This window comes from Equus caballus, chromosome 9 (genome assembly GCF_041296265.1).
Source record: "Equus caballus isolate H_3958 breed thoroughbred chromosome 9, TB-T2T, whole genome shotgun sequence".
In the NCBI taxonomy this organism is placed as follows: domain Eukaryota; kingdom Metazoa; phylum Chordata; class Mammalia; order Perissodactyla; family Equidae; genus Equus; species Equus caballus.
The window spans coordinates 11,155,850-11,444,207 of NC_091692.1; the positions used below are offsets into that span (position 1 = coordinate 11,155,850).

General features: G+C 36.4%; 1 protein-coding gene across 3 annotated transcripts; it reads right to left on the reverse strand.

Annotated features, from left to right (window-relative positions):
* Positions 1–100,953: 100,953 nt before the first annotated feature.
* Positions 100,954–216,890, reverse strand: HNF4G (hepatocyte nuclear factor 4 gamma). Of its 3 annotated transcripts, XM_070221416.1 has the most exons (11): positions 216,546–216,838; positions 170,382–170,436; positions 123,487–123,658; positions 119,822–119,916; positions 116,497–116,603; positions 114,778–114,933; positions 111,681–111,768; positions 108,740–108,892; positions 108,386–108,622; positions 107,324–107,446; positions 100,954–103,569 (listed from the first exon to the last, which is right to left on the reverse strand). In XM_070221416.1, exons 3-11 carry the CDS (start codon positions 123,630–123,632, stop codon positions 103,448–103,450), a joined length of 1,227 nt encoding a protein of 408 aa, XP_070077517.1. In that variant the 5' UTR covers positions 123,633–123,658; positions 170,382–170,436; positions 216,546–216,838; the 3' UTR covers positions 100,954–103,447. The 3 variants fall into 3 exon arrangements, with proteins under 3 accessions (XP_070077517.1, XP_023504207.1, XP_001490847.4); XM_023648439.2 differs by lacking the exon at positions 170,382–170,436 and having other exon boundaries at positions 216,546–216,890; XM_001490797.6 differs by lacking the exons at positions 170,382–170,436; positions 216,546–216,838 and adding an exon at positions 126,559–126,762.
* Between the last annotated feature and the right edge of the window lie 71,468 nt (positions 216,891–288,358).

A 288,358-nucleotide genomic window follows, 5' to 3' on the forward strand; every position in this document is an offset into this window, starting at 1 on the left:
ATGAATGCAAAATCTAGATTACACTGCTGCAACTATAGACAACTTCCCAATCTATTGTGTATTACCTATGTGTGTGTTCAGTTTAATGAAAGACAAACTATTGCAGACACTGTGGTTGACTATTTCAGATCAATTGTCCTTCTTCCTAGCCCTGATTTGGTTCAGGAATCCTCCCCATACACAGAGTCATGTACCTCCAGGGAATGCCTTCTTCCTAAATCCATATTAATCATGATTAGGACTCTAAGCTAACTGTGATTGTCCCATTCACCTTAAGAGAGATTAGTGAAGTTAGAGGAGTTTGATGAAATTTTGGTCAATGAGGCAAGAGGGAATATAATCTAGAGGGCTTCTGGCAAAGATTTCCTTGCTCTTAGAAAGAGATGTGAAGAAAGAAATGGTCCTTTTCTTCTGATGAACATGTTTGTGTCCATGCGTGAACACCAGCACTGCCTTGCAATCATTAAGATAAACTGACACACAGAAGAGAGCAAAGTGAAAAGATTAAAAACTACAAATAAAGGAATAAAACCATGTGTGGTTGAATCATTGAATTAACTAAACCTAGACTTGCCATTTTTCTTATGGTTTAGGAGATTTTCTTTGTTATGATTTTCCCTAATTGCAGACAAAAGCTGCACCCCAACCCCTATTTTTTAAAAAAATTTATTTTCTCTAATGTTATCACCTACAAAGAAATATGATATTTGGGGTGAAGTGAATGTGAAAAGAAAAGATATGATGACCTGAATTTATTTTAGTTGTAGACTCTCACTCCTGTTAGCAAATTTTCAAAACCAGTTTCCTCTTTGACATTATGATGAATGTAAATTTTAACATATTCACTTAAGGAATCTTAAAATCACATTTTAAAAAGTCTGATGTGTTCCATAGAACTGTACAATAGGTTTTCTTTATTCTTGTACACAAAACAATCTAATTTGATCACTTTTTCAGTAGCTGTAATATATTTTTATATAGTCATTACTCATAATGTTCTGACTTGTAATGTTATCATCAGGGTTTCTTTCTCTGTTTTTATTACAAAAATCTTCTGGTTCTGTGAAAAGTTTAATTTATTAAAACATAATAAATGTACATCTAACTTTAACCTCAATTTATGAAAATTAGATACGCTGTCTGACATTCATAGTATCAGGCTTTGCAAGTTTCACATTTAAAAAGTGAAAATGCACATACTTTCCAAAATTTCGTTTATCATCTTCAAGATAATGTATATGCTTTACTTTAAAGAGATAGGTGTATGTAATTTTAATGTCAATCTCAGAATCGCCAAAAAGTACCCTGGCAATCAGTGGAAAGGTTTAATAGGTTTTCTGTCTTGTTCTTAATTTGCTGAAATTACAAAATCAATACTTTCAGTTGTAGCTGCAGTTACCCGTTTCACTGCTTTAAGATAAAGTCCACAAGAAAGTAACCTTCACTTTCAATTTGTAGCTCAGAACATCAGGTTGTTCTTGGCCACTAGTTAAATAGCCTGTTCTCTGCCATTCTATATAAGGTATTCCAAATGGGTTGTGGTTCCATTTTCAGGGAGATACATACTAAAAGGAACTGTGATTAACGCAGAAGCAGCAGAAATTCAGAATTTTACAGCTTCCCCCTCCCCCTTTCTCTTCACAACACACTGATGTCCTTTTACTTATTTAGGTTCAGCTCATCTGAATTCTTACTGCAGTTTTTAACTCCGGATCTTAGATTGGCATCAAATGTCCACAAACGCTCTTCCACCCACATACGGAGCAGTCTCCTTCTGTCTGAGCACAGTCTTACCTCTAAGATTCTTGTTACAAGGGCACATTCCTGCCACTTTTAAGATAAGGACATTCTCCCAGTTAGAGTCAGGTTAATGCAAAGTAGACAAGTAAGTACATTTCTGAGATTTTAGTTTGGAAAAAATGTGATCGATCAAACGGTCACTTTAAAATGTCAGTGATGTTGGAAGTAACAAGGGGATTTTGAGTATTAAAGCTATAAATGTGTTTTCATTGCTTTAAGTCTCAATAAACATGAGCAAAATCACTACTGAAACTTTAGTTTTATAATGTTATCACATAGTCTTCCACGTACACACTGTCATATGAAGACCTGCACTCTGCGTGGAAGAAAAGGAGTGAGAATTGGGACTTCTTAACTCAAGGGACTTTTTTTTCAGTCCCCAAATTCGGAAGCATTCTGTTCCAGCCTATTTAGCAGAAGAGAAAAAGATTCGAGATGGAAGTGAGAATTCCTTCACCTTTGCCTCTACGATACCTCAGATGTCTTACTATCAATCTTCTCTTTGGCTACAAACACCTGCACTTTTGCTGTTTCATAGTCTCATGTCATCTATGTCTGAGCTACAATAGTAATAATTGTATTCTATTTTCATTTATCTGTTTACATGCCTGTTTCAATAGACTATAGCTGTTTGAAGGAAATAATTTCTTGTTCATCTAGCACAAAACCTATTAACATAAGGCACTCAGTATATTCTCTAGAATACTAGGAAAAAGTAAACAAAATTTGAATTGGAATTAGAATCATGATAAGCGGCTGATAAACTTAACGTATAAGAACTAATAACAACTTTAAGGATGTTACTTCTAAAAGATTCCCAGGATTCTGTTTAAGTGGAGGATAAGACAGTGGGAGTTGGGGGGAAGCTCTATCATAAAACATATCACACAAGCGGTGCTGGCCCCGTGGCTGAGTGGTTAAGTTCGCGCGCTCCGCTGCAGGCGGCCCAGTGTTTCGTTGGTTCGAATCCTGGGCACGGACATGGCACTGCTCATCAAACCACGCTGAGGCAGCGTCCCACATGCTACAACTAGAAGGACCCACAACGAAGAATATACAACTATGTACTGGGGGGCTTTGGGGAGAAAAAGGAAAAAATAAAATCTTTAAAAAACAAAACAAACAAAAAAACATATCACACAAGCAAATTATTTTTATCTTATTGTATTAGTTCTTAGACTATAGGTTGTGACTTATTACTGAATCATAAAGTTGATATAGTTGGTAGTGTCCAGCATTATTTATCTTAATAGAAGATAATGGAATAGAACAGAATAGAATGCAATGCAAACAATACAGTATAGAAGAATAGAATAGAAAATATCAAAATGTACATACTAAAGATAATTATAGTTTTATAAAAACTCTCCATTAGCTATATATTTGTGTACATACTAATTGTAATTTAAAATGTATTTTAAACTGAGGGCTGTAGTCAAAAAGTTTTAAAAAACACAGAATATGAGTTTAGCTATTCTCTTAGACAGCAAAAGTGATCTTGGTTTAAATAAAAAAGGAGTTTATTTAACTCTCATCTAGAGGTCCCAAGGTAGACAATCTAGGACTAGCATGGCATCTCCACAAGATCGCTTCCTGTGCTCCTACCTTGCTCTCCCTAGAGGATTTTGCTCATCTATGTGATCCCGGATGGCTCACCTCCACATGCACCTTTCAATCTTAGGAGAGAGAAAAGGGAAATAAGAGGGCATGGCTCAGAAGTTGCCCACAGTTTATGGTCCACATCAGATGCTATACCTAGATCCACGAGAGATTGGGAAATACGATCTTTTTTTACGGGCAGCCATCTAGCTAGCTAAAAACCCCAAGTTCATTTACTCTGAAAGATGGGGAGAATGGAAATTTGGGAACAAAGAGCTTTCTTGCCACACTTGTGTTTGGTAGACATAAAGGAAAGACACAATACAAATCAGATTTTACTATATGCAACCAACTTAATCAGGCTAGAAATTCACATCTGCCTTAGCTAGCTTTCCTTTTCTCTCTTTTGGTGTCCTGGCTAGTTTTTATGAAGAATACCATGTTTTGGTAAGCTCTCCGAGATGACCCTCAATGATCCCCACCTCCTCCTATTTGCCCTTGTGTATGATTCCCCTGCTGAAGGCAAAACATGGTGACTCACTTATGACCTATAAAATGTGGCTCAGAGGAGACAGTACTTCCCTTCCAGGATTAGGGAATAGAGGAGACTCAGAGGCTTCTCTTTTGAAGCCTCTCTCTCTCTCTTTCTCAGATCACTCACTCTTGAAAAGCCATATCGTGAGAAGCACCACGGAGAGGCAGTATGGTGAAGAACTGATGCCTGCTGCCAACAGCCATGTGAACTTGGAAGTAGATGGTCCAGCCCCAGACCAGTCTCCAGAGGCTGCAGCCCCGGCCGACGGTTCCACTGCAGGTCCATGAGACACCATGAGCAAGAGCTGCCAGCTAAGCTGCACCCAGATTCCTAATTCTCAGAAACTGTCTGAGATACTAAAAGGTTCACATTTTCTAGGGAATCCACAAAATGTGTCTTAGTTTTGCAAATGTAAACCAGAGATCACAATAAAAAAAAGAGAGAGAATGAGAAAGAAAGAAAAAAGAGAGAAATATTGAAGAGCCACAAAAGCCATAAAAGGAATTTATCTTTTCTGTTGAAAATACAAAAGGTGGGGCCAGCCCTGCGTCTGAGTGGCTAAGTTCGTGTGCTCTGCTTCAGAGGCCCAGGGTTTCGCTGGTTCGGATCCTGGGTGCAGACCTAGTGCTGCTCATCAAGCCACGCTGAGGCGGCATCCCACACAGCACAACCAGAAGGACCTACAACTAGAATATACAACTATGTACTGGGGGCTTTGGGGAGAAGAAGAAGAAGAAAATATTGGCAACAGATGTTAGCTCAGATGCCAATCTTTAAAAAAAAAAGAAAAAAGAAATAAAATACAAAAGGTGATAATGCAAAACATATAGACTTTATTTTCTAAATATTCCAACTGCATACAAACCAATATTTATCTTAATGTACATAGGCATATATTGATCAAGCATCAAAAAATTCTAGAACAACTGTTGTCCTGTTTGCATTGGAGGAGGGAGTGGATAAAACTGAACCCAGACAGCACTATTGATGTCTAATAAGTGGCATTATTTTTAACTACAAAACAAGACATGCAGAACACACTGGTCTGGGATTATTATATACTGTTGAGGCAACTGGACATAACCATACATTTATCTTTAAAAACCAGGATTTCCTTTGTAATAACTAGGCATTATATATGCAGGATACTGTCTATTGTTCCTTGACCACCATTCCCTCCCCTTTTTGAGTATTTCCCATGCCACAAGGGCTAGAGAGCCAAGAACTACATAATCCAGACTCCTTTGCAACTAGTGTTCCCCCAATTAGATGCACATGTGCATATTTGTAAGGAATAAGTGAAAGGAAAGCCATTGTATTCATTTTTATTGCTGTATAACGAATTTCCACAAAGTGAGCAGCTTAAGACAACACAAATTTATCATCTCACAGTTTCCACAGGTAAAGAGTCTGGGTACAGGTTAGCTTAGCCCTCTGCTCAGTGTCTCACAGGGTCAAAGTGGGATACAATCAAGGTGTTCCAGGGGACTACAGTCGTACCTGAAGCTCACTGTATGCTGGCAGAGTTCAGTCCCTTGTGGTTGTCAGACTGAGGTCTTGCTCTCTTGCTGGCTGTCAACCGAGGGCTGTTGTTGGCTCCTAGAGGCTGTCTCCTATCCCCTGCCATGTCACCCTCACCACCTTAGTTCATAACATGGCTGTTTTCTCCTTCAAGGCCAACAAGACAGCCCTTCTGTGAATCTCTGACTTTTTTTTAAGGGCTCATCTGAATAAGTGAGGACTACCCAGGATGATCTTCCTTTGATTAACTCAAAGTCAACTGATTGGGAGCCCTAATTATATCTGCAGATTCCCTCTGGCCACATAACATAACATAATCATAGGAGTGATATCCCATCATATTCAAAAGTCTCCCTTACTCAAAAAGAGGGCACTATACAGGGCTTGTATACCATAGCGCTGGAATCTTGGGAGCCATCTCAGAATTGTGCCTAATATAGCCAACTTACTATTGTTTGTTCTTCTGGAAATGAAGGTCATAGAGAAATGAATGCTTAAAGGAAGTTGTGGTAACCCAGCTCAGCATTCCTGTCTAACCACAAGTTTTGTGAATTATAAAAGGCAGTTTTACCAGCAGTGAGGGTGGTAGTAGCAACAGCGTTCTAACCTCTAGAATTTAGTGGATGCGGTACACTCTTAAACACATTAATCCAGTAGCCAAACTCTGACTCCCACTATGCCAGTCCACCCAGAGACAATGAATTTCCATATTAAATCTTTATTTAAAGCCTTGCAATGTTTCTAAATCCTCCACCAAAACCTGACTGATACAGTCTCACTGTCAGTTTTCCTGGAAAGAGGCAGGTCGTGGGGCAGAAAGTAAAATGGGAAAAGGGAAGCCTTAGACTGGATAAAGAGCAAACAGCCTTTCCTTTCTCAGGCATGCAGATGCTTCAAAAGCGTTCCCGATGCTTGAAGGAAGCTGGCATCTATTGGAGAGAGATTGCTCAGAAGCAAGAATGGTAAGGATATATGACCATGAACCTAAATCTGTAGGCTATCAGAACAGTCAGGACTAGTATGCAGTTATATGTGGCTTAAAATTGCTATTCCTTTTCCTTAGTCTCTCATTTTAAATAAAGCCTTGCTATATGTTATCCTCTGGTCTTAGATAAACAGTAGAGAATTAAGACGAGTATTTGTTAACATTTTTGAAAGAAAGGAGCAAGAGGAAAATAATATGTTCTGTAGGGCCAACGAGGTGGTAATACAGCCAACTAAGTGATGCCACACACTGGAGACTGCAGAAGGTTGATGAGCAGCGGTTCAAAAAGAGGCCCATGGTCTTAGGGAAGCCTAGAAGTCCAGAGAGAGGCATGCAATGGCGCAGACTGATGGAGACCGCACACAGTACTCTCTGGATAAATCAGAGGATAAGGAAACCAGAAAGAGAGGACTGGAGTAATACCACTGCAACTTGTTGAGGCTTAGTCATATTTTGATTACACTATGAGAACTTTGAAAAAAAGTTTATGCCTTTGAATTGGAACTCAAAACGTAATATTGTTGATCATTTTGTTTTCATCTGGCATAACTCAGAGAATAAATTGTTCAAATATGTTGTGACCCATTTGGTCTTTCACTATATTACATTACCTCGGTTGACTCTGTGGAGCAATAACTGCAAAGTATAGGGTCAATATGGTGAAGGAGCCCTAGCACCCATAATAACCTGCCTATATATTCATCTTGAGTGTGGGTATGACCAGTGGATGTGAAGGGATTCATTCTTATGATTATACTGCCTTATATGGCAAAAGTGATTTGGGCAGATGTAATTAAGATGACTAACCAGCTGAGATAATCAAGTGGAAGTCTGTCCTAGGTGGGCCTCATCTAATGAGATTAGCTCTTAAAAGGCAGTCTAGAGGTTGGAGGCAAGAGAAATCAGAGGATTTGAAGCACAATAGGGATTCAGTGTGAGGAGGATTCTCTGTTGCTGGCTTTAAAGATGGAGAAGCCACATGGAAAGGGATGCAGGTGGTCTCTAGGAGCTGAAAGCAGCACCCAGCTAACGGGCAACAAGAAGACTAGGATCTCAGTCCTACAACCACAAGAGTTCAATTCTGCCAATAAAGTGAAGAAACTTGGAAGAGGGCCCCAAGCCTCAGATGAGACCCCATCCAACATCTCAATGGCAGTCTTGTGAGAACCTGAGAAAGTAAAAGAGATTTATTATACTCACAGGTCAGGCCCTAGCAGAGGAAGGCACAGCTGGCACTCAGGGACCATATAGGAGGCATTCTGAGTAAGTGGGCTCAACCAAGCAGACAGGAGCCCAGAGAGAGAATGAGGACTCACAAACAAGTGCATTTATTGGACGTCAGAGTGGAGTACATACCAAAAGGCAGGAGGGGATGTAACCAGTCTATACAGAGTTTTGTAAAAGGGCGTATTCTTTTCTGGAAGCTGACCCGCTGGAAATTAGTCTTGGACCATTGCATCACTTCTCACATATATTACTTGAGTAATTAATATATTATAAAAATTTGATTTAGCAGTAAGACAACATAATCTATTGTATTTAGAAATAGTAAGGCCAATGGCAACCCTGGAGAAGGTGGTAGCGTTTGAAGTAAAATATTGAGGTCATAGGAGGGAAAAATGGATAGTGAGCAAATAGAACTATTTCAGAAACACGACTTTGAAGGAGCAGTAAGAAACAGACAACTAACAGCAAGGTTTATGAGTGCATGAGAGCAGATCCAGGAAGACGATTTAAATTGCGTGTGATGAAGGTGAGGAGGAGGATGCAGAGTACTTAAGTGAGAGTAAGTGAGAAGAGATCAGATTCATGGATGAGACGGCATGATAGATGAACCATGAAAGTCCACCGGCACTAGAGTGTAGCTGGAAGGCCTGACCCTTGGTGGGAGAATGAATTCCTTTTCCATTAGTTATAGCAGAAGGGAAGGGAGAAAGGATGGTGAGAGGCTAGCATTTTTGTAGATGTTTATGATGAGAAGTTGAGGGAGGTCCTACCTGATAGCTCCCATTTTATCTGAAGAGTTGAAAGGAATTCAATTTTCTCGGAGATCAAAGCAAGAATACCCAGTTTCAAAAAAGAAGATATCTGAAACAGTTGCTGTGGAGGATTAGACTTTGATTTTCCCAGCAGTGTTCCACATGAATACAAGTGACAACAACTCGCACTATTGTGTTATTTCCCCAACAGTGCTAAACAGGCTGGGCGCAGATGTAGAAAAACACAGGATTGATTCAGGATGGAGAAATTTCCAGTTTAGTTGTGAGTGAAAAACCATGAACTAATGTTATCCCTAGGGCCCATTATATGCAAAACATTCAATAAATCTGAGCTATTGTAGCAATCAAAGGATTAGAGATCTCCAAAACGAACTAAAACCCTGCACGGTGGAATACAAGCTAGAAGATTAGAAAGTGGGATATGTGGAATTCCATTTCAGGATTACAGTGGTTTCAATAAGGGCAAAGCAGAGTTGGTCATCGGATAGGTACCAAGAGTAAAGTGGAGCAGAAAGTCATTGAGGATAAGGTCGAGACTCAGTACTCTTAGAATTTAACTTGCACACACCAGTGGCTGTGGTGTGACTAACTATTCTCTTTTGTTCTAAATCTTGGGAATTGGCGAAAGAAGATAGCAATTACCAGGGAAGTGAAGAGATCCTCATAGTCTTGCTATTCTGGGATTACCTATTGTTTGGGGACATGGGATGTGAAGAGGCAGGGGTCCATCTTGCCTGCTCATATTTTTTATGATCTTTCCTCTAAACTCGGTTTCTTCTCAGAGCATTTGATCAAGAAGTGCCATGCCATTTGAATTGTCTCACACTAGAATATAACTATCTTTTTGATACTCGACAGCAGCTATTAAACTCTTATTATGAACAAGAAGTAGTGCTTTGTTCTTGAAGAGGTACAAGTACCTGGCCTTTGCCCTCAAAAAAATTTCAGTCTAACTAGTCACCATATATAAAATCCTAACAAGTAAAACAACATTATTCGCGTCAAAAAATAATGTTAATAATCCATTTCTTCTGAATTTTCAAGGCCTTTTGTTCCTACTTCCCTTACTAAATTCATGCATGGTATCACAGTTTTGGGGGGCAGACTTCTCAACTTCTTTATTATAAAATAAGCTAATCATAGATGGGACCACATCTGTTCTTATTTATCTATTTAAATTTAATGTAAGACTAGATAAAAGTGTGGCTCTATGAGGTATAAATCTACGCTTGACAAAGAAAGGATACAAGGAAAAAAATGCTTTAAATTTGAAAGAGTGTGGAGACACTGGGATGGATTATTCTGTCAAAAATTTATAGCTGTGTAGATGTGACAAAATGCAGTATGTCTTGAGGAATATAAGACTAGAGTCTGCAAACACACAGTCCAGGCAGAGTTCTGATGGACATCTTTAAAGACTGAAAGTAGTTGTATGGGCTGACAAAAGTTGTTTTGGAGGTGGAGATGACAACATTAAAAATACACTGAGAATATAGTTTAGATCATTCTGCTACAAAATTCCAGAAGAAAAGCAACTAGCAGTGACAAAATTTATTTTTTAATGTCACTTGTATTGTGACTTTAATGGAACCCAAGAATTGACTTGCTTGAAATCTAAATTCTGACTAAATCATCTAATCTTGTCAGCACGAAAGTCATTTGTTTCAATCCAGGCTGAGAAGAAGTCAAATTGTTTGTCTATGAAATAAAGAAGCACCCACTAGGTCCATGACCATCATTCCAGTTTGTTGTGATCGGTCCCTCCACGTTGGCAGCACACGCATCTCAGCAGGCTCAGGACCCCAAATCCATATTTAATTTAAACATTGCGCCATCACACAGAAATCTTTCAACAACCTCACTGCCATTTAAAGGGAAAGGGCATAAGCTACTGTTTACCAGAAGCACTTTATTGTCTCAAAATAAATAGAAGTAATTCCAAATATGTAATTTTTGCAATTCAAGGAAAATAATTTTTTTAAAAAAAAACCTAACCCCGGGGCCTGCCCTGTGGCCTAGTGGTTAAGTTTGGCACACTCCACTCCAGAAGCCCTGGTTCGGATCCCAGGCTTGGAACTACCCCGCTTGTTAGCAGCCATGCTGTGGTGGTGACCCACGTACAAAATAGAGGAAGATTGGCACAGATGCTAGCTCAGGGACAATCTTCCTCAGAGAAAAAAAAAAAATCTAATCCTTTTCCTTTCATTCTTCATCTTAGAGCTAGGAGAATTTTGCATTTTAACTTAATTTTGATTTTAACATCATGCAAAAAATGCAAGAACAAAAATTGCACCGGATTTGAGAACCAAAAATAGACTTGGTGAAACAGTTGAATTTAGATTTTAAACCTGCACCAAAAAGACTTCCCAATTTTGTCCTGGTCATTTTATCTATTGTTCATTTTTGTTTTCTGGTAGGAAAGAGAATGCAATTCAGAAGTTTGAAGAAACTTTAAAGAAGGATCTAGTAACAGAGGTGTAACTGGGTTTAAGAGAACAAAGGTGCGCTGAGGCCAGTCTAGCCCTTAAAAGGCAGAGGGAGAAAAGAGAGTTCCTGGAGCCCTGTGTGAGCTGGAGGCGTGGAGGAGGAGCTGCTCAGGAGGCCCTGGGGCTCTATAGTGATGGAGGGACATGTGACTGCCAGCAGCTGCAGCCCAGGGCAGGAGGAAGCAGAGGAAAAATACTTACCTTCTCCCCATCTCCTCTCCCACTCACCCATCCCTTACTGGCACTTCCCATTAGTTGAAAACAACCCAAAACTGGTAAGTAAGGGAGACTGGGTGATGCAAAACAGGTATCACTTCCAGGGAACAAAGTTGAGTCGGGAAAGTTGAAGACAGGATCTAGGGTTCAAGGAGGGAAGACAGAGAATGATCAGGGCTGTATCACCCCATGATGAATGGGAGTTTTGATGTACCATGAAACAGATGATAGCTGTTCAAATGCTGACTGTTGCTTAGGAGTTTCATGGATTTGTGCAATCCACTTCCCTTCTCTGACCCTTGGTTTTCTTTCATAAAGATTTCTGCAAAACAATTGCATTCTTGAACAAAGGATTTTTGAATTCTCCTAATGTTAGGTTTTAGGGGTGGGTGGGTTAGTATAACAAAGGAAACTGAATACTGACCATCTGGGGTTGAAAAGCAATACAAGAAAGAAAATAAGAACAAGTAAAAATGGCCTAGAGATGGCATTAGTTGAAGCAAGCACAAATTTGTCACCACTAGTCAGACAAGAGGGCATCAATGACTCCATCAACATTAGTGAACACGCTAACGTAGCATGCCAGGACAGGGTGAAAAAAACAAGCCTATGGAGCATGCATTACATACCAGGGGCATGACAAGAGTTCTAATACTGTACTCATATTGTTTACACCATTTGTATTGTTCATATTCTCTTTTTCAGTTTTCATTTGTACTTTAATTCACTCATCTGTTTACAGGCCACGTCATCAGCATCTAGTTGGAAACAGATCCAGTACTAGATTCCTAGGGTGCAAAGATGAAATAGACATGATTTGTCACTTGAGAACTTCTTACAGATAAGCACTAACTTACAGTTGCAAGGAAAAGTAGTCTGCATTTGTCAGTAAATTCTCTCCCAGCTTAAAGGGAACGTTAACAGAGAACTCTGGTACTATTATCCACATTTAAACATGTTTGGGTTTGGTTTTTTTTTTTTTTCCTACTTGCCTGACAAATTTCAATGTAAACTATCAAATTCATTTACAGAATGTGTTGAGACTTTAAGTAACAAGTGTGTTTTGATTCTGTTATCATAGTTGTTCTTAGTGACAGCATGGTCCAGCATTGGAGTTTCTGGGATAATTTTTCATAACATTTGGGAAACCCAAGAGGTCATTTGGAAGATCTCAAAAATTCAGAAAAGGAAAGAAAAGAAGTGCAAACAATCTAGATTTTTTAGCCTAACATAGAAATGAATTCAGAGATGTCAATTTATTATCTTTAATTATAAATAGCATCTCCCAGAAAGCATCATAACGTTTTCCTATGATTTTAAAGAGTTGCCATCTAACACATTCAAATCAAATCTATACGTACAATCAGCTGTGATTATTAAGTTGTCAATATGATAAAAATCTAAATAAATGATTAATCAATGCTCTTTTGAGGAGACAACATGATTTTGTTGGTTTTATTTGTTATTGTGTGTCTAGCTTTGTTTATTTCAGAAACTACAGACATGCACTCTTTGACACATTTGTAGTGATAAATAGTTCTATGAATTTGAATTGATGATAAACAATGAAACCATTTTACTGAAAACTGAAAATACAAACAAATTTTTATAAGCAATTTGACCTTGATCAAATGAGATGGTAAACTGATATTTGAAATCTCCATTGGGTCAATAGCTATGTGTATGGATATACCAGGTCCAGCTGGGTCTGTGGTATTGCATAACTTCAGGCGACACCATATTGAACAAAAAAATGCCCTGGGAGTATCTATTGCTATAGCCCTGCACCAACATTGACTAACTGAAGTCAGAAATCATATAGTATTTTCTTTCTTTATTTATACCACATATCATTCCCTAGATGATTTTGGGCAGTAAGGTTCATTATTACTGTGAAGGCTGTGAACCAAGGGTGCTTATTTGGCATCGATGGTACAACAGTGCCTACCTTGTACTGTTTAGCTCGTACTTAAAGAACTGGCATTCTACTTTGAATTCCCTAATTTACACTCTACTAATTAAAATAATGCAGAGCAAAAGACATCACCAACATCATTGCCACCACCACTACCACCACCACCTTGCGATTTTCATCATTTCAACCATTACCATAACTAACACTAGCAACAAATTTCAGCTTAGATTTCAGGCTTTCATGTCTTTCCCAGTTGATTTACCTCCTATAGGTGTTATGCCCTCTAATCCTATATAAATTAGCCATCAAGTTGAGTTGTGTGCATTTGGCCACCAGTTGATGTTGTGGTTAGGTTGATGTCCCCAGTACAGATTTCTATGTGGTTTTGACTTTCTCTGTGTCACAGTTCCTAACCAAACCTATTTAAATTGTGAAAGCATTAAGCACTATATCAGATTTAATAACATTTATAAATGTAAAAAGAGTGAAAAATCAGACATCATAATGTATATAGGAACAGTCTTCAAAGGAATTGGAAGTATGGTTGTAAAACCAGACATTCACAAACTTTCGTTTGAGTTCTCTGCTAGGCTCTTTTTTAATACTTGTAATCATAAACCACCTCCCTCTCATCCCTCTGCCATTCACCTCTACTGGCCCTCTATGCACACCTGTGCGTTCTTCTTACATCCTGCCTCCTTTGACCCTACAGGATTGTGCAACCCTTGTTCAGACACAACCTCTGCTCCAGGCAGGCAGTTCTCCTTACTATTTCTAAACTTATCAAAATTTCTCTGAGTTTTTCCAAACCAAAACTGGGCAATTGTTGTTTAGCATTTTATACCATACAAAGTTGGAAAGTATTTTTGGAACACGCTTTAAGCATTTGGAATTACGGTAAGCAGTAATGTGCCATGAAAAGGTAATAAATGTTAGATCATATCTCTCTTCAAGAAGTCTATAGTCCAGGTGGGAAAAGAAAATATGCAAAGCAAACAATGATTTATTATTTGTGACTCAAGACAGTAACGGCGAGATTATCAAAAGGCTGCACAAAGTCATTTCTTTAATGAATTAGAGAATAACTGTTAAGATAGTTTAGATGAGCATAGCTGGTAGGTAGACAAGGAAGAGAATATTCTAGAATGCAATATTACAAAGGCAAATAATGAGACAGACGTGCAGAAGGACCACCATGAGTAAAATTTTTACTAAAGAGAATAATTTGTTTAAGAAAGAAGTTGAAGTGAGGCTGGAAGAAAGGCAGGAAAGGGATGCAGAGTTCAAATTATTCAAGACTGTGAAAAACAAGCCAAGGCATCTCACCTTCATCTGGTAGACAATTAGGAGCGATGAAATATTTTGGAAATGGACAGTAATATGCTCATTTTTCTCGTGATGGTATAAAGGATGGCTTGGAGAGCAGAAAACTAGCAGGGAGACAAATTGAGAGACTACTGAAGTAGGTCCTAGCGCACAACGATAACTTCCAGAATCAACAGAGTAGCAGTGGGAAGAGAAGGATGAGCTATTTTGGAGAAATAATAGACACTGACTTAATTTTTTAACTAGGAAAGAAGAGGAAAAAGGGGAAAACAAAGATGATCCTAAGGATTTTGATTGGGGAGATGATGATAGCGCTCTTTAGATGCCAGTTCTGGAGAGGCATTTTATAGGTAAACAGAATTCAGTCTTTAGTAAAGATTGATATTCAGTGATATATACACATAAATTCAGAAATGCTGGTTTGGAGGTTAAGAGAGAAGCAGTGTCTAGAGCTACATAGTGTGGATGGACAGCACAGGCATGCTATTTGAAACTACAAGATGGCAAGTTGGAAAGTCTCAAGGAGAGAAAGTATAGAGAGATGAGTAGACTATTGTCACAATTAATGCAGAGCAATACTTGCTATGTGTTATTTGAGGATCAGAAAGCAACATCACAAACAAACCTTTAGATAGTTTACCATAGAATTCTGACAAGATCCTCATCTCTGCCGGAACACAGACTCTACCTAAGAAGGTAACAGAGAATTTACTACAGTATCTACAATTTTGCAAAGTTAGTATAACAACTATGCATTCAAGCTGTGGAATTTGGGGCTTCTAATGAAAGCACAATTACTTGTGCTTCAAATTTAAATAGACAATATTTGGTTTCATATATGAGGCGGATGAATAATGTTGTGACCATAGTTGTTAAATATGTAATTGAAATAAATATTATAATCGATTTACAAATAAAAGCTCTGTTTTTATAAATATATTATGAGGTAGCAATGGTATTATTATCTCTTGATATGTTAAATTGAACCATGTGAAAATTCGAAGACCCCAAATAGTCGAACATTGACAATTTTACAATTTCCACCTATAATTAATGTTTATGTCTTTAACAGATTTCTAAATTTTAAAATTCAAGTTAAAAAATATTATAATAAGACAGCAAAAATGTCTGGTTTTACTTTCTTTGATGCACAAATACTTTTTTTTAACTGTATTTAAATCTCAAAAAAAAATCCCTCTAATAAATTATATTTGATTTATAAGCATAAGAAAAGAATCATAAAAACTATTCTAATATAGGACAAAAATTAAATGAAGACCTAATAGTTATTTACAATTTAGATAAAATACACAATTTAACAAGTAGTAAAACAAAGAGATATAACTTCGTCTACCTAACATTGCGTCTGCTTGATTCTATTAACAAGATCTTTGCTAAACTGTATTTTACTTTGTACTCTGTGGACACAAAGCCAGTTTATTTAAATGTATTGTATTACTAAATGAAAGATACAACAATTACTTTTAAAATATTGATCTATTTTTAAAGTAGATTAGACAGTTCAGCATCAGCACACGACTAAACTCAGTACAAAGCGAGTTTTCTTCTTTCAGGGCAGACACTATCATAATGTACTTGCTAAATGCATGCATTTGATATAAGAAAATTATGGTAATGTGACATTCCTACTACATGATGGAATAGTCTTTTAGATAGTGAAACATATTAATAACACACATGATAGAGTTCTTTTTGGTTCTTGACATTTAAAACCAAATTTTTCAAAGGTTGTCCTTATTATGTATGTATACAGTAAGTATAAACCACATCATGCATACAAACAAATGACTCAGCATTTACTACAGGAGAGTTTTGCACAAGTCAACAGGTGATTGTAATTTTTTAGCTCCTTTAAATATGAAGTCTTTAAAGAAAACTAAATGACAACATTTCTTGAGAAATTATTTGCACAGACGCAACCTTTTGAGATAAGCCCTTGTGATAAAAGTATTTGAGATGAAAGGAAGATTAAAGAGCTACTCAAAATATGATACAGTGTTGTCTCCTGCTAAAAACATGCACACAACCAGTTACAAGGAATCTATATGTTTATGTATATTCATAAATATTCATGTACATTTATTTACAGACCTAGGTATTATATATACACATGTATGTACAGGTATATGTAAATACACACCTTTGTGACTAAAGTTCAATGACCGACTAACAAAGTCACTGTAAAAGTTTGGTGTCACCACTCTGATCTCTGAGGTTGTTATGAATTCTATGAACCCATTCTCCATAAGTAAGGCTGTACACACAAACATGTAGCATTCTGCATGTCATTTTAGGGGTTCCATATGGCTCTGGAATCTAATCAGAACTCTGGAGCTGCTGTCTTCAAAGCTGTGACTCAGTCATCTTGTCTTTGTAGATTGTTTTAGATGGCATTTTTATTTTTAAAAAATGTAAAATTAATTCATGTAAATAATTTTTACATATTCCTCATTAATATTTATTTGGAATTACCAAGAGGCACTTACAGTACAATAACACAGAACCCCAGTTTGGAAGTTATACTACCTGGATATTTGAATCTCGTCTTTCCCAATACTGGGTTAACTGATGTGTCATTTGACTTCTCTGTGCTGCAGTTACTTCGTCTTCCAACTGTAAAGAAAAAATCATAAAACATATTAAACATATAAAAGTACTCAGAAAACACTTAACTGTGTGCCTGCATAGAAAAAGAAATTGGCTTTGTGGTTACCAGAAGGGAAGTGGGGAGGGAGCAGGGGGAAAGGAGTGATGAGGCACATGTGTGTGGTGATAGATTGTAATTAGTCTTGGGGTGGTGAACATGATGTAATCTACACAGAAATCAAAATATATAGCAATATACATCTGAAATTTATATAATGTTATAAACCAATGTTATCGCAATAAATAAATAAAGTGTGCCCGGCACTTTAAAAACATCAATTATGAAGAGATATTATTACTTTCAAAGTCTCTCTCTTAAGGTGTTGATATAGTTGCTGCTCTGTGTCTTCTTCTTTGGCCCATCTTCTGAACTATCATTTTTCATATTTTATTGCATTCCATTGCTCTAATTTATAGACTATTAAAATTCCCACTTCTAGCGATTGGAAAAAATTGAGGTTTGTTTGCTTGTTTGCTTTGCTTTGCCAAGTACTATGACTCCATGAAATAAACTCCATGAACTGAGCACAACCATGATAGTAATTGGCATTACTATAAACATATTCAACTGCAAAAGTGAATTAGAGGTCATATGCCCACTATTATGGATTATTTTCCCTATCCAAAAAGATAGATATGCTTTATAATAAAAAAGATAAGAAACCCTTAGTAATAAAACTGTGACACTTGAGTTTTCTTTTATCTGGTTCTTGAATTTAACGAATCATTAGAAATTTTAATAATGCCTCATGCCAACATTTGTTGAAAGCTTGAAATTGGCTACTGGCTTTTGATAATTGGCTTACTATTACAAGAAATTAGAAAAATGCTACTTTAATAAGTATAGTAACTTGAATTTTGTTGTAGATTCCGCATGATAATCAGCACAAGATGGAATGCAATGATTCAGAAGCCAAGCAATTTGTCTTAAACAGTATACATCTAGGAGCATAGGACAATAAAAATCCATCAATAAACTGGTTCTCATTTTCATTAAAAAAGAATTTTGGTAATGCAGTGGTCTAATCGCACAGCGGCACAAATCCTTGCCCAGAAAGCGGTATAAGAAAGGAGCTAGACTGGAAAATCAAGACGCCATAACCAGTCATTCTTTTTCTAGGCAAGGGTTTTCATTTTTCTAAATCTCAGTTTAGTGCCTTCTATTATAAACAGATGCAATTTGACTAGATTTGGACGGCAAATTGGGTCCAAGGTCAACTTTAATCAACTGATGATAACTTCCTGGAGTCCTGTGCTGGGACTCGTTTTTAGAATCCATTTCCATCTGGCCATAGGGAGAAGGATGCCATGGATGAAGGTGGAGACACTGGTAGCCCACATGTCGTGTCTTACTACGGCAGAATTATATAGATAAGTAAGGTCCTTTGTAGCTCTAAAAAAAAAGCATTAATTGCTTATGATCACCATTAAAATAATTTATAAGAATACTTTCTGGTGTATCTCTTTTTGAAAACAAATTTTAATAAATAACCATGGCATTCGACTGAAATATATTCGACCAGATGAAGGAATAAATACAATACAATTCAGTTTTTTAAACAGAAATATTTCCTTTTTACACAAAAGCAAACCAAATTACCCAATATGACTTGGTTTATACCATATGAAAAAGTGCTTAAGGTTGGAGATTGTTTGCTCCTCACAATTGACACTATTCTCCCTAAATAACAGAGCATAAATGAAGATGGGCTGTGAACAGACTGGAAATGCTACTGATCCAGGAGCTTCTTGAGAGCAGAAGCCATGTCTTAGTTAACTGTATTTCCCTCCCTGTGGCGTCACACATAAATGATATGCGATAAATACAGACAAAAATATTCTGTTAAGCTGCAACCAGTCAGTATAACATTCAGTTCAAACATTTATTGAGTATTCATTTATTCTAGTATTAAGCAGAGTTAGGTGCTGGTAAAAAGTTTTGATGTTTTTTCTTCAATCAGTTATTCACACTTTGAACTCATTTATGAAATGGCTTACCAACATTGCGATCCCGTTTCTGGCTGTAGAGCACAGTGGAGAGAACTTTATATTCCAAGGCCCTCTGGCTGCTGGTTCAATTTGCATCTTATTTTAGCACAGGGCGCAGACTGGATTGCTCAGGAAGTAGGCTTGGAGATGGAGATTATTGTGCAAGAGGGTTATCAGCGAGTGCCAGAGGGATCCGGTCCTGTGAAAGGGAAAGTAAGAAAGCAGCACTGGGGAGAGGGGCGAGCTGAGCTGTGATAGTCTCCACGGAGCTCCCAACCAATTCCATGGGAAGTTCTGGAGCCAGGTTATTCTCAAGAGCTGTCTGAAGTTGGAGGCTGAAACGCCCGTGTTTTCCTCTAGGTGTGGGTCTCCCCAGTAAAGGAATGCGACCTTGGGCCAGAAGCTTCTCTTCAGCAGAAGCAGTCTCGTTAGGGGGCTGGCAGCTGAGGCCTGTCTCAGGAAGTTTTTGCAGCAGGTAAGAAGGTCAGTCCTTCATTCCTGAAGGGGATGTGCACCATGCACCTCACCACCTACCACAGTGCTGTGATTCTCTCTTAAGATAATAGAAAGTGTCTAAGTCCAAGACAGCACAGTCATGAAGACCATCAAGTCTTACGATTGGCCATCATTTCTGAAAACTCTGGGAGAAGGAACATCAGCCATTAATCACTTTGCAAGGCTTGGCGCAGACTGTGGCTCGCACCAGACCACCTTGCCAAGCTGGTGGGAGGCATCGGGGATGAGTGGAGCCTACGTCCAATTTTGCAAGCCTTGTCCTGGTGACAGACTGTGTCTGCCCAGAGGAAGAAACTGTCTTATTGCAATCTGCCTGCCGTAGAGTCAACTTATTATTATCACACTTTACAGAAGTGTATGTTTTAGCAAGGACTCTTTATTGCTATTCTCACTTACACATAAACACAGTGAACACTTACATAGCTTGTTTTATTCCTTTTATTTTCTCTTTCAGATGTTAACAATGACTATGTTGGCAGTGGTGAAAGAATCCCATTTCTGCACGATCAGCCTAATGGGTTGCATATTGTCAAGAATCACTCTATTTAACATACATGCACATCACATGATAATTTTCTTGTTTATTCCACTGCACAAAGCAATGCAGGGAGACATGTGGAAGTATAAAATGAATTTTATTAATTAGCTTAAGCACTCTGAATTATTGTTTGGTTTTTAGCACAACCAAAAATTTCCAATATTAAATTCCATAGGATTAGGAATTTATAAGGTAAAATTTTGCAGAAAAAAATATTAAGTGGTTTATTTTTATTTGTATTAAAAAGTCAACATGTTCATGAATTATACTAAATATGTACCTATTTAATCATATTTATTGCCATAAATTTTAATCTGCATTTCTATTGCTTGACATATTGCTGACTGCATAAATAAAAATAACTGAGTAATAATGGTAACAAAATATCCCCGGAATTTTTAAAGTTTACGTCTGTGTTCTCATTTGTTTACATATGTGAAATTATATAGAGACAACCCATTTCCACTTTTCTTCAATTCAAATCAAAGAGTATTTAGGTAACAGTGCCACCTATTGCTACAAAGCTAAAGTAACCTTATTTGTTATCATTCTCTTAGTATTCAATACTACAATTCTTGTTTTTCTGACTGCTTCTGTCTGTTAGCCTAAGTTTTCATTTTCATTTTAAAGTAATAGATAATTTCACGTAATTTAAGTTTATGAATGCTCTCAGGAAAACTACATTTAAAAAGAGAGATTTATTTGAAGGTTTAAATACACAATGGGTCCATAATCAATATAAAAATCAAATAATGTAGGTTTGCATTTTTCTGTCTTTGAAAACCAGGATTAGAGTAAAGTGTGGCAGAAATTTGTATTTTTAACTAAATTTTATATCATTATAAAGCATAAATAATGGTCTGGTTTCATCTGTGACAAAATAAACTACAATATATTTAAAACAGATCTCTGGAAAAAGGAAATTAAATTTCCCTTGCTGTGATAAAAATTATAAATTTCTTTTCAAAAAATTGTTCATAGCATTCACTTGGATTTACATAAGAATATGTAAATTGCAATAGTTTGCACAATCTATTTCATTATTTCTATTTTGTAATAATAAAGTTCAAAATTCACTGCAAACATACACTCACATAATTTTGCACACCTATTTTAAATAACATGTATATGCATATCTTTATGAATATAACTAAAGTTTTATTATGTGTAAAAATAAAATGCTTATTTGCTTAATTAATTCTGAAAGACTATGAGCTCATTAAGATATATTATAATATTTTCCATTTATTCTTTATTGTATATTAAAAATAACTGCATAGGGCATTGTAAATGATGAGGCTGTCTGAAAATCTAAAGGTAAGTTCTTAAATTTTCCAGCAGCAAAGTCATCAATGAAATTAAATAAAAGAAAAGCAGAATTTTCTTTATCTCCCCAAATGGATTGTGGTATGAAGTGATATTTATGGAATCTGGAATTTCAAGATACTTTAGATGAGAAATAGAATGGTTGATTTTTAATATATGCCTTCTCAGTCCTTAAAGAAGATATCATAAATCATGTATTTCAAAAACCTAATTATATAGATTATATGGTTTTTGAAATTACAGTTACCGTAGTTTGTGTGTAATCTTTGTAACTTAAACATAAAAATTATTTTGATCTTTTACTTTTTACATCCAATTGCATTGCACTGTTTTGTTGATTGTATATATTTTTATGCAAAACAGTAGTATTCTTGAATCATCTCAAATTGTGCAATTTAAATTCAAAGTAAACTTTATGAATGCCCTACAAAGTCAGAATATGCTGAAATATTGAATTAGTTTCATATCACTGAGTGGCTGATTGCTTGTATAACTGTGTATATGTTCAGAAAACATTCAAATTTAGTGAAAATATGGCCAATTATGAGTCTAGAAGAGCACGGAATATGTCTTTTTTTCTTAAGGGGGATTCTTAAATAATTTATGCCATGGGTAAAAATGTAATAAAATATCTTACAGACCAGAATTTTGTTCACAATGCCTAGTACAGTTCTTGGCACATAGTAGATGTTAAAGAACTATTTATTCAAGGTTAAAAGAATAAGCGTATTTACCATTTGGCCTTAGAAGGATAAAAAACATTTCCTTCTCAATTTCAGCTCCCTTATGTATAATTGCTCTGTTTATTCGATGCAATTGATTATTCTAAACACAAGTCTATTCAAGTGTAGCTTGTTTTCAGAAATATGTTAACTCAACCTTACAAGCAATATATTTTGAGGTCAAGAAAAAAAATTTGGAAGAGACCTAACTATTGTTTCAAAAATCATTGTTTTATGCAATATTAAAAAAAAGACTTTAAAAATTATTGTCACTGAATATCTTCACAAACTTTTTAAAATTTCCCATCCTTGGAATAATTACTTATATATTTCAACCAGAAAAACAGAAACACATAACATAAAGTAGAAAAGATGGAGCAGGGGAACATGGAAAATATCCAAAGAACTATTCTGAGATATCCTAATCCAATTCTGTATAAAGCACAGCATAAGAGAGATTGCTTATGTAAAACATGTATTATTGCCCATAAAAACAAAAGACACTGATAATATATACTAAAAACAAAAATAATGTGCTTGCCCTAGAAAAATAAACTTCCATTATTGTGTATAGACTGAACTTGGTCATTCTTGGAGTCTGAGTGGTTTGGCTTATTTTATGCTGTTGGAATTAAAACAAGTATTTTGTATAACGATCTTCGAGGTGTTGACTGTAAATTTTGGGGTCATGGTCCTTTATATAAAATTATCATTAGGTTATAATTCAATCTCATGGTCCTTTATATAAGATTATCATTGGGTTATAATTCAATCTGGGATAAGAATGGGTAATTAGGTCTAAGGTTTAATTATTTGTCTTAGCTTCCCCACATAATTGTCTAAGAATGCAGACTAGGAATTCAAAGATAAGATGGTTACACCTCAACAGCTAACATCATCATTGCTTTTATGTCTCGGCTTTGCTAGATCATTGCTTTAAATGAGCATCACAAAACCAATGGAGCTGTAGTCTCTGCATTACTTTCTCCTCATAATCATTTTCAATTTATTTTTTTCTTGCATGTCATCATTTTAATGTAAATCTTTCTTTTTCTTTTCAATAAAACGAAATAATTAAGTAATTCTGCCTTTTGCATGATTAAAGATGACGGATAAGCTTGGGTGGATAAATATCAAGGGTCCTAACAGAATCTGTGCACCTCACATGTCAGAATCCTTCTAGCCTGCTCACTGTTAATGACAGGAGAAATTAGCATGTCTGTGGATAGCCTAAGAAGAATCAGAAGATAAGAGGACTATATCATTTTTTCTTACTAAAATTTAAATCACTTTCATTTTTTTTTGCTGTAACTAATCCATAGCCTAAAGAGTAGAAATTAAATTATATGTAAGTCCCAACCACAATGCAGGTTCACATAAAACTAAAAATTCAGTCATTATTTAATAAAGGTTTAGCAAGTACACAGATATAAGCAAATACAGACTACAGAGAAAATATTAATACAAGGACACTTACAGAATCATTCATGATATAAAACATTGACTTCTATGATTGCACTATTTTGGTCATTTTGTAGTAATGATTTAAGGAATAAACACAAATAAAATTAATTATATTTACCACTTTATTTTCATAACTGCTTTATCGTTCACCTTTTCATAGTTTACTCAGACATATATATCTAAAAAGAAAACTATTACAAGAGAGTACGTATTAGATTGTCATTGCTTCTAGATATAAAAACTGCAATGATGCTAAGAATTAGATTTTTGGCCTAGCACTAACTAGCCTCTTGTGATTAACTTGGATTTTTAAAAACTTAATACTAAAGACCAAGATTACGTTTAATTTAAAAATTTTTAAGGACACATCCTATTTGCCTCAGTCAGTCTTAGTTTTATAAAGTAAAACCACAGGTTTCTAAGCAGAGGGCTGTGATAACAGCAAAACACTCCCTTCCTTAGCTTTGCCAACCAAGACCACACAGCGACGTTTCCTGACCTAAGTTTTGTAGACGGCTGTATCGTGGTAACCCTGTGGTCCTTTTTTTGACAGAAGAAATTACTATTCTCTGAATTTTTTTTTTTCTGAGTGTGTTCTGGATAGCAAAATTTGGGCTACAAAATGCTAATTTCTAACCTAACACCATGACAGCAATCACAGCCGTCACAAGGATGGAATAGAGAGAGCAATCTAACATCCAGGCGTATGAGTTTCTCATCAGTGGCTGGCAGACCGCCGTGAAGGCTTAGGGTAATCCCATTGGACAGCCCTGGTTGATGAAGCCTGGGAACAGGCTGCCACAATGTAGGGAGTTCACAATTGCAAGCATTTGTCCATAATTTAAAGCTATACGAGAAGTGGGGTATCCATCTGAACAACAAGCTGTAATTTTACTGGAGTAACATTTACACTGTTTTTAACCCATTAACTTCTGCTTTCTTTATGCGCCACTGACTTCCCTGTTTGAGAAAATAGTCTCTAAACAGCAACGTGCACAAACACCTAACACAGGCTTATCTGTTAAGCTGTGAAAACCTGCCATAAGAATAAAAGCTTTTTGTTTGAAAACAGCACGAGTGAGTGACGTTTCTAAATCTCAAACTTGGCAGTTTTTTGATAGTTTCCTCTTATGTGGTGCTTTTAGTACTTGAAATTCATTTTTAGCATATCACAGGCATATCTAGGCGGGTGTTTAGCCTTTTTTTTCTTTTTCATTTTCCTGTGTGCTGAGTTGGACCATCTATCACTCCAGCTTGAGGTGTTACCAAATGTAATAATTCCAGTAACTCCAGTTTGACCATTTACATGGAACTGTATGTGTCTGGCTGTGTGTGCATTTTCCCCTGCTATTGTACAGAAACATTGTAGACCTTTGCAACTTAAGCCTTATTTGCCTCTCTTATTACCTTAGAAATCAGACATCGTATCAAGAAAAAGAGGCAATGTGTCTTGTTATATCAAAAATACAAAATGACAGTTATTAAATGCACAAAGCGCTTCTCCTTTTAAGAATGCTAGTGTTTAGATGATCTAATAGATCATTTTGGAAAGGAGAGTTTGCTATCATCTAACGCTCAGAATTGGAAAGTTGATGCTGCTTTCTGTTCTTCGTACAAAATCTACGTTTTTTTCTCTCTCCTTCCTTCCCTTCATACTTTCTCCACAGTCTCTTTACATATGTAAATATTACCATCAAACTACATTTTTATTGTCCTTTTAGCAAAAAAAAACCTAACGGTGTTATATATCATGATATTATCTCAAATATCCACCTTCCACTCAGTGTTTAAAGAAAATCTATTTTTGTCTCTATAGCAAGGGCTATTTCTTCCCACCACTGCTCCTTAACCCTGTTTTACTCTTACCATTTGAAACCAGAGGGAAATCCTATGATAACTAGTCTTCTGGTCTTCTGGTCCTGATTACTTTCTTAAAAAATTCTTTGAAAGCTACAGTAATTTTGCTTGTTTATTACACCAGCCTTTTTTTCCTTTTTTTTTTAAGGAAGATTAGCCCTGAGCTAACATCTGCCACCAATCCTCCTCTTTTTGCTGAGAAAGGCTGGCCCTGAGCTAACATCCGTGCCCATCTTCCACTACTTTATACATGGGACGCCTGCCACAGTATGGCTTGCCAAGCGGTGCACAGGTCCCCACCTGGGATCCAAACTGCTGAACCCCAGGCCTCCGAAGCAGAATGTGTGAACTTAACTGCTGCACCACCGGGCCAACCCCTGTCAGCAATTTTCAGGACAATAAACCTCCTATTTTAAATCAAAGTCATTACCTATTGTGTCGAAGTAGCAATAAACAGAAAGAAGATCAGTAATTCTTTAAAAAATTAGACATGTTCTTGGGGCAAAGATCACATTTTCGACTGTCTATTGTTGCAATATACAAGTACAAGAAGCAAAAAGGTACAGTGGCATTGGACCACAGCATGCCTGGGGTGCTTGGGACCTCCCTCTTTCCTGAACCAGGTTGCTCTTTCTGTGAAGCTGTCACAGATACATTGTAGCTATTACAGCACAATGTCCGTTATGTCTGAAGGAACAGTTTCTTATTCAAATCTTATCTAGAATTCTCAAGAATAGCCAAGTATTATTGCTAGATGGCCCTAAATGTGGCTTGTCTAGTCACTCAGCTATTCTCAAATTGCTTTTTCAGATTCAGACTTAAACCTATATTTCTCCAAAATCTGTTGATTATCCTAAAGATAATTAAAAAATAATTGCACGTTATCAAATTAAATCCAGACTCCTTATTTTAGCACTCAAGGCCCCAATCTCTCTTTCTAAACCCTTTAAACTTTTTGCTGCAAAATAAAACACAGACCTGGAAAACTATGCACACAAAAATAGTGTTGCTTAGTAAAATACTATAAGGCAAACACTCTTGTGACTCCATTCAGGTCAAAAAATAGGACTTTGCCAGCCAAGAAACCCCTCCACATGCTCTAACCCAATGAGAGCCCACGCTTTCTGCATTTGTTGATGGTTCCATCACCTAAGTAAGTGTGCAGCCCTAGTCACTATAATATAGTCTTGCCAAAATTTTAACTTGATATCTCCTAAGTTTTAAAAAAATCTTTAGATTTACCTGCTCTATCCTTTCTGTTCCATGTAATTTTTCAGGTGAAGAACACGCAACTGATACTACCTCACAGAACCCATAAATGTGCCACCAGAGTTTGTCAGTCTAGATTTGCTGAAGGCATACTCATGGTGCCATTGATCATGTGCCTCTGTCCTTCATATTTCCTGAAATTGGCAATTGGATCCAGAGATTTGAACAATCTCAGGACTGAATCCTCTCAGGATGTGTTTTTTCATCAGGGGGCACAAAATATCTTTTCTCTTTTTGTGATGTTTGCAGCTGGAATGCAAAATGCCTAGATCCATCAATTCATTAGGGATTGCAAAATAGTGATATTCTAATTCTACTGTTGTGTTTTCACGTAGTAACTGGAATAATTTCATAAGGAGACTGTAGGATAAAGTTAATCTACAGCTGGCCTTGGAAAGCTCTCTCTTTGTCTCCAGGGATGCCTGGATGTCTGGCTTTGACTCTTGACCAAGATAAGTGCAGAGGAATTTATGATGTTTTGTTTAAAATCCAAAACTCCTCTGGTGACCCTTAAGCCCCAGGGCCATTTTGTTTATTGATAGTTTTCAACCGACATAAGCGGTTAGACAGCCTAGGTGATTATGTAACCACAGGGGCAGAAAAGACCTCCTGAAGATTTCACCTTGAGCTTTTCTGAAGCCCAAATTCATTGCTCAGATTTGGTGGCTCAATCCAAAGGTGAAGCGTGTCTGTATGTCAAGAAGACCTGAGGGAAGCTTGCCCCGGAGTGTCTCTTGGATCCCCAATGCCTGCCTGCAATCTCTCTCTTTTGATGTATCATCCCCTTTGACTTTAAAAAATAGCCTTAAATGAGTATGTTCTGTTGAGTCTTATGAGTCTTTTCAAATATCCAAACTAAGAAATATTTCCAAGGACAACTACCTACACTTACTAATTTTTCATCCAAAAAAATTAGCTTATTTCATATAGAAATGATTTTATTTTCTATAGAAAGGAAAAACTAGATCAATTTTAACGTTTACCCTTTTTGAAGCTCAAATTGTCCCATTTGTCTCAGTAACCTTTGACAGCTTTCCTGTTCTCTGGTACGTCAAGATGCTCCAGAGTCATCTTTGGCATCCCTTCACCCCCACCTTGGCACCATCCATTATTCCAAAAGTACAATCTGTATCCTTGGACACTCATTTCTACTCGGTCAGTCATTGTCCCTATGCCTTTTCAGAATTAGGCCTGAATAGAACTAACTAATAAATAAATATTAAAAGTGCTTTATGCGTGTATACTTATATTTTGAATTCAAAGTGAGAACGATAGGTGTTTATTTAACTTCTTCTATATATCTTCTCCTGATTAAATACACAGTGAACTCCAATGGACATTTGAGAAGATTTATTTTAAAAGGAGGGAAGTTACAAATGTTTGGGTATAGGGGAACCACAAAGGTTAGAGCAATAACCCAGAGCTTTTCCCAGGTGAACTGTCACCAACCCCAAGTAGAAATGGATGAGAATGGGCATATTGTCTCTGGAACCTAGAAGGATGGAAAGTTGTGTAGAGGCAGTTGTCTCATTGGGAAACAAGGCCAATGGACACAGCCAGTTCAAGAAAAACTTGCAAGGAGGGAGTCAGAAATTATTACTCTGATTTTACTCTCTTCCCTCCTTCTGATCTCCTTTCAGCAAAATTCATGTTATATTTTGGTTTACAATCTGTTTTTTATACTTACTCTATTTTTTAATAAGTCTTTAACAAAAGCAGTATTTCAATTGCTGAAAGATATTCTATTACCACAAATAATGCACTCAATTCATAAAAATTTCATCTTTCTGTTAATTTTCTGCTATTATAAAAAAAGTTTTATGGAAATTTATGTGACTAATTGTTTGCACAGGTTTGTAGCTATACCTTCGGTAAAGCTGTAGAAATAGAATTGATATTCTAAACAGCATGTACATTTTTAGTGCTTTTGGGATATTTTGTAAAATTGCTCTCTAGAAATATGGTACCACCTTACACTTCCTTCAACAACATTTTTTTTTTCACATTCTTGATTAAAACTGTGGGCTCTGATGTCAGGTTTCCTGGTGTGAAACTCTGACTCCACTAATTAGCTATATAAGGCAACTTCCTTGAACAGGCTCAGCCTCATTGTTCCATAAATAGAGATGGTAGTTACAGTATCTACTTATTGGTTTGTGTGATGCTGAATGTTTAAAACCATCTGACAGATAGGAATTACTCAATAAATGTTAGCTAAATAAAAGTGGGCATTATAACCCTAAATATCCATCTTTGCCAATTTGATAAGTACAAAAGTTATTGTTTTAACTTGAACTTCTTTAATAATCAGCTTGAATTTTTTTCTTTTCCTTACAGATGATTTAGGTTTATTCTTTATGAATTGTTTATTTATGCTTTTCACACATTATTTTTTTATTTTGGTGATATTTATTTTATTTTATTTATTTTTTCTGTGTGAGGAGGATTGGCCCTGAGCTAACATCTGTACCAATCTTCCTCTATTTTATGTGTGGGACACCACCACAGCATGGTTTGACAAGTGTTGTGTAGGTCCGCACCCAGGATTTGAACCCACGAACCCAGAACCACCGAAGTGGAGCTTGTAAACTTAATGCCATGGGCTGTCCCCCGGTTGTATTTATTTTGAACATTAAGGAAGGCATTGACATATTAGAGATAGTTAGTGTATTACCTATTTTTCAAATTATTCTCAGGTTGTCATTTGGATTTTAATTATACATTATAGGTAATTGATTCTATAATTTTTTACATGATTTCTGATTTTGTCATCATGCTTGGAAAAGGCCTTTCATAACCTAAAATTACATAAATAATCTCTACATTCTCCTAGTATTTATGTAATTTTGTTTTTATACCTATAATTCTAATATATATTTCTAATATCCAGATATTTCTAATACATTTGCAATTTATATAGATGTAAGTTATAGAATAGGGAATTTGAATCACTTTTTCAAAATGACTGAAGTCTACACTAATAATTTTCTCTTGTGTACAATATATTATTACTTATTGCAATTACATCCTCAATTTACATGAAATTGTTTAGGTAAATACAGGTACAATTCAGGATTTTCTATTGTTTCACTCATCTGCCTATAGCTTTCCTATAGATGTGAATATATGATAAGGTAAAGATTCATATTTTTGACAATTTAATAGAATATTTTGTAAAACAGTGTATTTTAAATGTAAGTAGGTCATGAACCATTTGAGATTCTGGGAATTAGTTTATTGGAAATCATCAACATTTAATAGATAAATAATATAGAAAATATTAGACTTCATTACATGTATTTGATGCAAATATTATTTTATGAAACTTTTGTTGCTTTTGCTTGTGTATATGTGTGTAAGTGTGTGTGTGTGTGCACGTGGATTGAGTTTCTACTCTAAATATCCTTCATACTGCAGGTTACAATAAAAAAAGATTAAAAGTCACTGCTGTAATATAAATTCTTTCAGATGACATTAGAGTAATTTTTTGCATGTTTCAGTGCCCCCACCAAAATTATTCCATGGGGATATTTACTGGCATTATATTAAGCATCTCCATCTTTACTTTCCATTTTGAAAAGTAATTTTGTCTGAAGTTGTCTGTAGGATTAATCCATTCCCATTACATTTTAGTATTTTTCAACATGTTAAAGAAATCTAATGTGGAACTAATATGGATTTGTCTTCTGTAATTTCTTCTCTGCATTTCTTTGAATTTTATTCACTGTTTGGTAATGTAACATTTACTCATATTGAATTTACAGCTTCCCTTTGCATCAAGAGAAACCTTATTCCATTGGCATGTAGGTGAAAGCTATTTCCCACGCCAAATGGGTGAGGAGCAAACCCCATCCTGGAACACTTTTATCCAGGGTTTAAAAAGCAATTTGAGGGGCCAGCCCAGTGGCATAGTGGTTAAGTTCGCACGCTCCACTTCGACTGCTCAGGGTTTGCCTGTTTGTCTCCCAGATGTAGACCTACACACTGCTCATCAAGCCATGCTGTGGAGACGTCCCACATAAGATGGAGGAAGATTGGTGCAGATGTTAGCTCAGGGTCAATCTTCTTCACACACACAAAAAAAGGAATTTGCCATATCACTGACATGTATAGGTAGCCAAGAAATATCTGTCCACACTAAAAGATTGAAAGAGTAAAGCTTTCACATATTACCTGGTGTTACATAAATTTGTGATAGGAAAACAGTGATAAGATTATAATCCTTTATAAGCTAAGTGAGCATTCATAAATTAATTGCCTAAATGTCAGAGATAGATAGATGATAGATAGGTAGACAGACATATGTACCTATCTGTACATACATAGATAGATAGGTAGATAGATAGATAGATAGATAGATAGATAGATAGATAGATATTCTTTATAGTCCCCTTACCAGCACAAAAGCTTCATAGCAGCATGTAATATGCGCCCAATATTGTGCTAAGAGCTCTGCATGCATTATCTCATTTAAACCCACCCTGTGAGGTTTAAATCTTCATTGTACAAATGATGAAACTGACATAAGAGTTTAAAAGCTCACCCAAAGACACAAAGCTGGTATGTGGCAGATCCAGGACTAGAAGTCAGAGTTGCTCACTTGTAAGCACTACAAAATGGGTAGGAAAGGACTTTTCGGAGGTTTTGGAAACCAGCAGACAGGGAGGATTTTTTGTCAAAGTCCAGAGTTTTTTGTGGCCCTTACTGTTCAGTGAGTGGACCGGGTTCTGATTCTTTCCTACAAATCCAGCTTCATTTTATAGCACTTGCTCCAATTCTCTTCACTCGAGACATACTGACTTTTCCCCTCCCCCTTTTCTTTAATTCCCATTTTTCATTCATATAACTTTTTGAGAGAATAAATGATTCATCTAATTGAACTACATATTCAGGACAAAGCAAGACAAGTTGAATGTTTTCATTTTTCACTTTGGGGAAAAAAATAAGCTTTTAGTCAAATCAACTTAAGAAACAGCTTGAATTGCAAGATAATACTGCTCCTATAAGTAATTGCTTATGGGCTTGTCCTATTCATAGTGGAAGAGCTATGATTTATGAACATTTTTATTTAAAGTATAATCTTGGATTTATTCCAAATAATTGTCATCTTTGAAATGTTGTCAACCTGGGCTAGCCACAGGGAAGCCAGAATTAAAGTATTATATCAGCTCACCACATGGTCTGCCCATTGGGCTCAAGTACATTTTTATCCGCCTCTCTTTATCACATATTTCCTTACTTCACATTTATATTTAATCCATTGACTTCTGTGATTTCTTTTATACCAGAGAACATGTAAAACACAGGAGAAAATGAGTAGACATATTCACTTAGCAGAAGCTTTCTTCCTAGTTCTCTCTCTCTCTCTTTCTGGTTGAAACTCCATTAGGCAAAAGTGCTTCTGGTTTTAATCTAAGATGATTAGCTGTGAAGTGGAACACAAAGGCGAGCCTGGGGTGGAGCCATCTGAGGGTGAGAAGATACTTTAGAGCAAAAGGATCAAGAAGAACAGGAGTTTAAGAGGCAAACTTTCAAATATCAGGCACAGGAAATAATGTTAGCTACAGCTGCAGACCAAATGGGAAAATACGTTCGCCAGATTAACACTAGCCTTGCCTTAGCTGTGTGTCGAGCCCAGAGAGCAGCAGCAGTATATTTCAGTTGTTTCTTTCTCTCTCTTTTCTTTTTTGATTTTTAATCCCTTGACCTCTTTTCTCCTACACCCCTCCACACCTTATTCCTATAACTTGCCTAACTTGCCATTAATGTCATGTCAGAGGCAGCTCTGCTTATCATGTCTGCCACGTGCTCCCCTAAATAATCCAGCCCCGCCTTGCAAGTAAATTAGGCCATGAGACTAGCTCCAGCCAATATTAACTTATCAGAAATGACTTGTCTCACATCTAGGCCAAACATTTAAGAGCTAGTGTGCCACCTCCCCGGGGTGGGGGGCAGCAATATCCCAACAGGTAGGGAGCCTGGATCCCTGAGTCACCGGATGGAGGACCAACTCCACTGACTGGCATCAGACTCCCCTTGAATAATTGTTAAAAGTCGTATGTTAAATTACTGAGAATCCTGAGGTTAATTTGTTCCTATAGGATAATCTAGTTTATACATTACGGTACGTTTTAAACTAATATTTACATTGGTATTCATTACTAATACACCAATTAAGTGAAAAGAATATGTGGCCAAACATTAGGAGACTAGGATCTTACTTGGATCCATTCTATATTCCTTCAAACAATATATGTAGAGTTTCTACTATATTTTAATCATTGGTTCAGATATGCCCTGTGAATAGTAAATAAGACATAAGATTCTTGTTCTCAGAAAAAGAGATCAGATAAAAATTAAGTAAACAAACAAATTAGCCAGGTAATTCAGAGATTAGTAAACTCTATTAAAGACAGTACAGATTATGTGAGACGGTTGACTAGGGGAACAATCAGTTGAATAGTTGAGGAAGTCTTCTTTGTCCTAGAATTAGGACACGAATGAAATAAAGGGGTGCGAGATTGTAATTTATAAGAAATACATATATTTGGTCATTCAGATGACTGAAATATATATCTCAGATATATTTGGTCTTCATCCACAGTTCCTGGCTCACAGCTCCCCAAATCCTTGGAATTTCCTGAGCCCTAAGAGCAATGGGACCATCTTTTGTTATAGTATTTGGTCTCTTGTTGTCAGTTCCCGAAAACACTTTGGGCCATAAAAGTAAAATTGGTGTGTTGTTTATATTGAACCCCACTCAAGTGTGGGCGCTTATTGCCAGGAGAACCAGTCATGTGATCAGAGAATTGGAACCTTCAGCCCCACCCCCTGATTTCAGGGGAGAGGAGAGGCACTTGAGGTTGAATCAGTCACCAATGGCCAATGACTTAGTCAATCATGACCACACAATAAAGCCTCCATAAAAACCTAAAAGGACAGCTCATCAGCCTTTTTTTTTTCAGAGAACTTCCATGTTGGGGTACCAGACCGCTTCCGTATGCCACCATCTTGGGATCCAAGCTCCATGAGGACGGAAGCAACTTTGTTCGGGACCTCACCTTATGTATCTTTTCATATGGCTGTTGATTTGTGTTTTTAAATATCCTTTGTAATAAATTGGTAATCTAGTGAGTAAACGAGTTTCCTTGAGTTCTGTGAGCCGTTCTGGAAAATTAATAGAATCCAAGCAGAAAGCTGTGGGAACCTCTGGTTTAGAGCTAGTCAGTCAGAAGCACAGACAACAACCTGGCCCTGCGACTGGTGTCTGAAGTGGAGGGCGGTCTTGCGGGACTGAGCCCCTTACCTGCAGAATCTGATTCTATCTCCAGGGAAGTAGTGTCAGAATTGAGATGAATTCTCATACATTCTGCTGGGCATCTGAGAACTGCGTGTTGGCGTGGGGAAGCCTCCACATACACACGTTGGAATTGGGTCCAGGAACTCTTTGCAAGGAGCTAGTCCAAGTATTTCAGAGACAACTCTTTGGGTATAATTGATCTGAATGCAGTAAGAAAAGAAAGAAATCTAAGTTGATTGAAGCATTAAAGCACAGTGAACCTGGAGAGAGTAGTACTATGTGAGGCAAGAGTGATACGCAGCATATTGAGTCCCTAATAAGGAGTTGCCATTTTATGCTAAATTCTATGAGAAAATACCGGAGAAATTTAAGCAGGAAAATATCTTAATCATGTTTACATTTTCATAATTTCACTCTGGGCAGGGTGCAGAGAATGGATATATTTTTAATGCAGAACTGACTAGACTCACTAATAAGTTATTTGTGCAAGGTGAAGAAATAAACCAACAATAGTTCCTAGGATCTAGACTTGTGCAACCAGGCGCATAGTGATATATTTGCTAAGATAAAGGAAGCTGGGAGAAGAACTTGCATTCAGATGGCATTTGTGATGCCAAGTTCACATCCAAATGAGGTTGTTTAACAGGAAATCAGACATAAAATACTAGAGTTCAGTGGAAAAGTTAGAGTGAGATAAAACTTGGAAATGTGTTTATGCAAATTTTATTTGATGGCACTGGTCTAGTTAAGATCTCTTAGGGGGAGAGCTTTGACGGAGAAGAATCATCTAAGGATAGAATCCTGGAATATTCCAGCATTTGGTAATTGAGAGTCTTAATTCCTCAGTCTCTTACTCGTCCTTAAAGCAGACTATTCAGTGTTGCTAAAAGCTTTGTCTTGAGGGGATCCTTATGGAGTGATTCCAGCGAAAATTTCAGATATAGTGGCAAGTCTTAGGGATAAATAAAACCAGTAAGAGAGCACTTTTGAAAAATCTTAACCGATTGCCTACTCTATCTGCAGCCTGATTTAATCATGAAATAGCCACCTAACTCAGAGAATCCTCCTCACATGGCTCTATGTAGGGAAAGTAAGAACAAACCACTTCCTGTAATATATACTGGGACTACAATCATAAATTTGAAATAAATTATCACCCTGCCACAAATCTTGATTGGGTTCCCATGAATAGCCCACTAGTGAAATATTCACTTGGCTAGTCAAGGAAGTGATAAGGGGGCCACAGAAATGAGTAATTGTTCCATGCGTGATCTGACCTAGTTTGTTATATGGCTTGGGGACATCACTCAAATTTTCTGTGTGTGTTTTGAAGCAAGTGCTTTGAAATGACCAGCAGCAGAAGTTCCATTTGCCATCTTTGTGGCCTATTTTCACAGGCCAACCACAGTCATTGCTCCACCAGGTAGCAGAGATATAGTTCTCATTGGTAACAAAAGAGACATCAGGGACAGGGGTAAAAGATGTCTCAATGAAATAATGATGTTCAGCACTTCAAAAACTACTGATGAATTCCAGAATGCCAGCAACAGACCTTTCCTATAGCACTATAAACATTGTATCCAGACAAACTAGAGGAACATGTTAAATAAAATGCCTGTATCTCAGTCTTAATTAGCAATCTCATGAAAAATCTTAATAAGAAGGAATTGTTTGGGGAGGAAAAAAATTACTCACTCAATTTGTTGTGGCAAATTCCTGCATTTACTATTAAATCTCTCACAGATACATTTAGCAATCCTTGTGGTTTAGTGGCTAAGATCTGCCACTCTTACTGCTGTGACCTGGGTTCGTTTCCAGTCAGGGAACCACACCACCCATCTGTGGGTTGCCATACTGTGGTGGCTGCGTGTTGCTGTGATGCTGAAAGCTATGCCACCAGTATTTCAAATACCAGCAGGGTCACGCATGGTGGACAGGTTTCAGGGGAGCTTCCAGACTAAAACAGACCATGAAGAAGGACCTGGCCACCTGTTTCCAAAATTGGTTGTGAAAACCCTATGAATAGTAGTGGAAGCATTGTCTGATATAACACCAGAAGGTGAGAGGCAGGTGAAAAAAGACAGCACAGGGTACCACTCTGCTGTACACAGGGTCCCTAGGAGTCAGATCGACTCCACAGCACTAGCAAAAATATGTATGCAGTGAAAGTAGACTAACAGAACAGGTATGCACTGGTTTGCTTTGCCATGAGCTATCAGTACACAAAATAAGTATTGCTTGCATTGGGTTGCTGTGCAATAACAGTTGTTATTATAAATGTGAGGAGAAATAAAACAAAGAGAGAGAGGGGAAAGTGAAGATAACAAAGGGAGAGAAGAATTCCCGCCTTGCACGATGCCTTGGTTCCAGGGATCCAGCAATCCCGAGGTCCATATGAAACTTAGCCTCCTGGCACTCACTTGTCCCTTCTGCAAAGCTTCTCCCACCCCAACACATGCCTAATTTACTTAATTACTAACTTTCCATGAGATCTGCCATGTGATTTCATTCATATGTGGAATATAAACCAACTGACAGACAAAGAGAATAAATTAGTGGTTACCGGTATAAAGGAAGAGGGGGGTGGGCACAAGGGGTGAAGGGTCATACTTATACGGTGTATGATAAACAGTAATGTACAACTGAAATCTCACTATGTTATAAGCTGTTATGACCCCCAATAAATAAAAAAGAATAGGAATTTGATACTAAAGAAAAAATAAAATAGAAAAGAATTGGGTGATTCTGAGTACGTCAAAGTTTATACCCATTACCAGCGGGACTTCTGAAAAGCCCAAATACTACCTGGGTTTAGCCTGATGAATATGGTGTATCCAATCATCTTACCTTGCATTTATATTTAGATTTTTTATTAATTTTGTCTGAACTTCTACATATCAACCACTCTCAGATAGTCATCCAATTAATTTATTAAATTTTGTTGAGCACTTATGCTATACCAGCGACCCCATTTTGATATACCAGATATAAAGAAGGAAGCAAGACAGACATGTTCCATGCCCTCAGACAACATGTGGTGTCAGGTGGAAGCAAGCATTACATAAAAAACTACAATGAAATTTGATAACTGTTATGTACAGAATGATTCTGGAGCTCATTATAAGCTGATGATACTCATCGGGGGTATCAAATGAATCATGTCCTATTTTAATCTGAAGATGACCGGGGGAGAACTACTCTCAGACACTCTCCTGAGTTTTGATTTACACTGAGATATTCCTGACTTTCCAATAAATTAGTATGATCAGGCTCTTTGTCTTCAATGCAATCTACTAAGGCATTTTCCTGACATACGCAACATGGGTACCCTTTGTTCCCCATCCAGGTAAATCCTGAGTACGTAATCTCAGACACAGCAGAAACATCATAGAATGAGGATTGCCCACTAACTCAGAGACAGCAAAGTAGTTTTAACTCAGATGCACTTTCGGGAAAGATTCTGGAGTCTCATTTGAGATGAGCAAGAAAAAGGACCAATGAAAATATTTGTGACATAAGAGGAGGAATGCCAGCTATTTGCCATCCCTGAGCTATAGAAAGCACACCCTCTTTGACTAGACTGAGAGCTCCTCTGTAAGACCGAATTCCCCAAGGGCTTGACAGTGCCCTATTCATTTCTGTACTTTTAGGGGCTTAATCATTGTACATGAGAGCAATTCTACATAACCTCCCTCCACTGAGGGCTGTCACTAGGAAAATTATTTGTAATTTAACTCTCTCTCACATTTTTGAAACAAATGGAAGAGGATTTGTTGGGAATTTTCTTGGAAAATGACCTATCACTCCATTCTTCATTAGCACGTGATCAAACCTTCTCTTTCTAATTTATGTGATATTTTTCACACATATGTCGATACTATTGTTTTCTAAATTTATACTCCATTCAGAAAAGATGGAAGTGCCAGATGAAAGTAAATTAAGTTATACAAATTGGCAAAGGATAATACACACGCAATAAAAAGGAGACATTTTCTCTTCTACTTTTTCAATTATATTTATTCAACAATCCAACTACCTATAGGATAAAAATTCATAGAGAAGAGAGAAAGAAGAGAAAACATACATTCGAACTCTAATAAACCATATGTAACTCCTTCTAAAGTCCCCAAATTCTGATAGTTTTCTTTCCAGTAAAAACATTTTATTGGTAAAAAAGTATAATAAATGAATTTTTCACCTGAACAAAATGGCAAATTGTTGTGATGTTTATTCTAATAATATTTTTCTTTGTTTTTTAAGGAAAACGTGTTTTCACAATTCTCTCTTTACCAGTACATTCCTTGGGCCTTTCTCCCCCAGTGCACTGTTCGTTCTGAGCAACTTGTCATTTCACATGCTTTAGTTGGTACTTCCCTGAGTGCTTATAAAATGCCTTTCAAATAATCATTCAGCCAGATTAAAACTTTAGAAGAGAATGCAATTGATACTTTTGTTGGCGTTAGGGTGGGCAACATTAAAAGAAATTAGTTAATGTTGTCTATACCACTTATATTGATTCATGGTGAAAAATGTTTCTTAGTTTATTGCCTCCATCTAAGCAGCGAACCTATGCAGAAAATCTGATCAAAGCACACTCTTTAATAATGCATCATGTCTCGCTATTGACATTCTTAAGTTGTGTTGACTTTTACAACACTGGTAATGGTAGCAGAAGCCTAACATTAATAAGTGAGCTGATATTTAAAATATACATGCTCCACCTGAGTATTTGGAAAATCATTTGAATGCTGTCTTAGGTCAAATATATTGTAGAAAAAAAAGTCTCTCCCAATGGCTGATGGAATAAATGTAGATAAATGTAGACCCGTGTTTGTCTCTGTGCATTTTCTTCTCATCAAGTAGAAACACACTCCTGTATAGCAGGATTGCACTTCAGCTATTGGGTACCCAGTGGATTGGTCATGAAGGGGCTGATCTGTGAGTGGTGAGTTTTCTGATTTCCACACTAGCAAAGGTGTTCCAAGAGTGTTGTCTCCTCGGTCGGTATTCTAATGACCTTTCAGCACTGAATTGAGATAAAGCAATGGATGCTACTAATAGAATTTGCTTCAGTGAGGCCCATGGTGAATTGCTGACTTTGCCATGAACTCTAGTACTCTAGGACACTAAAGCAAAACCATGGTGAAGGAAAGAAAAGTGAATAGAACATAGAGAGGAAATACAATTTTTAAAAAATGAATCTGAATATTCAGAGACTGTAAATCATTGTGTGACTTAACATACAACAATTTTGTGCGTTATGTTCGAAACCACACTGGTGTCTTCTTAGGTTAAATAATCACTATGGTAATGCACGTGTTTTTATGCTGCTTTGCAGTACTTAGGATGGTATTATGCATTATAATAAACAAATTGCAGGAATGTCACAGTTGGCTAAATTCCTATCAATTAGGAACTTAATTTTTACACATATTTAATACTTATCTCATTTCAGACTTTGCTATACTGAGAAATTTTCTTTTAAAGAAAAATGGTTTATACAGTTCACTTCCTGCCATAATCAAGGTCTTTCTAACCTGATATCTGAAGGTTATGCTTCAGTGAATAATTCAGTAGGTTAGTGAAACTCTGGCAGCAAAGAAAGTGCTAATCTTAGATGGAAGCTGTGAGGGATATTAAGAAACAATTGCAAAAAGTGACATATTTAATAGAGAAAGATTACGCTGTGCTACATCTATTTAATTTGAATTGAATAAATTTTGCCAGTATTTTATGAGATGCAGACTAGAAATTATGTGAAACTTCATAGTGTCACTTTGGTCTAGGAGAGAGAAAAAAGGCCTTAAAAATATTTTATTGTGATTTTGGAGACTTCTCTGTCATTGAAGAAAATTTTGAAGGAAGTGAAAATGAATTCACCACAGGACTTTATTAATTTGAGTTAAAGATAAAAGATAGTAGAAGGCGATTTACCAAAAGATAAATAAGGTGTGGAATTTAAAGAAAATAACGTCATGCAAGTCCTTGAAATCACAGAATTCCTTCTGGACTGTGACTGAGTGAGATTGGCTTCCTTCTCCATTTTTCAAGGGAAATTTAGTTGCTCTGACTGAGACAAGTCTGAAATTATGAATAATTGCAAGTGTGAAAATGATCAGGGGCAGTTTGTGACCTTAATCACGAAATAGTTCCTCATATGAACCCATCTCTGACGTTTACAATTACCTTTTGCAATGTGTTCACCTGCATAATTTCTAAAAAAGAAAACATAAGCACTTTTAGTGCTCAACCTAGCACTTAATTTAGGAACTCTGAAATGGCAAATTTGCTACCAAATCCACTTGAAGAATACTTATCTGTGGGGGAGATATCTAGTATCAAATATTTCAGAATCCATTCTGTCTACCCAGAATGTGTTCCATTAAAAGGAAGAGTACACATCAAATAATCTTGGGAAAAACGTACACTCTATCTTCTTGGCTAGTCACAATATAATTTAACCTATTAAAAAATCTAAAATGTCTTGCAGGGAAAAAATTAAAATTTTCAAAATAAATATTAACCAAATAACATTGCTTAAGCTCACATTTCCCTAATTTATTTGACTTCCATAGTCTATCCTCTTCCACATAACTGTTAACATTCTGCAAATATGTTTTTGGGAATTGCTCCTTATATTGCTGCTACAGACTGAATGTTTGTGTCCTTCCGAAATAAGTATGTTGAGTCCCTAACTCCCAATGCGATAGTATTTGGAGGTGAGACATCTGGGAGTTGATTAGGTTTAAAAGAGATCCTGAGAGTGGAGCCCCATGATGTGATTAGCCCCTTATAAGAGGAAGAGACACGAGAACTCCCTCTCTGCATGGCTTACTGGAAGGCCAAGTGAGCACACAGTGAGAAGGCGGCCATCTGAAGGAGCTCACCAGAACCCAACCATGCTGGCACCCTGATCCTGGACCTCCAGCCTCTAGAACTGTGAGAAAATAAATGTCTCTTGGTTAAGCCACCCAGTCTGTAGTAAGTTGTTATGGCAGCCTGAACAGGCTAGGGCAATTGCTTTGTTATTTCTCATTTTATATCATGTTTTACCCACATTACATCTTTGGATCACCCAAGTTTCTTCCATCCTTAATCTGCATAGGGATACACACATCAAACTTTTAAAAGCTAACGGCCTTTTAAAAGTACAAAGGACAATGACTTTGCCATCTGTCTTCATAGCCAGGTTTTGCTGTTATTTGTCCTGGGGTAATTTCCGTACTGAGCATTAGTCTTCTCACCTAAAAGTGAGTATAGTGACACTGTATCGCTAAAAAGATTTTAAGATCAGATGTCACCTTACATAAAAATTTAGAATGGCTCCTGTAGTTACTAGACAATTAGTGTGTGGCAGGACATTATTGTGATCATTGTTAAGGAAAATCTAAAAACCAAACCAACTAACTAGACTATTATTGGTATATGCACACATGTGCTATAATAACACCACGACTTTGCAGCCCTGTGGTAGAGTAGGCAGCCTTGGGAAAGAAGTCTGCTGATTTTCTGATCCCTTTTCTTTCTAGCCTTATGGCAGATTGAGAGAGAAAACCTTGCCTATTGAGTTACGGTGGCAGATGCTCTCTGTTCCTCTGCTCACATCCTGCAGACCTTACTCAGTGCACTCCTGCCAGCTTCCAGTTGCCAGCCTCCTGCCTGTGGGCTAAGTATGCTTGAGCGGGCTTCGTACCTGGTCACTTGGCCCATATGCAGCAGGCTGGATGTATTGGGGAAATCGATGTCACACTTGCCCCCCATCCTTCAAGAAAGGACTCTTGAGAGTTGGGTATAAATCCCCCAGCCCACTTTGGTTGGTAATTCTGAGATGAGGTGGGTGGGATAATTCTGAGACGAGTGCATTTCTCAGAGTTTCCTTGAGGGATTAAACTCCTCTCCTCACTTTTCTTTTGGTGTTTCCTGCACCTTCCAAATAAACTATCTGTGCTTGAACTTTTGTCACAAAGACTGCTTCCGGGAGAATCCAACCTAAGACAACTGGGAGTCCTGAGAGTGGGGAGGAGCAAGTTCACGTAGGCTGGGATGCACCACACACAACCAGCTTCTTCAGAGATGCTACTTTTTGACCAACTTACTCTGAAGTCTAAACTTCTGACAGCAATTTTTATGAGTTCCAATCGATTCCATTGCCTTTTCCTAAAAATCTTAAAGGCTTATTTTTGGGGGAAACTGTGAAAACTGATAAAAACAAAAATGAAGTAGCTGAGAACTGAATCCACACTATATGCAATAGCAGCACTCACTGGAATATGACTGACCCTTGAGTCTGAAATCCTCTCATTTCCCTGACTGCCACACTGAGAGGGTCCAACTTCCTTCTCAAGTGTCCTGAAATTCCTGGAGAAGAGTGGAAATTCTCACAGTCACCTTTGCCTCTGAAACATACTTCTTTGGCAGTCCTTTTAATTTATACAAAATGTCCACTCACACCAATTAGCAGTAAGTGTAACAACTTTACTGAAAACTGGGGAGGGTGGGAAGTGAGAAATAGCTTGTTTGTAACAACGAGGAGAGACAGTGTTCTTCCATGGAGCATGGCACACTCCACTGCCAAAATATTGCCCGGCTATTATATTCTCTGCTCTGTAAGATATTTTGTGCATCATAACAGATTCTACCAGGGCTTTACCTAAAGTCATTCCCTGAAGCACACTCTCTCCTTCCCCAATCCATCTTTCTTTTTGCTCTTTTTACCTCCCCTCTTTGACAAACAAATTATTTGTTGCTTCGACCCTCAGAATTTTATGATCTCCCAATAAGTCATCGCACCGTATTTTTCTCTCTCTAAGAAGAATTCTGGTGCTACTTTTTAACATATATACTGTTTGCTTTACATATATAATGTTTACTGTTTACGTAAACAGATTAGTAACTGCCCAAGTAATGGTTTTTTGCAATTGCGTGCCCCTTATCACTAGACCAGAGTTAAGAAATGTGGTTAAATTACAGTGTTCAACACAATTTTAGGAGATAAACAGGTGAATATTGATTAGTCATGCACTTGTGTTGTCTGTATGAGGAGCAACGTAACTATAATATGAAACTCAAAGTTTCAAAGGAATCTTTAAACAATTCTAATTGAAACTAAAGTTGATATAAATAAAAAATATTAAAAAGAAGGCAGTAATACTTCTGACATGGTCGACATGACAAGAATTATGAAGGTCGTGTTTGACTGACTGAAAGAAATTTTTGAAACATTTCCCTAGGGTAGAGGTGATATATTTGATAAAAAATGGCTGAGAGGATGTTTGTCATGATTCAGGTCCTGTTTTATTTATCTCAAATTTTTATATATTTCTTGAAAATCTATGCTACTGTCAATTGGACTGTTTATTTTATCAAAGCTGATACACTAATTTCAATTAGTTGTGACCCTCCACTTTACAAATTATTCAAAGTTTAATACTGACCCTATTAGGGAAAGTTATATTGCCAAAATTGTTTTTCTTATTTAATACCTCATACATATGCGCACACACATGCACGGAGAGATAGATAGAAGATGGTAGATAATAGATGGATAGATGGTAGATAGATAGATAGATAGGTAGATAGATAGATAGACAGATAGATAGATAGATAGATAGATAGATAGATAGATAGATAGATAGATAGATAGATAGAGATGGAGTAGGGATAGACAGAGAGAGAGAGATGGAGACGGGGATGGGGGTGAGAATAGGGATGGGGTATGGATACGGATAGGAATAAGGAGAGAGGTATAGAGTTAGAAATAGAGCTGGTGGTACCTTCAACCATGCTGCTCTTTCAATGAATTTTCTTCAGTATTCCCCCTTTCAAGATGTCGTCTTCTATTCTCTTCTGAAATGAGTCAGCTTCTATAGACTACTGGGGATTTGAAATAAAAAGAATAAATTCCAGGTTAAGTGCTACCTCAAAGATGTTTTCTCTTTATTTACTCCATGGTTCCTTAATGGAAGATGTGTATTCCCTGCTCCCCAAATTTCAGAAACCGTGATCAAAAATGACCTTCATGAGACTGTATTGAGATTTCATTATTTAATAGTGTTTGGATACTTTTTCAGTTACATTTAGATTGGTTCCAAAAATTTGGAACAGGAGAGGGTGGAGTCATAGCAACCCTCTGGAATGCCTCTGAACGTTAGCAGTCATTCATTCACCAAATATGCATCAAACATTACACTAAGATTAACAAAAAATGAAAACAAAATGAATCTTGATGTACAGCAAAATTAAATTTTATTTTGTAATTGCCCATTTTCAGAACGAATGCAGTGAACTGCACACATTTACATTAAACATTAAAATATTTTTCTTAGACAATGACTGAATAGGCCGCAGCCTAATATGAAACTTTGCCATCAGTGCAACTTATTTCAAAGAAGAGACTAAAATAATTAAGCAAAATCTTCTCCATCTGTATTTCTTTTTTACCTTATCTTTGAATAATATTTTACACTTTTTTGCAAAATGTCGTCCATATATTACCTAATTTTATCCTCACAATAAACAAATTATCTGGATAGGCTCTGTCATTACACCAAGTTCGTCAATGAGTGACAGATGAGAAAAACGTGTCGCCCTTGAGAACGGTAAACATGCTTATTACTAAATCCGCCTTCCAATGCCTCCCATTTTGATTATATCCCCCATCTTCTGGTTGGCCACAGACAAGAGGTTTTAGAAAGAAGCAGTGGCTGGGGAAGCAGTTATTCAGTTACAGACCTCAGCCATCCAACCATTACCTTAAAGCAACTGTGCGTTGTCCTTTGTACCAGGTAAAGAATTCAGCCCACACATTTCCCCAACTACACTGTTGATACAAATACAAACAAAAGAATAACCACGAGCTTTTGTCCAAAATATGTGCTTCAGTGGCTCTGTTTAGACACCTCATAGAAAGGACATTTGTCTTCTAAGATACCAGTCTTTCCACTTCTGCCCTAAATCCTATAATTTTCACTTACCTTCTATTTCATTTCCTCTCCGTCCATCCATCTCCTCACTTCTGCCTTCGAGCGTACCCAGGACATTTACTATTAAAAAAAAAAAAAATTCAGCACTGTGGCTTCTAACAAGTGTGTATTTTATTTTTCCTCCCGTTGTATTTTCAAAAACTTAGCTTTCCACAATTCGTCTCTAGATGAACTTTAGATAATATATGTTTTAAATACTTGAATATCTGTAAAAGCTGAAATGTGTCAAACAGTGCTCAATGAAAAATACCTCTTCCTCCTAGCTTTGACTAGCAGCCCAGCTCCCTTTCCCCGAAGCCATCACTTTTATTACTGTGTCTTCTTCCAAAGGTAGCCTAAACATATTTAAGCATATACGTTTATATCCTGCTTGTTTTTATGCAAGTGATTACATACAATGCACGTTTTTCCACGTGTTGGGTTTTTTCACCTGATAGTAACGTATCTTGGAGGCTGCATTGTGTCAGTACACATGAAAAGGTCTAGGTTTATTCTTGTTGTTTCTTTTATTTGTTTGTCTTAATAGCTGCTCAGTAGTCATTGCATGGAAGTACCGTAGTTTTTTTTACTCGTTAATGGGCACCTAGGTGTCTCAAATGCTTGATATTTCAATAATGCTGCAATGGATGTCCTCTATGTGTGTCACTGCTCACATGGACAAGTATATATGTGAAAGCAATTTGTAGGTATAAAATGCTCATTGAAAACAGAATAAAAAAGACTTCTTTCCAATCTTTTTTCTTAATATATTACCGAATGATTCTATGCTCCAGCCAAAATAAACAACTCACTACCCACTCATTTGCCTGCCGTTCTGCTGGCATTCATTTTGTGCCTTCATTTTAAATGCCCTTGCCAGTAACGCCACAAACTCGAGCTATCTTCTTTTCAGTCAACCAAAATCTTCCGCCTTCGTGAACCATACACTAATTCTTCATTCTATGAGGACACATTCCTGTTTCTTAATACCTCCATTAAATCTTGTTTACAATGACTCTCACGACAGCGACTGCTCTCAACTTTGTAAAATAGTTATTTGTAGTCATACTTAGTTCTCACCTAGTTTTTCAGAGGGTAGTCTATACGTTTTTTGTTTGTTTGTTCCTTAGTTGTACGTAGTGTAGACTTGTATATTTAGTAAGCTCAATAAATGTTTGTTGCATGAATGTATATTAAACAAATGAATGAAAATGAGTGAAGGAACGAATGTGCAATTGAAAGAAATCTAACTTTTGCAGAGTTGTATTTATTTCAGTCTGAGAGGGCTCTGTGCATCCTTCTGGACTTTTCTCTTTCTATCTACTTGATGATTTATATCTTCAAAGCCTTCATTAAATGATAATTTTTATCTTCAAATGTTTTGTTAAATGAACATGGTATTTCACATAACAAAAAATTGAGACAAATTGTAATCCCTTCAAGTTCAGCATTTTCCATATACATTTGACATCTGAATGAAGATGCTGTTAGTAAAATGTTATTCTATTCTCATCCTGTACAGGGTCTAAATATTAATTCCTATGTCGTAATTGAGAGCAAATGGGCGGTTCACGAAGAAGCGTCTCTTCTGTCCATCACTGCTTGAGGAAATTTTGCCTCACTTGCATCCCTACTACTGTTTTCTTTGGCAGTCTAGAGTCTATAGGGGTTTGGAAAAAAACCTGGGCTCCAGGTAAAGCAAACTCCAGGGCTTCTGAACAGTTCTATGAGAGATACACAATTGCAAGAACTGCTATCAGAAGCCACTGCTAATTACATTTGCTGCTCCCACTGTACAAGGAACAGAATTGGGGATCTTACACGATGAAGCTCTATCCTTCTCAACAGGGCAGACTATGGAAACCATTTCTTATCTGAATTGGAGGACTGGGTCACTTGTGTAATATTATAAGTATTGGGAGAGGTTTTTTTTTTTTAAATTTTAGACATTCTCAAATTTTGTAGTTAAAAAAACTGTTTAGGGGCCGGCCCGGTGGTGCAGCAGTTAAGTTCGCACATAACCACTTCTCGGTGGCCCGGGGTTCGCTGGTTCGGATCCCAGGTGTGGACATGGCACCACTTGGCACAACATGCTGTGGTAGGCATCCCACACATAAAGTGGAGGAAGATGGGCACGGATGTTAGCTCAGGCCCAGGCTTCCTCAGCAAAAAGAGGAGGATTGGCACCAGATGTTAGCTCAGGGCTAATCTTCCACAAAACAACAACAACAACAACAACAAAACCTGTTTAACTGTAGATGATAGGATATTGTGGTGTAGAAACAAAAGTCAATTAGAAATTAGAAAGTACAACAAAGGGATCTCGTCCTGTCTCTGCTTCTCTGTCACTTTGTCCACGTCCTTTTCCTCTGTGCCCTCCATCTTCTCATTGAATAAATGACGATTTAGACTAGAAAACTTGAAGGTCCATTTACGTGCTAATGATCTATTTAGGAATGGGAGCTCTGGAGATAGAAAACTTGCCTCCCAGACACAGTTCCACTATTTCGTGCTAAGTGAGTCTTGGCAAGTTATTTAAGTCTCTGTGCCTCCATTGCCTTATTTTTTTATTTGGGGCTAATGATGCCTACTTTACACATTTATTGTGGTGTTCAAATAAAACAAAGTAAGGAAAAATAGTTGTAAATTCAAAGTCACTCCATAAAATAGTAGTTATAATAATACTGCTATTTCTTTCTGAATTATGAATAGAGACAATCCTCCTAATTGCACTGTGTTTTCTAGGGTGCACACGTGGTGAATAAGCACAGTGGGCACACACTGGTCTCCATAACCTAAGCTGTATTTTTCATATAAGTTTCAAAACTTTGAGAAAGTCACATGACGTCTTTTAGCCACAAGTTTTCAATGCCCCTAGGACACAAAACAAAACCCTTGTTTTTTAGAGAAAGTGATAAATGCTAATATAAAAGAAGGGTGCCAAATAGCATGCAAGACTATTTGAAAATAAGCCAACAGTATTTTCAACAAAGAAATGCTTGAACAGTTCTATATTCCACATGTTCCTAATAACAGTAATAATAATAGGTAGCAGTTCACATTTGTTTCAGATACTTTTCTAAAGACTTCTCATGCATTAACTCAATTAATATTAAAATCAGGTATATATCATTTAATTTTATAGGTGAGTTTGAGGAAAAGTTTAAATAATTTGATCAAAGTCAGATTAGTAAGTAGTGTAGTCATCATTTCAGCTCACCCAGTCCAGTTTCATAATCCGAGATTATGCATGGAAATTACCTAGTTCATAAAAAGAATTGAATAACAAAAAAATATAACTTAATAGCAAGAATTACTCCTGGTTCAGGTATCCTTAAGAGTCAGAGAAATCAAATTAAGTATAGAAACTTTTTCATCTCTCCTGTGCTTTTAAATATAACCTGGAAAGAATGGAGAGAGAGAGAGAGTCTGTGCGAGATAGAAGGTCAGCATGTAGCAGAAGGAAGAGCTGGGAAAAAATTATTTGAAAGTTCATGATGACTTTTGTGCCTTTAAGGTAAATTAAAGAGCCACTCTCTTAATTCGTCATCTCTGAGGAAGATGAATACTGATAGTAATTGCAGTTTGGGGGCCATTATTAGTAACAGCAGTAGTTGTATCAGTATCAAAACAGTATTTAGTGTCAGTATATAAAAGATATTTCTTTCTTTCTTTGTTTCTTTCTTTCTTTCTTTCTTTCTTTTGTGCTGCGGAAGATTCTCCCAGAGCTAACATCTGTGCCAATCTTCCTCTATTTTGTATATGGGTTGCCACCACAGCATGGCCACCACTGAGTGGTGCAGGTCTGTGCCCAGGAACTGAATCCAGGCCACCAAAGCAGAGTGTGCCAAACTTAACCACTAGACCACAGGGCCAGCCCCTATAAAAGATATTTCTGAAAATCAAAAGTGTAAAAAAAAAAAGCAATATCCAGTTATTTTCTTTGTTTTTTGTTTGATTATTTGAATGTCTTAAAATGATTGCCAAAAAATAAAGGGGGAAAACGGTAAAGAAATGCTTGCTGTTAAGCCCAGGTGGCTGCCCTTAGAAACAGAAATAGGATGTCGTTGTTTTTTCTTTTCTTTATACAAGTGTGAAGATTGACTCTATTTGTCTTTTGATGATTTATTTTGTTTGGTTATAGAACGTAACATTTTCATAATCGGTAACATTTGTCTCTGCTCCAATTAGGAACTAAATGAAAAGTCTAAAACCATCAAGCATTATCATTGCAATAATACTACCAAGTGGAAGCAATTGGAAATTTTGAGAAACTAGCTTGCCTTAAATGCTTTAGGCTTAAAAAGCTTTTAGAATCTAAGGGCAATTATATCACTGATTTTAACAACATAGATTGGTCAAAGACTCAAATTGGAAAAGGTTGTGTTTCACTGAGCATGATTTATTTACTTTCCATATACAAAATGTTATTTTATTTTAAAAAAGCAGGGTGCTTGAAATATGGCTGGCTGAAGTTACTGTGAACATGATAATACAGAATTAAAGGACCCTAGGCACAGACAACCACAGAGAGTGAGAGGAGAATAATGTTTCCTCAAACCTTAAAGACATTGGGTTCATTTACATATGATCAAACATAGTTAATAAGCTTAAACAATTTACCAAAGCAAAGCAATTCAGCTTCCTTTACTTTTGTGTGTGTGTTTGCCTGCTTGTTTTGTATAGGTGTGTGTCATTTACAAATGAGCCTTTGTGTGCAAGGGTCGCAATAGATGGAAAGTGGTATTGTCAAAAAGATCCTTGAACACTAGGATTGTATTTCTTAGGAAGAGAGTGAGAGAGGCTGTCCTCCACGCATTGGTTACTATGCTTGGTAACTCAGAACTTCACATTAGCTCTTGAAATTGTGCCACCCCTGGATTTAAGGCAGTCACTATAGGTCCTTCGTTTTGTATCTAGTTTGTTCTTAAGCACTTAGGGAAAAGCATCTTCAGCCCCAAGAGTTTTAAGTTCCTGGTTTTCAGGAAGGCTCTTGAACAAGGAAACATTTCGTCCTCTTGCAAAGCAAGAAAGAGGAGGAAATATAATTCTTCTTTCTAGTAATATGCAATTTCTAGTAATATGTAATTAGCAAATAGTTTTCCAGAAAACAAGCATCCACACGAAAGACAAAAACACAGAGTCCTCTTGAAAGAGCATGTTCTTTTAATTCTTGCTTTTTAAAATAAAGTCCTTAACTGCATATGTTTATAGGGTATGTATATGCGACATAAATTGCACTATATAAAACCTAATATAAATGTATGTATATATGTGTGTATAATATATCTATGTCTATCTAGATGAATATGGATATCCCCATGGATAGGTATAGGTGGATAGATATGGATAAAGAGAAAGAGCAAGAGAGAAAAGAGAAGGAAAGAGAAAAAAAGAGAAAAGAAAAAAACGAAAGAGATTTTTATGAAGAGGGATCTTGCAGGATCTGGGAACCACTTGATTTGCTTTCATACCCTCTGCTTCCCAGCAGCTATCGAGCTAAGTGGAGCATTCTTACCTGGCTTAGAGAAAAAGGAAAATCTCTCACGTCTTCTTCTCTAACCCCTCCAATTAAATCCCTGCCAACAACCTGTACTTAGTCTCAAAGCGTCTCTACATAATGCTGGGGTCTACACTTAACTACACTCTGAATTGAGAATACTCATTCAATTGTATATTCCCATCTACAGAAGGAAATTAGAAAAATGAAACCAATTCGAACAAGTAGTCTATATTTTAGAATCTATAATAAAACAGAAAAAAGGAAATATAGACTGACGTAAGAATAATATTCAGGCAAAATATAAATTGACATCGGAGTATTTATGAAACACCAATTAAAAGGTGCATGCTCAAATTGTGAAGATGAAGATTCCTTTCACAGAGCATCATTTAAGTGTTCAAGTTGCCCTAAACCGAAGAAAAATATAATTATATCTCCACCTAGTGGATACTTACGGCAAAGCAGCTGTAAGAAGTAACACCAAAGAAATTCCCACCATCGGATAAAAAGCAGCAAAGCAGGCTTGCCATAAAATCTTGGAAATGAACCCCAAATTGGTTTGAGATGTCTACAGGGATTCTAAGGAATTCCGGGGTATTGTTGTTTTCCATTTTTTATCTAGGACCAGATTATTCTTTCTCGAGATGTTAGAAAATGGTCCCTGCCACTTCTTTGTGGGCGAGGTGCCTTCCCTGAGCTGTATTAAACCAACTTGATATTTATACATTGGAACTCTGCATTGCAGCTGTCTTAGAAAAAAATGTGAATTTTAAATGAGTGGGGATTTATTTATTTGATTTGGTGGATATTTGGGTAGATATTGCCTCAAATTTTTGTCTAGCAAAAATAGTGAGTTTGATGATTATTGTTGGAGACCAAAGGGAATTCCAGATAAAACAAAAATAAAAGATAAAAAGAGATGCTCAGATTATATTAAAGACCTGCAATCATTTTAATCATTTTAATGCTAATGAGGGAAAAGCTGGACACCCAGGCAAACTCATTCAATCCCAAAGGTTTAGGGAGAGGTTATTTGGTGTAATTTAATTTCTTAAAGAAAACTGTAGTACCTTTTAACCAGCACAAGCATTTTTACTCCAAGAGCAAATGAGAAATTTTATTTCGGCTTTCTTTGTTCAATGTTCAAGGGAATGTATAAATATTTAAAAGCTGTGATTTACAGCTATAAGATCTAGAAGCAGTGGACTGAGGGAGTGTGCACCATGTAATATATTTAGCACAATAATGTTCGTCACAAAGATGCATACCTGGGGTATGTGATGGGGAGAGGGTGAAAAGGCACATCCTGGAAATAGATGGCATTTAAGGGCCGTGATTTCTCAATATAAAAAAGTACATTAAAATAAACCATTACTAGAAAACCCAGATGATTGATAGGTTTTTACAAAATTGTTAGCCTCAAACTAACGATGACTTAAAAACTTCTATTTTTTTTAAAAAAAAGAATACAGAAAAAAAGAAAGCAAAGACATTTTTAGAATTAAACAGTGAAAAGTAGTGGAACCTATAGAATATCCTTGGTAGACAGGGATGAAAGACTTATAATTTATGGACTAGATAGCTCCATATTTAGAAAGGTATATTAATATTAGCAAAAAATCATTCAATGATAAGAAAACTATAGAGCTAAAAACTAGTTTCAAGTAAAATAAAATAGCAGCAGAAAAAAATTTCAAAATAGTCCTTCCGTTGAGATACTGAGATTTATTTTGCTTGTGCTTTTATTGTGTGCTTCTTTGTATTTCTTTTTTGTTTTTAATTTTTCGGGCTTCTAAAATATGACATTTTCCCAATCTTTCCATTTAGAAATTTTGTAGCATAGTTGTTATTTTACAGGTCAGGTTTTCTAAACTATATTTTAAATTGATAGTTTCAAATATACTTTAAACAAAATTTCCTACCCCATTTTATTTTCTCTTAGAAGATTGAAATTTAATTTATATCTCCTCTATCCACCTTTCTGTTTAGTTTTTCTTATTTCTCACAATCCTTTACTGGCCTTATATTTGGAAAAGGTTTTAGATGACATTTTCATAATTGCAACATCCTGCTAACTAATTTTACCATTTTCAAAATTGGCTTTAAAAGCAATTTTTTGATTTAGTAACAATTCCTTTTTAAAACAAAAACTTGTAAAAATGTTAGTAAAGATTTCTTTTGGAAAATGTTGATTGGTAAATGATCCCAAAATCAGAAAATTGAACTAGGTAGATCAGTATTTGGTACAATTTTTTAGGTCAGTGTCATGGTAACTGAAAAAGCTAATTTAGTCATATAGTTGCCTCCTCTATGTAATAACAGAAAAGACACTCTTTTCTATGTATACATCTCTGCAAATATTTTTGAAATTTTTCCTAGGCTTTCCTCTTGTTTCTTGTGAAGCTAAATATAGACACTATGCCTGCTGTTGTCCGTTCTACTAAGGATTTAAATTTCAGAAATAATAGATGTCTGTCTAGACAACCCTAAAATTGTTTTAGTTACTGATGTATGGATGACTGATAAATGTCATCTTTTCTGCCTGCAGTGCATTTTGAATCTAGTCTACTGACATTTGTCTATAGCTGACCTGTGTCTGCATTTTAGATTTACATGAAACACTTAAGTTTTACAACTATAAACCTTTCGATTTCATTGTTCCTACTCTACATCCAATACAGTAAAACAATTAGATCCTCTACCATGTTTCTTCTTCCTCACATGGATGTTTTTAATTAAACCAGCAGGGAAGATTGTAATCAAACGAAGGGCGATGGAATTTGCTTCATCCCTTACCTAGTGAAACAATTATTAAATTCCCCAGCTTCATATTTCTCATACCGATAAAATTAAATCTGCAGCTATGCTAGGAAGGGTGAAAAATAGCAGTCCCAAGTAATCAAAGCCTATAGGTCTTCAGAACAATAATGCAAAATATATAACTCTGTTGTCTGGAAAATTGTTAGCTTACTCCTGCAGATTTCATATCAGTTTTCCTCATTTTCACTTTATTGGGAAGTGTTCCTATATTTTACACATAATAACAGAACAGTAGCCCTTAGAAATGTGGTTATAAGACCTAATTAAGTTATTTCTGAAAGATGTTTTTACAGAATAATGGCTTACCTTGAGTTGACCCACGATTCTACTGAAAGAAATAGTTTTCTTTGCTTATGTTAAATTATAAACACAGAATTATCAAGAATGTGGATATGAAGAAGTGCTTTTCAGGTTGTATGTCTATGAGTCTTTGTTAGACATCTCATTATCCTGACACACTGTGGCATGTGGCATTCCTACTTTTCACCCTTACGCTGTTTACAATGCTTGGATAAGGTTAAAAATTTATATAAAAAACAATTATCCTTACATTTTAAACCTATGGAGAAAACAATTAACATAATTCTTAGTCAATAAAGAAACAAAGAATTCGAGCAGCTATAGAAGTGATAACTTCTGTAATAGGAACAATGATTCCTGAAAGCCCTCCATCCGATTTAGGTTTGCACCTGACTTTTAGCTGACAATGACCAATGAAACTGTTCTTCCTATGTTCATGCTTCTTTTATAGTACTTATCTCAAGTATATTAGTATTTGTCTCCACCACTTGACTATGAGATCAAGAGTAGAAAACATAACATTTCTCACCATCAAAGACTTGACTCATGGCAGACACTCAATGAATGTTAAATGAATTAATTAATACTAAAAGAACGAATAAATATAATGAGAGTTGAAATGTTGATATGTTATCAAATCCAGACTCCATCCTCTTTAACATGAAAATATCAAGAAGACTTGTTAAGTTTCTGCAGGATCCAATAAAGAAACCCGAAAGTCACAAATAAAGTGAAGCAGCAGATGAGAGGACAAAGATCCTGACAAGAAAAAGGAGAAAACCCTTCGGAGTGACTAGTATATTTGGATGAGATGAGAGGAAAAAAAAATAAAACAAGAAGATGGACACAATTTTACAATACTTTAATGATGAATTTGAAGCTTTAAACAACATTAATTGAAGGTCCTTAATGAAAATTAGGATGCAACCCTAACTTCATGACTCTCCTTTATGATTTATTTTGTCTGGATTCAGAATGAATCCCTGTTCTGTGAAGAATGCAGACTCTAATTTCTAGAGTGATTTATTTGGGCAGATGCAGACGACTTGGTCTGAAACTGGCGGTTGGTCAGGGATGCAGGAAATGGAGTTATATCTGTGGTAAATGTGACTATAGTCAATGCAGATTGTGCAGACAATATAATTAGTAAGATGATAATGATTTTTGAAAGCAATTTACAAAGATAAATTACACTATCTTGCACTGTTTTGGATGTGGATACGGATATAGGAAATCGAGAATAGAGTACAAGAAAAGTAAAAGAAAATCCTCAGGGGCAAAAACCCCAATGTTCCCCAAAGGAGATACAACGAATCAAAGAAATAAAACAAAATGTAGGTGAATCCATTATGACTCTTCTTAAAAGGATTATTACCTTCATTAATTCCTGTTATTATTTTCATCAATTTCTTATTTATTCTCTATCAATTAATATGAATGGGGAGTGAAAAAACAATTTCTTCAACTTGCAACCAGAATAGATAATCAATAAATTAGAAAATAGACTCAACAAATTTACCCAGAATGCACTACAGAGAGATAAAAACGAGATGAGCAAGACTTTAAGATATCAAGTCTGGAATGCAAAGATACAAGATATGTCTAATAGATGTTGTAAGTTTTACTTTTGATATGGTAGAATTAGTTTTCAGTGGACTGAACTTCCCACAGCTATTTATTGTTACAAACTCTGGGCGAAATACCATAAAATAACTACCTTATGGGTTTGGAGAGTGCAGAAAAGCAAGCCTATTTCAGATGAGACCAGAAAACTGGACATATAAACTCTCGAGGGGTGATTGCCCTGTCTTTGTGGCTTTACCCTGAGGGCAGGCTGGGGTTGCAGCATGGCACGGGTTGACTCAAGCTTTTGTGGAAAACCTCCTATCTTTCTGGCCTAAAGAAGAAGGAAGACAGGATGACCAGGGAAGCCAGAAAGTGAGGGAGAAATTTGCACAAGAGATCTGGAAAGAGGAAGCCCAGTTTATACATAAAATTTGTCCAAGTCCTGCACACTTGACTCAGTGTGCAAGAAGCCGTCTGTAAACAGCCAAGCTAATGAAAACCCCCTAAAGTGAGCTGCCCACAGCGGGTAGAACAGAGTTGGCAGTTTGAGTTTAAACTATATTAATTACACGCTAGATCAAAGGTAGCACATGCTTTGGAGGAAACTAACAGAATCCAAACACTCCACAATGTAATATTCAAAACGCAAAGGGTACAATCCCAAATTACTCAACATACAGAGAACTCAGAAACTGTGGTTCATTCCCCAGGGAAACGGTAATCAACAGCAGCAAACGTGAGATGACACAGATGTTGGTATAAGACAAGGATTTCAAAGCGGCTATTATAACTATGCTCAACGAGATAAAAAATACACATATAAATTTGTAATCCAAGAAAAGATAGCAAACTTACAGCTGAAAATAGAAAATATGAAAAGAACTGCAGATTGAATTATGCCCCCTCCAAAAGTATGTTGAAGTCCTAAGCACTGGTACTTATGAACTTGACCTCATTTGGAAATGGGGCTTTTGTAGATGCCATTAGTTAAGATGAAGTTATACTGGATTAGAGTGAGCTCTAAATCCAATTATTAGTGTCTCTACAGGGAGACACTTAGAGATAGCAGAGACGGAGGGGAGACTGTCACGGGGAGATGGAGGCGGAGATTGGAGTAATGCTGCCACAAAGAAGGGAACGCGGGGATTGCCAGCAGTCCCCAGAAGCTAGAAGAGGCGAGGAAGCACTCCCCGCCTAGAGCCTTTGGATGGACCAGCCCTGCTGACTCCTTGGTTTCAGACTTCCAGCCCGAGGAACTGGGAGAGAATAAATTCATGTTGTTTTAAGTCACTCAGTTTGTGGTAATTAGCTACAGCAGCCCTAGGAAACTAGTGCAATAATCAAATGGAAATTTGAAAACTGCAAAATATAATACAGAAAGGTTTAAATTCACTGTAAAGGCTCAGTAGGAGAATGGAGAGGATAGAGCAAAAAGTCAGTCATTTTGAAACAAATCAATAGAAAGTATCCAACCTCAAGAATATGCATTGGCTTGCAGGAGAAGTGCAACTATTGTAAAAACTAAAGTTGAAAGACATAAGACAACGTAATCCAAATGAATATCTTTTACTGTACCAACATACATGACTATTAAAGAGACTGCAAGAATTATAATTAAGAGAAAATGTGAGAATTTAATTATAAATTTATAAACTTTTGGGGGGTGGTCAAGAAACCAACGATCAAAAAAGGAATGAAAATTTATTTATATAGAAATGGGCTTGTGGGAAAAGTATCTAGGAATAGATGTTGGGGTTGACCCTTTCTGAATGATAATAAGGTCTCAGTTATATCTGTGCTGTTGAATGATTGAAGTGGTTGAGAAAATTCACCGGAATATAAAGATTTTGGAAAATGGGAAAAACATTAATAATAGAGATATTAACATAGATATTAAAAATCACAGAGGTTTAGCTAGAGGGAATAGAGTGGAGGAAATAAAACAAGTCTTGTTCTGAAATTTCAGAATAAACTCATTTAAATAACATTTATTGACCTCCTACCTCCTCCTACTACTATTGTTCCGGTCACCATGTACAATAATGCAAAAATAAGTAGATGGTCTCTTCCTCCAAGAGCTCGTGACGTAGGAGGAATTTGGAAGAGTGTTTTAGGGACTAAGAGTAAGAAGCTGTGAAGATAAGTGTTAAAACAGATGCCGTAAACATCAACAGAGTTAACTCACTGAGATATGGTGCAGCCAAAGTTCTAAAAGTGGGCGTGGGGAGTGGAGGGTGCTCTCCTGACCGGAGGACCAGGGGGTACTGAAGAAGCAAAAGCTGCAGTATGAAAGGGAAGTGGTAGTGTCAGGAAAAGTCCAAATTAAGACTAAGGGATAAAAAGATGGGAGAAACAATGACATATTGTCAAAGGAGTCAGGAGAAACTGACAGCAGTGTGTTAAAGAATTCAAAGGGTTAAAGAATTCATAAGATTTTAATAATGCATACTCATCTAAAAACTGGAGAATATATGGAAAGAAATTAATCAATAATGACATCATTCCAAAATAAACAATACTACAATGTCTTCTCACACTTAGATATATTTAACAATTTCTATCTTATAACATATATAATTTGCAGCCCAGGTATTTTTTATTTTACAGTATACTGAAAAGCATTTTGCTGTGTCTCTAAAATTATTGTAAATAATTGCTTTAAAGGTCTGAATATTCCATTACTTTTGGTTAAAGCTAAGCTTTTTGTTAAATTTAGATTATGAAAAAGTTGAATTATGAAATGAAAAATGTAATTGCAAAACACAACACTCAATATGTAAGTGAACTTGAGCATAAGCATAGAAACCATTTGTTTGGAGACACACATCACACATATAGATACTTATGAACTGTGGAATTGATCTAGGGTGCTGGTGTTAATTACTAAATCTTTCTCATGAAATTTGATAAAAATCCTCCCTCTGTTGTGACTCCGGAGAATGTCTCTCTTCTGATTCTGAGCTGTGTCCTCGTTTTCTGTTCTTTGACTTTCGGGATTTACTATGGAATTCCGTCTGCCTCACCTGTAGGAATACTAGTAAAACAAATTTTCGGAGGATTATTTTCTAAGTTTGTAAATGTATAAAGATAATATTTAGAGTGAAACATTTATTATAAACAGTATTTTCAAAGCTCTAGCTATTTCTGTTTCTACTGGCTGCTGCACACATCCGAGAGGTTCAAAGTTCCAGTGTGCCAATGGCAGCTGACTAGGAATTCTGGGGAAAGTCTTCCAGGTGCTGCTCTGTGACAGGAGGTCATAGTCCTTCATGCCACTCGGCAGGTTGTAAACAGCTTCCACTACTGGTGTCATTTGGAAAAATCTTTTTTCAAGTCTCGGAAATCCTAAAGCTACGTTTCGTTTTGCATTACCAACATTCCTCCCTGTGGCTATAATGATTCTTAAAAATAGTCCAAGTATTCTTTGGGGGTTTGTGTTTCAACTATTTAACACTGTGAGTATATAAATTAAGCTAATCTTCTTTGTAACGCATAGCACAAATATAAATAAATAAAATTTTTCTCCAGACTATACAAATACCCCCTACCATTAACAGAAAGAATAAGTAGTTGCATATGAACTGAACAGTAGTCTTCTTTCAAATATTTAGTTCACTATAGAATTATGGCAAACTTTTTATAGATTTAGTCTCCAGAGTCAAAATTATGGTTTATTTAGGGGTTAGTTATCCAACACCAAAGGATGGAAGTGATAAAATATTGTACAGAGAGAAGAAGAAACATGGCATAAAGTTTTTTTGCTGATTTCTTATTGCTGGTTTGGGGTTTCATCGTTTGCTTGGTTTTTTTATAAGATAAGTAATTGTCTAAAACAGTGGCACATTCTTTCCAGGCCTCCTCCAAGCGTGCAGTAATCAGAACTGGTCTAAGACACATGGGCACCCGAAGAAGGGTCGTAATCTGATACCCCTTCAAATAAATATTGTTACACTACTGTTCAACCTTTTTTTGTAAGGAAGAGGCTGAGATCTACAAGGGGGAGAAGGGAAAAAAAAAATTGCTGGTGGCAATAGTATATTGTCTTGAGAAATTCATCTCCAAACTCCAAGCTCCAAACTTGCATTTTCCACTTCTCAAAAGACCAGAATCTCCTGAAACAAGAGTTTAGCATGACGCTAGGGTCAGGGGGCCAAAGTTCAACCTAAGTATTCCATCCTCCAACTCTTCACAGAACTTTCCATGAAGAGAGTTCTAGGAAATACAATTTTCTTCATCCTCCTACCTTTCTGGTGGTGTTTAACTGTCTAGAGATCATTGAGCAATTTCCATACCGGTCTTCCCCTTAAACCAGTTCTCATATATCCAGCATTAATCCTAGTTGTCTGAGTTCTGAGACAATTATTACTTTGATCTTATAAGCATTAGATATGACACCTTTTTAAAAAAAATTCTTTACTTGCTCGATATATAAATGGGCTTTAAAAACATTAGAGACTGAGGAGTGGCTTAAGTAGTGTCAGTCCTAAACAAAGAGAAAGTTAAACTTGTTATATTCATTATAGGGTTCTCTCTCTCTATCTCATTTCTCTTTCATCAATCCTCTATTTTTCCTTACACAAAGTCCCATATGCGAACTGCTTTTCCTGGCTTGATTTACACATACTAATCCTTTCAGCTAAGGTTTCTCACAGCCTTACCATCTCTTGGAAACATACCTTTTGATGCCACACGTTTTCAGAATAATAGCCATGGATCTGACGAAAGACGACACAATCGGATGGAGGTGAGTTCCTTGGTAATTTGTTTGTATTATTGAATTAATTGAAACAAATTTTAGACCAAGCCACCATTGAGTTTTTTTCTTATTGGTAGGCCATTTCAATTCCCTTAAGTAACATCAGGTAGGAAACTTACAAACACTTCTTTAGGTAACTATTTATTTAGGTAAAGAAATTAAAAACCAGCCAAAACATCTCTATATCAATCCAGGTAGGCCATGATTCAGAATCACCTACAAATATTATTTAGTGACTTGGAGCTCTGGGAAAGTCATGAAGCCTTTTTAAGCCTCAATCTCCTCATTGTAAAATGGAGATATTAGTAATACCTACTTCATGCAAGGGTTTGAGAGTCAAGTGAAAAAAACACACATGAGGTACTTGGTACAGTGTGTGTAGGAAATAGAAGGCTTGTAATAAATATTACTTATTGTTGGTGTTATTTGTCCTAAGTAGTCATTAAAATAATTAGTATCTTGGCTTAATGGGTTAATTTAATATATTCTGTATGCAAATATTACAGAATACAAAATTAGGAGAGTTTAAAATTACATAGTTTTTAAAGTATCTTCAAACTCTGAGGTCTAAGGACTCTGATTCATACAACAAAAAATTTGAATAAGTGTCCAGTCAAACACAATTTGAAATACAATACTAGGAATGTATTTTCCAGGTTTTCCTTTTTCTTTGTAGATTTTTAACAAGAACCTGGTGAAACTCAGAAGTCATGAGATTCTAGTGTCAATTTCCTTAGTTTTATTTGAGTATCCAATATAATAAATGGGGGGGGAGGTGACTGTTTTATTGATGTTGAGAAAGTGAAACTAAAATCACCATTGAAACAAATAGTGGTTGATGACTCCCCCACCATTTTACATGACATAATTGTTAAAGATCATTTCTTTGGGATGTGTTTGCTGTCGAGTCATATTGACGTCGGTGAAGATACCTTCATTATCTGGTCGCCCTGTATGTTCATGCAGTGAAACTTAAAAATGCTTCTGCCAGTCCACAGCAACAATCTCATAATTTCAATGATTTTGCTCTTTCAAAACTCAGATTATTTTTTTTGTAAATGGCCAAAGGCAGTAATAGCAGACAGGCTGTCCGATTATTTGGTTTAAAAATCAAACTAAACTCCTAAATCCAGTTATCATCTTTTTGACAGATTTTGAAACAGACCACCAGAGCTACACTGCAAACTGTCAAAAAAAAGTTGTGTTTCAATTCCATAGCTTCCCCAAGGCCTGGTTACCATTTGGTATTCTTAACTTACTTATTGAATTTTCACTCAAGTAGTCTGGGTTTCTGAGAATTGTCAAGCTGTTCCATTAGAAAGAGAAGCTCGCTTGTAAAATGACAGAGTAAACATGGCTCAACCAGAATCATATCAATTCACTAATTTTCACTTTTCATATGAATGTATCTCATATTTGAACATGAGTGTCACTTGGCTCAAGATGATCAATTTCTGGAGGGTTCTTGGCACAATGAGTACAGATAAAAGAGGGCTGGGGTTTAATTTTACATCAGACTTAAATATTTTGGTTGAAATCAATATGCATATTGTGGAATGGTTTTACAGGTTATATTAATAAGATGTAGTTTTCTAAACAAAGGGACATTTCAGAATACATTTTTTCTAAAAAAATGAATGGCAGTAGTAATTTTGTTTTATAGATTCTTGACATATTTCATTTCCAGGGCATTATTTATAGATTCTTATATTCCTTTCAAAGTGGAAATGTTATGGAACTACCAATTATTAATGGCCCTAGAAATTCAAGTAATTTATAGGTGATTAGTAACCTAGATATTAATGAAAGCAAGCCAAGCTTCTATATGGCTAAACACTTGCTTAAAAAATGACTCAGTTTTGTTTTTTTTTTTTTTTTTTGCTGAGGAAGATTCATCCTGAGCTAACATTCACTGACAATCTTCCTCTTTTTATAGGTAAACTGCCACCACAGCCTGGGCAGTGAGAGATGAGTGGTGTAAGTCTGTACCCAGGAACCAAACCAGGGCTGCCAAAGCAGAGCCCACCAAACTTAACCAGTAGGCTACTGGGGCTGGCCCCAGATTTCTTTTTAAACAGGAAATCAGGCAGGTTTTTTTTAATATATATTTTTTTTTGCTGAGGAAGATTGGTCCTGAGCTAACTTCTGTTGCTAATCTTCTTTTTTTTCTCCCCAAAGCCCCAGTACCTATTTGTACGTCCTAGTTGTAAGTCATTCTAGTTCTTCTATGAAGGATGCTGCCACAGCATAGCCTGACGAGTGGTGCATAGGCACGTGCCCAGGATCCAAACTGGCAAACCCCAGGCCGCCAAAGCAGAGTGTGTGAACTTAACCACTCAGCCATGGAGCCAGCCCTTCAGATTGATTTTTAGAAGTGAATTTTAGAGAATATATAGCATAATCTTCCCATTTTACAGATATGAGAAAACTGCACCAAGGGAATTAATTTACTCATAGGCGTATCTACAGCATCAAAGCCACAGCTATCCTGATCCCCAGTTCTGTATGATTTGTCATGACCTCATGCTACCAGCACATAATCATTTATTAATAGCAACTTTGTTCATCTACACTGACGGATGAAACAATGAGGGGAACTGAAAAGAATCTGATAACCATAAACCAATCACAGCTTTTCCAAGACTGTCTGCATATTTTGAAATTTCTTGCAAAAACATAGAAACACAATTTGAAACAGATCTGCAGTCTGAAACTTTGCTGTCTCTGAGATGGAAAGATTACTTAGAAACAAATTAATGTTCAAGAATGCTTTTCTTTTGCTTTAAATAAATCTGGTGATAAATGAGGTTGAAAGATAAAACTGGAAAGGGAAATATTTTGTACTTTAAGAATGGGAAGTTGGATTTTGGTAGACATAACTTTCTTCATCTGCACCTTAAATGCACATCCAGCTGGCAGCAGCTTCATAGCATAACTATTTTTATATATTTGCATATGCAGATATACACACAGAGGCATGCCTACAAAAACATGCAAAAAAAATAGAGAGAAGGAGAAAAAATTGGTCTTAGGAAGTTTGATCTTTGTTCTGTATGTAATTCATTTCCTCATAGCATTTTTTTGTTAATTCTTCACTTCAAATTTTTTTTTTTAAACATCATGAGTTCAGTATACTTATTATACTCTTCCCCTCTTCTTTAAGTATTTAGACGTCTCTCCAAAAATCCACAACTTCACACAGTGGCCCCCGGCAATAAAATGCAGTGGTAGAACAAAACAATTATCTGGAGTGCTGTGTGGTTACCATATTAATATTCCCTGTCATTTTTATTCAGGTGCGTGAATGATGTACCGTGTATCTTGTTTGATATTCAATGATAAAATGACTATTCTAATTAAAATGTGTCAGTCCAAATAAACATTATAGAATATATAGCAATTTTAAATGTAAATTGAATAAGATGATTTGCTTTTATAGCATTTGCTAAGGTATATTTTATTATTTGAATTGGAAAAAAAACTTTTGCTATACTGTGAAGATTTGGCATGAATTAGTCACAGCAGTAGCCTTTTCATGAAATTGTCCAGAACTTCTTTGACTAGTTTTGACCTTTCTGTCAGGAAAGGAGTGGAAGAGATGAAGCAGGGGAAGAGTATTTGCTTGATATTTTATTCCATGTCCAGGAGGCTAATTTGAAATTTGCAAAGTCTACAGCCCAACATTTACTGTCTACCACATACTAACAGAAATATGACATATGATGCATATATTCTAATATCAGGAATTGGGCAGTAAAATTAATTATCTTTACTTGGTCTTTCTTAAAAGATAGCAATAAAATACAGTAATATCGTAGTGTCATGCCTTTTCTAAACTCATAACAAAAATCAACTTTTACCAGTTTCCCCTCATTTGTCATGATCTTGCCAGTCAGATTATTGGAGGATGCCATGATGCTATTAAGTTATTTAATTTTCTTTGCCACAAATATCCAGAATACCCAGTAACTCAAACCCAGATAGCGTGCACTGGTTTTACAGAGTTTTGCTATGTAAAATGTGCTTTCTCCTTTACAGTTGCTCTCAGCCTGGCTTTCTCTCTCTTCCTCTCTCTTTAGATCAGCAGCCTGGGTGTTGTTTCAAAATGTACACTTTATTTTTCATTATAGCTTGGCAGTATCTATAACTCCTAATTATTTAAACCCCTAATCTTTTGAGACAAACTCCACTTTTGCAAATGACCATGTGGAAGATGATTATACAATTCTTTCTACCATCCGTTTATTATTAATTCCAACAGGGCCTTCGAACAAGGATCTGGGAACCTTTGCTTCCCAAATAGGTGATGGCAGAGCCTGAAACCTGCTCAGTTGCATAGATATCTGCAGCAGTTCTCACTTATTTCACTTGAAAAGACAAAATTCATTTTTGATGCTGTACAAAATATTAAGCCAAACGAGCAGAAGCTGATCTGGTTTGAAAAATGAAAAGCGAAAGCAAAAATTTGGACACGCTTTGCAGATTCCCTTGCTGATATGATGCAGGCAGGAGTCTGGGAGAAGAATAGCTAAGATAGTGCAGGGGAGTCTTGTATCCTTTAGAAGAGAAGAGCTGGATGGGGTTGGACTGCCTTACATTGAGGGGTGTTGTGTTCAGGCAGAAGCCAGGGCTGCAAGACATTTAATAGTGACTTTCCAACACACAGGAACTGTGTTTGAGGGGGTGACTGACAACTGAGGCAAGCACACAGGACTAGAGAAAGCCACAAGGTGGCTACCAGGCAGCATTTTGAACACGTGCAGTGAGGAGTGAAAAGCTATAAGGCCCACTAAAAGAGCTTGTACAAATCTGTGTTCTCATGAGAGTTAGTGGAACTATTAGCAGAGCGTCTTCTGCGTGGATTGGATAAGGGAAGCTGAGGGCGTAATAGCTACCTGAGATGGTTGGTCATATACTGAGTGGGAGCAAAAGTTTTCACTTACGTAGACACCAAAATGACTGTCTCAATTCCTCATATGGCCTCTGTGAAACTCACAGGAGACTGCGCATATAACGGTGGGCTGACTTCTTCCACCTCCACATTGAGCTCATTTGTCCTTCCTAGTCTCTGTTCAGAAACATGACTTACATTTATTTCACTTTGCCCTAAGCTTTTTTCATTAGCTTGTAAGCTTGAGACAGTGGTCTAATTCTCCAAGGCTCAATTTGTTCTAAATTAGCCGAAAGGTTTATATATAGCCACACATAAGTTAGGGACTAATAAAACATTTGTAAGAGGAAACAATACCTGAGGAGTGACATCAACAAAATGGAGGAATAGACGTTTTCTACCACTTTCCCCCAAAAGAAAGTCAATTTTGATAATCACTCATGGGCAAGAACGCCTTTGTGGAAGTCAGGGAGTGCAGTGAGGAGAGTCCAGCATACTGTTGGAACAAAAAAATTCCCAGATTTGATGCATTGAAGAGAATGAGAAGAACTGTTTCACTTTCCTGTGTCACCCCTCCTCCAAGGCGGCACAGCCCGCTGCCAAGAGAGTCCTCCTCAGCACATGATTTCTCCCAAGTGGGAAAGTGAGAGCATGGGAATGGGCACCTGGCTTGGCCATCTGTTCAGGAGTTGCCAAAGAGGCCCACTTCTTTCTTATCCCATCCAGAGCACTGAGGCGTGTTGCATAACTTGGAGGTGGGGAAGGCTGGGAGACTAGCAGCCAGAGCTCTCCGAGAGCTTCAAAGGGAAATGGACCCTACTAACCTCTGTGGGTTCCATCAGGAAGCCCACCTATGAGCCACTGGCGATGCCTTACCTGCAGATCCCCCTGCTGGCCCCTAGGCACCTCTAATGCTCCATGCCTCACACACACCCTCACCTTGTGGCCAGCTCCGTGTGCATGCTCTCAAGGGCAACAAATGTGTGCCTTTGCAGACAACTAGAAAGCATGCTCAAAAAGTTGGCCCAACTCTGAGGAGCTGCAAGAAAGTACACAAACTTAAACATTTAGCACTACCTTAGAGAAAACAAATAGGAGGTTGTCAGCAGTTGACCTGGCCTTAGAGGATTGAAAGATGGCATACAAACTTAGGCATTCCCCCTCAACAAAGAACAAGAAGTGTGGAGCCGGTGTATTCATAGGAAAGTTCTGAGAAAGCCTTAGAATCCCTAGCAGGACTGACAGAAGGTATTTCTCCCCTGAAGGCAGTCAGTAAAGACGGGAGGAGATGACTGCTTATCCAATGTGAGGACAGCAATGCAAGACTTCAAGGAACAGGAGAAATCAAGGAAACATGACACCCCAAAGGAACGCAATAATTCTCCTGTATCGGACTCCAAAGAAATGGAAAGTTGTGATTTGCCCAATAAAGAATTCAAAATTTTAAGAAGTTTTAAGAAAACTCAGTGAGCTAAAAGAACACAGGAAAACAATTCTTTCAATAAAATCAGGAAGATAATATGCAAACTAAATGAGAAGATTAATAGAGAAACAGAAATCATAGGAAAGAACCAAACAGAAATTCAGGAGCTGAAGAATGCAATGAATGAAATGAAAAATGCAATAGATAGCATCCAAACAGACTTGATCAAGTAGAAGAAAGAATCTGTGAAGTTGAAGAGAGATCATTGGAAATTATCCAGCCAGAGGAGAACAAAGGAAAAAGAGTGATAAAAAGTATAGAAAGTCTACATGAATTATAGAATGCCATAAAGAGAAACAACCTATGGATTGGTCGAGTCACAGGAGATAAAGGGTGAAAGACACAGAAAGCTTATTTGAAGAAATAATGGCTGACAACTTCCGAAATCTGGGAAGAGATTTCAGAATCCAAGTTCAAGAAGCTCATAGCCCCAAAAGATTCAACCCAAAAAGATCTTTTCCAAGACACATTATAGTAACACTGTCTGAAATCAAAGACAGAGAGAATTTTAAAAGCAGCAAGAGAAAAAAATTACTCACATACAAGGGAACAGCCATAAGGCTGTTAGTGGTTTCTTTTTCTTTTTTTTTTGATTCTATTTTTCCTTTTTCTCCCCAAAGCCCTCCAGTACGTAGTTGTGTATTTTCAGTTGTGGGTCCTTCTGGTTGTGGCACGTGGGCCCCGCCTCAGCATGGCCTGATGAGCAGTACCATGTCGGCGACCAGGATCTGAACAGGTGGAAAATCCCAGGCCGCCGAAGCGGAGTGTGCGAACCCAACCTCTCAGCCATGGGGCCAGCTCCTGTTAGTGGTTTCTTAAGAGAAAGCTTGCAGGCCAAGAGATAGTGAGAGGACATATTCAAAGTGCTGAAGGAAGAAAATTGCCAGCCAAGAACACATTACTCAGCAAAGCTGTCCTTCAGAAATGAAGGAGAGATAAAGACTTTCCTAGACAAACAAAAGTTGAGGGAGTTAATCACCACTGGCCCTACCTTAATAAAAATGCTGAAAGTAGTTCATCAAGCTGAAATGTACTGAAGTTAACTAGTAACAAGAAGACACATAAAAATATAAAACACACTGATAACGGTAAGTATGTAGTCAAACTCAGAATGCTCTAATATTGTAATATGATGGTGCGTTAATCGCTTAACTCTAGTGTAAAGGTTAAAGGAGGAAAGTATTAAAAATAACTATAGCTATAATAATTTGTTAATAGATAAGTAATATAAAACATGTAAGGTGTAATATCAATAACAAAAAATTTTAACTCTACCTTTAATCCAATTGCTATCATTCTCTCTAGCTACTTAATTATTATTTTATAGTTTAAATCAAAGATTTTTATCTGATATTTTTAAATTTCCTTTTATCACCTAAATTTTATACAAAATTTTGGGTTATGATCATATATACAATATTAGGGGTCCATCAACTTCATGGGATTTTCAAAGCTTTTAATTGGTTAATTTTTTATGAATATCTTACATAATAGACATGACAACTAACAAAATTACGAACTGAAATGTCCCTTGATTAGCCATCTGATTACATATTGAATCTAACAATTTTCATCATGTACACCTACTAAAAAAACCCACAAATTATTATTCTCACACACAAATTAGCTTCACATTTCTTCTTTATTGGCAGTTAAAAAGTTGAAAACTACAGGTTAATATTCGATGTAGTAAATATTCCTATGAACGATATTGAGTACATAAGAAATTACTGGCCATATGAATAATGAAGGAGATACTACACAAAAGGAAACTAATATTTCTCTACTTAATTTTGCAGAAAATTTGTAATGATTTATATACCACCACATGTGTTTTTCTTTTTGTTCCACATATGAACTATTAATGGTAGCCACATTTTAAAAAAATATGACAATCTCATGGAGAATGTTATTTTTTCCATTAGAACTCAAGCCATTATATCCATTATCCATTTCTGTTTCCTTGTCAATGCAATCTGTCTCTTTGCTTTTCCCCTATTAACGCCATATTGAAAAATTGAATGTTTCCTAAGTTAGTCTCTAACCTCTTTTATTATTTGAAAGAGAGTTTAGTGCTTGGAAACTGGCTCAGGGAAATAGAATTCCCTTCCTAAAATTTTCCACAGCACAAATATCGGTATTGCAGGCATGTTCACCACTGAGCCCCTGGCCTGCTTTTGAAGGATTGCTGAACAAAATGACTGAGGTCAGTACTGGGCCTCTCAGAGGCTCAGCTAATTCTTATGTTACAAGCAACGCTGATTCCTTCAAGACTAAGAGAAAGGCCCCTGCTTTCTAAGGCCCACTGTATGTGGGGAGTATGGGAGTGACGGCATTGATTGTCTGGTCCGTGTGCCTCCTGTGCCCAAGGAGAAAAACCTTAATAAACTCAATGCCAGTTTCACATACCTTAAAATACATTCCTTTTTCAGTCCAAGGTAAACTCTGTTTCTCCATATTAAATTATTTTATTTATTGCTTGACAAAATTATTAATGATTATTAAATCTAGTTTCATATATTGCCTCAGCTAGAATAATTTGAGTGCTCAGCATTGAACACGTGCTGTGAATGAGGTCATAAAAAACAAGTCAAAGTTGCTTTTTGTTTTCCAGAGGGATGGGAAAATAAGATAGACTTCAGCCACCTCAGCCATCCTGAACTTTGGTCTCAGTCTCCTGGTCTCCTCAACTCAGCGAGACCACCGTGCTCCATGCAACGAGAAGAGGTGGTTGTAGGACTCACATAATTTTTTCACTCTAAGGGATCACAGTTCTGCACTTTCAGCTCTCTGACATCTAAAAACAGTAGTTATTTATTTTGTCCACTTTTCTATTTTTTTTTACAGTAGGGAGACTAAGTTCATTCTCATTGGATCCTTCATGACAAGAAGCAGAAATCCCTACATTCATTTCTGAATTACTAACTTTTTAACTACAGTATAGCCCACATATTAAAAAGTGCACAAATCATAAACACATGGATAAATTTTAATAAAAGAAACACGTACATAGCACCCAGATTAAAGATAAAACCTTACCAACAGCCCAAAGCCCTCTGCATGCCACTTTCCAATCACTATAACCACTATTTTGATTTCTAGAACCGTCGATGAGTTTTGCCTGTTTTTGAATTTTATATACAGTACGAACTCTTTTGCGCCTGCCTTCTTTTGTTCAACATTATGTTTTTGTGATTAACCGTGTTGTTGCATGTGTTTCATTCAACTTATTGCTGTAGAATATTCTAGTCTAATATATATATATATCAGACTATATATATAGTCTGTGGTTTGGAGTTATTACTAATGATGCTGTTGGAACCTGAAAAGCTTGTTTCAAGAGTATATGTACCTATTCTGTTAGGTATCTACCTAGAAATTAAATTGTTGGGCAATAAGGTATACGTTTATTTAACACAGCTATATACTGAAAAATAATTTTCTGAAGTAATTTTTTCACAAGTCTATTAACGGTCTTTCCATTTGATCCATATCCTCAAAAACACAAAGTATTTCCAGTATTTTTCATTCACTATTTCTATATGTGTGCACTGGTTTCACATGGTGGTTTTAAATTCCATTTCCTACTGGTTGGCTTGTTGTATCTTTTTTAATCTTTGCTTCCTTAACTCAAGTCAATATTGCTACTCTTATTTTTTTTCTAAAAAAGTTTGATTGCTTTACCTTGTACATTCTGAATTGGATTTTTCACATGGGTGAAGTAAGCTTCTTGAATCATTTATCCATCTGAATATCCAATGTGTGTGTGTGTGTGAGTGTGTGTGTGTGTGTGTATGCGTCTGTTTCTGGACTCTCTATTCCATTCTGCTATTTTATTTTCTATCTCTGCACTGTTTCTGCACTCTCAATATTTTGACCTTTGAAATGGATTTGTTACCTGGTAGTATAAGTCCTCAATCTTTATCTTCTTTAAGTATTCACTGACTATTTTTGATACTTTATATTTTTATATACCTTTGAAAATTAGCTTGTCAATTTCTACCAGAAAATGCTGGAATTTTGACTTTGGATTACATTAAATCTACATATGTCTCTGGGGAGAACTGTCTTTTACAGTATCAAACATTTCTAATTAATGAACGCGTGTATGCTTACTTTCATCCTGTTATCTGTAGAATCTGTAGTAATATCCCTCTATTCAGTCATAAATCTGAATTTTTAAAAAACAGTTTAAGCGACTTCGTTAAACTTCTTAAAGAACCAATGTTTAGCTTTGGTGTATTTCCCTAAGGTAGATTTCTTTTCTATTTCATTGATTTCTGCCCTTGTCTTTATTCTTTCCCATCTACACATTTTTCTGTTTCATAGTCTTCCTTTTTTAACTTTCCAAAATTAAAGTATAGATCAATTATTTTCTCCCATTTTTTTAGCATATATTTAAAGGTATGCATTTTCCACCAAGTGCTGTTTATCCACACCCCATAAATTTAGATATTTTATATAGCCATTATCATCCAGTTAAAAAACTAACTAATTTCATACATAAGTTCTTATTTCACCCATGATTATTTAGAAGTGTATTGCTTCATTTCCAGGCAGTGGGAATTTTTCTGGCTGTCTTTTTGCTACTGATTTCTAAAGGAATTCAGAGATACTTTGACTTATTTCAAATCTTTGAAATATGTTAAATCTTGCTTTATCACTCAGGTAGTCAATTTTGCTAAATGTTCCATGTGCGCTTGAAAAAATATGTATTCTCTCATTGCTGGATACATTGCTTCTTATTGTCAATAATTTTTTAAATTTTAGGTTTAGATTTTCTCTTTTCTTACTGTTAATTTTCTCAGTTTACTCTATGAAATGTTAAACGAATGTGTTACATTCTCCCAGCATTATCGTTGCTCATCATATATTTCATTTTCCAGCTATGCCAAATATTGTTTTATATATTTTGAAGGTATGTTTAAGGGTTCATTGTAATTTAAACTTACTCAATTATCTTGATAGATTGACTGCTTTTTTTCATTTTGAAATGCTCCTTATCTGTAATAATGCTTTTTCCCTTAATTCTACATAGCAGAGAATAATTAAATAGGCCAGCTATCTTTGCCCTAATATTTACATGATATCTCTTCCATCCTTTCTTTCTCTAATTTTGTGTCTTTTATATAAAGTCTGTCTCTTGAAAGCAGTACATTGTTTTTATCTGTTTACTTTTTGTTTGTTGTTCTTTGAGTTCTTTTTCCAGTCTAAAAATCTTAGTCTTTTAATTGGAGGACATTGTCTATTTATATAGAATATATACATACATTTGGTTTTACAGCAATCATTTTATTATTTGTTTTCTTACTATACTACCCCTTTGATGATCATCTTCTCTTTTATTCTTTTAGATTAATTATATAATTTTATTACTTTATTTTTCTGCTAACTTTTAGTTATACATTTGTTACTCAAAGATTAAAATATTCATCATTGGTTTTTCTACGATGTACTACAAATTATTTCTATTGCTACTTATTGTATATATGACTATATATACTCAGACTAACGGCACTGAATTTTGTGTTGGCATTGGATTTTCTTAGTTTTAGTCTGTGTAAAAACAGCTTTATATCACCTGCATGTTTGAAGGATTTTTGTTAAGCATAGAATTCAGAGTTGGCAGGTGTATGTGTTTAAATATGTCATTTTATCACATTCTGTCTTCTGTAATTTTTATTGAGACATTTGCTTTCTGTCCTATTTTACCCTTTGGAATGTGGTATATTGATTTCCCCTTGCTGCTTGTAGGATTGTTTGCTTGTCATTCATTTCTAATGTTTTACGATGATGTTCCCATATGTCATTTGTATTGTGTTTTTCTATTTAATCTTTCCTGGCTTTCACAGATTTCTTATATCTCTGGATTAATGATTTTGGAAAATTCTCAACCACTATCTCTTCAAATATCACTCTACTACTCCCCTTCTGGAACTCCACTTATATGTATGTTAGATGCTAGCAGTTCTCATATCTTTTAAACCAACTCATAAGATTCTTTATTTCAGATTTTTAAAATCAGTAACAGAATGCTCATTTGATTCTTTTTTTTTAAACATTACAATTTTATGGTAAAATTTGCAACTCTTCATTATTTTCAGTTGTTTTCCAATATTTTCTTTAAATATTAACCACGAGTATTTTGAACTCTTTCCATGTTGACTCCAATATCAGAATCGCCCCTGATATCTTTTTATTTTTCTTGATTTCCCTTATTTATCTGTGGTCATTACTCATAATTTTTATTATATTTCAGACATAAGGGAAAAATTTTAGAGTCTCTGGGTAGTATTATAATCCTCCAGGGGCTGTGCCCATTTATCTTCCAGTGAGATAGAGAAAGTCAATCGCTCTCCAGGACTATAACTAAGAGACTGATTTATCCACCACATCACAATCCTTCTCTCCTAGAGATTTATCTCCTTGGACTCACAAAACTGCTGAAAAGTCCACTCTTATTCTGAGGTCTTTCAGGGTTCCCGGTAGCCTTTTGCCATGCATAACCTCAAAATTCATCAAATATCCTGAGGGAAATCTGGCCTCAGGTTGGAGGCTTTCAAAACTTAGCCACACTCTCAAAAACTTTTCAAATATCTTTGCCCTCAGTAGCGGCCCCTTGCCTAATCCAAGACTGACTTTCCAATTTCTTTCCAGTTGCCCAGAGTTGGGGATTGTCCTAGAGAAAATGAAGCTGCAGATCGTCAGCTCAACTCTCCAAAGGAGCCCCTCTCCAGAATCTTCACACTTTCTATTTGCTTTGCTTCGGCAGCTTTCTGGTATTTTAAAAAACTCATCTGAATTTTCCAATTTTTCGTAGTGAGAAAAATGGTCTGCCTCAAATGACTACATCATATATATCATTTCTATGAAGCAGAGACCTCATGTTTTCTCTAACACTGACTGTGTTTTAGATGAGCTTTGGGTATCATACCATTTAATACAAAGTCCTTTTATAAGAAGTTAATATATATTCTTAGTTAATATTCTAAGGCTTTTTTTTTTTTTTTTGGTAAGTAAACACATGAGGTTAATGTTCTTGTTAAACTGCCATTGAATCTGCCTCTCATATAGAAAGACCAAATTAATCCAGATCTCGTATGGGAGCATCAGATCGATTGTAGTAGAATTCTAGGTTTCTGTTTGTCATTTGAAGGACCTTAGCATTGTGATCACAGAATTAGGAAAACTCCAAGTTATGAGCAGAAAGCAATTTAAGTTATTTTACTATTTTAAGAATGCCGAAGAAATGCAAAATCCAAAGGAAGTTGTAAAAAAGAACAGCCGCATTCTTAGTGTGCTGTTTTAGATACTTTAAACTCATTAATTAGACAATTATGTTACTAGACTCTGAGGGACATGAGCAGTAAACCACCATAGTTAAAGAGCATAGTTTTTGGATTCCTGTTTACATAGCAACTATAAAATAGAGTTTACCTTCTCTCTCATTATCATGCATACAATTCTAGCTCTTAAAAGCCAAACAAGAATTCTAGTCAATATGCAACTCAGCCAGTTACAAAGGTATCTTAGATAATTTGCTTGAAAATGGAACTCCAAAATTGTTTTAGATGGAAGAAATTTCTATGCAAAAGGTAAGTACATTTTTTTTTTTAAAGATTTTATTTTTTCCTTTTTCTCCCCAAAGCCCCCCAGTACATAGTTGTATATTATTCGTTGTGGGTCCTTCTAGTTGTGGCATGTGGGACGCTGCCTCAGCGTGGTTTGATGAGCAGTGCCATGTCCGCGCCCAGGATTCGAACCAACGAAACACTGGGCCGCCTGCAGCGGATTGCGCGAACTTAACCGCTCGGCCATGGGGTCAGCCCCCGTAAGGTAAGTACATTTTAAGTGGAAACATTTAAAATTAGGTATTAAAATAAGAGGGCAGATACTTAGCATAACTATTTTTATTCTGTCTTATGCTAATATGTGGTTATGTAGTATTTCCAGTATTTGTTTTAAGAGAATTTGCAGTATTAGATTATAATATTAGTTTGTGACTCCAGTTTAAAATAAGTAATGAAGAATTGATATGGATATTTTAAGTTGGAATCTTACTACCCCTAAGCAGTTTTGGAATTTGTAAAAGAAGTCAAGATTCACCATATATATAACTGTAATTTTAATTTATGAGTTAGCGAAAGTTATTTTAGTGACCAGGAAGATTGTTTGTTAGTCCATCAGTTATTGTAATTAAAATCTAATTATTTATTTTATAAAATCCCTCTTAAAAATGCTGATTAAAATCAACTAGATTTAGAAGTAAAATAAAATTTATAAGTTGATCTTAAAAGACGAACGAAAAACTACAATTTTTTTCATCTATTGTTATTAAAAAATATTAATTAAAAAATTGTATCCTGCAGGTAATATTTTCTGGAAAGTAAATTATTTAAGCACCCTCCATAATTTACTGATACTTTTTATACAACTTTATTTACAGATAAGAAAATAACTATTCTGGGAAAGTTTGTCAAATAATTCAAAATGTTTTGAGCAAATTTGCCATATTATTCATTGTGTTTTTTAAATAAACTTTTCATTTTAGTATAGTTTTAGATTTATAAAAAAAAGTTGTGAAGATAATTCATAGAGTTCCCATTACCCCACAACCAGTTTCCCTATTGTTAGCATCTTATATTAGTATGGATTATTTGTCACAACTAATGAACAAGTATTGGTACATTATTATTAACTAAAGCCCATACTCTTATTCAGATTTCCTTAGCTTTAACCTAATATATTTCATTACATTTAGTAGTTGTGTCCCCTTAGGCACCTCTACACTGTGACATTTTCTCTTTCCTTGGTTTGGATGATCTTGACCGTTTTGCAGACATTTTATAGAATGTCTTCAATTGTGCTTTGTGTGACACTGGAAGAAAGTTGCTATGTGCAGCCCATGGTTAAGGGGTAGACAGTTATGTTCCACCTCTTTGAGAGAGAAATATCTACATAAGTTATTTGAAATTCTTTGGCACAGGAAGTTTGTGTATTCGTTTAATGAATTTATTTAATCATTTATCCACAGATAATTATTTTATACCTTAGGTTAGAATTCATTTGGTTATATATTATTCATTTTGTTGCCCAAATTGTTCCATCTTTGGCCATTGAGAAATTTCTCAGTTGACCCCTGTATTCCTTCCATATATCCCTACAGTTTTTGCCTTTCTTGGTTTTTCATACACTCTGACAATCTATGTCTTGTAATTTATGTACTTAAATCTTTCACATTTGAAGTAATTATTGATGTGGTTGGATTAATATCTATCATCTTTGTGACTGTTTCTACTCTTTGCATTTGCTCTTTGTTTCTTTCTTCCTCTTTTTTGCCTTCTGTGGTTTTAACTGAGCATTTTATATGGTTCTATTTTAATCTTTCTTCTCATATCATTTATACTTCTTTAAAAAATTTTTACAGTGGTGTGAAACAGTTGACAACAGTGACTCCATTTTGTACCCTGCACTCCATCTTGTTAAAAATATGAAAGTGGGCTGAACTTGTTAGCTTGCCAAAGGAGAATTATTTGCTAAGAAAGGATTTTCCAAAGTACTGTGCAAAAATATACTTTTTCTGGTAGCGATGAGGTATCCTTGAGTAAGCCAATGAACGGTAACATAAATTTACCCTCCCTAACAAACAACTGAGTGATTGTTCTGGGCTCTTCTTTTGGTAATAAAAACTCTTGACTTTTACTCCTTAGGTGGACACTATTCTGGCTGCTGCCAGAACCTATGTTCTCTGAATTACAATTCTAAGACCCCAAAATAAATGCTCTCCTTTTGTTTTGCAGTTGTCTCTTTCTTCTAAGTCGGCAGTGGTTACCCTCGAGTTTGCAGCATACATTTCAAAATAATCTAAATCCACCTTCACATAATGCTATACTGCTTCACGTGTAGTGCAGGTAACTTTGAGTATTCCCAATTCCTCTCTCCCACTCCTCGTGACATTGCTGTCATTCATTTCACTTGCCCATGTGCTATAATAGTCCAATACACTGTTACTATTATTTCTTTAAACAATTATCTTCTAGATCAACTAAAAATAAGAAAAGTGAAACATTTTATCTTGCCTCTATTCAGTCCTTCTCCAATGTTCTTCCTTTCTTTGCGTAAATCCAAGTTTCTGATCCAATTTATCATTTTTATTCTGCCTGGAAAACTTCTTTTACCATTTTTTATATGAAAAATCTGTTGGTAACGAATTTCCTTCATTTGTGTTTGTCTCAGAGTGTCTTCCTCCTCCACTTTCGGAGGATAATTTCACTGGATATAGAATTCTAGGTTGGTGGGGCTTGTGTGATTTTTAATGAGAATTTTTTCCACAATTCTTATCCTTTTTCCTATACAGGTAATCTTTTCTTTCACCTTGGATTTCCTCCAAGCTTTTGTCTTCATCTTTGATTTTCTACACTTTGAATATACTATGCTTGGCATGAATGGGTTGGCACGAAGGAACATGAATGGGTTTTTGTTTCAGCCAATTCTGGTTTCAAATCCTATTTCTCCACTTAATAGCTGAGTGACCTTAGATAAATTAGTCCTACCGAACTTCAATTTACTCATTTGAAAATGGGCTAAGAATATGTACCTGGAATTTCCATCTTTGACAATAGTGCACTATATATTTTCAGACCAAAACCTCCACTGAGAATAAGAAGAAGAAGGAGAAGAAAAAAAAAACTTTAACTATTTCTTTGAAGGCGTTGAACTAGTGAGGACTTGCATGACTGTGAGTTAGCAGAGAAGGGAAGCCCAAAGAGGGACCGCTCTTCCCTTCAGGTGATGACTAATTTGAGAAGTGATGGCTGAGAAGCTGAGAAGCTAAGCAGAGTTTTAGTTAGAGTCACAGGCAATGGAGGTTGAAACTTGAGTTCGGGGGGGCCAGCCTGGTGACACAGCGGTTAAGTTCACACGTTCTGCATTGGCAGCCTGGGGTTCGCCGGTTCAGACCCCAGGTGTGGACCTATGCAGTGCTTATCAAGCCACGCTGTGGCAGGCATCCCACATATAAAGTAGAGGAAGGTTGGTGGCAGATGTTAGCTCAGAGCTAATCTTCCTCAAAAAAACCCCAAAAAACTTGAGTTCAGGGCCTTACAAGCAAGAGGGTCCCAGGAAAATGCTCCAGGATTTCAGCTGAGCCCTTGAAGCTTCTTTACTCTAGGAGTAGGGGTAAGCTGGATATACACCACTCCACCTGTCAATTGCTCCTAATCTGGGATTGTACTAATGCTGCTTAGGAATGGTAGTGTCTTGAGCTTAGCTCCCACCACAAGCAAAAATAAATTCTCTCTGGAGGAAGATCACATCATTCCATGCCTCAAATATGCTCTATAATTTTTATATACAAGTCTGGCACCCAATCAAAAATAATCAAGCATGGGGCAGGCCCCATGGCCAAGTGGTTAAGCTAGTGCATTCCGCTTCGGCAGCCTGGGGTTCGCAGGTTCAGACCCTAGGTGCAGACCTACACATCACTCAATAAGCCATGCCATGGTGGTGTCCCACATAGAAAAACTGGAATGACCTACAATTAGGATATACAACTGTGTACTGGGGCTTTGGAGAGAAAAAAAAGAGGAATATTGGAAATAGATGTTAACTCAGGGCCAATCTTTCTCACACACACAAAAAGGAAATAAGTGCAGGTATCTACCAGTTACACTATAAAAATTTTTTTAAAAATAACCAAACATATAAGAAGAGAAGATGTAACTGGAAAGAAAGGGAAAATAAGACAACAGGAATAAACCACGGGAGACCAAGATATTAAAGTCATAAAGCCTGGATCTCACAATACTCAGTTGACTGTTTAAGAAATTAAATGACAAGATATAGCACTTCAGCAGAAAAATGGAAATTATTTTTAAGAGATGAAAATGGACATTCTTTACCTGGAAAATCAAGGTAGCTTAAATAATTAACTTGGGATATTGGTTTTTTCACATTAGAAACAGCTAAAGAGAGAAAAAAGAATATACTGAATGAAATGTGGAGAACAAAAGGGTGGAAAATAGCATTTAAATATATATATTTATAAAAATAAACTTTAGAAAACTTACTTAAAGTTCTATATGTGTAATTGGAGCCCAACAAATAGAGAAAAGAGAATAGGATCAGAAGTAATAATTTAAGACATAATGGCATTCTGGGGATCTAATGTACACATGGCGACTATAATTAACAATACTGTATTACAAATTCAAGTTAAGAGAGTAAATCTTAAATGTTATCACCACACAACAAAAAGTTAATTATGTGAGGGGAAGGAGGTGATAACTAGCCTTATTGTGGTAATCGTTTTGTATTATATAGGTGTATCAAATCATCACATTGGACATCTTAAACTTACATATGATGTATGTCAGTAATATCTCAATAAAGCTGGGGGGAAAAAAGACAATGTCATTTATAATGGAAGAGAATTACAGATATATGAAAATTCTCAGAAAATGTAACAAAGTTTCAAGAAATACTAAATACCCCAAACAGAATAAATACAACTATCAGAGAAAAATTGATGGAAAGAGAAGAAAGATAAAAAGGTGATTTCAAAGGCAGCAAAGAAAACAGCCATATTACCATTGGATCTCACAAAGTTGTAACAGTGCTATTTTGATACACAAAAATAAAAAGATTTTATCACACGGTGATTTTGAAACTGTGATTAATATGCAGCTGTTTTTGTATATTCAGCTTTCAGTTATTCAGCTCCCTTATATAACTCAAGGGAACAGAATTATGCAGAACACTGGTACAAAGCTTAAAGATTAACTATATTGCAGGATTTTATTAGTGAGATCTAAATGTCTAGCCAGTGTCATGGAAGAAAATGCTCAGAAAGTTGAACTTGATAAATCCATCTCCATCTGTAGACGACTTCTACCCCTTAACCTCTTCCCTTTCCCTGACACTACCCAGGGCCTAGCTTCAATTCTCTCTTTTACTTTGCTTTTCATCTGTGCACATTATCTCAATGTTTGGAGTGCCATCCACACAATTATTATGTAAATAATCATAATATGTGTTTATGTAAATGATTATATTTATAAAATTACATAAATAATATGACTATATAATTATTTATACAATCAAATACGTGGCTTATAAATGTCTCAACTATTTAGTGTCATAAATAAAACCTTAACTGAATTGAACATCAAACGACCATGGTTTCACGACTGCTCACTCCTAAGCCCAAAGTCCAGATCTGACAAATGAGTCACAACTGAATCCCGAGGAATGATGTTGGAAGGCTATTTACAGATAAATAAGCGCTCCTATTTTTATTCTAAAATAGCAAATTCACTGCTAAAGATGAATGTCTACACATTAAATAAACTAGGGCAAGTATCTGAATAAAAAAAGAAAAGAGAATTTTTATTTATTTGTGTAGATATTTTCAATGAAGTCAATTATGAGGCTGAATTGCTGCCCTGACTATCTGGGTTTGCTAACTGGTTTCCCTAATTAAACATCCAGTTCCTACTCCCGGGCTCCCCTCGTCCGTCTCAGATCACTCCCCTGCCTGTTCTTTGTTCCTACTTCCTACCATAGTTACGTTTTCACTTCCCAGACTAGGAAACCTCTTCTTGGGAATTAGATTCCAATGAAAATTCTTTCAGCATGAAGTATTATAAGAACAAACATTGACAGACCTCTCGATCAGTCTATTGCTATGTAAGGTTTAGCTTGAGGCACAAATAAAGAGGATTGAAATATATATATTTATATTTATATATGTGTATATATATATATCTCCTGCAACCATATAAAGGTTCTCATTTAAGAGCTTGGAAACATCTCACTGGAGCCACAGATGTAGAGCGCATGTTCACAGTCAGCACCGTGCTAGTGTATGACTTTCTACCTCATTCACTAGTGAAAATGCAAGATGGATCTGAAAGTGAAAACTGGACATCAGTTAAAGATGGAAAACCATAGATTTAAGAAGTAGTCACAGGGGCCGGCCTGGTGGCATAGTGGTTAAGTTCTCATACTCCACTTCGGCGGCCTGGGGTTTGTGGGTTTGGATCCCAGGCATGGACCTACACACCGATCATCAGGCCACGCTGTGGCAGGATCCCACATATAAAGTAGGGGAAGACAGATATTAGCTCAGTGACAACCTTCTTCAAGCAAAAAGAGGGAGATTGGCAACATACGTTAGCTCAGGGCTGATCTTCCTCACCAAAAAAAGCGAATAGTCATGGAAAAATAAAAAAGATAATATTAAGCAAATTCTTAATTAGCTGAAAAAGTACTTCTGTGAGGCAATAACCTCAGGAATTGTATTCTAGAATACACTATTAAGAAGAAACTTTCTGGGGGCCAGCCTGGTAGAGTAGTGGTTAAGTTCTTGCATTCTGCTTTGGCAGCCTGGGGTTCTTGGGTTCAGATCCTGGGTGTGGACCTACACATTGCTCATCACAGCATGTTGTGGCAGCATCCTACATACAAAACAGAGGAAGATTGGCACAAATGTTAGCTCAAGGCCAATCTTCCTCACCAAAAAAAAAAAGAAAGAAAGAAAGAAAAAGGAAAATGTTTTCTGTCTTTATTGTAACATCTCTAGTTTTTCCTGTCAGATATGGTTTAAAATTTGGAGTCACTTCAAGCGTTATGATCTCATTGTTGCCTAATTTCATTTTTATATCCATTGAAATTCAGTAACATTCACACTGAACTTGTAAGTATCAGGAAAACCCTTCCAAATTCTAAAGACGGCCAAATTCAAAGATTACAGCTGTTTTTTTTATCCTTTATGCTTGAGCACCTGTTTTTAAATTTTATTTATTTATTTTTTAAAAAATTGGCACCTGAGCTAACATTTGTTGCCAACCTTCTTTTTTTCTTCTTCTTCTTCTTTTTCGCCCCAAAGCCCCCCAGTACCTAGTTGTATATCGTAGTTGTGGTCCTGCTGGTTGTGCTATGTGGGACACCATCTCAACGTGGCCTGACCAGCGGTGCCATGTCCACGCCCAATAACAGAAACCACAAAACCCTGGGTGGGGAATTGGAGTGTGCAAATTTAACCACTCAGCCACAGGGGCTGGCCCCTTGAGCATCGGTTTTATTGTAATTTTTTAGATGCTTTCATGGTTTTAATAATTGGCGTGTGTGCATCCACGATTCTTGGTGACACATCGTGGCTGCCAACACTAAAACAGTATTATGAGCACACCACCTATGTGGGATGAAATTGCTCAAGTTGAAAGATAGTTCGATATGAAATTGCTCAAGATGAAAGATAGTTCGATATCATGCTTCTTTAAAATATGTTCATTTGAGAAATACAATTCTCTGCCAGTAAGGGAATGAGTAACCGTTAATGCAGTTCCTGGAACATCAGACTTAAGTTCCCCAGTATTCCCAAATTCCTTAGAGTATTTTTTCCATACGATTAATACAAGAGCAAAGCTTCATAGAATGCTAATCTGATGTTCGATATCTGCTTCATCCACTTTAGTTAAGAAGTTTCTGAAATTTTCACATCTGAATCAATAAGATGCCCTGTTTTATGTGTATATGCCAAAATAAAGCAATCGAAAGTTTATTTTTAAAATTAGTTGCAACCAAATGACAATAGATTCAGTATTTACAGAAAAATAGATCTCAGAAAGGATGAAGAGATCCACAATATCAAGTTTCTATGTTTTCACATATTGGAGAGGAGCGTGTATTGGAAAAAATTACAAAATGACAAAATTTTAAAAGAAAAATAATGTCAATAAATCAACTTTTACAATTAATATTTTTATCATAATCATTACCATAAGTGATGTAGAACACAAAACTGAATAAGATTTTATGTTTATTTCAGTTGATTTTCTTCAAAACTAACTTGTCAGTAATGGCACGCTGTACCACGATGGTATATTTGTTACAATCAATGAACCTATGTTGATACATCGTTATCACCCAAAGTCCATACTTTGCATTAGGATTCACTCTTGGTATTGCCTATTCTATGGGTTTTTGCAAATGTGCAATGAAACACATCCACAATTATAGTATCATACAGAAAAGTTTCAATATGCTAAAAATCCTCTGTGCTCTGCCTATCCGTCCCTCTACCCTGCCTACTGCTGACAACCAATAAGTCTTTTTCCTGGTTCCATAGTTTTGTCTTTTCCAGAATGTCATACAATTGGAATCATGGAGTATGTGGTCTTTTCAGATTAGCTTCTGTCACTTAGGCATTTAAAGTTCCTCCCTGTCTTTTATGGTTTGATAGCTTGCTTCTTTTTAGCACTAAATAATATTTCATTGTCTAAATGTACCAGAGTTTGTTCATTCACCTACTGAAGGACATCTTAGTTGCTTCCAAAGTTTTGGCAATTATGAACGAAACTGCTATAAATACCTATGTGCAGATTGCTGGTTAGACGTGAGTTTTCAACTCCTTTGGGCAAATACTAAGGAGCACCATTGCTAGATAGTATGGTGAGAGTATGTTTAGTTTTTTGAAAAACTGCAAACTTTTCCAAAGTGGCTGTACGATTTTACATACCAGCACAATGAAGGAGAGTTCCTGTTGCTCCACATCCTTGTCAGCATTTGGTGTTGTCAGTATTCCAGATCTTGGCTATTCTAATAGATGTGTAGTGGTATCTTACTGTTGTTTTAAATTGTATTTCCCTGATCATATGTGTTGTAGAATATCTCCCATATGCTTATTTTGCACTTGTATGTTTTCTTTGGTGAGGTGTCTCTTTAGGTCTTTTGATCATTTTTTAATCAGGTTGCTCGTTTTCCTACTGTTGAGTTTTAAGAGTTTTTGTATGTTTTTGATGAGTCCTTTAACAATGTTTTTGACAAATATTTTCTCCTAGTCTCTGACTTGTCTTCCATTCTCTTGACAGTGTCTGTCACAGAGCAGAAGTTTTAAGCTTAATTAAATCCAGCTTATCAATCATTTCTTTCATGAATCATGCCATTGGTGTTGTATCTAAAAAGTCATTACCATGCCCAAGGTCATCTAGATTTTCTCCCGTATTATCATCTCTGAATTTATAGTTGATTTTTACATTTAGTTTTATGGTCCATTTTGAGTTGATTCTTGTGAAAGCTGTGAAAGTCTGTGTCTAAATTCATTTTTTCTGTGTGGATGTTTAGTTGTTCCCGTGCTATTTGTTGAAAAGGCTCTTTTCATCGTTGTATTGCCTTTGGGTCCTTTGTCAAAGGCCAGTTGATTGTATTTATGTGGATCTATTTCTTGGCTCTCTATTCTGTTCCGTTGATCTTTTTGTCTATTCTTCACCAATATAACACAGTGTTGATTACCGTAGCTTTGTAATAAGTTGTGAAGTTGGGTAATGTCGTTCCTCCAACTTTGTTCTTTTCCTTAAACATTGTGTTATCTTTTCTGGGTCTTTTGCATCTCTACATAAACTTTATAATCAGTTTGCCAACATCCACAAATAACCTGCAGGTTTTATGCTTGAGACTGAATTGAATCTATGGATCAAGTTGGGAAGAACGGACATCTTAACAATATTGAGACTTCCTGTACACGAACATGGAATTTCTCTCCATTTATTTAGTTCTTTGATTTCTTCTGAGTTTTGTAGTATTCCTCATATAGAAGTTGTAAATATTTTGTTAGATTTACCTTGGTATAATCCAGGAGTTTTTTGTTTATTCTTTCAGATTTTCTATATAGACAATCTTGTCCTCTGTGAACAAAGACAGTTTTCTTTCTTTCTTTCCAATCTGTATATCTCTTATTTCTTCTTCCTTTTTGGGGGGCGGGGGGGGGACCTTATTATATTATCTAGGACTTCCAGTAAGATTTATTCTTGATCTTAGCAGGAAAGCTTGTAGTTACTCATCAAGTATGACACTAACTAGGCTTTTAATTTTTTTTATCAAGTTGAAGAAGTTTCCATTTATAGTTTACTGAGAGTTTTTACTATGACAGACTGTTGAATTTTGTCAAATTTTTTTTGTATCTATTTATATGATCATGTGATTCTTCTTTTTTAACCTGTTGATTTGATGGATTACATTAATTGATATTTTTTTTTAAAGATTTTATTTTTTCCTTTTTCTCCCCAAAGCCCCCCGGTACATAGTTGTGTATTCTTCGTTGTGGGTTCTTCTAGTTGTGGCATGTGGGACGCTGCCTCAGCGTGATCTGATGAGCAGTGCCATGTCCGCGCCCAGGATGCGAACCAACGAAACACTGGGCCGCCTGCAGCAGAGCGCGCGAACTTAACCACTCGGCCACGGGGCCAGCCCCAACATTAATTGATTTTTGAATATCCAACCAGGTTTGCGTAGCCAGGACAAATCGTACTTGCTTTGCTGTATAATGTCTTTTATGCATTATTGGGTTTGATTTGCTAATATTTAGCTGACCATTTCTGCATCTATGTCCATGAGAGATATTGACTTTTTGTTTTCTTTTCTTTTAATATATTTGTGTGGTTTTGGTATTAGGGTAATGCTGTCCTCATAGAATGAGTTAGGAAGTATTTCCTCTGCTTTTGTCTTCTGGAAGAAATTGTAGAGAAATGGTATAATTTCTTCCTTGAATCTTTGGTAAAATTTACCAGTGAACCTATCTGGGCCTGGTGCTTTCTCTTTTAGAAGGTTATTAATTATTGATTCAATTTCTTGTGTAGATAAAGTTTATTCAGATGGTTTATTTCTTCTTGTGTGAGTTTTGGCACACTGTATCTTTCAAGGAATTGGTTCATTTCATCTAGGTTATCAAATTCGTGGGCATAGAATAGTCCATAGTATTCATTTATTATCCTTCTAATGTCTATGGGACCTGTAGTGATATCCCCGTTTTCATTTCTGATATTAGCTATCTGTCTCATGTCTCTTTTTTCTTACTGTGGCCAGAAGGTAATTGATTTTATTGATCTTTTAAAAAAACCAGTTTTTGATTTTGTTGATTTTCTCTAATGATTTCTTCTTTTCAATTTCATTGATTTTTTTTAATCATTTCTGATTTCTTTTTTATTTTTCTTTTTGGGCTGGGAAAGATTTGCTCTGAGCTAACATCTGTTGCCAATCTTCCCTTCTCTCTTTTTTCTTCCTCTCAAAGCCCCAGTACACTGTTATATATTCTAGTTGTAAGTCCTTCTAGTTCTACATGAGCTGCCACCACAACGTGGCCGCTGACAGATGAGTGGTGTGGTTCCATGCTCAGAAACTGAATCCAGGCTGCCAAAGCAGAGTACGCTGAAGTTTAACCATTAGGCCATCACGACTGGCTCTCTTCTGATTTTTATTATTTATGTTTTCTTATTGCTTTGTATTTAATTTGCTCTTCTTATTCTACTTTCCTAAGGTATAAGTTAAGACTATTGATTTTAGATCTTTCATCTTTTCTAATACATGCATTCAATGCTATAAATTTCCCTCTGAGCACTGCTTTCACTGCATCTCACCAATTTCATAAATTGTATTTTTATTTTCATTGAGTTCAGAATATTTTTAAATTTTTCTTGAGATTTTTTTTCTTTGGCTCATGTTATTTAGAAGCATGTTTAATCTCCATGTACTTTGAGCTTTTCAAGCTATCTTTCTATTACCGAATTTTAGTTTAATTCCATTCTGTCCTGAGAGCAGACATTGTATGATTTTTGTTCTTTTGAATTTGTTCAAGTGTTTTTTATGACCCACAATGTGAATATCCTGGTGAATGTTCTATGTGAGCTTGAGAAGAATGTGTATTCTGTAGTTATTAGATGAAGTAGCCTATAGATGTCAATTATACCCACTTGATTGATGATGCTGTTTTGTTAAACTATGCTCTTACTGATTTTCTGCCTGCTGGATCTATCTGCCCACATGTGATAGAAGAATGTTGAAGTCTCCAACTTAGTACAGTTGGATTCATCTATTTCCCTTTGTAGTTCTAGCTGTTTTTGCCACATGTGTTGTGATGCTCTGTTGTTAGGTGCATACACGTTAAGGATGTTGTGTCTTCTTGGAGAATTGACCTTTTTATTACTATGTATGGCCTCTCTTTATGACTGATAATTTCCCTTGCTGTGAAGTATGCTGTAGCTGAAATTGGTATAGCCAGTCTTGCTTCATTTTGATTGGTGTTAGCATAGCATATCTTTCTCCATCCCTTTACTTTTTATCTGTATGAGACTTTACATTTGACATTGTTTTCTTGTAGACAGCATATGGTTGAGTTTTGTTTTCTGATCTACTCTATTTCTGTCTTTTACTTGGTGTATTTAGACCATTGACACTTAAAGTAGTTACTGATACAGTTGAATTAATAACTACCATGTTGGGGCCAGGCCTGTGGCTGAGGGGCTAAGTTCATGTGCTCTGCTTCGGCAGCCCAGGGTTTCACCAGTTCAGATCCTGGGCCCAGACCTAGCACTACTCATCAACCCAGGATGAGGTGGCGTCCCACATAGCAGAACTAGAAGAATCTACAACTAGAATATACAACTATGTACTGGGGGGCTTTGAGGAGAAGAAGGAGAAGGAAAAAAAAAAAAAGATTGGCAACAGATATTAGCTCATGGCCAATCTTTATAGAAAAAGATAATAACCACCATGTTTATTACTGTTTTCTGTCATTGCCTTTATTTTTTGTTCCTATTTTTGTCTTCTACTCTTTTTTTGCAGTTTATGGTTTTAATTGAGCATTTTATGCGATTCCATTTTCTCTCCTTTCTTACTATATCAAGTATTATTCTTTTTACTTTTTTATTGTTTTCCTTAGAGTTTTCAGTATACATTTACAACTAATCCAAGTCCACTTTCAAATAACACTATATGATTTCACAAGTAGTACAAGTACCCTATAGTACCAAAAAATTTCTGATTCTCCCCTCCTGTCTCTTGTATCATCTCTGTAATTCATTTAATTTATCTATTAACCACAATTGTGGAATACGATTGTTACTTATTTAAACAAACTATCTTTTAAATCTATTAAGAATAAAAAGAATAAAAATTTTAAAGTTTTACCTTCATTTGTTACTTCTTTGATGCTCTTCCTTCTTTGTGGACATCTGAGTTTCTGACCTATATCATTTCCCCTCTCTCTAAAGAACTTGTTTTTCCACTTCTTGTAAGACAGGTCTACTGACAACAATCTTTGCTTATCTGAGAAAGTCTTTATTTCTCCTTCATTTTGAAGGCTAATTTTGCAGGATACAGAATTCTAAGTTGGTACTTTCTTTCTGTCAATACTTTAAATATTTCACTCTACTCTCTTCTTGCTTACGTGGTTTCTGAGAAGTCAGATGTAATTCTTATCTTTGTTCCTCTTTAAGTGTTTTTTTCCTCTGATGTTTTTCAAAAATTTTTTCCTTTGTCTTTGATTTTATGAAGTTTGGCTATAATATGCCTAGGTGTCATTTTTTGAGCATTATTCCTGGTTTGGTGAACTTCCTGGGTCTATGGTTTGGTGTCTGACATAAATTTGGGAAAATTTATTGCTTCATAAATTCATATTGCTTTATTGTTTCATAAATTTCTTCTGTTCCTTTCTCTCTTTATTCTTTTGGTATTCCCATTACATGTGTATTACATCTTTTTAGTTGTCTGACAGTTCTTGGATATGCTGTTGTATTTTTTTTCAGTCTTTTTTCTCTTTGTTTTTCAGTTTTGGAAATTTCTATTCATCCACCTTCAAGCTTAGAGAATCTCTCCTCTACTCTGTCCAGTCTACTCAAGGGTCTATCAAAGGCTTTCTTCAATTCTGTTATTATTTTTATCTCAAGTATTTCTTTTTAGTTCTTTAGATCTCTCTGCTTACATTATCCATCTGTTCTTGTGTGTTGTCTAATTTTTCCATTAGAGCCCTTAGCATATTAATCGCAATTGTTTTAAATTCACAGTTTGTAATTTCCAACATCCCTGCCATGTCTGGTCTTCTTATGATGCTTGCTCTGTCTCCTTAAACTGTATTCTTTTAGTATGCCTTCAATTTTTTTGTTGAAATGTGGACATTATGAACTGGTTAAAGAAACTGCAGTAAATAGGCCTTTAGTGATGTAGTGGTAACATGTGAGGGGAGAAGTATTCTATAGTCCTACGATTATTATCTGTCTTTTAGTGAGCCTGTGCCTCTGAATCGTGAGCTTCACACATGCCTCTCAGTCCTCTTTTTCCCCTTTGGGTCATACAGAATAGCCAGAGGGAGCTGGAGTTGGATATTTCACTTCCCTCAGATTGGTTAGGCTCTGATAAAACCCCTATTTTATCCTTGATAAAATAGTTTCTCTTAAGGGCAGACCTTCTTAAGAAGAACAGAATTCTCTCATATATTTTGAAATACTTATTTTTCCTCAATCCTTGTCAGTAGAGCTCCTGGAGGTAAAATTCACAGAATTTGAGGGATGACGTATAACTAGGTGCCCCATAGAGTTTTTCTCTCTCAACCTTGTCCACACTGAGCCTCTAGAAACTTGTCAATTACGGTTTAGGTTTTCCTACCCCAGTAGTTGTTCCCGAGTAGATTTCTGTTTGTGAGTTTCTGCTCCAGTGGGTGTGATTCTCTGTATTCATCTGTCTGTTTCTTCAATTTGGGGGCAGTGGTTTGCCACGTGATCGCATGGATGTGACAGTTGTGAGAAAAGTTGTTGATTTTTCAATGTGCTCTGCTCTCTACTTGTTGTTAGGATGGAGGGGTGATTTTTAAGCTCTTTACATGCCAAACCAGAAGTCATTATACATCTTTGAATTTTTTTTTAAGTTTTGCGTTATGCTTTAAACTTTATTCAGCAAATATATAACTAGTATATTGTCCAAAGAGAGTTATCTAAACTAAAATGTTTCCATAAAAAATTACATACCAGAATTACCACATATTTTTAAAAAGCATATCCATTAGAATTATCAACATCTATTTCTGGGTACATTGGGCCTTGTTTGGAAAATTTGCAAAGAGAGGAGTTGACAACTTATATTTCCTTTGGTTTTATTGTTTTAGCTATATATTATTGCATTACAAATTATCACCAAACTTAGTTGTTTAAAACACCCATTTTATTATATCTCACAATTGTACAGGTGAAGAATTTGGGCAGGGCTCTGCTTGGTGACTCTTTTGTTCCTCATGGTGTTGACTGAGGTCACTGGGTGATATTCATTTGGCAGATGATGAGTTGCTCTGGAGGATCCAAGATGGTTTACTTGCGTCACTGTGCCTTGGTAAGAATGTGGAAAGGCAGGGCTCAATTGGGATTTTTGACTGGAGAAAAGCTACTGGTCTTCCCAGCATGGAGGAAGTGGGTACGTGGACATCTTACGTGGTAGCTCAGAGCTCCAAATATGAGTACCCAGTGAACAAGGTGGAAGCTGCATGGTCTTTTATGATCTAACCTTGGAAGTCACGTAGTGTCACTTCCATGATACTCTCTGTTGAGAAATCACAAGCACACCATCCTTCCAGTGGGAAAAGTGTCAAACAGTTTGTAATCATGTTTTAAAACTACTGTATTTACTACTATTTTAAACATGCTGCGTGTTTCAAATATATTTTTAGTCTACGGCTCTTACTTTTTCCAACAGAATCAGTCTGAACGAACTTCCCAAGTCATAATCACATTTAATTTTCCTTTCACTAATGTTCCAAAAATATTATTACTATAAATAAATAAACCCTTTAGTGTCCCATCATAATATATCATTTTTGGAGGTTCTTTTCCTGACCTTAACCACACGCAGACATATATATTTACATAGATGAAATCAGAGTAGATGCTTTTTTTTGCATTCACTAAGCAAACAGAAATAATTTCTCAACAGCTACAATGGTCCATAGTTAAAATTTTACTGGCTTCATGCTTCATTATATGATTTGCTCAGCAAAATTTTATTTATAGCTCTCTGTAGTACATTTTTTGTCGCCGCTTTAGAGACAAGCGAGTGTTGGCTGTGTCTGATACCTCTAAAGTTGAATGTCTGTCTTTTAATTAATTAATTCAACAAATATTTCTTTATGTAAGCTTCATTTTATGTAACTCTACTCGAGTACAGCGATGAATAAATCATGTCTACGTGATTTCTAGTCCCCTATAGCTTAAATTCTAAATGGGGGCAGGGAGAGGAGAAAGAGAGAGAGGAGGCAAATGAACAAATAGTAAAATAATTGCTAGTTGAGAAATATTTTTGAAGGCATTTATTGCAGTGATGAGAGAAAAGAGAATTCAGGGGACTGAGTCAAGGAAAGTTTCTCTGAAGAGTCTCAGAGAAGAGAAGTCTCTCTGAAAACATAAGAGCTGAAACAAACTGTTAAGAACGTGTTAATCGTGTGAAGAGTATTCTGAGTAGAGGAAATAGCATGGTCGAAAGCCCTAAGATCCGCTAACCAAAATGATGATGATGCTGATGCGAGTCCAGCATAGCGTGAGTGGAGAGTCGCACGGGAAATGATCAGGTTGGAGAGAGAGAACGTATATATTACACAGGGATGGGGGGGGGGGCATGGCATGGAATCTAAATTTTACTCAAAGAGCAATGGGAAACCATTAAAGAGCTTTAAAGGGGGATGCTATGATCATTATTTTTATATGACGTCCAAATCCAAATTTCCAACAGAACTCCTTTTCTCAGTCTACCTTAACATCTTAGTCTAGTTTTATAGTTTACCAAGATATCTTTCTGTACCGAATAAAGACAAAAATAACTACTTCTTTCAAAAGATCTTTTAAACAAACTGAGATATTTGTACTTGCATGAATTGTAATTTCATTTATTAAAATGTAAGTTTAAGTAAATATCTTTCTTTTTATACTTATTGCTGCTAAAATTTAATGATTTTTTAGCTGTTAAAATGCACAAATGGAAGGAATCGCTTTGCAGTTTTTCAAACAGTTTTCCTAGGGAAGGCCATTCTTTGTATCTGATCTTATCTGAATCAGCCTGGGGGTCAGGAGACAATCTTGGCCCCAGAGTGAATTGCTGGGAATACTTGACCAGATCTCAGTATCCATGTGTGACTAGCACTTTGAACTTCCTGTAATTACAGAAAATTCTCAACCTATTGGAATTAACTTAGAGTTATTCTCATTTATAGCTCTTGCAATTGCGCCTGTGTAATTATTGATGGAACTTACAGCAGTAAGAGTACAGACTATGTTACTCAGACTGTCTGGATGTTAAGTACTGCCACACAAAACTTAAACCCATGGACTGTGTCCTTGGAGTCATTCTAGCTACCTGGTTCAGGAACACCATCAATTCCTGGATGAGAATTCACCACTTCCTTGCACATCTACCATTCCTTTCCAGCCAAGGGTTTATTATATAATAATAAAAATATCTATTAAAGTAGATATTGTATATCCCTTTTAGATGATCACCTATAGATTCGAAAAGCGTTTTGCTACACAATATACAATATTTGTTTTTTATTTCATAGTTTCAATAATTATAATGTTTCTAGTCATGTTTATAAAATGTTGGTCACTAGGTCCTTGGGTAGTTTGTGTAACTCCCTATTGAAAAGTTTTACCAGACTGTGAAAATAGTATTGTCCTATTACAGCACTATAGACAGAAGTAATATGCAATATGTTTAAGAATTACTTGCATATGTTCAGGTTATGATCAATGCTAGCTTATGTGGCTCATTTTTTAAGGAGGAGCATAACGTGAGAATTTTTTTAACTGGTAAAAATATGGATTTATTCATCTAAGTTCTTAAAATTCAGCTGACAGCATTAAATGATTTATCATAAATAGCCTGAAAAAGAACATTATTTTTCAAAATGAGATTTTAAGGAGAAATTCTTCCAAAATATGTTCTAAGAAACCAAGGGAAGGGACATGTGGATGTTAAAATACACTTAAGACAAATATCTAATATTTGCATGAGATCAGGATTTTGAACTAAACATTCCAATAACCATAATCAGAAATCATTGATTTTTTTCTCTGTGCTCTCAGGTCTCATTGTTTGTACCTTTAATAATAGTTGTCAATATTTTTTTAGTGTTCACTAAGCCCCAGATTCTGTGATAAGCACATTTTATAAACTTTCTCAATTCACCCTTGTAATACCCTACCTGATGTTAGTACTATAATTATTTTTTTGTTTGTGTTTGTTTTGTTTTAAGACAAGGAAATTGATTCTCAGGAAGAAATCTTGCAAATAATTTTACAGATATCGCATGCCATAGCCCACATTTGAATCTGGCTGAGCCTGAACTCGTAATCTCTATGGTACACTGCATCCTAACACTGATTGCATTCTCTGTTATAAATATTAATAACTTGTCAATCTTCCTCCCTAAATTTCAAACCGCTTAAGAACAAAAATCTATTTCATTCATTTTTGTATTTTGTACCAAATCCAGTTTACTATGTTCCTAGAAACTTGTATGAACAAAATAAACATATGTGAAGTATTAAATATGTTTCTATTAAAATTCCCCTTAATTGCATTTTTATTCTAGAATTACCAAGATATATTTTACTGTAAAAATCTTTTCTGTATATTGGTAAAGAAATGTAGAGGTGGTTCCATGACAATTCTGTAGTGTAATATTTTAATTATGCTTCTCAAATGCTGTCGCATTGTGTGCCTTGTGATGTCATTAGAGGTCATTTCAGATTTTCCTTCTTTAGACAAAGCAGTCCAACTCCAGACCAGGGTCGGCATTTTCCTAAACAAACACCACTACATGTTTTGATTTCCGTTTCTCGTCTTATTTAACTGCCAGATAACTGCTCATTAGATCTTTACATTTATATTTAAATTGAATTATTATACAGTGCAAGGACGCTGACAACCTAAATAAAATAATTAATAATATAACCTAATCTCATTTCTGCCTTTTATTGTCATTATCTTAGGGTGAATGGGCTTTACATATTTTTTCTAAATCATCAATGCATTAAATCCACATTTTTCCATAGGTTAAAAAAAATAAACAGGCAATATTGTAACTTTCTCTAGTAACCCGCCTGTGACCCTAATGTCTAGTAACAGCTGGAGAATGACTTATGTGAATTACTATCCAGATTAAAAGAACACAGAAACCCTAATATAAGAAAAAACCCTTCGTGTTTTGATGCTGTTTTTGTCAAAATATAAAAAATTTTGTGCATTTTTGTGGCAAAATATCCCTTTAAAAAGTTTATATTCTGAAATATAGAAAATAAATTAATGAATAACTTATTTTCATTAAGTCCCTATTCCCTAGAATCTAGTTCCAACAGAACCATCCTGCCCACTGCCAATCTATATCATTATGCTGGAGATTAGACCCTTATTCTCTCAGCAGGCCTAACGCTTCCCTGTCCTGGTTACGTTGTGACTTAACCCTAGACATTGGATTAGTCAACAGCAGAAGGGGTGAGGACATATCCTGAGGGGCACGTGTCACGTCTGGAGAAAAGAGTTTTGCCTGTCCTCAAACAGTCAGTCCTCTTTGACAGCAGGGGTCTCACTCTTAATGGTAAGAGCAGGCTAATCCTACAGAGAGAGTTCCAGGGTATTTGGGAAGTCAAGATTTTCTATAGCAGTTCCCTTCTCAGATCTCAGGGTTTTCTTTTTCCCAATCAGGGCCTTGATCTCGGCAAAGCCGACTTGTCAGGTTCGAGAATTGAACCTCTCTGGAACTCTGTTACACTTCTGATTAAATCTCGGGCATGACTTAAACTTTCTCTGCGCTCCTGCTGCAGGAGATGAAGGTTTCTTTAAATGTTGCCAAGGAAGCCTTCTTATTCATATTTAGTTTTTTAACAGACAAATAACCACTCTTAGAGTTTCATTATTTTTTCTAAACATCAGTTGTCCCCAGAAACAGCTATCTAATAATTTTAGTCATTATTATTATTTTCCCCATTTTTCTTAACACCTGATAGCCTCTACTTTTTCCTCAGATATCCACTCATGCATTTTCTTCTACAAGTACATCAATACAATTCAACCATAGGTAAAAATTTTAAGGATTGTACTACTACCTTGTGACAGGAACTATTCATTCTTTACCTCTCACCAAGATAGGGTCCTCACAGGGGAGCTGACTGTTGGGTAATCCAGTTTCAGAACCCTATCTTAGCATTTACTTTCTTGCATCACACCTTGTACAAGATATTGCAAATTGGGTTCCTTGGGAAGCAGACTCTGAAATTGAGATTAGCATGTAGGACGTTTATTAAGGAGTGATCTTGGGATCAACACAAGTGAGGGTTTGGGGGAAACTGGGTTGCAATGCATTCTCAACAAAGAATTTAGCCAACCCCACAGGAGGGCCTGAAAGCTGGATGCCACATTAAAGCTGTTCCAATTCGGAGTGATGGGGGCCAAGCCTTTATAGTCCTGGATCTTTGCATTCAAGATGCCTATATGAAGAGGGTGTAACCTTGTGTAAGTAAGTTCTTTACAAGTAAGGGAAATTCCTGGAAGGCTAACTGTAGGACTGTCAGCTGTTAGTACTCCCAGGAGCTGAAAGAACGATCCTCTAGTCTTGAAGAGGAATCTCAGTTGTCCATCATAATATTCACTACATTTGTTGATCTTGTGTACAGTGCCCTTGCTGAATTCACTTATAAATTCTAATATTTTATTTATAGATTTAAAACAATTTTTTATGTTTACAATCGTGAAATCTGTAAGTAATGTCGGTATTCATTCACCATTTTCAATAGGTATACATTGAATATCTTTTTCCTGCCTTAGAGCACTGGCTTGGATGCCCAGTACAGTATATATTGGAAGTGGGGATTCTTTTAGTTCCCTTCTTTGCAAGGAAGATATCCAATATGCACCAATGAATACAGTGTCAGTTGCAGAATTTTCGTAAATATCTTTTATTAGTTTAAAAAGGTTTTCTTTTGTTTCTAGTTTATTGAGAGATTCTGTTTGTTTTTGCTGTTCCTGTCATTTTGTTTTGGTTTACCATAACACAGTGTTAACTTTTATCAAAATTTTTTTCTATATCTATTACGATAATCATATCATTTTGGTCCTTCTATTAATGCAGTAAATTACATTGATTGATTTTCAGCTATTGCATTTGAAAATTGCATAAAACCATCCTTGCATTTCTGGAATGAAGACTACTTGAATATGTCGTATTATTCTTTTGATATAGCACTGAATTTAATTTTCCAATATTTTGCTTAGATATTTTGCTCTTATATTCATAAGAGTTATTGGTCTATCATTTTCTTTGCATTATTTTCATTTTTATTGAATAGGTTAATCAAAGATTTCATCTAATTTATCTATTTCATTTTAGACTATTTGCAACTGAATTTCTTACAAATTATACCTTTTTTCTATTTTGCAAATTATATTTGTTCTTCCTTTCATGTTTGTATATTATTTTCTACAGCATTATTTAGGATTATTTCTAGTTTTTTATAATTTTTAAAGTATAATTATTGTTTTATTTTATTTTTGTGAACTCTATTGACATACAATTTTTAGACAGTAAAATGCACAAATTTAAACGTAAAGTTTGACAAATATAACCATTACCAAAATCAAGATACAAATCTACCACTCCCTTCAAATTCTCTCCTGTCTCTTTAAAGTCAAATTCAAGCCCAGCAGTAATTGACTTGATTTCTACATAATTAATTTGTTTTGTCATTACAGACTGGTTTGTTTGCAGAATTTCATATAAATGGAATTTATGTCTGGCTTCATTTACTCATCATAATGCTTTTGAGATTTGTCCATTTCGTAATGTGTACCAGTAGTTCGCTTATTTTAATTGCTATCTTAATTTCATCCTGTAGGAATACACCACAATTTGCCCATTGACAGTTGCTAGACATTTGGATTGTCTCCAACTATTATGAATAAAACTCTTTGCACATCTTTATTTGACAAACATTTTCATTTCTTCTGGGTAAATAGCTAGGACTGGTGTTTCTGGGTAATGTGACAATTTCATGTTTAACTCACATAAGAAATTACCAAATTCTTTTCAAAGCAGCTATACGGTTTTACATACACAATATTAATTTGATAGTGGTAGTCTTCCACATGCTTACCAACGGTAGGGCTCAAATGGCAGGAGCCATTAAAAAAAGGGATAACTTGGATTTTATCAAAATAAAAAATCTTTGCTTTTTGAAAGGCACCATGAAGAAAGTGAAAAAACAAGTTATAGGCGGGGAGGAAATATTTTCAATTTGTTTATCTGACAAAGGAGCAGACTGGGTAAAGGATTTTTACAACTCAGTAAAAATTCTTACAACTCAATTTTTAAAATGGGCAAAGGAATTAAGTAGAAACTTAACAACCACAACAACAAGAAAAAGATACCAATAGTCAATAAGCACATGGAAATGTGTTCAAAGTTATAGTCACCATGGGAATGCAAACAAAAAGTCCAATGATATAACATAACCTACCCACTAGAAGGACTGGAATTAAAAAGACCAACAATTCTGGAATATTTATTGTGATTGTTATTTAAAACTCTAAAAACCTTGAATTTTCTTGTGTGAATTCTTTTCACTTATTCTTAAGATTTAAATATAGTGTTCTAATTCTCTTTATTTTTTCTAAATATATAATTGCAGCTTTGATTTAATAAATTTAGGTTTAATTGATTCAACTAGATAATTTGTTTTCAAAAAATTTATTTTGTTAGTTATTTTGTTATTTTTGAGCTTACTAGAGCATCGTGAAATAATTCAGATTTTGTATTTTCTGCTTTCTGAAATATATTGAAGTTTCTTTGGAACCCAATATATGATGATTTTTAAAAGTGTCCAGAAGTTTGAAAATGCATATATTTTATCTCTATACAACATAATTTAGTACCTATGAAATGCTTAAATAATACAGCTTAATAATTAGAGTGTTAAATTTTTACATTTTCTAGTTGATTCTAATTTATCAAAGATTTGAAGCAATGTGTTAAATTCTCCTGCTACAATTATAATTTTTGTCAAACATTTATATCAAGGTATTTTCGTATTTGGTCCCAAGTTAGCTGTATTACACTTTTCATGTCATCATATTAGATGGTTCCTTTTGACAATGTAAAATTATACTCTGTTTCACTCAAATTCTAAACTGTTTATTATTAATATTGGCATGCCTGCTTTATTATTGTCAAGGTTTTTCTGTAAATTCAGAGTATGATTCTGTGCACCTCCATCACTAGCTCCCTGAAGTCTCACTAAGGACAAAGCTGGAGGCCTGTTGGAAATGAACCTTGACAAGAAGTTACAGTGAATTGGGATACAGTGATTGCCAGGACACATTGTGAGAGAACGGGAGGTGATTGTCTAGGGAACACTTGGTGGCCAAAGCTTTTCTGGTCAACCTGGCTCCTCTTGGGTTGGCAGTGATGTTCCTCTGCCTTTCCAGGGAGCGCTTCTGCCAGGTCATGCTTACAACTGCGTCAGACCCTCCAGCATAATTACCTACTATAGTGGGAGCGTTGCTCTTAGTGAACTATATCACCTTGACCTTATGTTTGTATTCCTGGTATAATTTCTTCCTTTTCCCCACTAGTGTGGTTTTGCTACGCTAGTAGCAAGGTGATATAATGGGACCACACATATCACATGTGAAGGTTCCCTTGCAGTCAGAACTATAACCAGTCTGTGGGCACAGTTTCTCACAAAGCCTCAAAGGGATGCATATGGCCAGTCTTCCTAAGCCAATTCGTTCCCATTTTCTTCTTCTGGGAATTGTTGGCATCTCACCCTGTGATTTGGAAGAAAGTTTTATTGTGTCTACTTTCAAAATATAGTCATATATGTGTATACAATCAATTTTGGCACCATCTTCCTAATCCAAAATACAGGTATTTCTTTTCTCTTTCTTTCAATGATGATGCTTCTGCTCCAACTGGACTCATTTTCCATTTAGCTGGGTGATATATTTCAAAAATCAAATCAGATCATGTCCATCTTCCTTAAAACCCTTTGATGGATCATGACATAGTTAAACTAAAATCTAAAATCCTTAGCACGGTCCACTAGGAACTGTATCATGTGTCTCCCTCTGCACCCTCAGGTTTGGCCTGAGCCTTCTTACTCCCTCTGCTGTAGCCGCAGTCTTCCTTCAGGTTTTCTGAGAGCTTTTACCTGATCTAGAAGGAAATTCATCTGGTAAACTCTCTCATAACACTCTGTCATCAGACTACAAAATAATGATCGGATATTTGTAGTTCTTTGCATGACTATAGCTTAATGTTTTTTTCTCCTTGCAATTCTATTAGAAATTTGAGAGCTCCAGAGCCTAAGAATTTTTGGCATATTGTAGGGGTTTAATATATAGATAGTGGCTAACGCAGAAATGCCTCTTAGTGGATCACTTTGTGAAGAATTACGTAGTGTAATAAAAACAGATGAATTGGTATTCTGATCTAATCTAAAAATAATTATATTGTACGAGGTGATTTCTTAACCCGTAAAACTTAATGAGATATTTAAGTTTAGTCATATATCTCTCATATTATTTTTTAGTTGTTTATTCTTCCGTGATCTTTTCTTTATAAAAAACTGCTTTTTCACCAGACTGCTTAATTTTCCTTGTTCTGTTTTTTTAGAGTTTTATATTTTATGAATTCTTTCTGTCCTATTAATGGTTATCTGTAAATTATTTTTTAAATTGCATTTCTTTTATGAAGTCTCAAGAAGAAATACTTTTAGATCATTGTTCCATGTACTTGCAACCTGTGTAAAATTCGAGTTTTAGTATACAATTTCTTCTTCCCTTCCACCTGACTCTGGCTCCCCTCTAACACATCTACTGCTTTTTTGTCTCATAGGGCAAACTCTGTATTTCCAAAAGAATTATTTTTCCAGATAAAGGATCAACCTGGCTATCAGAAATACGGTGCTGGCTAATTTTGAAGAGTGGTCATGACAGGAAGTTAGCTGATTTGTACAGATAATTGCTTATTTGTAGAGTTTCCATGTCTGGCTAGGTAAATACAATTGCCTTTGTCATCCATGGTATTCAGCTGCATCCTTCCCACCCAAGGCATTGCCTTCTACTCATATCTGCCCACGTCCTTTCACAACTCCAATTATTTGTGGCTAGTAAGGAAGACTCTGGGGGAGGACCCAGTGTAGGAGGAATTCACTCTTGAATTGGGTCCTTTTTTCCACATGATTGTTAGAGTATTCTGAAGTTAGGATCTCTCTAGCCCTTCTGCAACTGAGTACCACTCTTCTGATTTGGAAAGTCCTGTGGCCCTGACCCTCCCTCGGTGATCAGCCGGTCTGCCTCAACTGGAATCAGGGGAATCTCACTAGAGCCCTCTCCACTGGGTCTCTGCTTAGCCCCCTATGCTCTTTGGTTTGACCTTCATTGACTGCCGCGTGCTCCTCCCTTGGTCTGAGCCTCTAGTGGTACAATATTGAAGTTTTTGCGGGCTCTATTTGTGGAATTTCACTTAGACTTTCCCAGCAGCACCATTATGCCTGTGCTTAATCATAGTCTAGTCTGCATTTCCTTTACTCTGATGTCATCTGCTCCATATTTTGCAGAAAAAAATTTCAAGTTTCAGTATCTGTATAGATTTTTCTTATTTCTAAAAAGTCTTTCTCTGGGCAGTTCAGTGGGATTTTGGAAGGAAGGAAGAGATGTAAGTTAAAAGCATCAGCTCAAATAGTCAAGTTGAAATGAATGTCAAATTGCACTCAAGCATGCCGTTATGATAAACTTTATTATTGAGATATTCAATGTGTTTTTTTATGCTAAGTCACATTCCTCATGTGACCTGAAACAAGGACTATTCTTTCTCATTTCACTCTCTCTAAAAAATTAGGGTATATTTCTTCTACTCTCCAGAGAGACATAAAAATTACCTGTTTTATATTTTAAAAGATGGTTTGCAGTTATCTAAATAGTAACCACTAAGTTAAAATACTGACTTATTAAGAAATTGGGAGATATGGTGGGGGTTGAATGTTTGTACGCAGATAAGGTCTAAAACAAAAAAATTGAAAAAATGTGATATAAACATATGCTTTCCTACTATGGAGAAAAATACCTGATAAAAAAGCTGCAATATTTGAGCTTTGTTACTGAAGAGCAGAATGTGGGGGTGAAGGGCGTGGCGGATAGACGACTGCCAGTTTTCTCCATAAACCTGAAGAGTAATGTGTATTTTTAGACAATGTACACACAGTACCTTGATAAGAGTCAAAATAAAATAAAACAGTAGAATTCAATAAAAAAATTTACTGGTCTTCATAATTTAAGAAAGTTTACAAAGACGTTTTAAATATCAATGGAGGATACCAGCAATTAAAACATCTAGGTTAAAAATTTATATGCCAACGTAAATGTGTACAATGTTTGAGCCAGCGTAGGTCATATGTTTTCATTCCTGTGACAAAACTTTCAAGTAAAACCACATAATTACAGGGCAAATGTGAGGATTCTCCCTTCAGTCTCCAACTCTATGATTATTCAGAGATGCGTTTATTAATTTTGCTCTGTCCTCTAAAGACCAGTATTACTGAACTCTATGTAAATTTAACTAAATGACCATATAAAAGATATTTTCGGTTTCTCTAAAATCATGAAATCTTTTCAAACAATAATGAAGCACTCCACTTCAATTTTTTTCCTCAATTTTTATTTAGAAAGTTCAGTGAAACAACATGGTATCACAGTTTAGAAATATTTTAATCTCACTATAATTTAACATTTAAAAAAATCTAGTAAGTTTTGATTTTCAACAATGAAATTTATAAAAATAATCTTACATTTATAAAATGAATCATTATTTCACAATAAATTATTCATTTTTATTACCTGAAAAAAGTTTTGTGCTATATAAAAGCAATAACTTTCCTTATCAATATTTTGAAAATATGCTGAAAACTTCAGTTCCTCTTTGTCCAGCACTTTTGGCAGTTAAGTATACAAAAATATTATATTACAAATTCCCTGCCATAGTTATTAAAACAAAATCATTAGCAATAATTTCTAAAACACAGCTTTTTGGTAAATATGCGCAGATAAGTTAGAGGGTTCACTAAAAACGAATTATATGTTTTATATTTTAAAGGTTCTTTTTAATATCTTCTAAAAGAACAACACAAAAATTGAACAGAAACCTACAAAAGATATTTGTATTTATATAAATCAAAAGCATTCCTAAAGAAATATAGAACTAGAGTAAATTTTCAAAAAATAAGAATGAAACAAACTTTCGTCTCACTCTCTCTCTGAAAGATACATTTTACAGTTTCCTGGTACCAGCTCTTGAAGGAGTTTTATTGATTCTATTGTCAATGACAGCTTCTAAATAATTCATTCTTCCACTTTAAGAGTTAATAAGTTAACATTAACAGAACCTTTTTTTTTTTTTTTTTTTTTGCTGAAGATTAGCCCTGAGCTAACATCTATGCCAGTCTTCCTCTATTTTGTATATGGGACCCCTCCACAGCATGACTAGTAAGTAGAGTATGTCCACACCCAGGATCTGAACCCGAAAACCTGGGCCACGAAAGTGGAGTGGGTGGAACTTTAACCACTTGGCCAAGGGGCCCAGACCCAGAACCATTTTATTTTTAGGGTAAGTGGGGGTAACGAAATCACAGTCTTAGAAATTTTGAAAGGTTCTGTAAAAATCATTCTAATTCAGTCTCTTACAGCTTGGGACAGTCTTTTTTATATTGTTAATAATTACTCATCCACTTTTTTCCTGCTTCAGCAAATAAAGAGTGTGTGTGTGTGAGAGAGAAAGAGAGAGCAAGAGAGACAGAGAGACAAAAAGACAGAGATATATGACTGTTTCTTGAGGTGGCCCATCATTAATTGTTTTAAAATAAGCTCCAGCTTTAGATGACATCAAATAGTCTAGGGGTCCAATGAACTATCCTCCTCAGTCCACTGGATTTTTGAAAATCTGCCAAGTCAGTGATTTAAATTTGTTTTTGTTTTCATCATAACCTATCTGGTATATCTTTTATTTCCTTTGGTTTGTTTAAAGAGTTTTTTAGGGGAAGACATTAAAAGTACAAAAGTGGTTTCTTATTCATGCTCCAGCAAATTTACACTCTTTGCTTACATATAAATATGTTATAGGTAATAGGATGGATAATATTCAATCATCACTCCATTACATATATTTAAAAACCACAGTAAGAAGCTCACATTTTCCATTCCATACCAAAGATTTATTCTCATTAAACTCAACCAGACCTGGACATAAACGTGGCTCTCCCACTCTTTAAAACTTTGGTTACATTACGTAGACCCTCTAAGCTAAAACTTTCTTTATTTATAAAAGAAAGATATTAATACCTTTCTTCCAGGGTTGTTGTGAGGATTAAATGAGCAACATGTGTGTGACAGACGGCTAATTTGTCTCCCAACATTAGTCTCCCAGAGGTATACGGTTTTAGTTGGCACAAAGCTTTCCACCTAAAGACTACTCTCCCAGCCTCCCTGGGAACTAGATGTGGGCATGTGCCAAGTTCTAGTCAAAGGATGACTACTTCTAGATTGTTTCAGGAGAGAGAAATAAATTCTCTCTTGGTTAAGCTACTGTTTAAAGGTTTCTTTTTTAGAGTTTAGCCTGTATCCTAACTGGTAAAACTAACATATTTTATCTTAACATACATCTTCAGATACAGGCAGATTTCAAGGAATTGTCAGTCATCCTTGGAATGGCTATTTATAATTTTCTAAACTTAAGATGGGCATATGTTACTGTGCGCCAAAGAGATGCTTTTTGGAAAAAGATATCCATGAGTAATTCTACTTCAAGAAATACAGCCTATTCCACAGCTATTGCCTTATTTTTCTAATTTGCAAGTTTAAAATTTATAAAAAGCTTGGTTCATTTTATACTAATCTGGGATTTCTGATCTATTCTCAGACAAAAAGGACACAGTTCTGCATCACATCATGATAAAGCAATTATTTACAGATTTAAATTAACATTAAGACAACAAGTGAAAGTAGTACATAAGATTCAGCGGCTTCAGGAATAGTGCAAGGGAAGCGGGGAAAAAATATACTATATAAACATATCGAAATTCAGGTATACATTGGTTGCATCTAAAGGTTTTAAACCCTGGCAACAACAAACAAAATGAGCATATAAACAAGAAAATAGGATACCATCTTAAAACAGCACCATGAAGAGGCCTTGGCTAAGAGTCTGCCAAAAGTACTATCCTGAGATATTTCAAGATCAACAACATTTCACATGTACGCAGTGCCGTTCAGAAGTAAACGTATTCTCACAATTGCTTTTGTTTGGAGAGAGGCTGGTGTGAAATGACTGAAGCTTGGTTTGCAGCTATTTTGTACGGTTCTTGTCCAGAGCCTTGTGGTGGGGAAGGGAGTGGGGTTTCAGGAGTTGCTAAAAAAGAATCAGAGAATTGTATGTGATGGTGACAGTCACCTTGGCCCATCCCATTAAGTCCTGCATGACACTGTTACGCACTATTTGCAGTATGTTTCTGAAAGATCATATATAAAGTCGATTTATATAAAACATTATCAGCTCATTGACCTACTACTGGAGATGCACTCCCACCCAACCTCTTCAAATAGATTTAAACTGGATTGATCATGCTTAAAAGTCTTAAGAGTCAGGGGGCCGGCTCACGGCCGAGTGGTTCAGTTCGAGTGCTCTGCTTCGGCGGCAAAGGGTTTTGCAGGTTCGGATCCCAGGCGCAGACATGGCACCGCTTATCAGGCCACGCTGAGGTGGCATCCCACATGCCACAACTAGAAGGACCCACAGCTAAAATATACAACTATGTACTCGGGGGATTTGGGGAGAAAAAGCAGAAAAAAAAGAAAAAAAATCTTAAGAGTCCTTTTAAGGTGTTTTCTGTCTTTGCTAATAGCTTTTATGAAGATTTGATTGTCTCATACACCCAGCAGAAAAAAGTTAATGAAAAGAATTGACAGAATGCTAGTTTTTCCCAAATCTTAGAAAACAAATGTTACAAATTTTGCAATCAAAAATGCACATAAAATAAATTTGGTTTGGATTCCACTAACTCAAACATATCAGACGGACATAAAAATTAAGGTAAGATAATTTTCAAGTGCTTTGAAATCTATATCGTAGTTAAAAGCATCTGAAAAATACTGGCTTTGTGGCTTCAAAATTATTCTATTACAGTTGAGCTTGTCTGGCCCTTCCTGATCAATGCAACAGGCAAGCCTGAGTAACTGAAAAAAACAAAAGCTACAGTTTCAAGACTGTATTGTCTAGAATAGTATTTCCTCCTATTTCAAACTTTCCCCATACTATAAAATTATCTAGGAGCTATTCTATAATTTTAAAAAACTTGAAAGATTTTAGTAGTCATATTTATTATTATACCATATATTTAACAGAACAAATAGAAAACATTTGGTGATCAGACTGAGGCATTGCAAACTTTATAGAATTTTTTTCCTGAAACAGATTTTTAAAATACTAGAAAAAAAAATTTCTAGAAAAATTCTTTACAAAAAAAAATTCATACAAAAATGAGAACAGTCCCTTTTTGCCTGGTTTTCTTTAATAAACTAACTTTCCACTATTAAGTATGAATTAGCAACTACTTAGAAACAATATTGTTACTTAAATTTAATTGGCAAAAGAATAAACAAATTTGCTTTAAAAAATTATTTTGTGGATATTTAGGATGGATCTGAAACTGCCGTGTTCTACAAGACCAAGAAAATATGCATAAACTTAAATTTTGGGGTGCGTATGTGTTTTATGTTTTGCTTTCGGAAAAATATAAGCTGTTCCAAATGACACAAGCAGAGCAAAGTTTTCCTTTGCAAATAATTCTCATAAATATTATGCTGAAAGAGGAATAATAAAAATGAAAAGTGTGGTATGATTCTAAAGATTAGAGTCAGCAAATACACTTTCAAAATACTAGAAAACCAGCAATTAAAAAGTGAAGCATTCAACCGCCAGCAGAATTGTTAAACTTTCTCGCCAGTTGATGCCTATAATGCTTAATGTGTTGTTAATGTACTTTATCTCCCGAGTTTATGAATAACTAATCCCTGAGAGGCACAACTCCATAGTCTTCTGGTATGATACTGGGCTTGCCTCTTTCTGCTCTTGACTATTCACTGAAAACGGCAACATCTGCTTTGCAAGGATGGCCCCAATTAATGTCTTCTAAGCACGTTGGGACCCACAGATTAAACGTGACATACTATTTCCATAATTTATATTTTTTTCTAACAATTTCGTTTCTGCCTTTGTCATATACTCAAAGAAATTTGTGTTTCAGACACAACTTACACCTAGGCCTACCAATGCATGCATCTAAAGGACAGCCATGAGAGTGTACATTTCTGTGACCTCTACTTTCCATACCGCTAGGTATGTGGCAGTCAGGTAGTACTCACTAAATTGTTACATTACATTGAACATTTGGGTAAAACAACACTGTAACTGGTTCTTAAGGGCAATTGTAAATTCAGTAAGTTATACAGGTGTGCATAATAATTTCATCACAATAACTCTAGGCATCTCAGAGAGGTAGCTGGTTTAGTGTTCAGAGGCTATCGCTCAAAGATAAATCTGGGATAAATTAGTATAAATACAGAAGCAATTGATTCTAGATATTTTGTCAAATAGAGATTTTTATCTCCAGGATAGCTTCTAAAAATAGAATTCGGGTTAAATCTGTAATCATTTCAGATTAACTTAGCTACTATCAACCCCTAGAATTTGTATAATCATTTTAGTCCCAAAGAGCATTTCCAAGTAGCCCTCACTCTGCACATTTCTGATATGCATGAATTTCAGTTATCACAGCTACACAGCACCAGTCCTGCAAAAGTATAGTTCAAATTTCAGTTAACATGGTAACTCACGATTAAGTGTGAGTAACTGCATAAATACCGACTTCACTGTTGACTCTTCGGTGTGCAAATAATTACCCAAATAACAGATGTGTATTGTGATCAGTGGCCAGTTACAGCACATCTTTTGGTCTGTTCCGTGATTGGGCACTGGATTATTTTATTCAATTCATGCACTGACACCAAGTGTGTAGCTGCGTTGTCTCCTTGTCTCCCAGTGATAAATCCAAGTGACATTTTGCAAAAATGGACAATTGAAAGAGAACTGGCTAAAAATGATTAAAGTGCAATAGAGAAACAAAAAGTGATAATGCTGGAAGAAAATTCAAATTGAAGGCAAATGGAGTTATAGAAGAAATACCTGACCACAGGAATGTTGACACTACTGCTGTTTGAGTCTCTAAATACGCAGTCAGGAACTTACTGAAGGAATACTTGTCAACATAAATGAGGAAACTGGCTGTGTTGAAAGGACAAAGACAGCCCAGAGGAAGCGAAACCGGCAAAAAACTTCACATTAAGTGGATTCTCTGAGAGATTTCAGGACATTGCAAGTGCAAAGGATAAAATGTTGGCAGCCAATACAAACTTCCAAAAGAGTAAATTGATCAAGGCAAAGAAAAGATGCTCATTTCCTCTTGTAAGTTATAGGAGGAGAAGGTGGCAAGCACTGTTCAGGCTATTCTTCTGAATTATTTCTACGGAGAAGCCACATTAATTCTCAGTGTATCAGATGTTTTAAATTATAGTGCACCAGATAAACACCAGGATTATTATTTTTTTCAATTTACCTATACATTTATAACCTATAATTGAGTTCTTAATGTTTTGACAAACATTTTTGTTTGTTTTGTTTGCTTATTTTTTATTGAGGTATAACTGACATACATTATATGGCATGCATTTTTAAAGGTCACTAGCAACCATAGTTTTCCCATTGATTATGAAGATTTCTTTGCATGCTTCCAGTTTGCAAATGCAGGCCTTTATGGTCCTGTATTATCAGGCAAAGCTAGGACTGCCTGTACACTCTTTTGTGCTCCCAAACCTATGAAGTAGAAAGATTTAGGTACTCATATCTTCATTTTAGGGAGCAGATTCATGCCTAAGAAGAATAAGTGACTTACTGAATATCACAGTAACCCCCAGTTGAGTCCTGGAGAAGAAATTGTACCCAATTTTTGCAGTTTCTGGGTACAATAGATTCTTTCTTCAAATTCCAATTTTTCTCCAGTAATTAAGTTTAAGACCTATTAAGGTTGAAAATTAGCCCAGATACTTACAGATCTGGTCTGTGTGAACCAGTGTTGACATGGGACCTAAAAGGATAGTTTGTCCAGTTAATGGATCTTGAGACAAATGTGGATGCATTGGGTGATGGAGATGGCTAGCTTCATTGGAAGCACCTACAGAAGGTAAAAAGATGCTTGCGTTAGTGATATTTAATTAGGAACGGCAAGTTTACCTTGGAACAAACGTTTTGATTGACAGCTTGAATATTGCTATTTTTGCAAAGTGCTTTTTGGGAACTCAAAAATAAATTAATAGAACCACTGCCATATTAAGGACAATGTCAGCTTTCACTGTACCTTGGCTAGATTAATGTTGTATCATATTATGTTGTATATTAATAATGGACCTTGTGTGCCGTTTCCTGGAATCATTAGGTTTGCTGCCTGTTGTTAAGGCAATTCCAAGAATCGCTTACCTCAAGTTTATAGTATTCAGGATCACCCTAATAGCATAAACAACTTTTATTTCAGAAAGATATCATTAGGAACACATTAAGCAGCATAAAACTAAAACTAAAATAAAGAGCTTTTATAAGGAAATTTAATCTAGATCAGAACATAAAATAAATGCTTTCTTAACTTATTCCTGACAGTTATTGCAGTAATGGAATTTTATTTTTCCCTTCTCATTGTGTTGGGTCAATTAATTATTTCAGAAGTGAAGTGTTCATTTTGGAGATATTTTCTATATATATTTTTAGATTATGCTGCAATTATGATATCCTTGAGCTTTTAAAGGCAGTAAGGCATAGAAAAATATAATATACTTCAAGGAGTACTGAAAATAGGAAATATATTTCTATTTACCATATTTGAAGGATCTGAAAATTGAGGTAAGAGGGACTTTGTGGATCCTAAATCGTGGAGGCTAGCAAGAATGGGGATACAACTATGTTCAAGTATTTTTGTCCCCATCCAATGGGTTTTGCAGACTTTGTAAATGGAAAAAATTGAGTTCATCATCTCATGGACAAAAAATAAATAGGTCAAACTTATCCTAAAGTACATAGCGTGATGCTAATAAATAAAACAGACATTCTCAAATGTACTCACCACCCAGTAACATTTCCTGAAGTAGGTTGTCAATTTTAACCATCCCAAAAAGTTTCACGAATTGTATTTGCTCAATCATCTGCCAGGTGATGCTCTGCAGCGTGGGCAGGAGCAGAAGCAGCTCTCCAAACCGCCCCCGGGAGTCGTACTGCCGGTCGTTGATATAGTCCTCCAGACTGAGCTGCACTTGGAACCGCATGTTCTTAATCTTGACCGGATCGCTTAGCCCTTTTGCGTCTAATAAAGGAATAAAAGGCGGAATCTAAAGGCTGAATCTTACTAGAGTGTGAGAGTAAACAGTCTGATACTAAAAGGTCACTATGATTATTTCTTAATGGAACTTGGAAAACAAACCTGGATCAAAAAACACAATTGCCTTCAAACAAGCATATTCATTGTCATCAATCTGAATTTCTTGAAATGGTCGGACCAGCTCGTCTAGAACCCGATTGGCCACGCGGCTGATCTCGGCTTCACAGCCGTTGCGGTGAATAACGTAGTTGTTTCCTAGGGGAAAAAATTACACCTCAAAAAAATTTGTCAGATATTATTTAAAATTTGCGAATCAATGCTTTAAATAGCCTTCCCCTGAGGGAATAGTAACAACACTCCCTCCTTTAGTATGTTAGGTTAGTTATGTTAGAAAAACTCGAGAACACTTAAAGGAGCAAAAACATTGATAATATGATCACATGTATTTTAACAGCCTCAGACACTAGTGATAACACACGAAAGCACAGACTAATAACAAGCTAATAATTGACAAGGGAGAAATAAAATATAATGATTAGCTTTCCACTATGTCAGTTATTTATTAGTGTCTCACTCATTAATGAGCATAATACAAAACCTAAAGAAACTTTCTTGCTTTTAGTGGATTCAAAATAGCACTCCTTTCGTGTCTAGGTGTATGTAGATGTCATAACTATTGGGACACAATTTTGACAAGCCTAAGTAGATGAATTCAAGGGAGTTTCAATATTGGATAGAGACGGGACCACCGAACCCCTAAAGACTGCTTTGACTTAGAAAATCTTTGGCCATCATATGATGAATATATATTATAGCTTCTAAAATATTAGAAAATTAGAAGCCTTGTTTTTAGGGAAAGTTACTTTTTCTTTCTTTTTTTTTAAGATTGGCCCTGAGCTAATATGTGTTGCCAATCTTCATTTTTTTTTCTTCTTTTTCGTCTCCCCAAAGCCCCCCAGTACACAGTTGCATACGTTAGTTGTGGGTCCTTCTAGTTGTGGCATGTGGGACACCGCCTCAGCGTGGGTGGCCTGATGAGCGATGTCATGTCTACACCCAGGATCCCAACCGGCGAAACCATGGGCCACTGAAACAGGGTGCGTGAACTTGACCACTCGGCCTCAGGCTGGCTCCTAGAAGCTTTTTATAGCTCTTCAAATAACAGCTAAATTGTTATTTCCTGGTTTTTTAAAAAGTAGAATATTCCAAATTCTTTCACCACAGGCAAAGATAATCTTCAGTGGAACAACATGTGCGAAAGTACTCAAATGTAGCCTTGCTCTTATGGAAACTCAGTTTACCTAATTGTTCAGGGTAGACAATTTAGAATTACGTAGTAAAAGCATCTTGTTTTTTAAGTATACTGTATTCAGATCTATAATGAGAACAGTATTATAGGGGTCTTATAAATGCCACAGAGCGTTTAATAGAATCTAAGAGCAATGTCTCCACAGTGACAAATTATGGCTTAGAATCCTGGCTCCCCCCTTTACTAGCTTTGTAACCTTGGGTAAACGTTCCCTGCCTCCATTTCCTCATCTGTAAAGTGGGCAGAAAATAATAGTAACTATTCCTTAAGGTTATTGTGAGGATTAAATGAGGCAGTGTGTATATACATGTAATGCTCTTAAAGCAATGTATCTGACATCGTAAGTCCACAATACATATTAGCTATTGCCATATTATGTTCAATTTATTTATATTTGGGGATAAAATATCTATCACAAAAATAGAATAAACAATCTGGTTACCATTTCATGCAGCCAGAGAGAGGTGGAGCTAATAAGCATTAGAAGGTTCAACTCTCTGAACAGGAACCTAATTTTATAAGTTAAGTAAAATGGGGGGATTGGAGCAATTACACAACAAAGACAGAAGCTTTTCCTCTGTGTCTTATCTCTCTCCCCACCTTCTGTTCCACCTGCCAACCTACTTTTGCCTCTTCCCACACTGCTGTTTAACTATCAGAATTTTAAGACGTTGTCACTATATTTTTTTTTAAGAGGATTTTGTAGGATATCATGGGCAATGACATCACAGGAGATGGACGCATCCCCTAAAAGTGTATAAAATAATATATATATTACGATTATTAAGTAGACACTGAGAGAGTGTGAAACAACACTGGGACTCCATAATATGGTCACACAAATAACTAATTCTTTGTCCTGATATGATTTAAATATATCTAAATATTATGCTTCTCGAGCAACATCTCTTTTATTTAAATTTTTTTTCCAGTTTTCTTGAGAAATAATTGACAAGTATCACTGTATAAGTTTAAAGTGTACAGCACGATGGTTTCATTTAAGTATATTATGAAATGATTACCCTAATAGGTTTAGTTAACATACATCATCTCATATAGATGTGATAAAGAAAAGAAAAAAAAATTTTCTGCTTGTGATGAGAACTCTTAGGATCTACTCTCTTAACAAGTTTCCTGTGTATCACACAGCAGTGTCAACTATAGTCATCATGTTGTACATTACATCTCTAGTACCTATTTATCTTGTAACTGGAAGTATGTACCATTTTTTTTGTAAGGAAGATTGGCCCTGAGCTAAACATCTGTTGCCAATCTTCCTCTTTTTGCTTGAGGAAGATTGTCACTGAACTAACGCCTGTGCCAGTCTTCCTCTATTTTATGTGGGATGCTCCCACAGCATGGCTTGACGAGTCGTGCTTGGTCCGTGCCCAGGATCCAAACCTGTGAACCCCCAGCCGCTGGAGCAGACCATGCGAACTTAACCACTACACCACCGGGGCTGGCCCCTGGAAGTTTGTACCTTTTGACCACCTTCCTCCAATTCTTATTTTTAAATCTTAATGCATCGTGAACATCGCAATGCACTCTGAGCTTCCCTGTAATCAAGTCAAGGAAACATAGGACCTGAGTGAGGATATATCAATTAAATCCAATTTGTGAAGTGACAGCACCATTTGACAGTGTCGGTGAATGCCTAGCACATACAGGACAGATCCTGCGAAAGGCTGAAGCATGCGTAATTTCTTCTTAAATTAAAAAAATTTAAAAACTTACCCAAAAGCAAAATATCTTTATACATCATGGATCTCTTTGTAGCTCCAAGGAGTAAATGCTCCCCTGCGTGTGCTCTCAACAGTGCCACCTTAATGAGAAATTCCAAGTTGAACAATAATTATAAAATGTAATGATTAAAAGATGGTATAATATGAGTCTGATTAACTTAGCGTTCTTTAAGCCTGGGATGTTTCTTTTCTGTTTTAACAATCTATAATACTCATAGATTCTTACCACCATTAAGTCTTCCCTTTTTCCATTTTGGCATGTCAACAGAATTTTACTTGCAAAAGTTTTCCAAACTAACAAGTCAATACAACGGCAGCAAAGAAAAGCGAAACAGTTAAGTGTTTGGGAGTGAAATAGAATCCAACAAACCAGAGTTCAAATTCTGGTTTGGCAACTTACTACCTGTTTAACCTGGAGTCAGTCAAACAGTAGGTTTGGGACTCAGTTGTTTTCATCGATCAATTGGAGATAGTCATAAAAATCTCAAAGTGTAGTCATGAGGACTAAATGAGAAAATATATGTGAAATACGATCTCTTACACATAATAAGCTGAATTAAAAAAAGCAAAGCAAGGACTTGTGATATAGTGAAAAGAGGACGGGGGATCTGGGTTCTGTCATTTTCTAGATTGATCCTCTAACTCTGCACTAAACTCTCAACTGAGCTTCAGGCATGTACTCAATTGCCTGCTGCCATCACCACTAGGAAGAATAGGAAGCACTGCAAATTTAACGCGCCAAAGTAATGCTTCTCCAATCTTCCTCATCTTCGTAAATGACAGCATCATCAGAATGCTTGTCAAAAACAAGAGGCCATTTGATTCCTCTCTAATTGTACAACAAATCCTAGTGCTGCTTCTCCATTGCTACCACCCCAGCCCAAGCTTTGTCATTCTTCACCCGGCCTCCCATAATATACTCCAAAGAGGGCTCTTAGGTATTCCTGCTTCCTTTCTGGTTCCTCCATCCTAAATCCTTCTTGACAGGGCTTCCAAGACGATATTTGTAAAATAACAATCACTTAATATTGTTCCTCTGCTGAAAACTCTTCACTGCTCTCTTATTGTCCTCAGAATAAAATCCAAATTCCTTAACCATGGCATCAAAGGTGAGAGCCCGATGCTTTGCCTCCCACCCACATCTCTGGTTTCCTCTTGCAGCATCCCTTGCTCACTTTTCTCGATGCATATTATTCCTGCTTGCCTCAGACCCTTTGAACATGCTGTTCCAGTACCCAGAATATTTTCTCTTCAGATCTTGCGTGCTGGACCCTTGTCATTCTGGTCTCAGGATAAATCTTCTCTGATTCTCAATTAAAAGTATCTCGTACCACTCCACTCCCAGTCATTCTCCAGCAACTCATCCCATTTCATTTTATGGAACTTATCCCCACCTAGAGCTAACTTACTCATAATCTGTATATTTTTTATTGTCTGTCTCTCCCAAATGGAATGCAAGCTTTATGAGAATAGTGATGCAATCTGTATTTTTACTGCCAAATACTCACGGTTCCTACAACTGAACAGTAGTGCTATTAATATTTGATGAATTTACTGAGTGAATTTAACTGACTTAGGGTTCAGTTTTAAAAAATGTTAAGTGGGGATTATAAAACTTATGCCACAGAGTTCCTGAGAGCATTAAATAAAATAATGTAATATATAATGCCACTGAGAGCTAATTCCCCACTGCCTTATCCATAATAGACATTCACCAATCCATGGCTATTAATGTTATATTATTAATACTAAAGTGTTAGTAAATAAAAACTACTTTTGACACGTTACTGGATTCCAGTTTCCCAAGTTTTAAATCATTGTCTTCATACATAAGTCAGCAATTTTTAAAGAGGAGTGATAATAAAAAAATAAAAGTGATAAATAACATAACCCTATTTATATGGCTTGGGGTGAGACAAGTAGGTTTTAGCAATTTAGCATTATTCACTCTGAAATGACCTTCTGGGCCAAGCTATCTTTACGATATGTCAATAACCATGACTCATACAAGGAAGGCAGTTACAGAACATTTTAAGAATGATTTCAGATTTCACAGTATTTTTTTGTTATTGTTACCAGGTGAAATGCTCTCCTAGAAGGATAACTTCCAACTTCCTATGACCGCCTTTTTTTCTGGCTGTGTAAATTTTTTGTCCTTTGATTTTTAAATAATCATGCACCTTTCACTTTGTTTCTTTGTTTTTGTGAGTCAATGACAAAGAGCAATGGTCAGAGGGTGTAAAAATATACATTGTTTATATGACATATCATGACATTATTCAATGTGGCAGAATTGGAAATTTGGGAGTTATTCACATCTATAAAATATTATATACTTCTTAGATTCAAGAGTCCAAAATAAATCTGAAACTAATCATCTAATCTTAATAAGCTAAGTAGGAAATTAGAGTTCTTAACTATGAATTAAAATGTCTTGTACAAATGACAAAGTATGAAAATATATGTTTTAGGAAAAGATCATTATATCTGAATTCTCTCTATTTCTCTGTAGATTTCAGAGCATGATTTACAGGCTTTTTTGCCAGACCTATAATTTTTATACAATAAATGCGAGAATAAAATTGACAAAATGAAAGGAAAAATCTTATACGTTAATTGCATGAAGTGCGCACAAAGATACCAACACAACCTGTATGGTTTCTGTCTAGGAATGGTCTAGCATTTCTGAGGAATTTTATACGGCACCTTCAGGAAACACCAGGACACAACAGTGTGCCATTTGCCTCTCAGACATTTAGCTTTCCAACACTTTGTCTCACAACTGCAGTTGCTTGCTCCCTTTCCCCATTACTTGAGCTTTTTGTACTCCAAGAGGGAAGAACAGTGTCTTGATCACCTCTCATCCAATCAATAAATTTGCAAGACTCCTAAAATAGGAGTTAAACAGCCTGCCTCTCGACAGAACAAGAAGGTGAATGGACAAGAAAACCAATCTTTTTTCCTCAGCTAGATAACTTAACCTTTGTCAAATATAGTCAATCTATTACAAATATAATTAAGAGAACACAAAAACTTAGCAAAGTTCAAAAAACATTTTTTAAAGCATTGATAATGTCTTTAACCTATACCTGATCGTCCAGTGGTAACTCGCAGAAGGCAGGAATATATTTAGCCCATTCCACCAAGACTAACAGCTGCTGTTTCATAGATTCACAGACATCACCAATACTTGCAATTTTCTTAACATTTATGTCAGTGCTCACACCAGGGCTTGAGATTGAGATCTAGCATTAAGAAGAACATGATACTAATTTATCACTGAAAATCATGCATGACCAATATTCCTCTTTTCTCTATGACTGAAATAAGTAAATGCCATTGAAGCAGGCACTATAATTGTCACAGTATCTTGAAACATTCTAACCATTTTTAAGTTGAGAAATAAAATACCTATCGGTAGAAGTTAACCTGAAAACATTCACTGTCTAGCACCATGCTCTGGGAGCAGTATCTTATTTTACTGCCAAATTTGTACAATAAGTTACCATAACTTTCAGGGAGCTTCATAATTCAAAATGACTAGACAGCGAAATATGGAGTATCCACATGAAATATGCTCTTTTTTATTTTTAATTAGAAAATGATATTTCCATTCAGAAAGCCCATCTTTAATTTGTCGAACTCTATGAAGAAAATGTTTCCAGTGACCAAAGTTTACCAAAATGGGGAGAAAAGATACGGATGAGAAGCCAGAAGTACTTATGTTGCTGTGTTAAATGGAAGCCCATCAAAATAAAATTGGGAAACCAACCTTTGACTCAGCAACATTGAAATGCTTAACCAGAATGATAAATTTTTCAAACTACATATAATTTTGAACTATATAAAAATATAAGAGGTGTTAAAATGCCTTTCTGCAAAAAAAATCACTTCCGAAAAATCACTTTCGAATCACTTAATTTTGGAACATGTGCGCGTGCCTTTCTGTGGTGCGTGTGTACTTCCTCACAGCTTCCTTTAAGCCATTTTCTAAATGCTTTCTAGAACCATCAAGTAATCTTCAAGTAATGATCATGATAATGGTGATGTTAACCTCACCATATTACCCTCGTGTTATCAAAAACGAAAGGAGTTGCACTGACTCATTATGGGACCGGATTAATCGTTAGCTATTTCATAATTTGCTCTATAATAGAAAAATATCATTAACGTTTCTAATAGGGACAAGACTGAAATAAACTGTCTTCAAAGGATTTCTTTATTTGATACTTAAGTGCTTTATTTTTATGTGTAAACTAATGACCTACATTTTTGAACCTTAGAACTGATATTCAGATTCTAGAAATTTAAAATAACAAACTCTTTCTCCTGGGTTTTCTCAGTTCTGGCTCTTCCCTTAAATACTTGCTTCAAAGCAGGTACCAAAGTGAGTTCTTGAGTCCAGAAGTCGTTTTCAAGGAAGAGAGTCTGATGATATGTCTCAACCAAAATACCCAAAAGTTGTGGTAACTGATTTTACAGATTCAACCAATAAAACAAGATAGTGCCCCCAGAGCATTGCGCTATTCATTAAGTATTTTAAATCAACCTCGTAAACAAATTTCCTTTTAACAATCAGGCTGCAGTGCATTTCATTTTTCCATTTAAAAACTAGGAACTTGTCCAGGAAAAGTCAAAATGAAGTCAACAGTCCAACCGGTATTTTCGAAGCAAAACTCTTAAATTCGCATAGGCTTAATTTATTTTAGTAACGAGCACCTTTGAATGAGCTTAGATTATTTTAGCATTATGCCTAAGTAGACTTTTGGTTTCTCTCAACAGGGCTGGATGCTGCTGCGCAGCAGTACCTGGCGAGACCGAACTTCTGCTTGTGCCAGTGTGTTAATGGAAGGAATGCTGCTGCCATCATATGTGCTTCTTCTGGTACTTATTCGATCGCGTTCGTTTTGCACAGCTAGGGGAGAAAATCACAGCATTTATTGGTCGGTTCTCTTCGATATACGTCAAGATACACAGTTTGAAGTAAAAAAAAAAAACCTAGTATAAAAAGTGAGAAAGGATATTTCCAAAAGACTTTGGGCAGGCGGTGTGGGGAGAAGTATGACTAACGATAGTTTTGATTCTGTACTACTTTTAGAAGTAGAAAGAGCCAGGCTTGTCACTAAAGCTCATAAAATATTGCCTTTTAGGACTTTATGATGGCATGCATGTTAGAAAGTGTGGGGTCAGCCAGTTCAGCCACGCTGTATTTTCAATAGGGTAGTTTTCCATTTTCTCAACGTTAATAAAACCACAAGATAACTAGAGGAAGAGTATCGCCTGTGACATTAACCAGGTCACAGAGTGTATTCACTGTCAGAAGATATGAGTCATAGATGTTGAAACTTCCATTTTCTTTTTCTTCTAAAACACGAGCAAAAATGGAAAGTAAATTTATTTGTGTTACGGTGATCTTAAGATTGCAGTCTTGTGCTCTCTCATGAAACAATGTCCTCGGGACAGTTTACAAACATTAATAAAGCAAAAGTTGCGTAGGTGGGGGGTCTCCCCTGAGAAGATTGAGGTGTGAATATCAGCATTTAGGAAAGGTGGAAAGATGTTAAGTAAGACATAAAAGCCTTCTATCTAAGAGACAGCTAGATCTGCTTGTTTCAGACAGGAAAGAAAGAATAACAGGCACCCCAAATTCCCTATAGAAAATTGCATTTTTAAATATAAGGAAGGATGAAAGGAGGTGTATTAACCCACATATTTGTCATATAAAGAATAATATGTCAGACATCAAAGTTGGATTTCAAAACTTAGGAGGGAAAATTATCTTCTGTTAACCAAAAAGAACAAAAACAAGGCCTGTAGCCCATAAATTATTTAGGTTAATTCTCTACCCCGCTCTGCCGGAAAGACAAGACATTAAACCATCAGCATTCTTTCTGCAATTATTCTTTTATTAAAGAAGTTCACTAATTTCTATGCTCAAATCTACTATCTACCCCAAACTTACTATTAAGTATCAGCTTCATTAATTTGGAAAAGAAAATACCGGAGTTTTTGCCTTTAAGAGTGAGTAGTCTTTAAGTTGAAGTGAATCATTAATATTTTATTTTACAATCATATTTACTGGTAGCTTACTCTCCCTCTCTCTTTTTTTTTTTTTTACAGAAATTGTCATTGATTTTTCACCCTAAACTGACTCATATGGAAATACATATGTGGAGATAAAAAATTAAAATATAAGCTATGCTTTTATGAATTTCATTTACATGATCAATCTTTAGAAAAATGCTGAAAGATACCATGAACATTTGCAATCTTCTTATTGTTACCCTTTTTCACATAAAACCATATTTATATATGTTTTCATCTTGCTAACTTTGATATAATGCTATTATTGTAAATAAGAGAAATATATCTATTTTGAAACCTAAAAGTTCTCTCCTAATCTACTTAGAGAAAATTAATGCAGTATTCTATGAACAGTAGAAGACATAATTCTACTATTTTTGAAAACAATTTTATTTCACAAATTGTAAAACTCTTAAAGGAAATACGGGATTATGATTTGCTTATGCTTTTGTAAGAATAAAGCTAGGATTCAAGTAGAAATGCATGAAGATGATTGACAAAGTACATAATTAATCCCATATATGCCATTAGAAATTAGTCATTTTTAGGGGGCCAGTCCTGTGGCAGAGTGGTTAAGTTCGCACACTCTGCTTTGGCAGCCTGGGTTTCGGATCCTGGGTGTGGACCTACACACTGCTCATCAAGCCGTGCTGTGGTGGTATTCCACAGAGAAGAACTAAAATGACCTACAACTAGGATATACAACCATGTACTGGGGCTTTGGGTGGGAAGAAACAGGAAGATTGGCAACAGATATTAACTCAGGGCCAATCTTCCTCACCAAAAAGCATTAAAAAAAAAAAAAAGAAAGAAAGAATTTAAAAAAGAAAGAGATTAGTCATTCTGAAATGAGAAAAGTGCTTCTCCTTTAATTTTGTAAACTTTATTTTGCCTTCTTTTTTCTTTAACTTTTTATTAAGATTATGATAGTTTACAACCTTGTGAAATTTCAGTTGCACATTATTGTTAGTCACGTTGTAGGTGCACCACTTCACCCTTTGTGCCCTCCCCCCACCCCCTTTTCCCCTGGTAAGCACCAATCAATTCTCTTTGTCTCTATGTTTAACTTCCACCTATGCGTGGAGTCATACAGAGTTCGTCTTTCTCTGTCTGGATTTTGCCTTCTTTTTTGAGACTAGCAACCTGAATAAAACTAACGGAATTTCTGTCTCTTTAAAATATTGAGTGACAAAGAAAAACTAGCCATATTCAAGATAGGTTTGATATATCTTACATTTCTGCAGTATAGTGACTTGATTGAATTTAATTCTTTTATAGCTTGCGAAATATCTCTTTGTCTACGATAGGCATAGGCATGTGACAAAACTGATAAGGATACAGTCTTGTAGCAGCAATTCCCCGCCAAGGGTTTCAATGTGGTCAATACATTTGTTTCTAAATTAACCATATTTAGAATGTAGGATAATATAAGCAGAATACTTAATCTGTTCAAAATGAATTGACCGCATACTAAACTAGAATATCTAGTCTATCATTTCTGTCCTTGAGTAGAATACAAGCTCCCTGAGAGGGGGATTATTCTGTCTATTACATTCACTTCTGAGACCTCAGCACCCAGAACAGTGTTTGGAAAGTAGCAGTACTCGATAAATATTTGTTAAATATGTCAATGAATGCATGAAAAGTCAATGTTCAGTTAATGTTTATGAAACAAAGATACTAAATTGTTCAGAATAAAAAAATGTGTTCAAAATGCATTTATACTTTCAACCTATTAATAAATTTTGCCATTTGTCTTTTGAACAGGACACTGGGAATTTTATTTAGACGATAACTTTGCTGCGAGGGATAACACAGCGGGTGAGAGAATGGTGTCTGGAATCAGACAGCACCAGACAAAGACTGGCTCTATTGCTTCCTAGCTGGTGTCAGCGTCCTGGGGTAGACTCTTAAACTCAAGGAACCATAGATTCTTCATTGAGAAAAATCAGAACTCATGTGAAAAGGCTATCGTGATTACAAGAGAATGTGTGTACAACACTTTTCATCAAGGATGTTAATCGTCGTCATTATATTGTATATTATTACCTTCTTTTTTCATTCCTGCTCTGAAACACTTTCTTAATCGACAATATCTACATTGATTTCTTTTGTCTTTGTCAACAACACATTGCCGACTGAACCTACAATATCAAACAAAGATATATTAGTTTGCAGAAAACTGTTATTTATCAAAAAAAATAGCAAATAAACAGACAATAGATTTTAAAGAAATATGGTCAAATTTGGATCAATAGATGGAATGTATAAGAACAATTACGACTTTTCCAGTGTGATGATCACCATGTATATGGTGATGTATGAGCCTCAGCTCTCATGCAGTCTTTACAATAAAATAAAACTGAATGATACACCACTTTGGGCCAGTATACATGATCATTTCCATCATGAGTCATGAAAGCCAAACCTAGTTTAAAAATCTTTGGCACGTAAATTCTAATTCCTTATTGCCAAATGATTTTGGTGTGACGGAGAATATATCAGAACTTCATTCCTCTGCACTTCCATGCTTTTCTTTATTTAAATATTCTTCTATTAATTTTACCTCTCATCCTATTAAAGTTTACTCTGCATGCCAAATTGCATATCAAGAGGCAGCTGAGAAGATCTTTGAGAGCACAATCTGCCCAATTAGATACCATTTCATCTCCACTAGAATGGCTATAAGCAGAAAAAACAGGCAATAATGAACGTTGATGAGGATGTGGAAAAATTGGAACCCTCACACATTGTTGGTTGTAATACAAAATGGTGCATCTGTCCAGGAAGAAAGTTTGGCAGTTTCTGAAAGACAAGAGTTACCATATGACTCAGCCATTCCCCTCCTAGGTATATACTCACGAGAAATGAAAATAGACGTTTGTACAAACACTTGTACGCAAATGTCCATAGCAACACTATTCATAGTAGCCAAAAAGTGGGGACAAACTTTTTCACGCCCATCAACTCATAAACACATAAACAAAATGTGGTATACCTACACAATGGAATATTATTATTTGACAATAAACAGGAATGAAGTACTGATACATGCTACAACGTGGACGAACCTTGAAAACACTAGTCTAAATTAAAGAAGTCAGACAAAAAAGGTCACATAGCATATAATTTCATTTCTATCAAATGCGCAGAAGAGGCAAATCTATAGCAACAGAAAGTAGATGAGTAGTTGCCTTACATTAGTGGGGAGGGAGTTGGTAGGAAATGAGGAGTGATGATCAAAGGGTACAGGGTTTCTTTATGGGGTGAGAAAATGTTCTAAATTGATTGTAGTGATGTCTGCACAACTCTGTGAATATACCAAAAAACCGAATTGTACACTTAAAAAAAAGAGTACAGTCTCTGGAATTAGACCTGAGCTTGATTCCCAGGTCCATTATTCACGCTTGATAGAATTTGGGGACGTCATTTAATTTATAATCGTAAAATAGGGAGGACTTGCTGTAAAGGGTAGTTATGTGAAAGTACTTTAAAGACTTTGGGGCAAATATTAATCATATAGTAAACAATAATATTTCTTCAAAATTTTGGCAAAAAATTACCCATATGTACTGATATATCTCTGATTATTTGTAGTTGATTACTAATGATGAGAATAAAAGAATATATTTTGTGATCGATAAAAGAAAGATCTACTTTTCATCTAAAAAATAGGGGCGGCCACTTAAAATTACATGACTATAAAGCCTACTATGGCTGAATTTAGCTAGAAGAGAGATGAGTGAGAAGAACAGTGTTGGGAATGCGTGACTGAGGAAACTCGGGACAGGGGACCAGATTACCAACAAAGGCAACAGGGAAACACACCCAATTACAATCAAAGTAACACAAAACTTGAATAAACATAATACTAAGGACCTACTGTGTACAAGATCCTGGTGTTGGGATTAAACAGAGGAACATTACCTGTCTCCTCCATTCGAGGAAGATACAGTAAGTACACACACAAATTTACAAACAGCCATAATAAAAAACACAATGTGAGAAGTATTGAAACAGCAATTTAAAGCACACTGGGAAGGAAAGCCCAAGTTCAGTGTGATGGCACAGTTAGAGTGGAAGTGAAATTTGTAAATCTAAGGAAATGGATAAACTTAAGACCTGCAAAACCTGAGCTTAAAATACTTTTATTCCCCTAAGCTTGCATCAATATAATATTTTCCAAATGGAGAATCATGGTATTTGCTTAATACCAAAATATATAAAGAAGGCTAAGCTGGCAGCAGTATTCATGATGGGAAGATGGGAAGAGTGAAACTGTACATGTTTTTGGAATACTTTTTAAATTTCCAAAAGTTGCTATGGGAACACTCCTTTCCCACTCTTCCCGTACAGGAACGGCAGAAATCTTGAAAGCCCTTTTCGCTGATATTATTCTCTGATGCTTAAAAGTTGTTGGATTTCGTTGTTTGGATCGCCATTTTTCATATGTATGTATATCACCTTTAATGGAACACATGATTCAAAAAAGTATTGTTTACGTGTTATTTTGTATTTATTTGAGTTGTTGATCTTTTAGAAGCACTCAACATTTAATGTAATCACAGAAAATGCTTTTGACGAAGGAGATCCATTTGATCTACTTTCTACCTCTAGAGTTTTGATGTGCATATATAAAAGCAAGACACACACTCTTTTATTTTGTTTACCAAGAAGGTTTTAAAGTGGATGATTTACAATTTTTTAACCTGCTTTAAGCTCTCCCAGAAATCTTACTAGAGAACGCTAGTCAGATATATGGGGAGTTCCATATTAACTTTTTCCACACTCTTAGAAATCAAATGGCACGATATTACGAGAAAGTTAACTTCTTCCCAAATGTCCAAGGTGTTCTTAAAGCACCATAACAATCCTAACTATGCCTTTCAGGGACAGAGCCAACACAGATATTTTTCTGTTACAGTCATTTAACAGCCCACATTGAACAGAGATGTAGTCTGCATTTCAAGAACTGTCATTCTGGACACTCAAGGTGAAAAACCCAAGCCTATAGTGTGCTATCATGTTGACTAGATATTATTTTTTTAAAAAAACAGCTTACTAGAAATGTGTGACACACACAATATATATGTTTTAGACAAAACATTCAATTCAATGGTGAAATTGTGGCACCAGAAATACATCTAAAATTTTAGGACGGAAAATTTCATTTCATTCATTAACATCAACAAGCTACCAAAATCATCAGTACTTTTATAAATTTGTTTTAGCTCAGGATGTAAAAGAAAATCATCGTGCACAAAAATAGACACATTGTGAAACCATTTAAATACAGATTTCAAGATGTCCATTGGTATATGAACATGTGGTAAAACAATAAAGAAATCTAAGGAAAAGACAAACATGACATTTCAGACAATAGTTACTTCTGGGAGAGAGGGGAGAAAAAGTAAGTGATGGGGAGGCGTCCAGCAGAGGCTTCAACTACTCATATTGGTCTAAGTTGGGTGGTAAGGATGTGGATTTTTTTATAGACGTTTTATAAGTCTAACATGTTTCATAAAAAAAAAAAAAACCACCTGGGTGAATGCACACTACACACACTCCCACATGTCCTCACTCTCACGTAGCTTATAAATTTTGGTCTTAGAATTTCAGAAATATGAAAGCTCTGAATGTTATTCCCTTCCTTCTTCCCTGCCATTTGGAAACACCTCTAACGATAGCTTCCCCACAAGGAGCATTGCCACTACCTGCAGGAGTAAACGTGGCTCTTGCGTATGCTGCGTCTGAAGAAGCCCTTGCAGCCGTCACAGCTGGATGCTCCATAGTGCTTTCCAGTTGCTCTGTCCCCACATATAGCACATAGACAGTTGACACCGTTGTCTGCGGTATTCATACTTGTCGTCTCTGGGGCAGAACTATCTGTTAAAGAAAAAGGAAGAGTAGAGCTCAAGCTAACGCGGAGTATTTCTTGTTTAGATTGACCTAGTAATTACTCATAGGCTGGAAGCTGTCCCTTCTTTGGCTTCTTGGAGACCCCACACCAGTGCTCCCCTTTTAACCACTGGCTGCTTCTGCCAATCTCTGTTCCAATCTACGCTTTCCCATTTCTGACGATTAAACTTTGGGACACCCTAGAGCGCTGTCCTCAACCACACTCTTTCCCTAGGGAGGCTTTTCCAGTCCCATGACTTTAAATACCATCTGTATGATGGAAAATCCTCCAATTTTGTCTCCAGCCCTGATGTCTCCCTTGACGATCAGTCTGAAATGCCCAAATACTTATCTAACAGCTTCACTTTAAAGTTTAATGGGAATTGCAAATTAATGTATAAAATAGAAGCCTTTTATTTTTTTCCCTACAGCTTGTTCCTCCTTCAGTCTTCCCTGTGTCAGTCAATGGCACCATCCAGTGCCTAGGGTCAATAACCTGGGAGTCTTCGTTGAATTCTTTCCTTCATCAGCCATATCCAATCCAATAGTAAAGTCCATATTTAAAATACATATGGAATCCATAACTTTTCATCAATCCATAATCTTTCCCCGGGATTATTACAATAGCCTCCTAATTTCTCTACTTCCATTCTTCTTCCGCAACTGTTTATTACCCCAAGCCCCCCAAAGTGCTCCTGGTATAAGAAATTCACGTCCTATCAGCCTTCTGCATCCAGCTCTTTGATACAAATACATCTTACCATGGCCTGTAAAGTCCCCTCCCACCTCGCCGAGCCCATTATCTGGTACTACTTTTCATCCTGTTCCCAATTCTCCAGCAACGTTGCCTTTTTTTCCCTTGAAATCTGTTCCCATCTCAGAGCCTTGACACTTGTTGTTCTTTCCGTCTGGAAGGAAAGTTCTTCCTCAAGAATTTCTTTGACTTGGCTATCTGATTTCTGCTCAAATCTCAGATTTTCTGGGACATAGTCTCTGAACACACATCTAAAAGAATCACCTCCCATCTACCCTTCCAGTGGAAGCTAGAACCTTGCTTATTTTTTTAAATAACTACTTTATTGTCTAACATCATGGTCTACTCATTTATTACCCATCTTTGCTCATAGAATATAAACCTCATGATGTCAGAGAATTTATCTGTCTTACTCACCCCTCTGCTCCCAGTGCTTGCAACTGTGCCTGGGATAAAGTGGGAATCTAATATATAGTTTTGAAAGATGGGGCTTACAAAATCCACATAGGTATTTTTACTTAAATATTTCTTAAATGAGTTAATATTGTTGACTACGTCTTTAAAAATCTGTGTGTGCTCAAAAGACATTGAATATATAAGGTAATAACTTAAAAAATTAATTTTCACAAAATTGTATAGGAATATAAATGTAATAAAAATTCATTATATCTCCAATATAACAAAAGACAAAATCAAAGGTTGTTATGTCCCAATTATGTTCTGTGAGAACACATATATTCTACTTACTAATACTTCTGAGTAGACAGATATTATCATATACCATTTCATAAAGTTAAAAAGAAAACCTTAATGAGAACATGTTTAAGGTTAATCATGTGACATTATAGAATTTAAAGCTAAGAATTTTTCTTTTGATAATATAAACAAAACAGATATTAGAAATATGGCAGTTAGGAGTTTAAGAATTGACTATATTCTGGGAGATTATATGGAAATACGAAAAAAATTCAACTCCTGCTTCAAGTATGTCATACCTACATGCTATTAACAACATTATTACAAGAAAACAAGTTAGACAATACTTTGGAAAATCAGTTGTTTTAGTAAATATTTTATGGTAAATCTGCCCCTACTACTTCGTAACCTATAATCTTTTAAAAAAATCATCATTCTATTGAGATAAATACTATATTAAATATCTTTCATCAAATCTAAACATAAGGAACCAAAACAGTGACTTCCTAAGATTCGCATTGCAGGTTCATTTTAACTCTGTTAAATTTCAGAATTCATCTTCTGACAATTTTTTTTAAAACCTTCCCACTAATAAGCTACTGTTGTGTAAACACAACAACATTTGGTAGCATAGTAGAACATTAAGGATATCTCGAGTATAAGATACATTCTCAATCCTGAACACACAAACACACACACATTTTCCAAAGTATACATCATTACTAGGTTTTAGGAGTTCCAACAATTGTAACTGATCTTAGACAAGATTTTTACTTGAAAAAGAATCTAAATTCCAAGTCAATAGTAAACTGTATTATATAAAAGACATGAACCCTAAACAATTCATGTCTTATTTAAAGTTAAAATGTTACAGTAGATAAATACCAAGAGTTTTGTGAGGCTAAACATTAGCTTCTCAAGTGAGGTTACAATATAAACCTTTATTTCTTTTCATATTTGTCTTCAATGTGAAACCTCAATAGTAATTTTAAATGCAGTTTCTCATCAGCAGCAATTGAGAACCAAATTAATGAAAGGAACCAGTAACACTCTCCATGGTTCTATGGAAACTTTGTTCCATATGTCATTTTAAATATTGCATAGAAAATATACTTTACAGCCAACCTGGCAATATTACTTATTACTGTGATTTACCATAAATAACTGCTGAAACTACTTTTTCTACCCAACTGGCCCATGACAGAATTCTGAGGTTACTTTATTACGCATAGCCAGGCTTTTTCTATCTCAAACATAAAATAGCCATAGCATGATTAATTTAAATTTTGTGATGAAGTGCAAAAAGCTCAGATTTGTGGCCTTAAAAAGCAAGCTCTGAATTCTCCAGCAATAAAACACGGAGCTACCACCTGGGAAGGTCAGTTTCACTTCTCTTATTCTATATACTTTTCTTTATTTCTACAAGCAGAGAACTCACCATTTGAATTATATAGAATCTGCATGGTTTCAAACTCCAACGTTGTATAAGTTGGGTCCAAAACTTCGCTGTAATTGGCCATGTCCATGTCCAGGATGGGTTCCGACACCCTCATCATTGATTTAGAAACACACATACAAGAGCACCACAGGCCCAGACTGTGTGATGACTGCTTGGCTTTCAATCTCTGAGTGATAATCCAAAGTTAACTGTAACTGAGTGACTTATGTGCTGCAGTGGGAGGGGCTGTAAAACTGTAAACTCCTTTCGCAGGCCATATTCTGCTTATTTCTTTTTTTTTTTTTTATGGCGTTGGAAAGCAATTCCTTGTGATAATCTTGGAATGCTTCATGGCATCACCTTATCTGAAGTGCTTAGTGGACTAATGTGATTTCCTAAATCGATTTCCAGTAGACTATAAATGATATCATTAAGAGGATTAAAAATAGAAAAGAGAATCTTTCAGGTTTTACCCTGTAATTATAACATGATTTATCCCATTTAAGAGGCTGAAATCACACACCACATGTTCTAAAAGATGGGACTTTATTGTAAATTTGATAAGTCAAGACTGTAAGTTATCACTTAACCTTTAACATAAGCACTTAAAAATTTCAAGATTTCTTACTCGTATAATAAAGCTAACTTTGTTTATGTTGGGGTAAAACAAATTTGTAATTTGATATGACAGAGATTTATGATATATTCCAGTAGCAACCTGGGCATAATCCTAATATGACCTTTAACATATTTTCTTTAACTATTAATTTAGAAGTCTGTGTTCCTTGAATGTTTGTAAATTTCCCAAGGGCAGAACCAGTACTGTCACTAGCATATTGTAGGCATTCAATAAATAATGGTCACATGAATAAAGTTTCATTTCTTTTGACTTTTGATGCCTATTACATTCTAGGCATTAAACTGAAATAAAATTATTCCTAATGTGTGGATCTACACATTCCCATCCTCAACCTTCTAATCTCCAACATCTCTATATAGCACACTATATGTTTTACGTGTACACATGACAAGAGACATTGAGAGTTTGGGGAACATTTAGAAGATAGTACTGAATGATTATATTTTATTTCTGAGAATACGTTTATTGATTTTATCTTCCAAGAAAGAATTCCAGGTACATTTACATTATAAAGTCACAATTTCACTTTCTACACTTGTTAAAGATTACTGCAAAGTAATATTTCTATTTAATTTCTTAACACCATAAACCTTGTGAACACTGTATCTTAGAAATTATATTTTTCATCCGAGAAGGCTAGCCTCTTAAAATAATCTCTAAACTACGTGAAGAATTGTGAAGAAAATAGCAGAGAGTCATTTTAGCAGCCAGATTCATTAAATCAAATAGTGATCCTTGGAATAGTCCTCTTGCATTCATATTCTGTAGCACTCAATAATGAGGATAATATTTGGGGAATACATTTTAGGGACTGATTTTCTTCAGGGAAGGCTAACTATAGTTATTCAGCTTTTGGAGAAGTGGACACCAACCAAATGCTGCAATTCTCATTTGCATGAAGTGGTTCTCATTTGTGGTAAAGTAACACAGACATGTTTCCTGTGTGAACCAAAGGAGTGAACCGTGGACAGCCCACAGTCTTTTTCATGTACGTAGTAACTAACCAGCACTGAGGGATGTCAGCTATGGGAGTGTTCCAACAGAAGGAAAAGAAAAAAGTAGAGAAATGTTCATTTACAGGACTGCAAAACAGTAAAAGAAATAGGGATATAGCGCAGGAGAATAATGTTGTCATAGTTTTATTGTTCTACTTCATCCTGTGCCCCTGGGTCACATCCCTACCGGGTCAGTGCCTTCCACTCAAAAGTGGAAGAGGCTACATATTCATCTGGGCACAGGTCCTCGGGTAGGCATCAGCAATTAATCAGAGCTGGCTTTCAACATGAAACCTGTTGCCCATCCATGCCACTGTAAATTATTTTATTCATTTTACACAGTAAAAACTTGAGAATTTCCAGAAGATATAGCAGATCCAACTAGCAGGCATGTCTCCTCAAGGGGGCTTTGTCTTTCTAAAGATATTCAGATGTGGAAACACCAACAGAAGCCAGTCAGCCTCTGTCTAGTAAAGGGAAAATTCTCTAGGTCTTTTTTTCTCAAAGAAATTACAAAGTATAGTGTAAGTTCTCTTTTCTTAAATTCTAGGATATGTAATTTACTGAACTGGTTAAACAAATAAAATAATTAAACAAAGAATCATAAAAATGGTATAGCCAGACTAATAGTGTTTTTGACTTAAATATGTGTAATTGCTACTGCTTTGTGGATAACCAACACCTTTTGTTTGAGTAAGAATCAATTGCTTGGGATTCTTTATTAATTTTTTTTGTACAAATCCCATTTGATTTCTAGTATTGTTTTTAAATGGAGAAAAAAGTCAAAGCTATTTGTAAAGCAACCTCAATGCAGAAGACTTCTAGAATATTATACTTTTTGAAAATACGTGATATATTTTGGTCAACTTGCTTTTATCCACTTCCAAAGTATTTCCCTTCATTTTTATAGGGAAGAAAAAATCTCTTTTATCACTCACCTTTCATTAGATTATGCAATGCTTAACTAAATTGTAAAATGAAATAAGAAGAACAAACAGAAAGAACATGCTAGGTAACAAATAAAAGTGACCCTTGATAACTATATAAAGTTGATGAGACGGTCAGGGGACACTGTGGCACTATTCACAATGGCCAAGATGGAAACAATACAATTGCCCATCAATGGATGAATGCATAAAGAAAATGTGATAATACGATGGAATACTATTCAGCCTTAAAAAAGAATGGACTACTGATACATACTACAGAATGGATGAACCTTAAAAACATTATGCTAAGTAAAATAAGCCAGTCACAGAAAGACAAATCCTGCCTGATTCCACTAATATGAGTAATCTAAAGTAGTCAAATTCATAGACTTAAAGAGAGGAATGGTTGTTGCCAAGGGCTGGGGGCAGGAGAAATGGGGAGTTACTAATCAAAGGGTGTCAAATTTCAGTTAAACAAGACCAATTAGCTATGGAGATCTGCTGGACAACATTGTACCCATCAACAATAATGTATTGTACACTCAAAAATTTGTTAAAAGGGTAAATCTCATGTTAAATGTTCTTACCAAAATAAAGAAAAATAAAAAGATTAATGAAGAAGAAATGAACCACATCATGGGAAAATGATCAACCTTATTAGTCATTATAGAAATGGAAAATAAAACAATTAATACTGTTTAAAAAAATGGTGCCTGGGGCTGGCCTGGGGGCATAGTGGTTAAATTTGCAGGCTCTACATTGGTGGCCTGGGGTTTGCAGGTTTGGATCCCAGGCGTGGACTTACACACTACTCATAAAACCACGCTATGGTGGCATCCCACATACAAAATAGAGGAAGATTGGCATAGTTGTTAGCTCAGGGCCAATCTTCCTCAACAAAAAAAAAAGAAAAGAAAAGAAAAGAAAAGAAAAAAGGTGCCTACTACTTAAGGAAGTTAGCCTACCTTGGAAACTAATTAGTATGTTCCACATAGGAAGTTGAGAACCTGAATCAACCCAGGGAGTTGGCTAAGTGCAGATCTGTCAGAGTTTCTCTTCTATTGATTTTAATATGTGATGACCTGTATTTATAAATTAATTTACATTCCTCTTTATGACCAATCCCTCCTCTCTACTTCCGAAATTAATCAGGCTCATCTCAGAATATTTGCTTAAAGAGGAGTAGGGGAGGACAATGAGGAGGATAATAAAGAAAAGATGGAGACTAGGAGAAAAAGGAGAAAATCTCACAGAGAAACCATTTTAGCTATAATTACTTTTGGGTTTTTGATTATGCATTATAATCAAAGCAAGGATCACACTCTTAGTATTTTTTGTGTTTCCCATTCAATAGCGATTGTGAAATCTTCAAAATTTAGTAACTTTGATTTTTGGAAACACGTTCATGGCACAACTGAACAAAATTAAATTATACAACTTAATTGTATAAATCTTAGGTACATGAAACAGTTACGGTATTTGTTTATATATTTTCATATTAAAATTCAGTCCTTTTCAGGAAAGGGCAGATAGATATCACCCAGGGAGCTTTTCATGACTGTTTCATCAAGTGCTTCTTAGGGGTAAATTCATTAAGGCTACATTAGATTAAAAGCTTAAGTAGTTATTAAAAAAAACTATATTAATTTTATGCCTAGATGATATAGAAACTATTATCCTTAAGTAAATGACACTTATGTTACTAAACCCTACATTCAAGATAAATTTATGAGTACTTTTAAGATTATTTCTAAAGGTTTTATTGGGAAAAACATCAAATATTCATGCTAATTCCTACGACAGTAATTTATAATAAGTAGCATACATTTTCTAAAGTAGAAGCATATTAAGTCAATCTATATTCAAAAATATAAATATGTATAATAAAGTGTGATCTACTGAAAATCTCTCTTAACAAAGGTCATTTTGTAATATTTGTTCTGAAAGCCGAGCGAAATGTTACTATTTTTTAGCAGTAGGCCTCATGGCTTGTAGGCCAAGATGTACGTTCCTAGTTTAGTCAGGTTAGAGAAAAAGACAGTGTTAAATAAAAGGGTGATTTTAAATAGCATAACTAATGTTCTTGGAAAACATTTCTTTCAGAGCAATCATTCTCTAAACTGGCACGCGAAACACGATTTTTAAATTTCTTTACAGCAACATAAGAGATGAAAACGACATAGTGTTTAAAGAAGACAACTCAATTCACTATTGACTATTTAAGATAATGGCAGAAACATTTCTATCTTATCTGGAAGACCATTAAGCCTGTTAAATTGTTCTATGCTTTATATTTGATTTGATCATGCCTTCATAGCGTGATTTAAAATAGAAAACAGGCTAATAAAAATGAAGACTATTTTCAAGAAAGAGTTTGGGATGTTAATATCAACATTAAAACATTTTATTTTAAAGTTATACTTAATAAAATTTGTTCTGTAAACTTATTCCCTTGAGATTACCTTTATTACCAAAGACATTTTAATCTTCAAAGCAAAATGCTATCACTGACATGCAAAGTTTGAAATTAGCTGTAACGATAGGATTCTATTTTCAAAGAGCTTCATAAGTCCTTTCTTAAAGCCCAGACTATACACCATTTTTAGATAAACAAAAACAATTTTTCCTTGTCTTATTTTTTTCTTCTTCCATTTAGCTGAGGATCATGCAATGACCAGCAGAACCACCTGACTCATCAGGTCGTTTAAACCAAAGTCATTCCCAACGTTAAAAAATTATTATTATTATTTTTGAAATAGACTCTTATCCTAGAATTGCTGAAACGTTTTTAAATTTAAGCTGAATTTACAAGACTGTTTAAATATTTTTATCATTCCCCTTAAATAATTATAATTATTTTATAGCTCATTGCTCAGTTCAGATTGTTCTTCAATCCATGACGATAGTCCAAGGTAACAATTTTAATTCCTTATTTTAGATCCATCTTTTATCTGATCAATGCAAGCAACTCACATCACTACTATGAAATGCTATTTTATAGTAAAATCTAAATAAATTGGCCAGAGATACACAGTCCCTTGTGAAATGGCTGAATCTATTTAGAAAGATGTTACTATTTATAAAGTTATGATTTATCTCAACTATTCATATTTTTTCTATTTGTTCACTAAAACATCCAATTATTTAAAATTAGTTATGTAAATGAATGTAAAACCCAAAACTAAAGAAGAGTGGAAACTGTAACAGAATTAAGTCAGTCACTGTGAGGATAGACAAAAGGAGGACTGCTCAGCTGAGACCTTAATGTAACAGGAAAATATTCTGAGTAAAAGCTTAGAGGTGATGTGATATATATTAAACCTACCTTCAAGGTCAGTTCCTTGTGATTCCAAACAGACTCTCCTTTTCAGAAGATAAGGAGCTGATTAGTACTAAATTATTAACTGGAATACAGATTATACTAGTAAGGAAAATAAAAAGAGTCTGGATACAAGGAGCATGTTAGGATTCGACTGTCACTATTTGTGCAGTTTCTTTTTACAGTGGGTAATATCCTCATTGTTGCCACTGCAAACTCAGCAAATCTAGAGAGGATATATAAGATTGTGATGGCCCTCTGATACCAAAGTTGCTGCATTATGCAAAATGAAGGGAAGGAAGTTATCAGTTTGGGCCAATACCCATTTCAAATATGTTCTGGAGGTATAATGTTTAATAAAAACAGTCACAGTTTTACTATGCTGAGTGCACAGTTAGACTTGAGCATTTTGAACAAATGCATTATGATGAACATAAGTTTTAGCCTCTGGGAGCCAAATGCATACATACATACATACACGCATGCATTCATATATATATGAGTTACTCTTTCTTCATTTAAAAAATGTGGTAATAGATTATATACAGTCATACAGTCAAGAACTGCTCAACATTCCTCCTTAAAGCTTTTTTTATATACATAGGGAGAACAGCATATTAATGTGCTCTTTGATTTAGATAAAAATATTTGCTTTCCATTTAATAAAAGTAGGTATATGGTTGACTCAAATGAAATGTTAAAGTTTTCACCTCCTTTTAGATAAGTTTCTTTTTGAAAAAAATCAACTTAATTGGCTTTTCAAAAATACCATAATGAAATGTTTCCTTTGGAATAAAAATATAGAACAAAATTAAAATATTAATAGCAAACAAATATTAATTTAATTTGAACTAAACATCGTAGGTAAGGTGGTGGCTTGTGGCAATGTGCTAAGTTTCAAAATTAAAGCAACACAAGCTGTTGTCACTCAGATAAGTACTTGGAAACTGCTTAATGCCCAACTGACGCATTAGGCCACTGACCCACAAATTCTGCGGCACGTTAGAATCATCTGGGAAACTTTTAAAGACTCCAAGGCCCATGTTGCATCATATACCAATTAAATTAGAATGTCTGGAGGTAGAAGTCAGGTATCGGCATTTTAAAAAATCTTTGTGTGATTCCAACGTGCAGCAAAGTCTGGAAACCACTGCTTTAAGCTGTCAGTTCTATGAGGGCAAAGAGCTTATCTTCTCTATTCATCAGTCTGTCTCTAGGGCCTGGAGTGATTGATGTCTGCCACATGGTAAACACTCCACAAATACTTATTGAATAAGTGAATTAATGTGTGAATAAAATATACACGTAAATAATTAACTTTGACAGACTACAGCACTTATGTTGGGCACATAAGTACATTTTGTATGTCAAGCACTTTTCTAGTCACTGAGTGTTGCTGCATGAACAAAGAGAGAAAATCCCTCATGGGACTTACAATCAAGTAACAATAATAATAACAATGATTTATATCTTTATAAAGAGATGGATAATTGAATCATCGTCGTTCCACTGGATCTACAAGCTGGGTTGACAATACCATTAGTGTCTTACACGTTTAGACCTTGAAATAATGAACTTACTGGTTTGCAGGTAGACAGAGAGAGGTGTAAACCCTCCTCCTCTCTGATTCCTTAATACCTCTCTTAATTTACATAATTGTTTATTCTTAGCTATTTTCAGTGGGAAGTTGCCACAGACATTGAATTAGCAAATACTGACACGTTGCTCCTAGAAGGAATACAGGGTTAGGTTCCTGCAAGCTTCTGCTCACAACACTTTCATCAGCCAGTCAATTCATAAGCTTGTTTCCTGTGGGTTTCTGTTTAAAGACTCCTTATTTAACATGTACTTTGTTGATTCATTAACACTGAAGTCACGGTCAGCAGCGTTACGACTCACACGTCAATGAAGCTCACCTAACACAGGTATTTTCTCGGTAAAGTGCATCAAGCCCTTCTTGCCATTAGGAATCCTAGACAGCACTTCAGTACTACCCATGGGGGTCATTTCAATCAGCAAAATCACCAACAAAAAGCACAAAAGTGAGGAAAACATGGCACTAAATATGTTGTGGAAAGGATACTTGCTTACAGTATGAAAGCTGAAACAAGAAGGCAGAGTGTTGCCTTGTTCGACCTCAACTGGGAACACGCTCATCAAGCGACTCAAACTTTTCAACGCTCAGCAGATCCATGAATGGCTGCAAAAATGCCTCCAGTACTGACTTTGAGGTTAGAAATTAGCAGCGAATCTGCAAATCGTGAGGCTCCACTAGATATTCATACAAGATAAGCATTATTACTGAGGTTTTCAATATGCAATAAAATGAAAACTATTCAGGGGCCAGCCCCGTGGCCGGGTGGTTAAGTTCGTGCGCTCCACTTCGGTGGCCCAGGATTTCGCTAGTTCGGATCCTGGGCGCGGACATGGCACCGCTCATTTGGCACGTTGAGGCGGCGTCCCACATGCCACAACTAGAAAGACCCACGACTAAAATATACAACTATGTCCTTGGAGGATTTGGGGAGGAAAAGCAGGAAAAAAACCCACTATTCATTGGTTATATAACATATTAATTATATTTTGAAGCAAAGAAAACTTTCTGAGAACTGTGAAGACTTTTGTTGTCTTTCAAGTATATACATATTTTTTAAATTCCTGTTTTAATTTGTTAAGACACTACCAACCTTTAAAATAGTTATATGAACATATTTTTGTGATTAGTATTTGGGTTTTAAATGTAAAAAAAAAAATTATATATATTAACCAATCCATTCTCTCCGAAGTTTGTTCATTTTTGTTGACCCAACCTCCAAATGTTTACAAGTCATTTTATTTGATACAGGAAACCAAGCAACAACTTTTCAGTTCCAGATCCCTAAGAGTCAAAACCCTATTTCTAAATCTTTAATTAAAAAAGAAAGAAAGGAAAAAACTGAAACCAGTAATTTCACTGTGATATTGGGCTGTGATAGTAAATGGAACGTTTGTTCAGGCAAACACTGTTACCCTCACGTTAATTAGGGCAATTTAATTTTTCAATGGTAAATATGCATTATGATAGCAGATATCATGTTCTTTCAACTGTTTTCCCTTCAGTTATGGTAAAAAAAAAAAAAAAAAAAAAAAGGAAAGGGAAAGTAAAAGAACACCTTAGCTTAGAAATATTGACCTCTGGGAAAGTTTAAGTAAGCCATGAATACGCAGAATTTAAATAAATTCAAGGTGATTTGTATCAAAATGCTAGAAACAAAAAAAATTATTGTTTGCTTAAGTGTTAAGAGCACATCAGAGTAACTTTTATGGTTTTACGACTACATTTTAAATGAAAATCAGTAAAAATTAATACCACATAGCAAAAACTATACAGTAAAACTGCAGAGTAGCTGATTTATTTTTCATAGAGCTGAAGCTTATACAATTTTTGAGAGGAATGAATTACTAGAAACACATTGCCGAGACAATCATTTTAATCAGACAGACTGATCTTGTAATTTCTTGAGTCTTTGCTCCTGACCAAGGTAGATGAGGTTAGGCATGTAATTATAGAATGTTTTGAATTGTTGCTAGTTTCCTTTTACTGTGTCTCCCAAATTCACAGCAATCCTTCCAGAATTATAATCTTGCCTAGTCATTCATATTCCTTATTGTACCTAGTATAATACTATGCACATAATATGTATACCATAAATTTTTATTTAATAAATATATTAATGGAAAGTCAACCCACATGAAATGTCTGTCCACCATATGTCTTTAAAAGGTGCTTATCTCTCTGCATTCAAATTCTAATCTGTGGACACATGGGAGTGTATAGTTGTCAAACTTTATCAAGCTATACACTTCTGATATGTGCACTTTTCTGTATCTATATTATACTTCAATAAAGAGTCTAAAAAATTAATCTGCTGTAACATTGTATCTTAAGGAAGTATGCCTATTTCTAGCAGTTTAAAGTAGCCCAAACAAAGTGTTTTCTATTTAATGTTTTTACTATACAGCACACATCAGTACACTAAGAATATTGTTAGCAAAGTGACAATTATTATTTCAATGAAAAATATAGAAGAGCAAATATACAGAATTATTTTTTCTGGTCAGTTATAATTAATGTGTTAGTGAAACGTCTTGGTAAACTTTTTACTAAATTTAATACTCTCTTCAGTATTAAGAACTTCGGGGAAATTTTAAAAAATTCACTGAGGGGCTAGCCCAGTAGAGCAGCAGTTAAGTTCACACGTTCCACTTCCGTAGCCTGGAGTCCTCCAGTTCGTACCCTGGGTGCGGACCTATGCGTTGCTTGGCAAGCCATGCTGTGGCAGGCGTCCCACATATAAAGTGTAGGAAGATGGGCACGGATGTTAGCTCAGGGCCAGTCTTCCTCAGCAAAAAGAGGAGGATTGGCAGCAGATGTTAGCTCACGGCTAATCTTCCTCAAAAAAAGAAAAAAATTTACTGAATCTCTTTACCCTAAAAGATGTTCAATAGTTCACTAGTTACCTCTGCGTGCTTATGTGTAACTATTGCACGTACCAGCTTCCCCATTCAACCTACTCAGAAAAGATTCATATAGATACCTCTCCACTTCTTCCTCGATTGTTCATCATGAGGGTCCAAAATGTTGGAAGAATTAGTTTATTATATATGTAGCAGTGGGATCAATGTTTTTTGTTTGTGTAATTAAGGAAAGAAAAAAATGAAATAAATGATTAAAATTTTTTCTGTAAGAAACCATCGCAGTGGTGGAACTTAGGGGCTACTTGGAGAACGTAACAGATAATGATGGAGACACAATGTTCAAATTCCTTGATTCTAGAAGGCTGAACTGGCATCTACGAAAAGCACGATGGAGAAGAAATTCATCATCCTGTGGATCTGAGGTTACTATTCTTTTGTATCACTTTCAGAGAGCTGGGGTTGAAAACAGGTCTTTCTGGTTCCAAAGACTTTGCTGCTTCTTTTATGCCATCTGTTTTGTGGTGTGCTTCAATTTACTCTGTCTAGCTATTTAAAGACAAGTAACCAAACTCCAGTGAAAGTATTTCCATCATACAGGCGTGGCATCATTCCAGCTTTATATTAACTTCAATGAAACATCACTCGAGAAATATCATTTCACCAAAATTTAGATGGCATATTAGGAAAATCATCAAACTGTAGCAGTGGCTCTCAATGAGGGGTGATTTTGCCCTCCAGGGGACATTTAAAAATGTCTGGAGACCTTTATGTTGTGACAACTGAGAGGAGTGATACTGGTATCTACTGGGTACAGGCCAAGAACGCTGTAAACATTTTACAGTGACAGCGTGATGACTCAGAGCAAAGAATTATCAGGTCAAATGTCAATCAAGCTGAGATTGAGGAAGCTCGATCTGCAGTATAGCAGACCTAGATCGTGTGTCCGCATTTAAAATTCAGCATATTTTAAATGAAAATCTGTAGTGATAATGTGTTCAAGTATTTTGAAAATTACAAGAATCAGTTGTGATAACATGCTTGAGCCTTTGGAAACTATAAAGAATTTTTAATCATTATTTATTTATCTAAACATTTATTTAAAAGTTATTATCAGGGACTGGCCCCGTGGCTGAGTGGTTAAGTTCGCGCGCTCCGCTGCAGGCGGCCCAGTGTTTCATTGGTTCGGATCCTGGGCGCAGACATGGCACTGCTCATCACACCACGCTGAGGCAGCATCCCACATGCCACAACTAGAAGGACCCACAATGAAGAATATACAACTATGTACTGGGGGGCTTCGGGAAGAAAAAGGAAAAAAATAAAATCTTTAAAAAAAAATTATCATTATCAAATAAATGTTCATATAAATATATTCTGGTACACTCTAAGCTATATAGACACAACATCTGCCACATCATCATAACCCCAGTATCTCCACAGCCAGGCAGTAACACTCACATAAAAAAAGTTTGTTTAATCAATGAACCAGCATACTAACATAAGAATTGGAACTCCTGGACAGAATCTTTTACATAGAAGTCTAACGAATATTGCTTTTTTTTTTACTGAAAAAGAGCTTTAGAGCCTCCAAAGTTAGTTTTAACTAACTAAGCACTGGGAAGGGAGACATACAACAGTATAAGATACGGAGTGAACTATGCCTTTAAAATAGATATACAATAGACATTTAAAAAGACAGTTTTGTCCAAAACATAACGATTGTACTTTTTAATGCTATTAAGAATACACGCTTTTTGAATTTCCTGTTTGCCTCCTCAACTGGACTTTCAGCCTTATAGACACTTCTCCTCAGTTCTCTTTGTGAGATCTTTGCTGTTTTAACGGTCTGTTCTTACACTCTTAAATTTGGCAATCTCATCTTCTCTCATGGTTGCAATTATGTATATATGAATAATTTACATATATGTGTCCACATACATGTATATAAACATACAAAGATATATAGATATAGATACGGATAGGGAGATAGAGACAAAGACAGAGACAGAGATATAGTCAGGTTGACCCAGATCTGTTCTCTCATCCAGCCTCATCTTGGATATCTGTTGGGTAGCTCAAACTCAACCTGTGCTGAATGGAAATTATCCTCTTCAAAACCTACCTACTACGCTCATGAGTCAAAGCTCCTTCTTCTCCAGCATACTCTTACCCTATAATTGGCACCAACAACAGCCCAGAAGTCCAACAGAAAATCCTAAATTTTATCAAGTTCTCCCTCTCACTCACCTCCTCATCTACTCAGTAATCAATTCCTGTCACATCTACCTAAAAAAATGTCTCCTGAAGCCATCTACTTCATCCCGTCCTTTCTCTACTGGTGGCCATGGAGGTGTGCTGCCTAGAGAATCTGCTCTGGGATGCATAGTTACTGGCTGATGGCCACAGCTGCTGCCCCTCTGCATCTCCTGCCATGTTCTGGAGTGAGGCCACGCTTCCCCTGAGCTGCTCCCAGCCGCTGACAGAACAGTGGGTGTCCTAGTGCCAGCCCATTCCGGCAGGATTCCAGAATCCTCTACCAGGGGACTTTTGCTTGGGGACTTTCAACTGATCTGACTAAAGCTTCTTCAAAACTGAGTTGCAGCCTGAGACTCTACGCAATCCTTCCTTCTCTCACTCCTTTCAGAGGCATGAGACCTGTGCCTCTGTCTGAAGGCTCTCCCTTCTATCACTGCTTGCGCCCCCTTTATTCTTCACAGGGGTTTCTACTAGTAAATCTCTTACATTGTCACAACATCCATATTGTTCTCCCTGCCTCCAACTTTATTTATTTCCAATCTTTCTTCCTCTAATGTTCCTTGTAAGACAGTCAAACTGAATTTTCTTAAATTCAATACTCATCATGTCATTTGCTCCAAACTCTTCAATGGCTTCCCATTGCTCTTAGAATGGAGCTCAAGTTCCTCAACATGGATTACAAGACTCTTCAAACTCAGTGCTAGCCTTCCGCTCTGGCTTCATCTTCTTTCACTCATCTTTTCCCCTCTAAGCTTCAGTATTAAGGGACTTCCTCAGCTCACGTTCTCTCTTGCCTCTGTGCCTATGAACCTAGTTACAGCTTCCCTCTTTCTCTTCTTATCACACTCTGTTCTTCCTCTAGTATAAGGTCAACATTTGTTATTGTAATTACTTTCCATTGTGTTTTCAGCTAGACTCTAAACTCTTTGAAAACTGGTAGTTTTGTCTTCTTACAGCTATATACCTAGTACCTGAAAAAATGGGCTTTCAATAAATAGTTTTTGAATAGTTAATTTTAAATCTAGAAAATTCTCTCTCCAGAGATTTAATGAATTTTCTTGAGGTTATTAAGGCATAATTTTTTATTTAACTATCTAATATATTTAGAATTTATTTGGGGACATGGTGTAGGATGCGAATCTAACTTTCTTTATTTTGTTTTTAAATACTTTTATATATACTATGTTAATTTTTGTATAGTTATACAGTAAATCCCTGTGAAAACATATTCTATTTGGATTTATAAGATTAGCAAAAGGCTCAAGCCAGCCCTCTTTCTCAAACAGAGTGTGTGGAGGTTCTTGTGGGGGCAAGGGGATAGGGAGGCAATTTCCCACCCAATATCTCTACTTATCCTGGAAAAACAGGTTTTTTCCTACATATAGAAGAGAGTCTCCATTTAGTCTATTTGTTACAATAATGTCTCTGTCTATTCCTACCCCAGCACCATCACTGTAGTCTTACAATATTGTTTAATGTCTGATATGATTAGTCTCCATTCACCTTGATCCTTTTTCAAAATTATTAATGTATTCTGTTCATTATGATAAAATTAACCTTAGAATCCTCTTGACAAGTTTTGCCCAAACTATAAATCAATTCAAAAGCTTTTGAATTCTTTACACATTTTACTTTTCTTACCCAGGGACCTGGTGATTTCATTTACTCATTTTTATGTTTTCATTTAAATCACTTAATAAGTATATAATTGTCTTAAACTTGACACATCTCTGTTTACAATTATTTCCAAACACCAAGCATTTCTAAAAGATATAACTAAATTTGAATGGAATTACTTAATACTTTTTGAAAGGTTTTGTAACTTTATTATAAATATTAAATATTTTTATAAAATATATTTTGTATAAGTGTACTTTGTATTATAAAATGTATTTTGTAAAAAGGATAACAATGTTTATCATTTTCCCTTGCATCTTTAATGATAAAAGTCACATAAGCTTCAGTGTAAAGAAAAAAAAGCAAACTTCGCAATATATTTAAAGTAAAATTTGAAAGTCAATTCTTCCCCTTCCAATGTCACTCCCCAGTGACAGGGATATAAAAGTAGAGATTGTAATAAAATAGGTAGGAAGATAAATAGGTTATATATAAAAATAGATAATTATCTATCTGTAATTCCTATACATAGTCTATATATAAACATACCAAATACATATTTCACAAACACTTACTCACATATACAACAAACACACACACATGTAGAATATTCAACACACATAACCTTTTCATATGCCTGTAGTAATTTTCACCCAAAATGAAGCTATAGTGTTCAACCATCAGGACGTGAATATCATTCTACATTGATACATGGCAACTTCTCTCATTTTTAGTCACTGCATAAAAGGATTTTTTTGCCAAAATGCTATTTCAGTAGTTCCCACCCAGGCCACAGGAATTTGTCCCTGCTTCCTATCACCAAATCGGCAAAATTGGAAGGGGAAAATAATCCTTACAAGTTACCTCTTGGTATTATACAAGAGAAAAATAATGGAATTTAGGAAAAGTCAGTGGTTCAGCAGCATATTCAGAAAATATTTAGGAACTACAATAAAGTGTTAGTGAAGCAGTTCAACCATGCAGTCTGGTAAGCTTCGAATTAGAAAGCAGGTCAAAGGGAATGATATTTTCGTAATCAAGAATACGCTCCCTTGTAAGAATTAAGGGATAGGAAAATGAGGTGACTTGTTAATTATTTTCTCTGATTAGGTTATGTATTTCTCTCCATGTACATTTAAATATTAATCAGAGATTCACTTTAGGGCAGTATTATTCAAAAGGATAAAATGAGGGAAGAGTTCAAGTATAAGATAAACAGCCACTTAAAATGGAAGATAAGAGTTCCTTACTTACTAAACCCAGTATTTCATAATTACTAAAGCTGCTTGTAAATTTTATGATAGGTTTTATTCTTGCTATCTTATAAACTGTGGTTTTAAGTTTATGAAGTCAGTTTAGAATTTGTTTGAACTTTCAAACTCATTCTTATAAAAACCACTAAATCTTCTACTTTCAGACCTCTTATTATCTAGCTTTTACGCTACACAGTTTCTAATATACTAGAAGATTGGTATTCTGTGGTAGAAAGAAAAGGTACAATTGCGTATAATATATGCCTGATCTTAAATTACTTACATAATCATTTTTAAAAGCACACTCAGGTTTTTAAAATGCAAAACACTTTAATTTTCATTAAGACAGAAAAGTCACTAAACTAACTAACCAATTTTAAAAGTGCAATTTTACCTCCAAGAACTTTAAACTCTGGGAGTGTCTTTTCTTAATTAAAAAAATTAATTAAAATGTCTGTGTTAGTTATTACAAACGGACTGTCAAGGGTCAGTCCACTTAAATCATTGAGTAGTAAGCAGAGTTAATTATTCAGAGTCTGTGCAGCTACAAAATATTTAAAATGTAACTGAGAGTTAAATGGATTCATCACATTCTTCCGCAGATGACTTTTAAGCTAGATAAAAAAGTGACAAGAATTTTCAAGTATGTATACTTGCAATTCTCGTATCATGTACTCTTTGCAATTCTTATATTGTGGAGCTTGCAATATAACTCTCTCTAGCATAAGGCATATTTGTATTTGTTTGTGTATGACTCAAACAACCGAAAGATAAAACAATGTTCTTACATATTTTGCTTTAATTTTGTTTATATTTTAGTGAATGAATACAATTTCAAAACATTGTCACTTTGGGGTTCTGAACTTTTGAAACCTTTGTACTGTTTATCTCGTGCTAGAAAAAGGATTAATGAATAAGAGAGAGAGAGAAGCCAAGTCATGGTAGACTGTGGACAATGTCAAATTTATTTGGAAATTCCAAAGGTGTATTTGGAAACGAATCGAAAGGCACAGCTAGCACGAGGCTTGGAGACTTCTCAGACTAGTGCCTCATCTGCGGTTGAGGAAACAAAGAGGTCAAGCGACTTGTCAAAGGTTCACCAACAAGTTAGCAGAAGAATTGAGTTTAGAAATCAGTAACCACATTAAATATTTAGCGGGTAAAATCAGTACCTGCACTCAAAATCTAACATATTTTCAGAGAATATCATCATAGAAAAACAGGGACTTTCTTCTCTCTAAACCCTAATAAACAATCAATAAAATCCTCTAAAGAGAAAATTTCTCAGTGATAGTCATAATAAATGTGAAGAGTTGAGCATATCTGAGATTCTGGTAAAAATTTCTATAATCCCCTACCTTAGTGAGTGGAATTAAGAAATATCTTCTCTCCTTTCCACCCATGGACCACCAAATACAACAGGATAATTCAAAATTACAAATTACAGAGTCAGACAGATAAGAGGCTCAAACTAGCCTCCACCAATCATAATTCATTGTATAAGATCCCACGGTTACTTATCTATAAGCAATAAGAAATCATTTTAATATGTAGTAAAAACATCAAGAACCTAATAAACAAATTGTCATCAGCAGAACATAAATATACAGTTTAGACAAAGGGAAATATAAATATAAAACCAACATATGGGAAAAATGTCCAAATTTGGTAATAATCAAAGTACATTAATATCAAAATATAATTTTATGCCTGTAAATTAGCTTATTTTTTAAATGACATTATATGCTGCAGATAACTGATATCACTCATACAATGTTGATAACAATGTACATTGCCCTCCCCCAAACATATGTATGTATATGAATATGTATATATTGAGCTATTAAAATATTTATAACTTTTGGTCTAGTAATACCAGTCCTAAGAATGTGTCTTTCTTAAGATTTGAGAACCAGAACTGCACTTGTTACTTTAAAAACAGAAACACTATTGTTTAATATAAAGGGTAAGGTTATATTTTCTGTTTTCTTTCCTGATCATGCCCAGAATTTTATTGGCTTTTAGGATTACGGAGGCAACTTAGGCTCACATATTCTGAAAATAGTCTACAATGATTCCTAGGTCTTTAAATCACCTAGAACTTCCTGTTTACCGACTTTAAACTAGTTCCCATCCATAGCAAAGGATTATACTCACGATGACGTGATTTTCTCCTAAGTGGCTCACTCCCACTGACACACCCAGAGTTGTCAGCAATTCTCTGCACGCTGGCTGTAAGTAACCCCACCCCTTTCCCAATCAAAAAGTCATTTCACGATTCAAAAGAGTGAGAGAGTTTTTTCAGACACAGCACAGCTTCAGTTCTAACGTAAAAGAAACAATCCTCAGATTTTGCTAAAGTACTGTTAGAAACAAATTACAATACACACAACAATAGCTGTAACATAGCAGCTTGTCATGGCACCATGGATAGGAAGCTCTGAGCTAGAGCAGCAGCCACTGCAAGAATAGCTTGACAACATCTCTCACTGGAAGCCAGACTACCTTCAACCATCTTGGGTTACTACCATTGCTATTAGTAATAGAACACAGCATTCATTAGACGATTATTCTTTGCCAGACCCTGTGTTACTTTACCTGCTTTATCTTATTTAATATACTTACAATAGCTCTGCAAGTGACCACCATTTTTATCTTTATTTTATAGAGAGGAAACTGGGACTTAGAGGCATAAGTAATTGCCCAAAATGTATTAAGTAACAAAACCAAACACAAATATAGCACTATCTAATGTCAAAGTCTATACTTACAACCAGTCCTTTTGTTTACCACAGGAAATTTCCTCAAATATTTGAGGATTATTCACCTATCAAGTCTTCTAAATGGAAAGTCATCTCCCTCTCCCTCCAGAGATCCCAAATCGCCCTTTCTAGTGGCCTCACGCCTATTTTGGAATCACTGGGTGTCTGTCCAGAAAAAGTCTATGTGTGTAAAAGCTGGATGTGTATAGGTGTGTTTGTGTACTTTTAAAATACAAATAAATCATAATATACATTATGTTCCACAAATATCTTTGTTTGCTTGAGAATATATCCAGGAAATGCCTCCATATCATCATATATTGGGCAGTTACTCTCTCAATGGATAGTTAGGTTGTCTCCTGGCATTTGCTATTGCAGACAATGTTATGAATAGCCTACCAACATCTACGCTAACAGGGTGTGAGCCTTTCTAGAGACGGTATTCCTGAGTCAAAAGGTATAATATTTTTCCTTTTTGAGAGATAAGGTCAAATTATGCCAAGACTAAATGATAATAGAATATCTGTTTTCCCACAACCTCATCAATACCAAATATTAACAAATTGTGTTTATTTTTGCTAAACTGAGCAATAAAAATAATATCACACTGTTGTTTACCTGTAATGTTTACAATAAATTCTTCAATTATTTGTATAGACCAGTCATCGAACCATATGTATAAAAAGTTTATTTTTTTCTTTGAACTACACGCTCATGTCCTTTTGCCTGTCCACTTGGTTGCCATTTTCTTGATTTATAAGAGCTCTTTACATTTTAAAATTAATATTTATCTAAATGTGTTATAAACTATCATTTTTGCCATGCACTTTTTTTTTAATTTCACATAGTCAAATTTAGTTATTTATTGTGTCCATATATTTTACTGCGTTTGTATAGGTATTCTCACTAGAAACAGAAAAAAAATTATCTCAATCACTCTCATTCTCTCTTTCTTACAACTTTTATAACTATAACTTTATATTTAAAACTTTATTTTGCCTGCAATATATTTTGGCATAATATATGAAGTAGGATACAGTTGTAATGTTTTTCTCTGATCGAATACTGGCCTACTGTCTACACACATTTATTGAATAAAATATGTTTTAGCAATCGTTTCATGTAGTCTCCATGTGGAAATAAAGAAGAACACTGTATGTGTGTGTATTTAGGAATACGTTTGGACTTTGTTTCATCTTATTGATCTATCATGTACGAAATAGTATCAATTTATCTAAACTACTGTAGTTTTGCAATGTGTTGTAAAATATGGTAGTATCTACTATTCTTCCCAGGATATAAAAATATATATATTTATATAGGCATGTTTATTTATAATTCAGTGGTTTTAATAATATGTAATAGGTTATGTAATGAGCAACACTAACTAATCCCAGAACATTTTCATCACCCCCTAAAAAACCCATACTCATTAGTAGCTCCTAGAAACCACTAATCTTTATTTTTTCTGTATTAGATTTCCCCATTCTAGACATTACATGTGAACGGAATTGTGCAATATTTTGTGTGTGTGTGTGTATGTCCTGTTCCTTTCACTTAGCATAAGGTTTTCATGATTCACTCAGGTTGTAGCATGCATTAGTACTTCATTCTTTTTATGGTTGAATAAATATTCTATTGTGTCGATAAACCCTATTTCGTTTATCCATTCATCAGTTGATGGAAATATGGATTGTTTCCACTTTTTGTCTATTGCGAAAAATGCTGCTATGAACACTGGTATATAAGTTTTTTGTATAAACATATAATTTAGATTCTCTTGGGTACACAACTAGAAGTGGAATGCTTGGATCATATGGTAGCTTTTTGAGAATGCCAAACTTTTTCCAAAACAGTTGCAACATTTTACATTCCATCCAGTAATATTTATGAGGTTTCGATTTTTGCACATCCTTGCCAATACTTGTTATTTCTTGTCTTTTTAATTATAGTCATCATAATAGGTGTGAACTCTTATCTTTTGTTCTAAACTGTATTTTTCATTTGTATATCTTTTTTGCAAAAACACCTATTCAAATCCTTTACCTATTTGTAATTGGATTACGTGCCATATTATTGTTGCGGTATAAGAGTCCTTCTTGTATTCTAGTTACTAGACCCTCAATAGATACATGATTTGCAAATATTATTTCCCATTCTGTGGGTTGTCTCTTCACTTTCTTGATAGTGTCCTTTGAAGCACAAAAATCTTTAATTTTGGTGAAGTCCAGTTTATTTTTTCTTTTGCTGGTTGTGCTTTTGTTGTCTTATCTAAAAATCCACTGCCTAATCCAAGGTCTTGAAGATGTAAAGCCATGTTTTCTTCCAAGAATTTTACATTTTTAGCTCTTATAGTTAAGTCATCGATCATTTTGAGTTAAGTTTTGATATTGTGTTAGGTAGGGGTCCAACTTCATTCTTTTGCTTATGAATTTCCAGTTGTCCCAACATCATTTCTTGAAAAGACCATTTTTTACCCATTGAATAGTCTTAATACCCTTGTCAAAATCAATTGACTATAAGTGTATGGATTTAATCTGGACTCTCAATCTTATTCCATTGATGTATATATCTATTTGTATTCCAATACTATACAATCTTAATTATTGCAGCTTTATAGTAAGTTTTGAAGTCAGGAAGTGTGGGTCCTCCAACATACCTTTTTTTCAAGATTGATTTGTCCGTTCTGGGTCGCTTGCAGTTCCACATGAACTTTAGTATAAGCTTGTCAAGTTCTGCAAAAAAGGTTAGTGGGATTTTAAGAGCATGTTGAATAAGTAGATCAATGTGGGGAATACTGACATCATAACAATATGAAGTCTTCCAGTCCATGAACATGGGATGTTTTTCCACTTACTCAGGTCTTCTTCAATTTCTTTCATAAATGTTTTGTAGTTTTCAGTGTACAAGTCTTTTACTCCTTTTGTTAAATTTATTCTTTAGTATTTTATTCTTCTTAATGCGATTGTTAATGGACCTCTTTCCTTGACTTCATTTTTGGATTGCTCAGTGCTAGTGTACAGAAATGCAACTAACTTTTTTTTAATTGACTTTGTATCCTGTAACCCCACTGAACTCACTATATTAGCTCTAATATCTTTTTGGGGATTCCTTGGGACTTTCATTGTACAACACATGCCATCTGCAAATTGAGATAGTTTTACTTCCTCCTTTCTAGTCTGGACGTATTTTCTTTCTTTTTCTTGCCTAAGTGCCCTGGTTAGAACCTCCAACAAAAAGTTAAATGGAAATGGCAAAAACAGACATCCTTGTCTTGTTTCTGATATTTGGATGAAGCTTTCAGTTTTTAAGCATTAGTATTATGTTAGATGTGGATTTTTCATAGATTTGTTTTATAAGATTGAAGAGGTTCCCTGCTATTTCTAGCTTAAGTGATTTTATCATGAAAGATGGTGGATTTCGTCAAGCGCTTTTTCTGTTTCTACTGAAATTATCACATGGTTTTTGTCCTTTATTCCTTTAGTGTGCATTGATTGATTTTTGTATGTTGAACCACCCTTGCATTTCTGAGATAAATCTCACTGGGTTATGATGTGCAATCCTTTTTTTCATGTTGTTGTATTTGGCTTGTTAGCACTTTGTTGAGGATTTCTGCATCTATATTCATAGAGATATTAGGTCTATAGTTTTGTTTTCTTGCGATATCTTTGTATGATTTTGGTAACAGGGCAATACTGGCCTCATAGAATGTATTCAGAAGTGCTTCCTTCTCTTCAGTTTTTGAGAGAGTTTTAAAAGGATGTGTGTTAATTCTTCTTTAAATGTCTGCTGGAATTCAGCATTGAAGCCATCTGGTAGTGGGCTTTCCTTCATGGGAAGTTTTTGATTATTGATTCAATTTTTTATTTATTATAAGTCTATTCAGATCTACTACTTCTTCTTGAGTCAGTTTATAGACTTTGCGTTTTTCTAGGAATTTGTCCATTTCATCTATATTATTGAATTTGTTGGCCTACAATTGTTCATAGTGGAGTTTCATTTTTTTTCTCTTATTTGTTATCTTGACACAAGCTATCAGAAGACCCAAAAAATGGATATGGGTTTTGGTTAATATACTACAAAATAAAAAGTAATTAGGAAAATATCATTCCTTTAGAGAAATCTGACTTATAAACAGTTATTGCGCAAGAGTATGCGTATCTCTTGCGTTAAGCATGCCTTTTTTTAGAGTTTTGTATTGATACTTTGATATAAGGGATTATATAGTAGAATATTCTCTGTAGTTTCCAAATGTCTTAGCGTTCATCCACAGTACAAATACTTTAAATGTTTTTTACAATTTCCAGTGATGTCCTTCTTAATATGCATATTATATTAATTATATTATAGTGTATTTTTTAAGGTATCTGTACATTTTTTTGAAAATTTTTATAGCTGAAAACTAAGACACCAAGCTAATATTAAATGCAATTCAAGTTTAGTTTCTAAATCGATTTGACATTTGACAGCATAAGAATCTTCTTCTAATAAAAAAATTTCCAAGGAATCCTATGAATAAATTCAAACATAGAGTAACAAAAGCTAGGAACACAGATGTATCTGGAAAGATTCTTCCAGATGAAAACAAGGAGATCTAGGAAAGATGAGGCAGCAACCAGGAGGAAAACAGATGTGATAATACGAATTAAGACGTTAGAAAGATTTTTCTGCCCTGAATTGATAACGATGTGCTTCTCTTCAATAGCTATAAGAAGCAATGCTATTTTTCTCCTTATTTATTAGATAAGTTATTTACTGAGATTTACGCCTCTTTTAATTTTCCTATTATGTCCAGTAGTTAGGACTTCCTTCTACAAGGAGTTGGATGTGATGTCCTCTGCCTAATGAAGTTAAATATGTTTTCACAACACACAAACACAAACACATTTCTTTCTGCCAATAGAGAGACAGACTTTGTTTTAAAACCAGCTCTTCTATGTACATAAAGAACTTGGGATAGCTTTAAAGTATAGTTAAATACAAATACGCAGCTCTCTTTGGTTCTCGGTCATTAAACTCTTCTCATCTACGCAGCATTTATACACCCAATCAAATCTGGTGGGGAGCCAGCAGGGGGCTGTGGACCCTACGCAACAAAGCAACTCTGAATCATAAGTCACCAGAACTGATGATCACTTTCTACAACAGAATTTGTACTTGCTTGCTAAGGGAGCATTTCTAAATCTAGTAGACACTGCTGCATTTGATTTTACCTAAAACTGCAATTCTCATAATCAGAGAGATTATGATTGCTGGTCATCTGAGACACAGCAAAACATTTTTTTAAACTTATTCTAGTATTATTTACACATATAGTAATAAAGAATTCAATGCTGCTCCATTTTAGATAATTTCTACGTACAGCATGGTTTCTGTTTTCATACCCTTTCCCCACTTTTCCGGTGGCAGTAGTATTAGTCCTATTGATTTTCATGGAACAAAAGCCAAATGTTACAGGAACTCTTTCATGACAAGCAGTTATACATTTCTGAACTTCGCAAGGAGAAGTTCTCTCCTTATATAAATTAAGTGGTAGGAACAGGTATAGGAGTCTTCAAGAATTCTAACGTTTCAGAATAAACTCTCCCAATGTTAAGAGATGGAGAATTCTGGTGCAGGCTGCCCAAAATTATTAGGAGGTTAAAAATGTCCTTGAATAAATTACAGTAATATCAAACTTTACTGTGAGTACCTAAAAGTTGACGGCTGAAGGAAACAAAAATATCTCAAGTGTTGTGAAGGTAACGTAACATCAACAAAGTTGAAAAGAAATCAGAATATTAAGATTTCCAGGAAGCTATTAGAACCCTGCCAGTAGGTGTCACATAGAGTTCATGACAAAAAGCAAAAGAATAAAGACAGTGACCAGAATAGCATTTTTAAAAAATTAATTACCCTTAAGAAGTACATTTTATTGTAAATTTCATTTTATCTTGTGAATAATTTTATGTACCTTCCATATTTCCTGCATATCACTTATAATATTAAAATTGGGTTTAAACATAAAATTACTTTTGAAGAAGTAACACATTTTATATGTTAGTTTTGATATTATATTCTTTCTCCCACAGCTATTTCATATGTCTTTCAATCATAAATTATTAATAGTACGTCCTTATAAGTATAAATACAGCAATTTACAAAACTCAAAGGCTTTATTGAGGAGAGAGGGAATATGCAATTGATAAATAAAAGCGGCAAAGAGAAAAATATAAAAATATTGATAATGTTCTTTTTCTTAGGTAGGGAGGTGGATATACTGTGCCTATTTTAGGATTATTCTTTATAATGCACATATATAGTATGTTTGTATACATTAAATATTTCACTATAAAAAATATAAAGTGTTCTGTCTCTATGTCAGTTATTGTACCTGCTTTATACAAGTTCCAACTTTGACATCATGCTCAGGCAGAGACTCAAATAGCAAGAACCTGCCAGCTGCTGAGTATAGTGAATTCTGAAGCCTATAGCAGTGTTACAGGTTAGTACCTTGAATAACCTCCCATCATTAACAACGTTAATAAAATCATAACAGTGAATGCCGCTACATGGGGATATTACAAATGGAGATTTCAGAGATCTTACGATTATATTAAAGTTTTCTGTATGACTTTGTGTGATAGGAAATACTATTGTTCGTGATTTCAAGGAAGGGGAAAGACGAGAGGAGTAGGGGGGCACTGTTTCATCTTTAAATCTTAAAAATATAATCTGTGAGTCAGCTGCAAAAGTACAAACCGAACGAGCATAAATTCACTTTTTTCCAAAATAATGCCTTTTTTCTTCTTTATGATATTCATCTCATTCTGTCTTCAATTTGTATTTGATAACATACACTAACTTACTCCTGTATCATAATTACTCATTTATGGAGCCCAAATTTCACGAAATGATGTAGTTTCCTTATTACCAAAAACATTACCTTGCTTGCAGGCCATAATTCATAACCAACTTAAATAAAAATTTCGATTGTCACCTTTTAAAGTAGATGTTTATTGTTAAACTGAAATATACTTTTCTACGATTTTCTTTTTCAGCGCATGTTTATTTATACAAATGCGGAATTAATGACATTATCTAAAATTTAACCCTTTCAAACATTACATTTTACCACCATTCATTCATTCAAACAAATTAATGACCATTTTCTATGTTCTAGGCACTAACCTAGGCAATAATTTCAAGGATTAATAAGTCACAGTACCTGCACTTGATAAAATTGTTTCTAAATGCATGATTCATAATATTTTAACGTGCAATCTTTATTTATTACACTCAATAAAAACAAATTTAATCTCTAGTCAGTAGCAGTATTCTCAACGGTCACAAATTAAAACCCAATTTATGCAACTATAATAAAAGACCTTATTAATGTTCATCTCATTATTTTAGGTAATAAAAATGACTTAAATTTTCACTTATCTACCATATGAGTTTTCCTTAGCCTCCTTCTACATTGTCAGCAGTGTGTGTGTGTGTGTGTGTGTGTGTGTGAGTGTGTTGGACAGGAGAAGGAGTGTTTTTCTTTCACTCCCTGCAAAACCACTTTGTCTGACTTTATTGTGTCATCTATTTTATGCTGTCTGTTAGTTTATTGAGTACATCATAATCTCATTACACTCTCTGTTTTTGGTAGGAAGATTCAAGGTTTCGTACAACTCAGATTTTTCCCCAATTTTTTTCAACAAAATATAGACAATGAATTTTCTTGAATGAATTTAAAGTTTAAGTCATTTAGTTAGCATTCCTAATATATAGTATTAATAAAATACCAATACAATGCTGTTCAGAGACCTTGCATTTGAAAAATATTAACATAGTGAGGGTGGATTCTATTATTTGGCATTGATGTCTATCTGCAAATTTGCTTGGAGTGGGAAATGCAGCAATAGAGAAAATAAAAAAGAATGTACCCCCAATTACTTGAAACAAATTTGCAAATATTTCTTTTGGAAATGAATCACAATAAAAACATAATCAGGCCTAATGAAATTAGTATCTACAGCCAAGAAATTTTCTAATTTTTATCAATATCAGTGGAAATTATATATGCTTACGAAATTGTTGTTTAAACAGGTGAAAAACACTATAAGGCTTATAGAAGTTAATTTAAAAAACAAAGCAGTTAAAATAGATAAAATGAAAAGTTAAGAATACACACAATTTTGAAAAACAGAACAATTGCTAGACAAATATATAGAAAACATTCACCCTAAACTGAAAATTATAGAGTAACTATTTTTTTTACATTTCAAATTAGCATTTTCTTCTAAATTACAATACCCAGTGCTTATAAAGATAAACCAGAATGGACAATCTCTTATGCTTTTGTGGGAAATACTCATTAGGTACAAATATTTTTCAAAGCTACTTATATAACGTTTGCCTCAATAACTCAGTTTGTGAGAAAGAAGGAAGACTTTTTGTAGGAACTCCTTAGGATGGAGAAGCCCATGTCCCATCATCCCCATTTTCTTCCTAGGACTTGAAACAAGGTCTACCTGTTCCAGCTCAGTCTAATAGCTCCTTCCCCTCCAGATATTACATTGCTTTCTCCTCTAAAAATTTTTAATATGTCTGGTCCATTCCAGTGGTGAGATTTCTCCTTTTATCCCAAATTATATTGTTAAATTAATTAAACAAGGAGGCCGTTTGACTGAAGTGGCTCTATTGCTTTGGTGGCCAACGTAAGCAAATCAAAACCTAAGCCTGTCAATGCCTCAAGGTGAATAAATCGAAACCTAAGGACAATCAACCACAATCAGCCAACGAGGCTTTAAGCTATAGCCAATCAAATAACTTCTTTTATTTGCTTCTGCACCTTCTCTATATGTCTTTCCTCTAGCTCTTGTCCAGCAGACAGCTCCCAACCACTTCTGTTTTGGTGCTCATTGGAATTTTTTTGTTTAAATAAACTCTTAAAATTTTTAATATGCCTCAGTTTATCTCTTAAAATATAAATAGAGACAAATATATGTTTTCACACATATTTTAATATTTTATGACTTGTATATATATCTGAATGTATGTTATGTATGAGTACATATATATATACACATATATATTTTTTAATCACATTCCAACTCTGTTCCCTCACGCATCTCTTGCAGATGGTAAATCTCAAGGCTGTCACCTGTTTTTGTGTGACAAACCAATCTTGTTCAGAGAACCGCCCCCACTTCCTGCCTCCAAAAGGGAACAGACAGAGAGTGCTTAGGATGGGTGGTTCTTCTTCCACTTTTTCTCAAGAGAAATCGGCCTCATTGCTTATAAATCAAAGATAAAAATGTCTTTCTGGCCTTCCTCATGTGGGTCCTGGGATGATGAGAAGCGCCACTGTAGGTCAGCTGGGACTGACAGAAAGTAACAGACTTCAGTGTGATTCAGGACAAATCACGTAAACTCTTGTAGGCTTTGGTTCTTCTGTACAAAATGTGGACAAGACTCATCTCATAAGATTACTGTGAGGAATAAATGAAACAAATTACATGAAAGCTTTATGTAATCTATGAAATCGTATGGTAAAGTCAAGTATTATTAGGTGAGAGTGGGATATATATGTAAAATGCTGCACAAATGTAGAGGGTAACTATAAAGCTCAAATTTAGTGCCAGGATGTGCATTTTATCTGAAAACACTCTCTGTTTTAACCAGCTTTTGGGTTCTCCTTTCAATCTTTCACTAAGTGGCAAGTGAAGTAGGTACTGAAGTAGTAAGGAACTTCCCCACCTGACACGCTTCTAGCTGGGTAGACAGTTTCACAGGAGACAATTATTTAACCAGATACGATGGTATCTAATCTCAGACCTAGTTAGGGTGATCCCTGTTATCAATGCTGAAGGAATTTAGAAAGGGAAGAAACAAGTAGATGGGAACAAGAGGGATAGATTGTAGGGGAGGTGGCCCTTCAGCTAGGCCTTGAAACAGTGGAATAATGTTAAGAAACAAGCATTCCAAGCCACAAGTAGAGTATGAAAATAGATACAGAAAAGTCGTTTTCAAGACGCTCGCCCTCAGCATGCAGGGAGAGAACGAAACCAGGTCACAACAATAGATGTCGGCACAAAGCAGTGAACAAGAAAACCAGCCCCGTACTGGAGCAGACCTTGCCGGAGCTGAAACAAGCTGGAAGCACATGGCTGTAAAGGCCTCACTGTCTAGAGCTGCTCGCGGGTTTCCAGCGTTGCTCTTCCTGTGCCATCTCTTGCCCACGGCAGTCTGTCTGGAAACAGCTGTCTTCCTCTGCTTATACATATTCATAATGGAGCTAAACTTTTGTCTTCTAACAGACTTGCAGTCCCCATTTCATTGGGAATTACAGTGACCTTAGAAGTATGTTTCCATGCTCCTCCAATTTCTGTAATTAGAAAGAAATGCCTACAAGATGCTATGATTTTAATGTACAATCATTAACTACATTTTTTCTTTATTCTCGACATCTGTCTATTGGTATTACACAAAAATATAATCATAAAATTAAATCCTTTAGCAAAAATTATATATCAGTAACATCATAACCATTACAGATATCTAATAGCTGCTTGTGCTGAGACTCTGTATTATGACATTTATTCTTCCAATAACCCTTTGGGGAGATAGTATGACTATTATTATTATTATTGTTTCATTTTAAGGTAGAAGAAACTGTTATTTACAAGGACTAAGTTACTGTCCTCAAGTCATCGAGCTCAAAAATGGCAGAGATAGGATTGAAAAGTCCACACTCTTCAAACATAATCAAATGAATTTCAAGGAATGGATGAGAAGAGTAGCTTCTTGGCTTCCCAAACTATAAGGGGTGCTATAAAAACTCCAGCCCTAATTCACAAAGTGTATGCTGGCTGGTCCTGAGCCTACCAATGTAGCAAGCCAGGGGGAGGGAGAAACTCATATTACAAAGCACAGACCTCTTTCTGTTGATATTTCTATATGTGTGTGTTGTTTCAGTCAACTAAAAGTAGGCAGTCACAATCTTTAAATTGCTCAGTTTACTAGACACAGAAGTATATTTATATTATCCAAATTATAAATATTAAAAATTCTTACGGTTCACAAAGTCAAAAAAGAAAATATAAGAGAGAAGAGAATAGTCCAGAAAAGAAAGCAAGCATTTGCCATCTTTTTTCAGAACAGTGACACTACAACATCAGTGCAAGTGAATTATATACATGCATCTGCTCTGGAAAACAATTTTTCTTAGTAGAAACTGTTCCCTCCATCACTAAATAAAAGTTCTTCAAATACTTTGAACTTCTTAGTCTGAAAATGCGCTAATTAATTGCCAGTGCTGGCCTCCAAATTTCCAGCTTGTCTAGGGCTCTGTCTTCAACATATGTATATCAGCATTTATGATATTTCTTAGGCAACATATCAGAAATAAGAATGACGAAGGCATAATCATAATATGGGTAGGACAAATCTGATTTGCAATATAAAATAGGAAGGAAAGGAGTTCTGTAAGAAGCTTGTGGTCAGCACACACATTGAGACCTTTCAATCTATATGAGACCTTCGAAAGCATAAGCAAGTCGGACAAGAAGAAAAGAGGTCTTTACAAGGTGTCCAAGTAATAAATAATTTACAAAGCAATTTAGAAACCTCAGCAGCCACCACTTACAAGGCTGCTGTAGGGAACGGAGTCTATATTTGTAGAGAAGAGTAGAATCAATACAAGGAGTAAGCTGTCAGTTTTTTCTATAGTGTCAATATCTCAGACTGGCTGCTTTCACTGGTGCTCCTGTGCAAACAATTTCCAAAAGTATACTATTGAGTGACATGCTGCATGGATTAAGTGATTTACTTTAATCCCCTAACTGCATGTTGAAAGACCAATAGCCCAAGAGGAATACTAGAGAGCCTGAGGACAAAGCAACCTATAATAACAGTGTGATTTTGGAATGGTTTATGCTCAAGAAAACCCCAGTACCACAGCAAGTTCCATCCAGAACAACAAGTAAAAATGAGAAGTGGCCACGATATACTTATAATATCTGGCTACCAGGAGGATCATTCACAATTTTGAGAGATCTGATTAAATAGATTTATTGGTCAACTTTCCCGTTTGTAAGTCATCAGATAAAATGGTGATTCGATCTTGGAACTGCAAAGAGAAATCTTAACTCCCTTTTCATTTGTACCTATGTTATAAAGATCTAGTAAAATTTTTTGAAGTGTCTTATCAAACTCAAATGTGGTCTTAGCACTAAATAATTAGGCATAGAAGTATTTATGTCATTAAATCAGGAGGTTATAAAATTAAATTGACTGTAATCATAGAGCAATGGCTGGTTCAGGGACAAGTATAACAGGAAAACACTCCATCTCTAGCCATGGAGGGAGGTTTTAAAAAGTTGGCCTTCCAACTCCATTGCTAGGGGACTTCGATCACTTAAATGAGAAGATGGGTTTAGTTTAGCTCTAGGCCCTTCCAGCACCAACAATTCTATTATTATAAACATCAATTATTGTTCAGTGTTACATCAGATTGATCATTCGTGAGCTATTGAGGTGTGGAGGAACATCTGCCCTTAAATGGAAAAGCACGGAACTATGGGGATAAAGAACTAAGATGTAAATATAAGAATAAGTTTCTTTTTTCAGTTCAGATTCTGCTATTTAGGAGCACTCGCATAACGTTTAGAAGGCAGAAGAGAAGCAGAAGCTTTATTGCTCCTGCAGCAGTAGCCCGTGAATAAACGCTTGGGCTTCACCGTACAGGAGTTTCTAGAGTGGCCTCTGCTGTTTTCCTGGAACTCAGCCACCTCAATGTTGGAGGCAGTTTGATCAGTGCTGGCAGCTCCCTGACTCTCTAAAGTTAGGGGCGAATCTGAAAGCTAACACCGTTCTTTCCTGAATTTTGTTTCTCCAGGCCTTGCAATGGTTTTGTGAGCACTTTGTTTCTTGAGTTAAATCCTTTCCTACTCCACATTCTTAAAGTGGTTTCTGCTTTCTTGACCAAAGCATGGATGAAGCAGTGTCTTTTAACATTTTTTAATAGAAAAAAACCATGACACATATATTCCACTTAAAGTTTGAGGAAAGGCAATGAGAAAGGATATCAAAGACACTGAGATAAAGGCTATTAAGGATGGCTGATCCATACTGACCCCACTTAAATCTGTTTCCTCATTTGTAAAATGAAGAATTTGGTATATTAATCTCTAAGATCCCTAATGCTTGAAAGTTCTAAGATTGCACGACTCTAAGCTAATTGTTCAAAATGTCCAAATGTTTACTTTGGTCAGATTGCATAGAATAGACACAATTTCTAAACTCCCTATTGGCTGTCCCTCAGTGAGGAAGAGCACTGTGCTAGAGTCTGAGGACATGAAAATATAAATCATGGTTTCTGCTCTCGAGGACTCTTAACCTCTTTGTGGAGAGAAAAACTGATAAGGATGATTAGTGTGAGTAAGTGAGAAATGAAATTATTCTAACTCTAGTTACTTCTGAAATTGAGAGGAAAATTCATAACTGAAGAGGAGAGTAATCCTGGTATTAGGTCTACGCTGGGCTTTATGGAATGAGCAGATTTTGACTGGTGGACAAAAGAAATAAGACTTTAGGATAAAAAGAGAGCAAATAATGGATGTTTGAAAGGATGTGTGGGAAATCTGATTGGACCTTCAGAGTGGGACTATATTACAGAGGGTTTAGAGAGAGCTAAGCAGAAAATTTCAGATTTATTTCCAAGAATGATGGGCAGCCAGAAAATAAGTGATATAATAAGTGTACAAATCAAATGACAAATAAAAAAGATCAGGTATATATCTATCTTGGAAGTCTTAACTACGGCAGGTCCCAGAGCCAAGGGGAAGCTATAAATTTTAATAATATAATAAAATAAAGAAGAAGAAGAAAAAAAAGAATGGCTGATTCACACATGCAATTACACGCAAAAGAACAACCTATGTGTGAGTTGGCAAAGGGAGTCTATCCTAAGGTAAACATTATCATGAAGGAAACGAAAGATTGTAAAAATGAGTTTTAAAGGATTTATATCATTCAGAAAAGAGTGAGTAAACACACAACTGGGTTACTAAGTTTTACCATTTTTTAAATTGTTGAGATGTTCAGCGGGATTTAAAAAATTACTCGGTTTTTGAATTCACTTTTGCAGAGTCAATTTTCAAAATCAAATTTAAAATTTTAGGCCTAGAAAAAGTTTTTAAACTTCTGTTTGTTGTTTGCTTGACTTTGACCAGGTTCCATCTCCAAAGGTAGGGATGAACTGGAATTGATTTCTGCAAATGAACCATAGTAAATTATTACCAATTTATCTAAAGTATAAAATACTGTTAGGTAAGGACTATTGTTTTCATGTATTTTGTCTTCCCTCTCACTTGTCTGCACATAACACAAGTTCAACATGCATGTAGTCAATGAAGGAAAAAAAGATGGCCAATCAGGTTATTCAAATCTTGCTATTAAAATATAATAAAATGCACTGTCAAGGTTCAGGGAGAGAGCATGTTGGGGTCTGTGAAAGAGGGAAAATGAAAGTTACACTTAAGATGTGTGGTGGATTTAAGGGGAAATAATTGGGCAGAGGCTGGTCCTAGGAACTATCTCAAAAGGAAGGATAGTCAGACTTATTCGTAAGGTCAGAGGCAAGAAGTCCACTGCGATAGTCAAGCTGGAAATTAAGAATACACTTAAGGTAGGGGCTGTCCACTCATCCATTCATTCATTCATTCATAAGATTGGCAATAAGCCATGAATAAAAATAGAACGTGTATAATCACTTAGGGTTCATATCTGGAGCTTTGGATCCACATCCAAAGGGGTTGCTGGAGCAGACCTACAGGGAGCCCAGAAGCTGTGACAACCTTCAGAATCTGTGTATAGGCAGAATGACTCAACTCTATGCTTATCAAATTCTGTATCCCAAGAGACTTATGCTTGTCCTATTAAAAATATCCAGCAAACCAGGGTGGTCTGAATCGGTTGTTATTCAGAGTCCTTGCTCATTTGTACCTACATCAAGATCAGAGACAAAGCAGCAATCATAGGAAGAGAAGTCAGAAGAAGAAATATGATGAAAACTGTAGAGATAAATTTTAAATTAGGTTACCTTGGTGAGTTTCAGGAACAAAATTAACTTTGAAGGCCAAGTTTATCTTAAATACTAATGCTTGTAATAACACTTAAAACTGGATGCTATAAAAGTGATTGCTATCAGTGTCTGTGATAGAAAATATCAGAAAGAATGAAAGGCCTATATAGAAAGAAATATATTCAACCAGCTCAAAACTTGAATGAAGAGTCTCTATGCTACAGACCTATGCAGCTTCCTGTTCTGCAGTCTTAGATTTTACATAGAATTTTCAATTGAAAATTTTAAAAACTTATTTTAAAGATTGGTTTTGGATTAAATCATCCAGAAAATTCAATCAATTGCTAAATGTATGCTAATTCACAAGACAATTATTAACTTTGCAATACGTAAAACTCTGATTTTTCTCTTTCACAAAGTCTATTTATTCAGTGAAAACTCTTTGGGATTTGGTGTGAAAAGATTTGGACGTGAGATTAAGCTCCATCATTTTGAGGTGAATATATTTTAATAACTGTCTTCCTTTATACAGAAAATGATAAATACTTGGTGTAGAAAATTTGAGGAATATAGAATTGTATGCCAAAACTAGAAAACTGTAATTCTACCACTGTTTTCATTTTTATATATATTCTTTAGAATTTAACATGTTTATAAATTCATTATTATTAATAAATTAATATGAGGTTGCTGATACATTACCATAGTTGACACAAATATGACCATTTGACGTAGTTCAACAAAATATAGTTGTCTCATTGGTTACAGTCAGTGCAACCACTTACACAATTGGTGGCTAAGAGCCTGGGAACTACTTCTGTGACATCAGTCTAAATTCAACCTGTCCACTTACTTGGTATATAACTTTAGACAATTTTCTCTAAGATTGAGTTTCCTTAATCACAAAATGTGATAAATATAGTCCCTACTTCATAAGTTTTTTCTGGGGTCTCAATGAGATTCCACGAAGAGTTCTCAGCGCAGTCCCTTGCATTCATTTATTCATTCATTTCTTCAACAAATGTTTACTGAGTTCACTCTATGTCCTGAGCTCTGTGACAGGCAATGAGCAAAGGGGCTGACACAGTGACTACTCAAATGACACTTATAAGCTATTGAGGAGACAGACATTCAAAAGATATTATAAGATGATTAATGATAATCATAATAAGTACAATAAAGGAAAATTACAGTGTTACGATAATGTGTAACTAGGGGACATCACGTGGTCTGAGGTGACCCTGAGGATTAGCAAATGCTTTCCTGAGAAAGCAACATTTAATTTGGAACCTGAAGGGGGAGCAGCCAGGCAAAAAGGTGGACCAAGAGAACTCCAGAGAATGCCGAGCTGGGTACTAGCTTTGTGCCTTGGAGTACCCAGGCTCAGGACTCAGAGACGTTCCCATAATCACAAGCACATGCATTATATATTTGTATATCCTGCTTTTTTCACTTATCATTAACCTGCGAGCATTTTTCCATGTTATTAAAAAACATGACTTGTAATGGATGCTGAATGCTCATCGTGAAGACACACAATGATGTACTCAACCATTTTCCTGTTTAATCATTTGATTTGTTTCTAATAATTTCTATTTGGAGAAATGCTGAGAAAAAATCATATTTACTTGAGATTACTTTCTCTTAATGGTATATTGGGTCAAAGGAGAAAATACTGCCAATTTTGCCAAAATTTCATTTCATTAAACCAGCAAAAATTTACATTCTGAAAAGCAGCCATCCACTTAGCTTCCTTAACTTGAGTTTCTTAATTTTATTTTTGAATCTTTAATAATATCTGTAATAACAAGAACAATAATAATAGGGTTGTGATAATCCAATGAGGCATTTCATATCAAAGTGTCATCTGTATAGAAAATCACACTAAGAGGTTAGTTATTCTTTTCATCAATGTTGTTAATTATTATTGACTAAGTATATTAACGCAAAGATAACAGTTCTGGAGAACTATAATTAATAATACTTATTAAGATCTTAGTCTGTTTAATCCTGCAATGGATGCTAGTATGATAAATTTTCAAGGGAAATAATGGGTATATGTTTAGTTTTAAAAATATTATCTACTTTCTATTTAAATATTACCATTTTCCTTGGTTTTAAAGAGAGTAAACTTATCACTGAATAAGCCCAGCTTTAGATCAATGATATTGAACTTCAATGAAATGCTGCACAGACTGTATACTTTTTAGGGGGGAAAAAAGATAAGTAACCTGAGCAATAGACTGTGAGGTCGCTTGGTGAGATGCAGGGGGCAGTGTAACAAAGGCTGAGGAAGAAATGGCAGATCTGAGAAGGCTGTGAGGGAGGGGCCGCGTGCGGGCGGGCACGTCCCGGGCAGAATAGGGGGATCGCTCTTTTTTAACAAGAGAACATCTCTGCCTACTTTGTTAATAGGACTGCTAAAAAGGAACGGTGCTGAGAGGTGCAGAGTCCTCTAAACCATGAAAATCACTTAAAGAATTACATTTGTGCTGGAAAGAGAAAGGGAACTTCTCTTAATCCTCGTTCTATGATAAAATTAGGACAATTTTTACTGATCTATTTGAAACAAACGAATAAATAATTTAATAAACTAGCACACTATTTTTATGAATATGATTAATTTTATATTTGATTTTAGTAAAATGTGTCCTGATAAACAATTGGTGATTTTCTCATAATTGCAAAGCTATCATTTTATCATGAACACATCATTTCAAACTTTATTTTATGAAGCCTGTGCGTGTTCAGTTAATGTCACAGAATTCAGAAATGCTTAATCGTCTATCCTGAACGCCCAGTCATTACTGAATACTCTGTTATTTAATCATAGATAGAATAAGGAATTAGATGAAAATTTTAAGTAGAATAAGAAAATTTAATTGAGAATTACTTCAAATAGGAAATAATAATAAAATGATGGTGTGAAACTATTATAAACACTATCTCTGTCACATAGAAAATTAAAATATGAGTGCTTCAAATTTTGTTTGCATAGTTTAAAATTCAAACATGATTTTGATGAGAATACGAAAGCGTGATCACCAGCAGAGCAATATTTAAAAGAATAAGCACTTGTCAGTATTCTAGTATATTCCAGTGAGTGCCAACGGTGCTCAGGCAAAGCAACCAAAACAAAAGACAGGCTCTAATACAAATTATCTCTTTCAAGATTAACACATTAAAACTCTCCCAAATTTCCAGATAAGACTCGATATTTTCTAGGCAACTGGCTAATCTGTCCGCCTCTTACAGAACTGTTGCAGGACTATGAAATGTTCCTTAACCTCCTTCTTGTTCTAGAAAGTGTTTATATTATGCTGCAAAGCGTCAAGTAGGGGATACTGAGGTTAAGACGGAAAGATTTCACCATTGAAGGTGACCTACTTACAATTTGATCATCTTAAGGACATTGTCACATTGCTCTTGACAGTCAAGTTTTGTGCTAGCTTTATCAATATCATGATTCCATTCAAACTTATATAAAAAAGCTATCTGAACATTTCCAGTAAGATTCACTAGATTTTGCTGAACAAAGCTGCAAGTAAGTAGATCGTGTTCATGTTAGGAGATGAAGATGCACGTGTGTCCAGTCCAGAGGTGTGCATAAGTGGCCATCACATATTTTTTGTTCTTCTGGCGTAATATGGTTTTTGTTTTTAGATGCTTTCAAAAATTAAAATTTCACAAAAAAATTCAGATGCACAATTTTTATTGAAATAGAATTTGGTAATATTGATGGTAAATTTCCTGGGGACAGTCTCCAGGAAACTCCTTAAGGCTGTGCCCCCTCTTAATGGAACGTGTGCTCCCCAGGGAGTACCCCTATTGTCCACCGTTCTCTTCTGTTCATCCCCCTACTCCTGCTAGCCTCTCCTGGAGTTAGAGATGGTAACTCTTCAAATCAGCAATAACCAGGATAGAATGAAGAACAGGGAACCACCTCACAAACGATACTAACATACTGCTATTAAAATTTCGAGGGAGAAGAGTTTTCTCTTGGCTTAGTAAGTCTGTTCATCACAGAGATGGCCACAGAGTTGGACCTTGAAAAACAAGTAGAATTGCGACTGGTAAAAATGGGCAGATCGATATTCTATGAAGTCTAGAGTGTGAGGCAGTGGTAATTTGTGTATGTGATTCTAGTATAGGAAATACGAAAGAAGAAATGGATCATAAAATGTTAAAGGTGGAAGGAATTCCAGACGTAATCTAGTTCAGGAGCTTTTCAAATCTTTACCTATGGAAGTATTTCCTAAACAAATTTCAAGCATGCAACCAACATATAAAATGCAAAGTCAGAACTGTGACGGAGATTAAAACACTCCCAATCTGTAGGATTCCACAGAGGACTGTTTGAAAACCAACAACCCACTTCCATCCTCTGCTAAGAAAGTGAGACTCAGAGAAATGAAGTTATTCACTCAAGGTCGGTACTAGGATTAGAGACCACGAGTCCTTTACTCACTTTGTAGTAACGTGGATCACACTATGAATTACCTCAGCTAGATTTTCCAGCAAAGTTCAGGAAAAATAACATAAAATATTGTTCAGATATCACACTTCGATATGAAGAAGTTAATAATGGTGGATGGTTTTTTAACCCCTACCTGGATTTTGTTTTATTTTAAATATTACCTTTGTCATTTACTCTCGGTTTCACTGACGAAAATTAATTTTCAAGGTAAAACTGAAGATCAGACAGAAGACCTGTAGCTGCGTATTGAAGTGCGGGCGCGCTGCAGGATTTGGCCTGAGCTGCCGGCTTTGCTCTCTGTGACACTTTCAACATTGACTATGTGGGGCTCCATCGTAGCTGCACATATGTACAATCACAATGCTGCGTCCTGCTCAAAGAAGAGGAAACTATTTTTTCCCAAATTTGGATTTAATTTTATTGCACATATTAGATACCTTCCAGTTAACCTTATCAAAGCTTTGTGTTATCAACAATTCTTGATAATTTTTTATATTATTTAGATTAATAAACTAAAAATTATCTTGTATATCAAATAAATAAGCAAAAAGTTACTTATTAGGCTATTAAGCATGCATTCAATAAGAATTACATTGTTCTCAAATTGCACAGGATTTTTCCAAAAACAAAACTCTTATCTAAAAACACCAAAAACATCTAAAAATTAAGAATCGAAAAAATAAATTTTTTTCAGCTTATTGTGAAATGCTTCTTTTCGTCCATGGTAGTTAAACAAATACAGAACATTTGTCATCTACCCTCTTGGTATCCAGTTTCTGATAAACAAAATATTCATTCAACAAATAAGTGTCATACACAGCATAGCTATTTCTTTTACAAACCATACACACATACACACAAAATAAAAAACATTCAAAACAAGTGACAGAACCTCATTAATGATGGAGCCCTGGTATTATTTTCTAGACTGACTTTATCTCTGATTATTTACTGTGCCGTGAGCAAGTGTATGGTTCCAAAGAGAGTCTCCCAAAGGTCAAATCGTCACTCCACCGCTTACTAGCAGTGCGATCTTGGGAAAATGTACCTCAATTCTTTGTGCCTCAATTTCCCTATCTATTCCATATCTACTCTATTCTACTAAAAATAGAATAATATCTATATATAACTGAGGAGTAAATATGTTAGTATGTGTGAACTGCTTATTGTAGTGACTGGTATTTGTAAAACACAGTCGATAAATATGTTATTATTAGTCTAAAACTATAAACAAATGATGGATTCATACATGTTCTTTTCTCAAAAGTAGAAGAAAATCTAGACATTCCACATAGACTATAAAACTAAAAAGAATGAAGATTTTTAAAGACCTTAAAGAAATGCTTAAATCATCACAAAATGCTGTTTCTCCCCCTTGCTTTCTTGGAGGGGAAAACTGCTGAATTTCAGACACCGCTTGAAATACTATCTTCAGGTTATTGTAGAAGAATTGCATATCTGGAAGAGGAGACTAAAAGTATCAGAAAACTGGGGAACAATTTCCCCAGAAGGACACTAACAAAGCACTATCTTCTCCTAAAGACACAGCGCTTGATCATAGGCAATCTGCATTTGAAAATTGCATTATCAGGGAAATATGTAAGAAATAAAAGGTTTGACTTCCACCAAATGCAGCCCATTTTTCAGGTGCGTGAATCTGCTGACTGTTCAAGGGCAATCATTGGTATTTCTCTAGGAAAAACAATCATTAGCCTTCATTCATGAGCAAAGCTCGGAGATATCATCTAAGAGGCCGCTGGATCTCCTAATAAGGGTTATAGTTTGGGCAGGGACAATTTAAGAGAGTTGCATTGGAAAGGAGAATACTGTGCTTAACAGATATTGAGGGCCACTTCTGTGCCAGGCATTTTGCGAGGCCCTTTTCTCCTTTAATCCTCACCGGATTTCATATGGTGACGTGTTATTGTCTCCAGCTTTATAAATGAGAATCCTGAGACTCAGAAGGGTACAGTAACTTGATAGAGAACACATACTTCTGACAAAGCCAAGATTCTAACCTAAATGTATCTGATACCAAATGCATGCTCAGGTCACCACATCACATTTGGGGACTCCAGAGTCTAATAATCCACTTTCTTTAATTTTTAGAGCGGACTCATAGCTCCTGTGTTTCCAGACTTAACATCAAGCTCTTGCTTTGCTATAAATTTCACTGTCTTCACTGAAAGAAAAATATGGGTTAAAAAATCCACTGTTCCAGATCTGGATTTTGGAATCCAGATAAAAAGTTTCAGGACTTTAGAACGCCTGCAGACGTATTTTTAGAGCTCTCACATCCATAAATTCCATTAAAAGCTTTTTATCCCTCTGTCTCCAGAATCACTTGAATTTCAAAACATATTTATGTAAGCTCACAGATCATGAGAACTTGTTTTTAATAATTTTTATAGTGGTAAAATAGTAACAGAAAGAAATGCAAGATCTAGCATAATAACGAGCCCTGGATTTTGGTTTCATTTAACTTGAACACAGATGCTATTCGAATATTTACATACTCAGAAAGTAGGTGTTTTTCTCCTGCTTGAATATCCATTGCTCTTCTGCTTCCTGCACATGTTTTTCCAAATTTGCTCACCTAGAAATTACCTGTTCTTCAACCTCTATACATATAAAGAGATTGAAGGATTTGATTCTAAATATACAGGCTCCAATAGACAATAGTATTTCTCATTCTCCCTATTGTGATTTCAACAAATATTTTAGCACTAAAAGTCTACGGTTCAAAAAATTTACTTAAGAATCCTTTCAAAATTTTCCTTCCAAAAATTTCCTCAGGGAACACATACACATATCAAGTCAAATAGTTTCCCTTTTAATTTTAGGATAATCTAAAAAAAATATTTAAAGTACTAGAAGCTGAACTGGCAAAAGCTTCTATTTCATCCTACAAACTCTAGTAAAGGGGCTATCAGTACAATCGACCAGATGTTGATAAAACAAGTAGATTGAGGGGGGCTCATTAATTCTTAAGCAGAATACTAAGTTTTTAATTTTATTTTGAAATAGATAAGTAAGCATTATCAGTCACTTCCTTAAATAAAACTTTTATGCGTAGTTTTCAAACTAAATCCACTAATGAATATTAGAAATATCAATACTTTGGCGGGGGTACTTACTCTTCCTCCTGACGTTTCTCTCTGTGGAACTGGAGCTGTCTCCTGACCTCATGCCACCATTTATTTACCTAGCCCTAGAGGAGGTGAAGGGATTTATCAGGTTGGCAAATTTGGGAAGACTAAAATGGGATGCATAGCCCCTCCCAGGCCCTCTTTCTTTGGGGAACAAGCTGCCTAAGTTCCCACAGAAGGTTACACAGAAAGGAATTCCTGCTGTCTGAATTCTCGATAAAATATGACATGAGTAAATTACAGTATATGCAAAAACAAATTTTAAAAATCATACTGCATTACGTTTTCTCCTCACAAATGCTAAAACCACGTAACTGGGTTAATTTTGCCAACGAGTTCAGCCTAACATGAATAAAAAGAAACATACACCTGATATTGAAGTTGATGGTAAGTCATCTACTCAAGCTCAGAAATTCAACAATTTGCATAAGAAATTGAAAGTTAATTAGAAAAAATTACATACAAATTGCCAGTTACATACACTTAAACATAAATTTTATTTCCTTCTTTATAATAAAAATGGTATTTCTATGATTTATTGTAAATGAAAAATACGACTGGGAACTGGGCATTTTCTTCTTGGCACTTTAAAATAAAGACAGTAAATGAATAAATAAAAAACCTCATTGAAGCTGCAGGTTTCCAGTGCTCATCAATATAACTGATCCATGAGCCATTAGTGGGTCATAAAATAAGAAAGCTCAATAAAATAATCATAACCTCACATGTTTATTTAGTTCTGAGACTTAAATGATGGACCTTTGTACCTGACCATGCCTAGAGACAGTTTCGTAATACACAAACACACACACACACAAAAACACACACACACACAACACAAACATACAATGCTTATGCTCATGCTCTCACTTTCTCTTAATTACATAAACTCACGTACACATGGGTTCATTGACATACACAACACTATCATAGCTTTCCTTTAATAAACAATGAAGGGGCATTATTTAGTTTCCTTTTCAAAATAAATAACTTAAGCAATGGCTTTTTATTTAAACTACAATTATTTAAAATGCTTGACCTCTGAATTTCCTCTGAATGGCAGATAAACTCAAACCAAAAAGAAAGGTTCAATTTACATGAACATATTTTAACTCTTTGTAATTACATTTCTAGCATTCTGAACTTGTTTCATTACCACCTTCATTTTTAGTAGTTTTTAAGGATATGAAATCCAAGATTCTCATACAAGACTGGTCTTTAAGGATATGAAATCCAAGATTTTCATACAAGACTCATCTTCTTTCTAACTTCCTAACTTACACATAATATGGAGGATGCTCAAAGTTATATAATTTCTCAAGCAACAGTAGTGTATTAGACAAATTTAGAGTGAATAAAGGCTATGCTTCCTATACAGCAAAGAAAATGTTTTTATACGCTTAAAAAATGTCTCTTGTTGGTAACACAAAATTAGTAGGATAATGTCACATGGTTGATTAAAACTGTTGTTCTGGGTCAGTCTTCAACTTATAGAAAGCAACGTCTATTAACTCCTTTTACCTTTAAGTTTGTATTATCTACAATTAGTATTCCTTCCCTCGCCTCAGATATTTTAAAAGAAGAGAACTGTCTGATGAGAATGTTGACGTCTTCTTTATATTCATTTCTAGCCTATGTCTAGAAGCCTTCTCCACTGACTCCAGTTAACCACAAAGATTCTCCCTTCCTATCTTAACAAAAACCTCCTCCTAACTCCACTGTCTTACTTTTTCTCTTGAGGTTTTTTGCTTTTTTTGCTTCAGACAGCAGTTCTAAGAAATTGTTTACTATTTGGACTCCATTTCATCATCACCCACTCACTTTTTCACTTCATTCTGCCCCGGTCTTGCCAAGAAACTTTTTTCTCTACCAGTTGTCACCAGTCAAGGCCACGACTTCCTTACCTGTGCTGCCTCTTCTGCAGAGTCCTCTGCCTCATTTCCTCAATTCCTGTCCAAACTGTCCACTCCTGACAGATTATTCTTTCTAAAGTGTAGTTTGGTTAAATCCTGTTAGTGTGGAGGATGGAGACTGGGAGGGTAGAGAATTCCCAATGGCTCTTCAACATCTGAAGAACCAAATGGAGGCCTCTTCCTCTGGATAAGCTTTATCTTGATTTCGCTATTCTTTCCACCTTTGTTTTAGCAAAACTTTAAAGTCACTCTTCTTCCGCAAAGCACTCACACGTCTGCGTCAAACTTTACTATGCCTTTCATCTTAAAACAGCATTTTTCAAACATTTTTAACCACGACCTACAGTGAGACATACGTTTTAATTGTGACCAAGTATACACATAAGCATATTTATACATATATGTTTTATGTCAGCATCACATATAAATCTGAACAATTTTCACGATGTAACGACACGCTGCAACTTTTTTTTGTAAATAATGATGCACTAAACTTATTTCATCACTTAACAATGAAGAGCAGCCGCAGTTTAAACACCCTGATCTAGAGCATCTGAATCTTTGCTTTTTTTTCTAAGTTTGATTCAATTATACACTTCATTAAGCCATTCAATCATTTATTCATTCATTTCATTCAAAAAACATGCAATAATCTCCGGCCGGAAGTCAGGCATTTCCGTGTGCACTGGGAATAAAATGGCAAGGAGCAGACGAGTCCCGCCCTCACGGAGTTTGCAATGTCCATCCTCAAAAGCAGCATCACCCATGCTCCTCTCTTCTTGAAGTGTTTACCTGTTCCAACCATTTCATAGCTTATCATGCTACTTTACATTTCCTCATCTTTTATATCTAAATTTCATTTCCACAAATAGACTGTAGCATCCTTCAAGAGCGGAATCTTAATTACACACACTTGCACTCTGAACCTTCACTTGGTAAGGGGAACTCAAGGGTAAAGGCAAAAAACAACCGAGTTCTAGTCTTGCTCACCACTTACCAGCTTTGCAAGTTTAGGCCAGTCACTCAACTTCTCTCCAATTCAGTTTCCTCGTCTGTAAAACGAGAGGTTGGGCTACATCAGTGGTTTTTAAATTCTACTGCTCCAAGTTTTCAGGATCCAACGGAGGTTCCAAAGCCTGACAGTGAGTGGTCTTGACTCAAAAGAGGAGAGCGAGGCATACTCCCGTTCTCCTGCCTCAACTGGAGCTTACAGCTTTGTTTGAAAAGAAGAGGCTCAGCGCTAAACAAATTTTAAGTCATTAAATCTTAAGATTTTGTAATCATGTGCTCCATCTTCTCTGCTGTACAAGGATGAGGTGAAGGAAGAAGAATAGGTAGGAAGAAAGGAGGGAGGAAAGAAGAAAAAATACTTGTAACAGAGTATACACTACTATGTTTCAGGAACCATGTTAGGATCAGTATACAGGTTATCTTAGTTTTCTATTCAATAACTTCATAAAATAGGAATCAGCCCTATTTTACATATGAGGAAAATGAAGTGCAGAAAGCTTAGATAACTGATGAAGTAAGTAAGAAGCAATGAGGCCAAAATCTTTTCTCTTTCCATTACCCCAAGGTATCTTCAAAGGAAGATAACGCAGACATGACATTTGTTTTTTTGTTTTCTTTTTTTTCATTTTTCCCATATTTCACTTGATGTGATCCTCTCAGCTTTGAAGCGTATATACTTCAGCCTTCTTCTTATTTTGCTGGCTAAGAAACTAAACTTCAGAGAAACGACAGTGATCTGCCCAATGCCAAAGTAACTCAGTGGGGCAAGGATGAAATTAAATATCTGAATTCATATTTTGTGTTCTTTCCATGTGCCAAATTGCTTCCTTTAAAAGACAGAAAAAGAAATAGGGAAACAATAAGAGGGAAGGAGGCAGAAAGGATGGTAGAGGTGGAGAATTATAACAATTCCACTGCTCACGTAAGAGGGCTAGTGAGTCAAATGAGATAACTGAATGGAAAGCACCTTGAAAAATCCAAAACACTCTATCAGTATAAGTCATTATTATTAACTATTCAAACAGTCTGCACTGAAGATGACATTTCATATTTTTGTAAAATTCCATGTGGTAATTGCAAATATAAAAGAGCTATATAATGAATTAATTGCATAGACATCTTACAGAAACTCACATAAAAGAAGGACAATCTGACACTCTTGAGATTATGGTACAAGAGTTGGTTACATACGCCTGCTTTCTGTTCATGATATACAGTCCCTTCTGGCAGTAGAATAATTCAAATTTTCAATTTTTCTTGGATTTCATCACAAACTCAATCAAAAGCATGAAAGTCAGTATTTTAATATCTTTGCACTGTGTGAAAAATAATAGCATGCACTACTACCTGAACTCTTAGAGCATTTTTTATTTTGATTGTCTTCCCATTATACTGAGAGATTGTCAGGACTTTATCAGGAAGATCATCCAAACAAGCTAGAGCATTATTAAGGTTCCAGCAGTGGAGTAGCTCACTGAATCTATGAGTGATTAAAAGCCATACAGTTGTGACAAGGAACATAAGGAGATCAGACAAAGGAGTTACATGTCTTTAAAAGAAGAAATAAAAAGAAGACTAGGATGATTTAACTCCCTGCATCTTTTATCAGTTCTAAAGCTGCAACATCATTTGATCAATATTTAAAGCCTTATGTGACTGGAGTCCTTATGGCAAATAATTTCCAAAGGTCAAAACAGTGGAAAAGAGGATTAACACAGAATTACAGCATAATGATTGCCTTGTCATGGTGCCAGCATTCCAAAAATGATATTTGACATAACAAGATGCTCTGACATAGTAAAATACTACCACTTTTGGAATTTAACATTGACTATAGTTACATTTTTTTGGTTCATTGAATTACTTGGACTTAGAAATATATTCCCATATCATTTAACATTCACAAAACTATTAACTAAATGCTTCCTATTTGCCAGACTTTGCACTGTTCACTGGAAATAGGGTGTAAACTGAGAATAGATAAGCCTCAGGGGAATGAACAATCCAGGGAAAGAGAAAAACAGCTAAACTAATTTCTACAATAGAAAGTAACTGAAAAAATGCCTATGTAATATTGTTAAATCATATAAACCAATCTTTAAAAAAACAACAAACACAGTAACGAAATGTTAACTGTATTCTCTTAAGCAGAGGAGAACAGTGATTACCACAGACTCTATTTTCTTCTTTACACAGTATATGTAAATCAGATACATTGTGTTCGATTTTTATAAGGATTTTTTTTATACTTTTATAATCACAGTAAAGAATCCAAGAAAGGAATTCTTTAACGGATATTTAGGTAGAATGCTGTGAGAACCCAGGAGGAGACCACTAACTATGCATGAGTCAGGCAAAGCCTGAGAGCAAAGAGGACACCTGAACTGACTCTGGAAGGGGACTAGGGGTTTACTGAGTGGAGAAGACAGGGGATGATTGTCAAGATACTGAGAGAATCATCTAGAAGAGTAAAAAAATTTGAACTCAGCATTCCACATAGTTTGAATGGTGGATGAGGGGGAGGAGATGGAAGCTGGATGTTCCCCATGAGAGAAAACATCGAGACCAAACTGGACAGGGCCTTGGATGTCATCCTAAAGACATCTGGGTTTTGTCCTGTGGTCACTGGGGAGCCAGGACTCCAGCAGTCGAGGGGTCTAAACATGGGACACTCTCAGACTTCTATTTTGCAAGATCCCTCTGGCTCCAGAGGTGTGTAAGATAAAACTCGGTTAAAGATGAAATTGTTAATGGAATAAAAATTGAGTGAGGAGATTTGAAATGTACTTTGACTTGGAGCTGACAGGATCTGTTCACCAACTGGATAGAGGGATAAGAAGAAAAACTTGAGGATAACTTGGAGAGATCTGATGATGGAAAATTAAGGGGCAGCAGGATTGGGATAAATGAAGAATTAATGAAATGCCTGGTATTTATTGAGAATAAGTTGCCTGAGGAATGTTCATTGGACGGTTTGAAACACAGCTTTTATACTTAGGAGAGAGACTGGGGGCTTTTCCTCTCTGATTTTCACCACTACTATAGTAAAGTAACTAATTATATATCACTAACAAGTAAATGAGTATCCTTTATAATCTTACTGGTGAACCTCTTTAAAAAAATGGAGGACATTTCTGATAATGGCAAAGCAAACAAAAAGCCATGTACCTCAAGAATACTCATATTTATATACTTTCCTTCTGATATAAATTGGATTATTGTCCCAATTATTCAGCTTTGTGTACTAGGAGTATACATCCACACCCTGTGCTACGTAATTTTACAGCACCTCCCACTGTGGGTAGAATGTACTTCCCCGTCCCACTAAGGTTGGGCTTGGCCACAAAATTGCTTTGACTAATAGAGTGTTAGTGGACATGATGTGACAGAAACTTTAATTGCTTGCATGGTTTGGCTTGCTCTCTCATGCACCTCTGATTGACCACAAAAAGAATACGCCAACCTATCTCAGACCTGAAACCCTGTCAGAAGCTTGTAGTACAGCCCTAACCTAGAGGAGCTTGGCCTAGATCAGCCCTATTACAGCCTTGGGAGTGTAAAAATAAATAGAACATCAGTAAGCCACTGAGCATTTTATGTTCTTTTTGTTATGCAGCATTACTGTAGCAACTGCTGACTAATACAGCTTTTCATTTACTTCAGAGTAAAGAAAACAAAGGGTTTTTTCCTTAAGACTGGTTTTCAAAAAAGCCATAATCTACTTGTTAAACTATATACACATATGTGTATGTAACAATATATAAAGCCTCTGTGCAGAAAACTCCAGAGTGGAAGACAATATCAATAAATCGAGGGATATGTCATGTTCATGCATTAGATGACTCAATAACGCAAGATTTTAAAGTCTTTGCAAATTAATCAATAAAGTTACAGCATTTCCAGTGAAAATCCAAGCACGATTTTTATTGAATATTACTAAGTATATTCTAAACATCTATATTATATTCAAAAGAGTAGGAATAGCCAAGACAGTCCTGAAGGCAATATTTCATTTGGTTTTATGCATGTATGGTATATTTTAGCTTTTAAAAATTAAAGTAAATAAATAAATAGAAATCATTATGGAATTAGAAGATCTTAGAGATTAAACCTATAACCAGAACATAAAATGCACCAGAAGCCTAAAACATAAGCAATGGAAATACTTCTCATGTCAAAGAGCAGAAGGAGAGAGAGAGTAAAAATATGAAATAAAAGACAAGAGACAAAAGAAAACCAATCTAGAAGGTATAACCAATAGACATGAGAATGAGAAAATGAACACAAAGAAATGGGAAAGAAGAAATCATCAAAGAAAAAACTAGAAAATATCCCCAAACTAAAGCTGGATATAAGTTTCAAAATTGAACAGACTGCTGGGGATCCTAAGACAATGACTGAAAAAAGGTTCACACTCGTATCCTTTTGAAATTTGGGGACACTATGAATTGTGAGGTTTTGAAAAACATGCAGAGCTCCACAAGAGAAGTTTCCACTTAGAAAAAAATCTGAGACAACATAAGACTTTGAGGGGAAAAAAGAAAAAAAAAATGAGGATAAAGTAATGGCAAATTTAGTGCAGGAAACAAAAAGAAACACAATTTGAAATTTCAGGATAAAAACAAACCTGTATGAAAAAGTCAAGGCCAAGATATAAAGCAAATGTAAATTTGGAATGATTTCAAGTAACTGAGTTAAAAATAAACAAAAGGGAAGCATCCATTTGAACACAGTGAACTCTTTTCCAAGGGTGTCCTGGGTTTCCTGGGGTGGACCTATAGCCAAGAATAGAGCACAGCGAGTGACTCAGTATTACACAATATTTGTGGAGTGCCAACATTGTTTACACATTTCCAACTTTTAGAGCCAACATATTAAAAAAGCAAGACTTGATGGTGGTTATAGGAAGAATCTAAATATAAACAGCTTGATAACATAAAAGTAAAAGTTTAGCTGACCAAAAGTAAGCCACAAGAGAGAAGAAAAGTTGAGGAAATGAGAAGGAGTCTTAAGAACTTGTATTCGAAAGGGAAGAATACAGACTCTGTTGAAAAAGAGAAATGAACTTTTAACTATATTATTTTAAGTTATAAAATTAATCAACAGACAAACAAAACTGAAACTATACATGTCAAATATTGAAAGGAGGGGCAGGGAAAGACAGGGTAAGTCAGTAGAACAGATCCTTAACATTCACAGCAGGAGTCAATGGTATTATTTGAAAGTTGACAACCACACGATCAAGAATTACAGAGTAGCATTCTGAAGAAAAAGAATGAAAAACCAACAGTTAGGAATTGCCCCTGAGAACGCAAACAGAGGAAGAGAATGATGAGGCAGAGATGTTGCTTTTTATTATAACTCTCCTATAACATGAGATGTTATCTTAAAAATAACATGTGTGATGTATCTTAAAAAAAAATGATTTTTAAAAGACTGACCTAGGATCATTTTCCCACCACTAGTTGAACACTTTTAATTGCAACAAATACAGAAAACTTCATCTTAAAATCGAAGTACCTAAAATGGAATGAGAAAAAGCTATCATCAGGTTAATAAACTAATTCAAATGCCCAAATTTAACATTATAGGAAAACACAAACAAAGCAGGCATTGAACATTAGAGGGAAAAAAGAAAGAGAATATTGAGTTGCAGAATATTATTTGTTATACAAGTCTAAGACCTACAAAATAGTTAGCATATTTAGAAAATAATTTTTGCAAGTTTAATTATTACCAGAAAGTATTGTGATATGAGTGCAGCATGTACTACTTTACTTTCTTTCTCTCTGTTACCTTCTGAAAATGAGGAAGAAGGAATAAGCAGTTGCTGAACACCTACCTGCTAATTGTTTAAATATGTTTCCATTAGTTCTAAGGAATAAAATTTGGTATAATTTACCACCATATCAATTCTAAAGAAATGGCACTAAGAGATTTACCTGAAATTATCCAGTCAGTAAATGATAGAGCAAGGATTTCTCTACAGTCAAAACTACTTCCATTATAGTATACTACAATAATCATTTTAGTGATCACTAATCTTACTGATCGTAATTTTGGTCTACTAAATTACAATATCAGAATATTTATTTTAAAGTACATTAGCAACAGCACTATGCTTACTTATATCTTCTTTAGCTTCTGCAGTAGGCAGAACGATGGCCTTCCAAAGATCCCTAACACCTGTTAGCTGTGAGTATGTAACCTTACATGGCAAAAGTGACTTTGCAGATGTGTTTAAGTCAAGGATCTTCAAACAGGGAGATTATCCTGGGTAACCTAAGTGAGCTCAGTGTAATCACAAGGATCCTTTAAAAGATGGAAAGGGGAGTCAGAAGAGTAAGGAAAGGAGATATGATGACAGAAACAGAGGTCAGAGTGATGGGATTGCTGGCTTGGAAGATGGAAGATGGAAGAAGGGGCCATGAGCCAAGGAATGGAGGAAGACTCTAGAAGTTGGGAAAGGCAAGGGAATGGATTCTGCCCTTTGAGTTTCCAGAGAAATGCAGCCTTTTGGACACCTTGAATTTAGCCTAATGAGACCCCTTTGGGACTTCCGACCTCCAGCGCTGTAAAATAATAAATCTGTGTTATTTCTAGCCACTCAGTGGCTACAGCAGAAATGGGAAGCTAATACAGAATCTGCTTCAAAATCAGAAAGCTCTGGGCTTAAGTCTTGTCTCTGCTATGTGATTTTGGGCGAGATTCCTAACCTCTATGAACCTCTAGTTTCTTTATCTGAAAAGCTGCAATGATAAAATCATCTACTCAAGCAAGTATGATGATCATTAGTCTACAGTTAGAGCTCATTAGAGGGTAGATATTATTATTAAGTACTAATTGTAGAAGAAAAATTTTTTAAAATAGTAAGAAAAAATGGTTAAGGTTGTTTTTTGTTTCCAAACCCCCAAAGTTAGCTAGCCAGTGATTCTTCATAACATATTGGCTACAAGTTGAAATACGAAGGAGGAAAACTGCTCCAATATTGAAACCACTTCATGATTTGAGCTCATTCACTCTACTCCTTTAATATCTAGCCTCTTTGGGGAAGAGGCAATATCCTTGACTGGCTATAAATTTATGAGTGTAGTTGCTTTTATGGCTCTGAATGTAATAGAACCTAAGTAAATACTGATAAGTTCTCTATTCTTCTGAGAAGTTTCCACCCACATAATATTGTCCTATCATTGGAAATCCCCACAGTTTTGATAAGAACGAAGGCAAGAACTCTTTTATATATAACACTTGTCAATTAGAATCAGAACAGCATTCATCATTTTCCCTGGAAAGGCTATGGGTTTTTAAAAAACTCACTTGAAGTCTATATAATGAAATCTTACCCTTATTGTCTTTCGAGCACCTTCAGCTGGTTTGGGAGGTTAATGCTGGCTTTCAAGTTTATTTTCTCAAGCATCCTTTGACATGGTTTCTGCATTTACAGATTAAGTGATAAACTGAATTAAAGGAAATAAGTATTTTCTGTCAGCACAGTCTCCCTACACAAATAGACTTCATTTGAAAACACGTTCATCTTTTCAACGTTGGGATAGGTATTGTCTTAACTAGACCTGTGGGGAACTATATTAACTCTTTCAAACCACTTAGTTACCAGTTATTTTCAGGAATTCTTTGTGTAAACAGTGTATTTAAAAAGATGTGCTTTCCTCAGATGCAAGGTATTGATTTAAACTTTCTGTGTACAGGATCATAACACGGCACGAGTTAATTAGTATCCAGGAGGCCTCACAACTAGGCGAATTCTCACTGAAAACCATGATCACTCGAAAGAGTATAAAATGTGACTAAGGAAAAATGGTTTAATACACAACTCCCCCTATTCCATGGCATATGGTTTTTCATCAGTATGTGCATCACTTCAAGACACAACCTACGTTATTTGAAAAACAACTCTTTAGGGAACCATTACGGATATCAGTGGAAAGAAGACCTTGAAGATCTTACATACGTGTTTTGCTTGGGCTGAGGAAATTTGTGCTTTGGATGTTTCTTATCTAGAATGTGAAGAGGAATTTCAGACATCACCAAACAGAAAAGTCCCTATGTCTTATATGAAGCTAGTAGGCGCTCATTAAATACTTCTAGAGTTTCATGGTATATGACTATATACATATACACACACACACACACACACATATAGGAGTTCACAGCCCAGAAATGGAGAGCTTTTCCAGACTGCTAGCTTTCTGAAAACAAGTGCCTATCCATGCTGACATCACACCATCAGTGTCTGGATCACTCCAACAGATAGAAGGTGTTCAACAAACGTTCATATTCATATGCTGAAACCCGAATCCCAGCGTGATGGTGTTTAGAGGTGAGATCTTTGGGAGGTAATTACGTCATGAAGCTGGAAGCCTTATGAATGAGATTAGTGCCCTTTTAAGAAGAGGTCAGAGAGCTAGCTAGATTTCTTTCTGCCATGTGAGGACAGAGCAAGAAGTCAGCTGTTTGCAAGCAGGAAGAGTGCTCTCACAGAATCTGAGCATGCTGGCACCATGATCCTGGACTTCCAGGCTCCAGAACCATGAGAATAACTATTTATTGTTTAAGCAACCCAGTCTATGGTAATTTGTTAGAGCAGCCCAAACTGACTAAGACAGGAGGTATGAATAAACATGTACCTGATTAAATGCATAAATGAACAAACATTTCCTGAATGGACATATATATGGATTAGTTATTTGATTTTACACAAGAACATAGCAGAGTTTATTTCTCTTTGCTAATATGAAGCCAAAGTACACAGTTCCTTTATAAACACCACTACACAGCAACATTATGAAGTCAAGACCAGAATAAATATTTTATTATACAGAATCCTATCACCCAACAAATCAACTATCTAATTTTCATGCTTCTATTGATTGCTTGATCATATTTTATATAGTTGATTTCTTTAGCACAAAAAATATCAGAATATTTGTCTACATAATGAGAAAAATTCAGGCACAAGTTTAAAATTCTGCACATATATTAGATTTCATATTCTTGACAGGCTACAGTGAGCTCTCCTTCCTGAGGCCTCATGACACTTAAGAATGTCGTACTGACTAGGGATGCGGCCATATACTGCCACAAGACACGTGCAGTATTATTATTTAGCCTGCATTCTGTTCAATTTTATATGTGTTATTTCCTAGCCACTATGAAGCTCCTCCCTCTTAGAGAATAGGAATTATGCCTCTTTATATAATTCCACCCTGCCTAGAAGTGTGCAAAAGAGATAGAAAGATAGATAGACAGATAATGATAGACAGATAGATGATAGACATTTGTTGAATGAATGTCATACGAATATAGCCATTGTAAGTGAATAAAAAATAAATGGGAAACATTAAAAATGCCTAATATTTTATATTGTTGTATTTTGAATATAATTATAATAGCTTGCTTTATAATCTTTACATCCTGAGATAAAAACCATGACTGTCCCTTAAAAATACACATTTTAAGATAATCAACATTTTTTTCATTAATATGACATTCATTAAAGAGGAGCTAAAAATATCAGAAAGTCATTAGGAAAATAAAATAGGGCTTTAGCTTCCTGTTTTGACTTAAAAAACTGTACATGAGATGAAAATTGTGTTCTTAACTTTGACCCAGTTATGATGCTGAAAGCAACATGAACTCTGCCCCGAATGTCAACCTGTTAGTGGAGGTTATTGTCCCCTCGTAAATCCAATTAAATAAATGCAACACATGTCCTAGACATTTAAGGAACAAAGAAACAAAGAAGACACAATTCTTGCCTTCAAGGAGCTTACAGGATAACGGAGACGTCTGTCTATCTGTATACACACACACACACACACATATTATATTGTGTGTATATATATATACACACACACACATATATGAATTGTCAATTTCAGAATAAGGTTTTGTTTTGTTTTTCAGTAGAAATCATGAAAATTTGACCCCTGCTTCCTTTGGGAAGATGAATCCTTCGAAAATCAGTCTGTCTCTTTGTTCTCAGGGTTTCCCTTGTTTTCACAGAGATTCCTCCATGATAAGTAGAGGTCAGCCTATTAAATATAAACAAACAGTGGCCTTCTTCTGATTATCTTCTTCCATCTTCATCTCCTAAATTGAAATTTACATATTCCTCCCATCCTTAATCCAGGCTCTTTAACCCTATCTTGTTTATCTGTATTCACATTAATTCGGGGATCTTACCTACAATGGGAACTGCTACTATCATTATTACCTCCCAAGTGTATATTGCTAATCCTAACCCCCTACCAGTGAGTAGGCGTGTCTTAAAATACAACTTAGCTCATTATATTTTCCTAAAAATTAGCATCATTCTCTAATTTGTCCTCTACTACAAATGGCCAGCATCTCATTCCTAGCAACATACACATATATATGTATGTGTATACACACACACGCACATACCATTTGTAAGGAGATACATATATACATATATATATATATATATATATATATGTATGTATGTATGCATGTATGTTTGTACTTTTTAAAGTATAACCATTCTTTTATTCTATATATTGCACCATGTGTCACAGACTCACTTTGATAACTCCTCAGGAAAGAGAACCTAATTTCTGTTGTATTAATAGCAAGTTTTTATTTTCTTAGAAATCTCAACTCTCTAGTGAGTATAGCTCCCTTACTATGGTCACTGCTCTATCAATAAAGTATCCCGTCTTGAGGCTCTTGAATCTGGCCTAGTGATGATGCCAGGCTCTCCATGAAGCTCCTTAGGGCCCATGCCCTCAGGCCCACCTGTTTAGCTCACATGTCATCTCACTTCAACCACCAACTGAATTTCAACTGCAGCTGCTCCTTCCAACAACTCCTCCCAGCAAATCAGGCCCTGAACTCCATCAGCTCTCAGATCTTGCCTCCGTACCTCCAGAAAGGGCCATACCCCACCCTATAGCAATGCTGGTATGAGAAAATGTCCCCTGCTGAGCAACACCTGAGCAGCCACCAACCCCACCACCACCACCCCATGCCCGAGATGCTCCACATCCCTTTTCAGAGGTACACATTACAGCACACAGCACAAAACTCAATGGGACCTGTCAGGCTCCATGGAAGTTTTAACCTCTCTAAGATATCACCTCTCTCTTCAAAGGATTCGTAGTAAAATGTGGGGGAGTGGCTTTAGAGTCACATAGAGTCAGGTTTTAATTCTGGCTCTGTTACTTGTTGTCTCATCATGAACAACTTTAGTTTCTTCATTTAAACAATGGTCCTAGAAAGATTAGCGGGTATAGGGGTATAGAGGAGATCATATAAAGCTACCTGACGAGTCAAGATCAGCTGATGTGCCAAAAACATGGGTGAGGTGGCAGGGGCTTAATACACATCCTCTATTTCTCACTTTCTCTTTGATTAATGAGCATGCAAGAGATATGGCTCTTCACCATGAAAACCGATGCACATGTGTTCTCCTTACAACGGGCCTGCAGAACGGCCCATCGCTATAATATGGAGCCTTGAATCTGTTCTGAATACTTCAGTTACTTGGTAAATGACTATTAATTGGTCAATAGATCTGTTCTGTATATATCAGAAACTTGGTAAATATTTAAAAGAATTAACTGGTTAAAATCGATTCTTCATTCTATGTGGCTTTTATACAGAGTATTAATTTTATCATCTTCAGAATACCAGGAATAGATTTCACTTACCATCTGGTAAGAACTATACTTCGTATACTTTCTAAGGAAGTATTGGGGTCAATTCTTTCTGTTCCACTTTTTTAAAGAAATTAGGCCTAACAATGGCCCAGATAAGACGCAACATCAAATATAAACTTGAAAGGAAAACTAAATAATCCAATAAAACACAGAAAGAGCAACATTTTTCAGAGGATACAAAAGGGATTTTGTTTTTGAATCTCAAGTGTACAAAGCAGCAAATGCTTGTAATATCTGCATAAGTCTCTTCTTGAATTCTAAGTCAGGCACAGACCAAGTTACAACATTTTTAACCTCATTCTTAGTAGGTGCCTATTGCATTCAAAATTAACCATCTACTTTTCTATTCACTTCCTCAGTTAATAATATAAATATTACGTTACATTTTGAATGATTCAATTAAGATCTTATCCATAGAATAAGGTCTCAGAAGTATAGAAAATGAGCCTTTTAGATATGTGTAGCTCTGGACAGGTTTATAAAATTTTATGTACTTCTGGTCAAAGAAATCCTCAGAGAAGGAGTGTATTTTATGGTCCCCATAACCACTTTGTCAATTATGTTCATAATGTGAAAACGTCCATAAAACTCATTATACCCAGTTCTGATTTAGAATACCAAATTCCATAGAATTATTACTCTATTCAATTAGTACTTTTTTTCTTCTTGGTTTGGTTTAGTTTTTTGAAGGAGATGAGATTAAATCAGTCTTCATATAGAAAACATGCGCACATTGCAACTGCTAATATTTTAAAAGCAGCAAAAGTAAGTTACAGCAGAAATTGTGTTAACAGTGCAACATGGTTATTTTCAAAAATCTTTTTAACATCCTACTGGAAACTATAGGGGCAATTACCACTTCCACGAGCTTTTTTAGTTATTTCACTAATTCAATGATATCATGGACGTGTCTGCAAAATCAAACGTAGAACTGAAACAATTTATCAAGATAAATGTTAGTAGAACATTTTCTTTAATTACTTGCACATTTCATTTTGCTATACTTTAAGGTGAATTATCCAGAAAATTACAGTTCTCCATGTTCAGGCATAACAGGAAACACCAGGTTGTAGCAATTGATTTAATTGTTCTCTGGAGCCTAAATTACCTGAACATTACTCACCACATTGATTGCCATTGTTGGATATGTGTGTAACTAAAGATGCCAACAGTTTATGAAACAATTTTTAATTATTAATCACTTCCTATCCATCTAGAAGCAATTTGACTACTTAAAAATAAAGAAATAAAATACCTCTAAATAGAGACATATGGAAGAGCTATACGAAATATAATGCTTAGGTTAAAAAAAGTTCATAAATTTTATTTCTCAAAACCTACATTTTGTGTTCTCAAAAAAAGTATGGTAATCTGGTATTAATTTCTTAGGAATAAATCTCCCAAAAACTTAGTGTTTTATTGCTTTGAGGGTTGATATACTTAATTTAGAAGATGAGTTATTCGGTTTTTGAGGGGATAGAAAAATGCATTTAAGGAATATGTTATTTGCACAAAAAGGATAGCTGTGGGAGAAATAGGGAGGGAGGGAGGGACTCAAGACCTATACCTCATTTTTCATATAGAATCGACAATTTTATGTCATTCCCTCCAAAATGCTACCGTTTATAGTAATACACATACATACGAGTGTTTCTAAGTAGCTTGATTCTTAAGAGCAGCATTTTCTTGTACGATGCCTTTCATTCAGTCAAAAAATAGAGGTTTAGTGATTCCATAGATCAGGTACTCTTCTAAGCGCTGGAGATAGAACACTGAATAAAGAGGGCAAAGTCTTGTGAGCAAGAGGTGGGCACTGTAAAAATATTTATCAAAACACCAGTGACTGCTAAGTACAATGAAGAGAAATGAAGCAAAATGAGATGATAGCGTGATTAGGGCTATTTTTGATGGGTTGATTCAAGACGATTAAGAATTTGACATTTAGGAAAAGACCTCAGCCAATACCTGGGGAGAAAATGGCTTCTGTGGAAAGCACAGCAGCAGCAACACCAAAATAGCAACAATCTCTGTGTATTCTGGAAACTTCAGGTGGGCCAACGTGATGGACGAACAGTAGGGTAAGCAATTGGAGTTCTTAGGATGGACTGGGAAATATACTGAACATTTTACACTTATCTTACTTAGTCCTCAGTACCACTCTGTGTGATATACATTATGCTCCTCATTTTGCAAAATAAGCATAAATCATTGAGATCAGAAATATGAAATAACTTGCCCATGATTAAGGCAGATCAAGGACCTAATTCCAGGGGCCCTAAATCAAGGTTATCAGTCCCTGTGCTATTCTGCTTCTAGCAAGGAACAACACAGACACCACCCACAGTGCTGGAACAAGGAGTCTGGTTGCACATGTTAGAAGAGCAGGCTGTGGGGAATAGAGAGCTCAAGTTGCCGCAACCTCGCTTTATTGCTACCCTGCTGGGTGACAGTGAGCAATCATGTAATCTCTTAAAATTTAATTTATATAATCATTCATTTCCTCATTAATTCATTCTGAACATATCTATTGAAGGCCTAATATAGACTAGGCAATGTTACCAAGAATTATACTGAAAGATAATCGAACACACTTTCAAGAATCTCTCATTCGAGTGGAAAGCAAACCTATGGATATATCCTTTAAGATAATGTAACTCCAATAAATAGGTAGAAAAAAGTGCTAAGGAAACATAAAGCCAGGAACAATGCTGTCTGGCTGTCAGTTTTCTGTGCAATTTGGGAATGAAGCTGCCTGATCACACTGGGCCTTCCTCACCTTTAATATTATTTTATTCCGACTGTCAGTCATTGGGTAACATTGTATGCATCTGGTGAGAAGGCAATATTGTATAAATTCCCATCATAAAGTCTAATATTTTTTTTGGCAGACATAAGGCTATACCAGGTTTCTCTTTCTCTCCTTCCTGTAACAATATCTGTAATTCTGAATTATTTTTCTAACAATAAGTCATATGCTAAGAAATCTTCCCAGGTCATGAGTTTCTCCATAGGTAACAACAATAATGGGTAGAAAGAATTTAACCTAAATATATAAGCATTGGCTATTACTCAAAAATTAAACATGTGTAGAGGGAAACGTTGTGCACATTCCACTCTCCTTTAACACATTAAAAATAAAGTCAGGTTTTCACAGCATAATTTTAGAGGAAATAAACCTGAAGAGCTCAAATTTATATAACTAGTGACACGCATCTTCAATAACAACTCCTGCAAATACTTTACATGCACAGATTTGCTTTGAAGGTTTGAATAAGCCCAAGAACAAGAAAGGAGGCTGACTTGTGATAAGCTAGACGCTGAGGCTCACAGAACAAAACTCTAGATAAGAAACTCATTTGTAGGAGGAAGTCACTGAACTAGAGGGTGAACCAAGCTGAACCCAGAAACTCCGTCTTGAAGCAGCTTTGTCTTTCTCTATAAAGAATGCCCTCCGTCCTGAGGAATTCAAATCCTATTTCTGTACTACAGTGCTGGTAAAATAAAGAGAACATGCAGAACGCTAAGAAATGGATAATTCTGAGCCAGAAAATTAAAATTTTAGATAAACTAAAAAGTAAAACGTCGAATTTCAGGTTGGAATTAAGACATAAACAAACTTACCAATGTTCCAAATGGAAACAAGAAAAGTCAGTTCTTCAGTCTCCATCCTCTTCAAAATGGGATAATATATCATAAAAATGGAAACTTAGTGTCATTACTAAGGGAATGACATAAAGGGAATCAGTAAAATCAAATCTTGTTCTAACACAAATGCTATATTAAAAGGGGTTTATGATTACTTCCCTCCCAGTTATTGAATAATCCATCTTCCATTTGGACCTTAAAATTAAATTTGAGGGGCTGATCCAGGAGCATAGTGGTTAGGTTCACACACTCTGCTTTGGCGGCCTAGGGTTTGCAGGTTCAGATCCTGGGCACAGACCAACACACTGCTCATCAAGCCATGCTGTGGCAGAGTCCCACATACAGAATAGAGGAAGATTGGCACAGGGACAATCTTCCCCAAGCTAAAAGAAGAAGATTGGCAACAAATGTTAGCTCAGGGCCAATCTTTCTTGCCAAAAAAAAAAAAAATTAAATTTGACTGGTCATAGTTAATTCTTGTTAGGGTGACCAGGGATCCAGGTTTGCACAGGGGAGTGACAGTCTCTGACTGTTGCCCCAGCATAATTAACAATAGCATCCCTTTTTATTCTCAAATGTTTCCTAATTTGGAAAATAAATTATGTTTGGAACATTGTCACCTTTCTCAAACTTAAAATAGCATGATAAAGAATAACTAAATTTGATATGAGAGGGAAAAGAAAAAAGTTAGAATTTACGTCTTTTGAAATAACACTTGATGAGCCATTGTGAGCGCTTTTTGTGCCACTGATCCACTTTGCTGTCAACTAAAATTGAATGCTCAATTAATTAAGATAAAATCTTATTGGTGCTATGCTAGACACTAAAACAAAAAGGACGTTAGGGATAGGTCCTTCCCTTGTTGAAATTAAAACCAAAAAGAAAATAAAGTGGCCTATGAATGAGCATATAGAACCAAAAGCAAGCAAAATGGAAATATAAAAGCAGCCACATGCAAAGATATACATATGCAGGGAAAATGAACTCATTATTTAAGTGAGGAACATGCCTATGTATAGAATAGATTTCATCTAAGTTTAATTTATTTGATTTAATCAGTTCTCTAAAAATGTTCATTCTCATTTGATTAACCATATTAAGCATTATTATTAGCACTAGAAAATTCTAGGTTTAATAGTTCAAAGTCTAGTTTTTAATTATTAACTTTGATATTTGAATGTAAACAAAATGTATGCCTATTATTGAAAATGTTATAAAATATACAAAAGTATAAAGGAAAACATAACCTATAATTTTATCATCCAAAGTATCACTTTTAATATTTTCTTACATTAGATATATACATATATATGTGTGTGTGTACATAAATGTTAGACACACAGACATACATACACTATCACACATTCATATATATAAATATCTAATGCATATAGATTATTCTCTATTTGGAGTCTTTTCACTCTTTTTCTTTCTACACAGTATTATGCCCTGAGCATTGTCCTATATCATTATTATTTGAAAACATTCTTTGAACATCTGAGATTGGGCACCCTGCTCTCTGCGATGATTTCCAGTCACAGGGATTTGAGTATGAATTCTACAACGGGTCTGGCCAGCTCACTGAAAGTGGACATTTTATTTATATTTTATTCCAGGATAGCTTAAAAACCAGGTTTTTATGTTGTCATGATCAAATCCCAAATTGAAACTCAGTATGGAATAATGACCTCTTATCCCTCACAGGCCTTAGGAAACTTATGGCTAGTCGTTTCCAAATTTTATTTTGTTGGTAATTTTTCTGATTGGAGTTGGACCAAATGTATATTATTCATATGAACGCCAAGATTTATAATTCTGAGACTTTTTATCTGAGAATGTCTTCCTCTTTAGCCACGTCTTTTTATAGGTCTTTCAAGAAAGGCTTATTTTTTAAAGTCTTGTATATTCATGTTTAGTCATTTATTACAAAACCTCTGATGGATGCAAAATAACATGTAAAATCCATTCAGTTTAATAATAATAATGAAACAAATATCCATAAGCCCAGTACTCCCTTTGTGAAGTAGAACAGTGACTGTGAACGTGCCTGAGTACCCTTCCTTGACTGAATCCCATTTCTAGAGTTAATTGCCACCCTAATGCCAATAACTCGTTACATTTCTTTGAGGTTTACCAGATAACTGTGAATTAATAACAATGTACCATCTAGTTGTTTCTCTTTGGGCTCTTGTATACATAAAAATATTACTGTAATGTATTCTTTGACCTGATATTTTTCTACTGAACATTGTGCTTATAAGATTTATCTATGTTGACGGATAGAGAAGTGATTTATTTACTTTCTCTGCTTTATAGTAAATCATCACGTCAACATTCCACAATACACTTATCCACTGTACTATTGATAGACATTTGGGGTGTTTCCAATTTTTGCTTTTACAAACAGTGCTGCTATAAATATTCTGGTGCATGTTTCCCTGTGCACATATCAACACACGGCTTGTGGACCCGCGCCAGTTCAGGAATTGTTTGTTGCAAGTCCACGATGGGATAAGTATTGAAATGGAGGGTAAGCATTTAGAAGCTTTAACAGTAATTGGATTTTGCTGCAATATCCAAGCTCAGAATCAGTGAACTCATCTCATTTAACGGGGCTTCACCCATTTGCTGGTGCTGAACTCACGTGGTGAGTCAGACTATGACAAAAACCACGTACAAGTCACGCACAGTAGGATCATCTGATGTTTTTAAGATTAGATTGGCAACTGTAATCCAAAAGTGTACAAAAGTTGGATAAAATATGACTAAGTATATATTTTATAAATATCTGTACCTTCTTTTCATTTATAATTAAACCTGCTTTTTAAACCTATAATTTAACATTATAGCCAGATTAGAGAAATTATATGTGTCATTTTTAATGCCTAAGGTATTGACAGCAAGATAAACTTCACTGCATTTTTGTTGTTGTTAACACAAGAATATAGGAGTAGCAGGAAAGAAAATAAAGACAAAAGAAGTGATTTTACAAAAACGAAGACCAAAATATGGAAACTACCTGAGTATTCAACTTAGAATGTTGGTTGAATATACTGCGATAAATAGACACAGTGGAAAACTATAAGGAAGGTTGTCATGAATTGATAGGGAGAAAATTCCAAGCGATATTATGAAGTGGGGAGGAAAAAATCAAAGTGCAGAAAGCATATACAATAGCCCCATCTGCAAAAAAAGGAAAAATAAATTAATATACATACATCTTCTAAACACTGCAAAAAAATCCCAATGAAATTGGTTGCATGAGAGGGGTATAGAGTAGAAGAGATACACGAGGGAGTAGGGCTTCTGTAAGTAATTTCTTTTTATATATGGTTTTTACATTTGAAAGCATAACATGCATATGGAAAAAATCCAATTAAATAATTAAGAATGGGAAGCAGAAAAAATACCCAGAAGCAAAGTGACACAGATAAAGTTAAATTGTGTATCAAATGAATATCATAAGCTGACTGGAGAAGAAAGAAGGAAGGAAGGAGAAAGCGGAGAGAAAATGGAATGAAGAGTGGGATGGAGGGAAGGAGAGGAATTTAAAAACTACCATTCCTTTGTCCTGAATAGTTTGAGAACCACCGGTCTGAGGGATACTTAGCAGTGGAAGTGCTGGCTCACCATGCTATTGCTTATCTTTATCATTTATTCCAAATAGTTTTCTAAAGTGATTATACAAAGATACACTTTCACCTACAGTATACACCAGTTCCTGTTGCTCACCAGTGCTTATATTGTCATTTATTACTGGAAATATGGTGAGCCATAAGATTTGTTGTACTTTAAATTTGCCTTTCCATTATTACACGTTAGTGCCAGCACGTTTCCAAATGTTTCCTGGCCATTTTGACTTCTTTTCTATGAAATGCCTATCCACGTCTTATCCCCACTTTTCTATCGGTTGTTTGTCTTTTTCTTTTTAACTAACACCAACTTTTTGTATATCCTAGATTGCAAAGTTTGTTGGTCACGGGCAATGCAAATATTTCTTTCCAGCTTTTGGACCTCCATTTCCTCCTTCATACTATGCCTTTTCATGGACAAAGCTCTTAATTCAAATAAAATGAAATTTATCAGCCTCTCTCTTTGTGATTGTTTTTCTTTTTAAAAGTAATCCTTTCATAGAAAGAGATCAGAAAGATACTCTCTTATGTCCCCTTTCAAATTTAATTTAGTAATCCAATCAGAAGAGAGTTTTATGTTGAGTGAGGTGGGGTCCAGTTTTATCTTTTCCATACTAATTGCCAATTTTCCCAACACCTTTTGTCCAGAGGACTAAGCTTTCCCCACTGGTCTGCAATGCTGGCTAAGAGAACAAGTTTTCACATATGTGTGGGTTGTTTATGATTTAAGCATTCTGTTCCAGCAATCTATTCCTGAACTAACACATTGTAATAATTAAACAAGGTTTAAAATAGATCTTGCTATCCGATAGGGCAAGAGGTCCTTTCTTTTACTACTTTTTCAGGAGTAAACTAGCAATTCTCGTCCATTTGATCTACCATGTCAATGTTAAAATGAGCTGGTCAGTTTTCATGAAAAGTCTTGTTGAGACTAGCTAGCAATTGCATTAAGTCACAAACAAATTTGAGGAAAATTATCGCTTTAAAAATAGTGCCTTCTTATCTATAGTATGATTCTCCATTTATTTGGCTGTCTTTTAATGTTTTCAATACAATTCCGTAATTTTCCATGAAAAAACTTACATTTTTTCATTATTCTTAAGTACCTTATAATTTGTGTTGGTATTCCAATAGAACATTTTTCCAAGTTAACATATTAACTAATTATTAAGATATAGAAATGTACCTGAATTTTGTATTTTGATTTTATAGTTTAAAATGACTATTAATTTGTAGGGGTTTTTCTAAATGGGAAATCATATCATCTATCTAACAAATTAAAATTTGTTTCTTTCCTCACAAAGTTTAATAGCTTTTATTTCTTTCTCTCTTCTTATTGCCCTGGCTATGATCTGTAGTACAATGCTGAACTGATGTGGTGAAAACAGGCATCATTGAGTTTATTCTGGATTTTAATGATTCACGATAAATGACACGTTTATTAAAAACTTTTGGTAGCTACATTTTATCAAGTTAAAGATGGTCTCATATTCTAGTTTGTTAAACTTTGAACAAATAGATGAATAAATATTGAATTTTCTAGGTATTATTTCTGTACTAAGGTAATCATATAGATTTTACTTTTAATATTATGATGAATATAATAACAGATTTCTAATGCTGAATCAACCTTGCATTCCTATAATAAACCCCAAAATTGCGATGTTGTATTACCTTTTATAAGCATATTTGGTTTTGTTCTACTAATATTTATACAGGATTTTTGCATCTGTGATCACAAGCCAGATCAACCTATTATTCTGCCTTCTTATATTATGTGTCTGGTTTTAGTATCAAGGTTATATTAGCCTCATAAAACAAGTTGTAGAGTCTTCCCAAGTGTTCTATCCTTTTAAAGAGTTTGGGCAAGATTGAATTTATGGGTTCCTTAATTCTTGGGTAAATGTATCTGTGAAATCATCAGGACTCGTATTTTCTTCATGGAGAGAGTTTTGACTATTGATTCAATGTCCTTAGTGGCTAATAGACTATTAAGATTTTCTATTTCTTCGTATGTCGTTTTTGGTAAGTTATATTTTTGTTTATAAAAGTTATAATTACGTTTCTAATTTTTTAAGTATATAGGTATAATGCTATTCCTGATGCCTTGTATTGTAGTTTCTGCTGTATCATACTCATATCCACCTTTATTAGCTAATTTGTGTGTGTGTGTGTGTGTAAACGTGTGGGTTAACATTCTTGATTCTTCTCTTGAGTCATTTTGTCAGGGGTTTTCAAATTTCTAGGATTTTTTTTCCATTCTCTATTGCTCATTCTCTGTGTTTTACTGTTTCTTTGTTCATTTATTTCTTATCAATATGACTTCTTTTCTTCTATTCCTTTGTGTTTATTTTCTTGCTCTGACTTTGATTTCTTTAGTAGGATTTTCGTCTCATCTATTTTCACTGTTTTATCTATGGTAAGCAGGTTAAGGCTTCGAATTTCCCTCGTTTCTACTTCGGTGGTATTCCAAAAGTTTTGATATGTGGCATTTTCAGGATCATTCAGTTCTAAATATATTCTAATTTCCATCGTGATTTCTTCTTAGAAACATTAGTTATTTAAAAGCATATGTTTTTGAAAATAGAGGGTTCTTATCTTTAATGACTGAATTCTATTTTAATTGTGCTGAAGTCAGAGAATACGGTTGTGTGATACAAGTCTTTTAAAATTTGTAAAATTTTCTATATACTTACTGTTTTTTGGACTGGCCAGTATCAGAATTACTGATCAAGCTGCGTTTAAGTCTCCCACTATGATGGTATATTAAAATGTCTGCAAATTATTACCTAGGTTATTTTGAAGTTATAGTAGCATCCATTAAGGTTTAAAATGATAGTTCCTTGTCTAGTTGAAATTCTGTCTTTAGTGGATAAGTTATATATTGTTGCATAACAAATCATCTCAAGATATAATGGCTTAACACAACAATTAAAAAAAATTATTAGTTCCCAGTTTCTATGGGCCAGGAATTTGGGAGCAGGTTAGCTGGGTGGTTCTGTCTCAGGACCTCTCACGTGGTTACATTCAACTCATTGGCAAGGAGGCAGACACCTGAAGGATTGACTGGGGCAGAAGATTTTCTCTGAAAATGGCTCACTCAAATGACTGGCAAATTGGTACTGTCTGTTGGAAAAAGGGCTCAATTATTTAAATATGTACCTCTGCACAGGGCTGCCTGAATGTCCACCTAATATTGCAGCTGACTTCCCCAGAGCAGTGCTCCAAAAGAACAAGGAAGGGGCTACACTGTCTTTCATAACCTAATCTCCGAAGTCATACATGATCATTTCTGGAATATTTTCTTGGTTAAATAGATCATGCCTAGTCATTCTTGGATGAGAAACTACACGAAATCATGAATATCAGGATGCAAGCATCATTGGGGACCACCTCAGAGGCTGGCTACCACATGGAGCGAAGCAACATTTTTTGCTTTAGAATCTCCTTTATCTGTTATTTAAAAAGTAAATCATTTTTTTCTTGGTCATCAATTATTTGGTATAGTTTTTCACATCTTTTTACATTTAAGATTTTCTGTATTTTTTAGGGATGTTTCCATAAATAATAGAACTGGGATTTGTTTTTATCTTTTCTACCTGATAATTTCTTTTTAACTGGAAATTTTATGCCATTTCTATTTATTGTGTTACTGATATATTTGGGTTTGTTTCTACCATCTACTGCTATCCTATTTTTTTCTGTGGTAACTTCTTTTCTCCTTTCTTTACCTTGATTAAAATTAAGTGACTTCACCATAATATATCAAGGTGTGCTGTGGTTACACTAAAATGTATAATTGACTTGAGATTTGTTTTGCTCTGTGAATATGAAGATTGGTGTCTTTCATTAACTCAAAAAGTATTTTAGGGGCCAGCCCCATGGACAAGTGGTTAAGTTCACGCACTCTGCTTCAGCGGCCCAGAGTTTTGCCAGTTAGACTCCTGGGCATGGACATGCCACCGCTCATCAAGCCATGCTGAGGCAGCATCTCACATACCACAACTAGAAGGACCCACAACCAAAAATACACAATTATGTACCAGAAGGCTTTGGGAGAAAAAGGAAAAATAAAATCTTTAAAAAAAAAAAGTATTTTAGCCACTATTGCTTTGAATATTGTCTCTTCCCTATCTTCTCTGTTCCCTCTACCTGGCTTTCCAATTAAGTGTATGTTACATTTTCTCTTTCTATCCTCCATATCTCTTAAGGTCTCTTTCATGTTTTCTAGCTCTGTCTCTCTGTTCTATATTCTGCATAATTTCTTCAGATCTTCTATTTCAAAAATTTCCTTTTCAGCCATGTTTCCTCTCCTCTATAACCTATACAAAGAATTTCAACTTTCATTTGTTGATTTTTTTTAATCTCCCAAAATACTGTTTGGTTCTTTCTCAAATGTATCTTTGGTTTGATAGGCTCTTATTTTTTACAGTATTTTTTATAATCTGTATTATTTTTAAGCATTAAGTATATTAAATATAATTAATTTTAAATATAGTTAATTTGTATTCTATAAATGAAAGTTCCAATAACCACAATCTTTTTAGGTCTGCTTCTGCTGTGTTTCCCAATGACTTCATGTGACACTTTACTTTGCCTGTATTTAGTGATTATTTTTGTAATGTGATCTCATGCCCTTTGGAATTTCATCTGTGAGAATTATTTAAGGCTTTGATTTAAAGTATTTCTCTTTTCACAGGATTTTTGCTTCTTTCTGTGAAGTACTTGGGCATACTCTAAACCCTAAAACTCAACTTTTATCTCTAAATATTTTCAGGTTACACATGTAGTGTGAATCTGAATTACATGAGGGTGAGGTTAGGGATTTTCTTCAGATGAAACCTTCCATTTCTTCCACTGCACTCAGAATCCAGACTAAGAAAATTAATTATTCCCACTCTCTTAAGAGCATTTCCTCTCTCTTTCTCCCTGTGTTTTGTTTGCTTAACTTAATTCACAATAATAGTAGTCTTCCAAGGATCCTATTTATACAGGTTTTCCAGTTCAGTCTACCAATTTCTGCCAGCCAAAGCTGACTTTTTGTACACCAAACATGCACTCTTAAATCCTAAACTCTATGCCATGAGGAATTGCCAAATATTCCCCCCAAAAATATCTGTTTCAGTGCTTGCTTACTTCTTGATTTGCGATTTCATGCTGTTCATGGACTCTGAGAATTCCCCTTACTTTCCCACCAACTCAGCTATGCAATTAAATAATCTTTAAAAATATATATTCTGTTTGGTGTTTTTTAGTTTTTACTAATGAGGAGATTTCTCTAGACATTTAGTCCATCGTATCGTCAGAAATTTAAAAAAAGAATAACTATGGGGTTTCTGGTTGGAAGAGTGCAATGAAATGTTATGATTCTAGCCCTCTTTCTTAAACTCAGACTTTTGGCCCTGATCAGCCTTCCCTCTTCACAGGGAAAAACACAAAGCTACCCTTCAGACTATCACACCTTTATGAAACGTCAAGATCTTCACTAATACTGGAACAAACTTAACGTTAGACACTACTAGCTTCATTATTGACAGGGGGCATTATTTTAACCTTGATGAGCAGCAAAGAATCAATAATCCTCTACTATGTTGAATCTAGAGTCAGAGATTACTATGGTGGAACAAAAGAGTGATGGTTGGAATTTGAAACGAAAGACAGAAAGAGACAAAAAAGACTTTTTTTTTTTTAATTCATATATCTGTTGTCTAAAAAAGAAGGGAAAAAGTTGGTCTTATACTGTATTAATGTTTTAGTTCAAGACAAAATACAAACATAATAAAAATATACTTTTGAAAGATGAAATCTAAATTAGATCAGTATCTGCTTTCAGAGGCCTAAAATGCACACATTTAATGTGTACAAAGCTGAAAAGACAATGTACAGAGTCCCTTTAACCTATGGTCTTTCTCCTATATCTTAGTTAAGGGCACCACCAGTCACTCATTTAGGCAAGCTAGAAACCTAGAAATCATTTCTTGAGGTATCTCTTACACCCTCCCCATATATCATTACCAAATCCCTTACATTTTGCCCTCAAAAATTTTCTGAAATCAATCTGCATCTTCTTATCTCCTCTACCAGCACCTTCATCCAAGCTACCAAACTGTGCTGCCTGGATGACTAAAACAGTCTTTTGGTTGGTCTGCCCATGTCCACCTTTGCCCCCACCCACTCAGCTGTGCAGCTGTAACCAGAGTGATATATTCAAAGTGTAAATCTGTTCACATCATCTCCCTACTTAAAACATCTCAACCACTTCTCACCTCTCCGAGGAAAGACAAAAGCCTTAATATTATCTACGAGATGCATGTGTTGAACCTACCTACTCTCAAATAATATTCTTCACAATACTCATGTCTCTCTTTGCACCAACTACCTTGTCCTTCTTTCTTTTCTTCATATTCACAGTGCTCCTTCCTACACCACAAAGCCTTTGCGTGTATCAGTTTCCCTATAAGGAATACTCTTACCTTTCTTCCTTCTTTTCCAAGTTAGTTTCCACTCATTATGTAGATATTAGCTCAACTCCTACTTTCTTGGTGAAGCCCTTTTCTGCACTTCCTTGATTAGTATCAGCTATTTTACAGTCTTATGGCGCCACATACTCCTCATTTGATAAGCCTAGAGTAATTGCAATTATTGAATTAATGTCTACCTTAATCTAGCTGAAAGCTCCATGAATACAAGGATATTACCTACACACTACTGTCACTAAGGAGCAGTTTATGGTATTTTTAATTGTGAAATATATCAGAAAAGGAAGTGTGTTTATAATGCCTTTGTACAAGTTAAATACTAACAGTCAATGAAACACTGAGTAACATTACCCAAGTGCAGAAGGAGAACACTGACAGTCTGTGAAAGTCTCATTTGTGCCTCTCACAAATCATATACCCACCTGCCAGGTATATACCAAAACAACTAAGCATTAACATGAGATTTTGATCATTATTCCCACCCTTCTCTCAACACAATGTTATTAATAATATTAATATTTGTGTCTTATGTAAAAAGGTATTTCAATTTTCTAGTTTTTGCAATTATATAAAAGGAGTCATATTCAACATATCCTTCTCTGATTTGGTCTTTCACTCAATGTTATGCGTCTGAGATTCAACCCTGTTATAGTGTACCTTTAGTTCATTCATTCTTACTACAAAATAGTATTCCATTCTATGAATATAAAGCAGTTTTATTTGTGATACTGTTGATGCATATTGGGGTTGTTTGTTGATTTCTGCTATTAGCTATTGCTGTACATGACTCCTAATATACCTGCGCAAGAGTCTGTCTAGAGTACAGAGCTAAGAAAAGCACTGCTGGCTTAACCTGCTGAAGAAACCTTCAGAGTTTATGTAAATTACTAAAGTATGAGTTACATTATATGCTATACTGTGCATTTATAGAGTATTATATAAATTTTATTTATTTTCTAATTTTTTCTCATATAGGTCTGCTATTATCTAAATTCTACTTTAGAAAAATTTTACCTATTTAATTAATATATTAATTCATTCAACAAATATTTATGGAGGCACCCAGTACGTGTCAGATATTATACCAGATGCTAGAATATTGTTAATTTCTTATATCCTTATTCCAAGTTAATTAGAGTCTGAATGGTTGTAACATGCTCAACACCATAGCCTACTCACTGATCTTCACAAGATAAGGTTCAGTCTGATAAACCAGAGCGAGAGCATGAGTAAAAAACACCTGCAAATAGCTAGTACATGGTATGCTGCAAATTGTTGATAAAACTGCCCTAAAATAATTACTTATTATTGCCTCACTTCTCATGTCATAGCAATATCTTTAAACATTAACTCTAAAAACTTTTTTTTCAAAAGTAAAGTCCCTTAAATCACAGTATGGAAAAGAACACACAGATTTAAAATGGTTCAATCACAGCAATTCTCTCCCACCTCAACATGACCCCCGGGCCTGGAAACAGCTTTACATGATGGAGTTTGAACAAGTGACTGTAATACTCCCAAGTACTGAAATAAACATTAACATGGTTCGATCAGTGTCAGGGAGTTCCATAGTACTCAGTCAATCATTATCACTTCGCATCTACTCTTTTCATTTTATACCTTTTTATCTTCCAATGAGTAAGAAATGCAATAATGGAAACATTGTCTGCTTTGCACCTCAAATGAGATTATTAAGCTTCAAACTGTGGCTATAATTTGGCTGTCCCAGAGAGAAGATATTTATTGCCGACACACCCTAACAAATAAAAGCTGCTTAATGACTATGCACGAAAGCCTGTGTTAAAGGAATTTTTTTGCACTCACTTCCTGGTTCAGAGGCATAAGAGGATACAAAAGAATCATCTGAATCATTTAGAGAAAATTTGGCCTTAAGATGAGCAGATGATATAATTTCCACGAAAAGCTTAAGTTCTTTAAAACGTATTGTTCTCATAACCTTGCTCAAATAAAAAGTAAGTTTTTAAAATCATGCTCACTAACACACAATAAAGTTCAGGATTTGTGTGTGTGGTGGGGTGTTCGTACTTGCTGTGCTTATATGAACTATTTACATGAACTCTATGTTGAACATAGAGCAAGGGCATGGTTTCATTGGGTCCACTAATACAGAAAAAAACATACCTGTCAGTTGATGGTGTGTATTCAGTACTTACCAAGTGTGAAGTGATACACAAAGTGGAATGGGAAAACATAAAGAGACTATTGAAGATGTGATTCTAGGCAGACACAATGGCACGAGCGAAATCCATGAAGAATGGAAGTAAAGAACTTTTATAGCCCAAATAGTAATAATATATGTCACTTATATCTCCATAAAAAATAGTAATAATAATAAAAGTGTAACAGTTTGGGAATATATTTATGTGAACTAATAGTTATATAGTTTCATGTGTGACAAATTCAAACAGAAAGAAAGGGAATTATCAAAGGCAAGTGGAACTTGTTAAGTTTTGCAACAAATGAAAGATACATTTTCTAGATTCAACTGTTACCACTTTCCTAAATTATTCATTCTCTCCTCTTTTGTATGATAAGTATAATATTCTTCCCTATTTACAATATAGAAATGTTTCTACTTGTATTTTAAATAGATTTTAAAGCTTAAAAAAATAATATTAGCTAAACATATGTATCCTCTATGATCCAGTAAATTCCACTCTCGGGAATACATTCATCAGAAATGAGGGCTCAGGTCCAAAAAAGACATGTAAAATATGCTTAAGGCAGCATTATTTGTAAAGCCTCAAACTGGAAACAACCCAAACGGCCATCAACAGTAGACTAGGTAAATTAACTGATGTATGTTCATCCAATGGCATACTGCAGAACAGTGAAAAGGAACAAGCTACTAATATACACCATAAAATAGGCAATTTGAAGCTATGTCTGAGTAGGAGCACAATGAGTAATTTTTAGGGAACTGGAAATATTCTATTTTAGGTGGCAATGGTTACATTTTACATATATAAAAATTTGAGCGTATGTTTAAGATTAGCTACAACTCGGGGCTGGCCCCGTGGCCGAGTGGTTAAGTTCGAGCACTCCGCTGCTGGCGGCCCAGTGTTTCATTGGTTCGAATCCTGGTCGCGGACATGGCACTGCTCATCAAACCACGCTGAGGCAGCATCCCACATGCCACAACTAGAAGGACCCACAATGAAGAATATACAACTATGTACTGGGGGGCTTTGGGGAGAAAAGGGAAAAAAATAAAATCTTTATGAAGATTAGCTACAACTCAATTAAAAAAACTTCAGTTAAAAGCAAAAAGAATACAAAATATATCAAAAGCTAGAAAAAAGCTGACTCATTGACTTAATAAAATAACTTTTAGAAATTAATACTAGGGAAATCAATTTTTTAAAAAGCTGTGCTCATGCAAAAACATTCATTTCATAATTATGAATAGGAAATAATTAAAATCAACCTGTAAAACAATAGAAAAATGTTGGACAGATTGTGTTATTTCAATTGAATGAAATTTGCATGTAATATTAAATGATAATTCTAGAGAGTCCTCTAAAGAAAAAAGTTTTAATTCAATAATTAGTGAAAAAATCTAAATACAAACTACTCTTGGTGAATAAACATGAAACATATGTCCGCCCACAGACACACATATATAAGAGACTGGACAGAAATGTGCAAAAAGGAACTGTGTGGGTGCTGAATGATGGGTGATTTGATTTTCATTTTAAAAAACTCTTTGAGTGTTGTCATAATTCTGCTCTGCTAATTAAGACCAGGTAGGAATATATTGAGAGTTTCAAGAACTAATTCATGCAAAATGTTACTAAAGGGCAGATAAGGACAAAAAAGAAGGATTCTACTTTCTGATAAGGTGAATGGCATGGAGGAGACATGGGGGAAGACAAGGTCCTGAATTATGCGAAAGGAAAAAAATTCAAAGGGATGCGTAGTTGGGTATAAATGTGTAGAACAGGAGGAGATCAAGGCAGAGAGGATCATGCCTCAAAAGAACAAATTAAGGAGGTGAATCCCAGAGAAGAGACTACAATGCTGCAGTGAAGCACTCCAGAATACCATCCTGCTGCTACCTGGCTGTGTAACCTTATCTGTAAGATAAGAACAGTAACAATGAAGAGTAACAGTAAAGCTTTTGTGTTGTTATGAGGACTAAATGAGTTAACATAGGTCAAGCATTTAGAGCAACGCTGCCAATAATAAGTGCTCAATAAATTTTAGACAATTCAACAGAAAATTAAAACTTGCAGAGAAAATAAAGAGGAAAGATTAATTTCACTTGATTTCTTTCCCAAATTTAACCTTTTAAAAAGTCTTTCAAATTCATGGCTTTACCAAAGTTATATTTAGTTTGATAATGACTTTTCTCGTCACTCGGAAATTTATTACTTTTACCTACTATCCACTGAGGCCTGATTCACACAGTGGCTGCTTTGTAAAAATTCAACGTGATACAGTAGCTGTATGAGCATTACCTTTTCATCTAAACAATGGTATTTATTTCCACATGCACCCCAAAGCTACTTTTAAGATTTGGAACTTAGTGGATAATTATAATGACTAGAAATACAGGTATGTCACAGTGGGGGTAATATTAGACTTTTGGATGAGTATTCAACAGAGCTCTTATTGCTTCGGTTAGTCTGTCATCCGGACCTAGAATACAGACATTGTTCCACACTCCTCAAAGCAAAAGAAGTGAAATATAAAGAAGAGTCACCAGAGAGTTTGTATTGCTCCCTGATCTCAGTGATGTTTCTCTAATGATTTCCTATTCTGAAATGTGTTATTTAGTTCTCTTTCCTCCCAATAAGGTTCTTTTGTTCCTCTTTTCTCCAAATGGAATACAACACTACAACGAATGGATAGATGTCCTCCTCCATAGACCCCCCCCCACCTCCCCACCCCCACAAATAAACCAGCAAAAATAGTGGTTTCCAGGGTCTGCATCACACGCCATCTGAAGAAATGAAAAGTGTTGCTCAGCGCAATCTGGACAAGCCCTGTGCTTGAAGTGACTTGTGCCAATTTGCAGCAGTAGCACCCGGAAGTGCACTGGAAATGCAGATTCTCAGCCCTACCCTAGACCTACTGAAACCAAATCTCTGGGTGATCACTAGCTCTCCGGGTAAGTCTGATGCCAATCAACTTCGAGAATCACTTGCATACGCCATTTCCATATAAATTGCCCCACAACTAAATCTTCCAAGTGGCAGAAAGTCCAGCAGCACCATCAACTCTCCGATGTAAACTAACCCCTGTCGACCCCACTTATCTTCAAACACTATTAAGAGCAAAGAGACAGGTTTTTCGTCTTCATAAATGTGAGGCCATATTTTTTCCATAAATTTATTAAAAATCTTTGAATATAAAAACTTGATGTATCTAATCTAAAAAACTAATTCAAAGTTAGACTATCACAAAATTAAATAAAAAATCCTCCCAGATGATGAAAGGGTGGTATAGATTGAATCCTGTTTGAATAGCCTTTAGATCTGCGCTGACCCACAAGGTAGCCGCTAGCCACATGTGGCTGCTAGGCACTTGAACGTAACTAGTGGGAGCTGAGATGCACTGTGAGTGTAAAAAATACGCCACATTTCAAAGGCTTATGATGAAAAACAATGTAAACTAGCTCATTAATAGTTTTTCTGTTTATACTGATTTTATGTTGAAAAGATTATATTTGGGATCTATTGGGTGAAATAAAATAGATTATTAAAATGACTTTCCCTTGTTTCTGTTTACTTGCAATGTGGCTACGTGAAAACTTTAAAAAAGTACCTGAGGGGTTGCATTATGTTTCTATTTCAGAGTCCTGCTGTACAGTCCTAAATTAGCAGTTAGTAACAATTATATCTTAATCCAAACAAAACAATTAAGTCATGAAATATAAGTTTTCAAGATATGCAGAATAATGAATGTGTCACTTTCTTTTTACTTTATTAAATATTTAGTATCCTAATTCCCTTTCTTCTCTTGCTCTCCTGGCTTTTTGTTTTATCCCTTTTTACAATGTCCACCCAAGCTTCTGCTTCTGAGACTTCCTAGCCAGCTGGGCCATATGATTATCTCCAGTCAACAATAAACACAGAAGAAGGCGCACTTACAAATCAGAGGAAAGTTCCAGAAATCCTCTCTGTGGAAGTGACATTTAACCTGAGGACTGAAGGATGAAGACAGTCATGTGACGTTTTTGTTTGGGAAGTGGGGGTATGTTTGGATGGAGTATGGAATGCAAAGGAAAAAGGCACTATGATGAAAAATAACTTGGCTCTTATAGGGAACTGACAAAACCTGGATGTGGTTAGAACCAGGAGGAAAGGAGAATTGCAAGAGGTAAGAGTCAGCAAGACAGTGGAAGGCCAGCTCATCAAAGGCCTCAGAGGCCACAATGGAGTCTGGACTTTTTTCTTGGTACAATAGGAAACCAATTGGATGGGCTTAAGCATGGGGATGACATGTGCTTATTTATGATTTAAGATGATCACCCTTGAAGGGAACAATGTGGAAACTGAGAGAACAGTTGAGAGATGGCTGCAGTTGTCGAGACAGGCAATTACTGTGGCTTGGATGGCGTGGCAGCAGTAGAGGTGAGGATGAGCGGAAGACTCAAGACTCATTTGGAGGTAATACTGGCAGATCTCTAATCCACTGACAAATTAGATCGGGTGTATAAAAAAAAAGACAGAGATAAGAACAACTCCTGGATTTTGGTTAAAGAAAAAAGTAAGAGGGTTTCTTAAAATATCTATTTTCCATATCATAAAAGGAAATTAAAAATCATGGAGAAGAAAAGAAAGGATCTTTCCAATTATTAAGCAACTGCCAAGTACCAAAAAATGATGCTGGGTGGTGTCTCATAAATGCTGTCCAATTTAAGATTCTCAAGAACCCTAAGAAAGTAGGCAGTATTATCCTAGATTAGAGATGGGCAAATTAAAGCACAAAGAAGTTAAATAACTTGTCAAGGGTCACTCAGTGGCTCAGTCTACTGTCTAATTCTCTGTCTTAGATGCTTTACACACACTACACCATACCAGGACTGATCATTTTCTCTAAATCAATGAACCACTGTTCCTAAGACATTTATTGCAAGAGGGCTGAAGACACAATACAACTAATCTTTCACAATTTTAAAACAGACTCACCTGAAAGAGTACATTGTTCCAAACACCCATGATTTGCAATTACATTGTTAGTAAAATTAAAGTGTTTGTGCGAGTGTATCATGGAACTTTTACTGCAATCTGAGTTGTTAGGATTCTACCTGAGAAACTCTGAAACAATCTGTTTAATGCATAACTTCAAATGCAGCAACTGCCCTTTGTCCTTTAAAGGCATTGTGTGTTTGTTTCTCTCTCTCAACCAGCGAAGAAAGGATGTGGCCACGGATAGCGTCCCTCAGAACTGGTCTGACATCTTGGCTCATTTGCTATCAGCATGAATGGTGTTTTCCTGTACATCTCTTTCTCATTAATCCAAGAGATACACAGTTTAGCAGTCTCAGAATTAGTGTCTATATTCCAGTGTAAATTCAACACTTGTTACCTAAACTCAAATGCTTATAAATTAAGGAGATGCATATATGTCTATATGAGGCCTTGGATCCAGTAGAGAGTAAAAATCTGAAAGACATACTTAAAATGTTTCTCCAAAATGCAAACTCAGCATCTGCCCTACTTTGGAGTTCAGCGGAATTTGGCATTGCTCTTTAACTCTTGGTAGTTTCAGTGACACAGACATACATAACCACATCCCTCTCCTGCTACTTACTCAAAATGCTGCATCATTTCCTCAAAGGCCAGGATTGCGAAAGAGTAGTATGTACACATGCAGCAGACAGTAGAAATAATTTTTTTAGATAACATACTTATCTCTAGATTATTCATGAAGATTCTCCTTTTTATGTATTATTCAGTGACTCCAGATGGTATCCTCAAGGCATATCAATTTTTGCCATTTGTCCTAGCCAGAAAGACTGGTGAAAAGGGAGGACGCGTTAAGCCAACAATGACGGAAGTGGGGATGGGGGTGAGTGTTAAGAGAGACGGAGGCTCTGAAGAGGTGAACATAAATGGTTTTGGTTTGGACTGAGTTGATTTAACTTATAGTCTAAAACAAATATATGTATGAACATAAGGAAGATTTGAACACATGAGATTGTAATAAGACTTAATCACATTATGGTTACCCTGCAGTTATGAGCGGAATTGTGCCCTTCTACCCCAAACTTCGTATGTTGAAGTCCTAATTCCTAGTACTTCAGAATATGACTGTTGTTGGAGATAGAGCCTTTAAAGAGTAATGAAGGTAAAATGAGGTCATATGGGTGGGCCCTTGCCTAATACAATTGGTGTCCTTATAAGAGGAGAGGAGACTACAGACGCTCACAAAGAGCAACCATGTGAAGACACAAGGAGACAGGCCATCTACAAGCCAAAGAGAAAGCTCAGGAGAAACCAAACCTGCCAACACCTTGATCTTGGACTTCTAGCCTCCAGAACTGTGAGAAAATAAATTTCTGTTGTTTAAGACACTCAGTCTGTGGTATTTTGTTATGGCAGCCACAGCAAACTAGAACACCAAACAAAATATTTTATTCATTCTTTTTCTTCAGGTAGAAAAAAAAAAGTATTTTTGAGATAAGTTCTGCCTGCTTTGCCTATATCTGGAATACACTGTACTAAAAAGAGAAGCTATGCAATCTCTTTGGTGTATATATTTTTATAGAAATGGACTTGTATAATTCTAGATTGACTTAATTTCCCACATTTTGCTCCCGTTTTCTTTTGCTTTCAAAATTAGCTTGACTAGTTTTGATAGTGACCCTCCTTTGCTTTTTCTTTTAAACTGACAAATTGTTCAAGGAATAATGTTTAACTATAAGAAAGACACTGTGACAGATAATGGAAAATACAGCAAACGATTAAGATTAAGCTCTTTTATTTAGTTCAATCACACTTGGAATGAAGCATCTCATATTTAGAATACAAATACAAATACGTATATATGTGTGTGCATATACAGATGTATAATATTTATGTATATTATTTGTGTGTAAATAATATATATACACAAACACATGCATATATGAACACATGTATATATATGTATATCAGTTTCCCGGAATAAGTGATAAGTATATTACAACACTTACCATAAACCAACTAGAATCAGAATTATTTTGTATTCATTTCCCAACTAGTTTGCTAGTTCCTAAACTCTAGGCATCCTGTTTATTCTGTGCATCACTTAAGCCACTATGTTTTGCCCATAATACTCACTCAAACACTCTTGCCTAATTGAATTATAACCCTTTTTAACAAAGGGTATATTTTTATCTTAGCTGCTTGTTTCAGATACACAAGTTATCAGTTCAGTTTCACAAAACAAAAAGTCAAGTTTTCAACTCACTTATAAGAAAAATACGTGCCTTATGTAGGTAGAAAACCACAATGTTATTCAAAATTATCTGGGCTTAAATAAAAGAACAACATGCTATTACTTGTTCTCCGTTACAATTTAAGTGTTTAAGGCAGTGTGAGAACATATATCAAAAATACTCTCTACTTAGATAATTACTTTGCAAGTTGTATAAGTTTTAACTTTCTGGGAATCCACTCGTAAATAGAAGAAAAATATGACCATTAAAATCCATAAGCCACGTGGTAATGGAAAGTATTTCGATATATACTATGTATGCTAGATATAAATACACTTACATTTCCTGTTTAATGTGTTCATAATGAGGACAATTTCAGGGAGCAGGATTCTTTGCCCAGAAAGAAGTAAACTAAGAAAGGAAAGTCATCTTTTAAAACACCTCAAGCGTTTTAAATTGTAAGCTGAGTTTCCGAAAAAGTTTCATTATTAAACAATCACTAATTAAGATACTTTTCCAACTAATACTTATCCATGACTCCTGAGGAGAAGATAGTAATATACATACATTTATAATCAACTGAATATTCAAAATATTTCAATGCATTGTGCAAAACTAGATTTTTTTTTTCCCTGAAGAAGATTTACCCTGAGCTAATACCTGTGCTAGTCTTTCTCTATTTTTTAGTATGTGGACTGCCAGCACAGCATGACTGCTAGCAGAGCAGTGTAGGTCCATGCCCAGGAACCAAACCTGGGCCACCGAAATGAAGTGTGCTGAACTTAACCAGTAGGCCACCGGAGCTGGCCCTAGATAAAAATTCTTAAAATCAATACCATAAGCATCAGGTTTTATTTCATCAAACATGTGACTATTATGATTTTTTCCCTGACTTAATAAACTACTTTCAATTAAAAGCTCCAGGGACGGGCCCCGTGGCTGAGTGGTTAAGTTTGCGCGCTCCGCTGCAGGCGGCCCAGTGTTTCGTTGGTTCCAATCCTGGGCGCGGACATGGCACTGTTCATCAGACCACGCTGAGGCAGCGTCCCATATGCCACAACGAAGACTATGCAACTATGTACCTGGGGGCTTTGGGGAGAAAAAGGAAAAAAAATAAAATCTTAAAAAAAAAAAAAAAGCTCCAGTTCAGTGTTTTACAATCTATTCTAACCTGTCTCAGGAGTCAATCTACCATATTGTTTGTCTATACATGAAATATCAGATAAGTTATTTTAATAATCAATGCTCAAATGAATCCAGTGAAATCATTCACATGCTTCATACAAATAACTGACGGGACACAAAAAAATGAGGAACATAAAATTACTTTATTTCATTTTTAGCTTTAAAAGATACTGTGAAAACTGAGATGAGATTAATTCCATAACACCTTAGGTATGAAAGTTAGAAGAGGAAATTGTATGAGCTCTGGAGTCGAACAGCCTTGGTTCACACCTAACGCTTACACTTTCTAGCTGTGTAGTCTCAGCTGGGTATTTAACCTCGCTGCCTCAGTTTCCTCATCTGCATAATGGTGACAACAATCGTTTGTACCTTATAGAGTTAGCATAAGGATTAAATGATTTCTGTGAATCTCTTAGCATCCAGCACAGAGAAAATGCTTAATAATTGTTAACTAGTCATAGTAGTTAAGGATAGTAATAGATGTAGTGTGTGTGTGTGTGTATATATATATGTGTGTGTGTATGTAAATATTTCTATATACCTACATATAAAATCCACAGAAATAGGGAGAAATAAATGGAAATATTATTAACTTAATATAAAGAGGACCCAAAATAGCGAGCAATCTCCATACTTGTTAAGTGCATTTCCCTTGTGCCAGACTGTAGGCTGAACACTTTAGAAGCCGTCTTTCCGGCTCGCAACTCACTGCCCTGGGCATGAATAAGGCGGGGCTCCGTCAGTTGGCCTATGTGCCCAAAGTCCTGTAGGTCTGAATCAAATCTTTGAACTCCAAAGCCTGCACGCTCTTTCCATTGCCCCAAACTATCTAAGGAATACAAACCTGACGAGGGCGACTTTGCACATATGTTTTAAAAGACGCCCTGGCATTCCAGGTTAATCTGTGAGAAAATGGCAGAGCCCATGCTAAATGTGCAGCATATTCGAGCAGTTCTTCGAGTGATTTAGAAATGATTACGTAAAAGATATACAAGTAAGATACAGTAACGCGCAGGGACACGTCAGATACAAGTAATTATTAACTGATTTTCACGTTTTTAGTATTTTGATATAGAAAAATCCCTCACTTAAGAGTATGATTATTTCAATTACTCTGGATTACAATTGCCTTATTTCTTTACTATGAAAAGGACACATGGGAGTTAAAAATGGATGAAATTTGCAAAAACGGAGGAAATTTCAAAAATTCCAACTGAAAAAAAGAAAGAGGGAAGGAAGGAAGAGAATTCCTAAATTTTGAGCCTGTTCAGCACGTAATATTTTTCACATTTCTGACGCTGACCTGAGGTACAAGTGGTATATGTCAGTGATATGGGGAAAGAAGTCAGCGCCCTGGCAGAACAATGGATAAAGAATACATTGAACCCAAGGATTATCTTTGAAAACTTCCCATTATCTCTGAACTTCCCATAAGAAACTAAAAAAGTTAAAAAAATAAAGAAGTTGGTCAAACTATGTTTTTTCCCTTAGCAAATTAACTAATAAATACATAGAATTTTACTTTATTCACCTAGAATCAATTTATGAATAAAGGACAACGAAAAGAAAATTCACAGAATCTACAAAAGCCTTTGAGATTTTGGAATTTTTGTGAACCATTCTATGTTAACTGTGAACTGTCATTTGCAAAGTACTATATTCCCCAGCCTTTATCAGGGCCTACTGTACCACCTACCAGAGCTCTCAGCAGGACACTGCCCCTTGCCCTACTGGTTACAGGCCAATCCAATTGTCACGCTTTCCTCACACATTAAGCTTACACACATACACAAACACACACACACACTAGCTAAAGAGACATTGGTTCAAAATCCAAAAACCCCTATTTGATATTGACTACACTGGCCTCCAAATCTCAGCGTCTTCCTGTGTTTGTCACAGGACTTAAATAAAATAATGTAGGGGAAAACACTATAAACTGTGCACATGAAAAAATTCTATAAACGGTAAAGCTCAATTGTTAGTATCAATATTGTTATTGTATTGATATTTATTAATGTTAGTACTCACAAAAAAAGTCTAAATTCCATAGCATGACACAAAAATGTCTCTACTTTCAGGCGTCTTTCTATTTTTGTAAACACACTTTCCACCACCTTTTTCTATTTTACCACTCATTAGGGACTCACAAAACCACAAAACCAACTTTCTTTGTCATTTGCACATTCTCTTCCTACTTATGACTAAAATCTACTACTCTCTTTTCTCGTGGTCAAATGATACGCCTTATACAAGAATAGATTCAGATGGGGAGATAATGTTTTAAAAACCTATATCTGATAAAGGACTTGTATCTATAATATATATAGAACTCTGACAACTCAACTCAATGAGAAGAAAAACAACTGAATTTTTAAAAGATAGGAGGAGATGCACAGATTTTAAACAAAAACTTCACCAAACAAAATACATGCATGGTACATAAACTCATGAAAACAAGCTCAGACTCATTAGTCATTAGGGAAATGCAAATTAGAACCACAATGAGATCTCATCACATACCTTTTAGAATGTCTAAAACTAAAAGACTGGCCATACCAAGTGTTGGTAAGGATAGGAAAAAACTAGAACTCTCCAACACTACTGATGGAACAGAAAATGGTACAATTACTGTGGAAACCAGTATGACACGTTCTTCCACAGGATCCAGCCATTATACTCCTAGGTAATTATATAAAGCAAATGAAAGCATATGTCTACACAAAGAGTTCGTGCAAGAATGTTCACAGCAGCTTTATCTGTAAAAGTCCAAAACTGGAAACAATCCAAATATTCATCAACAGGTCAATGAATAAACAAATTGTGGCTTATCCACACAATGTCATGCTACTCACCAAAAAAAAAAAAAAAAGAATTGATAGATGCAACAAAATGAGTGAATCTCAAAATAATTACGGTGAGTAAAAGAAGCGACACAAAAAAATGCAATACTGTATGATGCCACGGATAGAAAAATCTAGGAAATGCAAACTCATCTGCAGGGGCAGAAAGTAGATCAGTGGTTATTTCAGAGAAGAGGAGGAGGGAGAGTTTTTAAAGGAGCTTGAAGAAACTTCTAGGGGCGTTGGTTACACTCACTATCTTTATTGTGGTGATTGTTTCATGGGTATATACATCTGTCAAAACTTTTTAATTGTGCAGTTTAAATACGTGCAGTTCATTATACATGAATTGTACCTCATAAATGTTTTTTTTAAAGTAGTAAGGTACTAATACACACAACAAGATGGCTGAATCTCCAAATTATTGTGCTAAACATAAAACAGACACAAAACACAAAAGGCTACATGCTAAATGATTCTATTTACATATTTTTCTGGAAAAGGCAACACTAGAGACAGACATCACATCAGTGGTCTCCTGAGGAGGTGGGGGGGCTACTGCTAAAGGGCATAAGGGAATTTGTGTGTTGGATGGGGGCAGAACTGCCCTATGTCTGCATTGTGGGAGTAGTAACACACAACTGTATACATTTGTCAAAACTCATTGAAGTGTATGCTTAAAAGGGACAGATTTTACTCAACGTAATTTATATCGATATAATTATCTCAATGTAATTGTATCTCACTATCAATAAATTATATCCCTCTTGACTTAGAGTCATATGTCCTCTCCTGTGTAACCCACTCCAGGAAACGTCAGTGGGCCTTCTGCTAGGTTTCTATAGCCCTTCTCCAGTACTCGTCGTCTATATTTATCACAGTGAGTAATAATTCTTTCTTCATATCCCCAACCAGACTTGAAAAGCATAGGAGAGAATTGTTTCTAGTCGTTGCTTAATGCCCAATATAGAATGTAGCGCTTGAAAATTAGGTTCTCAACAAAGGTTTTAATTCTATTATTGCATTTCACCTTCCTCCTCCATTAACGCTACTCATTCATTCAGTGAACACATCCTCATTATACTTCAACTGAGTGCCCAACTAAAGAAGTGGGCAAGAATAACACAGTTCCTCCCCTCAGAGGTCTAACAGTCAAGCCTGGGAGAATGACCACCAAACACGCAACCACAACATTTGATGAAGTTGGTGGGTATCATGACAGGGAAAGAACAAGATACAATTAAATTGGTATATTGGTGGGGGCCAGCCAGTGGCACAGCAATTACGTTTGCACATCCCACTTTGGCGGCCCAGGATTCGCCGGTTCAGATCCTGAGTGTGGACCTACGCAACGCTTGTCAAGCCATGCTGTGGCAGACATCCCACATATAAAGTAGAGGAAGATGGGCACAGATATTAGCTCAGGGCCAGTCTTCTTCAGCAAAAAAGAGGAGGATTGGTGGCAGATGTTAGCTCAGGGCTAATCTTCCTCAAAAAAAATAATAAAATAAAATTAAAATTAAAAATTGGTATATTGGGTCAAGAGGTCAGGAAAGACTGTGAAGCTGGTATTTCAGCAAAGGCTCACAAAATAGGTAGAAGTTGGCTAGAACGGTGAGGGAAAAATGACGGCGATGGTAGCTGAGAGTGTTACAAACAACAGAAACAGCACTTTTGAAGACACACAGCATGGCGCACTTGAGGAACTAAAAGAGATTTAGCCCAGCTGAAGTCTAATGTAAGGGATCTCAAGAAGAGAGAGACGAAGTTCACGGACCAAGTCAGACGGGGTCTAGCGATACAAAGACATTGGACGTCACGTTAAGGTCATTCAGAAGTTAACAAATTGTTTTAAACTGAGGATAAAAGACAACGATCAGATTTGTTTTCTCTACATCACTCTAATTGCTATTGGGGAACTGACCAGAGACCAGTAAGACTATGAAAGGAGAACAGTAGCTTGTTGCAAAAAAAATCCAGGTTAGAAATAACAATTACCTAGCTGAAAATCAGTCCAAATTAGGGAAACAATAGTCTACCTAAGTACCCTACAACCTCACTCAAATGACCAAATAAGGTTTGGTTGCGCCATACAAGCTAAGTTTTAAACCATGAACAACTTCTACGGATATAAGTGCTAAAAAACTATAAATCCATAGTGACCATGGTCAAATCAAAGTTTCCTGTACAATCCTAAAAAATATGGACTTGTAGTCGGATTCAATCCCTCGCATTCCCTCACCTTCCGTATTCTACAGTACCTAAATTCAGTCTAAAGATCTCCAAAGCATCTCTAGATTCTATCCCATGGTCTTCCCATCTTCATTGCCACTGGACCATTGTGAAAGCGTCCTACTATTCCCCTCTCTTGTCTCTCCCTCTTTAATCCATCCTCCAAAATGTTGCCCGTTAATCTTAAGAAAAAAATAGAGAGAGCTTTCAAAACCCAACCTACTTACAGACTTTTGATGGCTCCCCATTGCCTGCAGGATGGAGCTCAAATCTTTATCACCCACACTGAAGACTGTCAGAACCTGGCCCAGCGTTGCTTGCTCACTTCATCTTTTGCCATCCCACCTACTCCAAATGCAATTCCCTCTGCCCCAGACACTTTTCGGGTTCTTCTCTACTCAGTAAGTTCTCATCATAAAGTCATTAACTCCTCCATGAAATCTCTCCAGGCCAGTCAAGCTCAACGTGTCCTTTGTGCTTCCGTTTTCCACGGTATTTCTATCTATCGTACTAATGGCGTGGTTATCACCTTAAGTCACAGACAGTTACATGTGTTTGTCTTCCAAGTGGATTATTTGTGTTTGAGCGTAGGGACACCGCTTTATTCATCTTTGTATTCCAGGCACCTAGTACTGTGTGTATACCTTAATTCTCACTAAATTAATATATATTAACCTTATTTGCAACCTATAGCCATTAACGCCTAAAACAAGATGATGCAAAAAAAAAAAATGGGACAGATTCTGTAATCTTCAGTAAGCCAAGAGCACAAGCAAAGCACAAGACAGTATGCAAGCCTAGAGGAACAATACTCACAGATTCCAAATATTAAAAAGCACTAAATTACTAGGCCTAGATGTCTGTGTTGACTTTCTGCTATCAGATATAAATGTGATTCTTCTATAGTGAAATAGTGTGCCAAGAAAGCATCAAACAGTCAACAAATAAAATGCTTGATTTAAATAATACAGGAATTAATCCACATATACTTTGAGAGCAAGGACTGTTACTCTCATTTTACAACTTTTTAAACTGAGGCACAGAAACATTAAGCAACTTGCTCAAGGATACACAGCTGGCAAAGGGCAGAACTAAGGTTTACACACAGGTTTTAACAATTCCAAAGCCCATGTTCTAACCATTGGACTATATTCAGGGCGATCCTTGTCTACACTACTTAGCTAAAAGCTCCATGAAGTCAGGGGCTATGTCTATCTTATTCATCAATGCATCTCCGAGGCCTATTCAAGGGCTTGGCAAGGTCTCGAGGGGTCCATAGTCTCTTGAAGTCTTTTGCAATTTGTGTATGTAAATATAATTTATCTAGAGATAGGGTCAATAAAAACAAGTGACACTTATGAAGAACTTACTATAAATCAAGCAGTGTTTTAGATGCATTATCTCATTCTGTCACAACAATACGTACCAGGTGGTGCTCACTATATGCCAGGCATTGTTTTCACGTTAACATACATAATCATCATCCCAATCCTATGCCATGGGTATTATAATTAGATGCACTTCAAAAATGGAGACACTGGGCCTCAAAGAGGTTAATTTACCCAAGTCCCCCTGTGTTCCCCTTTTAGTAAATAGCTGGGCAAGCATATAAACCTCGCTATGTGATAACAAAGCCTTCTCTCTTGGCTTATGCGCCATGAGCTCCTCATCCTCAAAGACCTTCACATCCCCAAAGTGTTAAGAGAATCACGAAAAAAAGAAAAAAGATGAACTCATGCATTCTCCAGAAAACCGTCTTGATAAAACCAAAGGTTTTCACAGCAACACAACAACAGAGGCTATGAGCTAATTCTCCCACGTAGACGGCTATTATGTAATCATATATTAAATACAAGGCAGGAAGTATAGGCAGATGCGTTCTTTAAGGTGTACCCATAATGAACGGGCAAGATAGTACTGAGTTCCAAAGGTACTTACATAAACTACCCAATATGTACACATGTAGCTCCCGATACAGCAGAAGCAGAGGTGCTACTAGCCCTTACAGGCGTTTTGCGACCTAAAAAGTGCCTTCCCCGGGGAACACCCAGACAAGAGCAAAGGTTCATGGCTTGACCTGTGGGGTCGGGTCAAGGTTTCAGTCCTCGCTTCCCCCTCAGCTGGGCACCCCTGTGCAGTGAGCAGCCCATGACCACGTGGAACAGCTATGGTTACGCTCATGGCCTAGAGCCACAGTGCCTGGATTTGAATCCCCAGATTTATCCCCGTAGATGTGTGACCTTAGTCAAGTTCTTAAATTTCTGTCCACTTCACTTTCCCATCTGAAACGGGGAATATATTAGTATGAAGTATACAAATTTACTTAAAGAATCTAAAAGAAACAGTACATATAAATGGTTTACGACAGTACGTAGGACATATTCAGGATTCAGCGAGGATTAGCTAAAATATATGTATTGTTAACATTAAAATCACAATAGCAACTACTAGGCACACCATTGTCACTTATTTGCAATATAGAAATTCTCACTTATGCGTCAGTATCTCTAGCCATTCAGTAAATGGATAGAGAGTAACTAATGCAGTGACAGCTTTTATAAGCTCAAAATAAGACAGTATTTTGAAATGCATTTAATTCTCTTTCCACTTCAATATATTTCTTATGCGAAATTCTCAAACTCTTCAAATCAGATGTTTCAAGACTGGTTTATATAATTTCCAGATATTTTTTCTTTGGTTTTTTTTTTTTTTTTTTTTGAGGAAGATTAGCCCTGTGCTAACATCTGCTGCCAATCCTCCTCTTTTTGCTGAGGAAGGCTGGCCCTGAGCTAACATCCATGCCCATCTTCCTCTACTTTATACGTGGGACGCCTACCACAGCATGGCTTTTGCCAAGCGGTGCCATGTCCGCACCCGGGATCTGAACCTGCGAACCCGGACCACCGAAGCGGAACGTGGGCACTTAACAGCTGTGCCACCAGGCCACACCCATTTCCAGATATTAAACTCCAATAATAAGAAATCAATTTTCAACAATCAGACAGGCAACATTCGAAACACATCATTATTATCCACTGTTGGCAAGAGCAGGGTAAATATCCTGTGGGTACTCAGGAAGGCTCTCTTTACAATGTCTATCAAATTCAAAGAGAACATCCCCCTGGAACCAGCAATTCTTTTCTCAGAATAAATCTTCTGTAGTACTCTCGCAAGGATAATGTACACAGATATTCACTGACTCACTGATTGTAATAGTAAGAAATTGGAAAATTCAAGTGAAGATTCTGGGGGATGTCGGCTGGCTATATTGTGCAGACACATCAAAAAAGGAATCTTCACATATTGACAGAGAAATTTTTCAAAACCATTAAGTGAAAAATAAATTTTGAAACACTGATCTGATATGAAGCATTATCCAATTTTTTGAAATAATGAAAGAAAAATTCCTGTGGTTCTACACACGAAGGGACATAAACGCAACCATCCATGGCGGGTACACATACGGAGTGGAATAGAGAAAGGGGTTCACTTTATATTTTGCTATAATTTTCAAGTTGCTTTATAAGAAAGTAGTGCTTTTGGAATTCATAGAAATAACAAGAAGTTTCAAAAGAAACAGGGAACTCAAAAATAAATACTTATTTGCATGCGGGTATTAAAAAAAATCTTAGCAATCCTCAAAATTAACTTGTGGTGTCCTATATGCTTATAATCATAATTGCAGAACAAAGTGCTTATGAGGTCTTAAGAGACACACTTTATTTAGTAAAAAGGTTGTACTACCTCCATAAAGCATGTTGAGAAAAATTCCATATTTGTAGGCCTGTAAACGGAGCTCAGGAGGAATGAGAAGAGAACAAATGGCTCTCAATTTCCACTCCACTTTGAAAAGTGAAAAACCAGTCTTTACCACCACTGTCACCTCCCTCTCCCCCACCCTCCCCCAAATGGTACCAGAGAGGAGCCCAACTCTACTTGGCCACTGACTTCAAACGCGCAGTAAATACACCATGTGGCTTGACTGAGAGCATCCACAGAAGAGGAAAATAGAGGGAAATGTAGTGAGAGGGTGGGGACAGCAGGATTAGCATGGAACAATGGTGATAGCTGGAGGGGAAGAATGTTTTAATGATGAAGAAAGAGAAGATACATGTAAAATGAATGGAAAAGCTAGAGAAAGCAACAAAACAAAAATAGGAAATGCTGCTATCAATAAGGTGTTTAGTTTTCTGGACATCCCGTTAATTTTAGAGCTGCTATATTCTGCACACTCTAGCCCTTGAAATGGAAGTTTACTGAAGATGGTTTGCATGGTAGACAGGGGTCCTCTGTTTTGAGCAAGCTTTAGAAACACAGCATATCAGGTATGAAGCACATTTTATACTCAATTCAAAGATCTTGTCACGTGCTGCCTTATTCCCGTTAGACATGGAATGGCTTAACTGGCACACTGTTTTAACAACTTCCAAAGGACATTTCTTCCCAAAGGAAGCTAAAACGGTTTAAAGAGAATGATATATGTGTATGTATATATGTACTTGATATATATATATATGAATGAACATATTATATTCATAGGTCTCCCCGAGCAGTATAACCAGACGATGCCCACTCCCAAAGTGTATCTACGAGAGAAGCGACAGAAGCTGAGACTGGAGCAAAGCCTTGGGGTGATGCTCCAGGACCAAGCCCCTCCCCACGAACCTCTGCTGTCCAGAGCTATCCAGACGCCCCAGCCTTGCCCCAGGCCACAGAAACACTTCACCAAAGCCCCCAGAGACCCGGCCACCACGTGACCCGCCGACACACACCAAAGCTTTCTCTCCCGAACAAATCCAACTTTTACTTTACTTTTCCTGGGCGAAAGCTTTGCGCATGCCCCCCGCCGCCTCTCCTGCAGCCCTTTCTTCTGCCCTCCAGCGCAGGCTGCGGGAGGCCTCGAGGTGTCTGCTTTCAACCCTGCCTGGCCTGGGGGTCCTGAAGCTCAGCCCCTGCCGGGCGGGCGCCCCTCCTTCAGCCGCCTGAGGGGGACGCAGACTCCTCCCGCGCGGCCCCGGGCGCGGGGAGCGGCCGGGAAACTTACCTGCGCGGAGCGGCTCCCGGAGCTCCCGCGTCGCCGTCAGCCGCGCGGCCGCCGCAGCATCGCCAGCAGCCGCCGCAGGGCCCCCGCCCGCCCCGGCAGCGCTGTCCTGTGCCGCACTTTTCCGAGCCTGGGAAGTCGGCGGAGGGCTCGGAGGTGGGAGGTGGGGGTGGAAGGTGGGGGTGGGGCTGGGCGATCGGGGAGAGGAGGCTTGAGGATGTTGTTTGTTTGTTTGTTTGTTTTTCCCGATCCCTTTCAAGAGACTTTAGACCATATGCTGGGAGAATATGAGCTTTGCTCAATGGCGACAAGGCACAGGCCTGACTCGCACAGTCCGATCGATTTACTAAACAAACTGAAACGTGGGTGGGGATGTTAAACAGTAACCAGCAGCTTCAATGAAAACTGAAAGCAGCGAGGCCGCCACCGCCTCGGCGCGCTCATTTCCCAGTTCCCAAGGCCCCAGGGCGACCGGCGCGCGGGCCAGCAAGTCCCCAGACCTCGGCCTCTGCTGGCCCGAGCGGCTCTCAGGGGCTGCCCGGAGGCCGCCAGGCGGGAACGCCACCTGCACGCGGCTTGACCATTTGCAGCCGGAGTCGTCTCGCTCCCGCCTCCCGCACCCCGAGGAGCCCCGCCAGGGTCCCCACCCACGGCCGGAGGCCCAGCGCGGGCCGGCGGCGCCGGCACCGTCCCCCGCCCCCGCCCCGGGTCCCGTCTGGTCTAGGCCAGTGGCAACCCGGGGGCAGTGCGTTTGGACAGCGGTGGCGGAGACAAACCTGCTGATCGCAGAAGGCAGATATAATTCCGAGCCAATGAGGTCCAGAAAAAGGCCGGAAGTATTGTTAAGGGGAATTAAATAGGTTCCTAGGAACAGCACTGCGGCCACACCACTAGCGGAAAACCATTTCATTAAACCGCACTTTGGGCCGCTGAGGTTAACTTCTGCACTGACGCTGTGACCACTTAGCAAGAGCTCCAGGAAGAAAGAGGAGACTCCTTTTCCGCCCGCGGCCAACCCAGCCACCTGTGGCTTCAGTCATTTAGCAGCTTTACATTTGTATCTGATAGAAGCGTCCTTTCTCCCTCCCATACCCTGGGCCCCTTCTCAATCTCTAGACTTCGGGAAATGATGCTCTGACCCATCCAGAGACGCGCGGGTCAACTCGATCAGGCTTTGTTAACCAAACGATATAGCCTGAAGTCGTGGCTTTTGAAAACATCTCAACAATTTAACTTCGTGGTTTCAGGAATGAGTGACTGCAGGTCAAACAAGTAATTATCCTCAGGAGATAAATAGTTACTTAATCCGTAAGGTTTTTCTTTTCCGACCAGGGGGTTGGTGGTTATTTTAAGACTGTAATGACAATGCCAGGGAGATCAAAGGGTTGGTATCTTCTCTTTTGCTCTTTAGATCGGGTTTACTAAACTTTCTCGGTTTCCTCCTTCTGAATCTCTTGCTGAAAGGCTCTTTTAAAAACAAGCAGTTGGTTGTTTTAGAAATCTGAACAAAGGGGAGAGATCATGTACTATTTTCTTTAAATCGACCTTCTTGAGAAAAAAACATTCTTTGGGTCCTTGCTGCCCATGCGGTTTGCAAACCTGTGTCACGAAAGTGGTCTCTCTCCAGGTCGCCTTCTGGAAATCCTCCAGAGACAACTGAAGCGGAAGAGTAACAATTAACGGGCTTTATTTATTATGCAAATCTTTCATACCTGTCTTGTTTAAAGATCACCTGTCGACATTCCCTTTAAAAATATTTCCACATACTTGGATAATGAAGGTCGTCTTACTATATGCCAAAATATAAATATATTCCCATAACGCATAAATAATTCCCATAAAATGCTGAAAGTCTGAAGACAGAAATTCTCCATTCCCTTACACGGAAGCTTTAATGCCACCTGACGTCTGTTGTGCCCAGCAGAGAAACCATATTTTAATTCAATAGTCTCAGTTTAGGTATGTCACTCTTAACCTCGATGTCAGTGGGTTCAGTTTTGGATAATCACCTCATCATCGATGTGTGGTAGGTTCCCTGATCCACCAGCAAACGACGGTCGCATGTTGTGTGTGCAAAATTATCTTGGCACAACACGTAGAAACTTTGCCAGAGAATTTTTGACTGGTGATGAGAGAAATGGTAGTACATTCAAGGAAGTATAAACTCGGTTAAGACTTATTCATTATCTAAAGGAAGCATTGCATTTGTTCCACTAAGAGAAATATCTGAGAGTTTATGTAACACTGCCAGTCCTTCCGCTCCGACAGCAAGAAGGGAGTGGTTCCAGATGACTAAATAAATAAATAGACAGAGAAGCGAAGTTAAGTGCTAAAGGAAGGTGTGAGGAGTTGTCTGGACAGTTTTTACTAGATCAACCAATGCCAATTGACCAAGGTTTAGAGCATCACTTATATTGTTCCTGTAACTAATTTATTACGATTCTTCATGGCATGGGTTTATGATGCTGAAAATGAAAGCTGTGCTCTAAGGAGAGCTGTCTTCTGATGCATTGTGGCGGGGTGGGGCACGATGAGAAGGAAGAGATCAGGATAATTTTTTAGGGAAAATGTCACAGAAGATATGAAGTTCTGTTTCAATAGTTAGCGTTTAGGGGGAAATTATACACATATGTATTTAGGTCACATCTGCTCTTTTAACCTAAAATTAAACACAGAAAATGTGGCGTCAAAAACACCTTTACTTCACTTTCCTGTTAAATGTATCATTTAGCCTGTGCTTTTTGCTTTCCGCTTTGTTCATCTGTTTTACACCATTTTTTCTTCTTCTCCCCAAGGCCACCAGATCGTCTTGATAAGAATTCCAGGTTTTCCCCTCGAGCGGTTCTGATACTATCAATTAAAAGCAATGGCCTTGGGCAGAGCGCTCAGGAGGTGGGGAGTGCGCGGGCAGGCGCGCAGAACCTCAAGAATAAAGGTATTCCAGGTATAAGCACCCAAAGAGACCCTCTTTCCCATGGGCAACTCCACGCCCCTCGCCCTACATCAAACCATCACAGGACGCGAGCGGGAAGTGTCCTCTCCGCGTCCAGGCGCCCCACCTCTCTGACCTGGCTACGCACGGGATGCTCCCCGGATCGCCGGCGCGCCCACACTGGAGCCGGCCACCGCCCGGCGCGGGCGCAATGGATGGCCATCACCGCCCACCCTCACGCACGTTTGCGCGCAGGAGAAAAAAAAAAGAAAAAGATCAAAAACTCATACAGTTCTCCACCTGCCGGTCCTTCCTGGATTTGGGCCGAGCCCGGGGACCCCTTCCAAGCCTATAAAGTCTGTGAAGGACCGCTGGCGGGAAGCGGCCCCGGGGACTCAGGTGAAATGAGTCTGGAGCTGCGCTCAGCGCATCCTCGAACTGGCCCGTGGGGGCTGTGTTTGACCCTGGGGGCGAAACTACGGGTAAAGCAGCCTCCGCCAGAATTTCAAAAACTCCCTGCAGGCCACGGAATGTTTTATGCATCAGAAAGGAAGGCCGGGATTCAGGTCACTGGGACTGGAAGCCGGGGAAGGGCTCGGCCAGCAGGGCGGGGGGTTGGGGGGAGGGCAGGCGGGAGCAGCCTGAAGCCATCCAGGCCTCCCGTGCGGGGCTGCGGGCTTTTTCCCCGCCAGCCACTCACTGCTTGCTCGTCCTGTCTCTTTCAAGGAAAGCACAGTCCTTTTGCTCCCTGGCACAGCCCTAAGCTAGGGCACTGATTGCGGAAGCTATAAAGAGGCAGGCTCCTGCCCCTGGGAAGGGGGATGTCGAGCCTTTTCATGTGCTCCAACCCTGCGCAGTAGCCTCCAGCGAGGTCGGCCCCTCCGGCCTGGAGCTGTAGTGGATTGTGACTCCGATCCCGGGGCTCTTGCACCCTCGTCTGTTTTTGATTTGTCGGACTTTTCATGGGGCACCCACCTTTAATGCCTTGAATTTAACGTGGTCAAACAAAACAAAAATCAGTAGAACCAGCAGATCGAATACAGAGGAGGGATTGAGTGGTGTCCCTCCACCAGCGGCTCCACCACCACCTTGTGATTTCTAAAAAGCAACGTCCAGATCCCTGCCTGGCCCTTTTGGGGAGTCACGCGCTTGAGAACACTTGTGAAAAGCTTCAGGCATGGCCTCGAGGACTAGGCGTTCTGCTTGCCCACTCACTGACCCAGATAAAAATTAGTCTGTATTTTATACACAAGGCACACATCAGGAGTACCCAGAATAAGTCCATATAAGTAAGCCCACAGGAATGTCCCCAGACTACGTTACCTGTTAATATAAATGTAAAGCCAAGATTTCAGATTGAGCGTCTAAATTGAAACTGCTCTGCATATGTTACGCATCTGGCTGAGACACTGTGAAAATCGAACATTCAATAATTCTCAATGTCAACGTAAGGTTCCTGTGCCAAAAAAGCAAACTGCTAGGCTGGATCTCTTTTCCCCACCCTCCCCCGCTCTTTGTAGATTTCCTGCTGAAGTATTGATTGCCAAGGTCTCTGCAAGATTTGCAAACTTTTACGGTCATTTATGATGCATGCAATAAAAAAGAGGTGATATGAGCATGCTAGTTCAAGGTGTAATGCAAAGATGTATTCGGTGCCCTTGGCAACTATCTGTGGGACCTGTTTGTCTTTGCAGAACACGCCCTTCTCTGCAATGAACCCCTCTGTGACAAAGAGTGGCCCTTTACATTTGCAGGGCCTTGGCCCCTCAGTGGAAAGACACGTGTTCAAACCAGAAAATTCGGTTATTTCAACCTCATTTCAAACCAGGAAAAAAAAAATCTAATCAAAACTGTGGAGAAAAAAAGAAGAATCTTTTTAAAGCTTCCTACTTCCCTACTATCTCCTATCATAAAGAAAAAAAGAAAATCGATTACCGAGTTATAATGCAATCTCTATCTGCCCCGTGTATGACAGGGAGCCACAGCACCTTCCCCTGTGAGAAAATAAAAGGACCGAGTTTACACAGAGACAACACACCATTTTAGACTGCACGTGCCCAAAGGAGAAAGAAAAAAAAAAATCTTGAAGTTTTATGTGAAAATACACGCCTAGTTAAATACAGATTGGTTGCTGGATTTGTTTTACAATTTTTCAATAAAGAAAGTAAATACGCAAGAAGGCTGTTGTTTTACTCTCTAATTGTAGACAGAACCTAAAAGCCTTATTAGAAACATTACACCCGTTTACCAGTATTACCAGTCCTTCTTTTGCTTTTTTTTAGGGCTATGTGTAGGGAGTTGAGGGAGAGAAAGAAAAGAGACTTAGTTCTAAAATTTCCTACTTTGAACCAAATCGGTTTTCTCATCTAGTGCTGCAAATAAGAGCAGCCCACACGTAGTTTCTGAAAGGTATTCAGAATCCTATACCTGCCATCTAGTGGACGTAAGAGAAAATGCTGATTCTAGACATCCTTAAAAGACTGACTCTCTAGCTGTTGTCTTACTTATAAACCAGGACGTGTCTCAGAAATAAAAAGGAAAATGTAACTTTCAAACTAAGGAAAGCAAATAAATAATTGTGTTAGGGCCTTTATAGCATAATTATTCAATTACACTCCATTTCCTTTTGTTTTTAGTAATCATTAAGGTTATTGATCTTTGCTGAGATAATCAATTTATTATACTCGTTTTTCTTCTGCGTATCCTCTCCACCTAGATTTTATGCCGTTCGTCTTCTTTTGGAGTAAACTCATTATCAGTTTTGGATCCAGTTCTTATTCAGATTTTAAAAAATCAAAAGGCAGCTAATAAGGATTCCCTTCCTATTTGGACTCAAAGTAAAATATCCACAGAAAAATCATCCTCCATTTCTCAAGACAGAGAGAAAGAGAGACAGAAAAGAAAAAAAGAAAGGGAGAAAGGAAGGAGGAAGAAAGAAAAGAGAGAGAAAGGGGAAATGTAGTTAATTATACTTTTACACTTGTTTTTGATGCCTTGTTACAAGTTATTATACTCCTTCAAAAATTGACCTCATCAAATGTCAAAAAACAGGTAGGTTAAAATCTACTTGGTTATGGCAACTTAAACCACATTTCCTTAAAGTTCACCTTATAAAATATTGAGCCTATGTAGAAGGTTCGCTGAATGAAATAGCCATTAAAAGATCATCACCACATTTTGCCGATAGCTGACTTTTTTCGGAGAACTTACAATGTGCCAGGCACTGTTTTATGGGCTTTTAATCAGTTAACACATTGAGTCCTTACAACAACCCTGGAAGACGTGTATTATTAACGCCATTTCACAGGTGATGAAGCTGAAGATGGGAATTATGAAGCAGGCGAGTGCAGAGCTGGTCCGGTTCCAGAGGCAAAGCTGTGTCTGCCATGTCATACTACCTCCCGTAGAGAAAAGAGGCAGAAAGAGCCCACTGCTTTCATGTTATAGGATAAAATAGATATGAGATACATCCAGAAGGAACATTTGATCGAATGTTTAAATTTGGTCTGCAAAATATCAGACATCCAAACGAAAAGGAAAAGAAATCAGTTAATCACCATTGTAAAAATCAAGTATTGGGAAAACATATTGTTATAAGTAAATAACATATTAATTAACTTCATCTGTTTAGTAGAATTTTTGACAGATATCATGCACAGCTTTCCCATGGATTTGTCCTACAGTCTATGCCCACTCGTACTTCAATTTCAAGGAATGAAGTTACTAAAGCTAAGCCAGACAGTCCTTGAAAAGCCCTCCAACATACTGTCAAAGATTTATCCCTGAGTTTAACTGGCCCTGTCAGCTCAATTACCTTCGCTCCTTGCCTCACTCTAATTTCAAATTTCATTTCCTAAACAAAACGTATATACATTCTGAACATATTTTTCTCTTCTCTAGTTACGCAAAACCTTCTCCTCTTTTCAGGACAGCTGCTTTACTAATATGAGCTAGTTCAAGAGTCAAGAATCTTAAATCATCACAATTAAATGTATTCAAATTCTCTCCAGAACGCTGTGCCGTGAGAATAAGGTTGCTCTTCTGGAAGACTATTGATAATTTTAGAAACTGTAGGTTCCCCTTCTCAGGAAGAAATAGTGACGCTCTCACAGGAAGAGGAGATTCAACTCCTGTTTAAGGTTAATCCCTCCACCTGTGTCCTTGATCCCATCCCTGCCTGCCTATGCCTGGCTTCATTCTAGCAATTCTTTCTTTTTCTGGTGTCTTCAGCCTCTCCAATGGCTTCTTCCCTGCAGGCTATAAATATGTTCAAGTCTTACCAGCAAACTAGAAAATTCGAAAGAAAACAAAACAGAATTTGCTGTGTCTATTCTGTCCCCTTCTGGTGTTGCCTTACGTTTTGTCCTTCACAGACAAGAATCACTAACCAAGTCGATTTATGGTCTTTTTGTCAACACCTTCCATTCCCTTTTCCACCCACCATAATCTGGCTTTCCTGAGTTTTACTCCACAGACCGCTTTTGCCAAGGGCTTTAGTGGCCTCGGGTTGGTAATCCAATAAGGACAATTTTGGTCCTTATAGTAAGTTCATCAGAGTCTACATCTAACCCTCTTAAATGTCTAACCCTCTTAAACGTTATCTGTATTTACCACTCTGCTCCACCATCCTATAACAGCTGGTATTTCCTAGGATTTTTCCCATAGACTTTTTTTCTTCTCACTCCATATTCTCTTCCTGGGCAGTCCCAGGCACTCTAACAATTTTCCCTACCGCAAAATTGGCTATTGCTTTCTTAAATTGTATGCAAACCCAGATCCTTCTCCTAAGTATCAGTACTATAAGAGCTTTGGTGTTCTAACTACCTTCTAAATAGTGTCTCTTAGACTTTTCAGAGGTGCTTCTAACTTAGAATGTCCAAAACTCTTCTAAGTTATCGTCTCCCCAAATTTGCTTCTCCTTTTGGATTGATTAATGGCACCGTTGTCCACCCAGTTGCCTAAGCCAGAAACATAGGACACATCAGTGACTCCACCTTTTTCATTATCCTGAGTCAGTATTTCAGTTCATCTGCTCCAGTGAATTAAAGTAAGGGTTTTATTTTTCTCACATGACAAAAAGTTTGAAGGTAAGTAATTCCCACCTGGCAGGGTAGCCAAACGATGCCATCCAGTCTCAAGCTCTGTCTGTCTTCCTGTCCCACCATCCTTAGTGTGGGACCCTCATTCTCCTGGCTACAATATGCTCCCTTCATTTTATCTGCATTCCAGGCAGGAAGGAGAAGGAAGAGCAAAGGGCCAAAGGATCATGCCAACTATCAGAATCACCTCCCTTTAGATTGCTTCACTCTTAAATGTCCGTCAGCAATTCCTCTTTACGCCTTATTGGTCAGAACTGGATCACGAAAAACCATTTACAGCTACAGTCATGTGTCACTTAACAACAGGGATAGGTTCTGAGAAATGTGTCATTAGGCAATTTTGTCATTGTGCGAACATCTTAGAGTGTGCTTAGGCAAACCTAGATGGTACAGATGGTACACACCTAGGGAATATGGCACTAAGCTTATGGGACCATGTTGTAGATGCAGTCCATTATTGACCAAAAAGTCATTATGCAGCCGATGACTGTATACATTATAGGAAGGTATCTTTGGTAGCCAGATGGCCAAGCAAAATATATTTGGAGCCTTATTAATAAGTATTAATAAACAATATTTCACTTTATATCAAGCTATCTCATAACTTAACGGGTTAAAATAATAATAATTATTGTGTCTCATAATTCTTTGGGGGTGGTGGGACAGTTCTGAGATGGCTCGGCTGAAGCTGGAAGATCTACAGTGGTCTCCTGCTCATGTCTAGGACCTCCTCTGGGATGGCTGGGCCTCCCTGTCTCTTAATGTGACCTCTCATCCTTCAGGAGGCTTGGGCTTCTTCTCATGGTGGTCTCAGGATTCCCAGAAGCAAGAGAAGACAAGCCTCAATGCTCTAGTACTTTTTAAGCATCTGTTTATATCACATTTGTTAATGTCCCCTTGGCCAAAGCCATTCTCATGGCCAAGCCAAAACTCAAGGGCTAGAAGATCCTACTTCCTGATGGGAAGATGGCCCAGTCACAATGCTTATAGGGATGGGAGGAATTTATGGCCATTTTTTCCCAATCTACTACAGTAAGAAAGTACGGGAGAATAGATATTGCATGGGCAACAGTAGTGACTGCCTCATCTAGCATATTTTGACATTTAACCTGTCAGTGTCTTAATTAATAATACTTAAAAAAAAAGTCTGTCTATCCTATGCATTCTCTTAATTTTCTAACTCCCCGCCTCCAGTTCTTAATTAACTTTCATATCCATGATTGTTAAACTTCCTTGGGTTTGGGTCACTTAGAAAATCTGATAAAAATTGTGGTCCGCCATGGACTGTTTGTATCCCTTCCAAATTCATATATTTAAACCCTAACCCCCAATGTGGCTGCATTTGGAGATGGGACCTTTAAGGATGTAAATGAGGTTAAAAGAGGTCATAAAGATGGTGTCCTGATCTAATAGGATTAATGTTCTTATAAGAAGAGACGTCAGAGGGCCTGCTCTCTCTCTCTCCATGTGCACTCATCGAGGAAATGCCGTGAGGGGACACAAGGAGAATGTGGCTGTCTACAAGCAAGGAAGAGACCTCTCACCAGAAACCAAATTTTCGGACACCTCAATCATAGACTTTAGCCTCGAGAACTGTGAGAAAACAAATTTCTGTTTTTAAGCCACTCAGTCTGTGATATTTTGTTTGTGCAGCCCCAGCAGACTAGTACTGGTCTCTCTCTCTCAGGAGAAGTAAACAATTTCACAACTCACAGAACTTTCTAGGCAACGTCAAATGACTCTGGACGCCTTGAATGCCACCTAGGCATTCCTTGCTCCTCAAAAATATCCGAGATAGCTTTCAAAAACACAAATTTCTTGACGTGGTCACCTATTGTACAACTGTTAATAGCTTCACATGAGCTCCAAACTGCTTAGTCTGGCCTGCAAGGTCCCTCTGACATGGCCTGGTTCCTCCCTGGTGCCACTGATTGTCAGAGCCACTCAAAGCTTCCTTCTCCTTGAACCAAATTACAGTAGTGAATTGGCTTGAGCACAGTACCCTCACCTCCCTCTATATCTTTACACCTGTTGTCACGTCCATCTAGAATGTCCTCGCCTTTCTTTTTTTTCTGGTGAACATTTACTCATTTTTTTGAACATTAATTTTTCTGGGAATAATGAATCTTTCCCTGTAGTCCTACCATCAACCCCCTCCAACAGAGTTTGTCAGTTTTTCTTTCTGTACTACCTCGATTTTCTCATGTGTACCATACTTGGCTTATTTCTGTGTCACTTCAAGTTAATTGTGTACATGTCCCCAATCCTTAACAGCACGTTTTATGAATAGGAATGAATAAAATTGGCTTTCACTATAAGAATGTTTTATCCTTCTATGATGAAGCAGAATACACTTGGGGTTCTTTTTACATTTTCTTTCCCTATATTCTGAGATAGCTAGTAGCAGTTGTTTGCCTCTTGGCTGCCAAAGCCTTACTCTTCAAGAAGTACCTTATGTTTTCAATTTATTCTTCACCTTAGTTCATATATATAAGCGGTTGACTGACTATGAGAAATGAATTTGTAATTACTAATAGCTTAATACTTTATTTCTTCCAAGGACATCTACGTTTCACTGGGGCCTGGGAAAGATTTTAAATCAAGGAAAGAAATCTCGAACGGTGGAATTTTAGGCAACACCAAGAGTCAGGGCAGTGGGGTTTCCGATGTGGCCCCTAAGTTTTACGCGCTTTGTGTCTACCTATTTCTCCTATGCCTAAGGTTATTAACATTCCCATTACATTGCCAACATGGTAACTTCAAAAAATTAAAGAAACAGTGACTATTTGTGGGGCTCTTTATCAAGTCTTGTAGATACATTTGTGATACTCCAAAAACACTCCTCCTGCTTTTATGACATCTCCACCACTTGTCAAATGGTAATAACTATCCATTTAAAAATGTTTGTGTGCCTGGTTCTGGGCTAAGCACTTTATGTGTTATTTCATTTAGTCCTCACAGGAACCCTATGAGGCGGTTTTACAGATGCAAAGACAAAGGTATCAAGAGTTAAGTGATAGCCACACTGGGATGTAGCAAATGTTTGAACCCAGAAATCTCACTTTGTTTCTTTTAAACAAGAACATTACGTGACTTTTCCAAAATTGCCCTTTCTGCTAAACTTAGATTTGACCATGCAGGATGTGGTAAACACAGACCAGCTCCTCCCTGTCTCGTGCCCCATCAGCAGAGGCGATGCTCTAAGTCCCTCATGAGGCTTAGCCAACATTTTACATGGTTTAGAAGGATCTTCAAGCTAGTAGAGGTGTCCTTTCACTTCCACTGTGGCCTTCGGATGCCTGATGTCCCTGTCTCTCCCAATTTATTACCCAGCCTATTCTGGTACACTGAATTCCTACCAACCTGGAATCCATGGCTGCTCTCACCAACACCGTAGTCTTCCTACTTCTTGACCTTTGGCACTGACATTCACACCAGTTCATGGAAAGACTTTTCCACTCTCTGTACCTCTGCCTGGCCCCAGAGTTGGAAAGACCATCAGAAAAGCAAGCTTCCACTTCACACCATAAATCGAGGCTTCAACAGAGCCTTTGCAGGTATGCATACTCATATTCTTTATATCTCTGTTGCTTAAAGTGGCTAAACCAGACCCTCTCCAATCTGTTGAAATATACAACCTCAACCTCTGATGCAATGATTCACTCATAAAAACATTTTTTACTTATCATTTGCGTCTCACTTGCCTTTAACCATGCCCCAAACCTCTTTGAACTGACTTTCTTGAATTCCAACTTTGTATTTCTATCTTCTTGGGAACATCTTCATCTGATTACATCCTACCATCATCTCAACTGAACTCACTAAAATATCCTGTCCTCACAAAGTTCATATTTCTGAGAAATCATTCTCCTTAACATTCTTGTATGACACCTCGGGATAATCTTAGTTTTTCCTATGCCTGACTCAGCATGGACACTTTGTCATGGACTTCTTGCCACGTCCTATACAAAAGCTCTTGCGTCTGTCTTTTCCTTTCCATTAAATAAAGGCAATAATACATTAACTTGTTTCTTTGCCTTTAGTTTCTTTCTTTCACAAACCAACCAACATACTGTTAGTTTATCTTTTTCTGAAACAAAATAAACTTGGTTCACTTAACTTTGTGGCTCCAGTATTTTAAATGATATCTGAATAACTGAAGAGAACCATTAAACGTCTAAGAAGGCGCAAACATGGATCTCCACATCTGGCCCTAACGTATTTCTAAAGCTTTTTTTTCTATGTTAATTATGTTAAGCTAGACCCGTGAAGCAGCAACACACAACTGCAAAAGCTCAGTGGCATAATTAAAAGCAAAATGTAGTATACTTCCCAGATTAAGACTGCTTCAGCGAAGCCGTGCTCTAAGAAGTGACAGTTATTAAGGCTACTTAAACTTGTGGCTCTGCTGTCAACAAGAGGCCTCCGTATTCACGACAGCGTGGACTGGAGAAGCATGCAGGGACTTTTCACTGCCTCAGCCTCAGACAGATACATGTCCCTTTGGATTAGATTTAATTATCCAGAAACAGCTACATGGTCCCACCCAACAGTCAGTAACAAGGAAGTATAATTTTCATGTTCCCAGAAAGGAAGAATATGAAATGGAGTTTAGTAAATTCACAGCATTTCTCACTTCGTAAAAATAAAGCTTGGAATCATCCACCCCTTTGTATCGGTTTACTCACTTTCCTAGAATATTCTTTTAACTTCTCTTTTAATGCATAATGAAAAAGCTCCAGATATTCAGAAAAAAACTGTCCTGACCACCAAAATTTAGAAAGCTTTCTGCTTTCCTTCAATTCTTATAGAAATATTTTTTTCCTCTGTCATTATTTTGGTGCTGTGACAGCTACTGGTGTAATCCTCTGAATATTTCTGATTCTCTATCTTTTGTGCTTTCTGTACATCTTCAGGTAGGTGGCACCGTGTGACTACTTGTGAGCAGAAGTGGTGCCGCTTGTCTGCTGAAGCATTTAATTGATTCTGTGACACCCTTCAGAGCTCTCTTGCTCCCTACCTTGGTCATCAGTCATGATCCAGATAGTGGGGGCTCCCTCAGCCTGGGTTGGAAAAGTGAGCACAGCGTAGAATGCAGTCTCCAGTGCTCCATTAGGGATATTAGTACAAGTGAGAAAAAAAAAATCCTTGTTTTTAAGCTGAGATCTGTACGTTTGTTAATGCAGTATAATCTAGCCAATTTTAACTGAAGTGAATTGGTACCAGAAGTGGGATGTTACTTTGCAGGGATACTAAAACCCTGTAAAGTATGTGGGAATAGTTAAAGGGCTAGGCGTACACAGGCAGTGAGGAAACTGAGATCTGTGAAATATGTCAGTGAAGCTTTCATTAAACTGTTGATTGTATTAACCTGGAAGTCAGATTAAATACCTAGTTAACTTGAGTGCCAGGAAACATGATCAGAAAGTAGATATTAGAAACAGTTTGTTGCTGTCAGCTACGTTTAGCAAGATACTACAAGAAAAAGATTATTAAAAAAATAATTTTGCTGATTTACAAGCAGAAGTGAAAGGAAATAGCAAAATTTAGGGGACTTCTAGACTTGGAAGATTCAAATATTTTAATGCCAAAGAGTAAAAGATAAGCTTAGTTCACCTGGCACCCGGCAGATGAAGAGGACACCATCCTGGTTGGTAGATGGAGTAGAGAAAATCCCTGGTCCAGTGGCAGAACAAGTGCTAAAGATTTCACCAGAGGTGACCTGGAAAAGGTCCCAGTGGAGGGGAATGTTATGGAAGAGATGATAATGATAATGATACGGGTATTCTTAAAAATGTGGGGGGAACAATGCCTGCAAGGACAGCTGAGGTCACTTATTTCTGTTAAGTTGTATTTACATCATGCAGAAGAATGATGGGGGAGTGAGGGCTGCTGATCAACAGTTAGTAACTAAGTGTGAAAGCCGAACAGCCTAAAAAGCCTTAGCTTTGTAAGCCTTAGCTTACAAAAAGCCCCTTATTACCTGTAGCAGAAGGGCAGATACAGTGGAAGGAAGGCTGAAGACCTGATTCTTAGAATTATAAGATATCAGAGAGATTTGAATGTTCAGCCTTGGCAAGTCTGTTATACGAATGTCAGGACACTGGTGGGAAAATCTGAAATCTTGGATCATGGTCCACGTGATACATGGTACACCTGGGACAACTAGCTGGATGGCATTAAGGATGTTGTGTCTATAACCCTGTAAACCATTTCTGGTCACAGAAGTAGCCTATTCTTCTCTAGCAAGAGCTAGAAGATGCTGCAGAAATCTCTCCCATCATGAGAACAGGTGCCCTCCGCCCCCTCTAGAAGCTGCCCACACTTCCTTTCCTGCATCCCTAGTCGATGAGGGTTAAATCCCAGTATAACCTAACTAGGGGTGTGGGAGCCAGCCCATGTCCATGGGATTTACTGGTCATATCGCATGCTGCATGACCCAGAGGCAGCCAGCTTCATAGAACATTGCATCAGCCTTCCAAAGGCACCACTGAAGCACCAGGTTAGAGGAAGCATCTAAAAACACTGGGTGCCATCCTTCGGGATATGTGTATTTGTTAAATCAAAGATCTCTACATGGTTCTGTGTCCACAATGGAAAGATGCCTGTGTCCAGGAATCAAGAGGTGGAAGAAAAAGTGGCCTCTATATCACTCCAATGACCCACTGAGAAATATTGTGCTTCCTATCCCCACAACTCTGGCATCCGTAGGTTTGGAAGTCCTGGTCCCTAATGGGGTAGACCCTTGAAGGAAACACAGCAAGGTTCCTATTGAACTACAGGTTATGGCTGCGACCAGGGCTCTTCGGATTCCTGGTGCTTAGGGCCCTGCAGATAAGAAAAGGAATCATCAGACAGGGCAATTCCTGATCAGCAGGAGGAGGAAAGGCTGCTTTTACACAAGTACATAAATGCCAAGGTGATAACTAAAGCTGAGGGGAATTAGAATGGATTGTGGAGGAGAGAGAGGATGAATACCAGTTCCATCTTTAAGATCAAATGCAATGACAGGGTTTGTGGTTCCTCTCACTAACCTTCCTCTTCTGAAATTCCATTCAGGAAGAGGGGTCCCCAGGAGCCATGGAGGTGCTGCTCTCTCAACCTTTCTAAGAAATATATCCGTATGAAACAAGATGTAGATTGTGGTGGCCATGAGAATGTGCGTCCAGACCTCCAACCACAGGGAACCTGATTGACAAAGCTGCTGCACTTTGATATCCATTACCAGGTTTGCCCTTGTAGCATACTTCCCACGGGCTTCTCCCAGTCAATCACTGAATACACTGGGGATACTAGGCAGCCCCTTTCTAGGAGATATGGGATTACTCTGACAGCTGACATTGGCTACAGAAATCCTTGGAAGGCTGGTTGAACATTTCTTTGACTGCATGGTCATCTAGAATGCTTCTACCCAACCCTCCTTTCCTTTCTCCTTCACTCAGGGTCAGACATACATCACACTCCTATGTCTCTCCCAGTCTTCTCTGGATCCTTCATTCTCTCTCAGAGGTGTTGCCCCTAATAAAATAATTACACGTTTATTCTCATCTTGGCATCTACTTCTTGAAGGATCTGAAGGAACACACTGTTATTAGGATGGGGGGTCCTTTTCCACCATTGGTTATTGGAGTGAGAGTATCTTGTCCTTTTTCATAGGGGGCTAGATCAGGAAGAGCTTCATCCAGACCTGCTGTAAAGACTATTACGCACCACCCCCTACTCTAAAATTTATGATGCATCACTCAAAGAATGTGGACTTTGAGCTTGATGCCATGTTGGATGGGACTTTTGTTTTATTTCCCTTGGCTAGAGAGTGAGTGTGTTTTGTCTACAGAAAAGAGAATGAGTCAAATATTTGATTATCAGATTTTTGGGTTGTGGTGGTCATGAAAGCTCTTCACTAACTATTCCTTATCTCTGACTTCCAGGAATATGTCACATAGCAATTCCTGCCCGTTTTGTAATTGAGTGGGACCAAGTGACCAGATTTGGCAAATGAGGTCTATGTGGAAGCAATACGTGCATTTGTAGGCCAGGACATTTAATCGCCAGATATATTTTTCCCACTAGAATGGTGGCAGCAGCGTTCCTTCACTGATTCTGGGTTCTGAAGCAAGGACATCATAGAATAGAGCAGCCAGGTAACACACAAAAATATCATGCGTGGGTGAGAAATAAACCTTTGGTATTTTGTCATAAGAAGTTTATTATCTGAGCATAATTCTACTGACAGTTTCCCAAACTAAGTGCGCATCAGAATTATCTGGAAGATTGGTTAAAATGCAGATTTGGGGGGGGGGGCCTCTCTTTTGAGTTTCTTATTCATTAAGTCTGGGGTGGTATCCAAGAATCTGCATTTCTAAGAAGTTCCCAGGTGACACTGATGTTGCTGGTCCAACGACAACACTTTGAGAGCCTGATCTGACCAATCCCGACACATACAAGTATTAACCCTAACATTATTTCACAGTCTATATAACTGTGAGCATGAAACAGGTTAAGGGCAAGCATAATGGAGGCCACTTTTCTGCACAATGGGATTCTTTTCAGCTCCTAAACAATTGGGAAGTTGCTTTTCCCACCATGGGAATGGGAAGTAACCCCATATGTACTCTACAGTGTAGATAATATACTGAGTCAGCAGTCAAGGCAAATTCAGTGAAAGACAGAATATTTTGGGACCATGCAAGTAGAAAAGAATGCGTTAGTAGCTGTATTGGTTACCATTCAGAGAACAGAAACTACTCCAGTTAGTTTAAGCAGGAACTGATTTAGTACATGGCATCAAATAACATAAAAATGTTAAGCAAGTTGAAGAAACAAATTTTAGGCATTGTGTCCATCCTGTTCACTCCTGTGTCTCTACTCTCTACAAGACCCTTGTACTTAATACATCGTTTTTCATTAAACAATGCTAAGAATTCATGACATTTATTCTAGCTTCTTTTCACTCTGATCTTTGGGCTTCCTTCTCAGCACACGTCTGTAGGTTATAGTTGGGTATATAGTTGGTATAGTTGAAAACTGTTTAGCACGAAATTATTTTGATAGAAAGTTTCCCCTTATGTTCACTCTACACCTGTGCAGGTGCTAGGTAAGATAAGATATGGACTCTGCTTGGTGTTACAAGTAAAATCTCTCAAGAGGTAGTGTAGAGATGCCACGGAAGATATTGTAGAAGCAATCAATTCCCAGCTTTAACTGAAGCCACCCTACAAAGAGCCACCAAGTAAACTTTGTTTTAAATTTGGTGTATTTGTCTTAAACTGTACCCTTCGAATAAATTAATTCTGCCCTATGTCAGTTATATCTCAATCAAGTTGATTCAAAAAGTACAAAAAAATAAGCCTTTTTGTTTTTCCAGGGATTTGTGAAAATCTTAACATAAAATACAAATGAAGATCTTGAAAATTAAGTCAAAGAACTAAATATTATAAAAAGAGGTTTACTTTCATCTAACAAAAATTATTTTTAATAAATTTTATTTTGTTATGGAAACTGAGTCCATGTGGCCTAGTCTATTCCTTCCCTCTGTCCTTCTAATTTATCATATGATGCTTCACTTACAGAAAAACAAAGTCAAACTGAAGCTTGCATTCAGGAATAAAACAACGATTTTTGTAGCTGCACATTATTTTTTTTAGAAAACCTAGCAACCAGGTATTTGAAACCTGAATGATTAGGGGGAAAAGAGTTAAAAGAAAGATCATTGTTCTTAGCTCCATTCTTAAGCACCAGACCAATAAATATGGAAAAGCATACATTTTTTAAATCCTTTTTATTTCTGTGAGTAAACCTGTTCGTGAAAATGTCACATACTACCAAGCACTGTCCTTATATTCTATCAGGCAGTATTCAGTACACATAACGCTAGCTCTCTTCCATTCTCTGTTAACATCGGTAGAGCATAAATTGGTAATTGCGTGCTAATTGTGCGATTAACTCATGTCACCACTGTACCTTTTCATTAGCATCACCAAGAGCAGTATTACCCTCCCAGTGACCTCAGCGTAAGTGATAACATCCTTAGCTGTTAAAGTGAAAAAAAAATGTAAGTGAATTTAGCGTTGTGAAGGGTTATGGGGTGACAGCCTTGGAGACTGGAGCCCTTCGCATTGATCACATGGCGTAAACAGTGAAAATGCAAACTTCTCGAAGCAGCCTCATTAGTATATCTCACCTCTTTTCTCTAAGAACAGAAGATTTCTTACTTATTCTTACTTATCCTTGCTAGATGACTTGCAAAGTTACCTATCGTGTTCGCAATTTTTTCCATGAAGGTTAATGGCCGTTGAGAGCCCTCCCAGTGTCACTGGTTCATTTGTCCTGCTTCCAGACAGTACTCATGATAACGAATACACTTAGTATATCTGCTCTTAAAGCACAACTTTGAAAATCCTTATCATTGATTCTCATTTATTACCTACTTGGGTATAAACAAAAACTATTAGACATTAAATTACTTTTACAGAAAATTCATTCTTGTAATCAACATTCATCAGGCTTTTGCTCTTTAGATTCTTGTTCTTGCTGAAAATAAAATTGAAAGTAAACTATATATTCAATAGTGAAGCGTTTCTTGAACCAGGAGACAATGGGGAGAGAAACCTGAGCTGGAGGGCGGTTATCTTCCTGGTTAAAATTACGGGCTTGGGAATCAGATTCACCTGGATTTGGGTCCAGATGCCAACATTATTGTTTAATAAGAGCATGTAAGAAAAACCGAAGTATTAGGAAATGTTTCCCAGAAGAATTAATCTCTTATCTGTGATATGATGAAGAATGAGAGTTATCCACGCACAGCGAAGAACATTCTAGACAAAGAGACTAAGAAACTGGCCCATGAAAAGGCATTATCAAGAGATCCCAGCACACTTGTGGGTTCTAAATATGCTACAGCGTGTGTGTGTGTATGTGTGTGTGTGTGTGTGTGTGTGTGTGAGTGAATGTGAAGGGGGAGACGCGGGGAATGCAAGGTACAGTAGAAGGATTTTAATAAAATTTGTGCTTTTGAAAAATTATGCCAGTTGCAGTATAAATAATAGAGAGGACGAGAATCTATGTGGGGGATCAGTTAAAAGGCTACTGCACGATTTTAGGCAAGAAATGAGAGTAGTCTTTATTAGACTGCTGGCCATGGAGATGGAAAGACAGGTACAGATCTAAGAGCTATTTAGGAGGCAAAACCGATGGGATGTGGATATCAGGAAGTAAGGAGAGGGAAGATCATGCATGACTCCTCCAGGGTTTGGTTTGCAGAACCAGATGGTTATCTACTCAGATGAAGGACACTAAAGAAAAACAGACTTGTGTGAGAAGACCTGAGATTTATCAAGGTGACCTTGAGAGCTCTAGGAGTAGATCATGAGTCCACAGTATCTTGTATCCATTTTTTTAGTAACCCATATCCACTTTGGTCCCTTCCCATCCATTTTCCACAGAAGCCAGAGTCATCCTACAAAACCCCAAATTTGATTACACTTCTCCAGCTTAAAACCCTTAAATCACTTCTCACTGCACTTAAAGATTTAAAAAAAGGTTAACAGTCTAAAAAGCCTATCTCATTGAGTCCCTGCTTCTTCTGCTGGTATTAGATTATGCTACTGTTTCTCTTGCTCATTATACATCCTTTACGTCCGCCTTCTTTCAGTTTCTTGAAAGCATCGTGCTCTACAGCCTAAAAGCTCGACAATCTTGGCTTATCTTCTTCCACTTGTCTTTCCTATCAGCTCAAACTTCTTCAAGGAAGGTTTTTCCGCTTTCTCCTGGCCCCTGTAAATTTCTGTTTGTAATTTGTAATTGTGATACTGTTAAATTTCAAAGTCTTTATGGAAGCTAATATTTGGGTTGGTGGGATATCACGGTTTATTTGGATGCTGTCGTAGGCAGAATATTGACTTCGAAAGATTTCCACACCCTAACCTGGAACCTGTGAATATATTACTTTGCATGGCAAAAGGGACTTTGTAGATTTCATTAAGTTAAAGACCCTGAGATGGGGAGATTATCCCGGATTATCTGCATGATCCCACTGAGTCTCACAGGTCCTAATAGTGGATAACCTTTTCTAGCTGCGGTCAGAGAAAGAGATGTGGTGACAGGAGATGCTAGACTGTCGGTGGAGGAAGAGGGACTCAAGCCCAGAATGTAGGCAGCCTCTAGAAGCTGGAAAAGGTAAGAAAATGGAATCTCTCCTAGCACCTCCAGAAAGAAATATGGCCTTGCTACACCTTGATTTTAGCCCAGTGACATACGTGTGTTAGACTCCTGACCTACTGAACAATAAAAAAAAAAATGTTATTTTAAGCCAGTGTTTGCAGTAATTTATTACAGAAATCAATTAAATTTGTATTAGAAAACTAATACAAATGCAATTCTGAGTTATGTTTGTACTACAGTTAACTCCAAGTATATTTCTGGTCCACAGGTTTCTACTTCAGGAATTACATTGTTTTATCATGATGCTGAGTCTCATGAAAATATAGTATTTTGGATTATAACAGTGATCTTCAACTTTGATCTTCTTAAGTGAATTCACAGTAGCATTCTTAATAATATCAAATAGTCCACTTCAGAAAAAAAAAATTTCAAAGCTCTACATTGATTCCATAAATGATATGAAGAAATTTTTGAGTTATTAAAATTGGCTTATATGATCATTAGTTTTAGTTTCTGATATAAAACCAGCAGCATTTAACTCTATAAATTTCTTCTTTTCCTAATGGAGCCAATATATTAACAGCCATCATTTTATAATTCTACAAGAAATCATGGAATTGAAATGAGTAAAATTAATTCAGAAGAACCGTTATCTGATCTTTATGAAAAGTCACGCATTACAACGTGATCAGTAAATGGACCTTCTGCAGCCACGACTGTTCAGCCTTTGTTTGCAAGCACAATCTTTTCAAATTAACTGCTGCTTTTTGAAATAGTTGTTGATGCCCCTTCATCAGATTTATTTCTTCTGTTTTTTATGTGGTCAGCGATATAACTATAGCCCCACAGTGGACGGTAGGGTTAGCAAATATTTTCAACCAGTTAAATATTCATTATCAACTCTCTTGAGAAACAAATTTCAGTACTAATTTTCTACAAATATGATATTTTTGCCTTTTGATTGCCAAAAGTGTGTATTACAAAATAAAACAGTATATTTTATGACATGATTGTGCATCTTCTATTTCACATTTCTTGTAGGCCTAACCTATAAATCCCCCTGTTTCCCACTGACCCCAGTGACTAGTGTCCCATGGAACAACTGGCTGGACACCAAGTGTCTATCAAGACGAGCTGTGTCACGGAGTCTCCCACCGTCACCAAGACCAGAATTAACTGTCCTGAGCCACTTTGTTCACCGGTGTGTCATGTAAATAGTATACTCAAAATTTCACTCGGTCTCTGCCCTTCAACCTGTCCTTTGACAAAGTTGTGTGACTTTCTTATCTTTAGGATGAATTTCTGAGGAGCTTTTGTCCTCTGTCTCCTTCTAAACATAGGGATCTTTTTCATGAAAATGACCTAGGCACACCACCTCATCAATATGCAGTTCTCCCATGAAGCATTGCCAACCCTAATGCAAATAGGCCTCTTGCTGCTCCCTCTTGCCAACTGTGCATACAGGCCTGGGCATGTCTACTTTCAGTTTGAGAGTTTAGGCCCTTGTTCTGGAACCCTTGCTGTCTGCTTTTCCTTAACTCCCTGTGTGCCTAAGTCATTTCCAAGAATAATGGAAGCTCTCAAAGTTTAGAAAAGTTTAAAACCTGGAGTAACTGCCATGATTATCTGTTCTCTTAAAACAAATTTACTTTTCAAGGGTATTCAATATGACTCTCAATCCGTAAAATCAGTTGTACCAGAAATGGATATTTATATTTTGGTAGTGAATTTAATGTCTATTTTTATTCTTCAATCTCTGTAACAGGAAGTTAACCTTAGTCAATTCAAGGCAATCTTAGTTAATTTGGGATCCCTCCCCACTACTTTACCTTCAACTTATCAAAATTCTCAAATGGCTTTTTTTCTCTTTTTTTTTGGTGAGGAAGATTGGCCCTGAGCTAACAACTGTTGCCAATCTTCCTCTTTTTGCTTGAGGAAGGTTGTCACTAAGCTAACATCTATGCCAGTCTTCCTCTGTTTTGTATATGGGACTCCACCACAGCATGGCTCAATGAGTGGTATGTAGATCTGTGCCTAGGATCTGAACCCATGAACCCTGGGCCACTGAAGCAGAGCACACAAACTTAACCACTCCACCACTGGGTCGGCCCTCAAATGCTTTTCTTAATGCCAAACAACTGAGCAGTAAAGGGTCCCTCTGTCTCTGTTGGCTTCTTCTGAGATGTACATGGTGCTGGAAGCTTCTTGATCCTTGGTCCACCCAGTTCCTTCCTTGTTCCTTGACCCTGACTGCAAGCCTTCTCTGGATTCAGCTCTCTCAGCTACTTCCACACTTCTCTTAGGGGCATATGGTCCATTAGGATCTCACTCTGTGCCAGTCGGTAGGGTTGCTGCAGGCCCATATGCGTAGACACACGAGACTTTTTCTTCTGCTTCTACTCCCTACAGGCCAGGGGGAGTTTGGGGTTTTTATATCATCTTGATAATAATCAGATGTGTCCAATCACTATATCCCACCCAAAGTACTTGTCGTCAAAATGGTACAAAGGGGAATCAGCCACTAAAGAGGCCGTGTTTGGGCCTCAAGAGGAACCAGACTTCTAAGTCAGAAATCAGGCTAAACTCTACCGTCTGCGTTACAATAAAAAGAGCTAGTAGATATCTATGTGTCTTTATTTTTGACAAACTGAACATTTTCTGGGCTGGAATTTCGGTTAAGCCCAAGTTTGCTCTCTCATCACTGTCAATTTGTTTTGTCTTCTTGGTTCACTATATTTGGAATCAAGATATTATCTTTTTCTTCCTTAGTCTCTTCAATGTTTCCAGAAGTGTTTTATACACGGAAGAATTATGTGACCTGAATTTGAGAGTATCATGAGGTGTAGAAGAAGGAGATACGTGATAATTAGTGAGAAACGGACTTACTCAACGTAGTTATACAAGGTGAGAAATTCACCCAGTGTGTCAGCCAGGCCCCAGAAGTAGGGTAGGGCACTTTTGAAAGAGAAGACCTATGCCCACATCTTCATCTTTGTAAGGGCAGACCAGCTGCAACCTCTTTTTTTTTTGAGGCAGATTAGCCCTGAGCTCACATCTGCTTCCAATCCTCCTCTTTTTGCAGAGGAAGACTGGCCCTGGGCTAACATCCGTGCCCATCTTCCTCTACTTTATATGTGGGATGCCTGCCACAGCATGGCTTGCCAAGTGGTGCCATGTCTGCACCCAGGATCCGAACCAGTGAACCCCGGGCCGCCAAAGCAGAACGTGCGAACTTAAATGCTGCGCCACCAGGCCAGCCCCTGCAACAATCTCTTTATAAAGGGCTGGCATTTGGGGTACAGTCTCCACTATGTACTGCTGCCCCAATAACTGGGGCCAGCTCTCCTGCCCTTACAGCCTTCATGGACCCTGAGAATAAATATAATTGAGAAAAGGACCCCAACACAGATGCTTTATAAGGGAAATATATAGATTCTATTTTCTATTTCAGATAAGACAGGCAAAGTAGACTTTGGCTGTATTTTGAAAGAGTCTTTTCATTTTCAATTATTTATATCCTGTCATTTTTCTCCAAAGAATTCAAGATAAATTCCAAGAGGATCCAAATTGTTATTTCAGCCTGAATGGTGTGAGAATAGAAATATCTGGTCCCTCTGTTATCTTAACGATATGTTGTCAGAAGTCAGTAGCGCTTCCATTCTTCCCTCTCCCTTGATTGTACATCCCTAGTGGCATAAATTCACCTGTCTATTGAGGAGTCAGGACTCTGACATTAGCCCTATTCTTCTCCAGACCCGAAGGAGGATGATGAAGACCTGGCATCTGTAACAGTAAATATAAAAACGCATATTTAGCGAACGTTATGCTTTTTTCTTAAACTACCTTCAAAGCAGTAACAAGATATATCCTGCAGAAAGTTCTTAAGATTCCGTTCTGATTCTTTACTGTCCACGAACGTTAACTGAAAGACTGTGTGTTCAGAACTACGATCAGTGCTATATAGATTTAAAGAGAAGCAGAAGGCATGTCACTTTCTATAGAAAAATCTAGAACCTAATTGAGACAGCCAAGACATATTTATAAGAAATGATTAAGGAAATAAACATCCCATTATGCTGTGATTTCAAATGAATGATCAAATTTCTACTTTGTGGCGGTACAAAAACAAGTGAGTAGAGTTGGATCAGTGAAAGCAGAGGTTAATGAAGGCTGGAGTTCCACAGATCGCCAAGATTGAAAGGGAGGGGCTTAAATGATGCCTGGAATTATGCATTCGAGGTTGGGAGACACAGAAAAGAGGAGTCACTCCAACTCTACCACTGACATAATTGTGGCTTCCCATTTTCAATCACTGATTGATATAAATCTTTAACCGTTTCAATCAATATTTTTACATTACCCCTGTAAACATCTTATCTTTCACTGATTTTTAACACTGATATCTGTCTCACCAATGTCAGAAAAAAATAGAAAAACAGCATCATTTCAGTTCAGCCCGAACAAAATTGCAAAACGAAACAAAACAAAATTTCTTACGAAGATATTTTAAAACTCGATAGCTTTAACCAATAAACTTAGCCCACAGATATTTCCCATCATCAGAGGACCTCTGAAACCACTATCTCCATTCAGAGGAGAAGCAGGAGGGAAAAAAAGACGGTAAAGGACATGCTAGAGTTCCTGCTTTCCAGGAGCTTGCTGTTGTTTTCATCTGCTCAGAGTTCTTCCTGTTTTCTGGACAATCTCAGAAGAGCCTTCAGAACTTCAAACTCCCACGCACACACAACATTTGGGGCCTACTTCACAGAACCCTCAGGGGTCTGATAGGTTACGGCGGGTTGCCAATCAAAGCGCTCTGCCCCAGCCCATCTCATTCTCCAGACAAAGAGAGGAACACATCTCAGGCAGGGCTAATGGTGGCTTTATATCATCTCGTGTCCAAGTGTGTCTAGTGTCCAAGAGGTGGATGTGTGACCCAAACTGAGACAATCAGAGTCTTTCCTTGAATTTTCATAAAGAAAACAGCTCTTTATTATAGAATCAAAAAGTCTTAATATATGAGCCCAAACAAGTTCCCCACTATAAAGAGGTACCTGAGTCAGAAACACAAAAATAGAAGTCTAGACTAGTGTTGGTGGTGGCAGGCAAAGAGAGGAAGCTGAGAGAAAAGTTAAGAGAGACTGCTGATGCTGCTTGAATTCCAAACTCCAGCTCCTGTTATTGAAATGTACTCCACTCCTGTTTTCTATGATTTGGTTATATAACCAACACATTTACTTTTATACTTAAGATATTTTAAGTTAGATTTCTGTCACTTGCAACTGAAATTTTCATAACAGCATTCAAGATGTGTGAAAGAGTTATAGAACAAAATACATATACATAAAATTATGTAATTAAAATTCAATAAAATTTTATAGAAGTGAGAACGTGTGAGACAGAGTCATAGAAGAAGAAATCATGGAATACTAAATCTTGATCTGAGTTTTGAATGGAAGATAAGATTTTACTGGTAAACAGGAATAAAGAAATCTCTCTTTACTTATGTAAGTGAATGAGCAAAGATGAGGAGGTAGAAAGACTGTCTGAAATACATATACGAATTTCAACTATACACATGATCTTTGCCTGAGAATGTTGGTTCATTTTGTCATATTACCTGAAAATTCATTAATCTGAGTCTAATTTGGGATAAGGAGGGCTTTTTTAAAAAAAATGTTAGGGTTTTAGTCATTTTACTATGACATAAATTGATGTGGTTATTTCAATTCCTCTATCAACCAAGTTGAAGGAATGGGTGTTTTGATAAAGAGCGAAGAAGCCAAGAAAAATCATGATGTTCTTGAAGAGGAAAAAAGGAGGAGAATTTTCCCTGACAATTATCACTGCTTATCCTAAAGCTGCAGTAACTGAGACAGCGAAGTATTTGTACAGCAAAGAAAAATAAGCAGACACGCTTTTGGAATTATCCATTGAGCTAAGCATATTTATTCTTTTTAAACTTTTGATAAATGGAATTCTCTAAATTTGTATTGTACCTCACTTACTTGGAGCAATATTATGTTGTGTCTAATATGGACACAGACAAATGACATTTCTCTTAGGACACAGAGCTATGTGAGAAACTCTTGCTTCTACGGCAACAACAAAAAACACAGACATAATAAAAATCACAATTTTCTATGCAACTAGCAGAGAACATTGGGTCAAGAAAGGCTCAGTGAATTAAATTCCTGGCAGAATAAGCCCTCCATACATGAGCAGGGAACCATGGTGTCAGCTGCCATTACCGAGAGTGGGCATCTAGTCTAGATAGGAGTGGACAGAGAAAGGCCTTCCATAGTAGAATAGGTATAGAAGAATCATCTAGAGCTTATGCAACAGGGAGGACTGGAGAGACGAAATAGAACCCGAATATAAAACACATTGCTCTCCCTGACAATTCTCCTCTGCCTCTTCCCAATGCAAACTTAAATTTTGCTCCTTACCAAAAAATCCACGAAAGTGGCTTTGGAGAAAAGCAGAAAGAAATCACAGAGAATCAGGTTTAATCATGGACTGTCACATGTGTATCCCAAGCCTTGGTTCGAAAGTATCTGAAACTGCAACCCAATCCATTTTCATCTCAAATACTGACACGATCAAAAGGGTAGCAATATGGAAGTTTGGAGATTCCTCTGATTATGGGCAAAGTCCATCGAATTTAAAGCTACAACCCAACCCTAGTTCAAATTAATTTTAGGAGATAGCTTTCCACCCTAAATGGCAGGTAGAGAAAAACCTTGAACTCTCTGAGAAGTAAACAAAACTAACTAAGGGAAAATTATATCTTAATCTCCACTGTTCTTCTATACACAATGTCTAGTATACGATTAAAAGTAACAAAACAGCAAAAAGGCGAGAAAATGTAACTCAAAACAAGAAAAATCCAAGCCAATGGTATCGCTCTCCCTAATGATCTAATTATTAGAATTAGCAGACAGGATCTTTAAAGCAACTGCCAGAAATATGCTAAGGAATTTTGAGGAAAAGATGGATACAGTCGATGAAAAGATGAAGTATTCCATGAAAGAAGTGAAAATACTAAGAGAATACCAAATGGAAATTTGAAAATGGGTGTATACATATATATATATATATACACACACACACACACACATATTATATATATATACATAAACAATCTAAAATTAAAACTCTATTCTGTGGTTTAATAAGAGATTCAACACTATTAAATGATAGTGAAATTGGAACAGGACAATAGAAATTATCCAAATTGAAGTTAAGAAAAAAAATTGACAAAAATGAGCAAGTATCAGAGATCTGTGAGATTTTCAGAGGTATAACATACGTGTAACCGAAATCCCAGAAAGAGAGGAGAGAGAAAGTGAGATAGAAAAAGAAATAATTTGTGAGATATTTTGCAATTTTTATAGACAACACAGATCCAAGAATCTCAATGAATCTCAAACTGGATAAATACAAAGAAAGTCACATCAAGCCACACCATTGTCAAATTACTGAAAACTAAAGAAAAAATTTTAAAAAATATTTAAAACACACAAAGGAAAAAGACACATTTCATACCAAAAGAAAAACAATCATTTTTTCCTCAGAATTGGTGCAAGCCAGAAGATGTGGCATCTTTAAAGTTTTGAAATGGAAAGAACTATTAGTCTAGAATTTAATATTCAGCAAATATTCAAAAGTGAAGTTAAAATAGAGACATTTTAAAATAAATCATCAGAGAATTCATCATTAGTACGCCTGCAATAAAGTGCTAAAAAAAGTTCTTCAGGCCAAAGGGAAATAATACTAGATAGAAAACTGAAAAAAATATATAAAGGAATAAAAGAATGCAATAAGTGATAAAAAAAATTTAGTTTTATCTTTCTAACCTTTCTTTACAAGACAATTAACTATTTAAAGCAAAAAAAGTAACAACGTATTTTTAGATTTATAAGACATATAAGAGTAAAATATATGGCAACAATAGTCATATGGACTTAAAAGATTACATTAGAAAATAAAATTTTTTTAAAACTTTCCAGAAACTAGAAAACCACAAACAAATTGAACACAAAATAAGTACAAGGACATGCCAAAGACATATCTGATAAAGGACTATTATCCAAAATATACAAAGAATTCTTAAAACTCAACAACAAGAAAACAAATAATCCAGTTAAGAAATGGGCCAAAGACCTAAAAGACACATCACCAAGGAAGATATACAGATGGCATTTAAGCATATGAGAAGATGTTCCACATCATGTCTTCAGGGAAACACAAATTAAAACAACAACGAGATATCACTACACACACCTATTAGAATGGTCAAAATCAAAAACACTGACAACACCAAATGCTGGCCTGGATGTGGAGCAACATGAGCTCTCATACATCGCTGTTGGCAATGCAAATTGGTACGGCCACTTTGGAAGACAATTTGGCAGTTTCTTACAAAACTAACCATACTCCTACCATATGATGCAGTTAAAATTTACCCAAAGGAGTTAAAAACTCATGTCGGCACAACAACCTGCACACAGATGTTTATAGCAGCTTTATTCATAAACTGCCTAAACTGGAAAGCGACCAAGACACCCTTCAGTAGAGGAATGAATTAGTGAACTGTAGTACTTCCAGACAATGCAGTATTATTCAGCTCTAAAAAGCAATGAACTATCAAGCCATCAAAGACATGGAAGAACCTTAAATGCATATTACTAAAAGAATCCAACCTGAAAAGGCTACATATTATATGATTCCAGCTATGTGACATTCTGGAAAAGACAAAACTGTGGAAACAGTAAAAAGATCAGTGGTTGCCAGCAATTGATGGCAGGGAATGGGAGGATGAATAGGTGGAGAACAGAGGGTTTTTAGGGCAGTGAAAATGCTTGGTGTGATACTGTAATGATGGATACATGTCATTATACATTTGTCGGAACCCATAGAGCGTACACCAAGAGTGAACCCTAATGTAAACCATTGACTTCAGGTGATTATGATGTGTCAATGTAGGTTCATCAATTGTAACAAATGTACCACTCTGGTGGAGGATGTTGGTAATAGGAGGAGGTTATGCATGCATCCGGGCAGAGAGTATAGAGAAATCTCTGTACCTTTCTCTCAATTTTTCTGTAAACTTTAAACTGCTCTAAAAAAATTCTCTTTAAAACAATTGGTGTTTCCATATCTTTTCTTGCCTTGAGGAAGATGAAATTGCACTTAGAAGTCAGGAATTGAGGAAACCAGTCTTGATCATCTTAGCTATGTGTTACTTCTACCAGGATGATTTGAAAAGTCACGAATTTTAATGAGAACTTATTCACATTAACATTTCTAGATTGAAATGTCGGAGTTGAAAAATAAGTGTTGTTGATTGTTCTAATGTTTTCTTTGGTTATCAGATTGATTGCCTTTTGAATTTGTATCCTCGTCTGACTAAAACTTTGTATTTTGCTTCTATCAGCTTTATTGACTGAAAACTTCACTATTTATAAAATTCACAATGAAAGCATACAGAATGAAAATATTACACATTTGAAAATCAATTCTAAGCAGGGTTTTCACCTGGGTAATATGGATAGACAAGCCTCCATATTTAAGCCAATATTATATTAAATCTCATATGCAATAATGCCACGAAAGCCTAGCAAAGCACTCAACTACCAATAAAATTATTGTGGTAGGCAAATGTAATGCTAATCTCACATATTTGTTTTTGAACATCTATTACATTTTAATATCTTCAGACTATTGTTGCCTCTTGGGAAAAATATACCATACAAATTATTTTTCATAGCTCTTAATTTATTTTTCTTTTTCCCTTTTCTTTCCTTCTTTCTTTTTTTTTTTTTGAGGAAGATTAGCCCTGAGCTAACATCCATCACCAATCCTCCTCTTTTTGCTGAGGAAGACTGGCCCTGAGCTAACATCTGTGCCCATCTTCCTCTATTTTATATGCGGGACACTGCCACGGCATAGCTTGGTAAGCAGCGCATAGGTCCGCACCCAGGATCCAAACTGGGGAACCCTGGAGCTCTAAGCAGAGCGCACAAACTTAACCACTACACCAACAGGCCAGCCCCTCTTTTCTTTTTTTATAAAGATACATTCCTGAGGTGAATTTACACATTTGTTTTGTCTCTGCCCACAAAATCTCACTAAGAATATCTATAATCATTTTTTTACTGCATGATGGTCATATTAAATTATAAACTTGTTTTTATTTCACTACTTAAAAATAGCTACATTGAGAAGAAAGTCCCTTTTTCTAAAAGATACATTCAGAATATTTGTACAATTACATAAATTAGATATAGTATATGAAAGGATATACATAGGCAGATTTTTTTCCTGCAAATATCTTTCTTTAGAACTACATATAATCTTTCTCTGATCTTTTTATACTTTAGTGGGGTTTAACAATGTTAGCATATGCTCATATATTATTACCTAGATAGTTTTTCATGTTATTTATAAAGCTTGGACTATGTTTCTCATATGATTATGAAGCCTGGCATTTGATAGCATATATATATTGGTTGAAAAGTCATATATATAAATATGAGTAATATACAAGGGGATTTGTAAAATGATCATCCATAATGAATTTAAATGGCTTAGACAATCTTTAGAATCATACAAATATTAACTTAGTATAAGAATGATTTATTTTCTTTAATATACTAATTTTCCTACAATATTGATGGGAAAATTCAGATGTGTTTCCCTTGGTAGCCACCAGATGGCTATGTGGGCCCTTTCTTGATTCTGAAGTTCAGTTTTGTTTTGTTTTTAATCCTACAAAACCAAAAACTTGAGCAATTCTTTACACAATTTTTTACAAAGTTGGAAATAACTGAAGTGTGACGATATCATGGATATGAATGCAATGATGTGTGTGTGTGTACAATTGTTTCTTCTGATTTCAGTATAAGCAGAGAAGACAAACGTGATGATTTTAAAGACTCCCCAAATCAGAGAATTAAAACATTTAGATATTTAGCTCTCTTCTAGTCCAAACTCTTAATTTTACAGGAGAAGAACTTGTGATCTAAAAGATAAGCATTTCTCCATCTTTGGGGCTTTATTTTCACTGGCAAAGTCAAGTCTAAGTGCGTTATTCAGATAATTCAAATGCAGGATTGAGGAAAAGACTTCAAAACTACCTGTAAAGCTCCTCTACAAATAAAAAATGAGAAGTTTACTTTTTTAATTATTCAGGAAATTATATTTATACAAATGCTGAAATTTTCACTTTGCTTTCCTTCTGTCAGTGCATTTGCAGGGAAAATCAGGCAGAATGGAAGGAAGCCTCCAACATTTTTTAGGATTTATCTTAGCGTATTTTGCTCTAGAATACAATTGTCTTAAAAATAATTAGCTTTCTGCTACCACAAAAACAGCTAAAATAAGGCTGTTGCAACTCTCTCAAGTATTAGAATTTAATGTAATCACTTCTTGGAAAGCATTGTATAATGTCCACAATTTAGCACATCTTTATTTTGCAAAAAAAATAACCTTCATTTTGTTACAGTTTTTCTGAACTATTTCCAAAACATTTTCATTAGTTTGTTTTGATTATGGTTTTGAGTATATCTTTACATTTTTATAAAATTGTGTTTAAAATTGTAACCAATGATACTGAAATGGTTTAGCGTAATCAGCCTTTATTCCCCTTTTTATGGGACAGCATTGTTGTGCGTGCTCACAGTTATGACTCAGAATGAACAAGTTGCCTTGTTCCTGCAAAAATGCTACTATTAGCCAGAGAATGTCAATACTACCTTGCGACAGTCCCATGGCAAAGAGTGGAAGCAGAACTTGGGGAGTGCCAAGGAATGTCTGGGCAATGCTGCTGGAGTCGGGTCAGAGTTTACATACTACAACTCAGATGTGTTAAAATGTGGCAGGATTTATCTTCTGTGTCTGATCTCATCTTTCTCTCAAGTACCCTTTCTCACTGATTAAGGAGAGGGAAAAAAGGAAAAGCAAAATCAAACCTTAATCTTGGCATGCCAATATTTATTCCGGTTGTTAGTGTCTTTTAGATTGTCATTTCAAATTTCTTCCCATCTGGAAGGGTCTTCTTTTCCCTTGTTCTTTACCAAGATGTTATGATACGATACAGGGCAAGGAGGGCCTATCCTCCTGGTTGGAGAGCAAAGGTCTTCTGGTTACCTGGTCTTTTCTCAGTCCACACTGTCACCCTGGTGAGGTCCCTGGTGCCTTCATATCACTGAGTATCCTGCAATAGTGTCACTCTGAAAGTCATGGTCCACCAGGCTTCTCAAGATTTCAGTATCCCCTCTGAAAGTCCTTAAGAATGTCTACTGTGTGCCACACAGATGATAGGGAACTGGCCCACACTGCTTAGTGACTTGAAACGTCCGCTTTCACTCTGCTTTGGCTGAACCATGATGTGATGTGCCCTGTGATAGAATCTCCTCTCAGCTTTCCAAATAGAAAGCCAGGCTCGAAAAGGGCCTTTGCTTTCAGTTTCCCCACCGCCTTCCTTGTGTTTTATAATCTCTCATCGGAACATCCCAACTCCTCTTCCAGGGTTGAGTTGAATGGTTGAGTGAAGGGAAAGTAGTTTGTGCATCACGATATCATCTCCTCTAAATCTTCCCAACCCTGTCCCCACACTGAAGGATTATCTTTTCGTTTTGAATTGCAGGGACTTTTCTTACACTGTTCCACCCTCTCTTCCACGGGATTTATAGGAAAACCCTATGCTGAGACTCTCAAGCTTCACTACCTTTGTAATGGGAAGTTTTGGGAATGGAAAAACGATTTTCTTTCTTTTTTTTTTGTAAACAGATTTTCTCTTTCCACAGAGCCTAATATTTAAAACTTTCATTTCTCTACGGAAGTATACTTAAGAAGTTGGAGACTCAAAGTTGAGGAATAAGCACTTTTTTAAGGTTCTGTTTACCTTACCTCTGTGAAATAAGGAATTAAAGAACTACATGGGTAGAGAGACATGGAAAACCAGAATCTGTAGGGGGAAAAAACATTGATTTAATATCTCAAATAGACTGCTACTGTTTCATTATTAAGACTAAGTGGTGAAAATTCTCACGCTTAGTCACTATATTCCTAATATTGTTCCATAATTCTCAGCAATAAGCACTGAAGTGGCATAAAATTTGTATTTGATTGCAACTGTATTTTGTTACCTACCCATCTGGCAGGCCGTGAGAAAAGAAGTCTGTCTCGGTAAAAGGTCATTCACTTATTCATTCATATGTTCATTCATTCATTCATTGAGTGCCAGATGACTATGAAAAAGAATGACAACAAAAATAACAATAACAACACAACTCTACTTTTAGCCCAAACATAGTCTTTCTGTACCACACTGTGGTATTTAAAGGAGCCTTCAAGACATTAAAAGGGCAAAATCAGGGCATCCGTTTATGGTTATTTTTTCATGGTGCAGTTAACTTGAGAGAATCTTCTGGAAAAGAAATTGGTTCTGTTGCCCTTGTTATTACTTTTATAATCAGGAAAAGGAGCATCATAAAAGACATGATTTTGACCTCAGCCTGGCCTAGAGTTTGGCAGCTGTAATTAAAAAGTGAATGTACCCAATGTCTTACAGAATAAAGCTCTTTTATAACAAATAACCTTTTGATGGAGAAACCACACTGTTTGTACACCAAAAAGTAATTTTAAGGCTTATCTTGAGTTAATGCCAGGGTAAATAGAAGTTGAAGCTTCTTGTCCTTCTTCTTTCTTTACCAAGGAATCAAAGCAGATCTATTTCAGCATTCTGCTTTTACAAATATTCTACTGTAAATTTTATGCAGTTTGCAAGGACAAAATCCCTTCCAGTGACATTTTGGAACGAAAATGAAAATTCTGGATCTATGGTTGTGTAGTGAATAGATTTTAACAATCTGTACAGAAGAAGCCTTATTGTGAGGGAAGCCAAATTTAATACCAAAATGTTCCAAAGACTTGTCAACAGTTCATTTAAGGAAACATTAAGGAAACATCTCACTCTTGAAATTTAATTTTGACCCAGTTTATAAAAGTTGGAAAGCCAGAGTATTTATGTTTTAGTTAAGGACGATTTTTTGGAAACCTGAGTTTATCTCTCCTAGCTTAGTGAATGAAACTGTGACTACATTAAAGGTAGGTTTGTTTGGATAGAAATTTCAAACTGGGTACTTCTTAAAAACACTCCAGAGACAAGTTAACACAGAGAAGGAATTTCAACAATCACCAAAAATCAGTTCTAAAAGTGCAGACTCTAATCTTCTAAACATTAATCATTTTATTGTGATAATTAAATGCTAAAAAGATGGATAATTTATAGCTGCACTTTTTGTCACAATAAACACTTCAAACAAACCATCACCAATGAGTATTTATAGATTAAGCTCAACAGAGCTTAAGCATATCTTCATAAGTTACTTTGTTTAATAATGTCATATGATATCCCCATGCTCTTCATAGTTTACAAAATCCTTTTGTGTGTTTTATCTTATTTGGTCTTACGATGTTATAGGCTGGACTTTTAAAAATTTTGTGTTTATTTTCATTTTACAGATAAGCAAATCACAAGAATTAAGTACCTTGAAAAAGGTTATGTAACTAATCAATGGAAGAACCAGGATATATTCAAGTGCAGGATTTCTGATTCCAAATTCTTTACAAATACTTAATTTTCCCTTTGGTATAAACATACCACTCTTATTTATAAATGTGTCTTCTCTCTTCTTGCCCAATGTTTATAACACTAAGACATCACATTGCTTTGATTAGGTTAGTTGTTTTTAATACACTTCTTCTTAGCCCTTAACCACTCCTATTAATCTCCCATTAGTCTCTCCTATAAATGACATCTCTTACTATGGAGGGCAAATTCTGGAAGACAGGAAATGTATCTAGAAGACTTCGAGTTTCTGCTCCGCAGGTAAGAAGCTTGGAAGTCACCAGTTCATCCTAACGATAAGTAAAAAGCTGCACAGACTGAAAAATCAACAACTCGTCTTGGTCCCTAAGAGAGGGGAGGGCACAGGGCAAACCACTGCCCAAATATTGGAGAGACAGACTAGTGAATACAGGGAGTCACAGCTGACCACAGGAGAGACTCGCAAGCAGAAACTGCTGCTTGAAGCAGTGCCAAGGTAAGACCATCAGAGCTGTAACAGACAAATCACTGAAGGCTCAGTGTGGACAACTCTGGAAGTTAGAAACTCCAGGGGGCCCCTACACTTTTGTGAGTCTAAGCTCCAGGAGCCTGATCAGGTTCTCATATCAGAGAAAAATCCCCTCGTATTTCAGGCAGGAGGAGAAAGAGAATCATTTTGATGAGTGCCAGAGCAGTTTGTTCTTATCAAGGTCTACCCTCAGGGGTAACTAGTTTAACCGGCAAGATATTATCAGAGCCTAACTGACCTGGGAGAAGGAAAACACTCAACTCCAGTTAGCTCCAGCCTTCCATGTGGGAGAAGGGAAATACCCAACTCCAGCCTATTCTAGCTATTCTACTCTACCCAAGGAGGGAGGAAAAAACTGAGAAACACTTGTGAAGTTCAGAGTCCAGAGGCACAGACTCTAAAAGACCTAATCATAGGACTACAGAATGCTTCGCCTCCCTCCCACCTCATCACCACACTACTAAAGGCCTATTGACAGCATTTCATTTTAACCAGTACATCATGTGTGGCTATCAAGGAAAAAATTATAAGGCATATTAAAAGGCAAAAACACAATTTGAAGAAACAGAGCAAGCATTAGAACCAGACATGATAGGGATATTGGAATTAGGAGACTAGGAATATAAAACAATTATGATTTATATGCCAAGGGCTCTAATGGATAAAGTAGACAGAATGCAAGAACACATGAGCAATGTAAACAGAGAAATGGAAATCCTAAGAAAGTACCAAAAAGAAATGTTAGAGATCAAAAATATTATAATAAAAATGAAGCATGCCTTTAATAGGCTTATTACTAGGCTGGACAGAGCTGAGGAAAGAAATCCCTGAGCTAGAGGATCTCTCAATAAAAACTCCCAAAACTGAAAAGTAAAGAGAACAAAGACTGAGAAGGAGCAGAGCAGAATATCCAAGAACCGTGGGACAACCACAAAAGCTATAACACACACATAATGGGAAGACCAGAAGGAAAAGAAAGAGAGAAAGGAACAGAAGATATATTTGAAACAATAATGACTGAGAATGTCCTCAGATTAATGTCAGACACTATACCACAAATCTAGGAAGCTCAAGGAAAATCAAGCAAATAAATGCCAAGAAAACTACACCTAGGTGTATCATTTTCAAACTACAGAAAGTCAAAGATAAGGAAAAAATCCTGAAAGAAGCCAGAAGAAAAAAATCTTTTTACCTATAGAGGAACAAAGATAAAAATTACATCCAACTTCTCATTCAAGCAAGAAGAGAGTGGAGTGAAATAAAGTATTGAAAGAAATAACCCATCATCCTAGAACCTGTACCCTGTAAAATTATCCTTCAAAAGTGGAGGAGATTAAAGACTTTTTCAGGCAAATAAAAATTGAGGGAATTTGTTGAGTAGGCCTATCTTGTGATAAATGTTAAAAGAAGTTCTTTAGAGAGAAAAACAACAGTATAGGTCAGAAACTCAGATGTACATAAGGAAAGGAAGAGCATCAGAGAAGGAATAAGTGACGGTAAAATAAAACTTCTATTTTTCTTATTCTTAGTCGTTCTAACAGATAACAGTTTGTCCAAAATATTAATAGCAACAATGGTTTTGATTAGGTATGCTATGTGTATATCTTATATATAAATACATATTTATACTAAGCTTATATAAAAGTGAAATGAATGACGGAAATGCTACAAGGGACAGGAGGCAGGAATTAGGATTATTTTATCATTATAAAGTACTCACACTTCCCATGAAGTGATATTATGTTATTTGAAAGTGAACTTGGATTAGTTGTAAATTTATATTATAAACTCTAGGGAAACTAAGAAGAAGCATAAAAAAGAAGTATAACCAATATGGTAAGAAAAGAGAAAAAATGGAATCATACAAAATGCTCAATTAAAACCACAAAAGGCAGAAAAAGAGTGGAAGTCGTAAAAGGAACAAGGAACAAGGGCAAGAAATATAAAACAGTAAGAAATATGGTAAATATTAATCCTATTATATCAATAATCTCTTTGAAAGTCAATATTATAAATGTACCAATTAAAAGATAGAGATTGTCAGAGTGGATCAAAAAACCAGACCCAACTACATGTTGTTTACAAGAAACTCTCTTTAAATATAAAGACACTTACGTAGGGCTAGCCTGGTGGTGTAGTGGTTAAGTTCACACGCTCCACTTTAGTGACCTGGGTTCATGGGTTCGGATTTCGGGGGCGCACCTATGCACTGCTCATCAAGCCATGCTGTGGTGGTGTCCCATGTACAAAATAGAGGAAGATGGCACAGATGTTAGTTCAGGGCCAATCTTCATCACCAAAAAAAGAAAAAAGCACTAGCACCAAACAACTTAATTCTACAAATGTTTAAGGAATATAAAATTCCAAAATGAGTAAACTATTCCAAAACGAGCAAACAAACAAAAAAGACACAAATAGATGGAGAAAAACACACCATGATAACACTAATCAAAAGAAAGCAGAAGTAGGTGTATTAAGTTCAGACAGAGTAGACTTCAAAGCAAGGAAATTTACCCGGGATAAAGAAGGGCATTAAATAATGATAAATGAGTCAATTCTCCAAGAAGATATAACAATCCTTCACGTATATGCTTGTAGCAATAGAGCATTAAAATATGTGAAGGGAAAACTGATAAAACAGCAAGGAGAAACAGGTGAACTCATTATCATAGTTGGAAACTTCAACATTCCTCTATTAGAAATGGATAGATCTAGCAGGCAGGAAATTAGTAAGTATATCCATTGGATATAATTGACGTCTATAGACTACTTTATCCAACAAGAGGAGAACTGAGATTCTTCTAAAGCTCACATGGAATATTCGCCAAGATAGACTACCTTCTGGGCCATTAAACACATCTTAAATTTAAAAACATAGAAATCTTACAATGTCTGCGGTCAGACCACAACAAAATTAAACTAGAAATTCATAACAGAGAGATAACTGGAAAATACCAAGATACATGGAGTTTAACCAACATACTCCTAAAGAACACATGGGTCAGAGAAGAAATCTCAAGAGAAATTCAAAAATATTTTGAAGTGAATGAAAATGAAAATACAGCTTATCAAAATTTGTGTGTTGCAGCATAAGCAGTGATAAGAGGGAAATGTATAGCATTTAATGCATATATTAGAAAATCCTTAAAATTCTAAAATCAATAATCTAACTCTTCAACCTGGAAACTAGAAAAAGAAAAGCAAATTAAGTTCAAGTAAGAAGGAGAAAAGAAATCAGAAGAACTGGAGCAGAAATCAATGAAATTGAAAACAGAAAATTAATAGAGAAAATCAATGAGAGCAAAAGCTGGTTCTTTGAAAACATCAATGACGTTGATAAGCCTCTACCCAGGCTAGCTAAGAAAAAAAGAGGGAGGACACAAATTACTAATATTAAAAATAAAATAAGGGACTTCACTACGGATCATATGGACATTAAAACGATAGTAAACAAATATTATGAATAACTCCATGCTCACAAATCTGATAACCTAGATGAAAAAGACCAGTTCCTTAAAAGACACAATTAACCAAATCTCACATAAAAAGGCATAGACAATCTGAATATGCCAATATGTATTAAAGAAATCTAATCAATAATCAATAACCTTCCAAAACAGAAAGCACTAAGACCAGATGTGTTTACTGGTGAGTCAACCAAACATTGAAGGAAGAAATCATACCGCTTCTCTACAATCTCTTTCAGAGGATAGAAGCAGAGGAAAACTTCCTAATTCATTCAATTGAGGCCACCATTACAGTAACACAAAACCAGACAAAGACATTACAATGAAATGTATCTAGTTTTGATCACATTGAATCTCTGCACCTAGTAAAATGCCTGGCATATAATAGCTGTTCAATAAATTGCAGCTGAATAAACAAATGAATGAATAAAGGAAAGATAGGTCACTTCTTCCTATGGAAAAAAATAAATAGTGCTTATTTTTTCTGATGTCTGCTCTCAGCTTTAGCAGTGAATTGTGGAACATTGGAAGAGAGACTGCAATATCCCCACCAAAGAATAGTAATTTTTTTACTGTAAAGTTGTGACCTTTCTGCCTTTTTAATATGTTAATAGTAAGGTCCATGAGAGCTGGCCTGGAGCTTAAGGGCGTGGAAGCCTGCCCGGTGCTGGGGCTGGCCAAAATCTGGATCTACAGGAGCACATCTGGAGACTGCAAGCCCTGGGCCCAGCCTTGTACTGGGGCAGCCAGAAATCCTGTGTCTGCAGGAGCCAGTCTAGAGGCTAGGTCCACAGGGGTTGGCCTGACTCTAGGGTGGGCTGGGAGCCTGGGTCCATGGGATCCATTCTAGATTCGAGATCCATGGGAGCCTGCCTGGCACTAGCACAGGCCTGGTGTTAGGGTTTGCACTGAGGTTGGGTGCTCACTTCACTCTTCTTCTCCCGTGGGGAGGGGACAAGATCTCTCTCTGCCCTGGGCTGCCTGGGCTTGGGGGAGGGGTGACAGGGATAATGTGAAACTGCCTTTCCTTCCCGCTTTAATGCATCTTCTCTTATTTTTGTGCTCCACCCAGGTGCTGTAATCCCTCACCTGGAATCCTTGGCTCTTGTGAAGGTATTTTTGTGCATGGCTATGTGTTCAAATTGATGTTTCTGGGAGGCAACCAGCCCTAGAAATTCCCATGCTACCATCTTGCTGATGTTGTTTCCACATTACAGGTGCATTTTGCAACAAGCTCACCAGGTGATTTTGAAACACAGTGATTTTTGAGAATAATTGCTCTAAAGAGTAACATCCACAATCCAAGCCGGGTATTCCATGTTCTTGGCCATTTGGATCCATCTTACTTCCATCATCTCATCTCTGCCCTATCTTTTATTTCCCTTCATTTAACCTCTATTCTGTAGGGGAGGAAGACTTTTCCTCTACCTAATGTGGGTTCGTCTGGCCGGAGAACGAATTAAATTCACATGAGACAGAATAGCAAGAGAAAATTAAACAAAGCTTTATGAGGACCATGGCCCAGGGCCTTTCTTCCCGAAGGAAGAAAGGGCACCAAAGAAGTGGGGTGCACAGAGTGGTTACATACCCCCAAACAGGATGTTTCACATATGATTGAAATGTCCCTCCCACAATAGTCACAAGATTGCCCTGTCAGCACAGCACTTGATGGACACAGCAGGTAGTGTGTCTGCTATCTCAGAGGGAGTAGCAGGGGGCAAGCCTATTGTCTCGAGCTGGGTGGTCACAGGTGAGCGCAGCAATCAGTTCCTAGCCTAAGGAAAGATGCTTAGTCCTTAAAGAAATGCCAACGTTGGGAAGAGGAGGGAAGTCAGTTACAGGAGGTTACCAGACAAGCACAATAAACAAAATGCAGATTTAAGTCCTTGCCTTTGGCATTGATTAAGAGTTTCTAGAGAGAAGGTCATCTCCCCTTCCTGGTATAGAGAGGGAGATATCTTTATAGATGGAGAGTTCCTTTACAATGTAAATGTCTCTTACAAAGGGTAAGTAAATTCTGGTTTTCAGTTGCTTTCCTGTCTGCAAACTAACTAGCTTCAAATAATCATCATGCCAAAGAGACATATCTTGGGGTGGCCAAATCCAGGTCCCCACAATTCCAATCAAACTGAATTCCTTGCCATCTCTTGCGTTCACCAAGTTTTTTCCCCCTGAATCTGTGTGTTTGTACATGCAGTTCTGTCTGCCTGAAATGCCTTTTACTTGCTTTTGTGTGGCACAGATGTCTTTCAATTAAATGTACATTTCTGGCACTCTCCAGTACTCAGTATCTCCTAAAGGAGACATAACACAACCATCCGAACTGTTGACTCTGAATGGTTTCCTCACTATACAGGCTTCATAGAGGTTCTCCCTTTTGGAATTAAGTGGATTGTGCAAATTGAATCAAATAGTGTTGCATTTACTCACACACTTTAATTGTATACATGTCACTTTCACACATGAAATTTATCAGACAAACTCAACTATCTGGAAACCAAACAATCAGAAATCAAAAAGAAAAAAACAGAGAAAAAAGAAAAGGACCTCTGAAAGTCACAATAGAGTTAATAACCAAACATTTATAAGCTTTGCTTACTGGAAATATATGAACTTATTCTTTCCTAATTTAGACAAAATTTTAATAAAGTCATTTATCCTGTCTCCTAGTACACAACAAATTAGAATCAGAACTTGGAGAAGAGAGCTGAATGAAAGACAGAAGAAAGTAATAGGTTTTGTAAAACTAAATATATAGAGCTAACCACCAGAAAGATGGAAAAAATATTCTAAAGTAGATTTAAGAGCTCAGAAAACTCCCTAACGTCTTAGGGACCTTTAACTTAAGGGAATATATTCCTTATTCTTTGAATCAGTGTTTTCTTCAATATGTGTATGTGCTTAAAAGATATAAATGAATGATTCGCTTCTGCTACAAAGAAGAGCTGAGCGCTATAATTGTATCAGAGAATAGTCAGTGATGTTTATGTTGATGATGCTAATTATTAGGAACTATTTTACTTATATTAAATATCTTCTGTTTATGAAGTCAGGAAACTGTTCAATACATTTAAGAAAGATATCTAATTGAAGTTGTTTAAATAATAATAGTAAAAACTGAAATTCTATGTCAGAATTAGACCTTTCATATCTGTTTTATGTGTTAATCATCTTACCCACTCGATCACTGAAAGATCCCTCATGGTGTCTGTTAGAGTTCTAAAGGAACAGTAATGGCTCGGGACGTATTAGGCAATCAATGTACACTCTTTATTAACTGCTGGATTGATTAGGGACTCTGAGCACTTCAAAGGTGGATTGAAAATATTAAAAAATGTTATTTAGATCAAGAGAATAAATCCAAATATACTGTTCTGCCTCAACCCTTTCAAATGAATGTGTAACATGTGGTCATGCCCTAAATCCTTTAAGCCAACATCTATGTTTAAAAATACAAGCAAACACTCACCGCCCGTAGCATCCCCATATACGCCAGGCATTGTGATAGTACCAATTCTTACTTTTCCATCTTAATCTTCTTTCTTTTCAACTGACCAGTTTTCTCAGATCATATTTTGTTTCTGTGATTTATCTCCTTTAATTTCCCACTTGTTCTAGACTTTCATTTTTGCCTCCTTTTGAAATATAACTCTCACTTCTGAGACACAGTAGAAATGCAGTAACTTGACTGAGTGGCTTCATGTCTCAGTGTATGTCTAAGTATAAGGCCTTTATCTCCCATACTGGGTGAGAAGCTGTTCACTCCTAAACCTCATGAAACCCACACCAACCCCCTAGCTCCTTCACCGCCCACCACAATCTTCCCCATCTCCGCATCTCTTATGTGACCAAGGAGAGAGATTGGAGAAAGTGGAGTTTTGACTCTGCCTGTTAAACAGAACTTCCCTTAAATACACTTTTTGATACTTAGTCTACAATAGCCACTTAATGGTATAGTTATTATATTAACAACAATAACAGCAAAACAAACAAACAAAAAAACCAACCCAAATTATCTATTTACAGCATACTCTTTGCTTAGCATATTGTGTCCTGCATGTAGATTTTTGTGCATTTCTCAATTTCATCTTCACAGTCTTATGGGATGTACTATCTCTATTCCCAAAAGAAGTATCTGAAGTGTAGAGACATTAAGTAATTTCCCAAAGCTCTCAAGGGTCAGTGACAGTTTCGAATCTCGATTTGCTAACTCTAGGATTGTCTTCAATCATCATGCATTGCAAGTTCTATTAGTACCCAGTAAATCAACTTTGTGTTCATTTCTTTATTCTATTTATGATCCGTTCAGTATTAGGCACTGTAGATATAAAGAGTAAAAGAAAGGATAGCTTTCCAAGAAAGGTACAACTTATAATGAAGATAAACTTGTAAATAAACAAGAACAATGTGGGTGATAAAGGTTCTAATGGAAATAACTAGAAGGACTAGAATAAGCTGATGATTAAGAGGACGGAGAGGAAAGGCTCCAGCCTTCTCCTGGGGACAAGGATCTGGGTGCTTATACAAGACATCCCACAGGAGGTCGAAGCTTCGGCTAAGCTTAAGGATAAGGTTGACATTGTCAGGTCAAAGATGGTGCATCCACCGAAGGACATCTCAATCCCACGCCTTGAAATTGGATTAATTTTAAGAAAGATTAAGAATGAAAAAGTTTAAGTATGTGTATTGCATTCTAATTACAGGAAAGTTAATTTTGTGTTTAGTACATTAATGGTAATATTCCATTAAGAACTATTTTTGGACCTACAGCTAGAATATACAACTATGTACTGCGGGGCTTTGGGGAGAAGAAACAAACAAACAAAAAGTGCTGTTTTTGTGACTCTAAAAAGAGACTGAGTCCACCAACAGCAAATTTTGACGTAGGAACATTTTTGCAACGGGAAGAGTTGTTCTAAACATACCAGAGTTTCAAAGCAATGAAATTTTGTTTTATAATGTATTTAAATATGTTATATTTAGAAAATAAGGATTGGGAAAAATTCTTCTGCACGATGCCAATAAAAATGATAAAACAATTAAGATGCAGATGAGATTTTATGACAAATTTTAATTTTGTAAAGTTTAAACTTGAAACTCGTTTTACAAAATAAAACACATTTATAGTAGAATACTGTAGTAATATGTAAAATTCTATGAACTTATACAGTCATCAAAAAGATTCGTTAGTGATAATGAACCTCAAAAGAGAACGCAAGGGTATCCTTATATGGAAAACTGCCTTAGTTAACTCTACACATAGAAAGTCTATCTTTCATTGGGATATATGTGTGGTATTCTAAATAATATAGGAAAAACAAACAGCAATGCAATCTTTGTTCTTAAAGAGATTGCAATCTCATTGTTCAGAAAAGACATTCAGGTATATAAAGATAACATCAACAACAAAATTAGTCAAATATATGCATAGGACGTTACAGAAGGGTGTGATCATTTGAGATCACTGGGTGTGAAAGCCATTACAGAAGAGATAGTATGTGCTCTAGACCTTGAAGATTTGGTGGCATTCAGACAGGTATAAAGAAGGGAGAAAGAACTGCAGACAAAGAAGAGGAAGGACAGCAGTAAATACTCTGTACCAAGCCTGCCCCAACGAGTGGCTTTACCCCTTGCAGACCTTGCTAATAGAGTCCAGCATTCTTCTCCTCTAAACTCAGAGTAGTCCTCCCAATCCGCAATACCAGCCAGTTTCAATCAATCTTGGTTGGCACGGAGGGTGAAGCCAATTTGGCACTGTTAAGAGAATGTGTGCAAAGGTACAGCAGCAAGAAAGGAAATTTGGAATAAGAATGGAGCAGCTTAGTTACAACAGAGTTTTTATAATAACAGTAAGACATGGGAAGAATTGCAGGGATCCCAGATAGCACACTAAGATTTTCTACTTTTTTATATTATATTTATATTTTTATATTGTCAGTATACTCTAATTTTTGCTTTAATTATCTCAATATTTGATACAATAATGCTGGCATTATTATTTAGAGCCTTTAATATTTCTGTAGTCTCCGCTCAATATTTTTTAATGGACATTAAAGATAAATATTGGTTAACATAGTTTTTGGTTAACATAGCATAAATGTTTTGCAAACGTTTATTGAGTGTGCACCTTGTGTTGAACACAGGCCAGAGACTAAAGATCTAGCCTTGTGGTACACAAAGGTTTCTGTTCTCACTAAACTAATGATATAGCATTGATCAGCATTAACTAAAGGACTGGATTCTGAGAAGGTGTGTGACAGAGAAAGTACAAGGTATTTCGCTCTTATCTAAACTTCATGAGATTGTTTTATCCTGACATTTATTTATTTATGAATGTTTCCAAAAAGCTTTTAAAATCTCTATGATTTTTCTAATTTTTTACTCGTTTGTTGACATTTCTCTAGTCCCAAAATATATAACCATATCTTATATTGAAAGCTAAATCCATCTTTTTGATCATTATGATAGTACATAAAATTTTGAACACAATAGCTCCTTCTTGTTTAAAAAGTACTAGTATGCTCTATTCCAATTGTGTTCTCTTAATAGGGTGATGATTCCAGCACTTATGAAATTCAGTCTGGCTTAGCCTGACTAGAATATTATCTGATATATCAGGACCACTTCCTGGTAACCATGGGCTCAGTGAGTTGGTGTACATTAGGAAGCAATAGTAAGACAACAAATGACAAATGATTGAGCAAAAACTCTCATGTTCCTTTGAAAAAATAGTATGGCAATATACTGGCTTTTCCCACCCTACTTCATGATTTGCCTGTGGTTACAGGATAGACTTTAGGGTATTCCTAAATTTAGAAAAAACTTTTCAGCTTTAAGAGATTAAAGTGAGATTGTGAGTTACCATCTTATTTCCAATGAGTTATCCATATTTCAGAACCATGGTTTAATTTTCACACATTACTAGACAAAGCAGGCAATAACTTCAGAAATATGAATGTAAGTGAAATCTACAAGCAAACAGAGATAGCAAGTGTTTTAGTACCTTACACACCTCTATATGAAATCGCCTTTCGGAATATATTGAATGTTAAAAACCTGATGCCTTATTATCATGATGAGACAAGAATAGAAAATGGCAGAGGACCGCAGGCAATTTATTTTCATGACAAGCCTGCAATATCATGAAGAATTGTAAACATAAGCCATTCTCATTGCCAGCTCAAGACTGTAACCTAGTCCTCCAAAGATGTCACACCTGGGCCTCAGTTGTTTTAAATGACTCATTTCATATTTTTAGATAGTCGTGACCAGTCTAGTTATCAGATCCAACCATTTCAAAGATAAATGAATGTTATTCTTGTCTACTCTATTGAAGAAAATTATGCCAACACAGAATGCTAGGTTTGAATATTTACGAACCATCCAAGCCATGTGAAAAGAATTTAAATGATTTTGTTAAAAGTATCATTTTTCAGTTCACATTTTGATGTGTATATAAATAAGTAAATTCTAGACAAGATGTTATCAAATATGCTTTTTAAAATATGAGTTAGACATTAGAGATGTTTGTGTGTGAATGTGTGTGTGTGTGTGTGTTTCTGCCTGTGGCATAGAGCTCTTATGACCTCAACTGCCTAAATTATATTTGCTGACATGCCAACACAAGGCCAAATACGTGTTAAAAAATGTAAATCAAATGACTTTCTCACATCAGAGACTTAAATACATTTTATAATTCAAAATAAATACATATTCATTACCATATGTGTTCTATAGGAATTATTTAAAAAATCCTCAATTTTAACAAGATAAAGAGTAATCTTAGATTTCAGCAAACCCATTGTTGTTATGTACTGGCTAAAGATATGGACCTTGAACTAACCATACTTATTTTTGTTGTGCTATGTCCTTTGAGAAATACAATTTTAATATTATACAGAGATAAATACTGCTATATTCCTATACATTTCCAGATTCCACTTATTATTACAATTTAATAGGGATGATTAATGAATGAACTGTGATTTCATTTATTTCTGCTTGGTTGATTTACTTGCTCTCTTATTGCCAACTCCGCTGCTTCTTCTCAGTTTAGACAGATGATCCATCAAGAGAAAAATATTTATTGGATTCTTAATATACACTGTGAAGAATTCTGAAAAAGTACGCTTTTAGACAACTGGAGAAGAACACTTGGTACTCTTAGCGTGGATAGTAACCTTTTTTTGGAACACAGACTACTTTTAAAATCTGATGGAGATGGAGATGTTTTCCCTGGAAAAATCCACATTTGAGCATATAACCAAATTTTTCAGAGAATTTCATCGAGTTCATAGATCTCCTAAAATTTAAGAGATGTCCTAGCTATAAAATCCTACAAAAATGATGTTGGATTAGATGTATAACTATTGGTAAGTTGATTAGATTCATCATGCCTCAGTTTCCTCATCTGCATGTTCTGGAAAATTTTAGTGCCTATCTTTTAGGATTGCTGTAAGGATTAACTGAATTAATTTATGTTAAGTAGGTTAATGCTTGGCTCAAACTAGTATTATATATGTGTTTGCTCTTTTTGTGATTGTTGTAAAATGCTTTAGGTAGGCCAAAGGAAAAGGTAAGCCTAGCTTTTGGTAAACCTTACTTTGTGAAGATACTGAATTTAGGCTAGGTCTTCAGATAATTTTGGATTGGCGGAAAGGAGACCCAAGTTTTTTCAAAAACTGTGAATATACTTTCAAAAGTAGGGAAATTGTATGGCATGAATCGCTAAAATATATTCAAAATCACAAGTTTCTCTTAATGGAAGCCTGGGTCAGCCAGCAGAAAGGGGAGATGCCCCTGAGAGTGAAGGGCTTTTGAGGTTGTGCTAGGAAGTTTGATGGGGTAAGTCAAAGAGGATCCATGTTTCTATTGCATAGTTTCCTGGCTTCAGCCCTCTTTATGTTACTCTGCACAAGTCAAACAAATTGTAACAGTGAGAAACAGAATGTTTAAGCTTAAACTGGATAAACTTCACTAAAACTAGGTGGTGAAGAAAAATTACGATTTCCAAAGCAGCATCAATGAACTCATGGAAAATTTTGCTAAAAATGGTGACATTACACAAAGGAAGGAATGGTGGATTAAAGAAAGAAGAAAATAAATAAAAGATGAAAAATAGAAAAGTAATTTGGCCTTAAAGGTGGAAATATCATGTAAAGATTAAAGTAGTTTGAAGGCACCATGTATAGACTCTGTAACGCTAATGGAATGCATTACATTCCCACGCATTTCATTGTCATGAGGTAATATTTTGAAAACCGTTAATGTCTAATTCTCCTTTTCCTTTGAAATTACCTTCATCTTGGCAAGCCAGAGGTAAGTGGAAATGGAGGAGAGTTATAGTTTGCTACAGAAAGAATGAGGTTATGTTCAGTTTTGATATGCAAAATAGAATTCTCTAGCAAGACTACAGCCTAGGGAAGGATTTCTCATGGCTTCTTTTTCTCTCATCCTCCTTTTAGCATACCAGTAAGGAAGCTAGAAGGAAGCAACTCAGAGTTGTCCCACACGGTGGAGAAGATGCATCTTTTTTTTTTTTTTTTAAGATTTTATTTTTTCCTTTTTCTTCCCAAAGCCCCCCGGTACATAGTTGTGCATTCTTCGTTGTGGGTTCCTCTAGTTGTGGCATGTGGGACACTGCCTCAGCGTGGTCTGATGAGCAGTGCCATGTCCGCGCCCAGGATTCGAACCGACGAAACACTGGGCCGCCTGCAGCGGAGCGCGCGAACTTAACCACTCGGCCACGGGGCCAGCCCCGAGAAGATGCATCTTTTGTCTATAACAGCTGGACTAGTTCCAAGGGCATTGGGAAGCTATGACAGATAGGAAAAGAAAGGAAATCCCACCTGCATTTCTGGCCTGAAGAACAGCAAGAAAGAGAAGTGGAGGAGAGAAGAGGATATTTCTCCTGCTTTATCCTGAGATTTTCCAGGATAGATATCTAGCACAGAGAAGACGTGCTAGATAAGGTAAAGGACATAGTGAGAGTAGAGATCCTGTCCTAGCTTCTTATTTGGGCCCCTAAGAAAGGGCCATATTTCAGACCTCTTCCAGCACATATCAGTGGACTAAGAGGCCATTCATTTCTTGGAGTAGAGTGACTCTTCCTAGGACTGTTTTAATGATCAGACCAGAGTAGGATTTAGATTAGATTGGCCTCTTTTTTTTTCTTCCTGTTAGCAAATGGGCAGAATCATAGGAAGAAAGCTCAATTACTTAGAGACTAAATAAAAGCTATTACATTAATTTTTTGCACATTTGAATATCGATGTGAGTTAAGTTTTTTACTCACTCTATTTTACACGTTTAATTTAAAATATGAAGCCGAGGAATGTCAAAGAAAAAAAATTCAATGGCAGTTGTTAAAGCACAGTAAGGAAGACTTTATTTAAAGGGAGGTGGTGTTATTGTGATAGGTATAAAGACCACTGCAATGCGATTTTGCAGTGAGGGAGAGATGGGGCTTAACTCCTAAAGTTGCATGGGCAAGTGGGAATTTATAGCCAATGAGCAGGGTGGAGGGTTAGCAGATAGAAGATAACTAAGAGGAAACATCAGCAGTAAGGGGGATTCTGATTTACATAGAAGACAGGCCAGGGTAATCAGACATCCCCCAGGGGATGATGGAAGAGATGAACCCAATCAAATGTTTTGGGTCATCAGATATCAACGGTGGGGAGTTCCTGCAAAACTGACTTAGCAAGGTTCTTACTAAAACTGAATTTTATGAGGAAGTGCACAGATGGGCCTAGGAGAGGCTTCAGGAGACTGACTAAAGCTTGGTCAAGCAAAGAATCTTTGTTGGAAACCTATAGTCATACATATTACAATTATGGAGTTACTACACTGTTCCACTTCCAACACTGAAATGAAACTGAAGTTCTAAAAGATAAGTGCATTCCATTCGAAGAATTTTCTTTTAGTCCAATATGCTTAAGCACAAGCAAACAGTAATAAAAAATGTCTTTAGTTCTAATTTTAAACCTATTCTACTTCAGTTGTATTAATTATTTTCCTGTAGTAACAAAGAATTGACGACAAAGAATAACGCTATGTTCTATGGTTTTGTTTTTTCCAGATTGTAGCATCTTCTACTTCTGAAGACAATGTATTTAAATGAAATTTTCTCTTACTACTTGTAATGTTCTTTACCTTATGAGTCTCTAGGTAAAGTCTGGAAAATTCTTGGTAGAAAACAATAAAGTCAAAAGCATTTTAAACATATGGAATTTTCCGCAAACAATACCAGAGTAAATTTAGTTCAAGTTATTGGGAGGTGGGAGGAGAAAGCCTCTGAGAAAAAATAAAGATTGTAAATAGGAAGACTGCATATTAACCTCCCCAATTCTTAACCAATAATTATACTGAAGGAAATTCTGACTTTGTAAATGTATGAAAATAAATACTGATGATTTGGATTTGGGAAGAATTCCAGAAATGAATGAAGGTTGTTCATACATCCCTTTTTATATAGCATTGCTTTACACATAGTAGGTACTTAAAAAACGTTCGCTGGATGAATCGATTATCCTTGAGAACACCTGGAATCAGTTAGCCTAATAGAGTTACCTGGAATACAAAGTATATTTTTCCAGAGCTGAAGATTTGTCTGTAGCACATTTGAATAATACAGCCGTTTCATTTCCTCCATCTCATTTCCTTTCACCTTCCCTCTTGGCTTTCCCGTAAATGCCTTCATCTGTGCTCACAATTTCCCCGCTGACAACTCGGTGCCAGTGCAGAGGCCTGAGCGGTGGTCCAGGCCCAGACCAATTGCCCCTGGGCATTTCCCTTAAGTAACTTGAACATTCAGTTCTGGAGTTTGGATTTAAGAATATCTGCCAACAATATGCCGACAGTACAATGGGCCTTTGGAGTTTTCTTTCCTTTTTATTCAAGTGATTTTTTTTCATACACTAGTTATATTTTTTTTAAGAGTTTGCACTCTTTTCAAACTGTTTCCTAAATGATAGTTTATTTGACGCAACTGAGAAGGAACTCAATGACAAGATGGTAATAATACTTTATTTTAGCTCCTGTTGTCCCTCCGGAAGAGCTCCTAATTTAGTTGTTTATGTGTGAATTACTGTACTGAAATTTTGATTAGAGTGTCTGCATACAAAAATACATCTTCTCTCAGCTCCTCCATTTATTAATTGGAGACAGTTTACAGTTGGGGTCAAATAGACGTATTTCTGAATCCTGGCGGTCTTCTATAAAAGTTGTGGTGTGGGCAAGTCAGCGACATGCTCTGTTTTCATTTCCTTCTTTATAATGAGATTGATACGATTAAAGGAGGTGTTGTGTCCAGCACACCTTGCGTATCTATGAAGGCTAGTTTCACTCGAGAGAGAGTTTCACTTCGACCTCTCACTTCCAACTGAGAGAACCCAGGTTACTCTGTGGTTTTCTTTAGTCTCCAGGTTCCCACAACTCAGTTCTCACAAATTACTCCTTCCTCTCTATTGTTCAGCAGATCTATTGTCATAGACCAAGTTTCTAGTGATCAGAATCAGAGGCAGAGATACGAGTGCTGATGCTTCATTGGGAGGGATACAGAACCAGAAGAGCAAGAGTGACCACAAAGGGGAGTGAGGCAAGGAAGGATGCGAAGCAATGGGAAGCACGTTTCTGTGCTGGATACTATTTTGTGATGGGCTGTGACGATCACAGTGTTGCTTGGCACACAAGACTTTTCTGGGTGGGCTGTATAGACATAATACCTCAGAGTAATTCATGGGAGGTAGGATAAAGGGAGAACTAACTCCACTAACTCTGCCTTCCCATTGGTCAAAATTCAACCCATGGAGGGTTGACGCCTTCGCCTCACTTCTGGGCTGAGATATTTGGCTTCTTTGGAGGCCCCTTGAGAGCCAGATCTCATGACCTGCAGTGCAGTAGTCTTTCTTTCTGGTCTCGAAGTGTTGACAGGAGTTGGTTGACTGGGTGACAGGTGACCTTGAAGGGAAGAGAGTCCAACATCCCAATAGCAAAAACTGGTTGATCCCAGGTAGCCCCCGAATGTCTCTGAGAATGTGCACACGAATCAAAGGACTTACTCAATTAAAATTTACTCTGTGAGTATTCTATTTATAGAAAACTTCTCTAATTTTAAATTAGGTGCAAAACCCAAGAGAGATCCAAGGTCATCCATTAATAACTTCTCAGTAACTGTTTTCCTCTGAAGGACAAGAAAGGTGTACACCTTCACTACCTTGTACTATTGTTTTCCTTGTGGCATAGCTCTGCATGACCTCCACAGTCCCTACACAGAATGCTCAGTTACTGCAGATTCAATTCCCCTTTTCCTCCACCCTTATTACGTGAAGGAAACAATTATGTGTAGACATAATGCAGCATCTGAAAATAGCTGTGGGCATGTCCCACTATAAATAGACTTAGCCAAGTGTGCCAATGATGCGAGTGGTAATTTTCTGACTTGAGGTCTTTGCATCTTCCCAGCAATATTGTTGCGCCCTTTCCGAGACTGAGGGAGACTATGCCTTTGTCCACGGCTACATCAGTTGGCAGCCCTTCGGTGATGATTTTCTTCTACTGTGTGCTGTGGGAATTTTCTATTGTTTCCTCAGAAAAGATAAAAGGAATTAATGCATTTGTTTCTTTTCCTTCTTCTTTTTTTAAAGATTGGCACCTGAGCTAAAATCTGTTGCCAATCTTTATTTTTTATTATTATTATTTTTTTCTTCATCTTCTCCCCAAAGCCCCCCCAGTACATAGTTGTATACTGTAGTTATAGGTCCTTCTGGTTGTGCTTATTTCTTCTTTTTACAAAGATTAATAAGGTGCTGGTTTCAAGATAGGCAGAAGATAGTATTAGTCAAAGACAATAGGTAGATAGAAAGGGAATAAATTGGGTTTTTGAGACGGGGAGGCAGATTCAACTCCTGGTTCTACAACTAACTAGCTATCTGACTGTGAGAACCTTACTTAATCTTTCTGAACTTCTGGCTTTTCATCTGTTAACGATAATAATGCCTCCCTTACAGATTATTATAAAAAAACCCAAAAGGCTAATAAATTGTTTCTCACATGGTTAGCTCTTTCTACATGGTATTTAATATTAGAATCATAAATCTTAGAGTTAGTATATATAATTTTCATTTCCCAGTTGGGAAACTGAAATCTGACAAAGGTAGGTGACCGTCCCAAAGCCACATGGTTACTTAGTGACAAAGACTGTTGTATAATCCACTTCTCTTAACAAAATCTAATGTCCTTTTTGCTCTAAACAGTGCCACCTTCATTGTGAGTACTAGCAAGATCATATTTCTGACCTGGAGAAGGATTACGTTTCTCATTGTGATAAGAGCAAATTTTGGTAACCTTATTTTATATCGGGAATTTATGTTAGAATCTCCTTTTGTCTAGGACAAAATTTTGTACAAGAGCAAATGCATTAGCAAAGCATAATTTATTTAAGGATCCTATAACTAAGTTCAAAACAACTTGATTTCCCTGATGCATGCTCTGGACTTTAATAATCAAGCATAGTATATTTAAACGTGATTTAATAGCACTTAGTAGCTATATTATTTAATTTATTGTATCATATGTCTGCACAATTTCATCATAATACTGCAAAAGCAAGGCTACTGAATAAGCGCTATGGTTTCATCTACTCCTTCAGTACTAGAAGATAGTTTTCTCATTATTCATATCAATTTCACTTTATACTATGACAATTTTGAAATAAAATGCTATTTCTTACTTTCCTGTGTGTAAATGCCTATTTATATCCCGTCCAAAATAATCAAGATGAAATAGTGCTTAGTATAAAAGTCCTTTCATTTTTAGAAGAAATGGATTTGTAGAATGAGGGTCCAAACTGAGACCACAGCACTTCGCATGTGATGGCCTAATGGCTTTCTTAAAAATACTTCTGACAGAGTCAATTTTGTTAAAAAAAAAAATCCTGCTAAAGTAACTTCACTTCTGAAAAAGTACTAGTGGTTTCAAGGTACAGACCTCATGGTGAATGAAGCTTTTAGGCATAATGTTTTTTTCCAGTGGTGAAATATTTAAAGTGGGATTCCGACAGTCACTGGCGTGTCCGGTACGTCTGGATCTTCTTACAGTAATAGGCCACTGCAACTTTGAGTAAGTCACTTAGACTCTCTGAGCCTCTGGTTCCTTTTCTCTCTAATCACCAACAGTAATCGCTGCCGAAGAATAACGAGATATATAAACTTCTGTCATCCCTGGTAGAAAGCTATGTCAAATTCATTTTTATTCCTGGGCCTTGCTCCATCAGTTACATCCTCTTTGTCCAGGAACTTCAGCATGCCTCTTCGCCTTATCCCCTTCAATCAATTCATCAAACCTTGATCCTAGTCTCATCATTATTCCTTCACTGGCCATAACTCTCTCTTTTCCCCTGAAAAGTGAATTTTCTCGAAAGCGCTTTCTCACCTTTGATGTTACCATTTGGAGAGCAGAGAATGTTAGAAAAGCTGCAGCTTGCTTAGTGTGCCTGGAGAAGTGTGGACAGATAAAGTGAAGCTAAAAGCATCGTCAGGACGATTTCCGGTTTCCAGTCTAGCTTGTAAGGAGCTGGCAAAGTGTCACTCTGTTCTAACAACAACAAGTAAAAAGCTGACAAACCAACACCTCTTCTTAGATCTGTCAGGGAAGTGAGGTCAAAGGGCAAACTGCCATCCCAGAATCGGAGAGACAGACAGGCAAACACAGAGAATGGCAACTTACTGGGGCAGAAACCCTCTGAGCAACAGCTCCACAGGAGCCAGGGCCGGGGTGGGAAAATGTGAATTTTAATTGACAAATTCCTGGAGGCTCAGAGTAGATAGGTCTGAGAATTAAAAACTCCAGGGGGAGCCCAGTCTCAGGGGCCCCCACACTTATGTGAGTTTGACCTCCAGGAGTTTCACCAGATTCTCACAGTGCATGTCAGAGAAGAATTCCCTTCTGCTTCTGGCAGAAGGAGGGAAAAGCAATCATTTTGAAATATGCCACACCATTCTGTTCTTTTTAAAAAATTAGGGTAGAAGTTTATTTCTTGTTTGCAAAACAGCCCAGAGGTCAGTGGCCCAGGTCTGGTAGGTCAGCTCCGTCACCATCACCCTTGGCCTCTGTGTCTGGCACCAAAGTGGCTGCTCTAGCTCCCACCATCAAATCTGCATCCCACTGAACAAGGAGCATACATGCTCATTCCTTTTTCTTCCCTCAGATTTAGTGAGGTATAGTTGACAAATAAAAATTCTATATATTTAAGGTATACAACATGATGTTTTGGTATATGTATACATTGTGAAATGATTACCACAATCAAGTGATTAACATATCCATCACTTTATTTCATCACCATTTTTATTTATTTAAGTTTATTTATTGTTTTTCAATTTTTTTATGAGGAAGATTGGCCCTGAGCTAACATCTGTTGCCAATCTTCCTCTTTTTGCTTGAAGAAGATTGTCACTGACTAACATCTGTGCTGTTCTTTCTTACTTTATGTAGGACACTGCATGGCTTGATGAGTGGTGCTAGGTCTGTGCCCAGGATCTGAACCTGTGAACCCTGGACTGCAGAAGCGGAGCACATGAACTTAACCACTATACCACCAGGCCAGCCCCACCATTTTTTTTTTTAATGGTGACAAAACTTGAGATCTGCTCTCAAAAAATCTGAAGTGTATAAAACATTATTATTATTGTATAAAATATATTGTATATAGTAAAGTATATAATGTATTTTTGTGTGTATGGTAAGAACACCTGAGATGTACGGTTAGCAAATTTAAAATATATAAGACATTCTTCTTCTTATTCTTATTATTGAATATGGCATATTGTATATTGTGTAGTACATAATATATTGTATATTGTATATAATCACCATGCTGTACGTTAGGTCTCCAGAATTTGTTCATCTTATAACTGAAAGTCTGCATCCTTTGACCAACATCTCTCCATTTCCCCCATCCTTATCCCTTAGTAATCACCATTCTACTCTCTAGTACTGTGAGTTTAAGTTTTTTAGGTTCTACATATAAGTGAGATCATGCAGTTTGTCTTTCTCGATCTGGCTTGTTTCACTTTGCACAATGTCTTCCAGCTTCTTAACAAGGCTTGCACTCAGCAGAAGCTATTTTACGGTAGTCTAAACTATTGGGGTTTTACCACAACCTAGCTCTACCGTAAGGAAGAGAAATACCCAACTTCAGCCAGCTCTAGCCTTCCACATGGGGGGAGAGGACTAGTCAACTCCAGTACCCCCTAGCCATCATGTCCTACATAAGCAGGGGGGAGGGGAGGAGGGGTAAGAAAGAAACACTTGTGAAGTTCACAGTCAAGAGGCACAGGTTCATGGAAAGACTGATATCTAACTGTGGGACTATAGAATGCTTCTTCTCCCCCACACCTTGTCACCACGTTGCTAAAGGCCTATTTACCACAGTTTCTTTTACCCAGTACATCATGTGTGGCTATCAAGAAAAAATTACAAGACATACTAAAAGGCAAAAAATACAATTTGAAGAGACAGAATAAGCATCAGAACCATATTCAGATATGCAAGGCTATTGGAATTATGAGATGAGGAATAAAAAACAATAATGATTAATATGATAAAGACTCTAATGGATAAAGTAGACAACATGCAAGAGCAGACAGACAACGTAAGCAGAAAGATGGAAATTCTAAGAACAAAATAAAAAGAAATGCTAGAGATGAAAAACATGGTAACAGAAATGAAGAATGCTTTTGATAGGCTCATTAGTAGACTGGACATGGCCGAAGACAGAATTTCTAAGCTTGAGGATATCTCAACAGAAACCTCCAAAACTAAAAAGCGAAGAGGATAAAGACCGAAACAACCAGAACAGAATATCCAAGAAATGTGAGAAAACTATAAAAGGTATAACATATGTGTAATGGGAATACCAGAAGGAGGAGAAAGAGAGAAAGGAGTAGTCAAAATATTTGAAGCAATAATGACTGAGAATGTCCCCTAATTAATGTTAGACACCAAACCACGAATCCTGGAAGCTCAGAGAATACCAATCAAGATAAACGCCAAAAAAACTACACCGAGGCGTATCATATTCAAACTACAGAAAATCAAAGATAAGGAAAATATCCTGAAAGAATCCAGAGGAAAAAGTATCTTACCTATAGAGGAACAAAGACAAGAATTACACACGACATCTCCTCAGAAACCACACAAGCAAGAAGAGAGGGGAGTGAAATATTTACGGTGTTGAGAGAAAAAACCCACCAACCTAGAATGTGTACCCTGTGAAATTAGCCTTCAGAAGTGAAGGAGAAATAAAGACTTTCTCAGACAAACGAAAATTGAGGGAATTTGTTACCAGTGGACCTGCGTTGCAAGAAATGTTAAAAGAAATTCTTCAGAAAGAGGGAAAATGATATAGATTAGAAACTTCGATCTGTGTAAACAAGGAAAAAGTGAAGGTAAAACAAAAATTTTTCTTTTTATTGTTCTTAGTGCTTTAACAGCTAACAGTTTGTTTGTTTAAATTTTTTCAATCTTATTTATTTTTTATTGAGTTAATTGACATTGTGTAAGTTTAAAGTACATAATTTGATTTGACACATTTGTATATTACAATATGATTATCACTGCGTCATTAGCTACCACCTCTATCATGTCTCATAATTGTTTCTTTTTTGTGGTGAGAAGAATTAAGATCTAGTTTCTTAGCAACTTTGAAGTTTATAAGACAATATTGTTGACTCTAATTACTACACTGTGCATTAGATCTCTAGAACTTATCTACTAGTTGCAAATTTGTATCCTTTAATAACACCTCCCCAATTCCCCTGCCCTAGTATAGTAACATAAATTCTTCTGCAAAGAGGAAATGAATAAACATCCCGAATTTTCCAGCATTGTATTTGAAAAAACTTTCCTTGTCCTTCTACGAAACAAATTTGATATACGGCTCTGTTGAATTGTCTGGATGAATAGTTATTGGGTTGAGAATAACAGACTATATGAATGAATGCATTTAAAAAAATGAGTTCCTCATGAGCTGACATTCAGCAATAAAGAAATTAGAGATATTAAAAGAGGCCTTACAGAAATAACTGAAAAAATTATCACAGCCCCAAACGATTGGGAATACCTATCTTAGTTATCTTCCTTGCGCTGAAGCTTTCTATTTCTAATTTAAAACCACAATATGAAAGAGAATTAAAGCAAATTGTTTTAAAATGAGTGAATAAATTATTCACAAAGATAAATAGCCAAAGTAAAAAAAGACTGCAATTGGTGGGAGATAGGGTTGAAATTTGAAGAATAAGATAGATAAGACACATAAGGTATTTATAAATTTATCTTAGTCCTGTAAGCAAATGGAACCCAATTGGAGAATTCACTTCCTCTCTTCATTGTTCTTTGCTATAAAAAAATAACAAAAGAAATTCATTCTTGTTGTTAAGTTAAAATAAACAGAAGCATATAAGATAAAATATGAAAGATTTCTTTCACTTTCCTCACAACTCACCTAATTAAGACAAAAGTAGTAAATTGTTTGGTTTGAACTATTCCAGAAGTTTTTCCTATAAATCCATATATAATTTGTGATATACATTACTCTGCAACTATTTTTTTTATTTGAATAGAATTTCACCAATATCTTTTCATGTCTGTACTCACGGGTCTTGTACATTCTTTGTAAATACAGTGTAATACTCCACAGGGTAGATAGACGGTAATTTGTTGATACACATTTATTTGATTCCACTATTTTGCATAGTCTTTAATTTTTCATTTTGAAATAATATCAGACTAACTAACCAAATTTACAAAGCTTCCATAAATTTTAGCATTTTCTCTAACCATGGTGCCATAATCATAATTAGCAAATTAAATCAACATACCACTAGTAACCAGTCAAGAAACTTCACTTGAATGTTTTCAAATTGAATTTGAATTGAATTAGTGGAATTTACTAATGCCCTTTTTAGTGATTCATACCTAATCCAGGATCACACATTGTGTCTAGTTGTCACGTCTCCTTAGTTGCCTCCATTCTGGCACAGTACTGCAACCTCATTCGTCTTTCATGCGTTGAGCACTTTTGAAGATTATTGGCTGTTTATTTTATAGAATGTTCCTCAACCTAAGTTTATGGTTTTTCTTGATGAACACAGGGTGCATATATCTTTTCAAATAAGTGTTTTTGGGTTTTTTTTGGATAAACACCAGAGGTGGAATTGCTGGATCATATGGTAGTTCTATTTTTAATTTTTTTTTAAAGATTTTATTTTTCCTTTTTCTCCCCAAATCCCCCCAGTACATAGTTGCTTATATTTTTTAGTTGTGGGTGCCTCCAGTTGTGGCATGTGGGATGCCACCTCAGCGTGGCCTGATGAGCAGTGCCATGTCCACACCCAGAATCCAAACTGGCGAAACCCTGGGCCACAGCAGCAGAGCGCACGAACTTAACCACTCAGTCATGGGGGCCGGCCCCTACTTTTAATTTTTTGGGGATCCTCCATCCTGTTTTCCGTAATGGCTGCACCAATGTACATTCCCACCAATGGTGCACAAGGGTTCCCTTTTCTCCACATCCTCACCAACACTTGTTATTTCTTGTTTTTTTGTTTGTTTTGTGAGGAAGATTGGCCCTGAACCTGTGAACCCTGGACCACTGAAGGGGAGCGTGCTAACTTAACCATATGCCACTGGGCCAGCCCTTTTTGTAACTTTCTTTCTTTTTTTCTGATAATAGCCGTTCTAAAAGGTGTGGCATGATATCTCATTGTGGTTTTGATTTGAGTTTCCCTGACAATTAATGATGCTGAGCATCTGCATGTCTTTTTTGAAAAGATGTCTATTTAGATCTCCTGGCCATTTTTCAATTGAATTGTTGTGGGGTTTTTTGTTTGTTTTTTTTTTCTTTTTGCTATTGAATTGTATGAGTTCTTTATATATTTTGGATATTAACCCTTTATCAGATATATGATTGGCAAATATTTTCTCCCATTCGGTATGTTGCCTTTTCATTTTGTTTGTGGTTTCCTTTGCTGTGCAGAAGCTTTTTAGTTTGATTTAGTCCCACTTCTTTATTTTTGCTTTTATTGCCTTTGCTTTTGGTGTCAAATTCAAAAAGTCATTGCCAAGACCAATGTCAAGGAGAGTACTGCCTAAGTTTTCTTCCAGGAGTTTTATGTTTTCAGATCTTATGTTCAAGTCTTTGATCAAAATTTCAGATTTACAAAATAGTTGCAAAGATAGTCCAGAGAGTTCCCATATACCTCACATCCGGTTTCCCCTCCTGTTAATATCTTACATTACTATGGTACCTTTATTACCTAACTAATCAATATTGATACATTACTATTATGTAAATTCCAAACTTAATTGGAATTTCATTAGTTTCTTGTTTATGTGCTGTTTTTATTCCAGGATCCCAACTATGACTAGTAGACAATTTATTTTAAATTAATGTGTTGCTATTGCTGCATTCAGTTCTTTTAACAAAACACTACCCTGAGACCGACTTGCAAGCATGAGCAAGCCAGTGTGGCTTTATGTAGATGATACTAGGACATGACAATCGAATCCTCTCTGTAATTCTCTTGCTTTACGGTCAGACTAAAAGTCAATTACATTTAGATTTTAACTGATTTTTCTAGAAGACAACAAGTTTGTTTGAAGATGTTAGGATGCACCTAAAGCTATTGAACATGAACAACTAAATCTGGAGTCAGAAAATACACCGGGAAAGCCACTTCTGCGGACCTCGAGCCATTCTGCTTTCTTTCATGCTGTGGTTGCTCAAAGGTCTGGACAGGTCTGTAAGTACGAGTGTGACTTCTGTTGCCCTCGGAGTTTTGGCAAATAATGTGAGATGCTCATGAATATCAAATATCATAGTTTGAGTACTAAAACTAAGAATCAGAAAAATCTGAAAACTGCCTTGGCCCAGTGAATGATGACTCATCTATACGTCTGCCTTCAGCAGCGGGAACTAGAAGTACTCGTTCTGACACTCGTCATATATTGAACAGCCCTCAGCAGAACAGAATGGCTGAATTGTTCAATTAGCTTTTCAACACTGATCCAATTCACCTGTGGTCCCGTAGCCAGAGCCTAGGAAAACATTTCCCTGTGGGTGAATGTTCAGAGTAATAGAATATTTAAAAATAAAAAAAAAAATTAAGTAAATTTCCACAGACTTTTCTTTCAACAGTCTTCAGATATCTAACTGCTTTTGATTCTAATGACGTCTTTAGGAGTATAACAGAAAGTATACTGTGTGGGTATTAAATTGTTTAGTGAGACATAAAACAATTTATTCTTTCATTCAAATATACATGGAGCTTCTGCTATGGGCAGGCTACTGTACCAAGCCGTGGGGATAAAATGGGTGAATTGCCACAAGAAAAAGACAGAGCATCTGCCCTCATGAAGCCTGTTTTCTGGTGAGGGACAGTCTTTGGTCAAAAAGAGAGATGCATATACCATTTGTGTGTCTGAGAAGAGCATCACAAAACTTTCAGAGGGCACAATTGCTTCTTGCTTTCAATCTAAATAATTATTATGGTCATTCCAGTATATTATAGGTTTCACTTAAAAACATTTATGAATTCAATATTCTCATATATATTTTATTCTTTTTGTATCCATTTACACTTTCAACATTCACAAAAACTTTTCTTGTGGCAATGAGCTGCTTAATTAGCTGCCATAAATTTTCAAAGGATGCTTCGTAGTTACAATGTAGGAGAGTTTAACGAGCATATCAATGCTTACCCTATAGACAAGTATTATATCCTGGTCGCATGTCTTTCTAAACTTAGAATATGGTGAAGAAATATTAGGTGACATTGCAGGTCATGTAGCAGATAAGTATATAATTAGAAGCATTCAACAGTCATAACAAAATCTAGCCAAATCTTGCATATCTGTGCTGGCTACGTACATTTTGGCATGCTTTATTTCGATCCCTCCACTGATAAAGAAAGTATTTTTAAAAGTATTGTGGGACTGGATTAAAAGTTGAATACATTTTTGAAAAGTGCGTTTTTTCAGTGTATAAAATTCTGTTAGTAGAAAAATGTGGCTGATGGATTAATAATATAAACATGCTATTTTGGAAATCGTTGAACACAGAATGACTGATATGTGAGAATATAACAATTTCAAAAATTTTGAGTTTTTATAATGATTTTTTAAAATGTATAGATTTATTTAATACTGCTTCCCATCAACACTTCTTAATTTCATCCCCATTAAAAATTTTACACCTTCAATCCATAAAATGATGAATTATATTTTATCTCTTAAACTATATCTTGAAGAAGTTGAAATGATATAAATGAGAAAATTAAATATAGTAGTAACACATTTAAAATACCAGAAATCTCAGAATTTAGTGTCCTCAAATACTCAGAATTTAATATGAAAAGAAAACACTAAAGGACACCTGATAAACAGCCCAGGGATTTATACAGATGCAAACTAATTCCTCTATTCATTTTTTGGCATAGCAACGTTAGATCAATCTGTCTACATATTATGCATCTACCACAGACCTTAGGAGCTCAAGCACTTTAAGAATGTTTGTAAATAATTTAAACTCTTTGAAAACAAACAATCCGCATATGATCACGTAACTTGTATGGTTTAATTAAAGCATTTCTTACTCTCAAAAACTAGAGTTTTTAACAGGCTTGGTGTCTTGGCATCGTCCCTAGAGTTATACAGAATCAGTTCTTTGCCTCACAAAGTGAGAAGTGAGCATAGGGAAAAGACATGAGAACAAATATGAATAAACATGAGAATCACTACATTGAACAAATATATCATCTGAATGCCTTACTCTGAAGTCGTCTTTTTCCAAAATTCCCTCAAGACTGCTCACAACAGGCTTGCTTTCTTCATCACTGTGGCCTCTGTCACCACCGTGGAAGTCTGACTTCATCTCCACTCTGTTCCATTTTCATTCCCTGTTACGGGTCCTGTATCGACCTCTTCCTGCAGGCCAGCTATCTACCTCTTTCCACTGGTATCTTGGTGCTGCGAGTTCGCTTAAGTTGAAGTGCAATCTCTTACATTATTAACATCACTGCAAATGTTTTTTCTTCTAATTTTGTTAAACTAAAGCTGATCTTACCTCCCACACATCCTGCATTCCTCGAAAACCTAAGCAAATGACACATTCTCTTTTCGTCCTCTCCACTTCCTGCTTGACAAGTCCTAGAGAAATGCTCAGATCAACACTGGCCTCCATTCTACCAGTTGCTTTCAGATCATTGCCATTTCTTGAATTCAGAAGTGATGTTGACGAATGCAAATCTCCTTCCTCTAAACCTGTGCTTGGCCTGTGAAGTGCTGCTGCAGAAAGTTGAGGAACCATGGGAATATACTCCACCACGGCTTCATGGAGCCAACAGGCGTTCTGGGCCCTTGTGGTTCTCGCTTTTTGGGGGTCCTCATGCCGCTGCTGCAGAACACTTGTCCCTTCTCCTTCTGACCAGATGGTGTAAGTAGATGGCATAACTTTTTAATTTATTCAGAGGCATTCTGCAACTCTCCTCTTTCCTCTGAAACAAAAATCTTTTACCTTCACTTTTCTGCTTTTCCTCCAGTCTCAGAGGAGAATGAGTACTTATTTTTTAAGCCCAACTATGCTACTTATGATCACAATCAAGTGCCTCCTTTTCTTTCCAGAACGTATCCTAAAAACTATCAAAGTCTTATTTGCTATCACTCCTCAATGTAAAAATAGTCCCAAATTCTTTTCTTAAGAAAATTATTTAATTTTTCTTTTCAGGTCTTTCAGTACATTCAAGGAATCATATCTTTGAAAAAAGAGAGTTTGAATTCATTGCCTTAACACTCACTCTCTCCTCAAGCTTTTTTTTTTTCCAAGGGAAGATTTGCCTTAAGCTAACATCTGTTGCCAATCTTCCTCCTTTTTTCTTCCTTTTCTCCCTAAAAGCCCCAGTACATAGTTGTGTATAGTTGCAAGTTCTGGTTCTTCTATGTGAGGCACAGCCACAGCATGACTACTGACAGACAAGTGGTGTGGTTCCACGTTCAGGAACCAAACTAGGCTGCTGAAGCAGAGTGCAACGAACTTTAACCGCTAAGCCATCAGGGCTGGCTCATTGCTCCTCAAGCTTTCAAAATGTGGTTTCTATTTCCTTTTAAAACTACCTCTTAATGATACCAATGACGACATAATCATGAAAGCCAGCAGCCTCCCTTTTGCTTTCATGCTTTGTTACCTTTCTTTAGCCCTTGCAGGACATTTGGTCCTGTCTAAAACGCCCATAAAACATTTGGTCCATTAGATATCTGGTCTATGCCAAAAGGTCCTTGATATCTGGTCATCTTTGGTCCTGTCCAAAACATCCATGGAAACATTGGGTCCATGCCAAGTGATCCTTGATATTTGGTCCTGTCCAAAACCATTTGGCATGGACCAAATATGCTCACGGAAGTTCTGGACAGAGCCAAATATCTAGGACATTTTGACATGGACCAGATGTGTGATAGACCAAATGTCTTGTGGACATTTGGGGCAGGACTAAAAGCATGTCTTGTGTCATTTTTGTCAATGACAGACCACATATACGATGGTGGTCCTATAAGATTAGTATGGTGTAGCCTAGGCGTGTAGTAGGCTATTCCACCCTGGTTTGTGAGTACACTCTATGATGTTTGCAAGATGATGAAACTGCTTAACAATGCATTTCTCAAAACATATCCCCATCATTAAATGATGCATGACTGTTTCAAGGACCTTTTGACATGGTCTGCTAGTCTTCTTTAGCAGCTAACATTTTTCAGCACCCCAGTGCTTTGCAATGTCTTACTCAGTCCTAATTCCTTCATTCAACAATATTTTCTGAGGTCTAGCATGTGGCTGACCCTGTCCAAGTGCTGTGGACATACAGCAAACAAAACAGACCAAAAACTTGCCTTTGTGGAGCAGATGCTATGAGATAAGTAAGTTATATAGTATATCAAAAGTGATAAGGACTATGTAGAAAAACAAAGGAAAGAGATAGAGAGGGAGGGCTAAATGGATACAGTCCATAATTTCCTCAACAGTGTTTCAGAAAAGCCTCATTGAGAAGGTGCCATTTGAGCAATGATTTAAAGGAAGTGAGGGGTGAAGCATATGGGAATCTGGGGAAAAAACCCTCCAAGGAGGAAAAAAATCCAGTGCCAAATTGAGACAAGAGCCTAGAGGCAAGCGTGGCTGATGCAGAGTGAGCTAGAGAGAGGGGAGCATGACATGAGGTCAGAAAGGTGGAAAAAGTGATGCAGATCATTTATTAGAGGTGCTGGCTACACAGACAGGGCTCACCTGGAGGGGACAATTCAATTCTGTTCTGAATAAATAGGATCAATGTTTATATATACATACATATATACTTATGTACTTATATATACATATATACTTATTTGTGTAGACTTTTATATGTATATACTTATATATACTATGATAAATAGGAGTTGTACTTATATATATATACATTTATATGTACTTATATATATTTATAAAGTATATATACACTTATTTATATATACTTATACATACTCTAATAAATAGGCCTATACTGGAAAGAGAGACTAGCATGTACAATGTGTCAACATGTGATGTGTCAGGGAACCAAAAATAGCTTCAGGTAACTGGAGCTAGAGCCCTCGAGAGGAAGAGAAGAGAATGGGAAAAGAAGTAATGAGCCCCATCATGAAGATATATGAGTGCAGGGGTAAGATAGCTGAATTTCAATCTTCAGCCAACGAGGAGTCATAAAAGCATTAGATAAGGAGAGTGGCATCAACGATATGGAGAAAGAAGTCTGAACCACATGTCAAGGCTCTACTGAGGGCAAAGAATTTCCCGCCCTCTTGGATTTCCTAAGCATCCTTCGCCAGCCTCCCTACGACGTTCCCCAATTGCCACACCCGCCTCAGACAGTTTGCTCCAGTCATGCAGCATACCTTGCTGGTTCTGTTGTTTCCCTCCACTGTCTTGTATTGGTTATTAAGCTGTTGTCTCTCATAGCCTTCTACATTCTGTTTTGTGATTCTGGAGGTGGAACTTGGCAAATTGGATTTTTATTTGCCAGCTGTCTCCTATTAGGTCCTGACAATGAGGAGAGATTGGAAGGCAGAGGGTGGGAGTCGAGGTGGAGAAGGGAAATGTTCCTTCCTTTTTTGCTTGCTATTCCTGTCAGTATCAGCTCAAGAATGACTCTTCCTGCCCCTCAGGCAGCAGCAGTTGGTTCCAGTAGTGATTTACAATTTCAATTCCAGTAGTAGTTACAATTGCCACTTCCTTTTTCCTTTGTTTTACATCCTAAACAGCCATATTAGAGATATTAGCACCAGCCACCTGGTGCCCAGCTCCTCAGAGGTATGGGTTCAGCTCCATGGGGCTCCTCTTCAGAGTTCCTGAGGTACCAGCATCACCTGGACAGCACCTCCCCTTTCAGGTTTTGGGTCTTAGCCCCATGGAAACCCTAGTCCTGGCTTCTAGAGTTTAATGATCAGTTGTTCCCTTTTGTTCCATTAGCCTTACAGATGAAGTCTGCCCCTCGAAATTACTGTCTGTGTTATCTTAGTTTTATTTGTTGTTTGCCTTTGTAGTCTTACAGTACTGGTTTAACCAATTTCCCATATTAAATTACCTCCATTAAAATAGCTGGTATAATCACCATTTTCCTGACTAGACCCTGACATACATTTCTTTATTTTCCTTCTCCAAGCATTCAGCTAAAAACATTTCACAGACTTTGTTGTTATTGAATCTTTAGGAGATTCTTCTGTTTTGTCTTTTTTTACTTAGGTAAAAACTCACTTCAAACCAATAAGCAAGGATCTGAGAGCCGGGAATGTTCAAGACATTGTACTAGACACTATAGGGGCACATGATATTAGGGTGGAGCAGTGGTGTTCTCTCCAGATAGATGGATAGATCGATACGTAGATACCTAGAGACAGAGATCTGAGCTAAGCAATAACAAAAGACTCCCATATAATAGAAGCTCTTGCATTCTACTTTGTCAACCAAAAAACCACATATCATTTCAACAGTTGGTAAATTTTATTAAACATCATTCTTCTGGGTATGTTGGTTTTATTTCACTATAAAATTGAAACAATGTGATCTTTTTACTTACTTTCATGGATAGGTCAGTTCTCTTATTCATACACTGGCACAGCAAAAACTTAACATTAAACTGGTTCAATTATAACCATTCCCTTCAAGGAAATGTGCTTTAGAATCCACAGCCTTCTTTGCCTCTCTCCTCCACGTCCTGCCTTCTTGACTAGACTGTGCAGGGACCCGGCAGGGAGAGGGGCAAGGAAAGTTGGTAGGGGATTGTTAAATTGTATAAACAAAGTAACAGCAGTTTAAAAATTGGACGAGGAAAATTTTCAGGCCCAGAGAGGAGGCTAAAACCCAGGAGTCGGCAACAGAGTAAAGAAGGAACATTGGCACTAGTTAGAAGCGTGGAAAATTAAATACCGGTTTAAAGGCAGTTGGTACATTGGGCCTCTTAGGAAGTAAAGAAGATACATCTCACAACCTTTGTTTGAGATGAATGAATTCTCAAGCTGCTCAATTTCAATGAGCTGAAAGATACATTATTTGTGGAATATGTTTAAGAATTCCTAAGGGTGCAAGATCAACAAGAACTGGCATAATTTATTATATTCCAGCTGACAGAGTGAAGAATAAAGACAATTCTGTGTAAGGGTCACATGAAAAAGGAAGTCAAGTGTAAAAGAAATCGGATCTTATTTTTTCCTGATCTCTAGCCAAACATTCAGTTAAGAGGTGAACTTTTCTTCCAGCAAAGAAATGTTGCTTGCCAGGAATGTGGAGGTAAGCTATCTTATTCCAGGCCAAACTAGGAATGAATTATGAAAGTGAAACTTATATCTTTTGGAAAACCAAGTCAACTAAAGATCTGATGCGAAATGTTAAAAGGAATTCAATTCAGGAAGATCTGGATTCTAACTTAATCTCAGAGGGAATTCAAGGACTTTGTGGTTTCCTCCTTTTTTTCCCCCTGAAATCAAATTTTATAGATCTTATACCTATAGCAAACAATATAATGCTTTTGGAAGTTTGTATACATTTTGTGGGGTTTTTAAGCGGTTATTTCTTTTAAACAGCAGAAGATGGTGCATTTAATTTATGACACTTCTGTGTATCGTGTGGGGCAGTGTTGTTCTTTGAATGTTCCTGTAGCATCACCAGCAATTCCTTTGGCCTGCTAATCAACAATGACCTTTGGGGAAAATTTTCAATGATTAAAACTGAGTACAATAGTGCTATTCTTTGATACTAGTAGTAAAGATTGCAGAAATAATATGATATACTTATAATTTGCATGCATAACTATTCAAAGTTATTTTTATGATTTTTGAAAGGAGTGAGTAAAAGAAAAAGCCCAGCCATGTTCAAAGAAGAAAGTAATCACTATGATTTGACACTTGTTTATAATAGACATTCATTTGTGATTGGCCAGTAGTGGTTTCTCTTGAAGCAAGTAAAGCATTTCTAGTGAGAGTATACTGCAATGTAGACAATGTATTTGTAAATTATTTAAAAAGACAAAGAATTTTATAGCAGAGTTTTTAGAAATAAATAATGTACAGGGTTGTTTGACTAATGTAATGTGTGAAAAATAATTATTGCTCGCTTTCTTCACATTTTATGAGATGAGGATGCTAACATCAGTCCATTGTTAGACTATCTTTTTATGAAATTGTTGCACTATGTTTTATTAAATGACTGTCTGGATCTAGGTTCCAATAAGAAAGAATCGGTATTCGCCTATGTCAAAAAGCAAACTCGCCTGTTGTTTCACCCTCAAAATGAGTTTATTTGGGAAGCCAAAGGAATCGCAATTCAGGATGTGCACGCTGTGGCATACCACAGGCAAATCCAGCAAACAGAGGGAAACTGCCGGGAGAAGGGAGAGGCTGTGCTAAACTAAAGTTCACTGGGGGAAAGTAGGAGTTCAGGGCGACAGTGGCTTCTCATTGGCTGAGCTGCCACATTTCTCACTGGCTGGGCTGTTGCTGGATGGGGAGAGAAATCTTCCTTCAGTAGTGAAATAATTTTACTTCCAAACCCAACAAGTGAAGTTGATAATGTGTTTTGGGGTGTGAGAGCTCCCCCTACAGGCTTTCCCAACTCCAGTTTAGTTAAGGTTTCTTTTATTAATTTCTACACTTCTAAGTAATCTCTAGTACGAGTTTTAGATTAATTTTTCAGTACACAAAGTCTGCATCTATATAACAGAAGACATAAATCCTGTAGTTTACTTCCCTCAAGACCATGTGCTAATCAGAAATTTCTAATCAGAAGTGCTTTTGTGAAAAGTGATGCAAATACAGATGAAATACCATTAGAATTATTTCTTGATCTCAAGAATGTTTTGTCATAGTATAAGTTTGTTTAAAAATATTACACTGTTACAAACCACAATGGCATACCTTGAGTCCAGTGATGGAAAGGCTTGCATTTCTTAAGCAAAACAAGAAAGGAATGACAATTGAGGGGTGTGGTTGGTAGACAGCATCTAACATGGCTCCCAATGATCCTGCCTCCTAATATTTATATCCTTATGTAATCCTCTCCCCTTGAGTAACTCTCTACTATCAGAGAGAAACTAGAAAGGTGACTAGATGTCACTTCTGATTACATCACGAAGTGACATTGGCTTCCATCTTGCTTAGTCTCTCTTGCTCTCTCACTTGTTTGCTCTGACGAAGCAAGTCGCCATATTGGGGGGCTGCCCTACGCAGTGACAAAGAACTGAGGGCAGCCTCTAATCAAAAGCCAGTGAGGACCTCAGGCCTCAGCGAACAGTCCACAGTGGACGGAATCAACCACATGAGTGAGTTTGGCAGTGGATTCTCTTCCCAGTGAAGGCTTGAGTAACTGCAGCCATGGCTGACCCCTTGAGAGAGCTTGTGAGAGATGCTGAGACAGAGGCATCCAGCTAAATTATGTCCAGATTCCTTATAAAAAGGATTCTGAGGTGATAAATGTCAGTTGTTTTAAGCTGCTAAATTTTGGAGTAATTTGCCATGCAACCATAATTAACTACTACGACAAGAAGAGCTGTGAAAAAGAAGAGAATGTCAGGTAAATGGACTTATGTAGAGGAAGGGAGATTAAAGTGTATTCCTAGTGGAAGGAATAGCAAAGAAATGCACAGAGCTAGGAAATTTCGTGGTACATTTGAGGAAAAGCAATTATTGGAATTTTCTGGAGTATAAGGTGCATGAAGATTTTGTGAGGTTAGAATTTAAACAGTACATTGAAGTCTCAACATAGACAGTCTGGAAAGTCAAGTTTAGAATTTATATTTTATTTAGTTGAATTAGGTACCTGAAGGGAGCAAAGTAGTACTTTAGGACGTTTTGCTGAAAGTAATGTGTAAGATGAAGTAGAAGGGAAAGAATTATCAGATGTACTGTTGAAAGACTACATAACAGTACATGAGAAAAATGAGTAAAGGTGATGGAATAAAGACATGAGAGATTAAGGTAAAGGAAGAATTGACGGGATTTTTTTTATCAACTGACTTTATTTGGGAGTCTTGAGGAGAGAGCTAAGATGCCTGTAAGGATTCAACCTTGGAATAGTGGGGAAATAGTGAAACAATATGAGAAATTGAATTCGAGAGGAGAAGCATGATTAGGGACGGCAAAGACAAATCTTGTTTTTTGAGCTTTTGAGGTAAAATAGTAATAAAACATTGTGGTGACAAATCAAAGCTACCAGTGAATATTTTAGGATAGAATTTGCATGTGAGTTATATTTAAAGATGTGTGAAATGATCAAAGTATGAGTCTAGAGAGAATCTTGGAAAAGGCCCACATTTAGGACCTGAATGAAAATGTATAAAAGAGCCAGAGAAAACAGAACATTAGTAGAAGAAAGCAGTTGGTATGAATTAGATGCAGGTAAGTTCTTATACAAATAGGAGATCATAGGCTAGCGTTTTAGGTCAAAAACAGGGTAATCAAACATACTTCTCAGACATTCAAAAAGAAACTTCAGGAAACCACCACATAATCCTTACATTTTGATATAAAATTTGCATGTGGGTTATAGTTAATTTTTATTGTGCTTTCATAAACAAACCAGTTATAAATGAACCTAAGTAATTGAACTAAGTTACTTGCTATGTGGTACTTTTAAAAAGGAAGTATCTTTGCAAGACAATTAATAGAGTCCTTCTTTGCCATAAGTGGATGAAAATGCCAGCTGTGGATTTATTCACTTACTTAATGAATCTGTATCTCCAACCTTCTATATGCAAATCATCATTCTAGGTGTTGAGAGCATAGCAGTAAATAAGATAAATATAATTCTTACCCACATGGAGCTTCCATTTTAATAGGTCACTTCAAGTTTCTAATAGAATTATGACACTTCCAGAAAAGGGAGTGCTTAACAATATACTCATTTGGGAAGACAGGCGTGCAACTAGCTGTAGCAAATACAATATCAGGTCTTACTACCCCATAAAGGCCACTGCAACATAGTATATTTGTGGGGAAAAATCCACTTGACAACCGCTCCTCTGAGTTGTTAGCACTTTCTATTCCACTGCTCACTTCACTCGTTGCTGGTTTTGGCCTGGAATTCATGTTCCCATGGTGCCATGATGATGGCTCATCCCACTCACAGGATTTGCCCTCAACCTCGGTCCAGCTCTCTCCTCCCCCTTTCCCCACCAAGAGTCCACAGGACATGGGAATGTTCAGCAATACACTTCTACACGTATGACTGACTAAGTCAAGAACAGCAACATGATAGTGGTAGTTGTGGTGAATGGGGGGTAGTCCGAGATGGAGGGCTGATCTGAGCAGGCCAAACCAGGGTAGCCCTTACCACTCCAAGTCCAAGAACCGTCTAAATTTGTTATTACACTCTTAGTACATACAAACAATTGAGGCGTGATGGTAGCACCCCAAGTATAACCCCAGTCACGAGCTTCCCACCTGTATA

Excerpts from the sequence above, each read along its gene's own strand:
- HNF4G (XM_001490797.6), bottom strand. The coding sequence starts at position 126,694 with ATGTGTGTTTCTAAATCAATGATGAGGGTGTCGGAACCCATCCTGGAC. Across the intron at positions 114,934-116,496 it reads CAGAAGTTCGGTCTCGCCAG|ATCTCAATCTCAAGCCCTGG; the intron begins GTACTGCTGCGC and ends TCTTAATGCTAG. Across the intron at positions 103,570-107,323 it reads GGTTCACACAGACCAGATCT|CAACTCCTGAAACCCCACTC; the intron begins GTAAGTATCTGG and ends ATTCTTTTTTAG.